General features: G+C 41.0%; 2 protein-coding genes, 1 long non-coding RNA gene, 2 other non-coding genes and 2 pseudogenes across 18 annotated transcripts in view; 2 read left to right on the forward strand and 5 right to left on the reverse strand.

Moving 5' to 3' along the window:
• Window positions 1-3,824: 3,824 nt before the first annotated feature.
• XPO4 (exportin 4) lies at window positions 3,825-136,444 on the reverse strand. Of its 9 annotated transcripts, none has more exons than XM_036454700.2 (24): window positions 136,296-136,437; window positions 132,822-132,865; window positions 109,881-109,986; window positions 103,879-104,020; window positions 91,407-91,545; window positions 84,006-84,122; window positions 82,860-83,013; window positions 69,594-69,706; window positions 63,898-64,055; window positions 63,480-63,678; window positions 35,509-35,685; window positions 34,742-34,884; window positions 33,895-34,040; window positions 32,888-33,065; window positions 26,665-26,824; window positions 25,828-25,997; window positions 24,609-24,783; window positions 20,857-21,150; window positions 17,882-18,062; window positions 13,699-13,817; window positions 12,217-12,347; window positions 11,582-11,699; window positions 11,095-11,187; window positions 3,825-5,777 (listed from the first exon to the last, which is right to left on the reverse strand). In XM_036454700.2, the coding sequence occupies exons 3-24, from the start codon at window positions 109,972-109,974 to the stop codon at window positions 5,580-5,582; spliced, it is 3,399 nt and encodes a 1,132-aa protein (XP_036310593.1). In that variant the 5' UTR covers window positions 109,975-109,986; window positions 132,822-132,865; window positions 136,296-136,437; the 3' UTR covers window positions 3,825-5,579. The 9 variants fall into 9 exon arrangements, with proteins under 9 accessions (XP_036310593.1, XP_045444483.1, XP_045444484.1 ...); XM_045588527.1 differs by having other exon boundaries at window positions 63,480-63,654; window positions 136,296-136,428; XM_045588528.1 differs by lacking the exon at window positions 69,594-69,706 and having other exon boundaries at window positions 82,891-83,013; window positions 136,296-136,442.
• On the forward strand, window positions 118,219-119,578 carry LOC118728308 (annotated as a pseudogene).
• A 5,107-nt stretch (window positions 136,445-141,551) lies between the features above and the next one.
• Window positions 141,552-141,879, reverse strand: LOC118728310. The gene is made up of 2 exons (XR_004990866.2): window positions 141,764-141,879; window positions 141,552-141,583 (listed from the first exon to the last, which is right to left on the reverse strand). It is a non-coding gene; the product is annotated as an uncharacterized LOC118728310 (long non-coding RNA).
• LOC118731097 lies at window positions 141,620-141,751 on the reverse strand. Its single transcript, XR_004991791.1, has one exon. It is a non-coding gene; the product is annotated as a small nucleolar RNA SNORA76 (small nucleolar RNA).
• A 10,254-nt stretch (window positions 141,880-152,133) lies between the features above and the next one.
• On the forward strand, window positions 152,134-153,373 carry LOC118728309 (annotated as a pseudogene).
• A 46,633-nt stretch (window positions 153,374-200,006) lies between these two features.
• LATS2 (large tumor suppressor kinase 2) overlaps window positions 200,007-288,358 on the reverse strand; it is a 111,700-nt gene continuing 23,348 nt past the window's right edge. The window contains exons 1-9 of one of the 6 annotated variants that reach the window (XM_036455527.2): window positions 284,934-285,062; window positions 254,425-254,500; window positions 218,480-218,612; window positions 215,671-216,965; window positions 212,536-213,118; window positions 210,584-210,766; window positions 205,129-205,235; window positions 201,325-201,809; window positions 200,007-200,346 (exon numbers count right to left, since the gene is read on the reverse strand). In XM_036455527.2, the coding sequence (XP_036311420.1) occupies window positions 200,313-200,346; window positions 201,325-201,809; window positions 205,129-205,235; window positions 210,584-210,766; window positions 212,536-213,118; window positions 215,671-216,965; window positions 218,480-218,612; window positions 254,425-254,451 (2,847 nt within the window). In that variant the 5' untranslated portion in view covers window positions 254,452-254,500; window positions 284,934-285,062 and the 3' untranslated portion in view covers window positions 200,007-200,312. Of the gene's footprint in view, window positions 200,347-201,178; window positions 201,810-205,128; window positions 205,236-210,583; window positions 210,767-212,535; window positions 213,119-215,670; window positions 216,966-218,479; window positions 218,613-218,948; window positions 219,005-254,424; window positions 254,501-284,933; window positions 285,465-288,358 lie in introns of those variants that run through there. The other 5 variants (XM_036455524.2, XM_036455529.2, XM_036455526.2 and 2 more) reach the window with 5 other exon arrangements.
• Window positions 283,686-283,793, reverse strand: LOC118730959. The gene has a single exon (XR_004991685.1). It is a non-coding gene; the product is annotated as a U6 spliceosomal RNA (small nuclear RNA).

A 288,358-nucleotide genomic window follows, 5' to 3' on the forward strand; every position in this document is an offset into this window, starting at 1 on the left:
ATGGCAATTTTTCACTTTCCCTGAAAGGCCATAAAAAGAATGACCCAAACCATTAAAAAGATTTACTACAAATAAATCCTCAACTTCAATGATTTAACTGATAACTTGGGACATTGTTTCTAAGACTAAGCTGAAATAAAAATACATTGAATAAATTTTGAATGTAAACGTTTTCTTTCTGAATCCTGAATATTCTATTAGGGGCTGGGTGTTCTCACAGAAGGTAATGCAAATCCTATCTATACAGATATATCGTGTGTTTTTTTTAAATTTTAAAGCATGACTGTATAATGTCCCCAGTGTCAGTCATTCTATGATGGTAAACAAACTAGCACCATTTCAATCAGTTTCATAAAAGTCTAAATACCCACGAACAAATCACACACAGTCAAAACAAAAATGTAATAAAAATATTTAGTTAAATGACACATAACTCCCATTTATAGATTTAAAAATACAAATAAAATTTTACCAATTTGATAGTCAGCCTTTAACTGGCTCAATACATAGCCCTGATTTATTTCCTAAAATCCTATTATAGCATCTTTTGAAAAATGAAATGCAACTTTATACCTTATACTTTCATTAGTAATGTTAATAGAGGTAAATATTTAAGCCATATACTTGTCCCTGGGTCTCTCAAAAAAAAACTGAAAAGTCTTAATATAAGTTTAAATGTTTAATATTTATAAATTTAAAAAATTTTACACATGCTGAATGGTAGCAATGCTAACACTTTGTGATGATTAAACCACAAACTCACTGCATGAGACTCCGTTCAGACAGCTGAATTGCAACACCAGTATTTGCAATGTGTCATAATTTTATGTGGTAGATGATACCAGAAAGCCTAGGTTCAGAACATTCTTGAGGTCAGGTCCGTGTTAGATACATAGTACAGGTGATTTATTTAATTTCAGGCTAATAAAGTTAGCTAACAGTACATACCTGACAGCTCCTAATAGCTGAGACCTAAGCGTATAGACTGAAAGGAGAAGACTCTCCACTGCTAGGAAGGCCTAGGAATAGGTGAGGAGCGAATCCCAGGGGGTGAGGACAAACCCCTGTGCATATAGCTCAGTCTTCAGACTTAGCTATGGAGTTAAAGGTCAGAAACAGATCACTCCTCCAGTCCTCTAGAGCAGAATGGATGCTCATTATTAACTATGTGTCTTTACCTGAACCAAATATATTCTTTGGCTAAATATGTCATGAGTCTCCATTATAATCTATCAGAATTACATATAAATTAAACTGTTTAAAGTTCAACTTGAGTTACGGCACTTCATATCAATTTGAGCTCAGAAAATAAACCTAATTTGAACTTTTTTAATTTTAGAAAATCAGTGTTTTCAGAACATAGTTATTACCAAGTCTGAGGATATCCACTTATATTTTTAAATAATTTAAAGCATTATATCCTCAAATCAGCTGTTATTTTATAGAAGAATTTATAAGAAGTTATATTAAAAACTTATATCCAAATCAATTCCTTTTTCTCTAGTTAAGAAAAAAAACAAACAAAAAAAAACCTAAGAAGTATTGAGGTTCCTGCTGCCTTAACAGTTAATATTTTTTTCAGGATCCAATAAGGACAATTATCCATCAGAGACAAGTAACCTAGTAAGGTCTAATGATAACCACCTTTAATGACAGACAGAGGTGGCAAACAGAAACAAGTAAAAGTGTAATAGAAAAAATAGTATTTTAAGGGTTCAATTGACATGGTCTACTAGGATACTAAGACTTGAAATCAACAGCTAGTTCAATACTTGAGAGTTTCATACAAGTATTAACAGAAATGGTCAGAGCAGTTGGATTCGGGGTTAAGGACACGTTCCTGGGCTGCAGGTTCAATACCCACCACGGTGGGATCACGTGGGAGCCAACCAATCAATTTTTTTCTCACATTGATGTTTCTCTTCCCCGCACTCCCCATCCCCCAACTCTTCCACTCTCTCTACTAAAGCAATGAAAGCCCTAACTGGTTTGGGTGAGTGGATAGAGCGTCAGCCTGCAGACTGAAAAGTCCCAGGTTCGATTCTGGTCAAGGGCATGTACATTCGTTGTAGGCACATCCCCAGTAGGAGGTGTGCAAAAGGCAGCTGATCAATGTCTCTCTCTCACTGATGTTTCAAGCTCTCTATCCCTCTCCCTTCCTACCTGTAAAAAAATCAGTAAAATATATATATTTTTAAAAAGCAATGAAAAAATATCATTTGGTTAAGATTAACAAAAAACAAAAAAAGATAGTAAGGAGTGTTACTAGGGGAAGGTATTTTAGAGATGCTGGGTTTTGAAATGAAAATTGTGAAAAATAGTAACCATCTCATTCTAACAGGATAATGTAATATAATTAGACACATGGCTTACAACGAAGTAAGCCTGTTCTTAAAATTAGTTTGAAAAAGAATGCAAAGGTGCATTTTTTTTTATATAAAATGTCACACTTTCTACCAGACAAAACTCATTGCAGTGTTGTTAACATGCCATTGTTTTCCAACAGATTAAAAGACAGCAAGTAATAAAGACACAACTGTGAAGAGGACACTGAAGTACTGTTCTGGAAAAAACTAAAACAAACAAGCAAGCAATCCTTGTAACAGAGCTACAAGGATGACAGGTGCTGTTATATGAATACCAACTGTGAAAGTACAAGTCCATAGAGACTGTGCCCTGGGAAACAAATTGGCCCAGGAAAATAAAATCAAATATAGAATAAACTGAAAACTAGACATTAAAGGTAACTATATATGACCAGAAATTTCATACAAGACAAAATTCTAAATAAATATTTTTCAATGTCCCTTTAACATATATAAAAAAGGGGAGCACAAATAATGTTCTTATTTTTAAAACACTTTGGACAACAGTCAGTTTTAATAATAAAACTTAATTTACTAAAATTAAGTCAGTGTTCTTGACCCACACAGGGCAAAGAGCAAAACCTCTAAAAATGAAAAGTCAATAAGCACAGCTAAAGACAAAACTGGACAAAATAAAATAAAAAAGGACTCAAACTAAACAAATATGTATACATCTAAAAAAACTGATCATTTATATAATAGGATACTACGTGGCCATAAAAAGGTTTAAAAAAAAGAAAAGAAAATATGACCTTTTGAGACAACATAGATGAATCTGAAGGTTAATATGCTAAATGAAATATGCTGGTCAGAGAAAGACAAGTACCATAGGATCTCACTTATATGTGGAACCCAATAAACAAAATAAACTGACCAACAAAATAGATCCAGAGACACAGATATATGAAACAGACTGACAGCTCTCAGAGGTGAGGGAGAACGGGAGGACTGGGTGAAAGAAGGTAAAGGGATTAGCCAAAACACATACCCATTATATGCACAACCCATTAACACAGACGATATGGTGACAGTCAGAGGAAAGGAGGCACAGGGGCTAGGTGGAGGTGTACAAAGGAGGGGGGGTGAATGGGAATATCTGTAATAGTTTTAACAATAAAAATAAAGTTAAAAAAAAGATGACCCAAATTAAACAAATACGAGTCAGAAAAACACATACACGAACACCAGAAAAATGTCCAGCTGTTGCAGTTAAGTGGCATCCCCATTACCTAAAAAATGGTGTTGCCTCTTTTTTCCTGTTTGCTACTAATCACATTCTGGTGACATCTTAAGGCTGATTTGGTCCAATCCCAAGTACATATTCTTTTCTTTAAAGTTGTCTAATTACAATGCAATATTATTGACAGCATCTAGGATAATTAAGCCCATACATTTCCATCTAGATAGCAGTTATTAAATACAGATGCCTTTTTATTTCCCAAGGCATCCCTTTTCTACTCATCTTTGATTTTAAAAACTTGATTATAGTTTTGTTAAAGCCAGTGAACCTTTCTAGTCAGTTGCCGGTCCCAGTACCCTCTGGCAAAGGGACTACACTGACACCAACGAAGCAGTGTGCGGAGCTGGGAGACCACACATCAAGAACAAGGCAAAACAGTGGTTCCTGGTGCAGATGACTTCATGTTCATTAAGGGGAAATAAAAAAATCTAAAAATTAACACATGGCTCAAAGTATTTTAAAAAATACAATATGCATATTGATAAACAGTGACATAATTTTTTCCTAGCTGTTTTTAAGATGCTTTGCTTCCCCTCTGCTATTACTAGATGATGATAACTAAGAGAAATAAATGGTCCTTGAAGTTCTGGCTCAAGGCTCTGCATTGGTGCATGTCTAAGGTAGAATGCCAAGCTGGATATAACTTAGATGTTCCTGTTTTGGTAATTGTTAATAGCAGCTACACAGTTTCACAAAGCATCACTGCGAAGGTTCAGTGCTCAAGGCAATCCCACCACATTCCAGGGACAGTTAGCACGGATGTGTCAAGAGCATAGCAGGACACTCTCCCTGTAAAGCAATGTCACTGTGCCCTGTGACTATGACAAGGCAGTGGGCAGTTTTACATGCCTGTGGTTTCCATAATTTAAGGGGAGTATGGTAGCAATACAAAATTTTCTCTTAAATTTACACGATTCCTATGAAACGAGAAAATACCCATTCCAGCATAATTATTTCTCCTAATGCCCCAATGTCTAAAATCTGCAGGAATCAGTCACTCCCATCCTCAGAGTAGAATACTGTAGCAATGGATATAAAGCTGGACAGAAACATATTCCCAGAGTTATACTACATATGGATGAGCCTGTTTCACTCACAAACCCACATGAATACACCACCAAAAGGGCACCACCAAGTTCAGAGTAGCTAACTTCCAAACCAACTCTGAGGCATCAAAACTGTTGGTTGTTTTGTTTTTTGTCTTTCTTCTTAAAATTAAGGCAATGGGATGGCTACAGTTCCTAAAGTTTATTTTATGGAACAAAAATATACATGCATTTTCCTCCTGAAGTTCAGGCACCAGAGTGTGACTAGAGGCCTGTACTCCACAAAACCTGCCCACCACCCATTAGCCCAGTGAGCACCCGCAGCGCCTTCCCCTCCTGCCAGACTCAAACGGAATCACAGGGAGAAAAGCACCACAGCACAAAGCCTCTTCCGAGTTTTCACAGTGATTCAAAACTTTTGGGTTGGCAGAGGGGAGGAGTTCATTAAAATGAAAACCCAGAGCCCACAGGCAGAAATTCTGACAACGATGGCCCGCAGTCGGGTCCAGTTCCCCAGTGCTGCAGGTGCTCCACGGACGTTTAACATACATTACCGAATAGCCACCTAATAGTTCCTAACAAAAACTTCAAACTTTGGCTAGTCACCTAACGTTTGACAGAGAGGGAAAAGGCACTGAACATGATTTCATGGTGCCCTTATCTGTTTGTACATAGATGATATTTCATTTTGAAAATATTAAATCACCATTCGAAACCTACAGAATACTTATGACCGACTGTGGAAACACCAAACAGCAGACGCTGATTTGAGGCTGAGCTCTCCTGTCTCACTGCATTCATTACATGTCAAGCTCTCCAAAACCCCAATGGCCAAGAAACTGAAGGACAGGACAAGACTCAAGTCAACTTTTAGCAATTCAATGCACTTTGTAGAAAGGATCTAAATTAAGCATAGAGTTTTGTTCTTTATTTTACACAAAGGAGACCACCAACATTTGCCATAAATTCTTCCAAACTCTTTAGAAAAGCCATCTTCTGTTTCCGATCCAGCGTAGGAGGGGTGCTGCTTGCAGTGAGCTTGTTGAAGGCATCTGCTAATCTCTGGTAAATAACTGGGTCTTGTTGACTTGACAGTAATGTTTCAACCAATTCAGAGTACTCAGCCTATTGAAGAGATAAAGTGCATATAAAAACACATCTTTCTCAAACACAAGGTAAGTAGGTCATATCAGTTACTGGATGGTGGGATTCTAAGAGGCAGGGTCTGCCAAGTCTTCTTCACAGTTAGCACATAATCTAGGTTCCATCCAGCCTTTGCCATTGCTAATTCACCTATTATAACAACCTTATGAGGCAAGTACTGTTTACATTCCTGTTTTAAAGGAAATTTACATAATAGTGAGATTACCTAATACATCCAGAATCATATCGCCTTTTAGCAAAAACCCAGACTGTTTGATTCCAGAAGCAATGTAATTACCAATTTCATTGTGTTGCCTCTTTTGTTTTCAAAGCACATTATTCATGTTTGTTTTACATTTTATATATAACCTAAGTCTGCAACTTTGTACATTTTCTGAGAGGTTCTATAGACACTATGTCCACGCAGTTCTGTAGACAGCAGGTCACACAAATGCAGGTGAAAAGTGGCAGAGTGGGAGAAGGGTATTTTGGTCTTTTCTCAAAGTGGAAGTAGGAAATCTGAATCGACTGTGCACATGCAGCTCAAACCAGCACTGTGGCTCAGCGGCTCTGGGAAGAAGGAAGCAGGAGCTTAACGAATATACGGGTATGTTATGTATATCTTTTATATTGTTAGTGCCCTTCACATTATAGCCTTATACAGAGGTGTGGGAAATGAAGGCAGGGCAGCTTTCTAAGATAAACTCTCTCTCTCTTTTAAACCCTCACCTAAGGATATGTTTTCAGAGAGAAGAAGGGAGAAAAAGAGAGAGAAAAAACATCAATGTGAGAGAGAAACATTGATTGGTTGCCTCCTGTCTTCGACCTGACCAGGGATCGAACCCAAAGCCTGGGTATATGCCCTGACCATGAATTAAATCCGCAACCTTTCTAATGTACGAGATGACACTCCAACTGAGCCACCCGGACAGTGCGATAAACTTTCTTGAAAAAAGCTGGTCTGCCACTATTTTTCATTAACTTCTTGGCATATCATGATGGACCAAAATGGTAAAACCATGTTAGTTACCACTGGAAAGAAGAGTAGGGCATAGCACCCTACCACACCCAGGCATGAGCCAGAATGGCTGCCTTCACTGCCCACCTCCAAGGGACAGGATTGTTCACAGGAGAAGAAGAATAAACTCCAACCGCGTCCCAGCTAATGTGAACTGGCTGTGTTCCTGGGCCAACACAACGGGACGTCCTCCTCACCAGTCCCAGGCTCCTGTTCTCTGTCCTACATGTATGAATGTTTTTAAAAAGGCAACCAGAGCCCTAGACAGTCTGGCTCAGTGGATAGAGTGTTGACCCTCGAACTGAAGGGTCCCAGGTTTGATTCTGATCAAGGGCATCTACATCAGTTGCAGGCTTGATCCCTGGCCCCGGTCGGAGCGCATGCAGGAGGCAACAGATTGAGTCTCTCTCACATCAGTGTGTCTCTCTCTCGCTCCCCTTAGGTTCCAACCTCTAAATCAATGGAAAAATATTCTCAGGAGAAAATTAACAACAACAAAAAAGGCAACCAGAATATAAGGACTTATACATTTTCTAGTAAGAACAGGAAGTCAAATGACAGAAAGGCCCCTTACTGGGATGGGCATCATTTCAGGAAGTGAACTTATGAATACCTGCACAAACAATACAGAAGCCGGCCTAATGGTGGCCTTCAAGTACTTCGCCAACCGCTATGAAATCCTATCTTTCTAAAAGAGAAAATAAATGCAGCCCCAAGGAGCCAGTCACAGAGGATGCTATGGCCTCTACGCTTTAAAAATAAAAAATTTTAGAAACCAAGATGGCGGCATAGGGTAGACATCCGAATGCAGCCTACCACAACAAATTTGAATTTAGAACTGAAAAACAGGGGAGACATTGCCCTGAAGCGCCAGACGGCTGGCTGAGAGGAGGCTCTGCCATCTGGGAAGGAGAGAGAAGGCACGCTGAACCTCAGGAACTGTGAAGATACGGAGAACTGTATGCACGAAAAGGCGCTGGCTTACTCGTGGCACACGGAGAGGAAGGGCTGGACCGAGATTGCTGCTGGCTTACTCCCGGTGCACAGAGAGGGCAGGCTGGGCTGAGTTCGCTACTGGCTTACTCCTGGCGCGGAGGGGGCGAACAGCTAACGTGGCTGGCTTTCTTGTCCGAGAGGAAAACAGAATCACCCTATTGCTCTGATAAACGGCCCCAGACAGGGAGAGGCCAGACTGTCAGGCAGTGGGCAGAGATCTCTCAGAGGTGTGTGAAGCCAGAGGCCATTACTGCGGGACTTGGGGAGGAGCCAAAGGGAAAACAAAGTTTGTCTGCACCAACCCGAGACTCCGCCCTACCTGTGGCTGAGCACAGAAACTCTCCCAGAGGCTGGCTTTCTCTAAGGAGGGACTTGCAGGAATCCAAAGCTTGTCTGTGCCTTTACCAAAGAGGTGCGTGCGCACCTGCAACCAATCTTCCAAAACTCTCCAGGAACAGGACTTTTCTAAGGCGAGACTGACAGGGAACCAAAGATTGTCTGCGCCACCCCGAGACCCCGACCTATTCAAGCAGAGTAAGGAAACCCTCCTAGCTGAGACACTGCTGATCCTCACAGCCAATTGGGTTGGAGATCAACGCTTCCCAGTGATAACAACAATAAGCAAGGCTTAACAAGACTGCACACACAGCCCACAAAGGGCTACACCAAGACTGTCCACTGCAGGTAACTGGGAAGGCTGTGCTACTGGGCTCTACCAGAACACCTAGCACACAAAGCTATTCCATCAAATCAGGGAAACAACTAAAATGCAGACAAGAAGAAGGACACAAAGGAAGGAGATGGAGGAAAAGAAAAGATTGGACATTGAGTTCAAAACTACAGTTATAAGGTTATTCAACAATATCCTAAAAAAGGCCGATAAAATAAATGAGACCTATGAGGATATGAAAAGGGAGCAACTAGAAATAATAAGGGATCAACAAGAAATGAAGAAAACATTGTCTGAAATAAAAAATATTATACAAACTCCTAAAAACAGACTGGAAGATCACAAGAATCAAGACAAAGATTTAGAACACAAAGAGCCAGAGGACACTCCTCTGCAGAAGGGAGAAGATAAGAGAATCCAGAAAGTTGAAGATAGTGTAAGAAACCTCTGGGACAATTTCAAGCGAACCAACATCAGAATTATGGGGATTCCAGAAGAGAGAGAGCAAGATACCGAAAACATATTGGAAGAAATAGTGACAGAAAACTTCCCCCACTTGGGGAAAGAAATAGACTTACAAGTCCAGGAAGCCCGCAGAACCCCAAACAAAAGGAATCCAAGGAGGACCACACCAAGACATATCATAATTAAAATTCCAAGAGCAAAAGACAAAGAGAGAATATTAAAAGCAGCAAGAGAAAAGCAGGTAGTGACCTATAAAGGAGCACCCATAAGATTGTCAGCTGATTCCTCAACAGAAACCATGCAGGCCAGATGGGGATGGCAAGAAATATTCAAGGTGATGAATAACAAGAACCTACAGCCAAAAATAATCTACCCAGCAAAGCTATCACTCAGAATCAAAGGACAGATAAAGAGCTTCACAAAAAAAAAAAAAAAAGTTCATCACCACCAACCCAGAATTATATGAATTGCTGAAGGAGGTTATTTAGGAAGAGGAAGAAGATAAAGATAACAATTATGATCAACAAATACGCAGCTATCAACAAGTGAATCTAAAAACCAAGGGAATTTAAAAATCTGATGAACAATATTAACTGGTGAATATAATAGAATCAGAGGTATGGAAGGGGAGTGGACTGACGATTCTCAGGGAAAAGGGGAGTGGGGGTGCGAGAAGAGACTGAACAAAAACTGTGCACCTATGGATGAGGACAATGGGGGATGGGAAAAGGACAGAGGGTGGGGTGGGAACCTGGTGAAGGGAAGCAATTGAGGGGGGAAAGAGGATCACATTTGTAATAATCTGAACAATAAAGATTTATTTAAAAAAAATTTTTTTTTTGATTGATTTTAGAGAGGAAGGGAGAGGGAGAGAGAAGCATCGATGTGAAAGTGAAACATCGGTCTGCTGCCTCCTGCATGACCCCTACCAGGGATTGAGCAGACGTGTGCCCTGACCAGGAATTGAACCAATAACCTTTCAGTGCATGGGACAATGCTCAACCAACTGAGCCACATGGCCATGGTGGCCTCTACACTTTTTTAAAAAAAGTCTTAGTGAACTGCTGGTTTGGTTCAGTGGTTGACCACTTACCTATGAACCAGGTCACGGTTCAATTCCCAGTCAGGGCACATGCCCAGGTTGCAGGCTCTATCCCTAGTGTGGGGTATGCAGGAGGCAGCCAATCAATGATTCTCTCTCATCATTGATATTCTCTCTCTCTCTCTCTCTCTCTCTTCCTCTCTAAAATCAATAAAAATATATTTTATAATGTCTTCGTTCCTCTAGCCCACGTGTCAAACACAAGGCCCGCGGGCCAAATCTGTCCCGCCAGGCCTTGCAATGTGGCCCGCACCGCGCTGTCATCACTGCACTCCGCTGTGTTTCCATCACAATGACAGTTTATGAGTGTTCAGTAAACCATTCGGCCCGCGATTTAGGCTGGATTTTAGATTTTGGCCCCTTCTCTGATTGAGTTCGACACCCCTACTCTAGCCAATCACTTGGTCTTGCTGGGACATATGTGAAGAAGCGGGGTAGGGGATAGGTTTTGGGAAACTGATTCTTCACATACACTTGATGGGCATGTACAATAACGAAGGGAGATGGGTGAGCCAGCATAATTTTTCTTCTTCTGTTATATTGGCCCCACCTCAGTGACTGCTTCAGTCTTTAAAGACTCAAAGAATTAGAGAGGGTGAGGGAGGTGAAGGGAAGGGAAGAACACTTTCCATACTATAGTATGGAATAAATACTGTTGTTTCTCGGCTCTCTGAAGACAGTCTCTTCTGGGTGCCCCATCTCTTTCATCTTGTTTTTCTTACAAAACTGAGTTCCTCAAGGACAGAAGCACATCTCCATTATCCTCTCAAATCTGACTCCTGGTTCCTAGCAATTGTGTAAGGATAAGCTTTAGGGCAAAGGATGGATTATAACAATTCAGAAGGGGTAATAAATGCTTATTAACTGATAAACAGCTTACCTAATTAAAAAAAGCCAGAGCTAATGAGGAGGTTAAGAAATAGGACTGCACTGCAACAGAACTGCATCCCTGAGTCAGAGATCCCCTAAGATCTGTACAGTTAACACCCACCGTGGATCTGAATCATCTCCTCCTAAAAGACAGCGCCCAAAGGAGCTGCGGCCGTACCTGGTGCAGGCACACCAACGTGTAGAACGCCTCACCGGCTGCTGTCGTCATCTCAGTGTTGTGCTTCTGCAGAACCAGCATATCAAAAACCAGCTGAAAGTGCACAAGGAAACCGCTAAATAAAGACACACAACACAAAAATCACACAGTCCTCCAGCTCCTCCCTGCTCCAAAAAAGAAAGAGGGTGGCTTGTGATCAATAAATATATCTGAACATTAAAGAAAGTATTTTTTTAAGCAGTTAAGATATGATATAATTATTTACTGTGGTATAATTATTAAATTATCCAATTACCCATTATATTTATATCAGTTTTTAAGAAAACAGAAGTGGAGAGTTACATGTCCAGAAAGTGGATCTCCAGAAAACAGTGAACAGAAAGTGACTATTAAAGAACATAAGCACTTCCTGATTTGAAAGATTTATGTGTATTGACAGTCCTTATTAATGCAGGTGACCTCACAACCTGCTATCCAAGCACCTTACCTTCAGAAAGTGCCGTGTCGCTAGAAACAGTGGTGAGTCCGTATCTTGAGCTTTTGCACACTGTTCAGCCAATGGTGTCAGGGCCTCCAGACACAGCTGGCAAACCTCCGAGCTCATTCTGATCATGAAGGTCAAAGAACAAATGCAAGTAGACTCACTTGACATATTAAAGACAAAAAATTACAGCTATTATCACATGGAGTGTATTTCTAGAAATGAATGCAGGAAAGCTATAGCTTGAACAATGTGTCTTTACTGAGCTAAGTGAGAAAAGACTCCCAAGGTTTTGAAGTGATCCACAAGTGTTTGGGGTCTGCGACTGGAGACTTCCAGCATGTTTTTGATTATGAGGCACACATTGATAAAAGCCTTGCTATTTTCTGCCATCGGGTAGCTAAGATCAGACACTCAGCAACAGTATGTGAAATTATTTGGGAAGCCGGAGCCAAATGTCCCTAGAATCTGTGAAAGAACTAACAACATCAAAATAAACACAGAATTAGGGCAGTTATAGAAATGGTGGCTTTTTTTAAGAAATAAAACTGAAATATAAAATAAAACAAAAAAATTTTAAAACTTCAGGTAAGATCTTTCCCCCATGTGATAAGTGATAACAATGCCTATTTAAAGGATACGAAGTCATTCCCAGTTCTAGAGAGCACATCAGACTTTTAAAAAGGTCTTCAGGAAGTTGTGGTATTTTTTCAGGAAAAATCTCACAAATAAATGTAATTAATTTGTAGTATTGATTACAAAGTGTTGGAAACTAAAAAAGAAAAATTAAATATTTAAGTGTTTAATGTTATCTCATTTTATTTTATTTAATACAAAAAAGTAACAATAACAGGTAAGCTTCTAAGTATAATGACGTTTTAATTGATGTTAGAACAAGAAAAGAATGGAGAGGGAGGGGGAATGGAGAGAGAGAGACAAAGAGAGAGACAAACATTGATTTTTTATTCCATTTATTTATGCATTTGTTGGTTGATTCTTCTATGTGCCCTGACCGGGACTGAATCCAAAAGCTTGGTATATTGAGACTACTCTCTAACCAACCTGGCCATTGCATAATTTTTTTAAAACACATATAAGATGCCTGACCAGTGTGGCTCAGTGGTTGAACATTGACCTATAAATCAGGAAATCATGGTTTGATTGCCGGTCAGGGCACATGCCCAGGTTGCAGGCTCGATACTCAATGTGGGGCAGCCAATCAATGATTCTCTCATCATTTATGTTTCTATCTCTCTCCCTCTCCCTTCCTCTCTAAAATCAGTTAAAACATATTGACGAGGGGGGGAGGAGGGAAGAGGGGGAGAGGGAGAGGGAGAGGGAAGAAGGGGGAGGGGGATGGGAGGGAGAGGGGAATAGGGAGGGGGAGGGGGAGGGGGAGGGGGAGGGGGAGGGAGAGGGAGAGGGAGAGAGAAGCAATGGTCTGGAAATCTATGGCCTTCTCACTCTGACACTCATACTCTTCCCCCCCCTCCCTCCCCAGTCTATGCACGTGTGCACAGGCGAACACACCTCCCACTTCCTCTCCATTCATGTCCTTGTCCTCAGCTTCAGACTCCTATGACATCTCATGAAAAGAGGGGTAAGAAAGGCAGCCTCAATTCAATCACACCCAATACTGAGTGATAAAACCAAGGTACAAAATTAAAAACTGTATAAGTCTTGGTTTCTTACCATCCTGTTTCTACATGGAGGGATTTATGAATTCATTCCATTGTTTAATCCCTTAATCTGAGAATAATGTTCAACAAGTAACAGAAGAATGCATACAACTGAAAATCTAACATAATTTTAATTGCTTAATGACAAATGATGAGGGAATCAAAGTTGCTAACATGAGAATGAAATTTCTAAAAGCCCCACTTTTTCTGTAATAACTTATTTTGAATGCAGAACTCTGGGGCAGGAGTAAAGGCCTGTGTTCTGAGCTGTAAACACGATTTTAATGACACTAACAGCAACTCAAATGTTTTATTTCCACACGTACTTATCAGACAAACAGGTATTCATATCCCTTAGTTAAATCAGAGGGACATTATTGTCTAAAATATCTTGAAACTTCAAACACACACTTTTTAATGTTCATATTCGCTTTCTTCAATTACCTTCAAAAGATCTTGTGACATCAAGGGCAGGATTAGGTTGACTCCATATAAAACAACATCCGCGGCTGACACAGACCTGCTTGCTGCTTGCCCCGGCTCATGTCCCCTAAACACTTCATCTATGAACAGAAACCACGCAGTCTTACAGCCATAATATCAATAAATCTGCAAAGTTGGATACATTCTACCCTTGAGAAATAAAAACAGGTTTGAATCTTAAGCCACAATAAATCTGACTGGATAGCAGGACACCTGGTAAGCTTGCCTTCTGTATTTCACTCTTTAGGATCTCAACATACAATATACAGATGGTATTCTGTGTTTACATCAAATATTACTATTCAATAATAAAGGAAAACTGCCAGGCAGGTGTGGCAGTGGTTGAACGTCGATCTATGAACTAGGAGGTCAAACTTTGATTCCGGCTCAGGGCACATGCCCAGTTGTGGGGTGTGCAGGACAGAGCAGATTAATGATTCTCTCTCATCACTTGTTTCTACTGCTCTCTCCTTCTTCCTTCCTCTCTGAAATCAATAAAAAATATATTTAATATAATAAGAGAAAATAATGCTTAATCAATGTAGTGAAAAATAAATCTACCCTACTAGTCAAACTATGAGTTAATTAATTTCCACGATAATATCTATTTTATTTCTTAGGTGTGTGGGACTTTTTTAGCTGAAAAGAAATGGAGGAAAATATAGAAATTAACATGTCACATAAAAGAGAAAGTCGTTTTTAAAAAAAAGAGCTACGAGAATGAAGTTTATTAACTTTAATCCATGCCTATAAATTAATAGGAATCGTAAGACTTAAATAGATAAGTGAGCAAAGTCCATAAACAAACATCTAACAAAACTACCAATCCAATGAAAAACAGTTCATTCTAATCAAGCAAAGTAATTTTTTTTTTTTAAACCTCTCACCCAAGGATATTTTCTCCACTGATCTCCAGAAAGAGTGTGGGAGGGAGGGAAGAGAGGAGGGAAGAAAGAGAAAGAAACATAGGCAGGAGAGACACATCAACTGATTGCCTTCTGCACACGCCCAAACTGGGACCAGGGATTGAACCTGCAACCAAATGTGCCCTTGACAGGGAATTAAACCCTTGACCCTTTGATCCAAAGGCTGATGCTCTCACCACTGAAAAACTGGCCAGGACTAAAGTTACTATTTCTGATTCATTAAATTCAAGATGTATTTTGTTGTTGTTGTTAATCCTCACCAGAGGAAATTTTTCCATTGATGTTTAGAGAGAGTGAAAGGGAGAGACAAAGACAGAGAGAAACATGGATGTGAGAGAGAGATATTGATTAGTTGCCTACTGCACACACCCCAACCAGGGCTGGGGAACCTCCAACCAAGGTATGTGCCCTTTGCCAGAAAGGAAGCCAGGACCTTTCAGTCTGCAAGCCAATGCTCTATCCACTGGGACAAACTGGCTAGGGCTGAAGATGACTTTTAAAGGATAATATTTACATGTTGGTCAGGATATAGTGTGACAGTTACCCTTAAGAGTTATATAGTAAACACCTTCAGAGCACTGTACATACTAAAAGACATAATCAAATTCTGACAGAGACTTGCCCACAGAAATGATTGCTGCATCTCTATTTATAATAACAAAATCATAAATGTTTCAGATATCCAATATTAGTGAAACTGATTAAATTCCCAAAAGTGGAAAACCACTCAGCCATCAAAGAGTCATAAAAAATTCTTAATGAGGAAAAAAAGGCCAAGAATACATTAATAAAAAGGGCAGAATATAATGCCCAGCCAGTGTGGTTCAGTGGTTGAGTGTTGAGCCATGAACCAGGAAATCACAGTTCGATTCCCAGTCAGGGCACATGCTTGGGTTGTGGGTTCCACCCCTAGTGTGGGGTATGCAGGAGGCAGCTAATCAGTAATTCTCTCTCATCATTTGTTTCTATCTCTCTTCTTTGAAATCAATAAAAGTATATTTTTCTATTAAGAACATAATACTTTAGAAAAAGGGGGGAAAAGATAAAATGGAGTAAATAAAAAAGCAATTCTACTTAAAAACCACCTAATTCTGAACTTCTCCACAGGGGGCTCAGTTCCATTTGGAAGGATCCGATCTTCCAAAGCAAGGCATGCAAACCTGAGGTCTGTCTGGGCCGTGAGGCTGTTCTGGCACTGCCCGCAGGCTTCCCTGACAAAACAGGCTCTCTCTGTGGAGGCTGGAACCTGGGGCATGATGGGAACAGCTCTCCAGTCACTAGCTCTGCTAAGAATTTGAGAATGGAGAACAAAGCTACACTGCCAGTTATGCATTTAATAGCCACCTAGCATGTTAATTTCATTTCATAATACTTAAAATATTTTGTTTTTACTCACCTATTCGCTTTATTTTAAAAATAGTGAATTAAAAATACTATCTTCCTTTTTACCACTTATTTAAATAGTTAATGCTGTTCCTTTATCATTTTTCTATTTTAACTGTCTTCATTTTTCTATCATCTGAACTTCAATCCTATTTACCCTTAATTTATTCTTTACCCTCTTACTTTGTACTTTCAATCCTGAGGATTTTAACCTCAATTTCTTTTCTTAATGTTTTAACAGCTCTCCCTCCCTTCCTTCTTTTTAAAAAAATATATTTTATTGATTTTTTTGCAGAGAGGAAGGGAGAAGAATAGAGAGTCAGAAACATTGATGAGAGAGAAACATCAACCAGCTGCCTCCTGCACACCTCCTACTGGGGATGTACAAGCAACCATGGTACATGTCCTTGACCGGAATAGAACCTGGGACCCTTTACTCTGCATCAGCCAAACCAGTTAGGGCAAGCTCTCCCTCCCTTTCAATGCCAGCTCTCATTTTTTAGTCAAATTACTCAGGGTACCGGGTTCTGACAGGATGCTTACATCCTGGAAAGTCTACAGAAAAGTTTCCAAGAACCCACCAATCAACAGATACAGTGTGTGAAACTGCAGGTTGGTATAAAACTACTTTTCAAGGAAAAGGTTCAGTAACTACTTCAGGATTTAAAGGCTCATGCCCTAGAAAAGGTTGGGAATTCCTGAATTAAGGATCTAAAGAAATCAGAAAGCATGGGAATAACACTCGTGTAAGAGGCGCGCCTGGCATCTGGCAGGGTGGCCATTTCGGCTTTGGTACAGGAAGGAAGCACTGCGGGGAGGTGGGACAGGGCCTTGAAAACAGTTTCACCTGGGGGTTCATGAGTCCACAGACACCGAAAAGAACTGTTTTCCAGTAACTAAGAAAACAGAAAAAGCACAAGCTCAAGTATGGGGCATAATAAGGAAGGTGGAAAGTTACAGCACCCAGCTCAAAAAGATAATTTTATAAGGAAAAAGTGTCCACAACAATAAATATCTGCAGAACATAAAAGGAGATGCTCAACAGGATAGTTTTCTCACAGAAAGCAAGATTTCTTTTGTGTTAAGGGAAGGTGGGCCGTGAGATAGGAGAGAGGTAAGAAAACACTCTACAAAATACATAAGGTTTCAATTACTGGTGAAGTTCTCACCTGTAATAATTCCTGGCTGCCAGGCACCAACCTAAGGACCAGAGACTTCTAAGCTCATCCACGAACACTCTACACACTCTAAAGGGCATTTCTCAGCATACCCATTGGAAAGTTATTGGAAGGATGACTGACTTCCCAGGGTTCTGCTGTCCAAGAGCCACTAAGTGGCTCTCCCAAGCATGGCCTGTGAGCTCCAGAGTTCAGCATTTTCCACCCCAACAAGAATTCCCAATTCTCACTCCAGAAGGCTTTCCAGGGCAGCCACCTCAGGACACGGAGTGACCAGTCAGTAAAGCCTCACTCTGAAGTCTGGTGCCAGGATGTGATTCTAGTCCTGCAATTTACTGCTCCACATCTGTGGGGAAGTGTTTCTGCAACTGTTTCTCATCCATAAAAGAGTGTAGCAGTGGTACCTGCTTCACACCATTTTGACAGGCATAGTACCTGGCTTGGGTAAGAACCGAACAGATGGAAGATTTTACTACCTGTATTCTTCTTACAAGAGGAGAGCCAAGCAGAAAAGACCGGGCGTTGCGCCCTCACTGTAGTGACCAGAGATGACATTCTCATCTATTTTATAAACAGAACTTCCTCACAGGATTTTACTTAACAAAAATATCCTTTGCTTTAACAAATACAACAATAATAACACAGCTTACACCCTACCTGTATCACTGAAGTCTATGAATTCTTTTGACAGAAGGTTTGTAAGAAGTTCCATAATAAGAAGTAGATCCTGGTATTGTTCCTCCTCGGCTGTGACATCCACTCTCTGCCGCCCCAAATTATTCTTAGAATATACTTGCAACAAAGTGAGGCAGGCTTCATATAAGTTCATTGCTTTGGACTAGAAGAAAGCATGCAGAAATTAGGCTACCAAAAGTTTTAAAAAAATATTAAATAAATTAAAAAACATAATCTAATAAAGTTACTTTAAATCCCAACGATCTCAAACGCTTCTTTTAAAGTATATTAAAACATTAATAAAAATGAAAAAATACACACTTAGTCATACTTAAAATATTAACAATTTTCCAGCAATAAAATTTAATATCCTTTTTTTTTTTCCACTTGACTAGAGATGGAAAGACTATGGCAAAAGAACTACTTTATTGCTGCTATTCAACTTCTTCACTGATTTTAATATTTAAAATTGTATAACTTGCAAAAACACAGAGTACCAAACAGTGGTCTTAAACATGAGAATGCACTGTCATGCTCTCTCAATAATTTACCTGTGACTACATTTTTAATATTTTAAATATAACCTCAAGTTCAAGTAAGTTCCTTTGATCTAGTAAAAAAAAAAACAAAAAAAAAAACAAGCCAGGAGCCCATATTAAATGATTTGGACAAGAATTAAGCTAATCTGCTGCTAACAAGTACAAATATATGTTTAAGGCCGAAACCGGTTTGGCTCAGTGGTAGAGCATTGGTCTGTGGACTGAAAGGTCCCGGGTTCGATTCCAGTCAGGGGCATGTACGTTGGTTATGGGCACATCCCCAGTAGGGGGTGTGCAAGAGGCAGCTGGTCAATGTTTCTCTCTCACTGATGTTTCTAACTGTCTATCCCTCTCCCTTCCTCTCTGTAAAAAATCAGTAAAATATATTTAAAAAAAAAAAACTTTCTAGATAATTTAATGGAACAAAGCATGCATCTTTGCTTACTAAATATAAAAGGACTTAGTGTGTCTAAACACTTATCTGACATTAAAAACAGATATACAAACTGCCATTAAAATTTTTAGGCTTGCCCTAACTGGTTTGGCTCAGTGGACAGAGCGTCGGCTGGCGGACTAAAGGGTCCCAGGTTCAGTTCTGGTCAAGGGCATGTATCTTGGTTGCAGGGACATCCCCAGTAGAGGGTGTGCAAGCAGCAGCTGATCTATATTTCTCTCTCGTCAATGTTTCTATCCCTCCCCCTTTCTCTCTGTAAAAAGTCAATTAAATATATATACTTTTTAAAATTTAGGCTTTCCCTGTGGCTCAGTGGTTGAGCATAAAACCTATGAACCAGGAGGTCAATCAAGGTTCAATTCCCGGTCAGGGTACATTCCAGGATTGTGGACTTGATCCCCAGGGGGTAGTGTGCAGGAAACAGCCAATCACTGATTCTTTTTCATTGTTGATGATTCTCTCTCTCCCCCTCTCCCTTCCTCTCTGAAATCAATTTAAAAAAATATTAAGAAAAAAGAAAACCCTTAAAAACAAAACTTAGGCCTTAGTGTTCTACCACAGAGAAATGATCAAAGTTCTCTATCATAATTCATTTGATTTATCAAATATTAATATTCCTCATTTGAATTATTTGATTTAATAACATATTAGCCCAAAGAAATTACTGATTACATGTATTTAAGGCAAGCATTTATATTCATACAACATGCCATACTCTGAATTCTAATTTCTTTTGAAAACAGTATTTTGAAAAACCTTTCGGAGGCATAAAAGCACTTCTGATAATATTCATTAAATTTGAAGGCAAATACCTATTATTTTGTTACCAGTAGCCTGGTGTATGAAATTCATGAACATTAAAAGGGGATTAATTAGAGGAAATATTTTAATATTGTAATTTGCCCTTAATCTATAATAGAAGTGTCAGAGATTAAAGAAAATTAGTAAAATGTATATGAAAATCTTCTGTCAGAGTCTGGGACACACCAAGGGACCCAGAGTCAAGTCCCCGCCCACTCACGTGCACTCAAAATCACGCAAGACCCAGACCCAGCCACCCCCAGGCCTCCACACTGGGCTAGATGCAGACCCGGCTGGTCAAGCCCCTCCGGTGGGGAGCACAGCCTCAGGTACCCTGGCCCAGCACTGGGGCGGGGGGCACACCCTGAAGTCCCCCGTCAAGCCCCGCTGGGTGGGGGACATGGCCTGAGATCAAGCGCCTCTGGGTCAGGGGTTGTGGCTGAGGTCCCCCAGCCTGGCGCCAGAGCAGGAGCAGCCTGAGGTTCTCCCGCCCAGCACTGGGATGAGGTGCGCACCTTGAGGTCCTGCGTCAATCCCCGCTGGATGGGGGGCACAACCTCAGGTTCCCTGGCTTGGTATGGGGTGGGGGGTGCAGCCTGAGGTCCCATCAAGCCCCACAGTGGTGGGAGATGGGGGCACAGTGTCAGGTCCCTGCTGATTGCTTGTTAAGGCTCGTTAGGGAAACTCGGCCTCCACTGTGGGTGCAGCCATCTTGTGTTACAAAAATCCCGCCTCCACTGTGGGCGCCATCATCTTTGTGGTGGAGTGATGGTCGATTTGCATATTCCTTCTTTATTATACACTGAGTGGCCATTATGATCTCCGAAAGCATAATAATTGGCCACTCTGTGTGTGTGTGTGTGTGTGTGTGTGTGTGTGTGTATGTATGTGTATATGTATGTATATATGTATATGTATGACACCTGGTGCATGAATTCATGCATGGGTGGGTCCAGCCTGGCCAGGGGGAGGGGACATGGGCGGTTGGCCGGCCTGGCTGCTGGTTGAGGGGGCAATTTACATATTAACCTTTTATTATATAGGATATATACTGAGTGGCCAGATTATTATGTGTTCACAGATCATAATAATCTGGCCACTCAGTGTATATGATAGCTTTAAGGAGTTTTAACCCTAAAGGGATAAAACTAGAAAGCACTCACCTCTCCAAGATAGCATATCTGTTTATGTGCAACTTCAACAAAAACTTCTATTATGAGATTGACAGTCTCGGGAGTATTTTTGTAAACTTCCATCAATCCAATGCAATTGGTAAGGAAGTCCATTAAGAAATTAAAAAGGATCGCCACGTTGTCAATCTGGGTAGCCTCGGCAATGCCACATAGGGCCTCTAGGGTGGCAGTGATTTCCTGCTTGACCTCCTCTTGCTGGCACATCTGCTGAAAGTTTTCCTGATTTATCACCCTTAAGAACCGCTGCTGCAATGGCTGAAGAACCTATAAAAACAAAGCATGGGTTTTCTAAAAGCCTACCTTATTTTTTTCTTTATCTTTATTTCCTCCACTAAGAAAAAGTCACTTTCCAAAACATTTTTAACCGCTGGAGGTAGAAAAAGCACAGAAAACAAAGAATTCTGAACCATACACTATATTCCCCATTTTGAGGATCATCACAACTTCTGCGTGAAGTAGACATTACCTCACACCTGTTAGAATGGCTGTTATAAAAAAGACAAGAGATAAAAGCTGGTGACAACATGGAAAAAAGGGAACCCTCCTACAATACTGATAACTTTGTAAACTGGTGCAGCCACTGTGGAAAATAATATGGAGGTTTCTCAAAAAATTAAAAATAGAACTACCATATGACACAGCAATTCCACTTTTGGGTACATATTCAGAGGAAATGAAAACACTAATTTGAAAAGATATCTGCACCCACATGTCCATAGCAGCATTATGTACAATAGCCAAGACATGTAAACAGTCTAACTTTAAATGTCCATTGATGGATGATGAATAAAGAATTCTGTGGTGTATATACATGATGGAATACTATTCGGCCATAAAAAAAAACACACCCCAAAATATTCTCTATTGAAATAACATGGATGGACCCTGAAGGCATTATGCCATGGGAAATAAGTCAGACAGAGAAAGACAAACATTGAATGATTTAAATTATAAGTGGGATTACTAAAAAAACACAAACTCACAGAAAAACTTTTGTTGTTTCCAACAATAGGAGTGAGGAAATGGGGGTTTAAAGAAAGGTAGTCAAAAGGTACAAATTCTCAGTTATAAAATAAATATAAGCACTACGGATGTGATATACCATCAGTCACCAGCTTTTTGGACCTCGTGGACCACGGGTTGGCAACCACTGTGATATACAACATGATGACTATATATCACATAGAAATGCTGTTATGAGAATAAATCCCAAAAGTTATCACAAGGAAATTTTTCTTTTTTGTATCTATATATGATGGATAACTGACCTTATTTCACATTGTAGATAAGTCAACCCATTATGCTGTACACCTTAAACTTATACAGTAATGTAGGTATGTCAATTATATCTCAATATAGCAAAAATTGTAATTCATGGAAAAATATATATGCATGCTATCATCTCTCTCTCTCTTTCCTTAAAGCTAAATTACTTCCTTAAGTAATTTAGCTTTAAGGAAAGAGAGAGAGAGAAAGGAAAACTCACAGAACAACAACTTCAATGCCATCCACAAAATTCAACCACTATCCTCATTTCTTTCCAATAAAATAACTTCAAAATAGAAACTGACACTATGTTCTACAGGAATAGGCAAAAGTAATTTTACAGTTTGAGTACACAAAACAGAGTTTATTTTTATATTGTATTATCACTAGTGGCCTGGTGCACAAAATTCGTGGGGGGTTCCCTCAGCCCAGCCTGCATCCTCTCCAATCAGGGATCCCTTGGGAGACATCCCTCTCACAATCTGGGACCGCTGGCTCCTAACTGCTCACCTGCCTGCTTGCCTGATTGCACCTAACTGCCTCTGCCTGGCCGCCTGATCTCCCCTAACTGCCCTCCCCTGTTGGCCTGATCTTGCCCCCAACTCCCTCTGACTGCCTGATCTAGCCTCCAACTGCCCTCAGCTACTGGCCAATTTGGTTCTGATTAGTCAGTTTCTATGCCAGCCAGTGTCAAAAGCTTCACCTCCTAGGCAGTCATTGGCTACTCACACTTCACCCAGATTTGGTTCTGATTGGTCGGTTTCTATGCCAGTCAGCATCTCTGGGCCTATCAGCAGGTCCTGATCAGAAAGGCGGGGCTGATCAGCAGCCCAGGTGGAGGCCTGGAAAGAGAGAGGCAAGTGCTGATCAAAAGCTGCCACAGAGGCAACAGATCAGTCCCTGCTTCTCTCTTCAGGCCTCTCTCTGGCCCTGGTTCAGCATTCAGTGTGGGGCACCATGCCTGTAGCAGAAGCAGTCAGCGCTGATGCAGGACTGACGTCTGGTTGGGAGAGCCTTGGTGGTTACTGGTCATTATGACCCAGAGATTTTATATATTAGGATTTATTAATTATTGTATTATTTTCCATATGAACAACTATAAACCTACTTTTGCCCCACCCTGTATAAAGGCCTATTTTAGACTAGGCAGGATATGCTACCTCTTGCCCAACTACTCCATCACAACTATGCTGTCATTCAGACACAGCGATGGACAACATGTAAACAACTAAGAGTAATTGCATTTCAATACAACTTTGTAGGAACAGGTAGCATGCTAGATTTGGTCTGTGTGCTACAGTTTTCCAACTTCTGTTCTACAGGTTTAAGCCCAATAAAAGCACCTTCCTGCTTTTCTCCTTTTCAACTCCTCATAGCATAGAACATAACTATGGATATTCAGTCATGCCATAAGTATAAGAGTCAATAGACATATTCATGAAGGTAATACCTTAATTCTATTTAAAGCTGTATTTATAACAACACAATTATTTCAACTAAAATACATGGTCAGCCTGGTTTTTCTGGTTCTAAAGTTACAACTTCCTAACGTCTGCCCCTTTTAGTCTCAATTGGTAACTTACATACAATGCTAAGTCTTGGCTCCCAATTTAAAGCTTATTATGTGAGGCAATGTCCATGGTGGCTACTATGAGTTGAATTATGTCCCTGCAAAATTGGTGTGTTGAAGTCCAAATTGGGAGAAACTCAGAGCATGGCCTTAAAGAAATAGGGCTATTTTCAGATACAATTAGTTAAATTAAGATCAGGTCATTATTACAGACCTCCTAATCCATTACAACTGGTGTCCTTATAAAAAGGGGAAATTTGAACACAGGCAAGCAAACATGGAGATTTTCATGTGAAGATAAAGACAGGTGTTGCAGTGGTGTGTCAACAAGACAAAGAATGCTGAAGATTGCCAGCAAAGCCCTGGAAGTAAAGAGAGGCGTGGACCACATGATCCCTCGCAGCCTCAAACATAACCAACCCTTGGACACCTGATCTCAGACTTCCTGCCTTCAGAACAGTGAAACAATGAATTTCTCTTGTTTAAGCCGCTAAGTTTGTGTTACTCTGTTATAGCAGCCTTAACAAACTAATACAATGGTTTATTCGTATCTCCTTGTTCAAAACAAAAAAACATTTCACTGATTCTTAATAAAGAACTAATATACCACTTCAGATTCTCATTTGAGTTGGGGAGAAAAATATACCTAAACTGCAGAACACTGCAGAATATTGATAATTAATATTCAATGTCATCACAAGCAGATACGAACAAATCATAAGATGATATTTACAAAATAATAAGCTTCAATCTATACATTAGAAGGGAAAAAATACAGAAAAGCAATGACCAATGTTTATATCTCCAGGGACTATTTTATGGCAATACATAGATAAAACAACAAAGTTCCACCAGAGGGTGCTATCATTATCAGGGGAACTGTTACCTCAGTCCAATACTGTTGTTTGGTTTCTGTGTCCATCTGTGCAAAACCTCCCAGGACAAGGGCCTTCATCAGCGTCCTCTGCACCGGACTGGACAGAAAATTCAGAGGGGGGCTTCGGGTCGCAAACTGTTTAGCTAAATTCCACCAGTTTTCACACTGGATTACTAGGTTTGCCCTATGGGCAAAAACAACAAAAGAAAGATGTACCACTTAGACTGTACGTAAACTAAGTAAACAAAATGGAAGGTGCCTGGATTTAATTAATTTTATTTATTTAATTTTACTGATTTTAGAGAAAGGAAGAGGGAGAGACAGAAATATCAAAGGTGAGAGAGAATCATTGATCAGCTGCCTCTTGCACGCTTCCTACTGGGATCGAGCCCACACCCCAGGCATGTGCCCTGATCGGGAATTGAATCATGGCCTGGTTGATGGGTTGATGCTCAATCATTGAGCAGCATTGGCCAGGCTAGATTTAATTGATTTTCAAGTAAATGGGGCATAGAATTGAGAGACCCACAAGCTTGCATTCAAATTCCATTGGTAATTTGACAATATAAAATGTATTTAACCTCTCTTATTAATTAGTTTCCTGATTTGTAAAATAGGGATTACAATAATAATAACAACCTTACATTTCATGGTGAGATTGATGATGTGAATAAATGGGATACTTTTTTTTTCTTCTTTTTAAATGGGATATTTTATATGAAATGCTTGGAAAAGTACTTAGTATATTGTAAGAAATCGGTAAGTATTATAGTAGCCAATGACAATAGTAATAACTATATTCCTATGCAATAAGAAAAAGAAAAATATTTCCAGAATCTGTTGTAGAAAGCTAATTACTAAATTATCAGTTTTTCTCATCTTTATAATGGGATAATACTAATAGGATACCTAAAAAATCAAATGAAACTATTTTATAGTGAAGTTTTTAAAAACTTTAATGCATAAATAAATTACTAAATTAAATACTTATGGTATTCATAAGATACTTTCATAACGAATCCTGGAACAGTCAATGCAACCTTCACTTGTAACACAGGGAAACCCTTTTTGCACTTGTAATAACATGACACTGTTTTAAAACACACCGCTCCAAAAATGCAGGATCTACCTAGACCTGAGGACCAACTGTTTGTCATTTGCAAAGTATACACTAAAAAGCAAGCTCATTAGACACAGACACATAGCCTGATTCTTACAATCAGCTTACCTTTCTCTTCTTTCCACCAAAGTGACAAGAAGCTGCACAGTGTCACTTGCAAGGTCCTGCTCACTACTCCACACCGAGAGATTGCTGATGACTTTCTGTAAGAGGTAGCCAATAATCCACTGAGAACCCTCAGTATCTGCTCCAAATGCTGTACTGAATGGTAGACTTATCTTAAAGAGGAAACCAATATTTTAGGTCAGAAAGAATGATCAGCTAAAAAAAAAAAATCCAAAGAAAAATCAAGCTGAAATCAGCATTTAAATATTAAGTGCTAAATAAAAATTCACATCATTTTATAAATTCATATCTGTAAATCCAAAAGAGACATCCTCAATCCACTTAATGTTTTCCAATGTGATTTTTATTTTATTTTTTTATTCCAAGTTACAAAAGCAAGTCTGATCTCAATATAGCTGCTCATTCACCCCAGACTTTGCCTTTTTATGTACCACAATATCCTTGAAAGGCAAAGGGTCCAGGCTTTTCTTTCCATTCACAAGTTTGGAGCTCTTTTCCAATGTGATTTTCCTGTTCACTTTAATTGTTGTTATTAACACACTAACATGATATTTACACAAATTCAAAGAACGTAAGTTTATCCATTCTCAAACAGAAATCTATAATTTAATATTAGTTAAAGTATCGATACACTGAATTAAAGGATGTGCTGTAAGAAAAGTTATTAAAATAGCATGCCATTAATGCAGTTCTCTTCAATGTGGAAAATGTTCAGCTCTTAGTCACATTTTTATGATAAAATTTCCAAGAAAATGTTCTCATTTCTATAATTGCCATAATCATAAATCAAGATGAAGTTAAATAGTTTTATATTCTGACCTGATCATATAGCTTCTCATCCACCAGGAGATAAGTCTTTGCCCAGCGTTTTAGAAACCAAACAATATCTTTGCCCATTTGAGGGCTTAGCAGATCAGTGAGATCTGCTCTTATTGCTCGAGACTCAACTTCCGAAACTCTGAGAACGGCAGATAACAGCCTATGGGTAGAAAAAGAAGTCATTATTCTTCGTTTATTAGTTAATTTTTTCATAAAAGTCCTTTTTTTGTTTCCCAACTCTCTGGATTTAGGCCAGATTATACTTGAAATTTTCATTAATAAGGCTGTAGACAAATGTCCTACTTTGTTGCTGATCTTTCAGAAAGCAGCAATCAAGACAAAGAAATGGAGACGAGTTGTACCTGCATTACTATATTCAGAAATTTTTCAGATTCAAAATGGAGAAATACATAAAATTAAAAGTTCAAAGTAGCCTTGGCCAGTGTGACTCAATTGGTTGAGCATTGTCCTGTATACTAAAAGGTTGCCAGTTCGATTCCCCATTAGGGCACATGCCTAAGTTTCGGTTGCCAGTCAGTAGGCAACTGATCAATGTTTCTCTCTCAAAAGAATATTTTTCTTTCCCTTTCCCTCTCAAGTCAATAAAAACATATACAATACAATAAAATAAAATAAAATAATAAAATAAAATTTCAGAGTAAATGCTAACATTTTCGGCACATCATCATTACTTAACAGTGTCATGATTAACATTGATCATTTTATGGTGCAGGTCTGATAATAGGCTTATCCAGAATGTTTTGAATATTGAGTCCTGTCTTTAAATCTGTTAGTCCTGCCCCAGCCAGATGGCTCAATTGGTTGGAGTGTCATCCTGTTCATCAAAAAGACTGCAAGTTCGATTCCTGATCAGGGCACATACCTAGGTTGCAGGTCTGATCCCCAGTAGATACGCTTAAGGGAGACAACCAACCAATGTCTGTCTGTCTGTCTGTCTCTCTCTCCTCTCTCCTCTCCTCCCCCCCTTTGTTTCTCTCCTCCTCCCATTCCCTCCCCCCTCTCTTACAAACACAAACATGCATATCCTTGGATGAGGATTAAAAAAAAATCTGGCCGAAACCAGTTTGGCTCAGTGGATAGAGCATCGGCCTGCGGACTGAAGGGTCCTGGGTTCGATTCTGGTCAAGGGCATGTACCTTGGTTGCGGGCACATCCCCAGTGGGGGGTATGCAGGAAGCAGCTGTTCGATGATTCTCTCTCATCAATGTCTCTAACTCTCTATCCCTCTCTCTTCCTCTCTGTAAAAATATCATAAAATACATATATATATATATATATATTTTTTTTAATCTGATAGTCCTATTCATTTCCTATCAAACTTGATTCTTAATGTTATTATAAAATTAAAATCTTACTAGAAAAATCATGTACATGGTGTATGCAATGTCCTTTCCTATACTACATAACTCACAACACAGCATGACGTGCAGATAAATAAAAAAAGCATTTGTTTCAGGATGGGATTAGCAGAACATATAACTAGACATGACATATATTTAACTTGCCTTTAGTTAAACGGCAAAGAAGCAAAGATTTAATTGAAAGAACCCATTACTATACCATTTTGTGGTATCAGTGCTAAGAAAGGGATATTCTGATCTCACCCTAATCACAGGAAGTCTGGCCATTACTTCCTACTACTCTCAAGATAACTGAACTGTATTTTTGTGATGAAATCAGACATTTCAGTTCTTTATCCAGCTCGATGCCCCAGAAATACTAGATACTACTGACCACTCTGCCCTTTTGAAATGTCTTCCCTTGTACCACACTTTACATATTTCCCCTAATTTGTTTCTTACTCTTCCTCAGGTTATGATTTCCTCTTCTCCTCTGATGCCCTTCTTCTTTTAAACAGTTGGTTTCTAAGATTCTGTCCCTAGAACTTCTTCTTTTTCACTATATATACTCCCTGCACCACCAGTGTTCAAACTTTAAAAAAATTATTTTAGGGTGCAATAATGTCATGACAACTTCACAATACATTAAAATTTTCCTATAACAATAAATAGTTTTGGTGAGATAGAATTTGATGTTTTAAAGAAGCTGTTCTTCTCTAAAACAAAGAAATCTCATTAAGACATCTAGAATTTTTAAAAAAAGAATAAATATTATAATTTTCAGCCTAATAGAATCTGAAATAGCTGGAGTAGCCATTTAAATTTATGCACTGGAATTTAATTACCATACTCACCACCATCCATTTGAAAAATAAACAAGTTTTTAACAGTTGGACACTTTACATTGTTTCTTTAACTCCTTAACTTTTTATTTCATTCCCCTGCAGATTATTATCCTAATATAATAAATTTTCTATTTATTTTATTAATCACACAATATGCTTCTCTGAAACAAATGTCTAGCTACTAAATATAATTTTATATAATTTCCAATGATCGTAAGACTTTTAAAGTGTCTTCTGTGTTATTACAATACTTAGTAGTCCACAATTGCACAAAATATCAAATACACATTTAAGTTATTAAACATAAATGTTTAAATGAAATTAATGTAGCAGGGTTTTATTTTTCAAAATAAATTTATGTACCTGTTAAAAATATTTCTTACTACTAGAATGAGACAGAGTTGAATATAATTCGGCTCCTGTTTTGCATTTTAATAGATAAAAAGACTGTGAAAACTCATTCATGTAAGGAAATTGAAGGCATTTTGAAAATAACAGGGCCCTAATTTATCTGAACTTCTGCAAGTTATATGCCAAAAATCACTAGAGCTTTATCACCAAAAACTATTTTTAATAACATAATAACTGACAGGTTTATTAAGTCATTCTTCAGTGTTATTTAAAGCAAAGGACTGGAATCCTCCTGACTTATAAAATTACTGGTTTACCATTATTCTAGTCACTCAATCCTAATACCACACTATGTGGAACTCTGTAGGTTTCTACACACCTGCCAACCCATCACAGTAAGACTTGGGATGAAGAATTTTGCCCTTTTTTTGTAAAATGGGAGCAAGGTCAAGAAGAGTACCACAGGAAGATGAACCCTGGGCTCCGGAGCCTGTCCTCATTCCTGCCTCTCCTCACCCCTCTTGATCAACCCCAAAGTTCTCAAGAGCTGCCCCTGAAACACCTGCTGTCCATATGCCCTTTCTCCATCTTCACTCCACTAATGAAAATGCTTCCTAACTTACCAGCATCCTTTATATCCAGCTTCTACGCTGCAATCTTCTAATAAAACAATCTGATTAGCTCACTTCCCTGTTTCAAACCCTTTCAACCCTTTTAATCCAACTTCATTGGCCCTCCCTATTCTCCACCTTCAAACACCTCTCCCCTCTTCTCACTTCTGGCCTCTTTGCTTGGCTGCTATCAATGCCTGGAATACTATTCTCCTTCCTCTTTATGCTGCAAGTTCCCATCCATCCTCCAACTGTCAAGTTTAAATGCCACTTCTTTTGAGGAGCCCTTCCCTTGGTCCTCCAACCTTAACTCTATCACCCTTCTATCACATTCTCAAAGATAAAACAACTGAAAACATTACAATGTTGTTTTAGTTGTTGCTATCCCAAGATTGATGCCCTGGTCCTACTACAGTTTCTTCAGCGTGCTATCTGAACATATTTTACATTTCAGACAGTGTCCTAAATAACCCAGTCTTGGTATTATGGGAAATATGGGAATACGTTCTCAATTCATAAACCAGAAATCAGTACAGTGAGTCAAAGTCTCCCTGAATTCAGAATAACTATGTGATTGTTCTCCTCAGTACGGGGTATGGCGGTTAATCTCACCAGAGTGGCAATGCTTAAACACACTAAGTACTTGCCGTCCTTGTTTATATCAAGGCTTCTCCAAGTTTTATCTTCTTTCATATATCAGATTCTTTAACTTCTCACAACGTCTATTATCACTCTGGTCTGGAATATCATTTTTCTCTGGATGACAGCAACTAGCATCTTCACTGATCTCCTGCTCTCACCTCTGCCTGAGGTAGTTTACCCTCAATGCAGCACAGTCACCTCTTCTGCTCAAAACCCTACAAGAGCACCCATTCCAGTCAGATCAGAAACCACAGAGGCTCAAAGACTACTGATCCCCTTTATTTTTCCCTCTAACTCCATCTGCTACAATTCTTTCTCACTCTGCTCCATCCAAAGTAGTGGTTCCAGCTGTTCTGATGATTGCCTGTGGTGGGACTCAGCATCTGCTGTTCACTGTGCAATGTTCTTCCCGGCCTCCCTGGCCCCTCACCAACCCTAAGCCTTGGCTCACGAGACACCTTCTAAAGAAAGCCAACATTAACTCACTATTAAAAGACAAACAGTCCCTGAGTCTGCACTCTTGATCCCCGACCTTGATCAGCTTCTTACCACAGCGATTATGGTCTCCTAACATACGACATAATTAACTGTCTCTCCCCTACAAGGAGCTTCAAAAGGGAAGCAATTTGTCTGTTTTGCTCATGAATGCATCCCAAATGCCTTGAATAGTGCCTGATATATTGGAGGTATTCAACTATTAGTCAAATAATGTCAAGAAGTGTAAATTAGTTTTTCAATCAAATAAGGAATATTTCTCCTATATATCATTCAATTTCATATTAATTTTCTGGATAAAAAAAAAAAAGACAATTTTTTTTAGTGGTTGTTCCATCTCTCACCTTCTCCCTCCATAGTTTATGCTCTCAGATACCAAAATGTTTTGCTTCCATAGTGATACCTGGAACTGCCAAAAATTGAAAAAGCACTAAAAATACAAGGAAAGCATTCCTGATGGTATTGCCCAGACAAAAAATGTGATAGTACTGCTCAGGCAAAAAATATCATGTGACCGCATGCTGAAATGAACTGCCTTTGAATTTCCATTCACCAGGAATCAAATCAAAGCAAAAGCAATGATTTTCAGACACTTATCATCCTAAAAGAAACAGAGAAAACTTTTTCAATAGAGCCTTAATATTTTATTTTGAAGAAGAGAATATAACAATAAAGGAATAAATTCCCAAACATTTCCTTGGCATTAGCTTATGAGTTCAATTTTTTAAAGATCATATTTTCTACTGCACAAACTTAAATGATATCCATTTATTTGGGCGTTAAGTAAAAAGAGTAAGGGGGACAGCACCCTGTGTGAGTTACTGATTTTGCAACTGTTATTTCATTAACGACATTTCTGCCTGAAACTCAAATTCAAATAAATACACTGAAATTTATAATGCTGTTTACAAATTCACTTTTTGGAAGACATGTAGTTCAGACTTATACCTCCTTAATGTCACCATTAAGAAGTAATGAAGCCGAGTAGATAGAGCATTGGCCTGCAGACTGAAAGGTCCCAGATTCAATTCTGATCAAGAGCATGTACTTTGGTTGCGGGCACATGCCCATAGGTGGGTGTGCAGGAGGCAGCTGATTGATGTTTCTCTCTCATCGATGTTTCTAACTCTCTATTGCTCTCCCTTCCTCTCTGTAAAAAATCAATAAAATATATATATATATATATTACAATAAAAAAAGAAGTAATGAAAAAGTTGCCATTATTACCGTTTCCCCGAAATAAGACAGTGTCTTATATTAATTTTTTTCTCCCAAAGTTGCGCTAGGTCTTATTTTCAGGGGATGTCTTATCTTTCCATGTGCTAGGTCTTATTTTCGGAGGATGTCTTATTTTCGGGGAAACACGTTATTAGAAAGATCAAAGTGAATCCTTTCATTTGAGGCACATAGTCTTTTACCTTCACTGGCAGGGCTTTCAAATTTTACATATTCAGGGTAAATATTTCTATTTTGTAAGATAACAACCCGTTTTCCTTAAGAAAGACACTAATGTATAGTTTTACTTTATGAACAATAAATACTTAACCTTCATTGGATCTCTAATAATCTCATATTCTGTTTCTTGCATTTAGTGTGCCTGTCCCTGTATCAATACTGCTTTCTGATGAACATAATCACAGTGCATTAGAGCACATGTCCCCTCAAAGTCTCCCTGAATTCAGAATAACTCTATGATTGTTCTCCTCAGTACGGGGTATGGCGGTCAGTCTCACCAGAGTGGCAATGCTTAAACATACTGAGTACTTGCCGTCCTTGTTTATATCAAGGCTTCTCCAAGTTTTATCTTCTTTCATATATCAGATTTATAAGGTATCTATCACTTGAGTCATCTACCCATCAACTCAGAACTTAATAAACAGTATAAATTACAAGAGCACAGCTATAGAGTTCATATTACCTAATCACAGAATCTGTTCTGTTGTACCCTGGGATGGAAGAAGCCTTTTCTCCTGGAGATCCCAAAATTTGAAGTGTTGTATTAATGTCAACTTCAGATGAATGCTTAATGGAATATTCCATTATTTCTGGAGGTATTAGCGGAGTCTCTCCCTGAGTATCATCAGCTAAGAGGTAGCCTTCAGTTTAAAAAAAATTAAAAATGAACACTTAACAAATCTACATTTATCAAATTGCACTATAAATGTTTTGTTTTATTTGATTTACATACATCATATAAATTGATGTAAATGTAAATTATAAATGTAATATGTTATATCAAGTTTGATGAGAAAAAACTTTCTATTTCTAGATAATTAACACAAAAAAAAAAACACACAGGAAAAACCAAAGGACAAGTGTTTTATTCAACAATTTTATCACTATACTGACATGTAGGCCTTTTAATTTACTACCTTTTAATAATTTTCAGTAATATATTCTGTAAAGTTAGTAAGAATGCTACTATTATCTATATCAAAACTCAATAGCCTTTTAAAAATTAAGATTTTCCCTGATTATTTAAAATACAGAAACACTAACAGTATGGTTAAAGAAGAAGACTCTAAAAGTCAGACTGCTTAGATTTTCATACTGGCACCAAAAATTAATAGCAGTCTAACCATGGGCTAGTTCCTTACAACTCTTTAAGTCTCAGATTCTTCATTTATAAGAGGATAATAATAATGACAATAATAATAATACCTAAAAATAGTACCAATTCTGTGGGTTACAATGAGCTCTACATAAAATATTTGGTATGCAATTGGCACTGAATACATGTTAGCCAATATATATGTATATATATATATATATTTTTTAATGCATCTGTAGCTGTAACATAACAGTTGTTGACAAATTTCATCCAATACTATGTATGGACTATTATTTTAAATACATAAAATTTATTTTTAAGGCTTAAACTGCTCAGCTGGCAATTACATTTTTAAAAAGAAATAACCAACCAACCTGTAACTAAAATAAGCCAGTGAATATCTTCATATAGCTCATCAAGTATTTTGCTGTCAATGGTGCTTGAACCAGGTGAAGCAAGTAACTGCTGCTGATGTCGCTGTAACTGACCATGGAGCCTTGTTACTCTTTCTTCTAATAAACTAAAAGAAGAAAAAATAATAGTTTCATAAAGTTTAATAAGCAAAGACCTAGAATAACATAATTTCCATATATTAACATAAATTAAAATGTTGCACAAAAATATATATACAAAATTATTATTATTATACACAACTGTTCTCACAACACTACAGAACTGTGATTTATCATTTATAACAGAATTAAAGACCTAAGCGGTTTGGCTCAGTGGATAGACGGCCTGTGGACTGAAGGGTCCCAGGTTCAATTCTGGTAAAGGGCATGTACCTTGGTTATGGACACATCCCCAGTAGGGGGTGCGCAGGAGGCATATGATCGATGTTTTTCTCTCATCGATGTTTCTAACTCTCTATCTCTCTCCGTTCCTCTCTGTAAAAAGTCAAGTAAAAATATTTTTAAAAAAAACCCACACAGAATTAAAACAGGGCTTTAAAAATAATCAAGGTTTAAAACAGGCATTTGAAAACTAGATATCCCGAGTTTTTATTGACATGGTCAAATCATGTCTTAGACCATGTTTCCATAATCTCTCTGCCATCTATGCTGTAGTACCTGGCTCTAATGTACAAGCCAATGACTGCAACTACAAGTGTGTTTCTGTCCATTTGCTCCAGTGTGCATATGGGGAAGGGGTGTATAAAGTGCTCTCCAAGGAGGTGTAAGTACAGAGTATTGCTCCATAGGTTCTCTGGCCTGTGTGTACCTTGTCAGAAGAGGTATACAGTGCTCTGCGGCAACTCTTCCTAGCATTCCTACACTGGCTAGTTGATCTGAAAACTGGTCTCGGTCATCCTCTTGAAGTTCACTTATTTCTTCTTCTTCACGAGAGGCCACACCATTGGCAGTCTGTTTTCAATGAGAGAAATAATGAGTAATGAGCTGTATGTCCTCATCCATAAGCCACGCACTTCTGTTGCATTATGAAATAACTTCCTAATTTCACGTAAGAAGGGGAGCTAGCCAAAGCTAACTTTCAGTGTAGCTGTCTACAGACCCCTATCTAACTGTGCTGACAGCCTTACAGTCACTCAATGAGGAGGAGGGGGCAAACACAGAGGAGAATGAAGCGAAGGATATAAATCCATAGAACACATATGTAAACACAGTTAACTGCCCACTCACAACCCACCTCCCACACCATAGAATTTAACTTCTGTCATTAAGAAGATCTGACATCTTTAAGATCTACAATCTGTGTAAACACAAAGTTATAAATACCACTTGAAAACAAGGAAGACAAAGATGGGTAACTGAAAACTGAAGAGAAAGGAAGTTAAACTACTAGCCACATACCACAAAATATGGTGCATTTAGACAAGGGACCACTATAGTTCTCTAATGTTCTCAGCAAATATTCTGAAGAATTCAGTCCAAATTTCTAGCATTACACAATGTACAAGAGGGTAAAAACCAACAAAATAGAGCCTATACTGAAACAGATTTTTAATCACGATCTGGCTTAAAACTTACCAAATTCCTTGTGCCATCTGGAGCAGCCAGGTGGCATTGAATATAGGAATTGAAGACTTGAACTGCATGCTGGGTAAAAAAGCCTTTATGGAAATGTTTGTCATCTTGGACCAAAGTCAGCCAGGACTCCAGCAACTTGTCATATGCTTCCATGTAAACCATGTCATCTTTATCAAGCTAAGAGAAAAGAAGTTTTACAAAACAATGACCAGAAACATATTAACAAGAGTCAAATAGCTATACATATAGTTTTATAAGTTTTTCCTTTACTAAAGGTTCCCAACTATTACTCAAAATCTAGCTGAGTTCAATCTAAAATTAATCAATTCAAACATTGCAGTAAAAATGTGGAGCCTTTGAATTAAACTTTCTAAAATATAACTTGATCTAAATAAATCACAAAAAGGAACCAATGTTTATTTTTTAAGAAGATTAGCTAGTTCAGTGTCTTTGTGGAATTTTTTTTTCAAATGAAAATAATATGAACATTTTTCTGCAGTCAAAAGACCTGTTAGAATGAAAATATAAAATGTGTACTTACTACACACTTTTAAAGAATTTATTAAAAAGGGAGAATGAGCCCAGCAGGTGTGCTGTGGCTGAGCACGGACCTATGAACCAAGAGATCATGGTTTCCCGGTCAGGGTATATAACCAGTAAGAAGCCTGCAGGAGACAGCCGATCAATGATTCTCTCTCATCATTGATGTTTCTCTCTCTCCCATCCTCTCTGAAATCCATTTAAAAAAAAAAAAAAAAAAAAAAAAAAAAAAAAGGTATATGTTTTAAAAAATGGAGAATGAGCCCTGGCCGGTTTTATTCAGTGGAAAAAGTGTCAGCATGTGGACTGAAGGGTCCTGGATTTGATTCTGGTCAAAGGTAAGATACCTTGGTTGCAGACTTGATCCCTAATCCTGGTCAGGGCATATGCAGGAGGCAACCAATCATTGTGTCTCTCTCGCATCAATGTTTGTGTCTCTCCCACTCCTTTCCACTCTCTCTAAAAATCAATGAAAAAATATCCTCGGGTGAGGATTAACAACAACAAAATGTAGAGTGATCACTAGCTTAATCAGCATACTTAAGAACTAGATGCCCTGTGCATGAATTTGTGCACAGAAGGGGTACAGCTGGCCCACCCTGATTAGGGCCAATTGAGCCTAAATCGGCAATTAGACATCCCTCTCACAATCCAGGACCACTGGCTCCTAACTGCTCACCTGCCTGCCTGCCAGATCGCCCCTAACCATCTCTGCCTGTTGGCCCCTACCTGTCCCCTCCCCATACCAACCTGATGGCCCCCAACTGTTTTTCCCCTCACCTCCCTGCCAACCTGGTCACCCTCAATTGCCCCCCCGTGCAGGCCTGGTCACCCCGTGCAGCCTGCTGTTCAACTGTCGTCTGGTTCATGACAGCCCCTGGCTTTTTATATATTAAGATGATGTGGTGAGCCCAGCTGGTGCTGCTCAGTGGTTTAGCATCAACTCAGGAACCAAGAGGTCACCAGTTTGATTCCTACCAGTTTGTAGGCTCAAGCCTCAGGAGGCAGTCAATCAATGATTCTCTCTCATTGATATTTCTCTCTCTCTCTCTCCCTTCATTGCTTTCTAAAATCAATAAAAACATTAAGAAAAAAAAAGAAAAAAAAAAAAAAAAAAAAAAAAAAAAAAAAAGAATGTGGACCCTATCCAGTTTGCCTCAGTGGATATAGTATTGGCCTGTGGACGGAAGGGTCCCGGGTTTGATTCTGGTCAAGGGAATGTACCTCAGTTGCAGGCTCGACCTGGGAGGCAACTAATTGATGTGTCTCTATCACACTGATATTTCTCTCTCTGTGTCTCTCCTCATCCCTCCCTTCCATTCTCTCTAAAAATCAATGGGAAAATATCTTTGGGTGAGGATTAATAAAAAATAAACTTTCCCTCATAAAAAAAATTGTGGGGAGAACTTCACAGACATTCCTTAACATTTTATAATTTTTTTTTAAAGCAATAGGGTATACAGAGGAGTCTGAGGAAGATGTTGAGGCCTTCCTACTTAACCCTTTGCACTCCGCTGTCCCCTCTCAGGGGACATCGGAATTCTAGCATATCACTCGGACGTCCCCTCTCAGGGGGGACATTGCAGTTAATTAGTGATTACGTGGAATTGAGTTAATTCAACGCACGTGTCCGCCGCAAAGTAGCGTCGAGTAGCTGGTAGCCAATGTCCAGAATGGTTCGGAGTGCAAAGGGTTAATTATAATCTAGGTATATAATCTGTGTATCAGTTTTTTCATCACAAATTCACTAGATGACCATTCAATGATACTCAGAATTCTTAGTGTCAAGCACTAGGCTTAGAGTAAAAAAAAAAAAAAAACCAACATAAATAATGTACCATTCATGCTTTTAAGCTTTGTCCAATGGGGAAGAGTAAGAAACGAACAGAAAATACAATAAAGGCCATCATAAGCAGCAAACATAGATTTCCAGGTTATTTTGTAAAAACAGGCATCTCTCATTAATAGTTACAAATAAAGAGTCTTTGAATTATGTATACATTCACTCTTAAAAAGGTTTGCGCACAAACCACCATTTCTGGCATTCTGTTAATATGTAATAAACCTAGAAATGCTAAAGGTCTAGAGACCTAATCTGTAACTTGCTTTTCTGGTTTCTTCAACAAATAGACTGGCCTAACCTACAAATGCAGAACTCTGGAACCTTCCTAAGAGAGTACTTTCGTCAGTTTGTGGATAACTCAAAAAAGAAAAACGCTGGAAGATCTACGTCAGAAAGTATTCCAGACTCATCTGGACCACCAAATACTACCACTAGCTCATGACTTCTAAGCATCAGGTAAACTGCTGCCAGTTAATTATTTCCTTGTGCCTTCAGCTTTCATTAATCCACAGACTACAAAGAAAAAATGGTTATTTTCTGGGTTAAATAAGCCTACAAAATTAAAAAAAAAAATTTTTAAGTTATTTTTTGAAAATTTACTTAAGAATGAAGGGAAAATTAAGAGAACTTCCATAGATAATTTTTAATAAGAATTTAAACATAGCAAACCTAATTTTTATTCGATATGTTTCTGGCCTTGAAACAGTTAGGGGCCATACAGTTTACCAGTATGTCACCAGTAGATTCTGCAATTTTCAGTAAAATCAGGTACCACAACCAATATACCATAGGATAATTTTATGAAACAATATTTTTCGTGAACTTGCTGTATACTGAAAACGGACAACATTCTTTTAATGTAACTGAACATAATCATCCTGTAAAAACTCCATTCTTATTATTTGTGGTATGTATATATCTATAAAATTGTTGCATATTCTGAATTAGTGAATACAGGGTTAAGAGTTCCTTCTATTTTTCACAAGGTACAGGTAAACAAATCATCACCTTGTTTTGTGTTTGTTTATAGTCACTCATTTAATATACATTGTTGATTCATAAACAATAAACTCATAGCCAGCAATGCTGTAATTCATTCATGAATAAAGCTTGTCTGCATCTGTTCACATCACAGCCTCCTTTTTTTCTGGAACAGCCTTCAGCAAAATGCGGACAGGCATTTTAAAAAGTGAAATCATTCAGTCACTGCATAAGAAAAACTTCAATATCTTATGACAAAAATAGGGAATGGCCCATTTCATACAAAAATAATGTATCACTGGAGACCATGAAAGGACACTTGTTTGCAGTATAAGGACTGAAACAGGAAGGCAGGGCAGCAAAAATGAAATTGCCTTATTAGACCTCAGGAGGGAACAAGTGAGCCAAACGATTCTTATTATTCATCACTCTGTATGTACCTGCCTGTGAATGATGGTGAAAGTGCTTCCAGCTCTGATTTTGGAATTACAAATAGATTTTAGCAATGGGGCAAATTTGCAAATATGGAATCTGCAAAATATGAGGATTAATTATACTTATCTCTAATAGGTTCTGATTGCTGGTTCTTTTTGCTCATGCATCATCAACATGCATTACCCTTTTGAAAACTTAGATAGCTTACAATTTTCATGAAGGACAGTTAAGTTCTTGGGTCCATAAATTCGATAACATATTTATTAAGATATATAAATACCAATGAAAAGGATCAATTCAACCAATTTTTTCATTTCTATCTAATGTTTCCTTCTAACCACTGTACATACTGCTATAAGAACTAATCCAATTATAAACAGTAGTAAGTACATTTTGTTGCGTAAATATAAAAAATAAATAAGCACTGTCAACATCCTTTAGCAAAATATGACGGTCCAGCCCTGACCTGCATGACTCAATGGTTACTAGAGTGTTGGCCTGCGCATCAGAGTGTCACAGGTTCAATCCTCAGTCAACTGCACATACCTGGGTTGCAGGTTCAATCCCCAGCCATGGTCCAGGCTTGTGTTGGAAGCAACCAATCAGTGTGTGTGTGTGTGTGTGTGTGTGTGTGTGTCCGCTACCCTCCCTTCTACGCTGTCTAAAAATCAATTGCGGGGGACGGGGAGGGGGGGGACTATATCCTCGAGTAAGGATTTAAAAAATGAAAATAAGTTAAGTAAGTAAATAAATAAATAAAATGTGATAGTCCAAATTCTTGTCACCAAGTATTGAATGAAGTTTCCATGTGCTATGACAATGCCATATTTTCTTTTTGCTTTGGAAATACACTGTTTGCTTATGAATTCTTAGTGATAATTTAGGGTACAATCAGGTAGAACTCAGATTTCACTTATACTATCATTGTCACCATCATTAAAGAGCCCACAGTGCTGTTATCGCTTTACATTCATTTTCTGATTTATTTTTCTCTCAGTGAAATATATTATTCTGCAAAGTTCTTTTACTCTGAGCAGAAAATGAAAAATTCTGAATTCCATAGGATGGAATTCAATGAAACTTTAAAAAAAAAGACACTAAAAGATATCATCTCCAGACTTCCTTTTATAGCTTCTTGAAAGGTCATGCCATACTTTGAAAAATGTAGTTCAAAAGCTGAAAGTAACCAATAGCTGTTTATTTAATGGTAGTGACTGAGTTTACTAAAATCATCCTTTTAGATTATTTCATCATTCTCTTACTTCTTATTATTTTAGACTTTTTAAAAATTATAGCTGAGAATTGATGAGTAATTGTGAAATATTCCTGACATAATAAAACAGCCAAATATTTCAAGATCCAGGAGAAATCAGATCATTAAGATCCATAATGTATTTTAGACTTATGGAAGAATCTGATATATCCATAAGGCAATTGAAAGATAGTAAATGCTCTTTTTGTACCAAAGGCTCCAAGAAAGAACAGTCATGGGGGAAAACAAAAAAAAAAATTAAAATAGTTAGAACTATTAAAAAAAGAAACTAAAAATAAGCCCTGTAGTATACTGAGGGTTAAAGAATGTAAAAAATCTGTTCAAGCATCATCTATGGTCATGAAATTGAGGATTCCATTCATTGTCTCCTAATTGAAGCTTAGCAAAAGATTTGCGGTTGTTTTAACTTAAATTGAGAAAATATGATCTAGCTGATTTGTCTCAACTGATAGTGTAGATTGCTCTTTTTCTCTAGTCTTGACTTGCTACTCTTGTTTAATTCTAATGGCCTTTTGCAAGTTTTAAATAATTATTTCATTTTAAATGTACTTTTTATAAGCCAACAGAAATCTTGTATGAAAAAAAAAATTATGAAAAAAAATAAAATCATTCCTAAAGTTTCAACTGTTATGCTCATTACCCTTTGTCTCTCTCTCTGACCTATTCACTCTTCTAATGTCTGCCTGATTCATGAACATTAGCTGTGAAGAATGGCCTTTAGTGAAACAAGACAACAGTTGAAAGATTAATTGAAAAGGAAACTGACTTAAGATTGTTTACTTGCCCTAACTGGTTTGGCCTAGTTGATAGAGAATCAGCCTGTGGACTGAAAGGTCAAGGGCATGTACCTTGGTTGTGGGCACATTCCCAGTAGGGGGTGTACAGGAGGCAGCTGATCAATGATTTTCCCTCATTGATGTTTCTAACTCTCTAACTCTCTCCCTTCCTCTCTGTAAAAAATCAATAAAATATATATTTTTTTAAAAAGAATGTTTACTAACGGAATATTTGCTGAAACATTACTTAAAACAGGGCAAATAAATTTATTGAATTATTCCCCTAATTTTTTACATTAAAAATCAAAATTTCTAACACCAATTGCTGACATAAGAAAAGCTCATAATAATTTAAATAAACATAATGATGTTATTTTTTATTAAAGTCTAATTAGTATGCCGTAACAGTGGGGTAACATAAAAACATTAATATAACAAGGTTCAAAAGGGGAAACTACAAATGATTTGGCTTACTTCTAATTTTTTGCCTTTCAGAAAAAAAATTAAAACATAATGAATTAAGTATTGAATGTCCATATTCAGGGGAAGAAAGGTATTATATAACTCTGTGTATGATTAAAGAGATAACAAGAAAAATGTAAAGTGATGGGATTTTTTTGAGTTTTAATTTTATGCACTATTTGAACTATTTTTACTAATGAATATACATTTTACATTAAAACTGCAATCTAAAGTGATCTAAGTAATAAAATTGTAATTATAAATGTGAAGAAAAAAGTAAAATTAAAACAGCCTTCAAGAAACAGACACATTCCTAAAAAACATGTGACTTGTTTTTTGGAGGAAAAACTGATACTTCCTTAATTTTTAGTTAGTTTAAATGACTCCAAAAAGTTTAAACCCCTTCTTCCCTCCCCCGAAAAATACCAGCTCAGTTGATTTCTAGGTGAAAGCGAGTCAACCTGCCAAAACAAAAAAAAGCAAAAACTATCTAATCTTATTCAAACAAAAAAGAAGACAAGCTGGAGAGTTATCTGTGAAGCTGGTATAACGGATACAAAACACATTAGCAGTTCATAAGGTGCCATGATACATGGTCATCAAGTTGTGTTTAATTCAGAAATAAAGGGTAATTTTAATGTTGGAAAAATTTATAAAAGCAATGTATCACATTATCAGATTAAGCATAAATACATTTAATAATATGCAATGCTCATTCATGTTTTTAAAAACCTATAGCAATTCTGATAAAGGATAGCTCAAAAACCTATTAACAAACACTATTCCTAATGACAAGCTAGAAAAAATGTCTTCAGTATTCAACATTGTACAAGAAATACAAATTGTGAAGATTCTAAAGAAGCAAAATTGTCATTATTTACAGAAGATATAATTGTCCATAGAAAACTAAAATGACTAAAGACAAATTATGAAAATCAGTAAGAACCAATATAGAAATACCAACTGCATGCATTTCTCAATGCCAGGAACAACCTGAAAAGTCAGGTTTAAAAAAGATATAATAGCAACAAAAATATAAGGCACTAAATAAAAAGTTGTTCCTTTATTGGAAGACAATTAATTAGATCTAAATTAGTTTAGAAAATACCACATTTATGGATAGAGCTGATATAGTAATGTCCATTCTTCATTAAAGATTCCCTATAAGTCAACTTGACAAACAGAAGATTTATATGAAAGAATAAAAAGCAAATACATCCAAGACTCTTCTGGAGAATTGGAGGATGAACAGAGAGGGGGAAAAATGACACCTGTCCTACCATATCCGGACATCCCCTTAGAACAAAGCAAAATACACGTGCAGAAAGACAAAATGACTAATCAAGAAAAAACCATTTATATGTGAAAACTAGGCATACGACAGTAGTAGTCCAGAAAATCATTAAGAAATGAAGGGCTGCCGAGGCCAGTTTGGCTCAGTGGTAGAGCATCGGTCTGCGGACTGAAAGGTCCTGGGTTCGATTCCGGTCTGGGGCATGTACATTGGTTGCGGGCACATCCCCGGTAGGGGGGTGTGCAGGAGGCAGCTGGTCGATGTCTCTCTCTCTCATCGACGTTTCTAGCTCTCTATCTCTCTCCCTTCCTCTCTGTAAAAAATCAATAAAAAATATATTTAAAAAAAAAAGAAAAAAAGAAATGAAGGGCTATTTAATATAGATTGCTGGCAGCAAAAAACAAACAGAACAAAAAAAGTGAAAAGACAACCTACAAATAATGAGAAAAAATATTTATAAACCACATATCTCATATAGGTTCATCATATCCAAAGAAGACATACTAGTACAAGTGGCCAGGAGATACATAAAAAGGGGCTCACCATCGCTAATCATCAGGGAAATTAAAATCAAAGTCATAATGAGATGTCCCCTCACACTTGTTGGAATGGCTATCATAAAAAAGATAAGAAATAACAAGTACTAGAGATGATATGGAGAAAAGGGAACCCTGTGCACTGTTAGTGAGAATGTAAATGGATCAACCAGTATGGAAACTTCTCAAAATATTAATAAAAGGAGAAGTGTGAGTGAGGGGAGAAATGAAGATGGCGGCATAGGTAATCACCTATACTTGCTATCTCTTACAACCACATCAAAAACACAACTAAACGACAGTACAACTACCACCCAGAATGGAGGGAAAGAAAGCTGGCTGAGTGGAAATTCCACAACCAGAGGGGCAAAGAAAGCTATTTGAGACCAGTAAGAGGTGCAGAGGTGTGAAAAGTGGGCACCTGGATGCGCTGCTTTTTAAACCAAGAGGGAGATATAAGTTCCCACTTGCTCTAAACTCCAGTTCCAGGAGAGACTCTGGGGGACCCAGACACATACGGGCAGGAAGACGAGAACAGTTTATACTTAGAGGTGCTCGCATGCGATCATTGTTCCTGCACCTGGGACATGGAGAACAGGTTCAGGGCAGCCATTGCTATTGGCTCTGCCCTGGTGATTCCTAGATATCCAGCCCCATCCAATTTACAACCACACCCAAGCTGTGAGCAGCTGCTTTTGCATATGACTGGCCTATTCTTTCACCTAAACAAATTGCAGCTGGGTCAGAGAGCCCCAGAAATTCCAAAAGAAGACCCACTACCTGGCAGCAGCAGGCATAGACCTTCTCTGTACACTTCCAAACCCCATATAAAGAGGTGGAATCTGCAGATGTCTCTATAGCTCCTGCTGGGCGGCCCCAGACAGTGGCTGACCTTGCACCTCCTTAGAGATCAAAGAGCCACTGCACCCTATAGTCAGAATGAGACCATATTGGATTACAACTCTTCACATCCATAAGAGACACGCTCAAGGGGCAGACTCAGTGAGCACCAAAGCCCCACTGAAGCAAGTCCTCCCCCAACAGATCTTCCAGTGTAGACACAGTTGGTCATCACAGCCAACTGGCCTGGATATCAATTCCTCCCAGCAATACCAACAGCAATCAAGGGTTAACAAAAACAAGAGTGTGCAAACAAACGGATGCACCAAGAACGTCCACCTCAGGTGACTGGGGAGGCTGAGACACTGGGCCATACAGGACACCAACCACACAAGGTCACTCTATCAACTCAAGGAGACTTAGCACTAACCGGTACATAGAAACAAACACAGGGAAGCAGCCAATATGCAGAGACAAAGAAACAACTCACCAATGAAAGAAATGGATAAAAGCAAAAGACTGGATATAGAGCTCAAAACCACAGTTATAAGGTTACTCAAGAATCTTCTAGAAACCTCCCAGAAATTTAGTGAGACCCTCAAGGATATGAAAAAGGACCAATCAGGAATTAAGAAATACAGCCCTAACTGGTTTGGCTCAGTGGATAGAGGGGCGGCCTGTGGACTGAAAGGCCCCAGGTTCGATTCCGGTCAAGGGAATATATGTTGGTTGCGGGCATATCCCCAATGGAGGGGAATGTTTCTCTCTCATCGATGTTTCTAACTCTCTATCCCTCAACCTTCCTTTCTGTAAAAATTCAATAAAATATATTTTAAAAAAAGAAATTAAGCATACACTGACTGAAATAAAGAATAACATACAAATCCCTTCCATTGTGTAGAGGGCTACCTGGGAAAGCGCCTGAGCATTCTATATTGCCCCCTTTTGCTCTTTTAGCCAAGAGGGACCCTCTTCTCACAATCCAATTGCCCACAGCTGCTGCCTGAGCTTTCTGTTCAGGTCGAAGTTGAAGCCTTGTGATGACTGGTACCATGGATCTGTCTCTCACCCAGTAGGGTGAGCTGGGCCCTCCCTGGAGAAGAAACCCAGGTTCCTCAAGATATGTGATCAGTGCTGGGGCCCCGTCAGCAGGCAAGGGGATCCTAAGGCAGGAGCTGGACGTGGATGTGGGGGTACAGGCTAACAAGGAGTCAGAACTAAATCCCACATCACCCTGCTTGGCTCCAGAGGATGGCTGGTTAGCCAGTGACAGGCAAGATTCCTCAGGGAAGGAACAACCTAAGACAGGCACAGTCGAAGAGGAGCTATCAGGAGAGAACTTGGGGGTCAACTGAGATGGGGTACAGACCCTGACCCCTCCAACTTTGCAGGGGCCTGAAACCTCACCCCTGCTGAGGGAGTCTCCTGCTACCATGGCTGCTTAACTTCCCATGCCCAGCTGAAATCGGGACCTGGGTAAAAGACAGAGACTTGGCTGACAGCAGCTGGCCTTGCACTACAAGGCCATGTCTTGTAAACATGGTGTGGGGAAGTGGGTTTTTGATATCTAAATCCAGCCTACCATCAGGAATGCTCAGGGCCTACTCAAGAAGGCAAATAATCCTTACCCCTAATATTTACACGGAAAAATAATGCTGTACTGAACACTTTTTTTTGGGCGGGGGAGCGCATATATTTTTTTCAAATAGTGTTTTTGTTTTCTCTGGGTAAATACCTAGAAATGGACTTGCTGGATCAGATGGTAATTCTATTTTTATTTTTTAAGGTACCTTTCTTTCTTTCTTTCTTTAAATAAATTTTTATTGATTTTTTACAGAGAGGAAGGGAGAGGAATAGAGAGCTAGAAACATCTATGAGACAGAAACATCGACAAACTGCCTCCTACAATACTGTTGATGGAATGTACCTGGGTTGCAAGTTTGATCCCTGGTCCCGACTGGGGATTTCACCAATATGGAAAACAGTATAAAGAAAGGTACCTTAGCCAAAACCAGTTTGGCTCAGTGGATAGAGCGTCGGTCTGCGGACTGAAAGGTCCCAGGTTCGATTCCGGTCAAGGGCATGTATATTGGTTGTGGGCACATCCCAGTAGGGGCTGTGCAGGAGGCAGCTGCCCTCCCCTCAAAGTGTTCATTGCAGCATTATTTACAACTACAGGCCCGGTGCATGAAAATTTGTGTACTCGGCGGAGTGGGAGGGGGTTCCCCTCAGCCCAGGCTGTGTCCTCTCATTGTCTGGGAACTCTTGGGGGATGTCCACCTGCCGGCAGAGGCCCACTCCCCAGGGGATCAGGACTAAGCTGGCAGTCAGACATCCCTCTGGCAGCCCGGGAGCTCTCAGGGTATATACATCTGATGGTTTAGGTCTCCCGTGGCATAAACCATAGTCGGGCATCATTAGTGCTGCCAAGGGGTCAGGAGAGGCTCCTGCCACTGCCACTGTTCTTGCAGCCATCATCTCGGCTTGTGGTTGAGTGGAGCTCCCTCTATAGAACACTGACCACCAGGGGGCAGTTGAGCGTCTGTCCCCTGGTGGTCAGTATGTGTCATAGTGATTGGTCATTCTGCCATTAGGGTCAATTTATATATTACCCTTCTATTATATAGGATGGCCAGCCATGGAAAAAACCTAAATGTCCACCATTGGATGAATGGATTAAGAAAATGTGACATTTTCTTTCTCTCTCTCTCTCTCTCTCTCTCTCTCTCTCTCTCTCACTCACACACACACACACACACACACACACACACACACACACACACACGAAACGTTCGTCAGCCTTATAAAAGAATGAACTCTTGCTATTTGTGATAACATGGATGGACTTTGAAGGTAGTATGCTAAGTGAAATAAATATGACAGAGAAAGACAAATACTCAATGATTTTTCCTATATGTGGAATCTAAAAAATAAGGGTCTTCTTTTCAAGGCTCTGGGGCTTTTAGACCCAGCTGCAGTATGTTATGTTTCAGATTACAAAGGGCCAGGCCATTCATATGCAAAAGCCTCTGCACACAGCTTGGGTAGGGTTGTAAATTGGATGGGGCGGGGTCTCAGGGAATCACCACGGTGGAGCAAACATCAATGGCTGACCATTAGCCCTACCTGGAAGAGGTCATGTGCCTCTGTGTCCTGCAGCACAATGCAGGAACAATGATCACTGCAAGCACCTCTGAGAGAAAGCCACCCTCAAGTTGCACCCGATGCCAGACAGTCCAGTTTCTTCCCATATCAGTCTGGGTACCCAGAGTCTCAACGGAAACTGGAGTTCAGAGCAGTCGGGAGTTGGTATCTCCCTCCTGACTGAAAAAACAACAACAGCATATCCAGTTGCCAACTTCTTGTGTGTGTGCACCTACATACATCTGCACTTCACTTCTGGACCTCCACACTTCCTCTGAGTCTCAGTGTGCTTTTCTCATTTCTTCCCGTGGTTCTGGATGATAGAACCTTTTGTCTTTTAGTTGTAGTTTTGAAGTGGTTGTGCAGGCAGCAAGTTCAGGTGTTTATGCCGCCATCTTGGTTTTCTGAACAGATAATATTTAGCTGAGATCGTTACTTAAGATGATGCTTCCAATGGGTTGACTTTGGAGAATGTTGGGATAGGATAAATTTATTTTGCATGGACAGATGTAAACATTCAGGGGCCAAAAGGCAGACTATGGTAGACTGAAAAATGGAACCTGAAAAGACATCCATATCCTTCAGACCAGTGGTTGCCAACATTTCAGACCTCTCAGACCATCCGCGGACCACTGGTTGGAGAACACTGCTCCAAACCATGCTTTATACAGTATTTGAAAGTTTGGTAAAAACTCTGATGGTGAAGACATGGTAATATTAGGGAAAGTTGGTAAAGATATATGGAAACTGTACTGCCAGTGAGAGGGGCTCATCCTGGCTAGTATGGCTCTATTGGTTGAGCATTGCCCTGTTGCACTGAAAGTTTGTCAGTTCAATTCAGATTAGGGCACACAACCAGGTTGTAGATTTGGTCCCCTGTTGAGGAGTGTATGAGAGGCAATCAATTGATTTTTCTTGCTCACATTGATGCTTCACTCAGTCTCACTCTTCCTTCCTCTTTCTGTAAAATAATTTTTTTTTATTTTTGTTAATTCTCACCTGAGAATATTTTCCACTGATGTTTGGAGTGGAAGGAAGAGGGAGAGACAGAGAAATGGAAACATCAATGTGAGAGAGACACATCAGTTGGTTGTCTCTTGCACATAACGTGTCCAACCAGGGCCAGGATTAAGCCTGCAACTGAAGTACATACTCTAGACTGGAATTGAACCTAGGATCCTTCAGTCTAGGGGTGTCGAACTCAATGAGAGAAGGGGCCAAAATCTAAAATCCAGCCTAAATCGCGGGCCAAATGGTTTACTGAACAGTCATAAACTGTCATTGTGATGGAAACGCAGCGGAGTGCAGTGATGACAGCGCGGTGCGGGCCACATTGCAAGGCCTGGCGGGACGGATTTGGCCCGCGGGCCTTGTGTTTGACACATGTGCCTCAGTCCAAAGGCCAACACTCAATCCACTGAGCCAAAACAGCTAGGGCTCTAAAATCAATTTTAAAAACTTTTTTTATTTATTTTTATTTTTTTTTTTTATGGGAAGGATTCACTAGTACCATCAGCCATGGTACTGGTAACATTCTTGCATTGGGTTGTGGAATCACTCATCGTCAATTTATAACATTTCAGAAACTATGTTTTATTTTTTGTCTGTATCAAATATGATATAATAAAATCAACTATAATGGTTTTGAGGACTAAAGAAAGAATATATAATGATAAAAAACACAATGTTAAAAAGGCCAATACAATGCTCAATTTGTTATTACTAGCAGAAGAAGATGGTTTTATTCCTGAACAAACAGTTATTGAATGCTAATAGCTAAGCATGTAGAATATGAAGATGAATAAGATTGTTTCTTCCCACAGAAACATCTGTGGCCTGATTATATACTTCACAAAGCATGTGCTTTGCAGATATCATTTGTTAAGTCTTAACAGTTTCTCTTGCCAAAAAAAACAGACTGGTAACCCATCTTAAGAGGAACTTAGGGAATAGCATCCTTTGACTTCCAAGGGCATTTTCTAAGAACTATCTTCATTGTTCTTCAGTATATATACATCAAACATGGTATTGTAGTTTATTTATTCATATTCAAAAAATACAAAATATAAAAGCCTTTTTGTTGTCAGAGAGTTCAACAATCCCTCCTATAAAGCCCTGATATAAGGCCACAGGAGAATGTAAAAGTCCCTATTCACTGGATGGTAATTTAAAATAAAATAAGAACTAAAAACTGCTGAAGAGCCTCTGGCTCCTTTTGAACACCAATACAAGTAATTCATCAGGCAAAGTGTGAGAAAAGTTAATGACAATTGGCAACTAGAGCTTCCAGTCTAATCACGGAGAACTGAAACCTAACCGTGTGCTTTTTCATAAACCTTGGCCCTGCTCCATGGCCACCCTAGCCAACACCCAGCAGCCAAGCCTGAGCACGTGCACAGTGATGATGGAGTAGTCCCAAGTAGACACTATGTGCTCATGCCCTAACTATTGGCAGGCCTGCTGCCAGAAAGGCTTTGGAAAGGGGCTTAGAGCTTATGAGACTACTTGACCCCACACTTTACTCCATTTGGAAATGAAGGGTGGGGAAGGTGATTAAATATGATATCAGCACTTACACTTCAATGCCCATAATTAACTTGGAAGTGTATAGGGGTGAATCTACAGCTTTTCAGGTATAAGAAAAAAAAAAAAAAAAAAAAAGTCTGTCTTTGTCTGATGTCAATATATTAAAAAAATAAAATAAAAAAAAATCATTAATTGTATTTTATGAAGATGCTGCCAAACAAAGCTATGTAAACTTGCTCCACGTTTTTACTTTAAATTTCAGAAACTGAATCTAGCATTACTGTTTGATTCTAGATATATAACATTCTGGAAAATGAAAAAATACGGACAATAACTATGGTTGCCAGAGGGTGAAGTGGGAGGATAAGGCAGACCATAGGATGTTTAGGGTAGTGAAACTACTCTGTGTAAGATACTATAATGGTGACTACATAACATTATACATTTGTTCAAACACAAAGAATGTGCAACACCAAGAGTGTGCTGAGCCCTAGTGTGAACTACGGACTTTAAGTAATATGGACATGTTAATGCTGGTTCATCAACTTTAATAAATGTACTATCTGGTAGGGGATGTTGATATTAGAAAGCTGTGTTTGTTGGCAGGTATATAAGAGAATTCTATTTTCTTCAGTTTTGCTGTGAATCCAAAACTGCTGTAAAAAGCATAGTGTGTGTGTATACCTAATATCAGATACAACAGAAATGTACAAGGTAAGTCAAGATAAATCCCACGTAGAGTAGGTCTAAATCCAATTGCTATGCTGCAAACTCCAAAAGTATTCCTAACCACTATAATACTACAGCTACTAGCAGGTTTTTGGTATAAGCCATCCCCCACTAGATTTTTCTCTACAACCAGCAAAAAACCAAATAACAACTTCGAAACTTTTCTATGAAATTGGAAAGCTCTATCTTTGTTCATTAGTAATATCTTCTTAGGTATGTAAACATAAATTATATGACTTAGTTTTTAAAAGCTTTGAGTCAAAGACATTTTAAAAAGCTGTAAGATGGGAATGGGTGGTTAATATTCACATCAAAGACTTTATTCTAAGGAATAACCATCTTTAAAAAGTTCCATGACAAAAATAAATAAATAAATAAAAATTTAAATTTAAAAAAAAAGAAGTTCCATGACCTTAGACTTTGTATTCCAATTTCCAGCTGGAGGCTGCTGCTGCCATACTGCTCTTAACAAGGATTTGGGAATGAAAACACAACAGAACTGACAGAGAATTGGTGTGTGTGTGTGTGTGTGTGTGTGTGTGTGTGTGTGCGCGCGCGCGCGCCAAGAACACTTGTAGAAAGTTTACTCACAGCATTCATTTGCAAACAATGAAAAAAAATCACTTGGCAGAAATAGCTTATGTAACAAAAAATGTGCTGCGGATTGTCTTTTCCTTGGCCAATGGCAATACACTAACACTAGTATCTTGCCTCGGACCCCTCTCCCTTTCTTTTTACCCTTCTCTTGCATCTAAAATGTTTACCCTTGAAAAGACAAAATGGCGGAAGAATAGATAGGCGGATTCTGACCCTTGTCCCAAAGCAGAAAGAGAGAGCAGCTGAAAGGGTCGTGAGGTGAGTGTTTATTAGCAAGCCAACAGCCAAACACCAGAAGAAACTGGGGGGCCACTGACCAGGGTGCCCCTGACAAGGAAGCACCCACAGCGGGGCTAGGTCCCATCCTGAAGCTACCTACGGGCTTGGACAGGGAAATCTCGCCATCTTGAAGGGAAATTGGATAGTGTCAGAGGCCTGAATATCCACAGCCCCAGCGACCACCAAGCAGCTGTGACCCCCAGAATGCTGATCCCAGGCGGCCCCAACACTTGGACTCACAGGAGTGCCCCACCGCACAGTGAAAAGGTCAGACTTCGCGAGGAGAGAGTGAGTGAGTGCTCCTGGCGAAGACAAAAGCCTGCGCCAAGTGCGAAAACTGGACAGGGGTGGTGATTACAAGTAGAAGCCCCTGGCTGTTGGGCAGGTGTCACCCGTGAAAGTGGATGGGGCTTCTAATAGGGAAGACATCTAAAGAGCAACACATTTGGATCTGACTCGGAGGGATATCAGAGAATTACAGATTACAGTTGGCTCGGACTTGCCCGCTCCCCCTCCATAGATGAGTGCCGAAGGGGGGGGGGGGGGAGCTAGAGAGGCTTTACAGCCTGGGAAGTCAATCTAGAAACACTGCCACCCAGAGGCTAAATCACACATTGACCCTAGTATAATAAAATATAATTAAGACCTGCTTAAAAATCAGGACCGGATTACAACACTGAGTAGCAGTGAAATGCAGGGAACTGCAATACTGTCCAGACTGACGTGCCAAACAGAACAATAGGGAAAGCGAATGACCCTCATTACTGCAAATTTTATTTAAATTTTTTTAATTTTATTATTTTTTTAATTATTTTTTTTATTATTTGCGACGTTTACTCAAGAAACTATATTTTCTTTTTCCTAACTTGATTTTACCTTTTTAATGATTACATTGTATACATAATCAACATTGTTACTACTATTTTACCTTTTTTATCTTATTTTCTTTTGTTTATTCTTATTATTTTATTATTATTATTATTATTATTATTATTATTATTATTTCGGGATTAATGTTCTACAGTCTATATTCATCTTTCCTTCTCCAATGCTTTATTCTATCTCAACCCTATCTTTCTGCCATCACTTTCTTCCTAACCTTTTTCTTTGGTGCCCTGTTTATCTTAACCCTTTCCTGCTCTATATTTTCCCCATTCTTTCTGTTTACCCCTCCTAAAATTTCACCCTACTTGTGTATATCTAATTTCCACCCCCCTGCTCCAAGCCCATTCACACCTCCCCCGTAGCCATCCTTAAAAAAAAAAGAAAAAAAAAGAAAAAGAAAAACAGTCCTCTCTATCCCTTTGTAGCGGTATGTTGAATGTTAACTATATTGAAGTTTTATGCTCTTTTTTTTTGTAAGATTGATTTGCCTATTCTTTTTTTTTGATTGTATGTTTTTGTTAGCTGGGTTCTAGTCACTTTTATTGGAAGTTATTAATATCGCAAACACATTTCTATTCAGTGCCTTGTGTGTTGTATCTGGTTGTGTTGTATTTTGTGCCTTTAAATCACATGTGTCAAACACAAGGCCCGCGGGCCAAATCCGTCCCGCCAGGCCTTGCAATGTGGCCCGCACCGCGCTGTCATCACTTCACTCCGCTGCGTTTCCATCACAATGACAGTTTATGACTGTTCAGTAAACCATTCGGCCCGCGATTTAGGCTGGATTTTAGATTTTGGCCCCTTCTCTCATTGAGTTCGACACCCCTACTTTAAATCATGGAGGAGAGAGAGAACTACACAACCAGACATCCTAAAAAGAGAGATCATGAGGAGACAAAGAAACAGCCCCCATAAGAAATAGAAAGCGAAGAAGGAACACAGGGGTATAGAATAAAAATGGCGTCAAATAAGTACCTATCAATAATAACTTTAGATGTAAATGAATTAAATGCTCCAATCAAAAGACATAGGGTAACAGATTGGAAAAGAAAACAAGACCTATATATCTGTTGTCTACAAGAAACCCACTTCAGAAAAAAAGATGCACACAGACTGAGGGTGAAGGGATGGAAAAAGATTTCCCAGGAGAATGGAAATGAAAAAAAAAAAGCTGGGGTAGCAATACTTATATCTGACAAATTATATCTCAGAGTGAAGGACATAATAAGAGATAATGAAGGCCACTTCATAATACTAAAGGGAGCAATCCAACAAGAAGAAATAACCCTGGTAAATATATATGCACCCAATACGGGAGGACCCAAATACATTAAAAAAAAAACGGCTGGAGGACATTAAGAGAGAGATTAATAGCAATACAATCATAGTAGGAGATTTTAATACCCCACTGTCACCCTTCATCAAATCATCTAAACAAAAACTCAGCAAAGAAATATCAATGCTAAACGACTCACTAGACCAGATGGAATTAATCGACATCTTCAGAATATTCCACCCCAAAGCAACAGAATATACATTCTTCTCAAGTGCACGTGGGTCATTTTCAAAGATAAACCCCATGTTGGGACATAGGCAAAGTCTCTTCAAATTCAAGAAGATAGAAATCATATCCAGCATCTTCTCAGATCATAGTGGCATAAAACTGGAAATTAACTACAATAAAAATAATCCAAAGAAATCAAACACATGCAGACCAAACAGCATGCTATTAAACAAGGACTGGGTAACCAGAGAAATCAAGGAAGAAATTAAAAACATCCTAGAAACAAATGACAATGAAAACACAACAATCCAAAATCTATGGGACACAGCAAAAGCAGTTTTGAAAGGGAAGTTCATATCTCTACAAGCCTATTGCAAAAAAACAAGAAAAAATGTCAACAAATTATCTTACACTAGAACTCAAATAGTTAGAAAAAGAGCAACAAGAAAAGCCCAGTGTAAGCAGAAGGAAGGAAATAACAAAAATCAGAGCACAGATAAACGACATAGAGACCAAAAAAACAATACATAAGATCAACAAAACCAATAGCTGGTTCTTTGAAAGGATAAACAAGACTGATGAACCTCTAGCCAGGCTAACCAAGAAACAAAGAGGATCCAAATAAACAAAATCAGAAATGAAAGAGGTGAAATAACAACAGACCCCACCGAAATACAACGGATTGTTACAAAATACTATGAACAACTCTATTACAACAAACTGAACAACCTGGAGGAAATGGACATATTCCTAGAAAAATACAAACTTCCAAAACTCAATCAGGAAGAATCTAAAAATCTCAATAGACCAGTGACTTGGGAAGAAATTGAAACAGTCATCAAAAAGCTTCCAGCAAACAAAAGCCCAGGGCCAGATAGTTTCACAGGAGAGTTTTACCAAACATTCAAGGAAGAACTAAAACCTATCCTCCTCAGACTATTCCAAAAAATACAAGAGGAAGGAACACTTCCAAACTCCTTCTATGAAGCCAGCATCACCCTAATACCAAAACCAGAAAAAGACAACTCAATGAAAGAGAATTACAGGCCAATATCCCTCATGAACATAGATGCCAAAATCCTCAACAAAATTCTATCAAATCGACTCCAGAAGAACATCACAAAGATCATACACCATGACCAAGTAGGATTTATCCCAGGAATGCAAGGATGGTACAATATCCACAAATCAATAAATGTGATACATCACATAAAAAAAATGAAAGATAAAAATCATATAGTCATATCAATTGATGCAGAAAAAGCATTTGATAAAATCCAATACCCTTTCCTGATAAAAACTCTCAACAAGGTGCGAGTACAAGAATCATACCTCAACATAATAAAAGCTATATATGATAAACCCACAGCAAACATCATACTCAATGGGCAAAAACTAAAACCATTCCCTCTAAGAACAGGAACAAGACAGGGATGCCCACTCTGGCCACTCCTGTTTGACATAGTACTAGAAGTACTAGCCATTGCAATTAGACAATAAGAGGAAATAAAAGGCATCCTTTGCAGATGACATGATATTGTACATAAAAAAACCCAAAAGATTCCATTAAAAAACTAATTGACTTAATTGATGAATTGGCAATGTAGCAGAAAATAAAAATGCCAAAAATGCCAATAAATCTATGGCATTTCTGTACACCAACAGTGAACTTACAGAAAGAGAGACTAAAAAAGCAATCCCATTTACCATCGCACCAAAAAAATTAAGATACCTAGGAATAAACTTAACTAAAGAAGTAAAGGACCTATATGCGAAAAACTACAAGACACTGAAAAAAAGAGACAGAGGAAGATGTAAACAGATGGAAGAACATACCATGTTCATGGATTGGCAGAATCAACATCATCAAAATGTCCATACTTCCCAAAGCAAACTATAGGTTCAATGCAAGCCCCATTAAAATACCAATGGCATATTTCACTGACCTAGAAAGAACTCTCCAAAAGTTCATTTGGAACAATAAAAGACCCCGAATAGCCACAGCAATCCTGAGAAAGAAGAGTAAAGTAGGAGGGATCTCAATACCAGATTTCAAGCTGTATTACAAAGCCACTGTTCTCAAAACAACCTGGTACTGGCACAAGAACAGACATATAGATCAATGGAATAGAATCGAGAATCCAGATATCAACCCAAATCACTATGCTCAATTAATATTTGACAAAGGAGGCACGAATATACAATGGAGTCAAGAAAGTCTCTTCAATAAATTGTGTTGGGAAAATTGGACAGATACATGCAAAAGAATGAAACTAGAACAACAACTTACACCATACACAAAAATAAACTCAAAATGGATACAGGACTTAAACATAAGACGGGAAACCATAAAAATACTAGAGGCATCCACAGGCAGCAAAATCTCAGACATCTGCCAAAAGAACTTCTTCACTGATACTGCCCTTAGGGCAATGGAAGCCAAAGAGAAAATAAACAAATGGGACTACATCAAAATAAAAAGCTTTTGCACAGCAAAAGAAACAATCAACAAAACAACAAAAAGCTCACTGTGTGGGAGAACATATCTGCAAATGTTATCACTGATAAAGGTTTAATCTCCAACATCTACAGACAGCTTATACAACTAAAAAAAGGAAAACGAATGATCCAATTATAAAATGGGCAATGGACCTAAATAGAATATTTTCAAAAGAAGACAGAAGGAAGGCCAAAAGGCACATGAAAACATGCTCAAAGTCACTAATTATCTGAGAGATGCAAATCAAAACGACAATGCGGTACCATCTCACACCTGTCAGAATAGCCAACATCAACAAATCAACAAACGGCAAGTGTTGGCAAGGTTGTGGAGAAAAAGGAACCCTCGTGCACTGCTGGTGGGAATGCAGACTGGTGCAACCACTGTGGAGAACAGTGTGGAGTTTCCTCAAAAAACTGAAAATGGAACTCCCATTTGACCCAGTAATCCCACTGCTAGGATTATATCCCAAGAAACTAGAAACACCAATGAGAAAGGATATATTCACCCCTATATTCATAGCAGCACAATCTACAATAGCTAGGATTTGGAAACAGCCTAGGTTCCCGTCAGCAGATGATTGGATCAAAAAACCATGGTATATCTACACAATGGAATACTATGCTGTCATAAAAAAGAAGGAATTCTCATCATTTGCAACAACCGGGATGGAATTGGAGAACATCATGCTGAGTGAAATAAGCTAGTCAATGAAAGAAACACCACTTGACCTCACTCATTTATTGATAATAAAGAACATTATATACTGATGAACCAAAAGATAGATATAGAGACAGTAAAGCAACAAGTAGACTGTCAAATTACAGTAGGGAGGGGAGGGAGATCTGGTGGAGATAAGAGATCAACCGAAGGACTTGTATACATCCATATAAGTACAACCAATGGACACAAAACTCTGGGGAAGGTGGGTATGTATGGAGGGAGAGGGGGCAATGGTAAAATATGTACACAGATAATTTAATAAAATAATAAAATTTAAAAAAAAATGTGCTGAGAATAATAGAAGAGGTTAAATACTCCAGGTTTTACCAATAAACTATTTCTTTATCTGGATGGTTGGTACACAGTTGCTCATTGTATTATTCTTAGAATTTTTATATTAAGTTTTTTCCTTATATAAGTGAAACATTTTACAGCCAGTTGAGCACAGGCTTTGGTACAACACCCAAAGCTCAATGACAGGTCAAATTACACACGTAGGCACAGTGCAAAACATTCATGAGACAAGATAACGCAGGAATGGATCCTAGAAAAGCTGTTCTGGTGCATGCTGTTATTCATCGTGTAAGTATGGAGATTCTTTCCCTAGAGTAAGTAGTATTATCATTTAAGGCAAATATGGCAATTTGGAGAAATGTAGTAGTAATGACACAAGTAAAACTCTCTATTTTACAAAAGTAAGAATTTAGAAGTCTTTGAATGTCAAATATAATATAAAATTAATTCCTTCTCTCGTGATTCTTAGACTTCAAAGTACCTGTGCAGCTGACATTATTCCTGGTTTTTTAAATCCCCCAGGAGAAATTGATTTAGTGGACAAACAGTGCAGCTGTTCAATGAGTCCTATAGATAGATTACTTAAAAATAATCTACCCCACAAAAAAAACACACACACACACAAAAAAACCATGAGTTTGAGTTGTGATTGACAAAAGTTTTTTTAAATTATGCATTCGTAGATTAACATACTGTCTTCCTTTTGAAAATGCATAACAAATTCCCAAATTCTTAATACTAAAGAATACATATGAATTAACAGCATGCCAAGCACATGGTAGTTATTCGGACATATTTATGTAAGTGAATTAATCAGCAGCACTCCCAGTTGAGTAACATCGCAGGAATTCCCCTGGCTTACTTGGGTACAAAGATCCCCTTTCTCTACTTCATTGTAGTGTTCTTTTGAACCTTTAACTCATTCATCTGTTTATGTTTCTAATGCCGTATGGAACAAGTTATGTTAGTAAATTGGCTTCATTCTAAATCTACTATTCTCTTCATGTGCCACAAATCTATAAAAGTTAAACGATGGTTCTATGCTATGACTGGTGCAGTGGATTGAAAAAATAAGAAATGACAAGTCAGCATTGGTAAAATTATAAACCAATCATAATTTAAAGAAAACACTAAAATTATTTAGTAGAGAATCTATATCTAAGATGTAATAACAAAATTTCTTTCAAATATCCTAGTAGAGCTAAAGTTACTGTTCATATCGATATTAAAAAGGAAACTATCGTAAATGCAAGTCTTAAACAAATAATCTGATATCTCAGTCAATTCTTTGATCTTTCAAGCAGAGGGAGCGAATGCCTATTATGGGCTCGACAGTGTCTTGCTCTCATAGTATCATCAGAACTGCTGGGTGGGGGTACAGTGTGGCTTCCCAAACAGTCCCATCCTCTAATGAGCTAAGGTTTATTGCATTGACATCGCCATTCCAAAGTCAGCTACAGCTACTACTCTTATCAATATCACTCAGGTTTGCTTCCCACTCACAGTTTGTAATTTGTCCATCACTAACTACACATTTCCCCACTTTTCAAGTAAATTGAGGATACCGTCCCAATAGAATTTTTCTTGTTTTGAGGTAAACCATTCAGAGACCCAATTTTCCACTTCCTTGTATGTTTTGAAGTGCTGTTCAGAAAGTGTATGTGCCATGATCAGAACAAGTGGTAAACTGAACGAGCAAGGTCTGGTGAACACAGCGGGTGAATTAATACTTCCCTGGCAAGATCTTTTAACGTGACTTTAAATGGTTTTGAAGCGTGTGATGGAGCAAAATTCTTTGCCGTGTATTTGCAACATTCTGGTCGTTTCATGATCAAAGCATGGTTCAGATTATTTATTGTCGGTAGTGATCAGTACTAACGTTTTAGAAGTTCATAATACACCACACCTTCCTGATTCTATCAAATGCAGAGCTTTGTCTTCTTTCCGAAGCAATTCAAAGTTCATACTCTCTGTTCCACGCTGACTCCCAAAACAGTTTTTTTTTTAATATCCCTCAATTTTTCTATTTTATTATTATTTTTTTAATCCTCATTCGAGGATATTTGTTCCATTGATTTTTAGAGAGAGTGGAAGAGAGAAGGAGAGACAGAGAAATATTGATGTGAAAGAAACCATCGATTGGTTGCCTCCTGCACGAGCCCTGACCAGGGCCTGGGCCGGAGAGAAACCTGCAACTGCAGTACATGCCCTCAACTGGAATCGAATCGGGACCCTTCAGTCCCCAGTCTGACACTCTATCCACTGAGTCAATCGAGTAGGGCAAATTTTCTATTTTAAGTTAAAAGATCATTCCTTTACACATCTTCCAACCTGGCTCAACTCTATACTATATGCTGGCACCACAATCGCTCAAGGAAACTTTATCTCAGAAGCTCCACTTTGATGTCAGCGGCACCTATCCAGCCCTTGGACCAGCATACAGGAGACACAATGCAAACAGTGGAAGGATGAGATGACACTAATGAGAATATCTTCAGTCTACTGACAGTTCACCTTTTTGGGGTGGCTCCCAACCCCAGCCAAACTTCACCAACCTTGCCAAAATGGTTAGTATAAATCAAGCAAGCTTTAAATATATCTCTTCCTTCTGCCTTTTTTAAAAGGAAACAAATTATTGTTTAAAACAATGTTAAGTGTCATAAACAGATCAGTTAAGAGAAATGATTAATGAAAAGAAATAACACTTAGCTTCAATGAAACCTATCAGGTATGTCATAACTAGAGCACACCTTCTTGTAAAGTAAGCACACTTCTCAGAACATGTGTCTAGGGTTTCTGTACTTCTAATATTTCTGAGTGAAACCTTGAGAGAAAAACTGTTGCCAAGTTGTCTGTCTTCTAGTCAATAAAATGAACTCTAAACTTAGAATTCTGTAAACCAAGAATGTTTTGTATCTTCTGGCAATCTATCTACACTAATAAAAGAGAAACATGGAATTACCGTCACTCCACTACGCTACCAGCCAATCAGAGTATGCATGGCGGCAGCCCCGCCCCCCACTGCTCTAGGCCTGTGGGGGTGGGAAGTCAGGTACCAGCGCCTGAGGCTGGCTGCAACCTGGGAGAGGAAGAAGCCACCTGCCCCATGATCCCAGGCTGCAGCCAACAGCAGAAGCCTCACATCTGCCTTCCCCACGTCCTGGGGGAAACAGAGAAACTAGGCCCCAGTGCCTGAGGAGCCTGGGAGACAAAAAAGCCGCCTGCCTCATGATCATAGGCCGCAGCCAGCTAGAGAATTCGCCCACACTGCATCCAGGGAAGACAGAGAAGCCACCCATCTGTGGTCCAGGTGGCAGTTCCTACAGCTGGATACAGCATGGTAGAGGAGAAGCCACCCACCTCACAGTCCTGGGCACTAGTACCTGCGACTGGCTGTGGCCTGGGAGACAAAGAAGTTTTCCACCAAGCAGTCCCGGGCACCAGCACTTGTGGCTGCAGCCCAGGCAAAGCCACCTTCAAACCATCCCCTGCAGCTGCAGCCAGCCTGGCACCTATGGCTGACCAGAGGGAGGGAAGGAAGCCTGGATCCCGGGTGCCTGTGGTTGGCTGGAGGAGGGAATCCTGGGCCCTGGGTGCAGGGCTGAGGCAGAGGTGGTTAGGGACATTCAAGCCAGCAGGAGAGCAGTTAGAGACAATCAGGCTGGCAGGCAGAAGTTAGAGGCAATCAGGCAGGCAGGTGAGCGGTTAGGAGCCAGCAGTTCTAGATTGTGAGAGGGATGTCCGACTGGCGGTTATCCCCTGAGGGGTCCCAGATTGAAGAGGGTGCAGGCCAGGCTGAGGGACACCCTTCCCCTCCCCGACCCTGTGCACGAATTTCATGCACCGGGCCACTAGTCCTATATAACGAGAGGAATATACTGCCGAGACCGGTTTAGCTTAGTGGATAGAGCATCGGCCTGCGGAATGAAAGGTCCCAGTTTCGATTCCGGTCAAGGGCATGTACCTTGGTTGTGGGCACATCCCCAGTAGGGGGTGTGCAAGAGGCAGCTGATCAATGATTCTCTCTCATCAATGTTTCTAGCTCTTGTCCCACTCTATTCCTCTCTATAAAAAAATCAATAAAATATATTTAAAAAAAGAGGAATATGCTAATTAGCCAGGACGCCCTCATGGGTAACATTCCGCCGGAGCAGTGGGAGGCTGCGTCAAATAAAAAATAATCCATTCACACGCCCAGAGACAACAGGGCTCAAGGTGAAGGGTTCCAGTTTCATTTCTCACACCCATTACTAAAAGAGTAATATGCCAATTAGACTGGGAAGCCTTCCAGGAGACCTTCCATACATTCTTCTGGACAAAACCATGGTGGCGGGTCGAGGTAGAGGTGGTTAGGGGGCAAAAGGGAAAGGCAGTTGTGGGTGATCAGGCCAGGATGGGATGGCAGTTGTGAGTGATCAGATCGGTGGGGAGGGGGGGCAGCTGGGGGTGAGCAGGAAAGCAGGAGGGGCCAGTTGGGAGCAAGCAAGCTGTCAGTGGGGGGTCAGTTGGGGGTGATCAGGCCAGTGGGGGGGAGGGCAGGTGGGGGGCGAGCAGACCAGTGGGGGGGGGGCAGTTTGGGGCAAGCTGGGTGATGGTGGGGCAGTTGGGGGTGATCAGGCTGGTGGGGGGGGGGCAATTGGAGGTGAGCAGGCTGGTGGGAGGGCAGGTGGGGGTGAGCAGACCAGTAAGGGGGGCAGTTGGGGACGAGCAGGCCAGCAGGCAGAGTGCTTGGGGACAATCAGGCAGCGGTTAGAAGCCAGCAGTCCTATATTGTGAGAGGGATCTCAGATTGGAAAGGGTGCAGGCCGGACTGAGGGACAACCCCAACCAGCCTCCCCACCCCCCGTGCATGAATTTCGTGCACCAGGCCACTAGTAAATATATAAAGTTACATATAATCACAATACCACAAAGTTAACATCACTATTTAAACGTAAAAGTTCTTATTGTAAAATGGAACTTCAACATAATCTTATATAATAAAGAGCTAATATGCAAACTGTCATCACGCTCTTATGTCTTAAAGGCTCAGACACACTAACACTGGGGAGAGAAAAATAGGGACCAGCCAGGCACAAATGAGCTCACAAGAGAGGAATGGGGACCAGCCAGGCTGTGTGGCCCAGGAGAGGGAAAAGCTGCCCACCCGGTGGTCACAGGCATCAGAGACTGCGCCTGCAGCCCAGGAAAGAGATGAGCCGCCTGCCTTGTAAACCCAGGCACCTATGGCTGTGGCCCAGGCGAAGCCGCCCACCATAGTCCCCTGTGGTTGCAGCTGACCCGGGGGAAGCTAGCCCGGATCCTGGGTGCCTACTACTGGCCAGAGGAGGGAATCCTGGGTCCTGGGTGCAGGGTGAGGCAGAGGTGGTTAGGGGAGATCAGGCCAGCAGGGGAGCAGTTAGGATCCAGTGGTCCCGAATCACAAGAGGCAGTCAGACATGCCCTGAGGGATCCCAGATTGGACAGGCTGCAGGCCGAGCTGAGGGGAATCGTTGCTCCCCTTTCCTCCCCACAAGCCTCTAGCTTTTAATATATTGTAATTGCTTCATTCCATTTCCTACATTCAGGTACTAAATTATAAAGTTAAATTTTGAAACCAATACATTTTATCTACTAAATTGATTTCAATCCACAACATTTAAAACAAATCATGTTTCTAAACACAGATTACCAAGTAATTTGCACATAAAAGCAAAAATTTTAACAACTAGCACTCATTTAAAATTACTACTTGTCATGAGAAATATCTCAAAGGCACAGTAAATTTCCTTGTGAACAAGAGACACCATTAATTCAGAATGGCCACTTACCACTTCTTCCAAAGCAGCACTACGCCCAAAAGAACAAGTGAGGTGTGTGAGGCAGTTCACAAAGGACGAGAAAAGCTCACTTGGAATGGCAGTTAAAACGTTTCGAGGGAACACAGTTATCAGGTTGCTGATAATGCTGGAGATCCCCACAGCTTCAGAATCTTCTATTTCAATTCTACAAACCAGGTAACAAATGTTACTAGTGATGGAAGACAAGTTACAATAACTCATTTCCAAACATGCAAAAATTTTCACCTATTCATTTTTAAAAGGCATGTCTCTGTATTAATTTCAAATTACCATATAATTCAAAACATACAAAGTGGGGAAAAATCACTAGTTTTTGTTCTATCACTGTTAAACATATAAACAAACCATTAAAGTTCTTTTTTTGGTGACAAAGGGCAAGTATACCTACCCATTGATAGTACTCAGTAAACCCTCAATGAAGTGTGCTAGGTAGTCAACCTGTGCTCCTTCATCGGGGAAGACAGGTCCATGCAAAGAAGCTAACTGGGCGAGACACTGCAGAGAATCTTGTGCCATATCCGAATCTTCTCTGATTTTTCGATGTACCTGTTAGAAAGAATTACTAATTAATAAAAATAAATTCTTCTGTTGTAAGGGTCACATTACTACCATGCTGAATGAGGTAAGTGAAAACATCATAATAGCTGGTTATTTCTAGAAAATTAATTCCTGAATTAAGCTAAATTTGAGAATTTCCCTCGGTCCACTTTACATTGTTGTCCATGATTTTAAACAAATCAATTACATTTTTAACATTGAATTGTCTCCAGCATGCTATGACAAAGAGAGAAACAGATGCCAGCTAGTCAGACACAAAGCTTCTTCTAAAAACAGCAACGACAGTCATCTGTATTATGCTAGCTATGCCTCGCTACAGCTCCTTGCTAAAGTTAGCAGACAAGTTCAATCAAGAGTATACAGATGCTGCTTTAGTGGAAGTAAACAGTTGCATATGGAGAAAACCAACATACCACTCAATTCCTAGACACTCATTCATTCAACAAATATAAAGCACTCTCTTAATCACTCTGAGATTGCTTAAAATTTATTTCAATCTCATTTTACCCTACATCATTAATAAATGCTAAAATATTTAAAAATTGTATTTCAATTATATTTAAATCTATCTTAAACCTCATCTAGATTTTATTTCAATGATACAATGCAGACTTGAAACAACCAGTATATAATGTTCCTATATTGCTCCCTACTTTTACATTGTTACTAATATTCTCAGATTTTAAAGATGCTTCATTTTGCCTAGCCAGTTTAGCCCAGTGGATAGATTGTCAGCCTGTGGACTGAAGGGTCCCTGGTTCCATCCCAGTCAAGGACACATGCCTGGGGTATATCCCCATTGGTGGGCATGCAGGAGGCAGCCGATCAATTATTCTCTCTCATCACTGATTTTCCTACCTCTCTCCCCCTCTGCTTCCTCTCTGAAATAAATGATATATATAAATTTTAAAAATGAAATAAAATAAAGATGCTTCATTTCTGTGAGCCACCTAATTAAAATAGCCAAGGAAAACAGTAAAGGATTTGTGACCATTTTCTACTTTCCATAAATATATAACTTCTTTAGCCTTTCTTTTTCTACATAAATCTCTGCTTTCTGAATATAGCATAATTTTAAACATCTATTCTCTCTTTGGTTTAGGTTATGTTCACTTTGACTCTGCAAACCATAATAATTATTTGAAGTCAGAACGTTTCTCTTAAGTATTCACTGGTATAGTGCTGGGACACAGTGAACAAATACTAAAAAAATTTTTATTCACCACTGACTTCATTAAGAATTAATCCCGAACTTAAGGTTTTAAGAAATTTAAAATAATAAAAAGTCACAAAGTTAAATGATCTGCTGGCATATTTTAAAATGTTTTCCCCTTTGGTCTAAAGGAGTGGGTGGCAAACCATGGCCTGCAAGCCTAGTCTAGCTTCCCACCCATTTTGTATGGCTGTGGTTTTAACATTTTATATGGGGGACAAAGGGGGGATAATCAAAGAATATTCAAGAAATGTAAAAATTATAAAAATCCACATTTTTACAGAAGTTCATAACAGTTTTAATTGAACAGCCACACTTGTCTGTCTGGGTGTTGTCTACAGCTGCTTCTATACAACCCCAATGGCAGAGCTGAATAGCTACGTCAGAGAATACACAACTGCACAGTCTAAAGGGCCTTTACACAAAAAGTTTGCCAATACCTGGTCTAGAACAATGCAAATGTTTTTCAAAATATATTCTATATTTTAAGTGTTATATAGTAAATTTAAAGTAAACTATACAAATTCCTATGCCCATATTGTCTAATTCATGTAGTTTTGAATACAACTCATTTGGAAGTTCCTTGTCTGAAAACTAACTGAATTTCTGTCATCATGCCCTTGCATCTAACGTTAAACATGATTATCTGAGTGTGCCTATCAATGGATACAATGCAATGTGGGACAACAGTGCGTTTCTTCTCTGCCCAGAGAGCTAAATGGTTGCTTGTTCCCGGTCTAGTAGTGACAAATCAAAAGAAAGAATACCTTTAATGAAATAACTAATATTGATTATGTAGTAAAATAAAAATAAGAAACTGCCCTCAGACCCCACCAGTCCTGTTCTCTGAACTATGAGCCACATATAATCAGTGATAAGCCAATATCTATACTAACAATAGGGCAATATGCTAATTAGAGGGGGAGACCTTCCGGGAGACCTTCTGGAAAAGCCATGGTGGCGGGGCCACGGCAGAGGTGGTTAGGAGCGATCAGGCCAGGAAGGGAGGGCAGTTGGGGGTGATCAGGCTGGCAGGGAGGGTCAGTTGGGGGTGAGTAGGGCCGGCGGGGGATGGGAGAAATTGAAAGTTCGTGCAAGCAGGCCGGCAGTGGGGGGCAATTAGAGGATGATCAGGCTGGCAATTGGGGGTAAGCAGACCAGTGGAGGGAGCAGTTGAGATGAGCAGGCCAGTGGGGGGAGCAGTTGAGGTGAGCAGGCCAGTGGCGGGGAAGAAGGGGCAGTTGGGGGTGATCAGGCCCACAGAGATCGGGCCTAAACCAGCAGTCAGACATCTCCAAAGGGTCCTAGATTGGAGATGGTGCAGGCCAGACTGAGGGACACCCCTCACCATGCACAAATTTCGTGATCCGGGTCACTAGTTTCTACATAAAATAGTAGGTTCATGCCTTCTTCTATTTTCAGCATTATAAGGGACTTCTACTATATCTGAATTACACTCTACACATTTAAAACTGAATTCCTCACCCAAATAAAAAAGAAGCAGAGGTATAAAGAAAAGCCAATTCTAGCAGAAAATCCTGAGAAGAATATCTAGCAGAATATCCTAACTATGAATCAGGATAAGGATGAAGACAAGGAACATAAAAAACCAGTGAGTGAGGTGGTGATTCCTATGGAACATGCTGACCCTGAGATGTCTGTGGGCCTTCCAAACACAAGCCTCCAGTAAGCACTAGGATTATAAGGCCTTGGACTCTGGAGTAGCCTGTGCTGAATATAGATCTAAGAGTCAGCAGTGCAGAAGTGCTGCCTGAGGTCCTATGTGGGGAAGAGGCAGCCTGCAGAAAATGTATTCAGTCAGCAGAGTTGAGAACTGTCATAGGAATACAATTATACAAAGAACCGAGAAAGAAGAGACCCTAAATGAAAAAAAAAATGACAAAAAGATAGGAGGAAGAATTAAGGAGACTGTTTTTTCCAGCACCCTATGGAAGAGAGAGAAACTGAAGACTATAAACTTTGGAGAGGCAAATAAATACTTTAGGTTTAAAGTATTCCTAAATTCAGGTAATCAACATACTTCAAGTCTTGATTCCATAGTATATTTGTTTATCCACTCAATAAATAGTGATATCTGATGGAAAACTGCTTTCAATTAGGTAATGAATCCTATAATTGTAAACTTAACAAAAACTGAATGAAATTTTACGATTTCAACTGTCATTTTGCTAACAAATAAAATGTAAATGGCTTATAAACTACTTAAATGAAAGTGAGAGGCCACAAACACAAAGATGTTAAAATAAAAAAGTGAGCTGTATCCTGTTTTCTCAGTGGTTAGAGTATCGGCCCGCAGACTGAAGGGTTTCAGGTTCACTCTGGTCTAGGTAAGATACTTTGGTTGCAGGCTCGATCCCCAGCCCTGGTTGGGGAGTGTACGGAAGGCAACCAATTGATGTGTCTCTCTCACATCAATATTTCCCTCTCTGTCTGTCCCCCTCCCTTCCACTCTCTCTAAAAATCAATTAAAAAAAAAAATCCTTGAGTCAGGATAAACAACAACAAAAAAACCATCACCACCACCACAACAAAAATAACGAAATGAAAAAGGGTTAACTTTCAAATTCAAAAGTTATCTGCATGTGGTCTTTCACAGCTGACAGGAGCAGCTGTCTGGTTTGTGGAGACAGCTGTTCAGATTGAGAGTCACCATTTCCAGGCTACCAGCAAGTTTTCTACCTTTTCATTAACTGCTGGAGTGGGGGTCTACTCTCAGCCAAATGAGCAACATAAGATCTGAGCTTGGATCCATATCAAAACAATTTCTATCAGATGAGGAAGACAACAGAATTTTCAATTTAGTTACAATAATTTCTGATACTGACAGTTCTTTGAATTATTTATGCTTTAAAGAAAAAAGTAAAGCTAATGCTCAGTCTGAATCTTTCACAAAAACGCCTTAATTTATACACCCATGGATGAGTAACCTCGTTTCTAGAGGTTCTTAAATATATACAATATTTTAAATAGTTCAACCAAAAAAGGGGACATAGTTGTAACACTAGTACATAATATTTTTAAAACATGAAAAGGCAAGAAATTATAATTAATGGTTGGAACTAAGCAAAAATCTTTTTTTTTCTTTTTAATTGGTCTTTATTTGGGTCTTTGCCCTAGTCCTTAGCTCTGCCTAAATAATATGCTCATGCTATTTAAGCACACAGCCTCCAAAACACACACACACACTTTCCCCCCAGCTTCTGACTGTTATATTGTGGTTGTGGACAAACATGGGACATGTTGCTTACTTCTTTATATTTAGCACAAAAAAAAAAAAAAAAGCACCATTTAAAGATATAAATTCTACACAACAACACTAACTTCACTCACAACTGATAACTCATATATAAAAAATCCACAACTCTAGAGGAGTTCTCAAAATGTACTCCAGGGATACCTAAAGGTTCTTAAGACCTTGCCAGGTTATCTCGAAGGACAAAACTGTTTACCTACAGTACTCAGATAATAATTATCTTTTCCATCCTTACTGTCACACATGTACACAGTGGAGCTACCCCAAGGCTATATGTGGTAATACTGCAACCAACTGAACAGAAGCAAATAAGAGATTAGCTGTCTTGTATTAAATCTAACATTAGATACATTTGCAAAAAATGTATAATGCTACTCTTCTCATTTCTAATTAACTTTTTTATTTGTTCATTAAAATATTATGTCATGGTTCGTTGCTATTTTTAAATGAATTAATAAATTATGTTTTAAATTTTAGCTTGAATTTTTAATATGGTAAGTATTAACACATTGCAAACAGATCATGAGAATTCTCACTTCATATTACACAGTGTTTTACAAATTGTCATACTTTAAAAAGATATTAGCTTGTAAGAACATGTAATAACTTCAAAATGCAATGGACATTTCATTTTAAAGCATGCCTTTTCCATTTATGTAAAATGTTTTTGTACACGTTCAATAGAAACTCATTTGGCCACTGGGTAAAGCTAGCAATAAAACTACTGGTCCGCAATGTGTTAATATTACATCCCACATAAACAAAAGCTCTTTGAATCCTTAAAAAATTTTTAAGAGTGTAAAGGAGTCCTGAAACCAAAAATATTGAAAACTTCAGTTCTAGGATATAAGCCCTTCATAATTCTATATACTTTTATAAAATATCAAGAACATTTCTATTTCAGCAGAAAGATTGATTAGAAGAGAAGACTTTAGAGGACAAAAGCGATTTTTACCTAAAAAAAACTACAGACTCATACACTCGTTTAGTGGCCCTTCTGTGACCTTTGCCACTGGAGAGGAAAACCTTTCCAACTTACTGTAAAGAAAAGCTCCATGACTCTGCTGTCCAGAAGGGTCTCCCGCCAGGACTCCGTTGGCTTTAACAGCACATTTTGTGAGGATTCAAACATGGCTATATAATGTCTGCCCAGTTATCTGGTGTCAAGGTCAACAACAATAACATTCTTACTTTGTCTAAAGTATAAATATACCCGAAATATAACAGGAGCCATCCAGAAAGAATGTAATGGAAACAGTTTAAGCCTCTTCACATATGCTACATAATTCATGCATGAAGCTTAGGAATAAAAGGCATTAAGTGCTGGAAAAAAAAAGAATGCTATAGGAATGTAAGATAACAGTGTCAGGAATACAGAAATTTTGATGACCACAGATCTTAACGGTGGTAACACTAATGCAAAACAGATGCCAAAATATATACAAAAAGAGAGAAATCAATATATAGAATATGAATCTCACATAGTCTACTTGGAAAAATACTATTTCCCCCAAAGGCAATATATTTAAGAACAAACATACATTGCGTTGAAGAAGAAAAACTCCCACACCAGAGTATCAATTTCACACAAAGAAATAATTGGATCACATAAAACTCTATCAATGCTCATTTTAAAATCCCATGGACTAAAAATCAGTCTTAGGTGTTCAGGTGCTCCATATCAAACATACTTCTAAAAGAATACTTTTTTTGCCATACATAAGTCACCATAACATATTTACAAGAGTTTGTGAACATAACTCACTAAATGACACTGACATGATAACTGAAGTCTTTCAGAACTAGGGAAGACAGTAATTGCCTATCCTATAGCTCATCAAATGTCCAAATGAAATACACCCAGTGGGCTACGTTCTCATCATAGCATTATATATTGCAACAACAATTATCCAAAACTACAGCTTGTAAAATTTAGATGTAAGTTCAAAACTGCTATAGTTTTATTAAACCCCAAATCATTTACAGAGAACATTAAAAGCTGTGTCAATGTTTTGGAAACCATTTTTTTTAAAGATTACTGTTTAACCCTTTTTAAATCTCTAGTGTTATTTTATATCTAAAGAGAAGGGGAATAGTTGGTAGTAATTTCAGAAGAGAGTCAGATTGCTGGGTTTTGAAAAATCACTCCACTCAATGGATGAATAAAACTAAGACTCAAACCAGGTCCATCTCAGTTCCTCACCTGCCCCCTTGTGGAGATGTAGGGAGAATCCAAAGCCAAAAAAAGGTAACTGATGGAACTCAATAAAGCCAGCCTGAATTTAAGAGAACAGAAATAGCCAACAAATACTGTTTTTGGCCTTAGTTGGTTTGTCTCAGTAGATAGAACATCAGCCTTTGGAACGAAGGGTCCTGGGTTCGATTCCAATCAAGGGCACATGCCTGGGGTTGTGGACTCAATCCTCAGTAGGGGGCTTGCAGGAGGCAGCCAATCAATGATTCTCATCATTAATGTTTTTCTCTCTCTCTACCTCTCCCTTCCTCTCTGAAATCATAAAAGTATCTATTTTTAAAAAATTCTGTTTTTATTTTCAGTGTGCTAATCTTTTCTAAAATGATCTCATGTCTTCACTAGACATCTAAGGCTGTTAACAATATGATCTTCACTCATAATGTAACACCCTGATTGAATACAAGATCTTTCTACATGTGGCTTTGTTTTCCAGCTCAGAACCTGGAAGGAGTTTTCTCTGACACAAAGTCTACCTTCCATCAAGAAAGCTCATCTGTAGGGCACCTCACTCACAAAGAGTCATGCTGATTTTCTTTGAAGAACCACCACCCAACCTTATTATGAGCACTTCCATTAAAAATACCATGTTCTCATCATAAAAATGCAGAGCCCTAGCTAATGTGGCTCAATGGATAGAGCATCAGCCTGCAAAGGGTCCCGGTTTGATTCTGGTCAAGGGCATATCCCCAGTAGGGGGTATGAAGGAGGCAGCCAGTCAATTACCCTCTCTCATCCTTGGTGCTTTTATCTATCTCTCCCTCCCACATCCTCCCGGAAATGAATAAAAAATATTTTTATAAATAAATAAAAATGCACAGATTCTAATTTGTATAAGATACACCCAACATAACTTAACTACAAATATTATCTCTGTACTAAAAACCAAATAATTCTACCCAAAACATTTTAATAAAAACTTAAACATGAAAACACAAGAAAGAACAGTATTATAATGAATGGAACAAAAATTTTAAGAATACAATTCCAACAAGAAATGTGTTTTAGTTAGCAGATTGTGCAGGGAAACTGTTGAAGTTGCCTCTGAAGAGGAGACTAAGAGGTCTCTTCCGTGTTACCTGAAAGGTTACTATGAATATTGAGGTATTACTTTTCAACTTTAAAACTATTTCAAAGCATATTACAATGTGAACAGAATACTTAAAGACAGCCAAAGAATTAGCATAATACCACTCCTCCCACAGGTGATTCTTAATGTAGAATATTATTAAAATAAAACAAAAAGACTACCACTAAAACGCAGAAATCTAGGACTTCTTTTTTTGGGGGGTGTGGGGGGTGGTTGTCAAATGATCCTTAATAGAAATAATTTCCTTTGTAGTTCATAACTAGCTGGGCATTCCAATGCAGTCCCCAGAATCTCTCTAGCTAGCCATAAAAAAGAAGGAATTCTTATTTGCAGCAACCTGGATGGAATTGGAGAACATCATGCTGAGTGAAATAAGCCAGTCAATGAAAGAGAAACACCACATAACCTCACCCATTTATGGATAATAAAGAACATTATAAACTGATGAACCAAAAGATAGATATAGAGACAGTAAAGCAACAAGCAGACTGTCAAATTACAGCTGGGAGGTTGGGGAGATCTGGGGAAGATAAGAGATCAACCGAAGGACTTGTATACATGCATATAAGCACAACCAATGGACACAAAACTCTGGGGAGGAAGGGTATATATGGGGGGGGGGGGGGGAGGAGAGAGACAATGGTTAAGATATGTACACAGATAATAATTTAATAAAAAAAAATAAGGAAAAAAAAAAGAATTTCTCTAGCTAAAGATCAGTGCTGCATTGGTTGGGCAATGTTGACAATATCATCAGAAGTGATATTTTCACTGTGTTTAATGTTTTTTCACTTCTTTCTATCTCTTTGTGGTCCTTTGAGAGCTCTGATGATTAGGCGGAGGCAGAAGTACCACCTCAATCTGAGCCTATCTGTTCTGAATAGCCAGTTTCACTGTAATCCCCAGACCCTTCCAATCACTGGTTGCTTTGGCAATGTCATCACCAACCTTTCTTGGAGATGGATCCAGGGGCTGCTGTTGGGTGTGAGGGCAGACGTGGCACTGACTTCCCCACCAGTGTACCTCAAATATGTATTGGTCTCCTTAGAGTTGAACTTCAGCAGCATGGTGAAGGCAGCTGGTGTCGGATGAACCCAGATATGGGAGGACTGAAGAAAGTTGCGCCCAAGCCTCATCTGAGCTGAAAACCAAAAGCTAGTGCTTCCATCTTAAGAAAATACATTTTCTGCCGAAACCAGTTTGGCTCAGTGGATAGAGCGTTGGCTTGGGGACTGAAAGGTCCCAGGTTCGATTCCAGTCAAGGGTATGTACCTTGGTTGCAGGCACATCCCCAGTATGTGGTGTGCAAGAGGCAGCTGATCGATGATTCGCTCCCATCGATGTTTCTAACTCTATCTCTGTTCCTCTCTGTATAAAATCAACAAAATATATTTAAAAAAAAGAAAAAAAATACATTTTCAATGATTTAAAGTGTGAATAAAGCAATAGTTTATTTTAAGAATAGCTTTAAATAAAATAGTTTCCTTTTCAAATCTTTCACAAGTTTTAGTTTTATAGTACTACTTTGACATGTCATAATATCTGGACATTATATGGCTTTATCTTTTTTATCTACAGTAAATACTAGGGGGGGGGGTGTCCTTTAACCCAGGCTGCACCCTCTCCAATCTGGGTCCCCACGAGGGATGTCCGACTGCCCGTTTAGACCTGATCCCAAGGTAAGATATGGGACCACCTTGGGATCGGGTCTAAACAGGCAGTCAGACATCCCTCTCACAATCCAGGACTGCTGGCTCCCAACTGTTTGCCTGCCTGCCTACCTGCCCTGCCCGATTGCCCCTAACCACTTCTGCTGCCAGCCTGATCACGCCCTAACCACTCCCATGCCAGCCTGATTGACGCCTAACTGCTCCCCTACTGGCCCAATTGCCCCTAACTGCCCTCCTCTGCGGGCCTGGACCCCCCCCCCCCCCAAGCCCTCCCCTACTGGCATAGTTGCCCCCAACTAACCTCCCTTGCAGGCCTGTTCCCTCCCAACTGCCCTCCCCTGCTGGCCATCTTGTGGTGGCCATCTTGTGTCCACCTGGGGGCAGGATCTTTGACCACATGGGGGCGGCCATCTCGTGTGTTGGAATGATGCTCAATCTGCATATTACTCTTTTATTAGTAGGATAGAGGCCTGGTGCATGGGTGGGGGCCAGCTGGTTTGACCTGAACGGTGTCCCAGATCAGGGTGGGGGTTCTCTTAGGGCGTGGGGCAGCCTGGGCGAGGGGCCTGTGGTGGCTTGCAGGCCGGCCACACCCCGCAGCGACCCAAACAGAGGCCCTGGAATCTGGAACTTATTTACCTTCTACAATTGAAACTTTGTAGTCCGGAGCAGAGACAAACTCCCTGCTCACTATGGCTGCCGCCGTTTCTGTTTGGTTTAATGTATCTTCTATAATTGAAACTTTGTAGCCTTGAGAGCTCTGATGACTAGGTGGAGGCAGAAGTACTACCTCAATCTGAGCCTGTCTGTTCTGAACAGTCAGTTTCACTGTAATCCCCAGACCCCAGCCAGGGCAGGTGAAAAGCTTTGCTTCTTTCTTTGCCGGGGGCAACCCTAACCTGCTCTTTCCAACTCTGAGGCTGCCGCCATTTTTCTTGGGATTTATCTTCTATAATTGAAAATTTGTATAATTGAGTGGAGGCCGAGGCTGGCCAGAGTGTGTGGAAAGCTTGGCTTCCGTTGCTGGGGAAACCCAAGCCTCTCAACTGCTCTCTGTGGCTACAGCCATCTTGGATGAGGTTAATTTGAATACTCGCTCAGATTGGTTGGCGGCCGTGGCTTGAGCGGAGTGGTGGCTAATTTGCATATTATTCTTTTATAAGGTAGTATGCCACCACTGAGCCTAGCTGATGTGGCTCAGTGGCTGAGCATGGACCTATGAATCAGAAGGTCACAGTTTAATTCCCAATGTGGCACATGCCCTGGTTTCAGGCTCAATCCCCAATGTGAGGCAGACAGGAGGCAGCCAATCAACAATTCTCTCTCATCATTGATGTTTCCATCTCTCTCTCTGAAATCAATAAAAAAAATATTTTTTAAAAAAGTCGTCAGTAAAAGAGAAGTCGAAATTAAGCGATTATTTAGTAAATTAATCATTTATTATAACTATTATACGCTTGTCAAATTTTAGAACAGATATGAGTCACAACAGATTGATACTATTAATAGCTATCATTTACCAAAATTTAAATCAGATTTTTAAATCAAGGGTTTTCTTGCACATTTTTCTAAAATGAACAATGAACTCAGATAATTTACAAGTTATATCAGAATAATTCATTTGTAACCAAATAAATAAAATTCCACTAGTAAGACAGCAATACAGAGCTACTTTCAGCATTTTAATAATCTTATATATTTTTAAATTTTTTTCATCAACATCTAATCTTGCTTCACCTTCACATGTTTTCACCTTATTCCTTCAAGAATAAGGAGTTATAATATGATGATTTTCTTTCACTGAATCAAATCCAAGCCACAACAATCCTACCTACTTCTAAAATTTTCCATTTAGGAAAACTCACCATTTTCTGAGAAGCCAAAGACACATAAAATGCTCTATAGCTACATGACCCAAGACAAACACAATCAGGCTAAGAGCCAGGACAGAGCTTAATAGCATACTGCTACTGACTGTCATTGGAAATAACACACTAAGTCTTCTGTCTCAGAAAACAAACCGTATTATCACAACTATATGCCTCTTAGCAAGAGGGGGAGAGGGGAAACCATCTTTGGAAATATATGTGTTCTTACATATGCAATTGGTTCTTGTTCACTTACCTACACATTCAGTAAGGGTATCATCTGTAATGGTGACTGACAGTAAAAAGACAATTAAATGAGTCATATAAAAATCTACAAACTGTCCTTGATCAAATATGAAGTCTGAAATTTTCCACTGCCTATTCTTACTTCACAATACAGGCTTGTAACAACAATGGACTTTTTACTAAAGTAATAAATAATTTCTCCATCCTCCCATATTCTTTTTATGCTAACTCATTAGTAAAAACAAAGTTTCAGAAGCATAGTATTTTTCCTTAACAACAAAAATTGCTATTTCTCTCCTGGCATAACACAAAAGCTATGAGCCTGTCTTACACATACAGTTATTGCAAGTAACCAGAAGTCCTTTGAAATAAAGGAGACCTGACTTCACCAGGATGTTTTCCCAAACCTTACCTCCAAATAGAAATGCTGACTTTACTGGAAATCCTAGTTTAGGTGAAGACGTCTATATCCCACTACTATTTTATGATCCAGTTAGCTTTCCCCAAGAGATTGAGTTAAAAAAATATTTTTTTTTATCAAAATCAAATCAGATCCACAAAAATAGAATACTAATAAAAGGCAGTGTAACCAACTAAAAATAGAAGAGTCACTGAAGCCAACATACCTAACATACCTGCCAAACATTCTTATTACAAAACGATATTGTCATTTACAATTAGCATTGCCAAAACCCCTAAGCATTTATGGACACCAGATGAACCACTAACTAAAGAATATTAGCAGCATAAACAGATATCCAAGAACTGAGATAATATTTCTGAAACACCTCACCTCAATAATCAAATAACAGATAATATTGTTAAGCATCTAGTACTATGTCCTAGCCACTATGCAAGGTGCTAACAATACAGTGAACAAAGCATGACCTGTGCTTTTGTGAGTTCCCAAACCAGTGAGTCAACAGATTCATTCATTCTTGATTATTCAAGTTAGATAAGAAATGAAAATTTACACCTGAGATGTGAGGCAAGTAGAAGTAAAGCACATGTAACACATATGAGAAGCCACAGCACAAGAAACCTGACCTGGTTCATAACTGAGGCTCAATTAGGAGGTGACTAGGCAAAGAAGGGTGACGGGATCCAGGCAGAGACATTCCATGTGGGAAGGCACCAGGGAAGGAAGAGACAGGGCTTTTGATTGCAGTTCTAACTAGGAGAGCATGGAAAAGAGCTTCAAGAGGGAGGCAGAGATCAGACCATCAGGTACTCGGAGCCCACTTTTAAATGTGGATGATGAATGACAGAGGGTCAGTCATAGAACAAGGACACTCTTTGGACAGCAGTGATCTACAACAGAATAAAAACAGGTGGATTTAATCTCAGTCTCATTTGAGAGAGTAGGACTGGCCACAATGGCTGAGGAATTAGATCACTGAGCCAGGGAGGGTGATTTTAACATCCACCAAATCCCAGAAGCTATAGATTTTATACCACACCCAAGCCTAAAGGGGAGGATACTTTCAATCACCTTCTACATATATAAAACCTACATATAATAATCCTTTTTAAAAAAGAGTTTACAGATGATATCATGTATATAGAAAACTTTTTAAATCACTAAAAGTATTTGAGCTAAAAAGTTTAGCAAGGTTACATAGTACAAAATCAACATTAAATAATTCTTATTTCTATATACAAGTAAAAAATAATATGAAGCCGAGACCGGTTTGGCTCAATGGATAGAGTGTTGGCCTGTGGACTGAAGGGTCACGGGTTCGATTCTGGTCAAGGGCATGTACCTTGGATGTGGGCACATCCCCAGTAGGGATGGTGCAAGAGGCAGCTGATCGATGATTCTCTCTCATCGATGTTTCTTACTCTCTATCCCTCAATCTTCCTCTCTGTAAAAAAACAATAAAATATATATATATAAAAAAGAATAATATGAAAATAACACAAGTTAATTCTCTTAAAATCAAACTAAAAGAAATAAAATATTCAGGAATACATTCAACAAAATAAGTCTAAAACTTTTACTCTAAAAACTATAGTGGCTCAGTGACTGAGGTCAACCTTTGAACCAGAAGGTCACAGTTCAATTGCAGTTGAAACACATGCTTGGGTTATGGGCTCGATCCTCAGAGGCAGCCAATCAATGATTCTCTCTCATCATTGATGTTTCTATCTCTCTCTCCCCATCTCCATTCCTCCCTGAAATAAATAAAAAGTATTAAAAAATGACAACTATAAAACAGTGTTGAAGAAAAATAAACATCTATTAAATGGAAAGACCCCATGCTGATGGGTGGGAAAACCTGGCATTGTCAAAATGGCAACACTCACAAACTGATTGATGCCTCAACACAAGCCCTATGCACAATACCAGCTGCCATTTTTGCAGAAATGATATGCTGATCCTTAATTTCATATGGAAATGCAAAGAACACAGAGAAGACAAAATAATCTCAAAAAAGAACAAAGTTGGAGAACTCATGCTTCCTGATCTCAAAACTTATTAGAAAGCTAAGTAATCAAAACAGTGTGGCACTGGCATGAATTCAGACCAATGGAACAGGATTCAGAAACCAGAAATATACCATTACATTTACACTCAGGTCACTTATGTTAAGTTGAATCTTTACTTTATATCACACACAAAAATAAACTTAAAATAGATGATAGAACTAATGTAAGGGCGAAAAGTATAAAACTCTAGATGAAAATACAGGATTAAATCTTTGTGATCTTAAGGTCAAGAAGAAAGTTGAAGAATGATACAATCCAATTTATTTTAAAACTACAGTAATCAAAACAATGTACTGTTGGTGAAAAAACAAATAGTTGAAGTGAAACAGAAGAGAAAGTCCAAAAACAGAGCCACATAAACATACTCAAAGGATATTTGACAAAGGAGAAAGATAACATAATCCTATATAATAAAGAGGGAATATACAAAGTGACCATCACTCCACCACGAAGACGGCGACGCCCGCAGCAGAGGCCGAGTTGCTGTAACAAGCCTTAATGAGCCATCAGCAGGGACCTGGGACTGTGACGACCCCCTTCCCCCAAGTCCCTGTGGGGCTTGACAGGGGACCTCAGGCCGCACCCCCCACCCTGGTGTATGTGTGTGTGTAGCCCCTTTTTTGTTTTGTTTTGTTTTCAGTTTTATTCCTTTTTTTTTTTTTTCTTTGCTCTTAATTTCTTCTCTTTGGTTCTATTCTCTTTGACTTTTTATTATTATTAATTTTTATTTCATTTTTCTCTTATTTTCTCCATGCTTTTTCATTTAACTTTCCTGTCTGTGTCTTAATATATACATTGTTAGTTATTTTTAAATCCATCATTATTGCCAGGACAGTGCGGTCCAGTTGTTTAGCATCAACTCATGAACCAGAAGGTCACAGTTCTATTCCCAGTCAGGATAAATGCCCAGGTAGTAGGCTCAAACCCCAATAGGCAGCTGATCCATAATTCTCTCTCATCATTGATATTTCTCTCCTACTCCCCTCCTCTTTCTGAAATCATAAAATATATTCATTTAAAAATTAAATTATTATTAAATTTCTTTTCTGTTTCCTTTTCTTTTTTATTCCCATACTAGAGGCCCAGTGTACAAAATTCATGCATGGGGTTAGTGGGTGTCCCTCAGTTCAGTCTGCAAACTCTCCAATCTGGGACTCCTTGAAGACAGTCAGACATTTCTCTCACAATCCAGGACTACTGACTCCCAACCACTCACCTGCCTGCCAACTGCTTCTGCCTGCCAGCCTGATAACTTCCTAACCATTCCTCTGCCAACCTGATTGATGCCCAACTGCTCCCCTGCTGGCCTAATTGCCCCTAACTGCACTCCCCTGCCAGCCTGGTCATCCCCAACTGCCCTCCCCTGCTGGCCTGTTTCCCCCCAACTGTCCCTCCCCCCATAGGCCTGGTCACCTACAATTGCCCTTCCTTGCAGGCCATCTTGTGGTGGCCACCTTGTGTCCACATTGGGGTGGCCATCTTGTGTGTTGGAGCGATGGTCAATTTGCATATTACTCTTTTATTAGATAGGATTAGTTATTTTAGCAGGGGAGCAGTTAAGGGCAATTAGGCAGGCTGGAGAGTGGTTAGGAGCCAGCAGTCACAGATTGTGAGAGGGATGTTTCCCATAGGTATTAGGCCTAAACCAAATTGTGTGCCACAGGGATCAGGTCTAAACTGGCAGTCGGACATCTCCTAAGGGGACCCAGATTGGAGAGGGTGCAGGGTGGGCTGAGGGACACCCCTCCAGTGCACTGGGCCTCTAGTATCCTATATAATTACATCCTCATACGCAAATCGACCAAATGGCAAAACAACCGGTCACTATGACATGCAGTGACCACCAGGGGGCAGATGCTCAATGCAGGAGCTTCCCCCTGTTGGTCAGTGTGCTCTCAGAAGCCAGGCTCACAGCTGGCAAGCCCAGCAGAGGGAGGCTCTCCTGCCTCCACGGCAATGCTAAGAATATCCGACTGCAAGCTCAGGCCTGCTCAATGGGCCTGAGCTAGCAATCAACATCCCTCATGGGGTGCTAGACTGCGAGAGATCGCAGGTGGGCTGAGGGACTCTCTCCTATCACCAGTACATGAATGTCGTGCATCGGGTTTCTAATCCTATATAATCCAATATAGTTAAAGAGAAACATGTAAATTGACTGTACCTCTGCTACACTTACCAGCCAATCAGGAGTGAGTATGAAATTAATCCAACGAAGATGGCAGGTTAATTTGCATACATGGGCACCAAGTAGCCTGGGTCCCAAGAACATCCTCAGGACCTAGACCGCTCCAAGCCTGTAGGCCCCGAGTAGCCAGGGTCCCAGAACGTCCCAAGACAGAAGTGGCCGATGGGCGCTGGCACCAAGCAGCCAAGGTCTAGGATGATTGGCTGGGAGCAGCAAGAGCAAGTGGTCGCGGGATGGGGGTGGGAACTTCCGCCCCACTGCCTCTTGAGCCGTGTCACCATGCCAATGCAGCGTAAGTTCCTGCTCTGGGGCCACTTGCACCCGCGCCAAGTGGCCCAGGACCACGCCCCTCAGCCCACGGACATAGCGAACAAACGGCAGCTGGCTTGGGGGCATGCCCCCAGCGGTCAGGGACACACCCCTAGCCCAGTGGACATAAAGCAGGGGATCCTCTGCACATGGGCTGCAGAGGAAACACCTTTTCTTTTCTTTTTAAAAAAATATATATTTTATTGATGTTTTACAGAGAAAAGGGGAGAGTCAGAAACATCAATCAGCTGCCTCCTGCACATTCCCCAATGGGGATGTGCCCCCAACCAAGGTATATGCCCTTAACAGGAATCAAACCTGCGACCCTTCAGTCTACAGGCCAATGTTCTATCCACTGAGCCAAACTATGTTTGAGCATAAACACCTTATCTCGTTGGCTAAACTCCCTATACACCTCCACTTGCAGTGTTCTTGGTAACTTGGGTAATAAGAATCCAAGAAGCTGAGACCGGTTTGGCTCAGTGGATTGAGCGTTGACCTGCGGACGGAAAAGTCCCGGGTTCGATTCTGGTCAAGGGCATGTACCTTGGTTGCAGGCACATTCCCAGTGGGGGGTGTGTAAGAGGCAGCTGATCGGTGACTCTCTCTCATCAATGTTTCTAACTATCTCTCTCTCTTCCCCTCTGTAAAAAAATCAATAAAATATATTAAAAAAAAAAAAAAAAAAGAATCCAATAAGGTGATCTAGGGTTTTTTCACCTCACTCCTGGAGAAAAAAAAACCAAAGGTCTGCTGCTGGAGGGGCTAAGGAATGTCATATCCTGCCCTAGCCTGTTTTGCTCAGTGGATAGAGCCTCAGCCTGCCAACCACAGGGTCCGGGTTCGATTCTGATCAAGGGCATGTACCTCGGTTACAGGCTCCTCCCTCGCTGGGGCCCAGGTCAGGGCTCATTTAGGAGGCAACCAATCAAAGTGTCCCTCTCACACTAATGTTTCTCCCTCCCTCTCTCTTCCACACTCTCTAAAAAATCAATGGAGCCAAAACCAGTTTGGCTCAGTGGATACAGCATCGGTCTGAGGACTGAAAGGTCTCAGGTCAAGGGCATGTACATTGGTTGTAGGCACATCCCCGATAGGGGGTGTGCAGGAGGCAGCTGGTCAGTGTTTCTCTCTCATTGATGTTTCTAGTTCTTTATCCCTCTCCCTTCCTTTCTGTAAAAAATAAATAAATAAATAAATAAATAAATATACATATATATATTAAATCAATGAAAATATATCCCCTGGTGAGGATTAAAAAAAAAGAAAAGAAAAAAAGAAATGTCATATACTATAAAAGACACATCTTGAAAATGCCCAAAGAAAGTTGTCATCCATTCATGGAGAAAAGATGGAGTCCATGTTGCTGAAAACACCTTGGTGGCTGTGGTGGCTGGCAGAGGGAAGATAGGTCTGGTGCCTTCACCTTATCAGCCTGGTTGCCTCCTGCAGAGGGAGGCCAGACTGCAGCTTAGGCCCGCTCCCTATAGGATATCGTCAGTAGGACATCCCCTGAGGGCTCCCAGTCTGTGAGAGAGGACAGGATGCGCTGAGGGACCCGCCTCCCCCCCACCCCACCCCACCCCCAGTGCACAAATATCGTGCACTGGGCCCCTGGTTTAGGTATAAAACCCTAAGTGACTGGTCGACCGCCCAATCGCTATGATGCAGACTGACCACCAGGGGGCAGATGCTCAACACAGGAATGCCCCCTGATGGTCAGTGAGCTCCCAAAGCAGGAGTGATGCTCAGCTGACCAACAGGCCCCAGATGCCGGGCTCACAGCTGGTGAGCAATCCTCTCCACCCTCGAGGCAGTGTCACCAAGTTGCCATGAAGGAGGCGTTGAGAGGCCAGGATGCAGTGTGGCACCTGGCCCGAGCTGGGGGTCCTCCCCAGCCACCTGCCGCTTCACGCACTACTACATTCTCGGGGGATGTTGGACTGCTGGTTTAGGCCCAATCCTGGTAAACCAGCAGTCCAACATCCCCCAAGGCGTCCCAGATTGCAAGAGGGTGTAGGCCAGGCTGAGGGACCCCACCGGTCCATGAATCCATGCACCAGGTCTCTAATATAAAATACAAGTTAATTACATTACACTTCTAAAAAACACTATTTCCTTTCAACATGTTTTACAAACCACAGAGATAAGGTACTTTCAGCCATACTGTTATCTTATTCCATTGTTAAAGGATATAATTTGGAGGAAGAAAGTTCCAGCTCAAGACCTGATTTGCGAGTGAGAGGTAGCGCTGAAACACTGAGGACATCTGAGCACTGAGGTTTTCCCGCCTGCTGAACTCCTGCAAAACTTCCACAGTTAACACGAAGATCTGACGAAGGTCTTCTTCCTGCAGTAAATAAGTCACAAGTATTTTTGTGTCAAAAACTTATTCAAAATGCATTCCCTTTTAGAACTATAAAAGAAAACAAACAAAAACCTTAACATTTCCAATAGAAAACACTATTTTTTTAGGAACATTTTAAGGCCTGCTCATCTTTTCACCACAGTAAGCTTTTAAGTGACACCAGTTTGAACACATTTACTGTGACAATAGCCTTTTGTCACAGTAATGGTGACAAACTGGTTTTGTGGCCAAAACCAGTTTGGCTCAGTGGGTAGAGCATCTGCCTGCAGACTGGAAGGTCACGGGTTCGATTCCGGTCAAGGGCATGTACATTGGTTGCGGGCACATCCCCAGTACGGGGTGTGCAGGAGGCAGCTGATCGATGATTCTCTCATCGACGTTTCTAACTCTCTATCCCTCTCTCTTCCTCTCTGTGAAAAATCAATAATATATATTAAAAAAGAAAAAAGAAAAAGGTTATTCTGTGGAGCAATAAGTCTGACAACTAGACAGAGCTGGAGGGTCAGCTGTTCTAGGTACAGGGTCCTCGGACTTAAGCCAGTGCCTTCACATAACTTTATTTCAGAGCCAAACAATACACACAAGACAAAGAGCCCATACCACCTGCAATAACATTTTAAATACACAGCCCTCATGGGCGTTCTGCCAGGCCTATTTTTAAGGCCAGCAGAGTTCCACCAATTAAAGCACTGACATCTAAACACAGTAAGATCAAATTAAATAAACTAGAAATCTTTAGAGTGTATTTCCTTTTTGTTTTATTTAAAGACTAGCATTAAACAAATAACCTTAAATTGTCATCTATACTCACCAAACCTATCACTTTAATATATTCTAACAAATCACAACACAAGCCTTCAGGTGCAGGCTGTCATTCAGATACAATAAAATAAATGTTCTCACTGCACTGGGAACAGACTACAAAAAAAGTGCATGATATGATAATTAAAACGTAAGAACAAAAAAGCTAATACCTGAAAAACTCTTTTGCAGTTACCATGAAATTCCATACTCAGTCCAATGTTGCTAGTTTTACTTGAACTTGAGAATTCACTCAATAGTGCAGTCAGAATAGAACAGGCCAGAGTTTGCTGTAATTATTAGGTAAGAAATAATTAAGAGGCATTATTTTTCTAACAGTTTGTTTCAAAACCACATTTGTTCAAACATATCATTGTCTTTAGATTTATATCTACCAAACAGGAAATCAGATAGTAAAAATAATGATTGGCTCTCCTTCCTAAGTGGCCTAGTAATTGTTAGTTCTTCCTCAATCCCAGTTACCCAAATCCATCCAACACTTGAACTCAGGATATATTCCTAATTTGATCAGAGCACAAGTGATATTTTAAGATATTGAATGTATTATTTCATTTAATTCACACAACACTTAATCATGCCCCACTTTACATTAGAAAGAAATGAGATTCACAGACATTAAGAAATGAAGACGGAGAGTGGGTAAGGGTAATGGGGGCAGAAAAAAGGGACATATCTAATACTTTCAACAATGTTGATTTAGAAAAATACAAAGAAGTATTTTTTAAAAAGAAGAAAAAGAAATGAAGTCCAGCTGAAATTGAGCCCAGGTCTTTCTACGCTCAGATGATAATAAAATGTATTTCCAAATAGATGAAAAAATAAAAGTTTATAGTCTTCCAAATATTAACCAGGTAATATTTTTTTTAATTTCCGTTAAAAATTAAGGTTTTCCTTCTCAATGGCTCTATCCAACAGGCTACTAATATCAACTCATTACTTTTATTCACAGACTATTTAGAATCAAGGTGCCAAGAATGGAGAGGATACAAATTATTTTGGCACATATCCAGGGGTTAAACAGAAATATGCTCACTACCACTGAATAACCAAAGATTAAAGTCAAGATGATACTATTCATGCAAGCCAACAGCTGAACAGTCATCCCACCCACCAACTGCCACATCTTTGTTCAGAAATGCTTGTGATGTGGGTACCTTGACCTTACAGATGCTTTTCTTGGCAAATCTTAGCAAATATACATAAAATCAAATTCCCAAGTATTGCAATGAGTTGATATTGGTTGAAACTGATGGTTACTTGACTGACCAATACACTCTTGTCTATTTTTGCATATATCTGAAATTTTCTTCTACAAAATGTAAAAATAATTAAATTACTATTGGCCTCTTAATCTCAACTAAAATAAGCATGATATATAACTGATATTTACAGATGGCTTACTAGCCCATACATTACAGCATTTTCTCACATTCTTCCATAACAGGAAGCCCTAACAACAGAAAACACATGCAAATTTGCCAAGAATCAGGGGAACAGACCAAACTTCTTTCAAGGATAAAGTACTCTGAACCTACTTAAACACACACTACACACTTTGTAAATTTACCTCAAAATAAACATTTGTTTTAATATAAAAATGTCCCTCTTCCCTAAATCATTTAGAGAAGTGTACAAGTTTAACTGCCTTCTCTTACAGAGAACAGTTCATTTCACACTCATTTCATTTTACAGTTTAAAGCAAGAATGTCAAACATGCGGCCCACAACGAATAAGAAACATTTTAATAAAAATTTCATAACTTAATTTTTAAAATATCTGTTACACATAATCATTAATAACGAACTACAACATTCGCTAATGAGTGATTACTATAATCATGTTGCATTCATTTTCCTTATGCACTTTATGTGCAGGTGCACCATTCCTCTCCACTAACACCAGCAGCGAATCTTTTAGCAGTTGACTGCCACGTTATTAGTCTTCTACTGACTTGTTTGGTGTGTGCAACAGGAAATATTTTGCTTTCGGAGGACAAGAAAAATAGGTTTATTTGCATTAGGCTTATTAATTTGTGCAGTTATTCAGTGTCTGATAATGTTCAAGGAAAAAAACATTTTTATTAAAATATTCTATTATTTTATGTTGACGATATCTCATTTATTTCAGTCCTTTATATTCAACGTGTCTCTATTGCAATAGACATATATTTCTATAAAAACTGAATATTTATTTATTTATTTATTTACGGCTACATAAACTTAAACCGTGTTTATTTGGCCCATCTTAGCCATTGGGTTTGACATGCTTGCTCTAAAACAGCAACCTTTTACTCTAAGGAAGTTCTAATTCACCCATAAAAGCAAGTATATTCTTAATCCATGATAATTAAATCAAAATACATTCTTATTACAGACTTATTAGCTCTCTGAACATTTTGTTTTAAAATAACTTTTTCTTCCTACAAAAATAATGTATCATCTTCTTTTAAAAACCAGAAAGTACAGAAAAGCACAAAAGGGAATAAAATTTCCCACAATCCTACTATCCGAGGGCCACGACTGTTAACATTGTCCACAAATTCCAGGTGTGTTAACGCACAGGTATCATTAAATACACCCCATTACCATCAACCGAGATGTCGGGTTTTGTATTTTCCTTTTCCTCTTCACATTTATAAAATGAAAACACAAATTTTTAAAAGCAACTGTGTTCTTTTCAAATTTACCACTCAAAGACTTAAGAAATACATGAAAATAAATTATGCAATATGGCTGAGAGTTATTACCAGAAATCAAATATTCTTATTTTAATGTATCTAAAATTACCAGCTTTCAAATAACTAAGATATTTCATCATTAAAAGATACCAAATAGTTTAATTACTCCTTAATTTGGAAGCTCTATAAAGACTTGAGAGCAGTATCATAAACATTAATTATACTATACTGCTAATGCTCAAAGGTGCCATACCTGGAGAATAATAAATGATTAAGTACTGATTGTACATTAAGATAGCAAAGCACCTCTGCACATATCAACAGAGTATTTCTGGCTATTCATAGAAGAAGAATTAATATCATAGGGCATCTAAGACTCATTTCCCAAAGTGTTCACTCATTTTTAGTATTTAATTATCAATTAAATAAAATCTCAAAATTACTCTCATGGTAAGTGCATTACAATGACAATAGTTGGGAAGCAAGCTGAAAATGTAATCCTAAGAGAGAGAAGGGGACAGCTCCCTCTCAGGACAGAGAGAGAGAGGAAAAGGGTAAGCATCCAATCCCCCTATGAGAGGTCACAAGTACATTGCTTTTCTTACCCGTAGAAGGAGGTTCCTGTGTGCTTGCTTCAGATTTAGATCTTAATGGTTAGCCCATCTGACCCCCACCCACCAATTAGTACTGTAAACCCTCGATTTTGAGGGCCTCAATTTAATGGATTTCGGATTTAAGAGACAAAATTTCCAGTTCATATGTCTCACGTTAAAATTAAAGTGTTTTTGTTCATCCTCACCTGAGTATATTTTTTCCATTGATTTTTGGAAAGAGTGTAAGGGAGAAAGGAAGGGGAGAAAGAGATGTAGGAAGAGAATATGACAGAGATAGGGAGAGAGATACATCAATGTAAGAGAGAGAAATATAGATTATGGATTGCTTGCCTCCTTTACGTGCCCTGACCAGAGTCAGGGATTGGACCTGCAACCCAGGTATGTGCTCTTGACTGGGAATCAAACTAGTATAAACACCATTAACAAGTTTGAGACTTATGAAAAGTTAATATAGCAAGGCTTCATTTATCCAAGATAAAAAAAGAACTAAGCAAATATCTGTTCATTTTCCAAATGCAGCAAATATTTTTAATGGAACTTACTTCTTATAAATTTTTCCAAAAGACTTATTTCTAAGGCACTTACTGTTTGATGTTACAACAGAAAACAAGTGAAATCTACTAAAGCACACAGGCTTTACTTTACGTGCCATGACCGAGGGGTGCCAGAGCCCGGCCTTCGGGTTCCACCACTCCCGTTTTTCTCAGTCATCTTGGTCTAGTGGCACACAAGCTGTTTGCAATGTAACTAGCACTAACAAGCCATCCTAAATTGATAATTCTTATTTCCAACAAATTAGAAACCAAGTATTACAATTTATTAAAACTATATCCAAAGTAAATTCTAAATGAAAACATTACAGGACTCTTTCTGGAGTCCAGTACTAGAATCCTCCTGTTTATAGACAAAGAATTCAGGAAATCTGGGTTACAACAGCTCAGGATTGTACCTGAGGGCAATTCACTTCTGTCTTAGCTTCACTTTTTCCACCTACAAAAAGGGTCACACCCTCTGCCCTGCCTAATGCATGTGACTGTCCTAAGGTTCAAATTAAATCATGCAGGTAAAAGTACCGTGTAAAATGTAGCAGGTTACCATAAGATAAAGAAGCAACAGAATTTTTATCATCATGATATAAAATAATCACCTATTTTGGCTTTTCTAATCCTACTTCTTTAATATCTATATTCCACCAAATTAAAATCACAAGATAGGTTATAAATTAATAAGGGAAAGTCATAACTAGAGCATCACTAAAGTAACAGTAGATGCTCAGTTACCTGGATTAATGAGTCAACTTTATCTCTACATCAACACTATATTAATACAAAGGGGAAGTGAAAAATGAATACACAATGTATTCCCTATCTTTTTAGTTGTTGATAAATTCCAAAAAGAAAATTTAAATATGTGGAACAAGAAGAAATTCAATTTCAAGGTTATAAAATTGTCTAATCTGTACTCTTTCATTAAAGTACTGAAAATCCACAAGTTAATTCACTAACAACTAAGTAACTGTTGTCTTCACATTAAAGTCTTACAGCAGCATTCTCATTTTTATTAAAAGCCATTAATTTCATTACAGTGAAAAAATACCTTAAGAGGTAGCTTGCCTTACTCACCAGCTTACTGTCACAAGCACAAGATATTCAAACACTAACTCCAGCTGACAAATACAATACTCTTGTTCAGAGAGAGGATTGTCTCTTATAATAGCTTGGCTCTTACCCCAGGAGCTTTATTACCAAGAATAAACTTTATGAAAGGTTGCCGTACATTCAGACTTCCAGCTGTTCCTCTAACCAATGAGACTTGTGATAAGAGAGATTAAGCTAGTATCACATCCAGGGCAGAGCTGCTATGAATAAGTGAGTTTCTCACCCACTTCTCTCACATGGCAAAGAGAAAGAAAGAAATGCTAAATTAAACAGCTATAAAAGTGATTTAATGTATGCCTACTATAAAAAAAATTAAAAAAAAACACATAAAACAGATTAAAATTTTGCTTAAACATTAATTTCAAACAAAAACATTTAGCTCCTTTCCTTAAGAAGTTAAAAGTTTCTATATCTATCCCTCTAACTAGTACACAGTAAATCTGACCCTTGCAAACTGCAGTGAAGTAACCTCAGAAACCTTTATAGCAACAGAAGGAAAATGAACCATCACAAAGAAGGGCATGAAACAACTAGCCTATATAATAAAAGCATAATGTGCTAAGTGTCTGGTCATCCAGTCATTCAACCAATCAAAGCATAATATGCTAATGATATGCTAAGGCCATTCAACTGCTTACTATGACATGCACTGACCACCAGGGGGCAGATGTTCTGACCAGTAAGTCAGCTTCCTGATGGGGCCCAGTCTATCGGGACTGAGTGAGATGGGCTAGACACAACCTACAGCCCTCCCATGGTCCCTCCCCAGTTGACCAATCTCCGCATCCCTCCCAGCCCTAATCGTGCATCGGTGGGGTCTCTTGGCCTGGCCTGTGCCCTCTTGCAATCCGGAACTCTTTGGGGGATGTTGGAGAGCCGGTTTCGGCATGACAGCGGAACAACCAGTCACTATGACACACACTGGCCACCAGGAGGCAGATGCTCAATGCAGGAGCTGCCCCCTGATGGTCAGTGAACTCCCATAGGAGGAACACTGTTCAGCCAGAAGCTTGGCTCACAGCTGGCAAGCACAGCAGCAGTAGTGGGAGCCTCTCCTGCCTCCACAGCAACTCCAAGGATGTCTGACTGACGGGTTTGGCCTACTCCCCATGGGGGGGAGCAGGCCTAAGCTGTCAACCGAACATCCCCTGAGGGCTCCCAGACTGCAAAAGGGTACAGGCTGGGCTGAGGGGACCCCCCCACCCAGTACATGAATTTCATGCACCAGACCTCTAGTTATCTAATAACTGTACAAGAACACTTGCTCTAAAAACACGTTATGATAAATGGGAACAGTACTGTGTCTGAAAAATATCCTTAGGAAACATTTTATAAATTAGATAGTCGTCTACAAAATTATCTATAGAGAATCAAGACTATAAAATATTTCTTAAGGCATTAAAATTAGAGCTAATAAGTTGGTTTTCCATTTTAATACACAATTAGTTTTCACTCACAAATAATAGCATAAATACTTACTTCTAATTTTCAATAATTAAAATATTATTTGATAGAACAAGAGATCATTTAGTATTGTTCATGTCCTAATAAGATTATAAAAATATAAGGGTGATACCACTGGGGAGATCAACACTTGATGAATGCTTATTTAGTGCTGTCTCCTCTGGGCAGCCCCTAAGTGTTAATCCACAATAAAAACCAGTGAATCTACTATACTGCCCCAAATTTATTTAAACACTTAAGTTAGACTAGTATAAGGGATGGCCACAAAAAATACATTATTAGAAAGGGAAGAGTGAAAGCCAAACTAGATAGTTTCTGGCCAACGAAACTACCGTATTTTTCGGACCATAAGACGCTCCGGACCATAAGATGCACCAGTTTTTAGAGAAGGGAAATTAAGAAAAAAAGATTCTGAAACAAATAGTGTCCTAAAATATTTTATGTGCATTAAAACCCAACATCACAGTCATAAACACATGTAATCAACCCTGTAAAGTAAACAGCAGCATTTAGAACCATTTTAGAGCCGGGCAAGCACACAGAGACCACACAGAGCCGGGCAAGTAAAAAACTTTTTTTTTAAAGTATATGTGTAGGCTATATTTGGACCATAAGACACAGGGACTTTTTCCCCCCACTTCGGGGGGGGGGGGGGGGGGGGGAGTGCGTCTTATGGTCCGAAAAATACGGTAAATGGTTTAACCTCGCTTAACTGATGAGGTCAACCCTATTTCATCCACAGAACACCATCAATAATCTTTTTTTTTCAAATATCTCTATAAATCTCGTTTATAAAGGAAGTTTAGCCAACACTATATCCATGTTCATTAGTAGCTATCAAAGGTTTATCAAATATGGAGGAAATGTTCAATAGAAGGAAAATGGTAAGCATAGTGTGGTATATTAGTTTATGATATTTTACATCTTAAAATGATGATTATGAATACTAGAGCAATATGGAAACAGGACCAAATGAAAAAACGAACTACACTATATCTTCAGTATGTACACATGTATGAAAAGGACTAGAGAAAATAGGAACAATTAAAAACTGCTTTTTCTTTTATGTAGATAGCCACTGCAATAATGGAATCTATATAATATAAAAAATAAATATTTACAAAATGTTAGCATACTTACCACAGTGGGATTGCCACTACTGATCAACTGGCTGACTTCATGAAAAATGCTCTTGCAGTCAATTGACTTATCTAGTGAGCCTCGTTTTACAATTACTGCTACTGCTAAGAGAATCTGTTCCCGAACATACTTTTGGAGGCTGTAAAACAAAGATCAAAGTGAAAAATTTCACATAATTCTAATATAAAAATATTCCCCAATGTCTCACTATGCCTGACCTCCTAATAACCCTGCTTATATCTCAGTGATTATGTATAGACTCCAAAGCCAGAAGACCCGGGTGCAAATCCACACTCCATTATCTACTGGCTTTGGGACCATAGGTAAGACAGTTAACACTCAGAGTCTCAGTTTTCTTTTCTGGGGTGTGGGGACAACAATAACAGAGTTATTACAAGAATTGAATGTTCTCAAAACTTTGCCCAGTGCACAGTAAGCACTATGTAATCATTAGTTTCTTCAATCAATGTTCGATTCATTTAAGTCAGTTCACTAAGAGCCAGATTAAGATTCCACCAATTAAGAGAGAAATTCTGACCGAATATTCATCTCCAAGAAGTAATATAATCTTGTCTATTCCCATGGAAAGGCAGCATGCTAGCTATTACACAATGTTATAAAAACAAAATTTTTAAATCTTTTTTAAAATCTTATCTCTGAGATGTGTTCCTCGGTGTGGTGGCAGGAGTATTGGTCTTAATTAAGGCATTATAATAAACTCATTAGCCCTCACCAACTTTGGTTCAACATATGGACTGAAAGGTCCTGGGTTCAATTCCGGCCAAGGGCACATGCCTGGTTTGTGAGCTCGATCCCTCGTAGTGGGTTGGGGGTGCAGGAGGCAGCCGAACAGTGATTCTCTCTCATCACTGATGTTTCTATCTCTCTCCCACTCTCCCCTCTTCTCTAAAATCAATAAAAATATATATTTTATATATATATATATATATATATATATATTTTTTTTTTTTTTTTTTAAAGCTCATTAGACAAGGGCATAGAGATTTAACTGCCATTGCAAAATTGTTTCTTAAAGAAACCATAACCCTGGACTTTACAATCCAGCCTTTAGAGTGCACAAGGATACAACTACCAAGTGCCCTTGAAATAAAATCCAAACTTTTCAATTACAGTTGACATTCAATATCTATATACACCGAGTGGCCAGATTATTATGATCTCTGAAGGCATAATAATCTGGCCACTCAGTGTACATCCTTTATAATAAAAGGCTAATATGCAAACTGTCCCCTCGACCAGGAGTTCAACCAGCAGGGAGGCCAGCCAACCGCCTAAGCCCCCTCTCCCTGGCCAGGCTGGCTGGACCCCACCTGTGCACGAATTCATGCACTGGGCCTCTAAAATATGTGTGTGTGTGTGTGTGTGTGTGTGTGTGTGTGTGTGTGTGTGTGTATCTCCTATATAATAAAAGAGGAATTATGCAAATTGACCACACCACTGCTACAACCACAAGCCACACCCATCAGCCAATCAGGAGTGAGTATGCAAATTAATCCAACCAAGATGGCTGTGGCCATGGAGCAAGCAAGAGGCTTGGGTTTTTCCGGCAATGGAGGAAGCCAAGTTCCTGGCCTGCCCTGACCTCCACTGAAGGCTATAAAGTTTCAATTATAGAAGATAAGTAAATCCCAGATACCAGGGCCTCCACTGGGGTCACTGGGGGGCATGGCTGGCCTGCAAACCACCACAAGCTCCTCACCTAGGATGCCTCATGCTCCAAGCAAACACCCTCTGATCTAGGACACCCTTCAGGGCAAACCAGCTGGCCTCCACCCGTGCACCAGGACTCTCTCCTATCTAATAAAAGAGTGATATGCAAATAGACTGTCACTCCAACACACAAGATGGCTGCCACCATGTGGTCAAAGAAGACTATCCCCATGTGACACAAGATGGCTGCCACAAAATGGCCAGCAGGGGAGGGCAGTTAGGGGCAAACAGGCTGCCAGGGGAGCAGTTAGGCATAAAGGGAAGGGGATGGGGGTGAAAGGGAAGGGGATGGGGGTGATCAGGCTGGGAGGCAGAAGCAATTATGAGCAACCAAGAAAGCAAGCAAGCGAGCACAGTTGGGAGCCTGCAGTCCTGGTTTGTGAGAGGGATCCCAGATTGGAGAGGGTGCAGGCTGGGCTGAGGGACATTACCAACCCCCGCCCCGTGCACTAATTTTGTGCACTGGACCTCTAGTGTATGTGTATGTGTGTGTACACACACACACACACACACAGATTATTATGTGTTCATAGATCATAATAATCTGGCTACTCAGTGTAATATCCTACCTAATAAAAGAGTAATATGCAAATTAACCATCACTCCGCTACATCCACAAGCCATGCCCACCAGCCATGCCCACCAGCCAATCAAAGTGAGTATACAAATTAACCCCAACCAAGATGACTGCCACCACAGAGAATAGAAGGAAGGCTTGGGTTTCCCCGGCAATGGAGGAAGCCAAGCTTTCCACACACAGTGGCAGGCCCAGGCCTCCACTTCAATTATATAAGATACATAAATTCCAACAGAAATGGCTGAAGCCACAGATCGAGCAGGCGGCTTTGATTTGCTCCAGGCTACGAAGTTCCAATTGTAAAAAATAAATAAATTCCAGACACTAGGGCCTCCACTTGGGTTGCCTGGCAGGTGGATTGGGGAGGGAGGGATGGCCAGCCAGAAAACCACCATAGGCCCCTCGCCTAGGCCGCCCACACCTCAAGGGAACCCCCACCCTAATCCAGGACACTCTTCAGGGCAAACCACCTGGCCCCCACCCATGCACCAGGCCTCTATCCAATCAAAAAGTATAATATGCAGATTGACCATCACTCCCAACACACAAGATCAAGATAGCTGCCCCCATGTGGTCAAAGATCCTGCCCTCATGTGGACACAAGATGGTCACCACAAGATGGCCAGAAAGAGAGGGCAGTTGGGAGGGACTAGGCCTGCAAGGGAGGGCAGTTGGGAGTGATTAAGCCTGCAGGGGAAGGCAGTTAGGGGTGACCAGGCCAGCAGAGGAGGGAAGTGGGGGGCAAACAGGCTGGCAGGGGAGCTGTTAGACATCAATCAGGCTGGCAGGGCAGTGGTTAGGGGAGATCAGGCTGGCAGCCAGTAGTGGTTAGGGAAAATTAGGAAGGCAGGCAGGTAAGCAGTTGGGAGCCAGCAATCCTGAATTGTGAGAGCGATCCCAGATTGGAAGGGGTACAGGCTGGGCTAAGGGACATCCCCCCTTCCCAAGCACGGATTTCTTGCACTGGGCTTCAGGTAGGTAGGTAGGTAGGTAGGTAGATAAATAGATAGATATGGCTAATATGCTATGTGTCTGACGGTCCAACCAGTTGCTATAATGCGCATTCACCACCAGGGCAGACGTTCAACACAGGAGTTGCCAAACTGCAGTGACTTAGCAGGGGCCATTCTCAAGTGACACACCCTGAAACCAGAGAGGAGGAGCCAGATTCCTCATAGGTCCACACAATTCCACCTTCGGCCATGTGTTTGTTGCTACTGGGGCACTGTCCACCGCAAATATGGTTTATAGCACACTTATGTTTCCATTCTACACCCTGTACAAAAGTAACTTTTCAGAGTGCTCTCTCGCACTGCAGGACCCAATCGGGGATATTGAATATCCCCGCAGTCCAGGCCAAGGGACCCCACCTGCCAAAGGTACCCGTGCACTTCACAGACACTTTTTTTTTAAATAAAACTTTATTGTTCATATTATTACAAATGTTCCTCTCCCCGCCCCAATTGCTCCCCTCCACCAGGTTCCCACCCCACCCTCTGCCCTTTCCCCACCCCCATTGTCCTCATCCATAGGTGCACAGTTTATATTCAGTCTCTTCCCACACCTCCCTCTCCCCTTTTCCCCAAGAATCGTCAGTTCACTCCCCTTTCATACCTCTGATTCTATTATATTCAACAGTTAATATTGTTCATCAGATTTTTTTTTTAATTTCCTTGCTTTTTAGATTCACTTGTCGATAGTTAGTAACTGCTGTTCATAGTTTTTATCTTTATTTACTTTCTCTTCCGAAAGTAATTCAGCAATTCATATAATTCTGGTTTGGTGGTGATGAACTCCTTTAGCGTTTTTTTATTGGTGAAGCTCTTTATCTGGCCTTCGATTCTGAGTGATAGCTTTGCTGGGTAGATTATTTTTGGCTGTAGGTTCCTGCTATTCATCACCTTGAATATTTCTTGCCATTCCCGTCTGGCCTGCATGGTTTCTGTTGAGAAATCAGCTGATAACCATATAGGTGCTCCTTTATAGGTCACTATCTGCTTTGCTCTTGCTGCTTTTAATATTCTCACTTTGTCTTTTGATCTTGGAATTTTAATTAGGATTTGTCTTGGTGTGGTCCTCTTTGGATTCCTTTTGTTTGGGGTTCTGTGCGCTTCCTGGACTTGTAAGTCTAATTCTTTCACCAGGTGGGGGAAGTTTTCTGTCACTATTTCTTTCAGTATGCTTTCGATATCTTGCTCTCTCTCATCTTCTGGGACCCCCATAATTCTGATGTTGGTTTGCTTGAAGTTGTCCGAGGTTTCTTACATTATCTTCAACTTTTGGGGTTCTCTTGTCTTCTTGCTTCTGTAGAGGAGTGTCCTCTGGCTCTTTGTGTTCCAAATCTTTGACTTGATTCTTGCGATCTTCCATTCCGTTTTTAGGACTCTGTATAATAGTTTTTATTTCAGATAATGTATTCTTTACTTCTTGTTGATCCCTTATTATTTCTTGTTGATCCCTTATTTCTAGTTGATCCCTTTTCATATCCTCATAGGTCTTCATCGACCTTTTCTAGGAAATTCTTGAAAAACCTTATAACCGTGATTTTGAACTCTATATCCAGTCGCTTTTTGTCCTCCATTTCTTTCGTTTGTGATCTGTTTCCTTGTCTCGGCATTTTCACAGCTTCCCTGAGTTGGTAGCCTTAAAAGTCTCTGTGTTCAGCTTAGATGGGGCAGAGTTTCAGGGTGGAGCCTACAGCCTTGGCTTCCGTCAGCCACGCCCTATGCGGCTCCTGAGTCTCAGTGTTCCTCAGGGTCCTTCGGTACTCGCTGCAAGCACCTCTGAGAGTGAGGTGCCCTCGAGTTTCACCTGCTACCAAACAGTCTAGGCTCTCCCCCAGTGAGCCCAGAACTGGGGTACAGACACCTTTTGAGCCACAGCACCAACCCAGGTGCAGCTGGCCAGGGAAGGACCATGGGAAGTTGGCTCCAGGGCGTGTCCAACCCCATCTTGCTTAGTCCTGCCCCACTGGCCACCTTCTAATTAATTTCCTTTCAATGTGCGCGAATCAGTTATTACAATATTAACTATATTCCCTATGCTGTACTTTACACCCTGTGACTACTTTTTAATTGATATATTCTTAGAGACAGAGAGAGGGGAGGAGGGATAGGGAGAGGGGGAGAAGCATCACTTTGTTACACATTCATTGGTTGATTGTTATATGTGCCCTGACTGGGGATCCAACCTGCAAACTTGGTATATCAGGACAACACTCTAACCAAATGAGCTACCCTGTGGCTATTCTGTAACTGCCAATTTGTATTTCTTAATCCCTTTACCTTTTTCACTAACCCCCTGAACCACTTTCCCATCTGGTAACCATCAGTATGTTCTCTGTATTTATTAATGAGTTTGTTTGTTCACTTATTTTGCTTTAGATTCCACATAGGAATATTTGTTTTTTCTGACTTATTTCACTTAGCATAAAACCCTGTAGATGGACCCAGCTATTATACATATCCTCTAACACTTGCAAAAATATCCCTATTTCTTTAACATGACTTATAAGCAATGGGACCTAGATGAACTTTTGTGGAACACTCCCAATTTCCTGCTGTCCAACATAATCTATAATAATAAAAGTACAATATGCTAATTAGACCAGACGTCCTTCCAGACAAAGCTGGGACTGCGAGGGAAGCCCGGGTCCTGGGTATCTGCCAACGGCCAGAGGAAAGCCTGGGTCCCAGGTGCCAGAGGGAATCTGATGCCAGCAGCCGGGGGAAGAAATGCCTACTCTCACACAAATTTCGTGCATTGGACATCTAGTTATTAATAGTGCTTTCTTGCCTGGTCAGTGCGGCTCAGTGGTTGAGCATTGACCAATTAACCAGGTCATGGTTTAATTCCTGGTCAGGGAACATGTCTACATCCCCAGTGTGAGGCGTACACAAGGCGGCTGATCAACAACTCTCCTATCACTGGTGTTTTTCTCTCTCTCTCCCTATCTATAAAAATCAGTATTTTTCAAAATAGTGCTTTCTTTTACTCTGAAAGTATCCCCATTTGGACATACTAGTAAATGATGGTTACCCTTTCCTAAGGCTCTTTATGGATGGGTACTGACTTCCCTCTCTGATCTCATTCTTTCTACACACACTAAGAACTGCAGATATACTGAACTTAATTCACAGTTACTGTCACAGGTTCACGCACTTCCAGGCCTCTGAATCGCTCTGCCCTCTGCCCAGACTGTGGCGCTATTTTGTCCAGACATCATCCCTGAAGAGAGTTCCTACACTTGGCTGGTCATCAATAGATATAAGGAGGCTCTCCAGCACCTATTATAACACCATCTGTTGCCAGGGGTTTAACTTCATCTCCCAGACTGGCCACCATGCCAGGCCTGCTGGTACTGTAGTCCCTGGTAAAGTATAATGCCTGCCACATGATAGGCATGTTAGAAAGTAATGCAAATGGTCCTAGCTGGTTTGGCTCAGTGGACAGAGTGTAGGCCTGTGGACCAAAGGCACCAGATTCAATTCCCATCAAAGGCACATACTATAGTTGCAGGCTCTGCCCCAGCCCAGGCCCTGGTCAGGGCACATACAGGAGGCAACTAATGGATGCATTTCTCTCACATTGATAGTTCTGTCTTTCCCTCTCTCTAAAATTCAATGAAAAAATAACCTCATATGAAGATTTTTTTTAAAAGAGAAATTTATGCAAATGAATAAATACATGTCCCTACATCTAGACTAATGTGAAAAATGTTTCTTCAAAATACAGACTTGAATCATTCATTAACCAAACAGAGAGATCCTATTACAGGCAAGAATATGAGTTGACCAAAGGTAATTTTTGTACTTCTGAGGAACCCAACAGTTTCAAATACACTCACTGACTACTAGTAGAAAAAGTACATAAAGCTGAATACTATTACTAGGAATGTACATAAAACCAGTTTCAATTATCTCTACTGACAAGAATTATAAATTACTAGAGGCCAGGTGCACGACTGCCGGTCAGTCAGACATTCCTCTTACAATTCTGGACCGCTGGCTCCTAATCGCTCACCCCTGCCTGCCTGGTCACCCCCACCCTGCCAGCCTGATCGCCCTTCAATGCCTCTGCATGCTGACCTGACCACCCCTAACTGCTCCCTACTGCCAAACAGGCAGCCACCAACTGCCCCCTCCCTGCTGGCCTGGTCGCTCCTAACTGCTCCCCCCACTCTGCCAACAACCTGGTCACCCCTAATAGCCTCCAACCCCCACTGGCCTGGTCACACCCAACTACATATACCTATGCCAGTCGAGTCTCCCCTAACTGCTGCCCCCCGCCAGTCTGGTCGCCAACTGCCCCCCTGCTGGCCTGGTTACCTCTTACTGGCCCCCCCACCCGCTTAATTGCCCCTGCCTCCCCTGCAATCCTGGTCACTCCCAACTGCCCCCCACCCCTGCCAACCTGGTTGCCCCTCACACTCCTCCCCACCAGCCTGGTCACCCCATGCAGCATGCTGTTCAGTCATTTGATTATCCCTCACTAATCCCCACTGCCGGCCTAGCTGCCCCATGCAGCCTGCTTGTTCAGTTGTTTGGTCATCCCTTGGTCTGGCCCTGGGCAGCTGGGGGACTGAAGAAACTGGGGGACTCCAGAGGCAGGTTCACAGAGCGCTGGACCCACCTGGGGGCAGGCCCAGCCATGCCATGCACCTGCTGCCCCAGCAGGACTGAAGGGATTGGGCGCCTCTATCTTGTGGCTGTATGTGACGCCATCTTTGAGGGCATGGCAGTCAATTAGCATATTCCCTCCTTATTGGCTGTGGGCACCACCATCTTTGTGAGGGTGATGGTCAATTAGCATATTCCCTCTTTATTATATAGGACTAGGAAAATAAATAATAAAGAACACTTAAAAATAAATTAATTAAGAAAACCAGCATAAAAAAAGAGAAAGGTTTGAAACTGGAGCAAATTTATCTTCCATTGTTAAAACCAGAAAACATACATGTATAGCCACTCATCTATATAAAACACAGTCATTAAACATGCAATGCTAACATGCTAAACTAACGTAGGCTTTTTTATTTTGTGCATCTTCTATATGTAAAGCAATCAGCACTTAACTGAAAGCTAAAGTCATGCCAGTAATTATGATTCAATATTACAAATTCAAAGACTTCCCATGAACAGTCAGTAGGAAGGTATAACAACAGTGTGCTCCCTATTACTTTTAAAGCTTTATGCATGTTTATCATCACCAATCCACATTCCTCATGACTAACGTTTTTAATTACGTAAAATTTTCTTCATTAAACTTGGAAATTAAACAGAGGGAGACGGGGCTGTGAGGTGGAGTCCCAGGGGAGCGGCAAAAAGCAGAGCCCCCGGAGTCGCGCACATTGCGCACAGAGGATGGAATGTTGACCCTGATACTGGATTGCCCAGGCGGGAAGAAACAAAACCTCTGGCGGTGCTGAGCCCCACTCCCGATTGCTCTGAACCCCAGTTCTAGGCCAATCCCTGGGGACCCAGGCTCAAGCAGAGGGAGACGGGGCTGTGAGGTGGAGTCCTGGGGGAGTGGCGAAAAGCGAGACCCTGGAGTCGCGCACATTGCGCGTAGAGGACAGTCTGTTGACTCTGATGCTAGACGCCCCTAGTGGGAAGGAGAAAAAAACCTCCAGACGGGAGGAACTCAACGAGGAGCAGGAGCCCCTGCTGGACACCGGCCAGCCGGGCGCCAGCAAGGAGCCGGGCGACGGGGCCCCTGGGGGGGGGGGGGGGGGACGCGGGGCCCCTGGCCCTTCGATTGCTGAGCGCGGGCCATGGAGCCAAGGCCGGGGGCTGCTTCCTGGGCAGCGCCGACCCCGGCAACAGGCTGAAGCAGCACAGGAGCCCACGGAGAACAAAGGGGTGCCACAGGCCAACCTGCTGAGCTTCCAGGACAAGAAGGAAGAAAACGAAGAAGTTCTCAATGTGAAGAAATCAAGTGAGAGCAAAAGATAGTAAAATTACTTAAGAAAGAATATAAAGAAGACCTTGAAAAATCGAAGACTAAGTCAGAACTCAACTCAGCAGCCAACACTGCAACATAAATGCGTTTAAAAAGAAAAAAAAAAAAAAAAAAAAGGACAGAATGTTGGAACGGCGGCGGCCAGGCCTAGAGTGGCCAGGCACAAGGCAGTGGCAGCCGGGCCTGGAGCAGCAATAGCCAGGCTCCAGAGTAGCAGCAGTCAGAACCAGAGCAGCAACAGCCAGGCCTGGAGCAGCCAGACCTGGGGCAGTGGCAGCCAGGCCTGAGGCGGAGGCGGCCAAGCCCAGGGTGGCCAGTCCAGGAACACCCAGGCCCGGAGTGGACGGGCCCAGAGCAGCCGGGTTGGGAGCAGCCAGACCCAGAACATCAGCAGCCAAGCCCGGAACATCCAGGCCGGAAGCTTCCAGGCTCGGAACATCCAGCCGGGCCCAGAGCAGCCGGGCACAGAGCAGCAGCAACCATGCTTGGAGCAGCCAGGTTGGGAGCGGCCAGGCCCAAAGCGGCCGGGTCGGGTGCGGCCAGGCCCGGAGCAGCAGCAGCCATGCCCAGAGCAGCCAGGTCGGGAGCGGCAGTGGCCAGACCCGGAGCAGCTGGTTGTGGAACGAACCAGAGCAACAGAGGCCAGGCCCGGAGCAACCAGGCCCGGAACAGCTCGCTCCTCGCCTGCCCCCGCCCCAAGGCTGCCTCTCAGACATGGCTAGAAACTTTTGGGGGAACTTGAGGGTCTGCTGAATCAAATGAGGAAGGCTTAGATCTGGATGTGTTGAGTTAGTATAGCGCTGGGGTATTGATCTGTGGGTGCCTTGTGTGGGGCCTGGATGAGGTTGGTTGATCTATTTGGAAATGTCTTTTATGTGAAGTGTATCCCTGGGCATGTGGAGGTATTATTGATTTGAGAAAAATGCTAAGTAACTGATTTACTATCTGAAAAATTTAAAGTTCTGAAAGTTTAAGGTCTTTTGCTAAAAAGAGGTTTTAAAGCTAACACCTTAATTTTAATGGAGAAAGGAAATGACAAGCCCTTCCCACCCATAACAGGTAATCCAATTCCAACCAGCAGCTATGTTTAAACAACGTGTCCATTTACACTTGAATGGCTACACTTTTTGATAGCCTAAGGACAAGTTTAGATGTAAACAAGTTTGCTCTCAATTCCCAGGGCAGAAAAAAAACAAGGTTTAAAATTATTATATTTTAAAATTTATTCTTAGAAGTGTAAAAGTTTATTAATTAAACAAAAAACAAAAAACACAACAACAACAAAAGGAGACTGAAAAACCTGATGAACAATAATAGCGGTTCATTGTAGTAGAGTCGGTGATATGGGAGGGGAGTAGACTGACTGTTCTGGGGCGGGGGGGAACACGACACACTGAACATAAACTGTGCACCTATGGATGAGGACAATGGGGGGTGGGGAGGGAGCGGAGGATGGGGTGGGAACCTGGTGGAAGGGGGAAGAAATGAGGAACCTTGTAATAATATGAACAATAAAGATTGATTTAAAAAAAACAAACAAAAAAACTTGGAAATTAACAGCATGCATTCAAAAAAGTATCCAACAAAAAAACTTGGAAATAGCACATAGAGACTGTGCATCGCCTCTTAAAAGAAGACTTGGCATTTATGGGACTTACCATAAAAAGAAAGTTATAAGTGAATCTCTCCCCAAAAGTTGTGTGCTAATAATTTTCCTCTTATTTAAAAAAAAAACACAAAAAAACAAAAAAACATAAAGCAATAATAAATACATACAATCTTATAAAATGTTTATAAAATGTTTAAACACTACAATGTGTATAACATGTAAAGAAATTCACCTTCACCCCATTACTTAAACTGGAGCCCCTCTCCAAAAAAAATGTTAGAGAATTTGGTGCTTTTTTTTCTTCTACAATCTTTTTATGTAACATACATTTCTATATGTAATGTTTGGTTTGTCAGTGTGCTTAATTCCTCCTTTACCCATCTTGGGATACTCACCTGTCTTATAATATTTACCAAGCACCAAAGGAAGAACAACTAAAAAGGCTTTTCAACTGAGTCCAAAATCAACTTTTACTTAAAACCAAAATCTTCTAAACAACCACAAAACAAAGAACAAAAAAAACTAACACCCAGCACAATCTCCTCAAAGAAACAAAATCTAGTATCATAAACCCAAAAATCATTATTTCCTTGAGGTGGTGAACACAAAATACAATATACAGATGATGTATTATAGAAATGTACACCTGAAACCCATATAATTTTATTAACCACTGTCACCCCAATAAATTCAATTTTTTTTTTTTTTAAATCACTGTTTCATTAAGTAGCAAAACAAGCTATAATCATGAGGAGTTTTCTTTGTTTTTAAATATGTATATATTTTTAATATATTTTTATTGATTTCAGAGAGGAAAGAAGAGAGAGACAGAGAGACAGAGAGAGAGAGAAACATCCATGATGAGAGAGAATCATGGATCAGCTGCCTCCTGCAAGTCCCCCACGAGGGATCGAGCCCACAACCCGGGCATTTTCCCTTGATCAGAATCGAACCTGGGACCTTTCAGTTTGCAGGCCGATACTCTATCCACTGAGCCAAACCGTCCAGGGCTGTTTTTAAATATATTTTTATTGATTTCAGAGAGAAAGAGAGACAGAAACTTCAATAATGAGAGAATCATTGACAGGCTGTCTCCTGCACGCTCCCAACCGGGAATGGAGCCCTCAACTTGACCAGAATCGAACCCAGGATCCTTCAGTCCCCAGGCTGATGCTCTACTCACTAAGCCAAAATTAGGGCTGAATGAGTTTTTAAAATATGAGGCCCAGCCGAGACTGGTTTGGCTCAATGGATAGAGTGTCGGCTTGGGGACTGAAGGGTCCTGGGTTCGATTCCGGTCAAGGGCATGTACCTTAGTTGTGGGCATATCCCCAGTAGGGGGTGTGCAAGAGGCAGCTGATCCATGACTCTCTCTCATTGATGTTTCTAACTCTCTATCTCTCTCACTTCCTCTCTGTAAAAAATCAATAAAATATATATTTTTTTAAAAATAAATAAAATAAAATAAAATATGAGGCCCACACATAGCTTCCCCATAATGTCTATCTTTAAAAGAAATAAAGAAAAACAAAGGGAAAGGCTCCAAAAGGATAAGCTTAGCATAGTGTTTCAGCAGAACTCCTTTGTGTACTTACTTGGGCCTCTGTAAGACGTAGGTTAAAAGGAATGTTCGCAGTGACTCAATGCTGCCCTTTTCCAAGAGGATCCACTCTCGGACCACTGCCTCCATGATGGCCGTGGCAGCTTGAAAGAGGACATAGTCCACCTTGCTTGTTTCTGAGGAGAGAATTAGGTTCTTTCTGTAAACACCAGCTCACCTTCCCTTGAACACGTTGCATTTATTAATTGAACTTTTCAGACAAGGAATAAGATGGTTACCTGTTGTTTTTTTTAATCCAGTGACCTTGCTCTAGCACCACAAAGAGGTTAGTTCCTCTCAGAAGACACCTCTGGCAGGTGGCAGCTAATCCCCGATCACAATTTTCACAAACTTTCCTCACCTCTCTTCAACTGTTACTTCCAAAGCATGAGGAACTAAAAAATAACACAGCTTTAAAAAAAATAAAATAAAAATATAAAGCATTCAGAAAACTTCCTAAGAGATTCTCACCCTGTGCAAAACAGAACTTGATACCTGCAAAATACCTTAATAAACTAGTCTTTGAACATTACTATTTGTGATGAGCCACACTGTTAAAATATTTCAATGTAGCCTGGTTGGTTGCTCTGTGGTTAGAGCATCAGCCTGCAGACTGAAGGGTCTTGGGTTGGGTTCCCAGTCAAGGGCATGTACTTGAGTTGCAGGTTCGATCCCCGGGCTCAGTTGGGGTGTGTATGGAAGCCAACCAATCTATGGATGTCTCATATGAATGTTTATCTTTCTATCTCTCTCTTTCTCTCTCTCTCTTTCTTTCTCCTTCCTTCCTTCCTTCCTCCCTTCTTCCCTTCCTCCCTTCCTTTCTTTCTTTCTTTCCCCTCTCCCTTTCACTCTCTCCAAAAATCAATGGGAAAAATATTCTAAGGTGAAGATGAACAAAATTTCAATGTAAGTAATTAAGCTTGCAGCAGGATGACCCATCTCCAATAGTAAGTTCAGAAATAAATATAATCATTAAGATATTTTTCTCAAATTAAAAAAAAGTAAAAAAGAATGAAATCAATTTACACAAGGTGAGAAGTTCTTGTGAATTTTCTGATTGCAATACTAATCAAACTGAGTAAAATCCCAAAGCTACACTTAGAAAGATCCAGCTATAACTAGAAGTGATAGTATCTGAACTAGAAATTGAATTCAGGGGGAGGGGGATAGAAAATTAACATACCAAAAAAATATTTTATATTAATTTTCTATTTTTCTTTTATTCACATTACAAATCTAGTCTTTTCAAACAGCATTGATCAAAAAGAAGAAACAGTCAAAATAAAGTCAAGAAAAAGTGGAAATTTTCTGAAGCTCCAAAAAGTAACCATGTAAAATTCATGAAGTGTCTATGATTATTGTGCAGGTTATTTGCCAAGATCACTGGACATGATTATCTGAAAGCCATGAGAAATTCACTCTAGGCAGACAATGGCACCTTCAAGAAATTAGCAGCAGAGCATGAAGATACACCATTTTCTCTCCTGTTCAAGTTTAGGTCATTTAGAAAGCTTACAAGTGATCTTGACACAATTAGTCATAAAAATGTGAGAGAAAAGGTATACTCTACTTAAATTCCTATTACATTATACTACTATCTAGGAATCTTGAAAATTCCAAAACTGATAAGAGGAATCAATCTGGACCTTCTTTTCAACATTTTATTATTCCATGCTATCTTTACATGAATTCTAATTCAGATGATCATCAAAACTCACAAAAATTTAGAAACCTTAATAAATAAAGCAATGGCTTCCAAAAATGGAAACTTATAATGAAAAGATGCATGTAAAGTTCCAAGAGAAAATTAAGTGTTTTAATAAAAAAGGATTTGAAACAAAAACCAGTTTTATCTATTTGGATCGCTTATGGAGAAATACAGTACTGCTTCATAATGGTAATTCAAATAATCTATTATAAATCTTTGAAACAAAATTATGGTTTCTGCCTATCTTCATATTCCATTACAACAGTAAAAATTTTAAGAGCAAGAAACCTGAAATCCTTCACCATGGATTTTTAACAAGAAAGCACAATCGTAGGGATTAACAGAACTTTAGAAATAGAACTCCAAAAATCATCTAGTTCAATTCCTGCCATTTTACAGTTAAAGGAAGTGAAGCACCAAGAGATGAAGAAGGAAATCCAAGATCACAAGGCTGGAGTGTTCCTTGAGCAATACTGACCCAGCCCCAACTGCACATGCCAAGGAAGGTAAGACCTCTGACCTTCAAGGACAATGGAACATGCTTACTTCTAACTATTTGTGCTGGAGGCACAATTATAAATGGTGAATGATATTCAAAGTTTCCAAGGTGACTTTTTATAAATTGATTTTTAGAAAGAGGAGGAGGGAAAGCGAGAGAAGGAGAGAGAAGAGGGAAAGAAGGAAAAAGGGAGCGGGACAAAGAGAAAAACATCCATCTGATCTGTTGCATCCATCTGTTGCTCCACTGATCCAAGCATTCATTAATTGATTCCTCTATGTATCCTGACCGAGAATTGAACCTCCACCTTGGCATAATGGTACAAGGCTCTAACCAACTGAGGTACCTAGCCATGGCTCAAGGTAACTCTTTTCTCCTGCTTGGTATGAAATGAAGATCTCTATATTACTACCCCCATTAAAAAAACTCTCTATGAAAGGAGGAATTTGGAAAAAAGAAGCCAAATTTTAAAGAATTTTTGTAACCTAATAAATTACACTTTTTCATGAAAACTATTATTAACCTTCCTACACTACACTTACCCTTAACATACTAGTAGATGTGCGATGCTGCTTGCAGGCACCTAGAAACTTTCCAGCAGGACCCACAGTACCTAAGGCTTGTTTTTCTCTCTGCTGGAGAGACACTGGAAAGGGACAGGTCTTCACAAGAAACTCACATTCATCTAGAATTTCTAACTAGGGTAACTTTCCACTAACTAGGGCACAGTCTAAATGACCAATTATTTTCAGGCCACTTTGTTGCACACTTTCATTTCCTACCACAGTAACTTTAATAATAATTACATAACTAAAATTCATTTGTATCTTGTCAATCATCTGAAACTAGACAGAGCCATGAAGACAAAAGTTAAAATGAAGCAAATATCAGAGAGAAAATGTACACACTCTGTTTTGACTGATCAGAAAGTTGTGTTTGTGGGGGTTTTTTTGTTTGGCTTTTTGTGTTTTGTTTTTAAAGAAAGCCCTAGTAGTCAAGTCTAGATATCAGTGAAGACAATCACCTCTTTGGCTTTAAAGTACAAGTAATGTAAGCCCCAAATTCTGCTTAATGATAGACATATATGCACATCATTTTGTTTTATTTTGGATACTTCTGAGGTAACAAATAAAAGAATTCAATTTCTCCCTGACAGGAGGACAAAAGAATGTCACAAAGCCCCAGGAGACAGTGACTCCCTCACTATCTGGGAATATAATAGTTCTTTAACGAGAAGAGAACTGAGGATTTCTGAAGAAACATTTGACCCCATAAACCTAAAAAATTCCTATGCCAAAGACTTCTGAGGTGAAGCAGTCTGAAGTGCTCTTCTGACAAAATGCACAAGCATGCAACATGCACAAACGTGTGTAAACACACTTTCAGAAAAGAGGGGAAAAAATTAAAAATAGAATGAAAACAAAAGGGTAAGACCAGGAAATGAGGAAAGATGAGAAACATAATAAAACTTATGTGAGAAGGGGAAAGGAGGAATTTTAAGAGGCCAGAAAAGGGAAGCATCAAGGAGAAAGTCTCCCTTTTATTAGAATATATTGCCTCTACATTCTACAAAAATTATATACAATCCCTAGACAAGAATGTGAAAATTATGAACTGTGATTGACTGCCACTTGCATGAGAAGTCTTCTTAGAGGAATTAACCTTTCTGTGCTGATGGCAACCGAGGACGAGGATGGAGTTAAAAGATACTCTGTGAAGTTTAGATGTAACATAACGTAACACAGGGCTTGGCAGTACATTAATGACTGTAATACATGCACTCAGGCTTTTAAATAGTTCATGTCTCAAAACGCAAAATGATTTTAGAAGCACGGCTGGAATTTGCAACACCAGTCTTTAGAAATTTTTATCAGAAAAACAAGTTTTCCAAAATAACTTAAATCATAACAAAACAATAATACTCCATAAATATACATACTCGAAAAAAGTGGTATAAACAAATATACTAATAAAATATATACTTCTAACTTAGATTAACTACTTCCTGACTAGTAAAGAATGATGACTGAATTGTAACAGAAAGTTAAATGAACCACTAATAGAACTCAGTTAATGTAGTTATGGCACCTGCCATGAAGAAAACCCTTCTCAGTTTATTTTAAGTGCTAGTTAACAAAATGGTTTTCTAAATCCATTAATGCTGAACAATTTCCAGGAAGTAAGGATGAAGCAAGTCTCCATTAAATTCTGAAGGCTAATGTTTAGTTTTGCTTCTTTTAATGTAATGCCGAGTTAAATATTCTCCACAGGCATAAAATAAATTATTTCAGTGCCAGAAACAAACTCACCACTACCACTCAAAATTTTTTTCAAAACTTCCTCATTTGGAACTTAAAAGGTGGTTATTAAAGCTTCCCCTCTAACGGTGGGATCTAACTCCTGAGTGGGAAAGAGCCACCTTCACCACCACTGTGAGCTCCTCGCAAACAAAATACAGCATTTTAAAGCTTATATTTTTCTCCTTCAAAAAGCTTATCATATTTTTAATGTATAATGGGATCAGGACATTTACCTGAGTTTTTATAAAGTGCTTTTCTACATTGTTACCTACATTCTACATTTGCACCTCACAACAACTTAAGATAGCCGAATCCCTGAAGGAAGAGGATATCACTACTCCCATTTCACCCATTTCACAGATGAAACAGGCTCAGAGAGGGTCAGTGACTCAATGCAGCAGGCACCACTGCAGCTGGGACCTCATCAGCCCCTGCAACAGAGCTTTTCCAATCCACTCAATCTAACAACTCTATAACCCCGTATATGTAGAGTACTTATAACATCATAACTTTCATTGTAGGCGATTTCAATCTGCTGGCTAACAGATAAGTCAAAGCATAAGAATAAAAGGTCAGATATTTTATTTTAGTTCCTAGTATTCAACTAGCCAATTCTGTGGTCATTGGATAACGCAGCATTTTAGAGCCTTAACTCTAGGTGACAAAAATGGTTCCAATTTAAAAAAAAAAAAAAAAAAAAAAAAAAAAGAGCCAATAATAACAAGGTTATAAAATATTTAAGAGGCAGAAGACTATATTATGTGTGTGTGTGTGTGTGTGTGTGTGTGTGTTAAATGAAACACTAATAGAACTCAGTTAATGTAGTTATGGCATCTGCCATATATACTTTATATATATATATATATATATATATATATATATATATATATATATATATATATAAATAATATCGTTTTTGGAAAGAGATCATTTCTGTACATATGTCAGATATAAGGTATTCATAATACAAGTGTAAAAATCAATGCTTCACTTTAGGATATACAGTGATAACTTACACAGAACTGACTAGTAGTTATTTAAGCAAGCTGAGTACAAACTACATGGTTTAAAAAAAAACTATGAAAAAGAAAATTGTAGAAAAGTTCCAAAAACTATCTAAATTTTAAAACCCTGAGATAATACATAGTACATTTGGTATAATAAATGACATCACAGTTGAAAACAACTGAAAAAATATTAGACTTTTTCCCCCCACTCTTAACAACCTTCACACTATGATCAATAATAAAACAAATTATTGACCACTATATCTAAGGGAGAAAAATCCAAAATTAAAAAATGTTTTCTGTCTGGCTATATGGGATATCTTTAAAGCCACCTCAGAGAATGATTATTAATAATATATATATATATATATATATATATAACTATACAACCTGCTTATTTTAAAAGGAATTTAAAATATGTAATATTCAGGAGAGGAAAATTAGAAGTGATCATGCAAAAATATTTTTAAAGTGAATACTTACCCAAAATATGCTTGCAAACTGCAAATGGTGACTTCGATTTCCTAAATGATAAGAATATGTGCTCTGCATGCTGGCGTTGCTCATTGCTGACCATGGAAGGAGGTGCCTTGACATTAAAGAGAAACAAACAAAAATAGAGCACATGTGTTCAGTAAGGAAACTTGAACAACAATCCTTTTACTCACAATGAAAAAACACTTTCACTTTGTGGAGTAGGGGTACCAAAGGAACACAAATTCTTACTTTTTTTTTTTTTAAGGAACTATTAACCTGAAGCTTCATAATAAATACCAGTATTTAAAATACAGTTTTAGGAAAAAGGAAGAAATTACTTGCAAGGTTGGGGTCAGAATCCTTTAAAATTGCCTACATTTTAGAAAAACAGATACTTATCTAAGATGTTCTTTGTATTTTTTTAAACCCAGATAATTTATTACCTTTTATTCCAAAATGTACCACTCCACTTAATTTGACCAAGTTTAAATAATTTCAAAATTCTTTACCCTGATGAAACTGAATCCAAAGTTACTTTCCTTTCCTAGTCTGTTCCTGCCTTTATCTATAATAAAGCATAATATGCTAATTAGACGAAAGCCAGGGCTGTGAGGGAAGCTAGGTCCTGGGTGGTTGCCAGCGGCCAGAGGAAAGCCTGGGTCCCAAGTACCAGAGGGAAGCTGGTGCTGGCAGCTGGGAGAAGAAAGGCCCACTCTTGCAAGAATTTCGTGCATCAGGCCTCTAGTCCTATACAATAAAGATGTAATATGCAAATAGACCCTCACACCCTTACAAGATGGCTGTCCCCATGTCATCTCAAGATGGCTGCTCCTACATAATCACAAGATGGCCAGCAGGGGAGGGCAACTGGGGGCAACCAGGCCTGCAGGGACAGGCAGTTGGGGGGAACCAGGCCTGCAAAGGAGGGCAGTTGGGGACCATCAGGCCGGCAGGGAAGGGCAGCTTTGGGTCATCAGTTTAGCAGGGGAGGGCAGGTTGGCAGGGGAGCGCTTGGGCATCAATCAGTCCAGCAGGGGAATGGTTAGGGGGTGATCAGGCTGGCAGGCAAGTGGTTAGGAGCCAGCAGTCCTGGATTGTGAGAGGAATGTCCGACTGCTGGTTTAGGCAGGATCAGGCCTAAAAAGGCAGTCGGTCATCTCCCAAGGAGTTCAAGATTGGAGAGGGTGCAGGCCAGGCTGAGGGACACCCCTCTCCCCCAGCACATGAATTTTGTAATTTCATGCACTGGGCCTTTACCGTGTTTCCCCAAAAATAAGACATCCTCCGAAAATAAGACCTAGTGCATGGAAAAATAAGACATCCCCTGAAAATAAGATCTAGTGCATCTTTGGGAGCAAAAATTAATATAAGACACAGTCTTACTTTCGGGGAAACAGGGTAGTGTTTTTATAAATGGCATACTTGACTTCTAAATGAATGAAAGAAACTTTTACATCTTCTCTTCAACTGTGATACTTAAGTTGAGACTGTAGCAGCAGACAGAGGTCTCGCTTTAAATTTTTCTTTTTTTCCTTTTTTTTTTTACACAGGGTACTGCTTGAATCAGTTTTACTTTTTCTTAACTTTAAATATATAATCTTGGGGAAGAGATATTTGAATGTTCTCTAAATATTTTCTGCTTCTTACATGTTTCTTTTTACTAACAGACAGCAAAAATCTCTGGCAGCACTTTGCAGAGCCAATGAATGTAGGTGGAGTTGGTTTTGGGTGTTCCTGATGGCTTTTCAGTTTTGTATGTGTGTACCAGTCTCATATTTGGCCGAAACCTCAGGATTATCCATCAGCCTTCCATCTTACTTCAAGGTACTACCCTGTTTCCCCAAAAATAAGACTGTGTCTTATATTAATTTTTGCTCCCAAAGATGCGCTAGATCTTATTTTCAGAGGATGTCTTATTTTTCCATGCGCTAGGACTTATTTTCGGAGGATGTCTTATTTTTCCATGCGCTAGGACTTATTTTCGGAGGATGTCTTATTTTCGGGGAAACACAGTAGGTGAACCTCCTATCTCCTAGATGGATCAACTGCCCTTTCTCCAGTGCCCTCTGCAATAACTTCTCTGCATGGCATGTCTGAACTCCTCCTCAAGGGATGATTTTCTTTCATCAGAAACCTACAGTCCACCTATCACAACCTCCCTTGAAGTCTGTATCCAGAATCACTAGCCCAGGAGAAAGCTTGAATGGCCTATATAATTTATCTTCTGCCAACCTCCTCCTTCCCCAACCCCCTTAAATTTTATAAGCTCCTGATAGTTGTATGTGGTCAGCCAATGGACAGAAATCCTGGAAAGAATTTCTGGACAGCCCTAGCCAGTTTAGCTCAAAAGACAGAGCTGGCCTGCAGACCAAAGGGTCCTGGGTCCCATTCCAGTCAAGGGCATATACCTTGGTTGCAGACTTCTCCTAGCCGTTTTGGCTCAGTGGGTAGAGCATTGGCCTTCGGACTGAAGGGACCCAGGTTGAATTCCGGTTAGGGACACATGCCAGGTTATGGTCTTGGACCCCAGAGGGTGGTGTGCAGGAGGCAGCCAATTGATTCTCTCTCATCATTGATGTTTCTATCTCTCTCTCACCCTTCCTCTCTGAAATCAGTAAACACACATACACACACACTAGAGGCCCGGTGAATGAAAATTCATGCACTGGAGGGAGGGGGGTCTCTCAGCCCAGCCTGCCCCTCTCACAGTCCACGAGCCCTCAGGGGCGGGAGGTGACCTGGCACTCAGGGGAAGGCAATGCCCCATCACACCTCTGATGCTGCCACTGCCAGCAGCGCAAGCCTTGACTGGCCCTGGTTACCTGAGCCTCGGGCGGCACCTGCTACCCCTCCAGCTGGGCTGAAAGGACTGGGCGCCGCCATCTTTGTAACGGCATAGTGGTCAATTTGCAAATTCCCTCTTTATTAGGTAGAGATAAAGATTAACGAGTGGGAAAAAGGAATTTCTGGACTTTAGCCCACCACTTTAGCTGGTTTGAATAACCTGCTGAGAACTAAAACTAGGACCCATTGCCCTGTGCCTTCAGGGTGATCTACTGGGGCAAAGTGTGCCATCATCTGAATAGTGGAAAGTGGGTGATGCTCATGTCACTGACTAGAGCTTCGAGGATGCAGTGGGAGTTAACTACTATCTCTACACCATGATCTCTTTCCCCTTTTTTACAAATTAAATAAATGGATCAAAATTAATAATTCCATCCCAGCCTTCAAAATAAAAAAAAATTAAAAAATAGCAGTTTAGCAAAAACAATAAAAACCCAAACTTGCCGAAACTGGTTTGGCTCAGCGGTAGAGCGTTGGTCTGCGGACTGAAGGGTCCCGGGTTCGATTCCGGTCAAGGGCATGTACCTTGGTTGTGGGCACATCCCCGGTAGGGGGTGTGCAAGAGGCAGCTGGTCGATGTTACTCTCTCATCGACGTTTCTAGCTCTCTATCTCTCTCCCTTCCTCTCTGTGAAAAATCAATAAAATATATTTTTTTTAAAAAACCAAACTTTTTTAACCATAAAAAAAAGTATTATCGGATAATTTGACTTCAAGTTTTCTAAAATCACCATTAAATTTTAAAAAATAGAGACTAAGTCTAGAATTTAAAGAACTCCTATCTGAATAAATTAGTCAGCTTCTTTAAAAAAAAAAAAAAAAAAAAAGAAAGAAAAGAAAAGAAAAAACAACTTCTGAAGTCTGCGAGGTTTGTAGATTCCACTTTGTTCTAACAATCTCTCCTCTCAAGATAATACCCTTTGAACCAAACCTACCAAAGCATACAGTTCATTATATGGTTTGACTGTTTTTTGACCCATCTGAAGAAAAGAGACTGTCAAAACAGGACAATTCTCAATTTGGAAGGAGAGGGAGAAGAAGGCAAATGGTAGAAAAATAAACCTTTGTTAACCAGTATAAAGTAGGGAAATCATAATTTCAACTATATTTAAATATTCTCGAAAACAAACATTTCACAACCAAGTCCATTATATCAATATTCATTGTAAACTATACCAATTATGCAACATTAGTAATTCTAACTTCAATTAAAATAGTAGAAAAAAAAGATGTACATCCAAGAAAAATAAATTAACTTTAATGCTCTGGCCTAACGAAATTAAAGCAAACCCCACTACTTTTCTTAAGGATACAGCACCCTCTATAGCTCTGTAGGTAAAAGTGCAAACATTTCCAATAAAACATAGTGTCAAACTCTTTAATACTTTAAAAGCTTTATTAAGAATACACTGTCGCCGAGACCGGTTTGGCTCAATGGATAGAGCGTCGGCTTGGGGACTGAAGGGACCCGGGTTCGATTCCGGTCAAGGGCATGTACCTTGGCTGCGGGCATATCCCCAGTGGGGGGTGTGCAAGAGGCAGCTAATCGATGACTCTCTCATCGATGTTTCTATCTCTCTATCTCTCTCCCTTCCTCTCTGTACAAAATCAATAAAATATATTTAAAAAAAAAAAAAAAAAAAAAGAATACACTGTGAACAGCAAACTGCTAAATATATGTTTTTCCTTCCACTTGCAAATTCTTAATTCCCACTATCTTCTCCAATTCAACATGTTGAGTTTGTGGTGTGTTTTTTGAATACATTTTATTGATTTTTTTACAGAGAGGAAAGGATAGAGTTAGAAACATCAATGTGAGAGAAACATGGATCAGCTGCCTCCTGCACACTCCCTACTGGGTATGTACCTGCAACTAAGATATATGCTCTTGACAGGAATCAAACCTGGAACCCTTGAGTCCGAAGGCCGACGCTCTATCCATTGAGTCAAACCGGTTAGAGCAAGTTTGTTTTCAGAAGGTAATTTCATCATAAATGTCAGCTGGTTATACCCTGTATACTCAGCACATTACTAGGCAGCAACTACCACATTACACTTCTGAAAATACAAATCAACTATAGATTACTCAAAAATTTTCTGAATTTTACTTTCTTTTTTTATCATCATCCTTGAAAAGCAGCACTACACAAGCATAATTTTACAAGTTAATATGCTAGTTAAGTTTACAAAAAAATATATTTTCTAAAGCCAACTGCCTTTGGACACACTGATATTCACATACTTTATAAAGTACAGATCTGATTATAATTTTAATATAACAAAGTATGAGATTCTACTTAAAATGTTTCTATTATTCATTTCAGGGGGGAAGGGGTGGCAGAGAGGGAAAGGGCGAGGGATACAGACAGTGATGTGAGAGGTAGCATGGATCAGATGCCTCCTGCATGCCCCCTACTGGGATCAAGCCTGAGACCCAGTCATGTGCCCTGACTGGGAATTAAACCAAAATCTTAGTGCATGGGATGACACTCAGCTAACTGAGCCATACTGACCAGGGCTGACATTCCACTTATAAAGCATCAGACTTCATACACAATTCTATCTAATAAAGAGGGAATATGCATATTGACCATCATGCCATTACAAAGCTAGCAGCGCCCAGCCCCCTCAGACCCTCATGTTGTGGTGACCCCCAACCATAAAATTATTTATGTTGCTACTTCATAACTGTAATTGAGAATCGGCTCTACAGCAGCGGTTCTCAACCTGTGGGTGGAGACACTAGCACAAAATGATAGTTATTACTTTTTGAATATGTTGGCTTTCCATTAGTGATGATAATGCTGACTAGATACCTTGAACAACTCTTCTGCTTCAACCAATTAAAAATGGTGAATAAAATATTTCCAAACATTTTTAATGTACTGCTGAGCTTACAAGAAATTAAGGAATCCTCAGAAGCTACTAGTAAAAAGGAAACAAAAGCAGGGATCTAAAAAGAAACACGCATGCATGCACCCTAAAGACACATCAACTCTAAGTGACCTTGAGTTTTCATTTTGACAACTGCCCAAGTTACAGAAGAGACATAACCAGGGCCCTCCCAAAGTGGAGATCTAAGAGAACATCCTTCCACATAAAGCTGGGATCTTCAGTAGAAGAGTAAACTATTAAAAAAAAAAAAAAAAAAAAAGGCCAGTGAGGTTCAATGGCTGAGCATCAACCAGTATAGGTCACAGTTCGATCCCCAGTTAGAGCACATGCCCACGTCGCAGGCTCGTCCCCCCAGCAGGGGGCATGGAGTAGACAGCTGATCAATGATTCTCTCTCATCACTGATGTTTCTCTCTCTCTGTCCCTCTCTTTCCCTCTCTGATTCAATAAAAAATATTTTTTAATAACAATAATAAATAAGCCAGGCCCTAGGCAGGTAGAGTCATTTGGTTAGAGCACATGTGTCAAACACAAGGCCCGCGGGCCAAATCCGTCCCGCCAGGCCTTGCAATGTGGCCTGCACCGCGCTGTCATCACTGCATCCGCTGCATTTCCATCACAATGACAGTTTATGACTGTTCAGTAAACCATTCGGCCCGCGATTTAGGCTGGATTTTAGATTTTGGCCCCTTCTCTGATTGAGTTCGACACCCCTAGGTTAGAGTGTCATCCTGATATGCCGAGGTTGTGGATTCGATTCCCAATCAGGACACATATAGTCAATGAATAAATAAGTGGAACAATAAATCAATGTTTCTCAAAACAATTCCTTTTGCAATTGCAACCAAAAGAATAAAATACCCAGGAATAAACTTAGCAAAGAGCATGAAAGACCTATATACTGAAAATAACAAAGCTTTATTAAAAGAAATTGAAAAAAATATAACAAAATGGAAAAATATCCCATGTTCATGGATTGGAAGAACCAACATAGTTAAAATAGCCATATTACTGAAAGCAATATACAGATTTAATGCAATGCCCATCAAAATCCCACTGTCATTTTTTAAAGACATACCATGAAAGACATACATAAAGAATACCATGAAAATTCAATAGATTTGTAAGGAATCATAAAAGACCCAAAGAATAGCCAAAGTAATCCTGAGAAAAAAGAAAAAAGCTGAAGATATCACACTACCTGACTCCAAATTATACTACAGAGCTACAATAATCAAAACATCATGGAATTGGCAAAGAGACAACAGACCAGTGAAACAGAATAGAAGCTCAGCTATAAAACCACATGTATATGGACAGTAATTTTCCACAAGGAGCCAGAAACACACAATGGAGTAAAGATAGTCTTTTCAATAAATGGTGCTTGGGAAACCACATGCGAATGAATAAAACTGAATTACAGTTTGTCCCCATGTACAATAATTAACTCAAAGTGGATCAAAGAACTATAAGCCCCAAAACAGTAAGTTACCTAGAAGAAAATATAGGTACAAAACTTATAGACCTTAGTTGTAGAGAACATTTTAAGAACTTGACCCCAAATGCAAGGGAAATAAAGGCAAAAATAAAATAATGGGACTATATCAAAAAAGCTTCTGCTCAGCAAAAGAAATTGACAACAACAAAAAGAGACAGCTAGCCAGATGGAAGATGATATTCACACACAGTAGCTCCAACAAAGGTTCAATTTCCAAAAAAATATAAGAACTCATAAAGCTCAACACCAAACAAACACAACCACCCAAAAAATGGGCAGAGGCCCAGCTGGCGTTGCTCAGTGGTTGAGCATAGACCTACGAACCAGGAGGTTATGGTTTTATTCCCAGTCAGGAAATATGCCCTGGTTAGAGGATTGATCCCCACAACATAAAGGATGTAACAGATCGATGATTCTCTCTTGATATTGTTCATAAATGGATAAATATTAAAGGTAGGTGTATATATGAGAAAAACATTGTTTTGATCATTCTATGTGGCACTTATAAATCTACAAGTGAAAATAAGTTGTAATTATGAAGTATATAATACCATCACTATATAGTACTATCAATGTTTTCTTTTTAACAATATTGTATTTTAATGATTCTAAAGCAAGAAAAGAAATCAGAAGAATAAAATTCAGTATTCATTTTAACAGTGGGAGTGCAATAAGCAGAAGTAATGATGGGACCTATGAGGATTATGTGACTGACATCTGGGACCAGTTTACAAAACAGAAGAAGAATGCAAATAGACATACAACCACACTTTGTGCTGCCCACTATGATAGCCACTCTCCCTGTGTGGCCATTTAAATTAAGTAAAATTTAAAATTTATCTCCTCCACTGCACTTGCCAAATTTCAAGTATTCAACAGCCACACATGGTTACTGGCTACCATGATGAAAAATGTATACATAGAACATTTTAATCATCACAGAAAATCCTATTAACACTTCTATAGACGAAATTTAATTAACTCAACTAATATTTACTGAATGCTGAGACACGGAGCTGGGAAAAGAGAAGCAGCAGAGGCGGTGGCAAGACCAGAGCCGCAGCGCGCAGGGAGGGACGGACAGACAGACAGACAGACAGACCGACCGACCGACCGACCGACCGAGCGGCTGGTGGGGCCGAGCCACGCGGAACCAGCGCAGCGAGCTCTGCCTGCACCAGAGCCCGGTCCCAGAGAACCCGGGATGCGAAAGCCACTCTTGAAGCTCCCCTCGGCCTCCGACTGGGGCCGGCCCTTTTGAAGGCGCATTCTTCAGCAGCGGGACAGGGCAGCCCACCATGACCGAGAACTCCACGTCCGCCCCTGCGGCCAAACCCAAGCGGGCCAAGTCCACGGACCACCCCAAGTACTCGGACATGATCGTGGCCGCCATCCAGGCGGAGAAGAACCGTACCGGCTCCTCGCGCCAGTCCATCCAGAAGTGCATCAAGAGCCACTACAAGGTGGGCGAGAACGCCGACTGGCAGATCAAGTTGTCCATCAAGCGCCTGGTAACCACCCGGAGTCTCAAGCAAACCAAGGGCGGGGGCGCCTTGGGCTCCTTCCGGCTGGCCAAGAGTGACGAGCCCAAGTGGTCGGTGGCCTTCAAGTAGACCAAGAAGGAAGTCAAGAAGGTGGCCATGCCAAAGACAACGGCCAAGCCCAAGAAGGCAGCCGCCAAAGCCTCAGCAAGAAGCCCAAAGCCACCGCGGTCAAGAAAGCCAAGAAGAAGGCGGCTGCCACGCCCAAGAAAACCAAAAAGCCCAAGACTGTCAAAGCCAAGCCGGTCGAGGCATCCAAGCCCAAGAAGGCCAAACCGGAGAAGCCCAAAGCCAAGTCCAGTGCCAAGCGGGCCGGCAAGAAGTGACAATGAGGCTTTTCTTGTTGGACACTCCTGCCTCTCTCCTATTTCTGTAAATACTTTCCTCCTTCCTTCTCTCTTAACTCCTCTCCCCTTTCTATATTCTGACTTTATGTGAGACAATTTGGATTCCTTAGAAATTAGGGAATAGTTCCTTTTTCTTTCACCAGTCGTGCAAGGACAGCAAAAAAACAAAAACAAAAAAACTATCTCATCTCTGTAATAATGAGAATGTACTTATATTTTGTTGTTACTTTGTTATTAATCTACTTAGGGTTTGGGGAGGGTTTGTGTGTTTTATTTAGGTGGATGGCTTGTTCGCTATGAAGGTAAATGGAGGAGCAGGGGAAGGATTGTTTTGGCTAGTTGAAAGGGAGCCCAGGAATTGTAAGGTCTGTAGGAATATCTTTGAGACAAGTGAGTTTTCTTTTAAGTTGAGCGGCCCTTGTGAGTTTCAGGACCTTGTGTGTGTGTGTGTGGGGGGGGGGGGGGGGGATGGCAGCCGCTGGACACCAGGTTAGGGAGGTGGGAGAAGCCCTCTCGGGCAGACTTCCACTCCGGTGGTGAGCAGTGGGGGGGGTCCAAGTCCAGTTTCCTTCTCACTTCTGGAGCTTCCTATTGTTGGGGGGTCGGAGGGGAGAGACAGAGGACGACAGCTGGTCTGAGAGGTTGTGGCTTCTCTCAGCTGGAAACTAGCCATTGGGGGCGGGAGGGGGGGGGGGGTCTTTGTGGCTTCGGAAAGCCTCCTGTTGTGGGAGTGGAAACTTTGGGGTAAGGGTGGGGAGTCAGTCAGCCAAGTGCCTCAGTGTGCCCTGTTGAAACAGGTTTTCCACACAATTGGATTGTGTTCCCCCCGTGTTTTGGTTCCTCCTGTACACGAGGTGGCTTGGTGGTCTGGTGAGTCTCCAGCCCTGCCAGCGCCACCTAAACACAGCCGGACCTCGTTGTTTCTGAGTCTTTTCTAAGTAGTGGGAGTGGGGCGGGCGTGGGGAGTGGACAGTAAGACATACTGTCGACTTTGAATCGCTAAGTAGTTTACAAGCTAGGTCCGTGTCTGTGCGTGTATATGTGTACATACCGCCTTAGGCTAGCACTCAGTTCACACCGGGACTGGGAGAAAAAACTGTACAGTCGTCTTTCTCATAAAATAGGAAAAGGCACAGTTCACGTCGTATTCCGCGCCCCCCCCCCTTTTGTAAGAAAAAAAAAACTACAAGTGTTATTTGTGCCGGGAAGAATTGCTGTCTTTGTTTGTAATTGTGAAACTTTAAAATAAAAATTTGAAAAAGGGCCAAAACCGGTTTGGCTCAATGGATAGAGCGTCAGCTTGGGGACTGAAAGGTCCCGGGTTCGATTCCGGTCAAGGGCATGTACCTTGGTTGCGGGCACATCCCCAGTGGGGGGTGTGCAAGAGGCGCTGATCAATGACTCTCGCTAATCGATGTTTCTAACTCTCTGTACAAAAATCAATAAAATATATATATTTTTAAAAATTTGAAAAAAAAAAATAATAATATTTACTGAGTGCTTATAATAATGCTCCCTTAAGGTATGTGCTTTGACACAAAGTAATGATACAGTAAAGTACAAAATAATTTTTAACACTTACAGAGTGTTTACTATGTGGCAGGCACTACACTAAATACTTTTCTTATAATGTAAGTGAAACAATTTAATCTTTACATTAACTCCCTGAGATAGATACCATTACTTTCCTTTTTTAGAGACAAAAACAAAACAAAAAGAAAAAAAAAGAAAAAAACACACACACAGAGAGGTTAAGTGGCTGGCCAAATTCACACAACTAGTCCCAGGTGGAGCCAAGAAGAATCCAGATAGTCTGGCGCCAAATCCTCAATGTTGTACTGCCTTTCAATTTCTAAATTTTAATAATTTCCATGTGTACTTACAATACAGCAACAGGGTGATTGTTCTCCTGTCATTTGATGAGGTCACTATTATACAACTGGTGTTTCTAATTCATTCTCTAATCCAGCGTTTTTCAACCGCTGTTCCGCGGCACATGTTGCCTGGTGTGCCGTAGGTGCAGACAAGACAAGAATTTTATAATTTTTCACTATTTTGTTTACTTAATATTTCATAATAAAGTAATTATAAAATACTTTCTTTGTGTTTATTTGATTCTTATTCAAGAGAATTACTTTATATATAGTCAATATAGGCACAGAGTTAAATTTTTTAACATTTTCTAATGGTGGTGTGCCTCGTGATTTTTTTCATGAAACAAGTGTGCCTTTGCCCAAAAAAGGTTGAAAAACACTGCTCTAATCCCTGCCACAAAACTACAAAATAAAGATAGAGCCACTTTCTAATTAATTTTGTTCAAAGGATAGGGTTACATAATATTTTTTTTTAAATACTTTTTTTTTTTCTTCATTTTTTACAGAGAGGAAGGGAGAAGGATAGAGAGCTAGAAACATCAATGAGAGTCATCGATTAGCTGCCTTCTGCACACCCTCCACTGGGGAGGTGCCCGCAACCAAGGTACATGCCCTTGACCGGAATTGAACCCGGGACCTTTCAGTCTCTATCCACTGAGCCAAACCAGCCTTGGTGGTCACATAATCTTATATAATAAAAAGTTAATATGCAAATGGTCATCATTGACATAAAGGTTCAGACACTCAACACTAAGGAGAGAGTAATGAGGATCAGCCAGGCACAAATGAGCTCCCAAGAGAGGAATGAGGACCACCAGGTTGCACCCTGAGAGAGGGAGAAGCCGCCAGCCGACAGTCCTGGGCACCAGCGGCTGCGCCTATGACCCAGGAGAGGTACAAGCAGCCACCCCACGGTCCTAAGCACCAGCAGCTACAAGCCAACCACCCTGTGATCCCAGGAAGCCAGCGGCTGCTCCTGCAGCCAGGGTGCCAGCAGCAACAAGCCACCTGCACCACAGTCCCAGGCACCAGCAGCTACAAATTGCCTGCACTGCGGTCCCAGGCGCCACCAGCTGCGCCTGCACCTGCAGCCCAGGAGGGACAAGCCTCCTGCCCCGTGGTCTCAGGCGCCAGCACCTGCGGCTGCGGCTCAGATGAAACCACCCGCCCACAGTCCCCTGCAGCTGCGCCCTGCTGGCCTGGGCGAAGCGGGATTGAGTCCTGGGTGCCTGAGAACAGCAAGAGGAAATCCTGGGTCCCAGGTGTGGGGCAAGGCAGAGAGGGTTAGGGGCGATTAGGTCAGCAGGGGAGCAGTTAGGATTGATCAGACAGGCAGGCAGAGGTGGTTAGGGGCCATCAGGCAGGCAGGCAGAAGGGTTAAGGGTGTTCAAGCAGGCAAACAGACAGGCGAGCGGTTAGGAGACAGTGTCCCAAATTGCAAAAGGCAGTTGGACATCCACCAAGGAGTCCCGGTTTGGAGAGGGTGCATCTCATACTGTTGCCATCCTGAAATTTTTAATGATTTTTAGCTTTGAACTTGTGATTTGTAAGTGAAGCCCAACTGGCCAATGGAGCCTGTGTGGGAGCTGTGAAGACAGGCTGGTGACCAGATATACTATAATCGGCCCAGCAGGGGAGCAGTTGACGTCAATCAGGCTGGAAGGGGAGTGGTTAGGGGGTGATCAGGCTGGCAGACAGAAGTGGATAGGGGCAATCAGGATGGCAGGCAAGTGAGCAGTTGTGAGCCAGTCGTGGATTATGAGAAGGATGTCTGACTGCCCGTTTAGGCCTGATCCTACCGAGATGGGGCCTAAATGGGCAGTTGGACAACCCTTGAGGGGTCCCAGATTGGAGAGGGTGCAGGCTGGGCTGAGGGACACACAACCCCATGCACGAATTTCATGCATCGGGCCTCTAGTTCTCATATAATTATCCTTCCAGATATATTTTCTACTAAATTAGTTGTTTCCTCTACCTCAAAAAAGGGTGAGGAGGGAAATGGAATTTTGACTGACACTCCATACCATCAATATATTAATGAGGGAGGAATTGCCACCTTCACCAAATTAATAGTGTGAACTGAGAAATACTGATCTTGTTTAATTCTGATTTTTTTTTTTCAAATAAGTTGTATAGTTTTCTTCAGTATTGGTGAAACACAATAAAAATGTGTTTCACTCTGGCTGGGTCACTCAGTTGGTTTCGGCATTATCCTATACACAAAAAGGTGGTGGGTTCAATTCTCAGTCAGAGAATGTACAGGAGGCAACTCATCATTGTTTCTCTATATATGTATCTTTTTCTCTCTCCTTATCTCCCTGCTTATCTCCTCCCTACCTTTCTTCCTCTCTCTCTCTCCCTCTCTCTCTCTCTCTCTCTATATATATATATATAAATATATATATATATATATATATATATATATATATATATATATTTTTTTTTTTTTTTACAGAGAGAAAGAGAGAGGAACAGAGAGTCAGAATCATCGATGAGAGGGAAACATCGATCAGCTGCCTCACGCACACCCCCACTGGGGATGTGCCCGCAACCAAGGCACATGCCCTCGACCGGAATCAAACCCGGGACCTTTCAGTCCCCAAGCTGACGCTCTGTCTACTGAGCCAAACCGGTTTCGGCTCTTCCTTTCTCTTTAAAAAATCAATAAAAACATCCTCAGGTGAGGTTTTTATTTTTTTAATGTTGTTTTTTATTAAAACGTTCACTATAATTTATTCCTACAATTTTTATTCCTAATGTTGAGGTCTTTTTTCCATTTTTAAGCAAATCATTGTTGGTATAAAGGAAATTTTGCCGTTGTTTATTAGTTCTATATTCAGCCACCTTACCAAACAACAGAAACTTTGTGGGCCAGAAAGGATTGGCAAAACATACTTAAAGTGATGAACAACCAGGACCTATACAACCAAGATTACCTAGCAAGCATCGTTTAGAACTATTGGTTCTAATAATTTTTTAGTTAATTTCTTTGGAATTTTTTTCTTAAATATTATCTGAAAATAACCACCTTTCTTTCCAATATTTGCACTTACTCCTCTTTATTAGCTAGGCCCTCCAGAAGTTTTGAATAATAGTCATAATAGGACTTCCTATTTTACTTTTTTTTTTAATATGTTTTATTGATTTATAAAGAGGAAGGGAGAGGGATAGAAAGAAACATTGACAAGAGAGAAACATCAATCAGTTGCCTCCTGCACATCCCCCATTGGGGATGTGCCTGCAACCAAGGAACATGCCCTTGGCTGGAATCGAACCTGAGATCTTTCAGTCTGCAGGCCGATGCTCTATCCACTGAGCCAAACCGGTTTCGGCCTATTTTACTTTTAAGAACATCACCATTTAGCCCTGGCTATATAGCTCAATTAATTAGAACATCATCTCCATATGCCAAGGTCACAGGTTTCATCCCCAATCAGGGTACATACAAGAAACAATTAATTAATGCACTTAAAAAGTGGAATAAATTGATATCTAAATAAATAAATAAATAAATAAATAAAAGTAATTTTTAAAAAAGAATATCAACATTTACTAATAGTTCCTTTTTCTTTAAAAAAACATTTTTTATTGATTTCAGAGAGAAAGGGAAAGGGAGAGAGAAAGAAACATAAACGATGAGAGAGAATCTGATTGGCTACCTGCACATCCCCTACTGGGGATTGATCCTGTAACCCAGGCATGTGCCCTGACTGGGAACCAAGCTGTGAACAACACTTAACCACTTAGCCACAGTGACCAGGCTACTAGTGGTTTAAAAGGGCAATTTTAATTATATTTTTATCAATTCCTAGTTTACTTAATTTTTAATCATAAAATGCTGCTAAATTTTATAAACTGCCTTTTAGGGAATCTATGAATGATTTCAAAAGTCTTTTCATGTTTCTTCCCTTGATCAAAGGCTATATTCCAATTAGTTGAGTTTGACATAGGTCCATCTGCAAAATATGTATGTAATTAAACTGGATTTTTTTTTTAAATTTCCCACCATGTGTTTTGAGAAAAAGAATTCTATTAATGCCAGTTTTGGATATCTAGTGCCACAGCAGAGATTAAAAGATAAGGTTAAAATAAAAAAAAGACTTTTTTGAATATAATGCAACTTGCCAATAAGAAAAGTAAATGCTATAATCAAAACTCTTAATTTTAAATGTGCATTATTGATTGCAAAAATAAAATAAAAGCATTGTACCTTATACAAAGCTGGGGATCAGGAAATTCTACTAGATAAATACTCAAATACTCCTCAAACATACTGCATTTGGTTTTGCCAGACCCTCAGACAAATAGATCCCTCTAGCTGGGATGCCTGAGATAGCCAACTAGAAAATACCAATTTGCTCTTCATAACTCACCTAAAGAATCACCTTTTCCAAGAAAAGGTTCTCATTTCTAGGTTCTCACCTCATTTTGAGATACATGTACCTCCTATGTACTCTTACAAAACACTGGCTACACTTCTAATTATAAATTAACTAGAAACTGCGAATAGTTTGGCCTTTCTCCCACATCAGACTATGCCTTCATAAAAACAAGTTCTTCCTCCTATCTCCTCAGCAAATATAGCCTCGTGCCTCCGTAAAGAATGAACATGTGGCCGGAGACTGAATTCTAGGACAAAACTGGCTATATGACCAAAGGCTAATCAAGAACCATCTCTTAATCTGATTTTCTAATTTTTGTTTAAAAATATCTCTTCTAGCCAAAACCGGTTTGGCTGAGTGGATAGAACATCGGCCTGCGGACTGGAAGGTCCCAGGTTCGATTCTGGTCAAGGGCATGTACTTTGGTTGCGGGCACATCCCTGGTAGCTGATCGATGATTCTTTCTCATTGATGTTTCTAACTCTCTGTCCCTCTCTCTCTTCCTCTCTGTAAAAAATCAATAAAATACATATAATAAAAAAATCCCTTCTATTAATTTCCCAGGATTAATGTGAGAATCAAATAATATGATACAAATTTCTACAGCACAACCTTGCAAATGCTTTTGAACATTCATAAAGTTTTATTATAATAAAAATTATGAGACAGTCACGAATCAATTTCATCAAAGATGCAATTAGATTTATTAAAATCTACTGGGGGGAGGAGGGTCAAGCGGGAGAAAAAGGAGACATGTGTAAAACTTTAGACAATAATTTTTTTTAATCTACTTTGGTTTAAAAACAAATATGCAATTACTTTCCTATAAAGCAGTGTTTCCCAAACTTTTGACATATGTGTACCCCTTCTATAATTTTCGTAACACTGAATACCCCTCGTACTCATGAGAATGTAGAACTAGGCGCAGCTAAGCACAGTGCAGTGCATATCCCCACCAAACTCCGGTGCAACGCGTACCCTCACCAAACTCTTCCCATACCCCTGAGGGTACGCATACCACACTTTGGGAAACACTGCTATAAAGTATCAGCATACTTCCTGTACAATAAATATCTTATAACTCACTCAGGACAATCTCTAACAGCGCAAGGGACCAGGCGAATAAAACCAAAAAAACTCAAGACAAATAAATAAAGCACTCTCAATTTCCAGTTCAAACAGGTGCAATATGAATACTAAAAGAATATTAATCATTATGGTGTCTCTAAAACCAAAACTCATCCTACAATTTTATCTATTCAATAAAAAACAATGAAAACAAACTTTCTTTAAAATTCATCCACAATAAGGTGAACAAAGAACATGAAACACACAATCTCATTTATGAAAAAAAAATTTTTTAATGCTGTATGGTTTGTGTGGGTCAGTGATTTAGGATCGATTTATGAGCCAGAAGTCACAGTTCCATTCCTGGTCAGGTCTTATGCAGGCTCAATCTCCAGTGGAGGCAAGAAGGAAGCAGCCAATCAATGATTCTCTCTCATCATTGATGTTTCTCTCTCTCCATTCCTCCTCTCTGAAATGCATATATATATATATATATATATATATATATATATATATATATATATATATATGTGTGTGTGTGTGTGTGTGTGTGTGTGTGTGTTTAAATCTGCTTAAAAAATAAGATGTATGGATGTTCTTATATTCTAAAGGTTTTCACAATGGTTACTGAACAAAGACACCTCAGAAGAAAGGGAATAGAAAATTAAAGAACTTCTACTATCCCCTATGAAGATTTTTGCATTATTTCTTCAAATAGGTTTTCAATATATTGCTCTCTCTCTTCTTCTGGCACCTCTATAATGCAAACTTTGGAATGTTTGAAGTTGTCCCAGAGGTTCCTTACACTATCTTCATATTTTTTTATTTTTTTATCTTTTTGATCTTCAGATTGGGTGTTTTTTGCTTCCTTGTACTATAAACAACTACCAGTATATGCCAACGAGGTGGACAACGTGGATCAAATGGACAAATTCCTACAAAAATACAATCTCCCAAAAGTGAATCAGGAAGAATCAGAAAACGTGAATTGGAGAATAACAACTAATGAAATTGAAGCTGTAATAAAAAAAAATTCCCAGCAAACAGAAGCCCAGATCTAGAAGACTTCACTGGGGAATTTACCAAACATTCAGGGTACTAACACTTAGTATACTCCTCAAATTATTCCAAAAAAAAAAAATCTAAGAGTAAGAACACTCCCATGTTCTTTTTATGAGGACAGCATTATCCAAAACCAGATACACTACAACGAAAGAGAATTACATGCCAATATCTCTGATGAACATAGATGCTAAAATCCTCAACAAAACATTAGCAAATTGGATCCAGCAACATATTAAAAAAGATCATACAACATGACCAAGTGGGATTCATTCCAGGGTTGCAAGACTGATACAATATTCTCAAGTCACATAAATACTTTGAAAGACAAAAGTCATATGATCATATCCATAGACAGAAAAAGCAACAAAATCCAACACAATGGCTTTGATAAAAATTCTCAGCAAAGTGGGAATAGAGGGAGTGTACCTCAACATGATAAAAGCCATACATGACAAACCTACAGCCAACATCACACTCAATGGGCAAAAACTAAAACCATTTCCCCTAAGAACAGGGATTTCCACTTTCACCACTATAATTCAACATACTAGTGGAAATGCTAGCCACAATAATCAGACAAGAAGAAATAGCCCTAGCCCTGTGGTCAGCAAACTGTGGCTCTCGAGCCACATGCGGCTCTTTGGCCCCTTGAGTGTGGCTCTTCCACAAAATACCACAGCCTGAGTGAGTCTACTTTGAAGAAGTGGCGTTAGAAGTAGTTTAAAAAATTTGGCTCTCAAAAGAAATTCCAATCGTTGTACTGTTGATATTTGGCTCTGTTGACTAATGAGTTTGCCGACCATTGCTCTAGCCAATTTGGCTCAGTGGATACAGCTGAAGAGTCCCAGGTTCGATTCTGGTCAAGGGCACATGCCTGCCTGGATTGCAGGCTGGAACCCCAGTAGGAGCGTGCAGGAGGCAGCTGATTAATTATTCTCTCTTATCATTGGTATTTCTCTCTCTCTCTCTTCCTTCCTCTCTGAAATCAATAAAAATATTTTTTTTTTTGGGGGGGGGATGAAATAAAAGGCATCCAAATTGGAAAGGAGGAAATAAAACTCATTATTCACAGACATGATATCTATATATAAAGCATAGTAACCTCCTTGTATAAAAACTGCTATTTGAAATTCTCTACTGTTATACAGTCCCTTGTTCTATAAACTCTGATATTTTTAGACAGTCTCTTATTCTGTAAAATAACTTGGTCTTTTAGCTCAAATAGAGAAGATAAACTTAGCTGTCTGATCTTGCAAGCTAGCCATCTAACATAAGGGGCTGATAAGCTGATACTGATAATATCCCCATATTCTCATGCCAAGTGTTTGTTCATTATGTATCCAAGATTACAAGCTGTCTGCAAAAATATCTTACTCAGAGCTCTTTGTAAAACCTCAAAGAGCTCAAAAATTATAAATAGGGAAGACTTTCTTATTGGGGCTCAGAATTTGACAGAGATATTCTGCTCTGAGCCCGCATGTAATAAAGACTCCTAATTAATTGGCTTGTTAGGGTGTCTTGTATCTAGCTCGATGATTTATGATACAACATATACATAAGGCCTAAGTGACCATTACTGGTCAACATGTCACTATGACACACACTGACCTCCAGGGGGCAGATGCTCAATACAGAAGCTGCCACTTCATCGTCAATGCACTCCCACAGCGGGAGTGCCATTCAGCTGACAGACCCGGACTGGCAGCCCAGCAGCAGTGGTCCTGCAGGTCTAATCTCTGGAAAACAGGCCAAATACAAATAGTCCAGAGCCACTGGCACGATCCCAACAGTGCATGGCCTCCTGGAAGTCAGTCTCAGGCACCATGGCCACCTCCCCTCCCTGGATGCTCTGCAAGGAAGAAAGGATATAAAAGCTGCTGCTAGGTGGCTCCCATCAACAGGCATGAACGTCAGCAGGAAGGATCCAGATCACAGGCATCCCAGCCCCCACCATGGGAACCCACCTGTGCACAAATTCGGGCCTCTAGTTATGTACAGAAAACCCTAAAGAAGCCACCAAAAAACTACTAGATTTAATAAATGAATTTGGCAATGTAGCAGGACACAAAATCAATACCCAAAACTCTATGGCTTTTTTATACACCAATAGTGAGTTCTCAGAAGGAGAAATTAAATAATCCCCATTTACCATTGTAACAAAAAAAATTAAAGATACTTAGGAATAAACTTAACCAAAGAGGTAAAACACTTTGCACCTCTATGGAGGCCCTAGAGCCAGTACACTTGTCGGACAGCTTCAGACCATAACAGATTATAACTCTACATATCCACAAGCGACACACTCAACAGTGAGCATCAAAGCCCCACTGAAGGAAGTCCTGATCCACAGGGTTTTCTCCTGCACAGCAGCTCTCCCACTATAGTCACAGCTGGTCCTCACAGCCAACTGGCCTGGAGGTCAACTCCTCCCAGTGATGCCAACAGTAATCAAGGCTCAACTACAAGACTGTGCATACAGTTCACAAAAGGGTGCACCTAGAGTTCCCAGCTGACTAGGGAGGCTGAGCCACTGGGCCTGACAGGACACCTACTATACCAGGCCACTCTACCAATTCCAGGAGGCATAACTGTCCTACCTAATACATAAAAACAGGAAAGCAGCCAAAATAAGGAGACAAAAGAACATATCACAAATAAAAGAATAGAAGAATCCTCCAGAAAAATAACTTCGTGAAATGGAAGCAAGCAAACTACTAGATACAGAGCTAAAAACAGTTAGCCCTAGATTATTTGGCTCAGTGTATAGAACATCAGCCTGCGGACCAAAGCATCCCAGGTTTGATTTATGAGGCCCTGCAGGAGGCAACCAATCAAGCTGTTTCTCTCACATTGATGTTACTCTCTGTCTTTCCCTCTTTCTTCCACTTTCCCTAAAAATCAATGGAAAAATATCCTCGGGTGAGGATTAACAATAACAAAAGAACAATGGTTATAAGGATGTTCAAGGATCTTAATGAGAGCTTCAAGGGACTTAGTAAGAATTTCATGGATCTTAATGAGAACATCAACGACATGAAAAAAGACCAGTCAGGGTTAAAGACAAAGAGAGAATTTTAAAACTAGCAAGAGAAAAGCAGCACCCATATGACTGTCAGCTGATTTCTCAACAGAAATTTTGCAGACCAGGAGGGATTGGCAAGAAATACTCAAAGTGATCACCTACAACCAAGATTACTCTGCCCAGCAAAGCTATCCTTTAGAATTGAATGTCAGATAAAGAACTTCAGACAAGAAAAGCTAAAGGAGCTAATCACCATCAAACCAGTATTACATGGAATGTTGAAGGTATTTTTGAAGGAGGAGGAGGAGGAGTAAGAGGGGGAAGGAGAGAAAGAGGAGAAGGAGGGGAAGGGGTTGAGGAGGAGGAGGAGAGAACAAAATAGAAGAAAAAATATGAACAATAAAATGGCAAAAAATACATATCTACCAATAATTCAATCTAAAAATCAAAATAAATGAAAAATCTTATGAGGGGAAGAAAACGATGAATAAAATAGAACTAGAGGCATGGAAACATGGAACTGACTGATGAATCTCAGAGGAAAGGGGACAGGAGGGCGGGATGAGATCAACCAAAGGTATTGTATGTATATATGCATTATCTATGGACACAGACAATAGGGTGGTGAGGGCCTGGTTGGGTGGGAACTGGGTGGAGGGGGCACTGGTGGGAAAAAGGGGACATTTGTAATACTCTCAACAATAAAAGATTTTTTTTAAATAAAAAAATAGCCCAGTTGGCATGGCTTAATGGTTGAGCATCAACCTATGTACAAGGAGGACTCAGTTCCATTCCATTTAAGGCACATGCCCAGGTTGCAGGCTCAATCCCCAGTTTGGGGCATGCAGCCGATCAATGATTCTGTGTCATCATTCATGTTTTTCTCTCTCTCTCCCTCCCCCTTTTTGTCTGAAAGAAAAAATAAATTAAAACTTTTAAGAGCTGTGGTACATTTACACCATAGAATACTATGTAGCAGTAAAAAAGGATCTCTTACCCTTTGAGTCAGCATGGAGGAAACTGGAAAGTACTATGCTAAGTGGCATAAGCCAGTCAGAGAAAGACAAGTATCACATGATCTTGCTTATATATGAAATCAAATGAACAAAATAAACTGATGAACAACATAAAAGTAAATAACAGACTATGGAATCTCAGAAGGAAGGAAGGGGAGAGTGGAAAGTGATCAACCAAAGAACTTGCATGCTTATATGCATAAACCATGGATACAGACAATAGGGTAGTGACGGCCAGGGAGAGGGTAGGAGGTGGAATAAAAGGGGCCAATAGGAAAAAAGGGGTCATATGTAATACTTTCAACAATAAAGATTTTCAGAAAATAAATTTTAAAAGGTAAATTTTCGGGCTCTATTTAAATATTCCATTTGCACAATTTTCACAATAGAAAAATTCACTTGCATACTCTTAATAATTTACAGTCTTTCCTTTTAGTTTGTTCACCTTCAAGTTTATTTTCTAACTAGTGGCCCAGTGCACAAAATTCGTGCTCAGGAGGGTGTCCCTCAGCCCAGCTTGCACCCTCTCCAATCTGGGACCCCTCGGGGGAGGCAGTTGGACATCCCTCTTGCAATCTAGGATCACTGTTCCTAACCGCTCACCTGCCTGCCAGCTTGCTCACCCCCAACCAGCCTTCTTGTCCCCAACTACACCCCCCCCCCAACCTGCTTGCCCCAAATTGCTCCCCCTGCCAGCCTACTCATCCCCAATTGCCTCCCTGCCAGTCTGCTCACCCCCAACTTTCACTCCTGCCAGCCTGATTGCCACCAACTGCACCCCACTGCCAGCCTGCTCACCCCCAACTGTCCCCAACTCCGCCGGCCTGCTCATCCCCAACTGGCCCCTCCTGCTAGCCTACTCACCTCCAACTTCCCCCACCCCCCGGGCAATTCTAACTGCCCACCCCTCCTGACCTGATCGCCCCTAACCGCCTCTGTCTCAGCCACACCACCAATAGCTTTGTCCTAAAGGACGTCCAGAAGGTTTCCCTGTCTCATTAGCTTAGATTCACTGCCTTGAATCAGAAAATTAAGTAGTATGTATAAGCATAGACAAAAAATATTCCGTTGCTACTTTTGGGATTGGGGGGAGGGGGGAATTACTCATGTTGAGACCTATAAAATTCGTTAAGTATCATAAATATCCTAAAGGCTAATACACCACTTTATTTGGCTGCTCATTCAATAACCTAAATAGGAATGAATATAAATGCTGACCGTCAACCAACTGCAATATCCAAAAATATATTTTGAAATTTCTCATCAAATGAGAACATGTAATATTTATGGTATTATATTGTAATATGTGGACTCTGAGAAGGAACACAGTTCTGAAATGGGAGTCTGGTGCTCGTGGTTCTGGATCAGACTTATCACAAGTATGTTCTGTGACCTACCTTCGGCAAGTCACTTCTACCTCTTTGAATCTCAGTTTCCCCATCTGTAGAATGGAAGGGAGAATGCTTAGACTAGCATATTTTGGGGTCTCTATTTCCTGAGAGAAGCTGATAAAAAGCTACAGAACCTATTACCAAAAATGTATGTTTGCACTCAAAAATTTTCTTATAATTTTTTTTTCTGATATTCATCGTGTATTTCCTAAGACTTGAACAAAAAGATGTGTTGGGATTGATCTACACATTAAAACTTCTGATTTTTATGAAATATACCAAAAGAAAAAACTAAGCAAAAATACTACTGTGAAAGGCATCACTAGTTACTTTGAATCATATTAAGAAACATATTATACCAAAACATATTAAGAACTATTATAACAAATTTCTGTAAACAATGTTTCTTCAGATAGATACATATCTGACCCACAGGTGGATAAATGGAAAAAAATCTCCCATTCTTCTTTTTCATACTCTAATGCTTAGTAAGTAAAGGGCATTTAACAATCTTAGCTACCCCAAATGAATTAATTTGTCTGCTTTCTATCCCACTTTCCTATAGGTTAAGAACCACAGACTAATAACAGACATGAACTGGAGTCTCTGCTGTACCACTTCCCTTGCAAATTTAAGTCCATTACTTAGCATTTACATGTTTGAATCCCTTAGTCTATATGAAAATAGAAAAAACTCATAAAATTACTGAGCTAAAACATGCAAAGTGCTTATACACAATAAACAATAAATATGAGCTATTATTATTAACTAGAGGCCTGCTGCACAAAATTCATGCATGGGGAGGGGAGGGCTCAGCCCAGCCTGCACCCTCTCCAATCCAGGATCCCTCAGGGGATGTCCAACTGCCTCTCACAATCCAGGACTGCTGGCTCCTAACCACTCATCTACCTGCCTGCCTGCCTGTCTGCCTGCTAGCCCCTAACCACATCTGCCTGCCTAACTGATGGCCTGATCCCCTCTAATTGCCTCTGCCTTGCCCCTCACCTGGGATCCAGGATTCCTTCCCTCTGGCCAGCCATAGGCTCCCAGGACCCAGGCTGGCCACAGCCACAGGGGACTGTGGGCAGGCGGCTTTGCCCAGGCCACAGCCACTGGTGTCTGGGACCACGAGGCGGGCAGCTTGTCCCTCTTCCAGACCACAGCCTGGCTGGTCCCCATTCTTCTCTAGAGCTCATTTGTACCTGACTGGTCCCATTCCTCTCTCCCCAGTGTTGAGTGTCAGAAGTTACTGTGTGGTGGTGTGAGGCATGATGACCATTTGCATATTAGCTCTTTATTATATAGGATAAATTGAAATGCTGCTATCATAACTGAGGAATAATACAATAACTGCTACTCTTACATATTTTTGGTACACATTTTTAAATAGTAAGTAGAAATTTCTACAACAGAATTTCCTATTTTCAGTAACATTTTTTTCCCATACTCTTCCCTGGAAAGATTAAAAGTATGTAAACAGCTATCTATTAGACGTATGTATGAAGTGGTGAGGTAGAGTAGAAAGAAATCCAGCTTTAGAGCCAATTCAGTTGTAGACCAAATTCAATAGCTCAATAATTATGTAATCCAGGCCATGTAAACTCTTTCAATCTTATAAAGCTATTGCAAGAAGTACTAAGTATGTAAAGCATCAAGCATAGTGTCTGTGGTATGTAGTATGCACTCAAACATCATTTATGACTATTCTTCTAAGCTATCCCTCATAAGTAATAAAAACAGCTTTGCCAGGGAAGAGGAAAAGCATAGGCAAGCACAAATCCTAAAATACAGGCCAATGATGGACACTCATTTTCTCTGATCCATGAGAGAAAGCAGTGGTTTTGAGCTCCTAGAAAACTAACCAGTATTTCAGGAAGTTCTCTATGTAAGGGATCTTAAGAACCTTTTAGTAAGGAGTCTAGAGCCCCACTGGTGTTGCTCAATGGTTAAGCATTGACCTATGGTTTCATTCCCAGTCAGGGCACATGCCCAGGTTTTATGCTCCATCCCTAGTAGGGAGCATGCAGGAGGCAGCCAATCAGATTCTCTCTCACTGGTGTTTCTATCACTCTCTCTCTCTCTCTCTTCTCTGAAACAAATTTTTTCTATTTTTTAAAATATACTTTTATTGACTTCAGAGAGGAAGGGGAGAGAAAAGGGGGGAGAGGCATCAATGATGTTCAACTTTTTTATTTATTTTTCTTTTAAAGAGGAGACTAACTAGCTTTTTCTAGACTTACTAGCAAGAATCTGACAACTACTCAGATTTGTGACAAAATGATTAATTTAATCTTGCTCAGATTGAAGCAGTAAATCCTTCCTTTTTATTAAACTTCTCAATTTCATGAACTATCTGGTGTTGTATGGGAAAACAACTCTTGGTAAATGAAACTACAAACTGTGCTAGAATTAGTTCAGATATTTTTAAACACAGAACCAAAAGGAAAAGGAAGAAAAAATAGTCCAGCCCTGGCCGGGTATCTCGGTTGATTAAAGCATTGTCCAGATACCAGATATGCCAACGTGCATAAATGGGTGGAACAACAAATTATGTTTCTCTTCTCTCTCTTTAAAGTCAATAAAATAAAATAGAAGTCCAGAGGATTCAATTCCTAGAAAAGCCGAATCAATTAAAGGAATCAAATGAGCCTCTAAATTCCAAAAATAAAAATCTACAGACACGGAAGTCATTTAAAAAACAAACTTAGCCATGGCCAGGTAGCTCAGTTAGTGCGTGGTATACAGCACGGTTTCCCTATGGATCCCGGTAACATAAGATACAAGAATCAACCAATCAATAAGTGGGACAAATATATGTTTTCTTTCTCTCCCTCCCTCCCTCTAAAATCAATGAAAAGTTTTTAAAAGTAAAACATAAATAAAAAACAAAACTGAATCAGCAAATTCAGTTTACCGAGTAAAGGAATACAGCTAATCCTGACTTCTCCCTATGGGAAATCCTTTTTTATCCTATTCTTCCCAAATTCCCTGAAACTAATTTGTTTGACGTAGAGTCAGAATGAAGTGGACACGCGACCACGGAGCGGACCGGAAAAACGTCTGGCCCCAATGACCTTGGTCCCAAAGAGTCCCCTCCCTCCCGCGGCCGCCTCCCCACGTGCCGGCGCCGAGGTGGCCCGGGGCGGCCCGGGCGGAGCTGCATCAGGGAGCACGCGGCGGCGGGCGCAGGGTGCCCCGGGCACGGGGCCGGGCCGCTCTTCCTCTCTCCGGCCCCAAGCCCAGCGGCGCGCACGGCCCCGCGCCCGGCTCCCCACTTATGCTGCGCGCAGTTTGGGGGAACCCCGCGGCTCGAGAAGCACAGTCCAGCAGCTGCACATCACCGGGATGGACAGACCCGTCCGGCAGCCTCCGGTGCCTCGCTGCCTCCCCGGGGCTCCCAGGCGGCCCGGCGGGCGCGTCGGGGCCGAGGGGTGGGGGCGGCGCGGCGGCGCGGAGGCCGGGGCGGGGCGGCGCGCTCACCATGAGAACTTTGGCCGCGTTCTCCAGCTGGGCGATCACTTCTGGGGGCCCCAGTCCCGCCGCCATCATGGTCTCTCTTCAATGACGCGCCATCCGGTGCATTCTGGGAGCGGCGACGCAGCCGGCCAATGGGCGAGCGGCCCGCCCCCGCGCTCCGCGGCTCCCGGCGATGATGCGGCGGGAGGCGGAGCGAGGGCGGTGGGGCGCCGGCGCCCGCTGAGGACTGACAGGGGAGGAGATGGGGCGCAGGGGAGGGGCGGGTCCGGGTCCGGCCTGCGATTGGGGAACTGCGACAAGTCCTAGGCGCCCGCTGCGGGACGGCGGCCGAGGCGCTCCGGCGCGTTGTTGGTCTCGGGCTCCCTGGTCCGTCCGCACCGGCCCGCGGCGCCTCCTCACTGACCCGAGTCCCTGGCGTCGCGCGGGCCTCCGCCGTCTCCTCGTCCCTCCGTCCGCGCCGCGCGGACCCTGTGAGCGGGACCTGGAGATGCGCCCTGGGCCCTAGGACGTTCCCTGGCGTCCCGGCCTTCCCCCCGGACCGCGGGGGCGCGGAGGCAGCCCCGCGGGAGGCGGCGTCCAGGGGAATCCACCGCAGACGGCGTTCACACCGAGGCTGCTGACACCCGCCGAACAGCCGTTTCTTCTCAGCCCAGGCTCAGTCCACAGGAGGGGGAAGAGGGACCCAGGCTGCTGGTGCTTCTCTAGCCAAGTGAGAACTCGCAGCATCCAGGCCGCCAGCTATGTCGCGTTTTCCGGTTTCATCCTGTTAATTCTGGGTCCCTGTGGGAGGGCCATTGAGTCACCAGTAACACCCCTCACACACACACACACACACACACACACACACACCCGACACTCTGCTTTACAGTGCTCAGGCACGTGGTCCTGAGAAAGCGGACTCAGTATTCACACAAATTGATTTGACGGTGTATTTAGTTTATGGCCCATATTCCTGTTCCTATAACTTTGGTTACTGCTTTGTTGCTGCTCTGCTCTCTGGGTCTACACACAGTGAGGAAAAAATGAAGATAGGAAATATAGAAACGGGGGTCACTTTAACCAAGCTGCTAAAAATTATTAACTTTAGGAAGGTTGAAGCATGAGGAAATACTCCGTTCTTGTTCTAGCTAGCCTGGGAACTCAAAACTTTTTGAAGTTTTCAGTCTTGGGTCAATGCCTTAATGTACATCTGGACTTACACCAAACCTCAGATAGCCTTCTGATTACCTCCCTGAAGGACTCTCATATCCCAGACTATGGGACCTGACCAGACCTGGTGTCTGTTATCCAGGATACCTGACTAACTGGTTGATAACTGTCCTGGACCAATCCTAGGGTAAGAATGAAGGACTGTAATTCTCAAGAGTGCATTTTTTTCTATAAGAAAACTTTTCTTTCTTTTTTGGAATACTTCTGGGGTTTTGCCAACCTGTGTTCCACGTTTGTAAACTCTTTAAGATCCTTGAAAAAAAACACCTTATTTCTAACCAAAGCCTCCAGATTCTTTTTGAGTTCTCTTGACAACAAAGTTAAATTCATTTCAGGGTATTTAAGTTTACTCTGTTGAAATCTTCCTCTAGTTCTTCCTAGTTATAAGTAAGTCACACTTTTGAGGTTTTGTGGGGGATATATAAATATATATATATATATATATATATATATATATATATATATATATGTATATATATGTTCGTTTTGAGAGAGAAAGGGAGAATCATTGAAGGACCCTCCTCCAGGCCCCCCACTGTACACTGAGGCCAAAACCAGGCATGTGCCCTAACCAGGAATAGTTCCATAACCTCCTCAACAGTCAACCACTGAACCACACTGGCTGGGCAAGGTTTATATGTGTTTATGTCACTACAGAAGAATTGCATTATTAGCTCCATTGAAAAACAGAGTTTTTCATTTGGCATTTCCACAACGTAAAGTTGAGGAAGTTACTTAATTTTTATAGTATGAACCCTGGCCAGTTTGGCTAAGTGGATAGAGCATCACCTTGCAGACTGAAGGGTCCCGGGTTTGATTTCAGTCAAAGGCACATACCTCAGTTGCAGGCTCCTGGCCCTGGTCAGGGTGCATGTGGGAGGCAACCAATCAACATTTCTCTATCTCCCTCTCCCTTCCACTCTCTAAAAATAAATGGGAAAATGTCCTTAAGCGAGGATTTAAAAATAAATAAATTCTTATTGCTTGAGAAACAAAATAACTCATTTTACTACAAAAGGGCAAAGTGAACCAAAATGCAGCTTATGGCCTTTTATATTTTAAGAATTGTGTGAAACGAAGATAATGACACAGTAGCATGGCCAGTGTGACTCAGTGGATTGATTGTCACCCTATGCATCAAGAGGTCCCTGGTTCAGTTTCTGGTCAGGGCACATTGCCGGGGTTTTAGGCTCAGTCCTTAGTAGGGAGTGTGCAGGAGGCAGCCAATCAATGTTTCTCTCTCATTGATGTTTCTATCTCTCGCCCTCTTCGCTTTCTCTAAAATCAATAAAAACATTTTTTAAAAGATAATTACTATATTTGACTAAATGTTTCTAGCTGTGACAAAGAGTAATTATGGCAGAAGTGTAGACAAATGAATAGTTTGTGACATTGAAGGTTTGAGGCTTATAATGCTTCAGATTGGGCCTTCTGTTCGAAATCATTTGTTTGGTGGATGCAAAAGGTGAGACCACTGGGTGGGAAATAGTCAAGAACTGAGGAGCTTTTGGCCTGATGCTCATTAGAGGCTGAATGCCCAGCTTTGACTTTGGCAAGAGACACTGACAGCATCACAAGACCTCAGCAGTTCTTCCCACAGTGACTGAGAGGGGCATCCTGTTCTTCAGCCGATTGCTATAGAACTGGATCTGTCCCAGCGTAGTCTTGTGCTCCAAAGAGATTCCCCAGCCAGCTGCAGAGCAGGGAGTAGACCCCCTATCTCTTCCCTTGAGCAGGCTAGAGGCCTAGAGGTAAAACACCCCATCTTCACTTCTGTATACCTTCTCCAGGGTGGGAACAAATGGCAAGAATTTGGGAGTGACAGGCACACACTCAAATGCTGTTTATAGCTGTTTGTTTATTCTGAATAGACTGGGCATATCTCTTTGTCTTAAAGAAACTATTAGGAGATTTAAAATTAAAATGTCTCATGGATGATTAAGTGCTATATTAATGGTCATACTGTTATCACATTTTCAAGTAATAGTTCTTATCATCTGGCATCACTATCTCAACATTCAGTTGAGTGCTGACAAACTTCATGAAAAGTCACAACCATGCACTTAGGTAACATATTCTGTTATTACCAGTGGAGGGTAAAAAAAAAAACACCACCCTAGTGACAAAAATATGCTTTTAATCAACTAGAAATTTAGGTCTAAAAGTGACCTTGGAAATTCTAGAACCCAACCTCCATTTTCTTCTTTTTATAATTGTTATAAAAAAGATCACACTTTTAATGGAGAAAATTAAAAAATAAACAGAGCCGGGACCGGTTTGGCTCAATGGATAGAGCGACTGTCTGTGGACTGAAGGGTCCCAGGTTTGATTCTGGTCAAGGGCATGTACCTTGGTTGCGGGCATATCCCCACGAGGGAATGTGCAAGAGGCAGCTGATTGATGACTTTCTCTCATCGATGTTTCTAACTCTCTCTCCCTTCCTCTCTGTACAAAATAAATAAAATATATTTTTAAAAAATAAATAAACCGAAACTATAATGGAGAGAAAAAAATTCACTCACAGTCACACAATCCAGAAGAGGTGACCATTTTTTTAACACTGTCTCATAATTTCATTATAGACATTTAAAAATTTGAAGGCAGCCCTAACCGGTTTGGCTCAGTGGATAGAGCGTCAGTCTGCAGACTCAAGGGTCCCAGGTTTGATTCCAATCAAGGGCATGTACCTTGGTTGCGGGCACATCCTCAGCAGGGGGTGTGCAAGAAGCAGCTGATCGATGTTTCTCTCATCGATGTTTCTAACCCTATCCCTCTCCCTCTCTGTAAAAATCAATAAAATATATTTTTTAAATAAAATAAAAGTTTTTAAAATGAAGGCAGAGTAGGTGGATGCTCCCAGGACATGCTCCCAGGAATAGACTGATATTGCAACTAAAATACAGAAAAACTTTTTTTTTAAATGTATTGATTTTTTTACAGAGAGGAAGAGAGAGGGATAGAGAGTTAGAAACATAGATGAGAGAGAATCATCTATCAGCTGCCTCTTGCACACCCCCTACTGGGGATGTGCCCGCAACCAAGGTACATGCCTTTGACCGGAATCAAACCTGGGAGCTTTCAGTCTGCAGGCAGATGCTCTATCCACTGAGCTAAACCGGTTTCAGCCAGAAAAGCTTTCTGAATAATCAACGGAAAACTCGCAGGAGAGAACCCTGATACCTAAGGACCAAAAGTGGAGACTGCATAGAGACTTTTTCTTGAAATATTAATGTTTATTGCATGTAATATTATACTTAAAATCATTTGTTTTTTTTACCAATGTGAAGGTCATCTTTTATTTATTTTTTTAAATTACTTTATTGATTAAGGTATCAAAGGACGTACACAGAGTCGTGCACAGTGCCAGGAGGGGAAAATCATGAGTATGAGCACTTACTCTGGCTCTGTTTCTCTTTATATCCTTGCTTTTGATTACTAAGCCCGGTACATATGATCACCCCCAAACACTCTCAGACACTGCAAGGGAAAGTTATTTTTGTGGAAACTGGGGATCAGAGAGGGGAGAAACAACCAGAAAGCCAGCTCTGGGGAAGTCAGTTCCCCCAAAACCAGTATTAAATGCGGCAGGGAAAACAAAATCTAAATATTGGGTAGAGAAGACTTATAGTCTTGGATATCAATACCAAAACACTGCTACCCAGAGGTTGAATAACAAATGGACACTTGTGTAACTACAACTAAACGTAGGCTGAGAAACAAAGAAATACTGCCTGCTTGAAAACAGGATTGTGGCTTATGACACATAGAAGCGGTGGAATACAGGGAACTTCAATACTGTCCTGACTACCTGACAGGAAACAGGTATGCCAAGCAGAATAGGAGAAGTGAATAACCTTCATTACTACACATTTTTTATCCTTTACTTAAGAAACTAATTTTTTTCTTTTTTCTCACTTGATTTTACCTTTTTAATTATATTTTTATTTTTTAATCAGTATTATTACTACTGTTATTTTACCTTTTTTAAACTTTCATTTTATTTTCTCTTTAATTTGGGATTAGTGTGCTACATTCTATTTTCATTTTTCCTTTAGCATCATTTTACTTTATCTCAACTTTACCTTTTTTTTCTTTCTTTTTTTTTCTTTTTTTTTCCGCCATGTAGCTCGCCGTTAAAAGGGCCGCCGGCAGAGCGCCGTGGGCCCCAGTTATGCGCAAGCAACTGCTCTGGCGCTGCAGCCTGACCCCCGGCGCCACACGCAGGCACGGCGGGGGCTCAAAGGCAGCGCGTTCAACGTTACCTTTATGCCTACACACTCTTCCTCACTTTTCCCCATTTGTTGTGCTGTTTTTCTTACCCTATTACTGCTTTAGATTTTCCCTATTCCTTCTTTTTATCCCCCGTTAAAAATTCATCATACTTAGCCGAAACGGGTTTGGCTCAGTGGTAAAGCATCGGTCTGAGGACTGAAAGGTCCCAGGTTCAATTCCGGTCAGGGGCATGTACGTTAGTTGCAGGCACATCCCCAGTAGGGGGTGTGCAAGAGGCAGCTGGTCGGTGTTTCTCTCTCATTGACATTTCTAGCTCTCTATCTCTCTCTTCCTTTCTGTAAAAAAAATCAAATATATATTTTTTAAAAATTCATCATACTTATATATCAAATTTCTGATCCCCTGCTCCTGTACATACTTCTCACTCTCTTTCTTCACTAACCAAATTTTTTTTCTCCCTTCCACTTTTTTGTTTGTTTGTTTGTTATATTTTTTGTTTTGTTTTGCTCTTCTTTCATACTGTCCTATTGTTTGTTTGATTGTTGATTAGATTATGGGTGTTTTTTTTATTTTTTGTGTGATTGTTTCTCTCTTTTTTTCTTGCTTCTGTTTTTACTCTCCTCACTTGTTATTAGTTGTTGTTTGTAGGTTACATTCATCTGTGGGTGTTTGTTGTTTGCATTTTTTTGGATTAGTTGTTGTTATATTGGAGTTTTCTCCCCATATAAATAGTTTTTCCCCTTTTTTATTCTTCCTTTTCTCTCACTTTTTTCCTTTTCTCAATATCATTTTGCACTCTTTTTCTTTATCCTCTAATTCTCTTTTCTCTGGTAGTGACCTTTATTAGTATTGTGAGTACATTTGTGTTCAGTGCCTTGTGCGTTGTGCCTTGTTGTGTTTTAAGTCAATGTAGGAGAGAAAGAGCTACATAATCAGAAACCAGGAAAGGAGAGATCATGTGGAGACAGACAGCCTGCATATGAAAAAGTAGGCATCACCAGAAAAAAGAATAAACTAAATGGAGGCAAGCAACATGTCAAATTCAGAGAATTGGTCATAAGGTCGCTGAAAAGGTTGGAAGACAAATTCAACAATATGTGTAAGAACCAAGAGGAAATGAAGAACCAGGAAGAAATGAAAAATGACATCACTGCAATAAAGAACTCAATAAAAAGCATCAACAGTAGACTAGAAGAAATGGAAAAATGCATCAGTGAGCTAGAAGACAAATATTCAAGCAGAGCAGCATCTAGAAAAAACAAACAAACAAACAAACAAAAACAAAAAAACCTTAAAAATAAAAACAGGAGGAGAGCCTAAGGGAACTTTGGGACAACACTAAATGAAACAACATCTACATAATAGAGGTGACAGAAGGAGAGGAAACTGAGCAAGGAATAGAATACCTGTCTGAAGAAATGACAGAAAACTTCCCTGATATAAAGAAGAAAAAACTCACACAAGTCCAAGAAGCTTATAGAGTCCCAAACAAAATGAATCCCAAAAGACAGACACCAAGGCACATAATAGTGAAATTGGCAAACATCAAGGACAAAGTAAGAAACTTAAAAGCGGCCACAAAGAGACATAAAGTTACCTACAAAGGATCCCCCATCAGACTAGCAACTTATCTCAACAGAAACACATCAGGCCAGAAGGCAATGGAATGAAATATACAAAGTCATACAAAGAAAGGGTCTGAATCCAAGAATACTGTACCCAGCAAGGCTGCCAATCAAAATTGAGGGTGAAATCAGGAGCTTCACAGACAAAAAAGAACTAAGGGAGTTTATTACCAAACCAGCAATGAAAGAAATGCTAAAGGGTCTGCTGTAAAAAGAAGAAATAGGAAGCAAAGAAGGAAAACAGGCATAAATAGTAAAAAATGGCAACAAGTACCTATCAAGAATAACTTTAAATGTAAATGGATTAAATGCCCCAATCAAAAGACATAGGGTAACTGTGTGAATAAGAAGACATGACTCACATATATGCTGTCTACAAGAAATCCACCTCAGAATAAACGACTCACACAAGCTGATGCTGAAGGGATAGAAAAAGGTTTTTCAGGCAAATGGCAATGAAAAAAAAAGTCTTGGATAAGCAATACTTATATCTGACAAATTAGATCTCAAAGTGAAGGACATAACAAGAGATAAATAAAGCCACTTAATTATACTAAAGGGAGCAATTCAACAAGAACGTATAACTCTGATAAACATATACAGGAGCACCCAAATACATAAACTTCTGGAGGGTATCAAGGGAGAGAGTGACAACAATAGTCATAATAGGGGCCTTTAATACACACTAACACCACTGAACAAATCCTCTAAACAAAAAATTAGCAAAAAAATCAATCCTCAATGACTCACTAGATCAGATGGAATTAATTGACATCTTCAGAACATTTGACTCCAAAGCCACATAATATACATTCTTCTCAGGTGCCAAAGGATCATTTTCAATCATAGACCATATACTGGGACACAGGCTCTCTTCAAATTTGAGAAAATAGAAATCATATCAAGCATCTCAGAACTCAATGGCATAAAACTAGAAATAAACTATAATATTGGGTCGGCAACTAAGTAATTGCTGATTTTTTAAAAATCAAAAATTTTTTTCATGGAACTAAATAACTTTATTCTGTAATGTATTGCCCATTTTGATCAATGACCTTTTGCCATCTTTCAGGCAGCATCATAATCCCACGTTCAAAAAACTTCTGGTTTTTATTAGCAAAAAACTGAATCAGGTACGATTTGACATCATCATCATTATTGAAATTTTTACCATTCAAGGACTTTTGTAAAGATCGAAACAAAAAGTACTCAGATGGTGCAAGGTCAGGACTATATGGTGGATGTGGCAAAACATCCCAACCAAGCTCCATTAATTTTTGCCGAGTGACCAAAGATGTGTGTGGCCTTGCGTTGTCATGATGGAATACAACACCTTTTCGATTTGTCAATTCGGGCCGCTTTTCTTCAACTGCATTGTTTAATTTCGTTAGTTGTTCAATGTAGACATCAGAATTGATCGTTCGGTTGGGTGGTAAGAGTTCAAAGTAGACAATTCCTTTGTAATCCCACCAAGCTGATAACAAATCCTTCTTTTGATGAATATCAGCTTTTGATGTTGTTTGAGTTGGTTCACCTGGCCTGCTCCACGATCTTTTCCGCTTGATATTGTTGTAAACAACCCATTTTTCATTGCCAGTTATCAGTCGTTTTAAAAATGGATCATTTTCATTACGTTTCTTTAGCAAATCGCAGCTGCTAATGCGTTGCGTTAACTGTGATTCTTTCAGTTCGTGAGGAACCCATGTATCGAGTTTTCGAACATAGCCAAGTTGTTTTAAGTGATTTTCAATGCATGTATGTGATACATGAAGCTTCTCTGCAATCTCACGTGTTGTACTGTGACAGTCCGAATTGATTATTGCTTTGATTAGGGCGTCATCAACTTCAACTGGACGACCAGAGCGTTTTTCATCTTTGAGTGAAAAATCACCAGAACGAAATTTGGCAAACCAATTTTGACACTGCCGTTCTTTTAAGGCTTCGTCACCATAAACAGCACATAACTTTTATGAGCTTGCGATGCGTTTTTCCCTTTGCGGAAATAAAAAAGCAAAATATGACGAAAATGTTCCTTTTGACTTTCCATTTTTCAATGAACGCCAAACGAAAACTACAAAACAGATCAAAAAACTTTTTTTACTGATTAACAGCTGAATAGCCAACTATCAAATAACAAAATGTGTTTTACATTTGTACTACGTCTGCAAACCTAAAAATTCAACTGAAGCCATATATGTGTGAAACCCGCAATTACTTAGTTGCCGACCCAGAAAACAATAAGAAAAAAACACCTGGAGGCTAAATAGCATGCTATTTAACAACTAGAGGCCCAGTGCACAAAATTCCCTCAGCCCAGCCTGCACCCTCTCCAATCTGGGACCCCTCAAGGGATGTCCAACTGCGTATTTAGGCCTAAACGGGCAGTCGGACATCCCTCTCACAATCTAGGACTTCTGGCGCCCAACTGCTCACCTGCCTGGTTCCTGATTGCCCCTAACCACTTCGGCCTGCCAGCCTGATCACCCCCTAACTACTCCCATGCCAGCCTGATTGATGTCTAACTGCTCCCCTGCCAGCCTGTTTGCCCCCAACTTCCCTCCTGTCGGCCTGGTCACCCCTAACTGCCCTCCCCTGAAGAATTAATCGGCCCCAACTATCCTTCTTAGCAGGCCTGGTGCTTTATAACTGTCCTCCCCTGCTTGCCTGATTGTCCACAACTGCCCTCCCTTGAGGGCTGGTCCCTCCCAACTGCCCTCCCCTGCTGGCCATCTTGTGGTGGCCATCTTGTATCCGCATGGGGGCAGGATCTTTGACCACATGGGGGCAGCCAACTTGTGTGTTAAAGTGATGATCAATCTGCATATTACTCTTTTATTAGATAGGATAGAAGCCTGGTGAATGGGAAAGGGCCAGCTGGTTTAACTGAATGGTATCCCAAAAGAAAGAAAGAAAGAAGGGAAAAGGAGGGGAGGGGAGGGGAGGGGAGGGAGGGAGGGAGGGAGGGAGGGAGGGAGGAAGGAAGGAAGGAAGGAAGGAAGGAAGGAAGGAAGGAAGGAAGGGAGGGAGGGAGGGAGGAAGGAAAAAAGAAAGAGCCGAAACCCGTTTGGCTCAGCAGTAGAGTGTCGGCCTGCGGACTGAAGGGTCCTGGGTTCAATTCCGGTCAAGGGCATGTACATTGGTTGCGGGCACATCCCCAGTAGGGGGTGTGCAGGAGGCTGCTGGTCGATGTTTCTCTCTCATCGACGTTTCTAGCTCTCTATCTCTCTCCCTTCCTCCTCTCTGTAAAATATCAATAAAATGTATTTTAAAAAAGAAAGAAAGAAAGAAAGAAAGAAAGAGAAAGAAAGAAAGAAGAGAGAGAGAGAGAGAGAGAGAGAGAGAGAGAGAGAGAGAGAAACAATCCAATCAGCAAATGGGCAAAGGACCTAAATAGAGGCTTTTTAAAATAAGACATTGAGAAATCCAAGAGACATACGAAAACATGATCAAAATTACTAATCATCCTAGAGATGAAAATCAAAACAACAATGAGGTACCACCTCACACCTGTCAGAATGGCTATCATTAACAAATTATCAAATGACATGTGCTAAGTATGGTATATCTACACAATGGAATACTATGCTGCTATAAAAAAAGAAGGAATTCCTACCATTTGCAGCAGCATGGATGGAATTAGAGAGCATTATGCTAAGTGAAATAAGCCACTCAGTGAAAGAAAAATAATACATGATCTCTCTCATTTATGGGTAATAAAGAACATTATAACTTGATGAACAAAAAGACAGATACAGAGGCAGAGAAGTATCGAATAAACTGTCAAATTACAGCAGGGTCGAAACCATTTTTGGCTCATTGGATAGAGCGCCAGCCTGCGGATTGAAAGGTGCCAGGTTTGATTCCGATCAAGAGCATGTACCTTGGTAGTGGGCACATCCCCAGTAGGGAGTGTGCAGAAGGCAGCTGATTGATGTTTCTCTCTCATTGATGTTTCTAACTATCGCTCTCCCTTCCTCTCTGTAAAAATCAATAAAATATATTTTTAAATATGGGAAGGCTTGGAAGGGTTGGGGGAGTAGGTAAGAGATCAACCAAAGGACTTGTATGCATGCATATAAGCATAACCAATGGGTGCAAGACACTGGATGGGTGGGGGAGGGAGGTTTAGGTCATGTGCTGGATGGTAGAGGAGGCCAGGAGAAGGTCAATGGGGATAAAAAGACGTATGTATTACTATTTGTAATATTCTTAAACAATAAAATAAAAATTAAAAAAACTCTTGGAAATACTATGAACAACTCTATTCCAACAAACTGGACAACCTAGAGGAAATGGACATATCCCTAGAAAAATACAACCTCAGTCAAGAAGAATCTAAAAATCTCAAAAGGCTGATAACTATGGAGGAAGTGGAAGCAGTCATGAAATAGCTTCCAGCAAACAAAATCCCAGGGCCAGAAGGCTTCACAGGGGAGTTTTACCAAACATACAAGGAAGAACTAAAACCTATCCTCCTCAGACTATTCCAAAAAATTCAAGAGGAAGGAACACTTTCAAGCTCATTTTATGAAGCCAGCATTATTCTAATCCCAAAACCAGATAAAGACAAAACAATGAAAGATATTTACAGGTCAATATCTCTCATGAACATAGATACTAAAATTCTTAACAAAATTCTAGCAATTAGGATCCAGCATTATATCAGAAAGATTATACACCATGACAAAGTAGGATTTATTCCGGGGATGCAAGGATGGTACAATACTTGCAAATCAATAAACATGATACATCACATAAACAAATTGAGCAATTCAAATCACATGGTCATATAAGTTGATGCAGAAAAAGCATTTGACAAAATCCAACACCCTTTCTTGATAAAAACCTTCAGCAAACTGGGAATAGAGGGATCATACCTCAACATAATAAATACCTTATATTACAAACCTACAGCCAACATCATACTCAATGGGCAAAAACTAAAACCATTTCACCTAAGAACAGGAATGAGACAGGGATGCCCACATTCAGCACTCCTGTTCAATATAGTACTGGAAGTGCTAGCCATAGCAATTAGACAAGAAGAAGAAATAAAAAGTATCCAAATTGGAAAAGAAGACATAAAACTCATTATTTGTGAATGACATGATATTGTACATAAAAAACCATAAAGACTCCATAAAAAATATTAGACTTAATAAATGAATTCAGCAATGTAGCAGGATACAAAACTAATGCCAAGAAATCTAGGCATTTTTATACACTAATAGTGAATTTACAGAAAAAGAGATTTAAAAAACAATCCCATTTACCATCACATCAAAAAAATTAAGATACCTAGGAATAAACAATTAAGGAGATAAAAGACCTCTATAAAAACCTTCAGCAAACTGGGAATAGAGGGATCATACCTCAACATAATAACCTAAAAAAAAGAAATAGCTGAAAGGACACTAAAAAAAGAAATAGCTGAAACCGGTTTGGCTCAGTGGTAGAGCGTAGGTCTGCGGACTAAAAGGTCCCGGGTTAGATTCCGGTCAAGGGCATGGACATTGGCTGCAGGCACATTCCCGGTGGGGTATGTGCAAGAGGAGGCTGGTCGATGCCGAGACCGGTTTGGCTCAGTGGATAGAGCGTCGGCTTGGGGACTGAAGGGTCCCGGGTTCGATTCCGGTCAAGAGCATGTACCTTGGTTGTGGGCACATCCCCAGTAGGGGGTGTGCAAGAGGCAGCTGATCGATGACTCTCTCTCATCGATGTTTCTAACTTGCTATCTCTCTCCCTTTCTCTCTGTACAAAATCAATAAAATATATTTAAAAAATAAAAAAAATTAAAAAATTAAAAAAAGATGTTTCTCTCTCATCGATGTTTCTGGCTCTCTATCTCTCTCCTTTCTCTCTGTAAAAAAATCAATAAAATACATTTTTTTTTAAAAAGAAAAGAAATAGAAGACATAGACAGATGGAAGACATACAGTGTTCATGGATTGATAGAATCAACATCATTAAAATGTCCATACTACTCAAAGCAATGTATAGATCCAATGCACTCCCCATTAAAATACCAATGGCATATTTCACAGACCTGAAATGAACTTTTCAAAAATTTATCTGGAAGAAAAAAGACCCTGAATATCTGCAGCAATTCTGAGAAAGAAGAACAAAGTAGGAGGGATCTTGATACCAGATATAAAGCTGTATTATAAAACCACTGTCCTCAGAACTTCCTGGTTCTGGCACAAGAACAGATATATAGACCAATGGAATAGAATAGAGAACCCAGAAATCAACCCAAACCACTATGCTCAATTATATTTGACAAAGGAGGCAAGAGCATACAATGGAGTCAAGACAGTCTCTTCAATTAATGGTGTTGGGAAAATTTGACAGGTACATGCAAAAAAAAAAAGAAAAGAAAAGAAAAAAGAAAAGAAATAGACCAACTTACAACATACTCAAAAGTAAACTAAAAATAAATAAAGGACTTAAACATAAGATTGAAAACCATAAAAATATTAGAGGAATCCAAAGGCAGCAAAATCTCAGACACATGTCAAAGCAATATCATCACCAATACAGTTCCTAGGGCAATAGAAACTAAAGAGAAAATATACAAATGGAACCACATCAAAATAAAAAGCTTCTGTACAGCAAAAGAAACCATCAACTACAAAACAAGAAAGCTCACTGCATGGGAGAATGTATTTGCCAATGTTATCACCAATAAGGGTATTTTGTTTGTTTTAATATCTTTTATTGTTTTGTTTCGTTTTTTTTACAGAGCGGAAGGGAGAGGGATAGAGAGATAGAAACATTGATCAGTAGCCTCCTGCACCCCACTACTGGGGTTGTACCTGTGACTAAGGTACATGTCCTTGATCAGAATTGAACCTGGGACCCTTCAGTCAGCAGGCAGATGCTCTATCCACTGAGCCAAATGGTTAGGGCCTGATAAGGGTTTAATCTCCAACATTTACAGGGAACTCATACAACTTAACAAAAGGAAGATATACAATCATATCAGCAAATAGGCAAAAGACCTAAACAGACACTTTTCGAAAGAGGACATAAGGAAGGCCAAGAGACATATGAAAACATTCTCAAAGTCACTAATCATTCCCAGAGATGCATATCAAAATGACAATTAGATACCATCTTACACTTGTTAGAATGGCTATTATCAACAAATCAACAAATGACAAGTGCTGGCAAGGATGCAGAGAAAAAGGAACCCTTGTGCATTGCTTGTGGGAATGCAGACTGATGCAGCCACTGTGGAGAACAGTATGGCATTTCCTAAAAACACTAAAAATGGAACTCACATTTGACCCAGTAATTCCACTCTTAGGAGTATATCGCAAGAAACTAGAAACATCAAACAGAAAGAATATATGCAACCCTATGTTCATAGCAGCACGATTTACCATAGCTAGAATTTTGAAGCAGCCTTACTGCTCATCAGCAAATGAGTGGATTAAAAAACTGTGGTACATCTACACAATGGAATACTACACTGTAGTAAAAAAAAAAAAAAAAAAGGAATTTTTACCATTTGCAACAGCATGGATGGACCTGAAGAGCATTATGCTAAGTGAAATAAGCTACTCAGAGAAAGATAAATATCACATGATCTCACTCATTTGCGGAATATAATGAGCAACTTAAATTGATGAACAAAAACAGTTTCAGAGACAGAGAAGCATCTAACAGACCGCCAAACCTCAGAGGGAAGGCAGGGGAGGGTGGGGTGGGGGGTAAGAGATCAACCAAAGGACTTGTACGCATGCATATAAGCATAACCAATGGACACAGACACCGGAGGGGGAGGGCATAAGGGGATGGGGCAAATGAGCGATAAGTACACATATCTTTAATCAATAAAGAAAAAAATATGAAAAGGGAAAAACTCTTGGAAAATAGTATTTCTAAAGATTCATGGAAAGTAAATATGGCATAGAGTTAGACCATAATATTTTTAATTATCTCATATCATTGGACAGGTCATTTAAAAAATATATTGCTATAAATGTGTTGGAATAAATACTTAGGTGCTAGCTTTTGTCTGTATAAGCTTCACTTTCTTTGTTTGGATATTTCTGCATTGCAACTCTTTTTGCTCAAATAAATTCTTTTTATTATTAATTACAGTCTAGAATTAATTTTGGTCTATAAGGGCATCAGAGACAGTTTGAGGAAAGATCTGGAGGGGCACATAATGTTTCACATGGGCAAAACATGAGCAAAGCTGTAGATGATGGGCCTTCGAAATAGAAACTGATGGACATTCCAGGGCTTCAAATGTGCAGAACCACTTGCGTGGACTGTCCCTGTCCTGTAGGGCAGTGTTTTTCAACCTTTTTTGGGCAAAGGCACTCTTGTTTCATGAAAAAAATCACGAGGCACACCACCATTAGAAAATGTTAAAAAATTTAACTCTGTGCCTATATTGACTATATATAAAGTAATTCTCTTGAATAGGAATCAAATAAACACAAAGAAAGTATTTTATAATTACTTTATTATGAAATATTAAGTAAACAAAATAGTGAAAAATTATAAAATTCTTGTCTTGTCTGCACCTGCGGCACACCAGGCAACAGCGGTTGAAAAACGCTGCTGTAGGGTTTTGAAACCTTGGGATAATAACTTATTCTAGTCCAGTGGGTCTCATAGTTTTTGAATTGAAGAGTCCTTTATACTCTTAAAAATAATTGAGGGCTCTTTGTTTCTTTGAGCTGTCAAGATATACACAAGCCACTGGCACCTTGAAGATTTGGATTTTGGAGAATGTCCTTGACCACCCATAGGAAACTGTTACAACAGCTACAATGCAGAAATATCCAAACCATATGAAACCAAGTGTGTTTGTATTGAAGCGACATGTAGATCCTTCTAGAAAGTTGCACAGCCATAGGCTGCTCAGCACAGAGTGGGGACTACCTTCCATTGTAAAATCTCTTCTTGGTGTGGCAAGATCCAAAACATATGTGCCAGAACATCCTGTAGAGAAAACAATGGAACTTAAATCCACTAATATTTCATTTACAAATATGGTTTCAGTAGATGAGAGACTTATATATAAACCACATCCTCTGGACCCAGAAAGACTGTTTTGACTCAAGGGGCCATCATCACTGTCAAAGGAGTCAGCCTCAGTAATTACCTGGAAGGGCTGATGGTGAGCATGATATCTTCAAACGCTAGTAAAGGCTGAGAAGCAATGGAATGGGTAGTAATACATAAATTAAATGTTGAGGTTGAAGAATTGAACACTTCAGCAAGAGGAAGCATAAAGATGTCAATGGCAGCAGCAGCATTTGTATGGAAATGATGAAAGTTGGTATACAACATCTAGCCCCCCCAGATCTCTACTAGCTGGCATTATATTTATTGTTATCTTAAAAAATACAACTATATTTTAGGTAAAATGTTTTTTAATAGGATGAAGAAAGGACATGTGACTTGATCAAAACAACAAGGTACAGTGTTTCTAAATAAAAGGGAGCATCTGAAATTATTGTATTGTTTGAAATGACTCTGGTTTTGAAGATTCCATATTTATGTGAGAATTTAACCATTTTTTAAAGTAAATGGAAATTGGTGCTGGCATATTAAGTCTCAGGTTGAATTTTAAAGCTTTTCATGCATTGGAACTCTACATGGCTATGGACAAAGCAGAGCCATCTCCAAATAGACCATTGCTCTGCTGTGGGAAACTTCAAGAGGGAACTCACTTTCAAAGGAGAAATTATATAGTTTTAAAATATATAAAGTTGTATAAAATAACTTGCGCTGCTATAAACCACCATTAAAAATCAAAGTGCTTTAATTTGGTACTTAAATGACATTTTTGTAGTTAAAATTATTACTCAAGTAATATATAACTACATCTTTATTCTATTAAATAGTACTGTACTGGTTTGCCAAAGTTTCATAACTTAGTGAAGGTATTACTTTCTGTGGATTTGTACTTTATGACTTAATATACTGTATCATATGTTGGTTATGTTAACTGAAAAAATAAAGTCATTCCTGAAAATTTTTAGCACTCTACATTTAAAATAAATGAATAAATGAATAAATGAATGAATGAATGAATGAATAAATAAATAAGGATTCCAAAGAACTTTGTGTGTATGGAGGCTGTGGAAAAGAATTGTATCTATCGATACTTACTATATTAGAAATTAAAGAAAAATAGGAAATTAAAAATGGCAGCAGAGCCAAAATCGGATAGAGCATCAGCCTGCAGACTGAAAGGTCCCAGGTTCGATTCTGGTCAAGGGCATGTACCTTGGTTGCAGACACATCCCCAGTAGGGGGTGTGCAAGAGGCAGCTCATCGATGATTCTCTCTCATCAATGTTTCTAACTCTCTATCCCTCTCTCTTACGCTCTGTAAAAAATCAATAAAATGTATTTTTTAAAAATGGCAGCAGAGTAAGTGGATGCTACACAGTTATGCTCCCAGGACCAAACTGGCATTATAACTAAAATACAAAGAAACCTTCCTAAATAATCAATTGAAGACTAGCTGGAGAAAACCCTGATAACCAAGGATGGAAAGTGGAGACTGCATAGAAACTGGTAGGAATGCAGAGGTGTAAAAGAGCTGGCTGGAGCTGAAACCGGTTTGGCTCAATGGATAGAGCATCGGCTTGGGGACTGAAAGGTCCCAGGTTCGATTCCGGTCAAGGGTATGTACCTTGGTTGCGGGCACATCTCCTTACAAATGAAAGGAGAGAATTTTCCAGAAAAAGAGCTAAATGAAATGGAGATACAATTCTCAGACATAAAGTTCAGAATAATGATGGCAAAGTTGCTCAACAGCTTGAGAAAAGATGTAGTAGCTACTAAGAATGACATAGCACTAATAAAGAACACAGTGGAAAAAATACACAGTACATTAGGGAAAGTTGAGGATAGGATCAGTGAATTAGGGTAGGAAAAAAAAACACCCAATAAGAGAACCAAAAAGAAAAATGAAAAACAGGAAGACAGCTTAAGGGAGCTATGGGACAACATGAAACGTAACACATTTGCATAATAGGTTTGCCCAAAGGGGAAGAAAATAAGCAAGAAATAGAGAATATGTTGAAGAAAACTTCTCTAACCTGTTGAAGTAAAAAGTCACACAAGTCCAATAGGCACAGAGAGTCCCGAGTGAGAAGAACTCAAATAGGCCCATGTCCAGATACATCACAATTAAATTCCAAAAATTAAAAACAAAGAGAGAATCTAAAAGGCAGTAAGAGAAAAGCAACTTTTTACCTACAAAAGAGTTCCCATAAAGGTGTTAGCTGATTTCGCATAAAAAACTTTACAAGCCAGAAGGGAATGGCATGAAGTACTCAAGGTACTCAATGGAAAGCAAGGAGCTGAAACCAAGATTACTATATTTAGAATAGCTATAATTGAAAATAGATGGTGAAATAAAGAGCTTCCCAGACAAATAAATAAATAAATAAATAAATAAATAAATAAATAAAAAGACTAAATGAATTTATCACCATGAAACCAGCACCATAAGAAATACTAAAGGAACTGCTGTAATAAGAAGAAATATATAGATAAACATAAGCAAACAGAATTATAATGGCAATAAATAAGCACCTATCAATAATAATCTTAAATGTAAATGGATTAAATGCTATAATCAAAAGATATAGGGTAGCTGAATGGATAATAAAACATGATCCAATTATCTGCTGTCTGTAAGAGATCCACCTTAGAACAAATGACTCATACAGGATGAGAGTGAAGGAATGGGAAAAAATGTTCCATGAAAATGGAAAAGATAAAAAGCTGGGGTACAGACTACTCATATCTGACAAAATAGACTTCAAAATGAAGGCCTCACAAGAGACAAGAAAGGTCACTACATAATACCAAAGGGATCAATCCACCAAAATGATATAATCCTGGTAAATATATATGTACCCAGTATAGGAGCATCTAAATATATTTTTAAATATTCTAGAGGACTTTAAATGAGAGATAGACAACAATACAGTCATAGTAGAGGACTTTAACATACACTGACTTCATTGAGGAAATCTCCCAAACAAAAAATTAACAAGGAAATGGACTCTAAAGAACACACTGGATCATATTAATTTAATTGACATTTATAGAACATTTCACCCCAAAGCTGCAGCATATATATTCTTCTCAAGGGCACATGGTTCACTCACAAAGATAGACCACATGATAGGACACAAAATAAGTCTCTACAAGTTCAAGAATATTGAAATCATATCAAGCATCTTCTCAGATCACAAGGGAATGAATTAGAAATCAACTACAGTAAAAATAGTCAAACACATGGAGGCAAAATAGCATGCTGTTAAACAATGAATGAGTTACCAATGAGATCAAGAAATAAAAGTTTTTCTGGAAACCAATGAAAATGAACACACAACAACCCCAAATCTCTGGGACACAGAAAAAGTGGTCCTGAAAGAGTTCATAGCACTACAGGCCTACCTCAAAATGAGAAAAATTATCCAACCCTACAACTTAAAGAATTAGATAGGGGTCAACAGGAAAGCCCAGAGTAAGTAGAAGGAATGAAATAACAAAGATTAGAGCAGAAATAAAGGACATAGAGACTAAAAATCTCTACTAACAAAAGCCTAAGTGGCCCTTGCACCCTCATTTCATCACAAGATGGCCACCCCCACATTGTCATAAGATGGCTGTCCCCATGTCATCACAAGATGGCCAGCAAGGGGGATAATAGGCCAGCAGGAAAGCAAAGTTGGGGGTCATTGAACCAGCAGGGGAGGGAAGTTGGGGACCATTGGGCTGGCAGGGGAGCAGTTAGGCATCAATCAGGCCAGCAGGGGAGTGGTTAAGGGGCAAACAGGCTGGCTGGCAGAAACAGTTAGTGGCAGTCAGACAGGCAATCAAGCAAGTGGTTAGGAGCCAGCAGTCTCAGGTTGTGAGAGGGATGTCCAACTGCCAGTTTAGGCCCAATCCCTATGGATCTGGCCTAAGTCAAGATTTCTGCATGACTTGTTTGAACCCTTTTACCACTTTGAAAAATACTTTAGTCATACAGCCTGGTCCTTTTTCAAACCAAAGGATTTGATCTTATTGAACAACATGATCTGCATGACCCAACCCTTTCTGATGGACCTGGTCTAGGACTCTTCATTCCTATATGGGGCATATTCAGGAGGCTGGGGGAAGAAAGTGTGATGTGTGCACAGAGAGCCAGCAACACTAAGGCTCACACTTAGGCATGACAGTCTTCCATAACTGTTATTTCTTAGGTTTCTTGTGTCATTCCTTCTTGCAGGGTAATATGCTAGGAAAAAGAAAAAGAAAAAAAAGATGAACCAAACAAAACATGTCATGGTTTCGGCCTTCTCTCCCTGAACTGTCCCCCTTCACTGATCACCCCCAACTGTCCTCCCCTCCTGGCCTAATCACCCCCAACTGTCCTCCCCTCCTGGCCTAATCACCCCTAACTGCTTCTGCTGTGGCTTTGTCTGGAAGGACTACCCGAAATTCTTCTGAAGGCCTCCTGTTCTAATTAGCATATTACCCTTTCATTATTATAGATAACATTGTATTGGGCACTGGGTAAAGGATTGATTGTCACACATAGGCCCTGCTCATAAGGAGCTTATAGATGAATATGTGAATTTAACTAATAATGTGAATGCCTGTTATGTGATACACACAGGAAATCACTAACATAAAAAATACTTTGACAGTCCTGCTAGTGTGGCTCAGTGGTTGAGCGTAGACCCATGAACCAAGAGGCCATTGGTTCAATGCACATGCCCATGTTGCAGGCTCAATCCCCAGAAGGGGTATACCAGAGGCAGCCAATTAATGATGTTTCTATCCCTTTCCCTTCCTTTCTCTCTCAAAAATCAAAACAAAATTTTGGGGAAAAATACTTTGACATGAATACAAGATTTATGAAAATTTAAGCCAAAAAACTTCTACAAGAAAACAGAAGAATGTCTTCATGAATTTGGGGAAGAAAAGATTTCTTAAATACAACACTAGCTCTAGCTGATTTGGATCAGTGGCTAGAGTGTTGATCTGCGAGCTGAAGAGTCCTGGGTTTGATTTCGGTCAAGGACACATGCCCAGATTGTGGGCTCGATCCCCAGCAGAGGGCCTGCAGGAGGCAGCCAATCAATTATTCTCTCATCATTGATGTTTCTATCTCTTTCTCCCTCTCCCTTCCTCTTTGAAATCAATACAAATATTGATTTAAAAAATACAACACTAGAGAGAAACCAAGATGGAAGCATAGGTAAACACCTGAACTTTCTGCCTCGCACAACCTCTTCAAAAATGCAACTAAAAGACAAAATGAACATCATCCAAGACCACAGCAAGGCTGGTTGAGTGGAAATTCTACAACTAGGAGGAAAGAGAAAAGCACACTGAGACTCAGAGGAGCTGCTGAAGTAAAATGCAGAGGTATGGAGGCAAATGCATGGAGGGCTGGCAACTGAGTGAGTGATTGTCTTTTTCAAGCAAGAGGGAGACACAAGCTCCAGTTCCAGTAGAGACTCTGGGGACCCAGTCTTATATGGGGAGAAACTGGACTGTCTGGCATTGGGCGGAAATTGAGGGTGGCTTTCTCTCAAAGGTGTTTGCAGTGATTACTGGACACTGAGACCCGGGGGCCTCTTAGGGCAGGGCTGACGGGAAGCCATTGCTGTTGCTCCACCCTGAGACCCTGCCCCATCTAAGCTGTGCACAGAGGCTGTTGCATATAAATGGCCTGGTCCTTTGAAATCTAAAATTACCTAACAAACGGCAGCTGAGTCAGAGAGATCAAGAACATGCAAAAGAAGGCCCAAAGCCCCACAGCAACCTGCATTGCTTCACAGCTGGACCTCATTTGGGCACCTCCAAAACCCAAACAGCCAAAGCCGGTGTCTACCTCAGGTAACTAGGGAGGCTGACCCTCTGGGCCCTATAGGACACTTAGCACACAAAGCTGTTCTATCAATACAAGGAAGCAGCCAAAATGCAGAGACAAATGAAAGAAATTACGGAAAGCAAACTACAGGATATAGTATTCCAAACTATGATTATAAGGTTTTTCAAGAATTTTCTAGAAACTGCTGATGAATTTAGTGAGACCTTTGAGGATATGAAAAAGGACCAACTAGAAACTAAGTATGTGCTGACTGCAATAAAGAATAATATATAGAGATCCAACAGTAAACTACATGATTGCAAGAATCAAGTCAAAGATTTGAAATACAAAGAAGCAAAAAATACCCAACTGGGAAAGAAAAAAGAAAAAAAGAAACCAGCCGAAACCGGTTTGGCTCAGTGTTAGAGCGTCGGTCTGAGGACTGAAAGATCCCGGGTTTAATTCCGGTCAAGGGCATGTACCTTGGTTGCGGGCACATACCCAGTGGAGGGTGTACAGGAGGCAGCTGATCGATGATTCTCATCGATGTTTCTAACTCTCTGTCCCTCTCTCTTCCTCTCTGTAAAAAATCAATAAAATATATTTTTTTTAAAAAAGAAAAAAAGAATCCAAAAATATGAAGATAGTGTAAGGAGTGTCTGGGACAACTTTAAGCATACCCACATCAGAATTATGGGGAGTGTCAGAAGAAGAGAGAGAGCAAGATACCGAAAACCTATTTGAAGAAATAATGACAGAAAACTTACCCTTCCTGGTGAAAGAAATAGATTTACAAGTCCAGGAAGCACACAGAACCCCAAACAGAAGGAATACAAAGAGGACCACAGCAAGACACATCATAATTAAAATGCCAAGAGCAAAAGACAAAGAGAATATTAAAAGTAGCAAGAGAAAACAGTTAATTGCCTACAAAGGAGCACCCATATAATTGTCAGCTGATTTCTCAACAGAAACTATGCATGACAAGAAATATTCAAAGTGATGAATAGCAAGAACCTACAATGAAGATTACTCTACCCAGCAAGCTTTCATTTAGAATTGAAGGTCATATAAAGGGCTTCACAGATAAGAAAAACCTAAAGGAGTTCATCAACACCAAACCAGTATTATATGAAATGCTGAAAGATATTCTTTAAGAAGAGGAAGAAGAAGAAATGGTAAAGATAAAAATTATGAACAACAAATACATATCTATCAACAAGTGAACCTAAAAATCAAGTGAATAAAAAATCTGATGAGCAGAATAAACTGGTGAATATAATAGAATCAGGGGCATAAAAAGGGAGTGGACAGCCAAAACCGGTTTGGCTCAATGGATAGAGAGTCGGTCTGAGGACTGAAGGGTCCCGGGTTCGATTCCGGTCAAGGGCATGTACCTTGGTTGTGGCATATCCCCAGTAGGGGGTGTGCAAGAGGCAGCTGATCAATGACTCTCTCTCATCGATGTTTCTAACTCTCTATCTCTCTCCCTTCCTCTCTGTACAAAATCAATAATATATATATATATTATTATTGTCAGAGTGGACTGACAATCCTTGGGGCGAAAGGGGTGTGGGGGTGTGGGAAGAGACTGGACAAAAATTGTACACCTATGGATGAGGACAGTGGGGGGGGCAGTAACGACTGTGGTGGGGTGGGAACTGGTAGAGGGGAACTATGGGGGGCGGAGAGGAACAATTGAAATGATCTGAATAATAAAGATTTACTTAAAAAAATACAACACTATATAGACCAAACATAAAAGAAAAAATTATAAGTTGGGATCCACCAAAATTAAAACGTCCTGCTCTTTAAGACACCATAAAGAAAAAGTGATAAGAATTCTAAATACATACACCTGACAAAGAATTTTCACCCAAATTACCTCGTCTTGTGTTTTCCTTCTTAATATGGGTAATTATTTCCCATCATGGAGGATGAGAATTTAACTTTTTAAAAACCCTCTGCCCAATACCCTTCCATGTTCTTCCTATTCCCCCGTCTTTCTAATAGAGTATTGTCATAATTTTGATGAAATATTTAGCATTTCATTATTATGACTATGCCAAAGCTTTCTCTAAATTAACCAAATGGTAAATAATACTTTACTTTTCTGCACAATCTTTAGTTTTCTCTAAAATTAATCATTCATTTGTGTTTTCCTTGTTCTTGTCCCAAGTCTAATGCCAATCTCTTCACCAAGTACCCCAATCTCCTTTTAAGACAGGGGAAAAATTCTTTCCTGGGAAGTCTCTCCTAGAGTCTTCTTACTTGTCCTAGGTGAAAAAGGCTTGCCCCCTGCCCATGGAGCACCATTGTCATCCTAGATGCCCCGACATGATCCCAGTGATTCCCTTTCTTATGCTCCTCTGTTGGTCCATCTCTGTGACCCCATGTCATCCTCTAGCTTGATTTAATCTCTTCTTTTGTTGAAGTGCATCTTGTGAAACCTTCCTAAGAAAGAGTGTATGACAAAAAAATATTCTGAAAAAAAAATTGTTTTTCTTTTAGTTAATCCTCACCTGAGAATATTTTGCATTAATTTTTAGAGAGAATGAATGAAAAGGGAAGAGACAGAGAATCATCCATGTGAGATAATTGGTTGCCTCCTGCACACACCTTGACTGGGGCCTACAACAGAGGTATGTGCCCTTGTTCAGAATTGAACCCAGGACCCTTCAGTCTTAGGGCCGATGCTGTATCCACTGAGTCAAACCAGCTAGCACCAATATTCTGAATTCTTAAATGTCTGAAATGCCATTATTTTTCTCTCATACTGATAAGGGTATAGAATTTTAAGTTGAAAATGATTATTTAACAAGTTTTGCAAGCTTGTTCCATTATTCTCTAATATCTATTTATTTTTGGATGATATCAGTTTTATTTTATTTTTTTATTAAATTATTATCTGTGTACATATACCATTGCCTCCCCCCATACATGCCCGCCCTCCCCAGAGTTTTGTGTCCATTGGTTGTACTTATATGCATGTAAACAAGTCCTTCAGTTGATCTATTATCTCCCCCAGATCTCTCCCCTCCCCGCTGTAATTTGACAGTCTGCTTGTTGCTTTACTGTCTCTATATCTATCTTTTTGTTCATCAGTTTATAATGTTCTTTATTATCCATAAATGAGTGAGGTCATGTGGTGTTTCTCTTTCATTGACTGGCTTATTTCACTCAGCATGATGTTCTCCAATTCCATCCAGGTTGCTGAAAATGATGAGAATTCCTTCTTTTTTATGGCAGCATAATATTCCATTGTATAGATGTATCATAGTTTTTTGATCCAGTCATCTGCTGATGGGCACCTAGGCTGTTTCCAAAGCCTAGCTATTGTAGATTGTGCTGCTATGAACATAGGGGTGCTTATATTCTTTCTGATTGGTGGTTCTAGTTTCTTGGGATATATTCCTAGGAGTGGGATTACTGGGTCAAATGGGAATTCCATTTTCAATTTTTTGAGGAAGCTCCATACTGTTCTCCACAGTGGTTGCACCAGTCTACATTCCCACCAGCAGTGCATGAGGGTTCCTTTTTCTATGCAACTTCGCCCACACTTGTCATTTGTTGATTTGTTGATGTTGGCCATTCTGACAGGTGTGAGGTGGTACCACATTGTCGTTTTGCTTTGCATCTCTTGGATAATTAGTGACTTTGAGCATGTTTTCATGTGCCTCTTGGCCTTCCTTCTGTCTTTTTTTTTTTTTTTTTTTTTTTTGAGAAAATTCTATTTAGATCTATTGCCCATTTTTTAATTGGCTCATTTAGCTTCCTTTTACTAAGTTGCATAAGCTGTTTGTAGATGTTGGAGATTAAACCTTTATCAGTGATAAGATTTGTAAATGTGTTCTCCCACACAGTGGGCTTTCTTGTTGTTTTGTTGATGGTTTCTTTTGCTATAAAAAAGCTTTTTATTTTGATGTAGTCCCATTTGTTTATTTTCTCTTTGGCTTCCATTGCCCTAAGGGCAGTATCAGTGAAGAAGTTCTTTTGGCAGATGTCTGAGATTTTGCTGCCTGTGGATGCCTCTAGTATTTTTATGGTTTCCCATCTTATGTTTAAGTCCTATATCCATTTTGAGTTTATTTTTGTGTATGGTATAAGTTGGTGATCTAGTTTCATGCTTTTGCATGTATCTGTCCAATTTTCCCAACACCATTTATTGAAGAGACTGTCTTAACTCCATTGTATTTTCGTGCCTCCTTTGTCAAATATTAATTGAGCATAGTGATTTGGGTTGATATCTGGATTCTTGATTCTATTCCATTGATCTATATGTCTGTTCTTGTGCCAATACCAGGCTGTTTTGAAAACAGTGGCTTTGTAATACAGCTTGAAATCTGGTATTGAGATCCCTCCTACTTTACTCTTCTTTCTCAGGATTGCTGTGGCTAATGAATTTTTGGAGAGTTCTTTCTAGGTCAGTGAAATATGCTGTTGGTATTTTAATGGGGAGTGTATTGAACCTATAAATTGTTTTAGGAAGTATGGACATTTTGATTATGTAGATTCTACCAATCCATGAACATGGTATGTTCTTCCATCTGTTTATATTTTCCTCTATCTCTTTTTTCAGTGTCATGTAGTTTTCCGCGTATAGGTCTATTACCTCCTTAGTTAAGTTTATTCCAAGGTATCTTAATTTTTTTGGTGCGATGGTAAATGGGATTGCTTTTTTAGTCTCTCTTTCTTTAAGTTCACTGTTGGTGTATAGAAATGCCATAGATTTCTTGGCATTAATTTTGTAACCTGCTACATTGCCAATTCATCAATTAAGTCTATTAGTTTTTTGATGGAGTCTTTTGGGTTTTTTATGTACAATATCATGTCATCTGCAAATAAGGATAGTTTTACTTCTTCTTTTCCAATTTGGATGCCTTTTATTTTCTCTTCTTGTCCAATTGCAATGGCTAGTACTTCCCGTACTATGTCAAACAGGAGTGGCGATAGTGGGCATCCCTGTCTTGTTCCTGTTCTTAGAGGGAATGATTTTAGTTTTTGCCCATTGAGTATGATGTTTGCTGTGGTTTTATCATATATAGCTTTTATTATGTTGAGGTATGATCCTTGTACTCGCACCTTGTTGAGAGTTTTTATCAGGAAAGGGTGTTAGATTTTATCAAATGCTTTTTCTGCATCAATTAATATGACTATATGATTTTTAACTCTCAATTTGTTTATGTGTTGTATCACATTTATTGATTTGCGTATTTGTACCATCCTTGCATTCCTGGAATAAATCCTACTTGGTCATGGTGTATGATCTTTCTGATGTTCTGCTGGAGCCGATTTGCTAGAATTTTGTTGAGGATTTTGGAATCTAAGTTCATGAGGGATATTGGTCTGTAATTCTCTTTCATTGAGTTGTCTTTATCTGGTTTTGTTATTAGGGTACCACTTTGATTTTAGAGAGAAAGGGAGGGTGAAGGGAAAAAGGGAAGAAAGAAAACATATTTTAGAAAAACAATATCATCCTAGAGTTAAATTATGGGTAAATTAATAAATTATTTCACTGGTCCCATAACAACCATGTTTTTAAACTTTATCTTTTAAAATTTACCCATAATTTAACTCTAGGAAAATATTGTTTTAAAATTTATCTTTTTTGTTGCAAGATTACATATGTCTCTTTTTCCCCCCCAGTAACTCCCTACACCCACCTTTGCCCTACTCTAATGTTTCAAAATGGTGTTAAATTCAAAAAACATTCTCATTATTGACCTTTTGTGAATTAATTGTTATATCTCTTTGAAAGCTTATAGGATTTTCTCTTTGTTCCAAATATTTTAAATTTTGTTATGGCCCTAACCGGTTTGGCTCAGTGAATAGAGTGTCGGCCTGCGGACTGGAAGGTCCCAGGTTCGATTCCGGTCAAGGGCATGCACCTTGGTTGTGGGCACATCCTCAGTAGGGGGTATGCAGGAGGCAGCTGGTCAATGTTTCTCATTGATGTTTCTGGCTCTCTGGCTCTCTCCCTTCCTCTCTGTAAAAAGTCAATAAAATATATATTTTAAAAATAAATAAAATTTTGATATGATATCTATTTTTATCCACTGTTCTGGGCCCTTCAGGCCATTTTAATCTATATATATATATCCTTTAGCTCTAGGAAATTTCCCTAAAATTATTGCATTGAGGAATTCTTCAACTCCCATGTAAAAATTTTTTCTCTTCCTTGAAATTCTTATGATTCAGATGTTAGGCATGTACTCATCTTCTAATTTTGTTATGTTTATCTCTTATTTTCCATTTCTTCATCTTTTGGCTATTGTTTATTGTTGTTTTTTTCTTCAAGAGTTTCTTAACTTTATTGCCCAAACTTTCTTCTAAGATTTTCATTTTTGCTATCATTGTAATTTTTTAATTCAAAGCACTCTCTTGTTTTTTGTTAATCCTCACTCAAGGATACTTTTCCATTGATTTTTAGAGAGAGTGAAAGTGAGTGGGAGAGATACAGAGAAAAAAAATCAATGTGTGACAAATACATCCATTGGTTGCCTCCCACGCATGACCCAACCGTTCCAGGATAGAGCCTGCAACCGAGGCTTCTAGGCAGAATCTGGGGCTGACTCTCTATTCACCCACTAAATCAAATCAGCTAGGGCAAAGCACTCACTTTTATTCTGAGGGTGTGTGTGTTTTTTGGTTTTTTGTTTGTTTGTTTTTGTTTTTAAATAATATCCTGTTCTCATTTAAGGGTATAAGATCTTTTATCATCTTGAACTGATTGATGCTAGTTTGTGGGTGCATTCATCTCCTTGCACAGCTACTTTCACTGAGGCTGATTAAAAAAAAAAAAAAATATATATATATATATATATATATATATATATATATATATATATATATATATATATATATATTATTGATTTCAGAGAAGGGAGAGAGAGAAGCATCAATGATGAGAGTGAGTCATTGATTAGCTGCATGCCTCCCACCAGGGATCGAGCCTGCAACCAGGGCATGTGCCTTCACCAGGAATCAAACTGTGATCTCCTATTTCAGAGGTCAACGCTCCATCACTGAGCCACACTGGTCGTGCAAGTCTGCTTTTGACTAAGTGTTGTCTGTATCTTCCACACCAGAGGCTCTCCTGAGGATCACTTTGTCTCCAGAGGATCATAGCTGAGAACTGGAAGGTAAAATGTGATGGGATCTGATTGTCTGAGGGAATGTCAGAGTACGGTAATTTGCTGGGTTCTCTAGTTGGAGAATCTTGATATTCATATCTTCAAATATTTCTTCCTACGGTGTTCAAAAATCCCAGAGAAGACCACCAAACTCCTGCCCAGAGCATGACAGTCTTGTTGCCAGTATTCTGAGACCTAAGTAGGAAGAAGGCTGAAGGGCTCAGTATGTATACATTCACTTGATCCTACTGTGGACAGCCCACAGTTCTGTCCAAAACCATGCCTCATAAACTTTGCACCCCTCTTTTACCATCCTCAGGGGATAACCTTCTCATCTTTTCCCATCCTATCTAATAAAGAGGGAACATGCTAATTGACCCTCATGCCATAGTAAAGATGGTGGTGCCCATAGCCAATAAGGAGTGAATATGCTAATTGACTACCCGGCCTTCAAAGATGGCAGCATTCACAGCCATAAGATGGTGGCGCCCAGCCCTCTCAGCTCCAGTGTCCCTGCCTCTGGAGTCTCCCAGTCCTCTCAGCCACACCCCCTCCGGCTGCCCAGGGTCAGTCTGAGGTACAGTCAAGCCTCAGATGACAGCTGCCCAAGTGTGATGGAGCATTGCCTTCCCCTGATCGCGGGGTCAACTCCTACCCCTGGGGGCTCCTGGGCTGTGAGAGGGGGCAGGTCGGGCTGAGAGCCCTCCCCCCCCTCCTCCCCCCCCCCCCCCCCACTCTGGTGCCTAAATTTCCATTCAGTGGGCCTCTAGTTTGGGATAAGGGCAGTCACTCATCTGGCAAGAGTTGGAAAGATGCTCTGGATAACTTCTAAAACAGACTTTAAAACAATTTTCTTTATTTTAGCATGAAACATTAATGGGCCATAAAACACATTTTTATACATTTGAAAGAGTAGAAATTATTGCCCTGACTGGTGTGGCTCAGTTGCTTAAGTGTCATCTCATGCACCAAGAGGTTGCCAATTCAATTCTCGGTCAGGGTACATGCCTGGGCTATGAACTCGACCCCCAGTGCAGGGAATGTGGGAAGTAGCCTATCAATGTTTCTCTTTCATCAATCTCTCTCTCCTTCTCCCTTCCCCTCTCTCTAAAATCAATAAAAACACAATAAAAATAATATAAATCATAACTCTTAGGCCATAATGGAATTAAACTAAGAATAGATAACAGAAAGATAGCTGGAAAATGTAAAAATACTTGGAGATTAAGTAACACACTCTTAAGTAACACATAGGTCAAAAAAGAAATCTCACAAGAAATTTTGAAATATTTTGAACTACATAAAAATGAAAATACAACTTCTAAATTTAAAAAGAAATCTTTATTGTTGAGAGTATTACAGAAATCCCTCTTTTTCCCCTTTCCCACGCCCCTCCACTTGGTTCCTGCCCCACCCCAGGCTTTCACCACTCCATTGTATGTGTCCATGGGTAATGCATAGATCTATGGTTGGCAAACTGCGGCTGGTGAGCCACATGTGGCTCTTTGGCCCCTTAAGTGTGGTTCTTCCACAAAATACCATGGCCTGTGTGAGTCTATTTTAAAGAAGTGGTGTTAGAAGAAGTTTAAGTTTAAAAATTTTGGCTCTCAAAAGAAATTTCAATCGTTGTACAGTTGATATTTGGCTCTGTTGACTAATGAGTTTGCTGACCACTGGCATAGATGAATATAAGATCATTGTCTAATCTCTTCCCACCTCCCCCTCCCCATTTCCTCTGAGAATTGTCAATCTGTTCCATTTCCATGAATCTGATTCTATTTTATTCACCAGTTTGTTCTGTTCATTAGGTTTCTTATTCAGTTATTTTGATTTTTTTAGATTCAATTGTTGATAGACATGTATTTATTGCCTTTTTCACATTTTTAATCTTTATTTTTCTTATTCCTCTTCTTAAAGAATACCCTTCTGGGTGGGGGATGGGGGGAGGAGGAAACATATGTAATACTTTAAACAATAAAAAGTAAAAGGAAAGGAAAGGAAAGAAAAGGAAAGAAAAAAAGAAAACAAAAGAATACCCTTCAATATTTCAATATTTCATGTAATACTGGTTTGGTGGTGATGACATCCTTTAGCTTTCTCTTATTTGTGAAGTTATTTATCTAACCTTCAATTTTAAATGATAGAAAAAATTTTATGACTTTGAATATATTTTGCCAACCCCTTCTGTCCTAACTAGTTTCTGTTAAGAAATCAGCTGGCAGTTATATGGGTACTCCCTTGTAGGTAATTAGGTGCTTTGCTCTTGCTGCTTTTAAGATTCTCTTTGTCTTTAGCACTTGGCATTTTAATTATGATGTGTCTTGGTGTGGTCCTCTTTGGGTTCCTCTTGTTTGGGACTCTGTGTTTCTGGGACTTGTAAGTCTATTTCTTTCACCAGGTAGAGGAAGTTTTCTGTCATTCTTCCTTTCTTCCTTTTTTTTTTCTTTTTAAATAGTAAATCATTATTTTTTATTTTAATTATTTATTGTTGTATTACTTATGTCATCTTTTCCCCCCATTGACCTCTCCCAGCCTGCTTGCACCCCAACCAGATCTTCACCACTCTATTGTCTATGTTCATTGGTTATGCTTATATGCATACAAGTTTTTTGGTTGATCTCTATTCCCTGCCACTCCCTCTCCCCAACACACACACTCCCCTGCCTTCCCTCTGAAGTCTGTTCATTGTTTCTGTTTCTGGATCTATTTTCATTCATCGGTTTGTGTTGTTCATTATATTTCACAAATGAGTGAGATCATGTGATACTTATCTTTCTCTGACTGGCTTATTTCATTTAGCATAATGGTCTTCAGGTCCACCTATGCTGTTGCTAATGGTAAGAGCTCCTCTTTTACACCTGTGTAGTATTCCATTGTGTAGATGTACCACAATATTTTAATTCACTAATCCACTGATGGGCACTAAGGCTGTTTCCAAATCTTAGATATTGTAAGTTGTGCTGCTATGAACATAGGGGTACATATATTCTTTCTGATTGATGTTTCTGATTTCATGGGGATATATTCTTAGAAGTGGGATCATTGGGTCAATAGGAGTTCCATTTTTCATTTTTTGAGGAAACTCCATACTGTTTTCCACAGAGGCTGCACCAGTCTGCATTCCCAGCAGCAGTGTACAAGGCTTTCCTTTTCTACACATCCTCACCAGCACTTGTTTTGTTGATGATAACCATTCTGACAGATATGAGGTGGTATCTTATTGTCATTTTGATTTGCATTTCTTGGATGATTAGTGACTTTGAGCATTTTTTCATATGCCTCTTGCCCTGCTATATGTCCACTTCAAAAAGTGTCTATTTTAGGTCCTTTGCCCATTTTTTAAATTGAATTTATTATTTTTCTTTTGTTAAGTTGTAAGAGTTCCCTATAAATTTTGGAGATTAACCACTATTTAAATGTAGCATTGGCAATTATGTTCTCCCATGCAGTGGGGCCTCTTGTTATTTGGTTGATAGTATCCTTTACTGTACAGAAGTTTTTTATTTTGATGTGATTCCATTTGTTTATTTTCTCCTTAGTTTTCATTATCCTAGGACAGTGGTCGGCAAACTCTTTAGTCAACAGAGCCAAATATCAACAATAAAATTATTGAAATTTCTTTTGAGAGACGAAAACCGACTTCTGCGCATGGGCCACGAAGTTTCAATCACACTGTATTTGTGCGCCCACATGTGGTATTTTGTGGAAGAGCCACCCTCAAGGGGTCAAAGAGCCGCATGTGTCTTGCGAGCCACAGTTTGCTGACCACTGTCCTAGGAGATATATTGGTAAACATATTGCTACAAGATATGTCTGGTATTTTGCTGCCTATTGATTTTCCTAAGATTTGTATGGTTTCTTGTCTTACATTTAAGTCCTTTATCCATTTTGAGTTTATTTTTGTATTTGGTGTAAATTGGTGGCCTAGTTTCATTTTTTTTCAAGTATCTGTCCAATTTTCCTAGCAGCATTTACTGAAGAGACTGTCTTGTCTCCATTACATGCTCTTTCTTCCTTTGTGGAATATTAATTGAGCATAATGCCTTAGGTCAATTTCTGAATTCTCTGTTCTGTTCCCTTAGTCTATATGTCTGTTCTTGTGCCAGTACAAGGCTGTTTTGAGAACAGTGGTTTTGTAATATAACTTGATATCTTGTATGGTGATTCCTCCAACTTTGTTTTTACTCAGGATTGCTGTGGCTATTAGGGGTCTTTTTTTATTCCATATAAATTTTTAGAGAGTTTGTTCTAGGTCTGTCAAATACGCCATTGGTATTTTCATAGAGATTGCATTGAACCTATAGATTGCTTTGGATACTATGGACATTTTAATGATGTATATTCTACCAATATACATGGTATATTCCTTCCTCTATCTTTTTTAACATACTGTTTAGACCTTCCTCTATCCTTTTATTCAACATCCTGTAGTTTTCTGAGTACAAGTCTTTTACCTCCTTAGTTAAATTTATTCTTAGGTATCTTAATATTTTTGTTGCAATGGTAAATGTACTTGTTTTTTAGCTTCTCTTTCTGTGAGTTCATTATTGATGTATAAAAATGCCATAGATTTCTGGGTCTTAATTTTATATCTTACTATGTTGCTGGATTCATATATTTTTTCAAAATATATTTTTATTGATTTTAGAAAGGAAGGGGGAGGAATCTCTATAGAAACATCAATGATGAGAATCATTGATCAGCTGCCTCCTGCATGCCCCCAATGGGGTTCAAGCACCCAACCCAGGCATGTGCCCCTGACCAGAATCGAACTCCGGGACCCTTCGTTCTGTAGGCCAATGCTCTATCCACTGAGCCAAACCAGATAGGGCTGGATTCATTTATTAAATCTAATAGTTTTTTGATGGAGTCATTAGGATTTTCTATGTGCAATATCATGTCATCTACGAATAATGACAGTTTTACTTCTTTTCCAGATTGAATACCTTTTATTTCTTCTTCTTGTCTGACCACTATGACTAGCTCCTCCAGTACTGTGTCAAAAAGAAGTGGTGAAAGTGGTCATCCCTGTCTTGTTCCTGTTCTTAGGGGAAATGGTTTTGTTTCTGTCCATTGAGAGTGATGTTGATTGTAAGTTTGTCATTTAAGACTTTTGTTATGCTGAGGTCTGACTCCTCTATTTCTAATTGCTAAGAGTTTTTATTAAAACTGGGTGTTAGATTCTGTCAAATTCTTTTTCTGTATCAATTGATGTAATCATGTGATTTTTGTTTTGCAGTCTGTTAATGTGCTATATTACATTTATTCATTTGTGGATATTGTATCCCCCTTGCATCTCCAGAATAATTCCCATTTGGTCATGGTATATGATCTTTTTAATGTATTACTGAATGTGATTTGCTAACATTTTTTTGAGAATTTTTAGCATTTATGTTAATCAGGGATATTGGCCTGTAGTTCTCTTTCTTTGTAGTGTCTATCTGGTTTTGGGATTAGGGTAAAGCTGGCTTCATAGAAAGAGCTTGGAAGTGTCCCTGCCTCTTGAATTTTTTGGAATAGTTTGAAGAGTATAGGTGTTAGTTCTTTAAATGTTTGGTAAAATTGTCTGTGAAGCTGTCCAGACCAGGCCTTTGTTTGTTGGAAGTTTTTATTATTACTATTATTATTATTATTATTATTATTACTGCTTCAATGTCATCTCTAGTTATTGGCCTATTTGGGTTTTCTGATTCTTCCTGATTGAGGTCTAGAAGATTGTATTTTTCTAGGAATATAACCTTTTCCTCTGGATGTGATATGCTAATTTTGTTGAGAATTTGTCCAGTTTGTTGGAATAGAGGTGTCACAGTATTTTATTTTTTATGATCCTTTGTATTTCTGTGGTGTCAGTTGTTACTTCACCTCTTCCATTTCTGATTTTATTTGGGTCCTCTCTCTTTGTTTCTTGGTGAGCCTGGCTAGAGGTTCATCAATATTATTTATTCATTCAAATAAGTAGCTTTTAGGTTTATTGATCTTTTGTATTTTCTGTGAGGTCTCTATACCATATATTTCTGCTCTGACCTTTATTATTTATTATTCCGTCTACTTACTCTGGGCTTTTCTTATTGCTCTCTTTCTATTTCTTTAAGTTGTAGGGTTAGGTAACTTACTACAAGTTTTTCTTGTTTTTTTGAGGTATGTCTGTAATGCTATGAACTTCCCTCTCAGGTTTGCTTTCACTGTAACGATAGATTTTAGATTTTTGTGTTTTCATTGTCATTTGTTTCCAGGATGTTTTTTTTATTTGTTCTTTAATCTCTTTGGTAACCCATTCATTGTTTAACTGCATGCTATTTGGCTTCCATGTGTTTGATTGTTTTTATGGTTTTTTATTGTAATTTATTTCTAATTGGGTGCTATTGTGATCTGAGAAAATGTTTGATATGATTTTAATCTTCTTGAATTTGTAGACTTAGCCTGTGTCCTAATATGTGATCTATCTTTGAGAATGTTCCATGTGCACTTGAGAAGAATGTATATTCCATAGCTTTGGGGTGAAATGTTCTGAAGATGTTGAATTAGTTCCATCTGATCTAGTGAGTCTTTTAGGATTGCTTTTTCCTTGATGATTTTTTGTCTAGAAGATTTACCCAGTGAACTCAATGGGGTATTAAAGTCCCCTACTATGATTGTACTAGAGGCCTGGTGCACAAAATTGTGTGTCCCTCAGCCCAGCCTGCACCCTTTCCAATCTGGGACCCCTCAAGGGATGTCCGACTGCCCGGTTAGGATCGGGCCTAAATGAGCAGTCGGACATCCCTCTCACAATCCAGGACTGCTGGCTCCCAACTGCTCACCTGCCTGCAGTCCTGATTGCCACTAACCACTTCTGCCTGCCAGCCTGATTACTCCCTAACCACTCCCCTGCCAGCCTGGTCACCCCTAACTGTCCTCCCCTGCAGGCCTGGTCACCCTCAGCTGCCCTCCCTTGCAAGCCTGGTCCCCCTTCCCTGCAGGCCCAGTCACCTCCAACTTCCCTCCTCTGCCAACCTGGTCACCCCTAACTTCCCTCCCCTGCAGGCTTGATCACCCCCAACTGCCCTTCCCTGCTGGCCATCTTGTGGTGACCATCTTGTGTCCACATGGGGTCAGTCATCTTTGACCACATGGGGGCAGCCATCTTGTGTGTTGGAATGATGGTCAATTTGCATATTATTCTTTTATTAGATAGGATAGAGGCCTGGTGCATGAGTGGGGGCCGGCTGGTTAGCCCTGAAGGGTATCCCTGATCAGGGTGGGGGTTCCCTTAGGGCGTGGGGTGGCCTGGGCGAGGGGCCTGTGGTGGTTTGCAGGCTGGCCATGCCTCCCAGCAACCCAACCGGAGGCCCTGGTATCTGGGATTTATTTATCTTTTATAATTGAAACTTTGTAGCCTTCAGCAAAGGCCAAGGCAGGGCAGGGCTGTGGAATCTTGGCCTCCTCCATTGCCTGGGAAACCAAAGCCTCCTGTTCTTTCTGTGGCCATAGCTATCTTGGTTAAGTTAATTTGCATACTTGCTCCTGATCAGCTGGTGGGCATGGCTTGTGGGTGTAGTGGAGATATGGTCAATTTGCATATTACTCTTTTATTAGATAGTATTGCTGTCAATCTTTCTCTTAATATTTTTCAGAAGTTTTTTATGTAGTTGGGTGTACCTCTATTGGGTGAATATATTTTTACCAGAGTTGTAGCCTTTTATTGTATTGATCTCTTTAGTATTATGAATTAGCCTTTCTTATCTCTTATTATGGACTTACTTTGCAGTCTATTTTTTTAAAATCAATCTTTATTGTTCATATTATTACAAAGGCTCCTCATTTCTTCCCCCCTCCACCAAGTTCCCACCCCACCCTCCGCCCCCTCCCCATCCCCCATTGTCCTCATCCATAGTTTATTTTCAGTCTCTTCCTCCCTCCCTTTCCCCGATAGTAAATCCCTTTTCAGATAGTAAATCAGTTACTTAGCGTTTTCTCATATCAATAATACCTCCACATGCCCAATGATACACTTCACACAAAAGACATTTCCAAATAGGTCAACCAGCCTCATCCAGGCCCCACCCAAGGCACTCACAGATCAACACCCCAGCGCTATACAATAATAACTCAACACATCCAAATCTAAGCCTTCATCACTTGATTCAGCAGACCCTCAAGTTCCTGCAAAAGTTTCCAGCCATGTCTGAGAGGCATCAGTGGGGCAGGGGCAGGCGAGGAGCGAGCTGTTCTGGGCCTGGCTGCTCCGGGCCTGGCCTCTGTTGCTCTGGTTCATTCCACAACCAGCTGCTCCGGGTCTGGTCACTGCCGCTCCCAACCTAGTTGCTTTGGACTTGGCTGCTGCTGCTCCAGGCCTGGCGGCACCCAACCTGGCTGCTCTGGGCCCAGCTGCTCCAGGCCCGGCCGCTCCGGGCCTGGCCACTCCCAGCCTGGCAGCTGCTGCTCCGGGCCTGGCCGCTCCCAGCCTGGCAGCTGCTGCTCCGGGCCTGGCCGCTCCCAGCCTGGCAGCTGCTGCTCCGGGCCTGGCCGCTCCCAGCCTGGCAGCTGCTGCTCCGGGCCTGGCCGCTCCCAGCCTGGCAGCTGCTGCTCCGGGCCTGGCCGCTCCCAGCCTGGCAGCTGCTGCTCCGGGCCTGGCCGCTCCCAGCCTGGCAGCTGCTGCTCCGGGCCTGGCCGCTCCCAGCCTGGCAGCTGCTGCTCCGGGCCTGGTTGCTCCCAACCTGGCAGCTGCTGCTCTGGGCCTGGCCGCTCCCAGCCTGGCACCCGCTGCTCTGGGCCTGGCCGCTCCCAGCCTGGCAGCTGCTGCTCCGGGCCTGGCCGCACCAGACCCAGCTGCTCCGGACCTGGCTGCTCCCAGCCTGGCAGCTGCTGCTCCGGGCCTGGTCGCACCCGACCCGGCTGCTCCGGGCCTGGCCGCTCCCAGCCTGGCATCTGCTGCTCCGGGCCTGGCCGCACCCTATCTGGCTGCTCTGGGCCCAGCTGCTCCAAGCCTGGCCACTCCCAGCCTGGCAGCCGCTGCTTCGGGCCTGGCCGCTCCAGGCCTGGCTGCTCCCAGCCTGGCAGCTGCTGCTCCAGGCCTGGCCGCCCCCAACCCGGCTGCTCTGGGCCCGGCTGCCTCGGGCCCGGCCGCTCCGAGCCTGGCCGCTCCCGGCCTGGATGCTCAGGGCTTGGCTACTGCTGTTCTGGGCCTGGCTGCTCCCAACGAGGCTGCTCTGGGCCTGGCTTCTCCGGGCCCGGCCACTCCGGGTCTGGGTGTTCCTGGATTGGCCACCCTGGGCTTGGCCGCCTCCGCCTCAGGCCTGGCTGCCACTGCCCCAGGTCTGGCTGCTCCAATGCTGGCTGTTGATGCTCTGGTTCTGGCTGCTGCTGCTCTGGGGCCTGGCCGTTGCTGCTCCGGGCTTGGCTGCCACTGCCTTGTGCCTGGCCACTCTAGGCCTGGCCGCTGCCGTTCCAACATTCTGTCCTTTTTTTTTTTTAAACGCATTTATGTTGCAATGTTGGTTGGTGAGTTGAGTTCTGACTTAGTCTTTGATTTTTCAAGATCTTCTTTGTATTCGTTCTTAAGTAATTTTACTATCTTTTACTCTCACTTGATTTCTTCACATTGAGAACTTCTTTGGTTTCTTCCTCCTTGTCCTGGGAGCTCAGCAGGTTGGCCTGTGACTCCCCTTTGTTCTCTGGGGGCTCCCGAGCTGCTTCAGCCTGTTGCCGGGGTCAGCACCACTGCCCAGGAAGCAGCCCCCGGTGTCGGCTCCATTGCCCGCGCTCAGCGGTCGAAGGCTCGGGGGCACCCTCCCCCTGGGGGCCCCGTCGCCCGGCTCCTTGTTGGTGCCTGGCAGGGGCTCCTGCTCCTCGTCGCGTTCCTCCAGTCTGGAGCTTTTTTCTCCTTCCCACTAGGGGAGTCTAGGATCAGAGTCAACAGACTGTCCTCTGCGCAACTCCAGGCGCTCCGCTTTTCGCCGCTCCCCCAGGACTCCACCTCACAGCCCCGTCTCCCTCTGCTTGAGCCTGGGTCCCCAGGGATTGGCCTAGAACTGGAGTTCAGGGCAGTTGGGAGTGGGGCTCAGCACCGCCGGAGATTTTGTTTCTTCCCGCCAGGGCAATACAGCATCAGAGTCAACATTCTGTCCTCTGCATGCATTGTGTGTGTCTGCGCGCAGTGTGTGTGACTCTGGGGGCTCCGCTTTTCGCCACTCCCCTGGGATTCCACCTCACAGCCCCGTCTCCCCCTGCCTGAGCCTGGGTCCCCAGAGTCTGGCCTAGGACTGGGGTTCAGAGCAGTCAAAACTGGGGCCCAACACGGCCGGGGCTCCTGTTTCCTTGCCTCCAGGGCAATCCTGCATCAGAGGCAACATTCCTTCCCTTGCAAGCAATGTGCGCAACTCCGGGGGCTCGGCCTTTTGCCGCTCTCCCAGGACTCCACCTCACAGCCCCATCTCCCTCTGCTTGAGCTTGGGTCCCCAGGGATTGGCCCAGAACTGGAGTTTGGGGCGGTCTGGAGTGAGGCTCAGCACCGCCGGAAGCTTAGTTTCTTCCGGCTAGGGTAATCCAGCATCAGAGTCAACATTCAGTCCTTTACGGGAAATGTGCGCGCAACTCCGGGGGCCCAGCTTTTCGCTGCTCCCCTGGGATTCCGCCTCACAGCCCCGTCTCCCCCTGCCGGAGCCTGGGTCCCCAGGGTCTGGCCCATAACTGGCGCTCAGCACTGCCGGTTCGGGGGTTCAGCCCAGGCTGGCGGTTTCATTTCCTTCCTGCTAGGGAATGCCAGGCAGCACCCATCCCTCTCCTCCTCTCTGGCTGTGACCTCTCCGCGCGTGCGTACGTTTGTGTGTGCAGCGCAGCATGTCTCTGTACCTTAGGCTTTTTTCAGCTCCTCTGATTTTCCTTCTGGTTTTCTCTTTCCTTCTTGTTGTAGAATTTTCAGTCAGTCGACTACCTATAGCTCTGGGCAATGTCCACTCTACATATTAGTTGTATTCCATTGAAATTGTTGTGTGCTGCTGCGGTTAGATGTCTACCCGAGCAGCCATCTTGGATCTTCCAAATGCAGTCTATTTTTTTAGATATAAGTATTGCTACCCCAGCTTTTTAAAATTTCATTTGCATGAAAAACATTTTTCCATCCCTTCATCATCAGTCTGTGTGAGTCTTTTTTCTGAGGTGGGTCTCCTATAGATAGCATATATATGGGTCATGTTTTCTTATTCATCCAGCTACCCTATGCCTTTGATTGGAGCATTTAACCCATTTATATTTAAGGTTATTGATAGGTATTTGTTTCTTGCCATTTTTATTCTTTGTGTCTGTGTTTCTCCCTCTCTTTCTATTCCTTCTTCTTATAGCAACCCCTTTAGGATTTCTTACATTACTGGTTTGGTGGTAATAAACTCCCTTAGCCTGTTTTTGTCTGTGAAGCTTCTAATTTCCCCTTCAATTTTGAGTTCTAGCCTTGCTGGACAGAGTATTCTTGGATTCAGTCCCTTCCTTTGCATCACTTTGTATATTTCATGCCATTCCCTTCTGGCCTGATGTGTTTCCATTGAGAAGTCAGTTGATAGTATAATGGGAGATCCCTTGTAGGTAACATTCTATCTCCCTCTTGCAGCCTTTAATATTTTTTGTTTGTTGGTAAAGTTTCTGCTTGCCATTTTAATTATAAAGTGTCTCAATGTGGGTCTTTTTGGGTGCATCTTCTTTGAGGCTATCTGTGTTTCCTAGACTTGTGTGACTTTTTCTTCCCCAAGTCAGGAACATTTTCTGTCATTATTTCTTCAAACACATTTTCTATTTCTTGCTCAGTTTCTTCTCCATCTGGTACCCCTTTATGTGGTTGTTGCTTCATAAAGCATGTTGTCCCAAAGTACCTTTAAATGCTCCACCTGCTTTTTAATATTTTTCCAATTTCTTTTCAAATTGGGTGGGTTTTTTTTTCTCCCCAGGGAGTCTTTTAACTTACAAATTCTGTCCTCAGTTTCTTCTAGTATACTTTTGAAACCTTTCAGGGTGTTCTTTTTAAAATATATATATTTTTATTGACTTCAGAAAGGAATGGAGAAGAGATATAGAAATATCAATGATGAAAGAGAATCGATTGGCTGCCTCCTGCACGCCCCCTACTGGGGATCGAGCCTGGAACCCAGGCATGTGTCTTGACCAGAATCAAACTGGGACCCTTCAGTCTGCAGGTTGACACTTTATCCACTGACCCAAACCAGCCAGGGCCCAGGGTATTCTTTGTTGCAGCTGTATCATTCTTTATTTCCTCTTTATTCTTATTCATGTTGGTGAATTTCTCATTGAGTTGTTTGTAAATCTGCCAGATGTTTGAGCATCTTTATAACCATTACTTCGAATTTTTTTATCTGGCAAATTACTTGCCTCCATTTCATTTAGTTCCTTTTCTGGTGATTTATCCTGTTGTTTCCTTTGGGGATTGTGTGTCTCCCCATTTTTGCTGTCCCTTTGTCTTTGTGTGTATGTGATGTAAGTCGCAGTCTCTTTCTGGCCTGGGCAATCTCATTGAGATCCAAGAAGTTGAAGTTCCTAATGCTCCAGTGATCAGACTCCTTAGCCCAGAGGCTTGCTGCCTTGGGTCTTACACCTTTATTGTCTCTGTTCTAAGTTTTACTCCCTTCCCCCATGGATTTGGTCCCTCAGGTATCAGTTGTAGGTGCTTGAGGTCAGCAGGAGCACACACAGTTCCCCTGGTGTGCGACTACCTGTGAGATCCCAGCGTTCTCTGGCAAGCAATTCACTGAGTACCAGGGTGCCCGCAGCATGATGGCATGCGAGGTCCTTCTGGCGTGCACTAATTGTGCACTGTCCAGGGACTGGGCAGGGTGATGTGCAAGTGCCCCCTTGCATGTGCACTAAGTGCATGGTCCTGGAGCCAGGACAGGGTGTCACACAAGGCGCCTCTAGCATACACCCAGAGCCTAGGCAGGGAGGCAGGTGGAGACCCTCTGGCATACACTCACTGCTGGTTGTCGTGGGGAGTGGGTGGGGTGGCACTAGAGGTCTCTCTGGAGTGCACTCACTGCATGCATCAATCAATGGAGTCCGTGGTGAGGTAGCACGCCATTCACTACAGGAGCAAGGCAGGGTCCCTTGTGAGTTATGGCTGGCCAGTGGCTCACTGTGTAGGTTTGGGGTGGTGTCCAAGGCCAGTCTGGATGTTGGTGTGGCTGTGCTCCTAACCTCTGTTGTTTCCCCCTTCAAAATGGTGTGATTTCCATGCCAGAACTGTGCTCGGCCTGGGTGTGCCTATGGCAGTAGCACAGGCTCTTTGTTCAGGAGAGCCTGATCCATCAACCCCTGAAACTACTGCAAGATCTATTTCTCACTCATGTGTACACACACACACACACACACACACACACACACACACATCCACACACTCCCCTCTTACTCCTTTACTCACTCACACTCTCCCCATTACTGCTGACCTGCTGGCTGCCATGTTGAGAATCTCTCTGTTATTAATAAGTTTTCAATATTTTACTCTTTCTTCTTTTGGCACTCCCATCATGTGAATGTTGGTATACTTGAAATTGTCCCAGAGGCTTCTTATAGTATTCATATTTTTAGATTTTGTTTTCTTTTTGCTCTCCTGATTAGGTATTTCTTGCTTCCTCATATTTCAATTTGTAGATTTGATTCTCAGAACCCTCTACTCTGCTGTTGAATCCCTGTAAATTCTTCTTCATTTCAGTCAGTGTATGCTTAATTTCTGACTGGTCATTTTTCGTTATTTGGCATTCTCACTAAATTCCTTGAAGGTCCCGTGAAGATTCTTAAGTAACCTTATAACTATGGTTTTGAATTCTATATCCAATAATTTGCTTTCTTTCATTTCTAACATGTTTCTTTACATCCACATTTTGGCTCCTTCCCTGTTTTTTTGTTTTGGGTACAGCTGCTATGTCTCTTTGAGTTCGTAGAATGGCCTTGAGTAGTAGGTGTCCTGTAGAGCCCAGTAGCTAAGCCTTCCCAGTCACCTGAGCTGGGAACTATAGGTGCACCCTTTTGTGGGCTGTGTGCACAGTCTTGCTATAGTTGAGACTTGATTGCTGATGGTATCACTGGAAGGAATTGGTCTCCAGGCCAATTGGCTGTGAGGATCAGCTGTGATTGCAGTGGGAAAGCCACTGTGCACAAAAAACCCCTTTGGAGCAGGACTTGCTTCAGTGGGGTTTTGGTGCTCACTGAGTCTGCCCCCTGAGTGTGTCACTTATGGGTGTGTAGAATTGTAATCTGGTATGGTTTCACAATGACCATTGGGTGCACTGGCTTGTGGATCTCCAGGGAGGTGCAAAGTCAGCCACTGCCTGCAGCCACCCACAGGAGATACAGAGAGACCTGCAGATTCTTCCTATTTGTATTGGTTTTAGAAGTGCCCAAGTAAGGCCCAGCTGTGAAGCAAGGCAGGCTGATGGTAGTGACGGGTCTTGGGCCTTTATTGATAGGCTTGGGGCTCACTGATCCACCTGCAGCTTGTTTGATCAAGGACGAGCCATTCGTATGCAAAAGCCACTGCACATAGGTTTGGTGGGGATGCAAACTGGATGGAGTAGGGTTTCAGGGAATCACCAGAGTGAAGCAAATAGAAATGGCTGCCAGTCAGCCCTGTAACTGGGGAAGTCCGAGTATAGGAACAATGACCCTTGTGAGCACCTGTCTGGGAGAAGCTGCCTTCTGAGTTCCTGCCCTGATGCCAGATAATCTAGTTCCTCCTCGTATATGTCTGTGTTCCCCCCAGAGCCTCACCTTAGTGCTGGAACTCAGAGGAAGCGGGATCTTCCAAGTTCAGTTTGTGCACTGGCCCTTTAAGAAGAGCAGCTGGATCTCCATCAGCCTCTGTCACTGAGCCCCAATCCCTACTGGTTTTTACAGCTCGAAGCTACAGGGACTTCTTTTCCCAGTTCTGGGAGCATGGGCTGGGGTCCAGTGAGGGGCCTTTGCAGAGATGATCTCCCTCCTGTTTACAAAAGCAGTATAAATGGGTGCCAGTTCTACCCATTCCAAGCCTCCACCCGCTCCTACCAATCTCAGGGTGCTATCTTGTTTACCTCTCTTGTTTAGCCATCTCTCAGGTGGTCTGGATAATGATTGATCTGTATTTTAGTTGTAATTTTGATGTGGCTGTGGGAGGCAGCTATCCTGTTTCCCCGAAAATAGGACAGTGTCTTATATTAATTTTTGCTTCCAAAGATGTGCTAGGTCTTATTTTCAGGGGATGTCTTATTTTTTTCATGAAGAAGAATACAGTACACATTTATTGTTAAATGAAAATAAAGGAAATTTATTATCTGTATACGGTATGGTAGTACCGTAGTTGTTAACACAAACCAGACAAACTGTGAATCCTACAGTATCAAGAATTTACTCATTTATTCAATGATAATCATGTCATCATCTTCTGGAACATCATCATAACAATCCAATTCCTGAATTTCCTGGTGAATTTCTTGTGACTCCATTTCTTTTAGAATCAGTGGACCAAATCTCTCATGGTTAGCAATAGCACTGTCTTTAAATGAGTACTTCTTGTCAAGGTAAACTGCTCGCAGAGCATTTGCAATGCAACTGTCAGTGATTTTCTCCCATGAATTCTTCACCCAAGTCACAACTTCTTGCAGTTTGTTTCACAAAGTTTCCACGCTGATTTCTCTCCATCCTATTTTCAATGTAGTCATTAATTTCCATGTGCAAATTGTCTTTTAATGGATTGTTTATCGCAATATCAAGAGTCTGGAGATAGGCTGTCATTCCTGGGGGAATCATTATCTGATCTATTTTTCTTTCGTGAAGAAATGTCTTCATTCTTTCGTGAGGTGAGTGCTGGCTGCATCCCAGACTAGCAGACCTCTTTGGCTCCCTCGCATAACAAGTGGCAGCATTAAATTGACCCACCTCCTTATAACTGCTTGTGTGGCCCAGGCTTTTTCAGTTTCAAGAATAAAAACACCCAAAACACGTTCAATCTTTTCCTTCTTGCCCTTAGAAATGATTAAAGGTGGGATTTTAATGCCATCCAGATGAATTGCCAAATGCAGGAAACACATGCACTTCTGTAAGCAGTGGAGGGAATGTGCACTAAGGAGGTACCCCGCTGTTCAATTGTTGTTTGAGATGATTGGCCCATAAACACTGCAGTTTCATCCATAGCAATCATGTTGGAAAGATTGTATTTAGAGAAGTCAGCATCATCAATAAAGGACTTGAATGCAAGTGCTCGCTTAATAACTTGAGTATCTTCCAACCTAAACAATGTTGTAGATCTTCTTAAAGACAGTTCACTTTGCTGAAGGAAATTATCCAGCCAGTGTTGTGATGCTTTGAAGTCTTTGGGAGCTATGTCAAACTGTGGTGCCATTGCAAGGGCAAATTCTTGAATCTGAGCCCTATTCACAACCAAAGCCCCTGCTCTCCTGTCAACAACCCATTCACAGATCAGGTCTTCCAGCTCGGAAAATAATGGTTGGCGACCTGATCCACACTTGCGCTTTTTAGCATTTCCCTTGTCCACTTGTTCCATGAGGTTACCATACTCTGCTTGCCATTTTCGGACCAATCTGATATTCAACATCTTCTCTTTGCAGAAAGCAGTAAGATTTTGGCCCCAAGAGTCTTCCACGATTTCTTTATTGTACTCCATGGAGTAGCTTTTTCTTTTTGCGCTCATTTCTAGGGGTAAAAAAAAGGAATTGGGGTATCAAGGTGGGGGGAGGGGAATCACTTAAAATGACACAGGGGAGATCAGAAGGGAGAATCAAAATGGCACAGGAGAATCAGAGGGGGGATTACCATTTTAGTAACCCCTTTTGATCCTCCTGTGTCATTTTGATTGTCCCCTCTGATCCTCCTGTGTCATTTTAAGTGATCCCCTCCCCCCACCCCTGTGCCACTGAACACCTTCACCAGACATCCCCCTACCCCTTTATCAGACATTTACTCCCTGGGACCTGCCTGGGGACTGTCACTGGCTTGCTGGGGCCTGGATCTGGGATGGAGCAGGGTCTGCCACTGACTGAGAACCTTCAGTCATCATGAGGGCGGCCACGAGCATCAGGTAGTGTCACCAGAGACAGACCAGCACTCACCACCTTTGCCGCGTCCTGTCTGCTCTAATCCTCCTGTTCTTCTACAGGCATCTGCGAAAGCCTCCTCCTCTCTCCCGCCCCGCGCTCAATGCTCACTCGGACCTCCGCTCCACCTCCACACAGCAGTGATGTCAGGACTCCGCGTAATGTCACTGGTTGCTAGACCCCAGTCGGGGCGGCCCTAGCGACCTGTTTATGGTAAATTAATTTTCATTCTGAGACAGAGCCTATGGGGGCCTTATTTTCAGGGAGGGATGCCTTATATTTCACTCAGAAGGAAACCTGTAAGTAGGTCTTATTTTCTGAAGATGTTTTATTTTCGGGGAAACACAGTAGTATAGGCATTTATTTATGCCACCATCATGGTTCTCCACAACTTACCAAATTTGAAGAATGAAGAAAAAGCAGTGCTGAAAGAGAAATTTATAATATTGAGTATGTATATTAAAAAAGAAGAAAAATATAAAATCAATCTTTTGCACCCTAGGAAATTAGAAAAAAAAAAGCAATTAAATTAAAAACTAACAAAAGAAAATAAACTATAAATCTTAGAGCAGAAATGAATGAAATTGAAAATAGGAAATTGGAAGAGAAAACCAATAAAAGCAAATGTTGGCCCTGGCTGGTTTGGCTCAGTGGATAGAGTGTTGGCCTGCAGACTAAAGGGTCCCAGGTTCGATTCCAGTCAAGGGCATGTGCTTTGGTTGCGGGTACATCCCAGTGGGGGGTGTGCAGGAGGCAGCTGATTGATGTTTCTCATCAATGTTTCTAACTCTCTATCCCTCTCTCTTCTTCTCTGTAAAAAAAATCAATAAAATTTTTTAAAAAGAAAAAGGTGTTTCTTTAAAAAGCTCAATATAATCAATATAATTCTAGCCAAACTTCTTAGGAAAAAAAATAAACAAAGAGGGAGCCTCGGCTAATATTGCTCACTAGTTGGAGCATTGGTCCAGAGACTGAAGGGTCATGGGTTTGACTCCCAGTTAAGGGCATGTGCCTCGATTGTAAGTTTGATCTTCAGCCCTGGTTTGGGTGTGTGAGGTAACCAATCAATGTGCCTTTCTCATATGGATATTTCTCTCTCTCTTCCTCTGCCCCCCTACTCTTTTCTCTATAAAATCTATCAAAGGAAAAAATATTCTAAAGTGAGGATTAAAAAAAAAAGGACAACACAAAAAAAATAGTATCAGAGATGATACTATCACTATATGGACATTAAAAGGACATTGAGGAATACTATGAACAATTCTGAGAAACAATCTACCAAAACATACACAAGAAAAAGACAACCCTAATAGGCCTATATTGTTAAATAAATTGGGATAAGTCTACAAAGTGCAATGTTATTTGACAATAAAAAGTAATGACGTACTGACACACACTATAACTCAGATAAACATTTAAAACATTATACTAACAGAAGAAGCCAGTCACCAAAGGCCATTTACATGAAATGTCTACAATAGATGGAACCTAGAAAGACAGAAAGTAGGTTGATTGCCTAAGGTGGAAAGTTGGGGGTGGGGATAAGAAATGGGAGTGATTGCCAAAGGGAACTGGATTAATTTTAGGGTGATAAAAATGTTCCAAAATGAACTGTAGTGATGTTGTGCAACTCTGTAAATATACTAAAAACTGTTGAATTAAGTGGGTGAATTTTATGGATTTATGTTATTTATATCTCAATAAAGCTATTTTTTTTTTAAAAAGGTGGTCAAAGTCTTTAGGGAAGCCTCAACATGAAGGAGAAAGAACAAAGCAAAGAAAGTAACAAGCAGCAAAACAACTACAACAACAACAAAAAGGAATCCTACAGGACATAGAGACATTTGAGAAGCAGAAAAACAAAAAAGAACCTTGAAATAATAAGAGAAATAATAAACATAAAAAATTAAAGACATAAAAAAAGAATAGATTATAATGCCTGTCCCCAAAAAACATATAACATGAAATCTGTAAGATAGAGTCAATGAGATCTTCCAGCAAGTGAAATTAAAAATACATAAAATATAAACATGAATCAAAGGATATAAACATGAGAAAATTAGAGAATCATTTGAGGAGATCCAACCTTTAAGAGTTAGAGAATAGAGAAAATCAATTTCAAAGAAATAACGCAAGAAAATTTCCCAGAACTGAAGGGCACCAGTCTCTAGGTTGTAGGACAATGGGCATACAGTAATGATCCTAAATACTTCTAGAGAGAGGACAACAGGACAATTATACAGAACTGAGAATCAGAATGGCAGTTATATCAGAAGTAGAGAAGTAAAGGATTCATGCCTTCAAAGCTTTGCATGACTTTTCATGCTAGAATTTTATGTCAACCCATCTTTTTGATCAAGTAGAAAAGGATCAGACACTTGGCAAAAATAGGATCCCACACAGGAAAGTGACAAAAAGAATTTCTAAGATGACAGCTTGTCAGACTTGGAGAACATCCAGTCCAGACTACAGGAAGAGGTGGACAAAGCATTAGTGTGCTCTTAGAAAATAGGCTGGAATCGAGAGGAAGGGAGGAAGAGAGGAAGGATAAGTGGGTGGAGGGAGGAACTTGCAGTTTCAAAGAAAACAAAGCAAATAAAAAAACTAGGTGATTGTTAAGTCCAGGAGTAAAAAAAAGTTTAAATAAGAATCAATTACAATATACTATTTGTCTCAAAGACTAACAGCATAGCCTTTAATATAATTTCTATTGACAACTGACTTAACTAAATTTTTAAAAATATGCTTTTATTGATTTTTTAATTTTTTTTTTAAGAAAGAGAGAAAGATAGAAACATCAGATTGGCTGCCTCCTGCATGCCCCCTGCTGGGATAGAGCCTGAAACGTGCCATGTGCCCTGACCAGGAATCAACCTGGTCACCTTTTGGTCCATGAGACTGATACTCAATCACTGAGCCACACCAGCCAGGTTGATAGAACCATATGGGGAAACAGAGGTTGGGGGGGGGCGGGATATATAAGAGAATTACTAAAAAATGCAGTTGATAAAAAAGGGAAATAAGTAAGTAAAGAAATATCATTAAATGCTATTAGTAATATAATGAAAATTCCAGATAAATTATTTAGAAAACATGAGAGTGGTTGTGTTTGGGAGCAGGGAATGCAAGAGGTAGATGGGGACTTCTTTTTATAGTAAAATAAAAGGTTCAGAGTTGTCGGGGTTGCACACCTATGACAGGAGGCCATAATGTACCAAAAAAAATTTTATTCCGACAACCTGGGTGCAAGTGGGCTGAGACCGAGAAAGGCATCAATAAAGAGAGCAGGGAGCGATAGGTTTTTATTCATTTTTGCTGTCTGCGAGCCGCTCTGCTGATGTCTGTCCTTGGCTCCTCTCATGCCAGGTGTCTTCAGGTTAATTGAGCTATGCTGTGCTCAAGGCTGCAAATTTTCTGCAAGATAGCTGCTAAACACAAGTTTTTCTTTGCCCTGTTTTATTCACTTTAACCTTTTCAATAACTATTTATATTTGTCATGTTTATAAAATTAAAAATTAGATTTAGCCCTAACTGGTTTGGCTCAGTGGATATAGTGTTGGCCTGCAGACTTAAGGATCCCAGGTTCCATTCTGGCCAAGAGCATGTACCTTGATTGTGGGCTCGATTCCCAGTAAGGGTCATGCAGGAGGCAGCTGATGGATGTTTCTAACTCTATCCTTCTCCCTTCCTCTCTGATAAAAATCAATTAAAATATATTAAAAAATAAAAAATAAGGAGAAACCAAGATGGCGGCATAGGGTAGACACCCGAATGCAGCCTACCACAACAAATTTGAATTTAGAACTAGAAAACAGGGGAGGCATTGCCCTAAAGCACCGGACGGCTAGCTGAGAGGAGGCTCTGCCATCTGGGAAGGAGAGAGAAGGCACGCTGAACCTCAGGAACTGTGAAGATACGGAGAACTGTGTGCGCGAAAAGGTGCTGGCTTACTCGTGGCACACGGAGAGGAAGGGCTGGACCGAGATTGCTGCTGGCTTACTCCCGGTGCACAGAGAGGGCGGACAGCTAACGTGCGGCTGGCTTTCTTGTTTGAGAGGAAAACAGAATTAGCCTATTGCTCTGATAGACGGCCCCAGATAGGGAGAGGCCAGACTGTCAGGTAGTGGGCAGAGATTTCTTGGAGGTGTGTGAAGCCAGCGGCCATTACTGCAGGACTTGGGGAGGAGCCTAAAGGAAAACAAAGTTTGTCTGCACCAACCTGAGACTCTGCCCCATCCAAGCTGAGCACAGAAGTTCTCCCAGAGGCCGGCTTTCTCTAAGGAGGGACTGGCCGGAATCCAAAGCTTGTCTGCGCCTTTACCAAAGAGGTAAGTGCACCTGCAACCAATCTTCTGAAACTCTCCGGGAACAGGACTTTTCTAAGGCGAGACTGACAGAGAACCAAAGATTGTCTGTGCCACCCCGAGACCCCGCCCCATCCAAATGGAGTACAGAAGCCCTCCTAGCTGAGACACTGCTGATCCTCACAGCCAATTGACTTGGAGATCAATGCTTCCCAGTGAAACCAACAATAAGCAAGACTTAACAAGACTGCACACACAGCCCACAAAGGGCTACACCAAAACTATCCACCGCAGGTAACTGAGAAGGCTGTGCTACTGGGCTCTGCCAGAACACCTAGCACAAAAAACTATTCCATCAAATCAGGAAAACAACTAAAATGCAGAGAAGAGGCAGGACACAAAGGAAGGAGATGGAGGAAAAGAAAAGATTAGACATTGAGTTCAAAACTATAGTTATAAGATTATTCAACAATATCCTAAAAAAAAGTCGATAAAATAAATGAGACCTATGAGGATATGAAAAGGGAGCAATTAGCAATGAAGAAAACATTGTCTGAAATAAAAAATATTATATAAAATCCTAAAAACAGACTGGAAAATTGCAAGAATCAAGACAAAGATTTAGAACACAAAGAGCCAGAGGACACTCCTCTGCAGAAGCGAGAAGATAAGAGAATCCAGAAAGTTGAAGATAGTGTAAGAAACCTCTGGGACAATTTCAAGAGAACCAACATCAGAATTATGGGGATTCCAGAAGAAGAGAGAGAGCAAGATACCTTAAGAATTCTGGAAGAAATAGTGACAGAAAACTTCCCTCACCTGGGGAAAGAAATAGACTTACAAGTCCAGAAAGCCCGCAGAACCCCAAACAAAAGGAATCCAAGGAGGACCACACCAAGACACATCATAATTAAAATTCCAAGAGCAAAAGACAAAGAGAGAATATTAAAAGCAGTAAGAGAAAAGCAGGTAGTTACCTATAAAGGAGCACCCATAAGATTGTCAGCTGATTTCTCAACAGAAACCATGCAGGCCAGATGGGAATGGCAAGAAATATTCAAGGTGATGAATAGCAAGAACCTACAACCAAAAATACTCTACCCAGCAAAGCTATCACTCAGAATCGAAGGACAGATAAAGAGCTTCACAAATTAAAAAAAAAAAGCTAAACTGCCAAACCAGAATTATATGAATTGCTGAAGGGGGTTATTTAGGAAGAGGAAGGAGATAAAGATAAAAATTATGAACAACAAATACGTAACTATCAACAAGTGAATCTAAAAACCAAGGGAATTAAAAAATCTGATGAACAATATTAACTGGTGAATATAATAGAATCAGAGGTATGGAAGGGGAGTCAACTGACAATTCTCAAGTAAAAGGGGGTGAGGGGTACGGGAAGAGACTGAACAAAAACTGTGCACCTATGGATGAGGACAATGGGGAAGGGGAAAGGACAGAGGGTGGGGTGGGAAGCTGGTGGAGGGGAGCAATTGAGGGGGGGAAGAGGAACACATTTGTAATAATCTGAACAATAAAGATTTATTTTAAAAAATAAATAAATAAAATAAATAAATAAACAATAGATTTAAACAAAAAATTATCAAGGATTTAAACAAATGGTCTTATCTTATTGGGAAGATAACTTTATAAGGCATGTAAATGTCTAAATCAATGCTGAATACCTAAAACTAACATATTGTATGCCAACTGAAACTGAAAAATTTTAAAAAATTAGTTAATAAACCTGTAGTCTTAAACTTTTCTTTTTTTGTTTGTTTTTGTTTTGTTACCAGAATACTTCTTCCCAAAATCTTACGCAGAATAAAAGCAGAAAGTCTGATAGAAGCAGAGGGCAAGGAGCCTCTGAGACACATCCTCTTAGAAGCCTCTGATTCTGAAGAATTTAAAAACTTACTGTTTCAGCTTTGCTGGCATGACTCAGTGGTTGAGTGTTGGCTTATGAACCAGGAGGTCAGAGTTTGATTCCTGGTCAGGGCACATGCCCTGGGTTTTTGGCTTGATCCCCAGTATGGGGCCTGTAGGAGGCAGCTGATCAATGATTCCCTCTCATCATTGATGTTTCTCTCTCTCCCTCTATGAAATCAATATATATCAAAATATATATATATATTTTTAATTTAACTGATTCAGACTCTCTTAGAGTCATATAACTAATAAGTCTGAAAGAAGTTACACAAAGTTATACAAAATTGGGGTAAGACTCAAGGCCACTGAGTCCATGCCCAGGATTCCTTATCTTATATAATCTTGCTTCAGGAATTTAAAAACAAAGGAACAGAGGTATCAATTAATGCCAATTTATGTTTAGAGATAGCAAAAAATATGGATATATTTTATCACACTGGTGTAGGAGTTGGGGGAAGAGAATGCTTGAGACTTGAGGCTTTCACAGCAGAAGAGTGAAATACAAACAGGGCAAACCCAGAGAAATTCAACTCAAGACCTGTCATAATTAAACTTCTAAAAGATAATTAAAGAAAAACCTTCGAAGTAATATCTTGACTACAGGGGAAATAATTAAAATGACAACAAATTCTCATCAGAGACCATGCAGGTTAGAAGGAAGTGATACAGTATTTCTCAACAACTGAGAGAAATGTCAACCGTCAACCCAGAATCCTCTCCAGTGTTTCCCAAACTTTTTGACGTATGTGTACCCCTTCTATAATTTTCGTAACGCTGAGTACCCCTCGTACTCATGAGAACGTAGAATTAGGCGCAGCTAAGCACGGTGCAGTGCATATCCCCACCAAACTGCGGTGCAACGAGTAGCCCCACCAAACTCTTCCCATACCCCTGGGGGTACACGTACCACACTTTGGGAAACAAACTGGATTGTACTCCAGAATATATTTCAGGATATGGATAGAAATGAAGACACTTTTAAAAGAAGGAAAACTAAGAGTTTGTTGCCAGTTGGACTATCCTAAAAGAATGGCTAAAGGAAGTTTTCCAAAAAAGGAAAATATAAAAAAAAAAAAGGCCTTCATACATCAGGAAGAACTCAGTAAGCAAAACTATTAGTAAACACAATAGGCTTTCCTTCTCTTCTTAAGGTTTCTAAAGTATGTTTGATGAGCTGACACCGGTGTGACTCAATGGATAGAGTGTCGGCCTGCAGACTGAAGGGTCCCGGGTTCGATTCCGGTCAAGGGCATGTACTTTTGTTACGGGTACATTTCCGGTGGATGTGCAGGAGGCAGCTGGTTGATGTTTCTCTCTCATCGATGTTTCTACAATAGCTCTCTATCCTTCTCCCTTCCTCTCTGTAAAAAATCAATAAAATATATATATTTTAAAATAAATAAAGTATGTTTGATGGTTGAAACTAAACTATCTTGATGTTAGTTCAAAAGAAGAACAATGTTGCCATCAGGCATTTCTCTCATGATCAATATGTATTTCATTAGTGTCCACTAACCATTGAATTTTTCGGCCTTGCTACAGTGAATAAGCATGCTTTGTCCGCTAAGTTTAAGCTGCCACTTTGGGAAATGAAAAATTCTCTTGCTAGGTAAATTATTTTTTATAGATGGAAAAGAACACGATGCTTAATGATATTGCTTATAAATATGAACATAATGGCAATGATCTTGATTATGCTGAATTCTGCCAGTGAAAATAAAATATTAGTTAAGTACTAGAGCTTTAAACTTGGTTTGTAAGTCAAATTTGGAAGAAGTAAACTCCATTTTTAAAATTTCTAACTAACTAGTGGTTCAAATCACAGGAGGTTTGGGGAAGCCTGACATGCTGACTGTTTCTCTCTTTGGGATTTGCACTTCGACTTATCAAGGGACACATAGCATGCAAGTGTGGAGAAGGAAACTTGGAAGGAATGTAATAAACTATTTGCTCCCTCAACAAACTACAATCATATTCACAATGACCATAAATGTGGTGAAATCAGGCCTGACTGCCCTGGCAACACTCTGAGCAGAGTACTCATGAATGCTAGAGTATTCATATCCTGTGGAATCTGTCTAAACACTGAAGAAGTCTGTTCTCTGTAATCTGTTGTCTAGCCACTAGCCCCATTATATGATTCACATTTGCTGAGCAGGAAGAGATGAAGAATGAGAAAATTAAAATTGTTTCAGATCTCTGAGGAGGTCTTAAACACCACCACTCAATTAATGTATAAGATTAGGATCATAATTTTTAAAAAAATGTTTTATTTTTACTTTATTTTTTTCATTTTTTATTTTAATAAATCATTTTTAAAAATATATTTTTATTGATTTTTTTTTACAGAGAGGAGCAGAGAGGGATAGAGAGCTAGAAACATTGATGAGAGAGAAACATCGACCAGCTGCCTCTTGCACACCCCCTGCTGAGGATGTGCCCACAACCAATGTTGACACCCTTGACTGGAATCAAACCTGGGACCTTTCAGTCTGCAGACCGACGCTTTACCACTGAGCCAAACCGGTTTCGGCTATTTTAATAAATCTTTATTGTTCATATTAGTACAAAAGTTCCTCATTTTTCCCCCCTCCACCAGGTACCCACCCCACCCTCTGCCCTTTCCCCACTCCCCACTGTCCTCATCCATAGGTGTACAGTTAATGTTCAGTCACTACCCGCACCCCCCACTCCTCTTTCCCTGAGAATTGTCAGTCCACTCCCCTTCCATACCTCTGATTCTATTATATTCAACAGTTAATATTGTTCATCAGGTTTTTTAATTCCCTTGGTTTTTAGATTCACCTGTTGATGGTTACATATTTGTTGTTTATAATTTTTATCTTTATTTTCTTCCTCTTCCTAAAGAACGCCCTTCAGAAATTCATATAATTCTGGTTTGGCGGTGATGAACTCCTTTAGCTTTTTTTTTTATTAGTGAAGCTCTTTATCTGGCCTTCGATTCTGATAGCTTTGCTGGGTAGAGTATTTTTGGTTGTAGGTTCTTGCTATTTATCACCTTGAATATTTCTTGCCATTCCTGTCTGGCCTGCATGGTTTCTGTTGAGAAATCAGCTGACAATCTTATGGGTGCTCCTTTATAGGTAACTACCTGCTTTTCTCTTGCTGCTTTTAATATTCTCTCTTTGTCTTTTGCTCTTGGAATTTTAATTATGATGTGTCTTGGTGTGGTCCTCTTTGGATTCCTTTTGTATGGAGTTCTGTGTGCTTCCTGGACTTGTAAGTCTAATTCATTCACCAGGTGGAGGAAGTTTTCTGTCACTATTTCTTTCAATATGTTTTCGGTATCTTGTTCTCTGTCATCTTCTGGGACGCCAATAATTCTGATATTGGTTCACTTGAAGTTGTCCTAGAGGTTTCTTATGCTATCTTCAACTTTTTTTTTTTAAACATATTTTATTGATTTTTTACAGAGAGGAAGAGAGCAGGATAGAGAGTTAGAAACATCGATGAGAGAGAATCATCGATCAGCTGCCTCTTGCACACCCCCTACTGGGGATGTGCCTGCAACCAGGTACATGCCCTTGCCCGGAATCGAACCCAGGACCTTTCAGTCTGCAGGCCAACGCTCTATCCACTGAGCCAAACCGGTCCCGGCTATCTTCAACTTTCTGGATTTTCTTGTCTTCTTGCTTCTGTGGAGGAGTGTCCTTTGGCTCTTTGTGTTCCAAATCTTTGACTCGATTCTTGCAATCTTCCATTCTGTTTTTAGGACTCTGTATAATATTTTTTTATTTCAGACAATGTATCCTTCATTTCTAGTTGATCCTTGATTATTTCTAGTTGATCTCTTTTCATATCTTCATAGGTCTTGTTTATTTTATTGGCCTTTTCTAGGAGATTCTTGAAAAACCTTATGAGCGTGGTTTTGAACTCTATATCCAGTCTCTTTTTGTCCTCCATTTCTTTTGTTTGTGATCTGTTTCCTTGTCTCGGCATTTTCGCTGCTTCCCTGAGTTGGTAGGGTGGGAGGATCAGCTGTATCTATGGCAGGAGACAGCCTTATTCCACTAGACTTGGAAAACTGTAAGAGCCTTCGTGCTCAGCTTGGATGGGGCAGAGTTTCAGGATGGAACCTACAGCCTTGGCTTCTGTCAGCCCCGCCCTATGAGGCTCCTGAGTCTCAGTGTTCTTCAGTGTCCTTTGGTACTCGCTGCATGCACCTATGAGAGAAAGATGCCCTAGAGTTTCGTCCACTAACAGACAGTCTAATCTCTCCCCCAACAAGCCCACAACTGGGGTCAGTGCAGTTGGAAGTGGGGTTAAGAGCAGTCCAGAGCTTTTGTCTCCTTCCCGCTAGGGCAATCCAGCGGCTCAATCAACAGTCTGTCCTCTGTGCAAAATGTGCGTGACTTTGCGGCTCTGCCTTTCGCCGCTCCCCTGAGCTTTGCCCTTACAGCCCAGATTCCCTCTGTATGAGCCTCCGGCCCGAGGGTCTCGCCCAGAACTGGGGTTCAGTGCAGTCGGAACTAGGGCTCAGCACAGTCCAGAGCTTTTGTCTCCTTCCCACTAGGGAAGAACAGCCAGGCACTCAGCTGCCCCTCCTCTCCGGCTCTGTCCTCTCCGCGCGCGCAGTGTGTCTCCGTACCTTAGGCTTTTACAGCTCCTCTGATTTCCTTCTGGTTTTCTCTTTCCTTCTTGTTGTAGAATTTCTTGTTTAAGTCTTGTATCCATTTTGAGTTTATTTTTGTGTATGGTGTAAGTTGGTGATCTAGATTAATTTTTTTGCATGTATCTGTCCAATTTTCCCAACACCATATATTGAAGAGACTATCTTCACTCCATTGTATGTTCATGCCTCCTTTATCATGAACAAAGTGGTTTGGGTTGATATCTGGATTCTCTATTGTATTCCTTTGATCTATATGTCTGTTCTTGTGCCAGTACCGTGTTATTTTGAGAACAGTGGCTTTGTAATACAGCTTTAAATCTTGTATTGAGATCCCTCCTACCTTATTCTTCTTTCTCAGGATTGCTGTGGCTATTCGGGGTCTTTTTCTATTCCAGATGAATTCTTGGAGAGTTCTTTCTAGATCTCTAAAATATGCTGTTGGAATTTAATGGGGAGTGCATTGAATCTATAGATTGCTTTAGGTAGTAAGGACACGTTAATGATGTTGATTCTACGAATCCATGAACATGGTATATTATTCCGTTTATGTCTTCCTCTATCTCTTTCTTTTTTTGTAATTATACATATATATATATATATATATATATATATATATATATATACACATATGTATATAAATTTTTACAGAGAATAAGGGAGAGGGATAGAAAATTAGAAACATCAATGAGAGAGGAACATCGATCAGCTGCCTCCTGCACATCTCCTGCTGGGTTATGTGCTCACAACCAAGGTACATGCCCTTGACCGGAATTGAACCTGGAACCCTTCAGTCCATAGGCCGATGTTCTATCCACTGAGCCAAACCAGTTTTGGCATCTATCTCTTTTTTCAGTGTGCTGTAGTTTTCTGCATATAGGTGTATTATCTCTTTGGTTAAGTTTATTCCTATATATCTTAATTTTTTTTGGTGTGATGGTAAATGGAATTGCTTTTTTAGTCTCTCTTTCTGTAAGTTCACTATTGGTGCATAGAAAGGCCATAGATTTCTTGGCATTAATTTTGTATCCTGCTACATTGCCACATTCATTTATTAAGTTCATTCGTTTTTTGATGGATTCTTTCTGTGTTTTTTTTTTTTTTTATGTACAATATCATGTCATCTGTGAATAAGGACAGCTTTACTTCTTCTTTTCCAACTTGGATGCCTTTTATTTCTTCTTCTTGTCTAATTGAAATGGCTAGTACTTCCAGTACTATGTCAAAAAGGAGTGGCGATAGTGGGCATCCCTGTCGTGTTCCTGATCTTATAGGGAATGGTTTTAGTATTTGCCCATTGAGTATGATGCTTGCTGTGGGTTTATAGCTTTTATTAATGTTGAGGTATGATCCTTCTATTCCCACGTTGTTGAGAGTTTTTATCAGGAAAGGGTGCTGGATTTTGTCAAATGCTTTTTCTGCATCAATTAATATGACTATGTGATTTTTATCTCTCAATTTGTTTATGTGATGTATCACGTTTATTGATTTGCAGATATTGTTCTATCCTTACATCCCTGGGATTAAATCCTACTTGGTCATGGTGTATGATCTTAATGATGTACTGCTAGAGCTGATTTGCTACAATTTTTTTTTTGAGGATTTAGGCATCTATGTTCATGAAGGATATTGGCCTGTAATTCTCTCTCATTGTGTTGTCTTTATCTGGTTTTGGGTATTAGGGTGATACTGGCTTCATAGAAGGAGCTTGGAAGTGTTCCTTCCTCTTGAATTTTTTAGAATAGACTGAGGACAGGTTTTAGTTCTTCCTTGAATGTTTGGTAAAACTCTCCAGTGAAGCTGTCAGGCCCCGGGATTTTGTTTCCTGGAAGCTTTTTATGACTGCTTCAATTTCTTCCATAGTTACTGGCCTATTGAGCTGCTTAGATCCTTCCTGATTGAGTTTTGGAAGGTTATATTTTTCTAGGAATATGTCCATTTCATCCAGGTTGTCCACTTCGTTGGAATAGAGTTGTTTGTAGTATTTTTTAACAATCCTTTGTATTTTGACAGGGTCCGTTGTTATTTTTCCTGTTTCATTTCTGATTTTGTTTATTTGGATCCCCTCTCTTTGCTTCTTGGTGAGCCTGGCTAGAGGTTCATCAACATTGTTTATCCTTTCAAAGAACCAATTTCTGATTTTGTTATCTTTTGTATTGTTTCTTTGGTCTATGTCGTTTATCTCCGCTCTGATCTTTATTATTTCCTTCCTTCTGCTTACACTGGGCTTTTCTTGTTGCTCTCTTTCCAACTCTTTCAATTGTAGTGTTAGGTAATCTTTTATCATTGTTTCTTGTTTTTTGCAGTAGGCTTGTAGAGTTAAGTTCCCTCTCAAGACTGCTTTCGCTGTGTCCCATAGATTTTTTATTGTTGCATTTTCATTGTCATTTGTTGCCATGCTGTTATTTCTTCCTTGATCTCTCTGGTGACCCAGTCATTGTTTAATAGCATGCTGTTTAGTCTCCATGTGTTTGATTTTTTTGGATTGTTTTCATTGTAGTTGATTTCCAGTTTCATGCCAATGTGATCTGATAAGATGTGTGATATGATTTCTATCTTCTTGAATTTGAAGAGACTGCCTATCTCCCAGCATATGTTCTACCTTTGAAAATGACCCATGCCCCCTTGAGAAGAATGTATATTCTGTAGCTTTGGGGTGAAGTGTTATGAAGATGTCAATTAATTCCATCTGGTCTAGTGAGTCTTTTAGGATTGATGTTTCTTTGATTTTTGTTTAGAGGATTTGTCCAATGGTGATAATGGGATATCAAAGTCTCCTACCATCATTGTATTGCTGTCAATTTCTCCCTTGTTATCGTTTTTTTTTGTTTTTTTTTTTTTATGTATTTGGGTGCTCCTGTATTAGGTGTGTATATGCTTACCAGAGTTATTTCTTTTTGTTGAGTTGCTCCATTTAGTATTATGAAGTGGCCTTCCAATCTTTTGTTATGTCCTTCACTTTGAGATCTAATTTGTCAGATATAAGTATTGCTACCCCAGCTTTTTTTTTCCTCCCCCCCCCCCCCATTTCCATTAGCCTGGAACACCTTTTTCCATCCCTTCACCCTCAGTCTGTGTATTTCCTTTTTTCTGAGGTGCGTTTCTTGTAAACAGCAGATATATGGGTCTTTTTTTCTTATCCAATTTGTTACCCTATGTCTTTTGATTGGGAAATTTAATCCATTGACATGTAAAGTTATTATTGACAGGTACTTATTTGTCGCCATTTTTATTCTATACTCATGTTCCTTCTTTCCTTCCCTCCCTCCCTCCCTCCCTCCCTGTCTTTCTTTCTTCCTTCCTTCCTTCCTTCCTTTTCTTTCTTTTTTTCATGAGACCCTTAAGCATTTCTTGCATTGCTGGTTTGGTGGTGATAAATTCCCTTAGACCTTTTTTTTTGTCTGTGAAGCTCATGATTTTGCCTTTAATTTTGATTGATAGCCTTGCTAGGTTCAGTATTCTTGGACTCAAGAGACCCTTCCTTTGCATGACTTTGTATATTTCATTCGATTCCCTTCTGGCCTGATAAGTTTCTGTTGAGAAATCAGTTGCTAGTCTGATGGGGGCTCCTTTGCATGTAACTTTCTGTGTCTGTCTGGCTGCTTTTAAGATTCTTACTTTGTTGGTGTTTGCCAATTTAATTATAATGTGGCTTGTTGTCTGTTTTTTGGGGTTCATTTTTCTTGGGATTCTGTGAACTTCTTGGATTTGTGTGGGTTTTTCTTCCTTATATCAGGAAAGTTTTTCTGTCATTATTTCCTCATACAGGTTTTCTATTCCTTGTTCAGTTTCCTTTCCTTCTGGAACCCCTACTATGCAGATGTTGTTTTGTTTTGTGTTGTCCCAAAGTTCCCGTAGGCTCTCCACCTGCTTTTTAATTTTTTGTTTCTAGAAGCTGCTTTACTTGGGTATTTTTTTCCATCTTGTCTTTTAGCTCAGTGATGTGGTCCTCTGCTTCTTCTAGTCTACTCTTGATGCTTTCTAATGAGTTCTTTACAGCAGCAATGCCATTTTTCATTTCTTCTTGATTCTTCTTCATTTCCTCTTGGTTCTTACTCAGATTGTCCAATTTGTCTTCCATTCTTTTCATCCACCTTATGACAATTTCTTTTAATTTCTTGCCTCTAACTTGTTTACTTTTCTGCTGATGCCTGCTTTTCTTTCATATGCGCGTTGTGTCCCCATGGTTCCTCTTCTCTGGATGTCTGTTTATGTAGTTCTCTCTCTCCTTTTCCCTGTCAAAATCTGACCTTTCCATGGTGGAGCGAAGTGCTCCTTTGAATCCGTGTGTTTACACCAATTGGGGACCTGAATTCTGGGCTTCCCAGCTGTTCAGTGGTTGCTGCAGTTGTGGATTTTCAGGCTTTGGATAAGATTCACTTTCCCTTTCAAGATGGCGAGGTTTCGCCTTCTGAGCCTGAAGCTCCGAAAGGGGACACAGCCGCAGCCCCAGTGGGTGCTGCCAGGTCCAGGGAACCACTTCCAGCAGACCCCACCTTCTCCTGGAGTTTAGCTGTCCCTTAGCTTGCCAACAAACACTCCCCCTGTGACCCTCAGCTGCTCCTTCTTTCTGCTCTGGGACAAGGCTCAAAATATGTCTGTCTATCCTGCCATTTTCTCCTCTCAGGATTATAATTTTTAAGGATATTCAAATGGATATCAACTTCTTTCAAAATAAGAATGTCAAGTAACAGTACATTAAGTTTGTGTGTGTGTGTTTAATCTAGTCAATGGACAAAAATCATAGAGGTTAGTACACTGTGTGGCTGGCAAGGCTCTAAGTGAACTATCTGTATATTTCTATTGGGAATGTATATTGAACAATACGTGTTGTAAGATTTTTAGATAATACTAGGTCTAAGATTTGAATTTATCCTATTTACAGGCTAGTAAGTGAGCTGTTTACTCTTTACTGGATCACAGGTCAGATACAAGACTTTGTTACGCCCAGCACATGAAGCTGCATGAACGCCAGCATGCTTGCACAAGCTCTTCCTGGCCTCAAGTCCCCGGGGAAGCACAGGAGGCCCAGATGGATTCTGCTGAGGCTCCCTGAGCTTGAGGAGCTACCCCCTTTATAGCAAGCAGGGAGAAAGCTTATTTTTGGTCCTGGAAGGAAACATTATTACCTAAGCCCTAAGGTTGCTCTGCAAACTTGACTCTAAGAAAGGTTTTACTTAAAAACAGGTAAAAGACCATTCTTAGCTAATTGGCAGGTTGTCTGGGAGATAATCTGGAGGGGTTCCTCCCAATAATGTTCAGGACTACTTTGCAATAAAAATCACACATACATTTAACTTTTGACCTAGTAATTCCACCTCTAGGAATCTATCCTACATATTTACTTGTAGGTACACAATATGATGACTATAAAGGGTTATTTAATCCAACATGGTTTGTAATAGTTAAAGACCAGAAAAAGTGAAATGTTCATTGATATAGGACTAGTCTAATAGACCCTCACGATGGACTATTACAAAGTAATAATAAAGGGTGTAGAATTTCTTCATGTGCTGGTATAGATTGCCAAGCAAACAGATGCAGGAAAATATGTATAATTCTCCCATTTGTGTAAAAGAGGCAAAAAAGTATATACACCCGCCGAGACCGGTTTAGCTCAGCCGAGACCGGTTTAGCTCAATGGATAGAGAGTCGGCTTGGGGACTGACGGGACCCGGGTTCGATTCCGGTATAGGGCATGTACCTTGGTTGCGGGCATATCCCCAGTAGGGGGTGTGCAAGAGGCAACTGATCGATGACTCTCTCTCGTCGATGTTTCTAACTCTCTATCTCTCTCCCTTCCTCTCTGTACAAAATCAATAAAATATATTAAAAAAAAAAAAAAAAAGGATATACACCGTATTTTCCTGTGTATAAGACGACTTTTGAAACGAAAAAAAGTCAACTGAAAATCAGGGGCAAAAGACCAAAACTGCACAGAAATTACCTGCAAATCTTGACGGCAAAGTAAGTCTTTTCTTCGAAGTGGGGGATAGTCTTATACAGCGAATAAAGGCCTAAACCTATGTTTTAACTATAAAATTAGGGGTCGTCTTAAACGCTGGAAAATATGGGTACATATTTTCTTGGGCTGCATATGTATAAAAATTTCATTTCTCTAATGATATACAAAAAACTAACTTTAACAGTCTCATATAACACACTGATAAATGCGAGAACTTACAAATTCCAATAACATGACACTCACCAAGGAGTTTATATTCAAAAATTTTAATAATAAATTGTGCCAAGTAGAAGCTTTTCAAAGGCAATGATATATCAATAAATAATAAACTGAGTTCCTGAGAAAGAACCTATAACATAAAAGTGTGTCAGAGTGCTGTAAATAACAACACGGTATTACTGTAAAGTCACGGAAATACTGACAGTCATGGTACAAGCACAGCAGATGTCGGTTTGCCATTCATTCAAAATGTAAACCAGTACACAGGAACCTTCTTTTTAGACATTGATAAAATTGTAAGTGTTGCCGCCTAGATATATACTAAATAATGAGTATATTGTGCTAAAAACATCAAGGAAAAATATGTGGAACATAATGAAAATATGATGCATCAGATTCTTAAAAAGCAAAAAAGAACTGAACTTTTTACTCAAATACATACCACTTTAAATAGGAATTATACTAATCTGAAATAAGAAATATTTTGTATGTTTATGTAGATACACACACACACACACATATATATATATATATATATATATATATATATATATATATATATATATATGCATCTACACATCTAAGAAAATTGTATGGCTTAATTTTTTTTATTCCAATATTACTTTAAATAATCCTTGCTGTTTTACAAAGATGAGGAAAATGTATTTTTTAAAACAAAGTTAAGATTGACACCTCAAAACGCAATAGAAATAAGTGAAAGAATGCCAAGATTACTAAATTTCACTATGGTAAAACTGAAGCTGTCTCAGACAGCGGGATGAAATAGCATTAGGCAGACCTCTTGGTGGGGCCCATCTGATGGCATTAGGGTGGCAGCTGTTAGATTCCATACATCAGCTACACACTAAGAACGAGAGAGTGGACTGACTGGCAAAACAAACAGAGTTCCATGATTAACGTCAAACTTTTTGGCATAGCTAAATTAATCACAAGTTCAGTATTTTACAGATGCTTAAGTTTAGCCTCCAAAGAATCCAGCCATACCCAAGACACACACCTGCATTTCTTTAACAAAATAGAGATATAATCACAGCGAAGCCACCCACACAACATGTCATCGCACACTGTCTACAATGTCTCATTTATAGATACTGTATAAAAACATTTTCACAGAACCCGCTGTGAATGGCAAGACATGGTCATTTATAATAAAAGACCCACCTCATGCAACATTCTCTACACACCAGACATCAGGAATCACACCAATGGAATCAACTTGCTCACATTGTCTATGACACTATAATATGCAAAAAGAAAAAAATAATAATAAAATAAAGCAGCTTTTAACATATCACAATTTTGAAATGCAGGAAAAAATATAAAACCAAAACCACTGTGTGAATAAAATGGTATCAGTAACATCAAAACAGTGTTATCTTTCTTTAAGTTATTGCACAGAGATTTCTTATCACATGTTCTTCAGTTATTTCTTTTCCTAAATGTAAGTGCTGTAGATAAAATACAAATGTATAAAATGACAGCAGCATAATTTGTCAGAGTTAATCCTTATAATTTAGTAATAAAAATGACTATAAACAAAATAAGTGCTCTTTTAAACTGTACTAAATTTTTAAAAAATTGTTTCAATGCAGTGAAGATCCTCAAAAGACAATTCAAAGCCATGTGAACAACCATCCCGTTATCAACCAGAATCTAGAAATGAAGATATGCTATACTTGAATCCTTTTTAAAAAGCATTTTTGTTTTGGGTTTTTTAGTGAAGACCAGAATTTCAAGTGAAGTACTCAATGGGTTAACTGACAAAGCTGCCCTGAACTTTCATCAGGTGTCTTAAGGAACCAGCATGGGCACCTGAGTGTCAGTGCCAAGTCTGTCTACACGTACACTGGTTGGCAACCTTCGGTCTGATCCACCAGATTGGAATTTTCCAAATTGGAGTTCTCAGCCTGTAACTCCTCTGCTCCTGAAGGCTTTGGGCACCTGAAGGGGTAGCCATTGTCATCAAAGAACCTTCGAAAGGTAAATTCATAAAACGCATGCTCAGGGTGCTTGTTATTTGGGAAGGTGAGTGTGTCCCAGGCCTTGGCGCTGTCTTCACTAGCATCGTTCCAAGGGCTTTCTTCATCTACGGGGTCAAAATTTGAGGTGTCCATGGGGTGGCTGATCTTGGGAATGTAGGGGGCTGGCTGCTTCCGAATGTCTCTGGAGAAATCAATGGTGACGAAGAATGGGTGGGCCTTCAGGTCGTCAGCACCGTTCCTCCCCAGCCGGTGGTCAGCAGCACAGCACAGTTTAATGATGAGGTCCCGGGCCTCAGGGCTCAGCTTGACCTGGGCTGGAATGTGGAGCGTGTTCTCCCAGTTTATCACCTCAAGAAACAATAGAACCAAAGTTTTAGTTTCTCCCAACATCTGAAAGCTTATATGGGCAGTTCCGGGACAATATGTGATGATGTGGTTTTTAAATAATTTTAGTTTCATGATGGAAGAAAAGTCAGGATAGACTCAGAAAGCACAGTTGTGAATCTGAGCAGCTACTGAAACAGTCAGCATTCTATTATAGTTTGGGGCAAACAGCCCGAGGCATGGATGCTGAAGCCAAATACAGACCAAGATAAGACTAATTTTCTTCTATCAGAAAGACTGGTTAGCAAAAGAATTTTGTGCTTTCCACAAAAATGAAGAGACTGGTCCTTTCTGAGTCATTTCTTTAGTTCTGGCAACAGATTTCTGTTGAACCATCATGGTTCTCACTCAATACTTATTTCAGCCAAGAGATGGTCTGCTAGGTTTTTGTAATTTAAAAAGCAACCTCGCCCAGCTGGTGGAGCTCAGTGGTTGAGCATCGACCCATGAACCAGGAGATCAATTCCCTGTCAGGGTACATGCCCAGATTGTGGGCTCAATCCTCAGTATGGGGCGTGCAGAGGCCGATGATTAACGATTCTCTCTCATCAAGGATGTTTTTCTCTCTCCCTCTCCCTTCCTCTTTGAAAAAAAAAAAAAATTTTAAAAAATAAAAAGCAACCTCGTGGAGAATAAAACTGACCTACCCTGTGGCCGTGGTCTCTTATTCCTGATGCTCAACCACACACACCAGCCATCTAAATGCTTAATAAATAGATTTGTCGTAGAGATGTGTCTATAGTGAGGAGAAGAGCTCAGAGACTTTATTATTCATACTTCAAATCAGGATAAAACAAGGCAAACATAACTGTCTACTGCATGGGTGACTGAGCATCAGGTGAGGTGTATAGGCAGGTGGCTGTGTGGGTGATAGGGTTGGTTTGAACCTGAGTGGGTTTAATAGAGCTAAAACTAGAAGAAAAAAAAAAACATACGGGAAAATCGTCATGACATTGGATTTGGTAATGATTTCTTGGATATGACACCAAAACACAGGCAACAAAAGAAAAATATATTAATTGGATTTCATAAAAATTTAAAACTTTTGTTTATCAAGGACATTGCTGACATAATGAAGAGGCAACCTACAGAATGGAAGACTATATTTGCAAAACAAGTATCTTATAAGGAGTTAATACCCAAAATATATAAAGAATTTCTACAACTCAACAACAAAACAAATAACCTGATTCAAAAAGGGCCAAGGACTTGAATAGACATTTCTCCAAAGAAGACATACAAATGTTCAATAAGCACATAAAGAGCCTCAATATCATTAATCATTAGGGAAATACAAATAAAAACCACAGTGAGATATCACTTCACTAGAATGAAGGGAAGCCACCATTAGGATGGCTACTATAAAACAAACAAACAAACAAACAAACAAATAAAGCAGGGGAGGGAGAGGAAAAAGTGTTGGTGTGGAGAAAATGGAACCCACATGCACTGTTGGTGGGAATGTGAAATGGTGCAGCCACTATGGAAAACTGAAAAAGTTAAACCGAACTACCATATGACCCAGCAATACCACTTCTGGATATATGGTCAAAAAAATTGAAAGCAGGACTCAAGCAAATTCTTATATACACACTTAAGTTCATAGCATCATTATTCATAATAACCTAATAAGCAAATAAGTGTCCACTGCTGGATGATGTATAAACAAAATGTGTTCTGAATGTACAATGAAATATTATTCTGTCTTAAAAGGGAAGGAAATTCTTCTAAATGAGACAACATGGATGACCTCTGAATGGATTATATTTAGGGAAATAAACCATTCAGAAAAGGACAAATATTGTGTGATTCCACATAGTATCTGAGGCACCCAGAGAAGTCAATTTCAGAGAGACAGAAAGTAGAAGAGAGGTTTCAGGGGTTGAGAGAGGGGTATAGGGAATTATTGTTTAATAAGTACAGTTTCTGTTTGGGAAGATGAAAATAGATAATGGTGACAGTTGCACAACATTGTGAATGTACTTATTGCCACTGAATTGCACACTTAAAAATAGTTAAAATGGTAAGTTTTATTACAATAGAACTGAGTTATAATTATGCAGGCAAATTAGTGAGTGGTGTAGCTATTCAATGATACAGATAATGCCAACTTCCAATTTTATTGTTACTGGTCTGAAACTTAATTTAGGGTTCTTCTAAGAGACTATTAAATTAGGGTGTGTCGTGAACTACAGGGCATGAATTCTTCCTAGAATTGTTAGTAAACTTGCATCAATGGGTAACTGCACTGTCTGAGAAATTACAAAGATTTCATCAGATTCTCAATTTAATAATTCTTAAGTAATCAAATAATTTATGTCAGAGAATAAATGGCCATCATTCTAAAACTAATTTAGTTACATCAAGTGAACATTAGGAATATGCACACCTAGCCTAATCTCATTGCTGATAATTTGCAAAAAATAATGATATAGCACTCAAACAAATAAGTGGACTTATTTAAGAGAAGAGTTTGTAATGCTTTCTGTTGTTGCACAGTGGGCACAGTGGCAGTGGAAACTAGATCTGACATGCCTTACTGCTTCTTTGTTCTCACCTGGAAATACTAAGATGGCAGGTGACCAAGTGGTTCAAGCGAAATTTCAGACACACATATACTATATTTCACAATTCAGGTCTAGCCCTGGTCGGGTGGCTCAGTTGCTTAGTGTCATCATCCTGTACACCAAAATGTAGTGGGTTCAATACTTATATTGAATGTTCAATCCCAGATCAGGCAAGTACGAGAGGCAATGGATCCATGTTTCTCTCACATTGATGTTTCTCTCTCTCCTCCTTCCTCTTTCTCTAAAATCAATAAACATCCTCAGAAGAGGATAAAAAACAAAACAAAACAAAACAAAACAAAACTCAAGTCTAACTCTGGGGCTTTACTTATTATAATAAAAATTTTCAAAATAGGCTGAGACTGGTTTGGCTCAATGGATAGAGCGTTGGCTTGGGGACTGAAGGGTCCCGGGTTTGATTCCGGTCAAGGGCATGTACCTTGGTTGCGGGCACATCCCCAGTAGGGGGTGTGCAAGAGGCAGCTGATCGATGACTCTCTCTCATCGATGTTTTTAACTCTCTATCTCTCCCTTCCTCTCTGTACAAAATCAATAAAATAATAATTAAAAAAAAATCAGAAATTTTTTTTTTTCAAAATAGGTAAAGAATACTTAAAAAAACACATTATGTACAACTGAGATTCCTATACCAATCAGAATAAAGGGTCCAAAAACCAAGTGTGTTTGCAGCAAGCAAATGCATTTTGCTTCCTTACCTTCAGCTGGGTTTCCGTGGGAGTGGGGGCCAGAAAAGGTGGCTGCCCCACCAGCATCTCGAAAAGAATCACTCCAACGCTCCACCAGTCACAGAGCTGAGTATACCCTGAAAGAAAGACAAGGCCACTTTCAATTCCAGCAAGGACACGTGCTCTTCTTGGAGAGGAACTGTACAAATCCTCAAGTATTACTTTACTGCCATGTGGGGAAACATGTTCAAGCAGCACACATTACATAAAAGAAAACCACCCTACACAAAACAAGTCTCCTTGGATGTGTGGCTCAGAATATAGGCTGGAAAAAGCATATGCTGGGGTGGTAACAGTCTTCATGTGGGGAGGAAGACTTGTCCTTTTTCTTATTTTCAGTCTCTGGTGTGTGATAAACACAGAATGCTTTTGTAGTAAGAAAATACCTTAATTTAAAAAGATTACTGTTGTGCTGGCTGGGTTGCATAGTTGGTTAGAGCATTGTCCCAATATGCCAAGATTGGGGGTTTGATCCCCAGTTGGGGTATATTCAGGAATCACCCAATGAATACAAGAATGAAGTAGAACTAATCAATGGTTCTCTATCTCAAATCAGTAAATTAAAAAAACTTAAAAAAAAAAAAAGATTAGAAGAAACCAAGATGGCGGCACAGGTAAACACCTAACTGCAGCCTCGCACAACAATTTCAAAAAATACAACTAAAATACAAAATGGACATTATCCAGAACTACAGGAAAGTTGACTGACTGGAAATTCTACAACTAGAAGGAAAGAGAAAACCAGAAGGAAAATCAGAGGAGCTGTAAAAGCCTAAGGTACGGAGACATGGTGCGTGAGGGGGGAAAGGATGGAGTCGAAGAGGAGGGGGCGGCTGAGTGCCTGGTTGGAAGAAGATAAAAGCTCCAGACTGTGCTGAACCCTGGGCGAGACCCTGGGGACCCAGGCTCATACAGAGGGAACTAGGCTGTAAGGCAGAAACTCAGTGGAGTAACGAAAGGCAGAGCCCCAGAAGCGTGCATGTGAATCTGTGCAGAGGACTGACTGTTGACTCTGCCGCTAGATTGCCCTAGCGGGAAGGAGACAATAGCTCCAGACTGCTGAGCCCAGTTCTGACTGCACTGAACCCCAGTTCCAGGCCAGATCCTGGGGACCCAGGCTCATATGGAGGGAATCTGGGCTGTAAGGGGAGCGGTGAAAGGCAGAGCTCCAGAGGAATGCACGTGAATGCACGCAGAGGACGGACTGTTGACTGTGCCGCTGGATTGCCCTAGCGGGAAGGAGACAAAAACTCCGGAATGCTCTGAACCCCACTTCCAACCCCTCTTCCAACTGCACTGAACCCCAGTTCTGGGCTCATTGGGGAAGAGACTAGACTGTCTCGTAGCGGGCGAAACTTTCTCTCAGAGGTGCTTGCAGCAAGTACCCAAGGACAGTGAGGAACACTGAGACCAGGAACCTCATAGGGCGGGGCTGAGAGGAAGCTAAGGCTGTAGACTCCACCCTAAAACTCTGCCCCGTCCAAGCTGAACACAGAGGCTTTTGCAATTTTCCAAGTCTAGTAGAATAAGGCTGTCTCCCGGCATAGACACAGCTGATCCTCACAGCCAATTGGCCTGGAGGTCAGTTCCTCACAGAGATACCAACAACAATCAAAACTTAACTACAATAAGGCTGTACACACAGTTCACAAAGGGGTGCACCACGAGTGTCCACTTCAGGTAACTGGGAGGCTGACCCACTGAACCATATAGGGTACCTTAGCATACAAAGCCACCCTACCAACTCAGGGAAGCTGTGAAAATGCCAAGACAAGGAAACAGATCACAAATGAAAGAAATGGAGGACAACAAGCAACTGGATATAGAGTTCAAAACCACGGTTATAAGGTTTTTCAAGAATTTCCTAGAAAAGGCTGATAAAATAAATGAGACCTACGAGAGTATAAAAAGGGATCAACTAGAAATAAAGAATACATTCTCTGAAATAAAAAAATATTATAGAGAGCCCTAAAAACAGAATGGAAGATCGCAAGAATCAAGTCAAAGATTTGGAACATAAAGAGCCAAAGGACACTCCTCTGCAACAGCAAGAAGACAAGAGAATCCAGAAAGTTGAAGATAGTGTAAGAAACCTCTGGGACAACTTCAAGTGAACCAACATCAGAATTAGGGGGATCCCAGAAGAAGAGAGAGAGCAAGATACCGAAAACATATTGGAAGAAATAGTGACAGAAAATTTCCCCCACCTGGTGAAAGAATTAGACTTACAAATCCAGGAAGCGCACAGAACCCCAAAGAAAAGGAGTCCAAAGAGGACCACACCAAGACACATCATAATTAAAATCCCAAGAGCAAAAGACAAAGAGAGAATATTAAAAGCATTAAGAGAAAAGCAGGTAGTTACCTATAAAGGAGCACCCATACGATTGTCAGCTGATTTCTCAACAGAAACCATGCAGGCCAGATGGGAATGGCAAGAAATATTCAAGGTGATGAATAGCAAGAACCTACAACCAAAAATACTCTACCCAGCAAAGCTATCACTCAGAATCGAAGGCCAGATAAAGAGCTTCACTAATAAAAAAAAAAGCTAAAGGAGTTCATCACCACCAAACCAGAATTATATGAATTGCTGAAGGGGGTTCTTTAGGAAGAGGAAGAAGATAAAGATAAAAATTATGATCAACAAATACGTAACTATCAACAAGTGAAACTAAAAACCAAGGGAATTAAAAAACCTGATGAACAATATTAACTGGTGAATATAATAGAATCAGAGGTATGGAAGGGGAGTGGACTGATGATTCTTGGGGAAAAGGGGAGTGGGGGGTGTGGGAAGAGACTGAACATAAACTGTGCACCTACGGATGAGGACAATTAGCGGGGTGAAGAAAGGGCAGAGGGTGGGGTGGGAACTTGGTGGAGGGGAGCAATGGAGGGGAAAAAATGAGGAACATTTGTAATAATATGAATAAAGATTTATTAAAAAAAAAGAAACTTTACAAATGCTACCAAAAAAAAGATTACTGTTTTTGTTACTAGTGATACTAACCAGAATTTTAAGTTGTTGTTTTTTTTAAAAATATATTTTTATTGATTTTCCACAGAGAGGAAGGGAGAGGGATAGAGAGCTAGAAACATCAACGAGAGAGAAACATCGCCCAGCTGCCTCCTGCACACCCCCTACTGGGAATGTGCCCACAATCAATGTACATGCCCTTGTCCGGAATCGAACCTGGGACCTTCAGTCCGCAGAATGACAGTTTATCCACTGAGCCAAACTGGTTTCGGCCAGAATTTTAAGTTCTTAAAGGAATCTACCAACAGATACAAATTAAAATTAGTAGTAATCACAAAATAAGAAGTGTTAAGACCTGTGAACACGTGTGTCCTGTCATGAGGGCTTTCTGGCAAGGCTTTCCTAGGAAGTTTGGAGGAAAGTGAATATGGAGAAGGGAGTACTTTGGCAAAGGGAACAACTGTCAGTGAAGATAGGATCTCTGTGTGAGGCACTAGCCAGCCAGGCTCTTCCTCACAGTGCTCCCAAAACAGAGCTGAAGCAGGACATCCTTAAGCTCAGTCAGAGCAAGCCCCAACGAATCAGAACAGCTTCATTTTTTTCCCCTGATTCTTTCCCATTTCCCCCCCAGAGCCTCATGTCCCAGTCTAATCTATGTTCCAGTCTTACATTACCTAATCCTTGCTAAGTATGAACTGAAACCTAAGACCTGCTGGCAGTACTGCCAGTTTAGCTCCTTGAGACTTCTCGGTACTCTCATCCCACTCCTTCCTGTCCACCTGGCACTGGGATGGCAGAGAGACTCTACCCTTGGTTCCTGAAGAGTGTGCATGCTGGATAACGGAGAGGATGTTGTCCCCCACAGCCCAGCAACCCCTCCTCCTACTTAGAGTGTGACTGGGCAGCAAGGTTATTGCTATAAATGTGGCTCTAAGTGGTTTATTAACTTGCTTTGGATTACCACAGCTAACAAAGAAAACTCAGTCTTGAACAGATGATCTGGGTAGCTGCAAAGACTTGAAACAACACGTGAAGAGATAGGCCACCAATCCTGGATTTATTGCAAAAACTCAGGTCAATAATGGAAGATTTCTTTGGTGTTCAGTCAGCTGCCATATTTGATGGAACAGAACATCCATTCAGGAACAATTTTACTAAGCACTTGTAGTTTTATGCACAATAATGTACCCAAATCAGACCTTATCGGTGCTTCTGGAATAAAATAGAGAACTGGAGGAAAAGAATATTTGTCTTCTGTCATACTCAATAACCAGCTGGAGATGGTACAACCCAGCTCGAAACTTGGGCAAAAAACTTGGGCACATATATACAATGGAATATTACTTGGCCATAAAAAAAAAAACCCTGAAATCTTACCATTTGCAACAGCGTGGGTGAACCTGTAGGGTATTATGCTAAGTGAAATGTCAGAGAAAGGCAAATAACTTATTATTTCACTTATATGTGAAATCTAAAAAACAATATAAACAAACAAATAAAACAGAAACATACTCATAGATACAGAGAATAGACTGAAGGTTACCCAAGAGCTGTGGAAGTGAGTCAAAAAGGTGAAGGAATTGAGAAGTACAAATCGGAAATTACAAAATAGTCCTGGGGATATAAAGTACAACATAGGAAACATAATCAATAAAATTGTAATAACTCGCCGAAATCGGTTTGGCTCAGTGGATAGAGCGTCAGACTGCAGACTGAAAGGTCCCGGGTTCGATTCCGGTCAAGGGCATGTACCTTGGTTGCGGGCACATCCCCAGTAGGGGGTGTGCAAGAGGCAGCTGATTGATGTGTCTCTCTCATCGATGTTTCTAACTCTCTATCCTTCTCTCTTCCTCTCTGTAAAAAATTAGTAATAATATATATATATATTTTTAAAAAATGTAATAACTCTGTACAGTGCCAGGTAGATACTTGAAGTGTCAGGGGGACCACTTTGTAAAGTATGTGATTGTCTAACTACTATGCTGCACACCTAAAATTAATACAAAATATTACTGAATGTTAACTGTAATTGAAAAAAAATTTTTTTTTTAAAGTTACAGCTAGAGTCTGGAAATGTCTGGCTTAGGCAGACTGAAAAGAGTCCCTGTGACCCTCAGAGTTATTTCTATCATATGACTGTCAAACCAGTTCTGCAGTGATTCTCTTGTGTCCATATCTCCACCCAGTCTCTCACTTCCCAAAGGAGGAATGAGCAAAGACTAGCATAAAGGTGCATGTCTTCTGTCACACTGGGAGCGAGAGCAGTTCCAAAAGGAAGTGACACGTGCTTCCGTGAGTACACAGTTACAATGGGAATATTCAGGGTCTTAGAAATCTGGGGCTGGAGAGACTCAGAGGTCCTCTGGCTCCACAACTCTGGAGCTAAGATGGCCTCTAGATGAGCAGGAGCGTGGAATGCTTGAGGTGAGTGCCTGAGGCACCTACCTTTTCGGAGAAGCACTTCCGGGGCAATGTAATTTGGGGTCCCAACCAGGGAGTGTGCTAGACATCTCTGATGCTGCTTTCTGGCTCTCTGCTCCAGGGTCTTCAGCCTGTCTCCACAGCGACAATTAGACACGTCGTCCCATAGGTCACCAGGCTCCATGCTGTCCTGTCTGATGTGGTTCCCTTTTGCACCAGGAATCATGGAAGCAAAAGAAGAGAATGCAAAATAAAGTATTCACTAGTCAACAAACCCATAGCTTCAAACTGAGGAGTAATTCAATTCAGCTCCTGACACACTAAAGATCCCTGTCCAACTGCTCAGCAGGGTGGCCTGATCCCGGGTCTGAGATCCCATGTGAAATGAACACAGCACCATGGCAGAAACAGCAGCTGCAGGCTGCACTAGAGGCTTGGATAACTGAGGGAACTCTGCACCCATCTCAGGTCAGTCCTGACAGGATGTGCTTTAAGATAAGAACGGAAAAGCATAAGAAGATTTTTAAAATGTGATAATAAAATGACTTAAATGCCAGAAAATAGGAATAAATTAAATGGCTTGGGATTAGTTTCAAGTTAAAATAAAAAAACTGAAGGCTGAACTATGGTATTAAAATAACTACTTTAAGAATCCAAGCCATAAATAATGGCCAGCTATTTTTGATTTTTCAAAATAGCAGAACTACAGGACCCGGAGTTAAACTATGATCATATCTATATCCATACCAACACCTACAGATACTGCAGATACTGCAGGTACTTCAGATAGTGTGGAACGCCTGAGGCCAGCAGTACAAGGACTCCTCAGGAGTATGTAAAACTTACCGTATTTTCCGGCGTATAAGACGACCCCCTAATTTTACAGTTAAAACACATGTTTAGGCCTATATTCGCTGTATAAGACTACCCCCCACTTCCGAGGCAACACCAGTTCTTTTTTTAATAGACCGCCTCTCTGACTCTGGCCAATCTGAGCAGGCTTTTTAGTAGAACACAGTGTACATGTTCTGTATGCGAAGCTACACTGTAATTCAATTCAGCTCCTGACACACTAAAGATCCCTGTCCAACTGCTCAGCAGGGTGGCCTGATCCCGGGTCTGAGATCCCATGTGAAATGAACACAGCACCATGGCAGAAACAGCAGCTGCAGGCTGCACTAGAGGCTTGGATAACTGAGGGAACTCTGCACCCATCTCAGGTCAGTCCCGACAGGATGTGCTTTAAGATAAGAATGGAAAAGCATAAGATTTTAAAAATGTGATAATAAAATGATTTAAATGCTACTAGCTACACTGTGTTCTAGTAAAAAGCCTGCTCAGATTGGCCAGAGTCAGAGAGGCGGTCTATTAAAAAAAGAACTGGTGATGCCTCAGAAGTGGGGGGTAGAATTATACAGCGAATATAGGCCTAAACCTATGTTTTAACTGAAAAATTAGGGGGTCGTCTTATACGCCGGAAAATACGGTACTTTTTAGGGCTCATTTTACAGGGCGGAGCAATGGTTCCTAACGAAGGCCCCAGACATCTCATAGCCTATTGGCCTAAAAATATCATAGTAAAACTTAAATCCACTCACACACATCTTTAGAGAGAAAAGGATGTCACACCAAATTATAAAATAACTAGAGGCCTGGTGCATGAATTTGTGCACAGGTGGGGTCCCTAGGCCTGGCCGGTGATCAGCGCTGATCGAGGCCTTTCCCCTGGCAGCTGGCCACCGGCCAGGGCCTTCCTTTGTTCCTTGCCACCCCCTGGTGGTCAGTGCATGTCATAGCGAGTGGTTGAACTCCCCCCACCCCCCGGGGGGAGGGATTTGCATATTAAGCCTTTATATAGGATGGAGTGACACATAAGTTCATAATGATTAGGAGCCACCAGGGCAGGAAACAGTTGCCTTAAATGGCTCAGTTGTGTCTAGATGTGCAAAGTAGGTATGGTATGTCTATGACAGTACCTTTCTGGTAGTATTTTGAGTTATGAGTCCATCTGAATCCAGTGCAGAGACCAAAATCTGTCAGTTTGATGTGACCATCAAGATCTATCAAAATGTTGTCTGGCTTGATGTCTCGGTGGATAAAGCCCATTTTGTGGACACTCTCGATGGCCAGAGTCAACTCTGCAATGTAGAAGCGGGCCAGGTGCTCCGGGAAGATCTCCATCCGAATGAGCAGGCTCATCATATCTCCCCCAGGGATGTAGTCCATCACAAAGTATAGGCTGTCCTTGTCTTGGAAGGAGTAGTAGAGTTTGACCACCCACTCATTGTCTGCCTCAGCCAAGATGTCCCTCTCAGCCTTCACGTGGGCCACCTGATTGCGGTTTAAGACATCTTTCTTCCTCAGGGTCTTCATGGCGTATAGGGCATGAGTGTCAACCTTACACGCCAGGCACACTTCACCAAAGGCACCAATCCCCAATGTTTTGATTTTTACAAACATTGATTTGTCCATCTTGGCCCTCTTCAGCCTGTTATAATTAGACTCCTTCTGGTAGAGGATCTTCCTCATCTGCTCCTGCTCAGCCTCACAGAGTCCAGCCTGCACAGAAAGAAAATAAGGTTCATATCCGAGGAACCCTGACAGAAAATGGCTGGTGGAAGATGCCCTAGAACTGAGAGGACCCTGACTTGATCTACAGAAATGAGAAGACAGGAGAATGGATCCAATATACTCTAAGCAAGAGAATAATCCACTTTGTTCATTATATCCATATACAGACACAAATCCAGAATCTAAGCGGAAGACAAAATAGTTCTCTCTTGGTGACTTTAGGCCCTTAAAAATTGAAGGAAATCTCTATGAGCAAAAATCTGTGGAAAAGGGACCACAAAATTCCTGGAACTCTAAAAGCAACCTTATTTTATTTTATTTTATTTATTTATTTGACATTTGGCAGCAACTGTTTATTGGTGAAACCTAATTTTAAAATAAAATAAAAATGTATATATTTTATTGATTTCAGAAAGGAAGGAAGAAGGAGAGAGATAGAAACATCAATGATAACAGAGAATCATTGATTGGCTGCTTCCTACACACCCCCTACTGGGGATCAAGCCTGTAACCCAGGCATGTGTCCTGACTGGGAATGGAACCCTAACTTCCTAGTTCCTAGATTAATGTTCAACCACTGAGCACACTCGCTAGGCAGCAACCTAATCTACACTAATAAGAGAGAGACATGCAAATTACCATCATTCCGCTACATCCAACAGCCAATCAGAGTGAGTATGCAAGTTAACCTGAAAACATGGCGAAAGCCCTGCCCCCCCCCCCCCCCCCCCCACTCCAGGCCTGTGGGGGTCAGAGAGGTTGGACGCCAGGGAGACCAAGAAGCTGCCTGCCCTGTGATTCCAGGTCACAGCCAACAGCAGAAGCCTCATGTCCACCTGCCCCACATCTTGGGGGAGACAGAAACTGGGCCCCAGTGCCTGAGACTGGGTGCAGCCTGGGAGACAAAGAAGCTGCCTTCCCCATGATCCCGGGCCACAGCCAGCAGAAGAAGTTGCCCACACTGCATCCCAGGAAAGACAGAGAAGCCACCCACCCCATGGTCCCAGGTGTCAGCACTTGCAGCTACAGCCCACATGAAGCCACCTGCCCACCATCCCCTCCGGCTGTAGCCGGCTTGGGCACCTATGGCTGACCAGATGGAGGGAAGCCTGGATCCCGGGTGCCTGTGGTTGGCTGGAGGAGGGAATCCTGGGTCCCGGGTGCAGGGCTGAGGCAGAGGTGGTTAGGGGCAATCAAGCCAGCAGGAGAGCAGTTAGGGACAATCAGGCTGGCAGGCAGAAGAAGTTAGGGGCAATCAGGCAGGCAGGCGAGCGATTAGGAGCCAGCAGTTCTGGATTGTGAGATGGATGTCTGACTGCTGGTTATCCCCTGAGGGGTCCCAGATTGGAAAGGGTACAGGCTGGGCTGAGGGACACCCTTCTTCCTGCCCTGCCCAACAACCCCCCCCCCCCCCGTCCCTGTGCATGAATTTCATGCACCAGGCCGTTAGTATTTTAATAAAAGCTCAGGGAAAATGAAAAGAAAAAAAAAAATCAATGAAAATGGGAGAGCAGCCGGGACTGGTTTGGCTCAGTGGATAGAGCGTCGGCCTGCGGACTGAAAGGTCCCAGGTTTGATTCCGGGCAAGGGCATGTGCCTTGGTTGCGGGCACATCCCCAGTAGGGGGTGTGCAAGAGGCAGCTGATCGATGTTTCTCTCTCATCGATGTTTCTAACTCTCTATCCCTCTCTCTTCCTCTCTGTGAAAAATCAATAAAATATATTAAAAAAAGAAAAAAAAAAGAAAAAGAAAATGGGAGAGCAGAAATTAAGAGTACAAATTTTAGTTTTAGAACCTGAAATTATTGGTTTATTTACCATACTGATTTAATTTACTATAACATTTAATTTAAACAGTTTCATTAATTACCTCCTTTAGCAGTTTTGTGTCAAGTAAGATCTCTTTAAAACATTACTTGCTGCTTGGCTGGTGTGGCTCAGTTGCCAAGCATTGACCTGTGAACCAGGATATCAAAGTTTTATTCCTGGTCAGGGCACATGCCTGGGTTACAGGTTCGATCCCCTATAGGGGGCATGCAGGAGGCAGCCTATCAATGATTCTTTCTCATCATTGATGCTTCTATTTCTCTCTCCCTGTCCCTTCCTCTCTGAAATCAATAAAAACATATTTAAAAAAAATATTACTTGTTAATTATAGACTTAAAGGAAGGATAAATGATTACCTATTAGATATATTTTTCTTTATAAATCCCACAATTTCAATTCATAAACCCTCAAACTTTGTTTCTGCTCTTCCCAAAGTATTTTGTTACTAGTCAATAAAACTTAATGAACTTGGCTAATGATAAAACACATAAAAACCCATGATAATTTCCCATTGGTACATGGTGTACAGCCATACCCGATCCCTGCAGCCCAGGGAAGGAGGAAGGGAGGCAGGAGCACCTGTAACTTCTCCAAGTCCTCCCCTCATAACCAGACCAGGCCCAGGGGATGACTGGTTGGTACCAAAGGTGCATAAAACAGAAAGAAAAGGGATTCTACTGTTAAGAGCTTAGGAAGACTGAAAGGAGAAATTACTCTGGCCATCTCCTGCTCCAGCTGCAGCCTGCGGTTGACCTTCTGCTGGTAGGTCTTGATGACATTTTCCACATGCTGTTCCATGAAGAACTTGAATGCATAGGGTGAGTAGCTCTTGATTCGAGACTCTCTTTTCTCCTCATCACAGCTCTTTTTGCGAACCGGAACGGGAGAGGTCTGGATCAGCTTTTTATCCTTCCCAGCTCGGTCTGCCTTGGCACCTTTGTGGCCCCTGTTGGGGGGCTCAGATGGGGTACTCCACAGCTGCTGCTCCACCCCCGCACACAGGCAATCCATGTCCACCTGCTCGACAGCACCCCGCAGCAGGTGCTTAGGGTAGGGTGGGGGTGGGCACCTCACATCCACGTCCCGAGGGTAGGGGCCCACGCCCACCAAGGGTGGAGGCTGCTCGTCAGTGGAATCGGGGCCCTCAGGCCCTGGAGCGGGTGCGGGCGCAGGCACCCAAGCCGGATGGGAGGGCCCCACAGCCGTCTGCGGCTCTGGCCGGAGCACACGAACGCTCTTCACTGGGTGCAGAATGTGGGCCGCTGTCACTGCAGTGATGGTGTTGGGGGAAGCCGTGGCCACAGGTTGCTGGTGGCTACTGAAGGAGCTGCTTCTGCTGGGCACAGAGCCCTCCAGCCCCAGCGCCTGCTTCTGCATAGAGTCTCGCCGGGTCAGCGTGGGCACCGGCCATGACTGGACAGGGGTGCTGCTGGCCTCGTATAGGTCCACATTGAGGCTGTTCCTGGAGGGGGCCAGCAGGCCCTGCGGGGGTGCCATCACGTGCATCTGCGGGGCCTGTTTGTGGTGTGGATGTGACATGTATGAACCTGCTGTGGCCCCTACCACTGGGAAGGGGTGGCCGGCCCCTGGCTGCCCAGCCAGGCCCTTGGTAGCCAGACCGGCATACCCTGTAGTGTCCGGTGGCACCTTGTTCTGAAAGGAAGGGCTGCGCTGGATGCCGTAGCCCGGGGGTGCCCCGGGCACCAGCAGATGTGGCCTGTAGTGTGGGCCCTGCAGCAGGACGCCTTGGCCCTCGGGCCCGGCCATGGGGAAGTTCATCCCGGAAGTCTCCAAACTTGCAGAGTAGCCCTTGGACTGGTGCTGGAGGCCACCGGGCGTGCTGTGGGGACTGACACCGGCAAAGAGAAAGTCCATGTACTGTCGGGGCACCTCCTCCAGTACAGTACTACCCTCATAGGCTCCGCTCATCGGATGATAGGGGGGGAAGGGATCTCCTCCTCCTTCAAAGCTAGGCCTCCGGGGCACAGAGGTGGACGCCACGCCTTTCCCTGCAGAGGAAAGAAAGAACAGAAGTGGCATTAGAGAGGTCTGTCCAGCGGCTTCTGGCACTTTCAGGCTCTTCCATGAATGAAGGCACTTGGGCAAGGCTGAACTCTGCTGGGGCAGATCCAGGCTGCCCCTAAATCAAAGGTCTGCCTTGCCCACAGGGAGTCCTCACAGAAATCCCTGGCAAAACCAAGACCCTCCACAGCCACCACATCAGGCAGAAGTTACAGTGAAACATTGCTGTTCCCTGTACTACTGAGCAAATACCAAAGGCCAATGTAGAAGAAAATCCCCTTAGAGCATGGCCCTGGGTTGTTGCTGGAAGCTGTGCTCTGAGACAAGACCAGACAGATGAAGCACCTTCATATGGATAGCCAGCAGGGCACTGTGTAAGGAATCTCATTCTGTCAAGAAGAAAACAGCCCTAACTGGTTTGGCTCAGTGGATAGAGCGTCAGCTTGTGGACTGAAGGGTCCCAGGTTCGATTCCAATCAAGGGCATGTAGCCTGGTTGCGGGCACATCCCCAGTTGGGGGTGTGCAGGAGGCAGCTGGTCGATGTTTCTCATTGATGTTTCTGGCTCTCTATCCCTCTCCCTTCCTCTCTGTAAAAAAATCAATAAAATATATTATATCAATAAAAGAAGAAAACAGTTTGTGTCCTCTTAACAGCAAAGATACAGCTTACAAAGCCTGTACAATTCTCACCCCACAAAATAGGGGAAATTCCATTGCTAAGTATCTTGAGTTTCTATCACACTCAGGGATCTCAGGCACAAGAAACTGTCCCATCTGCTCCATCCTGGAAGAGGATATCACTGACAGCCAGGGAAGCTGTGTTTGCTCCAAAGTGTTTGCTGCTAGAGCCTCTTGGCCTCCGCAGCACCACCACCCTCTGCCACTGGGCAGCAGCTCTCACAGCATGAGAAACTGTGTGTTTTAGAATCAGTGAAATAAGCCTCCCTTTTGAAAGACCCCTCCACAGGCCTGAGAGAAAGTAAAAAGAACATTTTTATTCTCACTCTGCCTAATTTTAATACCCAGTGAGTTTTTAATGTTTTATAAAACAAAACAAGTACCTCCCATCCCCCCGCATAGGAAGTGCCACAGGTTATTTCAGATGGGAGGTAGGTCCCATGATCTACTGCTGCTCTTTGCTTAACCGCCCCCTACCCCCCCCCCCCCCCCCCCGGCCCAAATGTCAGAGCAGGATAGGCTGTCTCACCCATTACAGACACTTGGCAATGTGCCCAGAGGCAATCTGCTGATCAAGACCACACTGGTCCTCCCTTTTATGTTTTTGTTTTTATTTTTAAATTTATCTTTATTGTTGAAAATATTACACATGTCCCCCTTTTAACCCCACTCCCGCCCTCTCCAGGCCTTCACCACACTACTGTCTGTGTCCATAGACGTATGTGTGTTCTTCCGTTAACCACTTCCTGCGCACCCCTTCCCGCCTTTTGTGTTTTTAAATCACCGACCATCCTCACTCACAGGTCACAGGTCTCAGCTCACCTGGGGAGGTCTGCTTGATGACTCGTACAATCTGCTCCTTCCTGGGGTCCAGGTAGCCCATCTTGCTGATGTAGTCCAGGGCAGCTTCAATGCTCCTGCTGCCCGTCTGCTTCAGCGCTCGGCCCGCCATCTCCTGCAAGAAGCTCATGGTCATCTCAAAGCCACCAGCAACTTCCATTCCCACCTCCTCCAGCTGTTGTGACATTCATCTCCCTTTGACGGTGGGGGTGCCACAGACAAGTCTCAGAATAGCTACAGTTGGCTACATGTCCTTAGGTGCCTGATGGTAAGAGTCTAACCTATACTAAACCATAGACTGTTTAGCACGTGTCAAGACATACAAGAATTTTGATGGTGGACCTGAATCTTAAATTCTGTTTCTCAGAAAACTTTGAGATTGGAGATAAGCCTAAACCTAAGACAGTGAAGAATGGTGGAAGTCAGAGAAGCTTGCTGTGACCTAGCTCACCCCCAGGCTGATTATGGGAGAGTGGCATCTGCAATGCTGACGTTGGAATCAGGTGATCTGCCCTGAGAGAATGGGAGGGCTGCCAAAAAATCATTTATTAAAAACTTCCCGAATGCCTATTATTTACAATGCCCCATGCTGCCTACAGCAGTCATGGACTTGCGCTTAGGGCTCTGGTCCATGTGAGAAGGAAAGGACAGGCTAAAGGAGCCCACGGACCCATGGGCAGCAGAGAACAGAATTGCTGTGGGATAACTACATCACCACGGGGAGATGCAGGTAGAGTGGACAGGGTCAGAGGAATCAGACTCTTCCCACCAAGGGAGTGGGTATCAGAGACGCTCATGGGAGAGATGGCTCTTCAAGGACAGACTTAGGCAGACAGGGAGCCCAGCAGAAAACAAGGTATTTTTGGCAGATGGTACAGTAAGGGAGGGGGCTTAATGAGAAGATGAGCTTTGAGAAGGCAGCAAAGAGGGACCACTGTCTGGGAAACTGACACCAGAGTTTTGCCCCTATTTGAGGGCAGTTGCAGAGCTTTCCAAGAGGAACATAGGTCAATGAGAAGATCAATTTGGGGCAAAGAAGCTCTGTCAGATGGGCAAGATCAAGCAGGAAGAAGCAGATAGGAGACAAAAGGGGATAGGGCAGTGAGTTCACTCTGCAGAGCTGTGGACCAAGAGGAAAGATGGGGAGAGGGGAGGATGACCAAATAACCTGACCTATTGGAGGCAGGAGTGGAGCAGGCAGAGGCAGCTGTTTTTAAGGTCAAGGGGTAGGCAAACAGGGAGAAGGAAACTGAAAATTTGGAAGAGGGGGGAGATGGCAGATGAGAGGGTGTCTGAGGGCACAAGGGTGCTAGAGCACTCCTGGAAGTAAGACCAGGAGAAGGGAGAGGTGAGGATGTGGAGGGACCCAGCACAATGAGATGGAGGCTCAGGCTGTTATGCTGCAGGAAGAGTGGCTGTGTTTACAAAAGGCCATAGGCAGACAGCCCCTGGCCCAGACATCCCTCCTTCCTCACTGCGGAGGCTAACTCAGACCGACCAGCTCTGGGGTTCCTGCTGCCCCAGGACAGGCATTTCATGCCTAAAACCTTTGTCAGACTGTCCCCTCCTTAAGCACTGGGAGAAGCTGGCCTGAAACTCCCTGTCATTCATGGCTATATTCACTGACCTACCACTGTGACATGAACAACTTAAGTATTTAATATCCATTTGATTGTATAATATTAAAATCAAATTTGCTCTTCCTGGCAACTTTCCAACTGAGCAGGACAACACATAGGCCATACTTGGCTATAACTTGTGTCTCTGTTCTTAGTGGCACAAATGTGCAACACTGCAAGATGGGGTGGGGTGGGCAGAGAGGGGTCAGGGAAGGGCCAGGAAAGATGTCCTAAGATCAAAGGCCTGGAGAGGCAATGTCAGGGAGGAGGAATGTGAAGTGACAGCTTACAAGACAGATTGGGAGATGGCATAAGAACAGAGCTGTATTTTAAAAGTGCTCTTGGATCAACAGAAAGGGTACATATTTGAAATATGGAAGAGCTGCTACGAGGGAGCAGAGTTCAGAAAGCAGACACTTCAGTGCCTCCTCACCTGGAGGTGGGAGATGAGACTCGGATTCCCTACCTCACAGCTCTATTATGCAATGAGGTCCTGTCTGCAAAGGAGCCTCCATAGCTTGGAGAAGGATGTGATGTGAGACTGCTGCTTTATCAGGGTCACCCTGGAGCTTTTTGTGCTCATTTAGAAGTGTGTCATTAGGCACGGCCAGTGTGGCTCAGAGCATCAACCTGGGAACCAGGGGGTCACAGTTTTTTAAAATATATTTTATTGATTTTTTACAGAGAGGGAGAGAGAGGGAGAGAGAGTTAGAAACATCTATGAGAGAGAATCATCAATCAGCTGCCTCTTGCACACCCCCTACTGGGGATGTGTCCGCAACCAAGGTACATGCCCTTGACTGGAATCGAACCTGGACCTTTCAGTCCGCAGGCCGACGCTCTATCGTAGGGGTGTCGAACTCAATCAGAGAAGGGGCCAAAATCTAAAATCCAGCCTAAATCGCAGGCCAAATGGTTTACTGAACAGTCATAAACTGTCATTGTGATGGAAACGCAGCGGAGTGCAGTGATGACAGCGCGGTGCGGGCCACATTGCAAGGCCTGGCGAGACGGATTTGGCCCGCGGGCCTTGTGTTTGACACATGTGCTCTATCCACTGAGCCAAACCGGTTTTGGCTAGAGGACACTGTTTGATTCCTGGTCAGGGCACATGCCTGGATTACAGCCTTGATCCCTGGTCTGGGGGGATGTTTCTATCTCTCTCCCTTTCCCTTCTTCTCTGAAATAAATAAAAAAAAATTTTTCTTAAGTTTTCCACTAGGAAAGGACTTTGACCATAGCCCTTCAATCAGCAGAACTGTTCAACCTGCTTGTCTGCAACTTGGCCACCAGCTCCTGTCTCCTTCAAGGTAAACTGCCAGGCTTGTTCATTGCTCCACAACCTGCCACATGTTAAGGGATTGACGTAGTTACCGTAAGTGTGCACATATTCCAATCTCTGCTATTTACTGGGCATTCCAATGACAAGACTTGTATGTTCACTGTGCTACAAACCTAGGAACTTAACCAAGAAAAACCAACACTACGAGACCACAAAGAATGACTTATAGTCACAGGAACTTACCGCTTGAATGAGCCAGCTCATTTACCAGGTAACACTGTAACCAGAGTTGCCCATATCTGACTCTCACACTAATAGATTCTATAAGAACTGTCTGGAGATGTTACTATATCATACACACAGCTGTGCTGTCAAGCCAAAGGAAATGCAAAACCACACTCAAATCCATCAGGAATATGCAGCCCAGCTCCCAGGCTTCCGTGACTGTTCACGGCCCCAGAAAGATGTTACTGAGTCTTAAACCCATTGAACAACACAGCCTGCTTCCTGTGGGTAGCTGAGTGACTTCAAACCCTCTTGGAGGAGAGGCGCAGAGTCAGGGGGTGCAGCCAGCACCTCAAGTATTCCCAGGTGCCAGCATGCCTCTTGGTGGGAGAAAGCCTCTCCAAACCAGCTGCCCCTCCTGGCACAGGTCTGCAAGTATAGTGCGGGCACCCATCACACCTATTATTTTTAGGGCACCCAAGAGTGCCCCAATTCTGCACTTCAGTGAGATTATCTCTTGGTGACCAGCTCTCCAGCTGTCACAGGCCCCAAAAGACCTGCCCCACCGACCTGCAACCTGCAGAGCAGAAAACCTGCCAGGCAGCAGAAAAGGACAGTTTGGTCCTGAAGCACCCAGACACAGTGTGGCCTGTGCCACATACTCTGCCCTGGCCTTGTGGAAAGGCTGTGTTCTGACCAGGTGTGAGCTCACCTGCCTTCACTCAAGGGAAGGTCAAGGGGTGGGCAAACAGGGAGAAGGAAACGGAAAATTTGGAAGAGGGGGGCAATGACAGGAGATGAGAGGGTGGAGAGCACTCCTGGAAGTAAGACCAGGAGAAGGGAGAGGGGAGGATGTGGAGGGACCCCAGCTCCACTGACCTGTCACCCTCATGGAACTGAGGCACACTCCATTATGCCCCTACAATTTATGACTCATAACTCATAGGAAGACAGAAGTTGGGTTCAAATGTTCCATATAGCTCAACTGTTTTCTGGCATTAACACAGGACTGAGAGCAATTTAAATAGTTTTTCAGTGAAAAATTATGATATATGAAGAAAAGAATTTCCTCTAGAGATCCTCTCCCACCCCTTCCTGGTAGAAAAACATTCTCCAAATGTTAGCAAAGTTATATTCCCATGTTGTAATTCAATTATACATTTTGGCCAGAGTATAAATGAACAACTCTGGCCTTGTTGGGTCTATGTAGGCCTCCTGTGTGTCTGCCTGCCTGCTCACAGTTTTTCTCACATACACCAGCAATTCACGTTCAACTTCACGGGGAGGAAATGTCTCCAGTCATGGCTCACTGAAGAGGCTAAGACCTGACAGACATTTGAGTGCTGCTGCTTTCCTTGGGTAATATATAGTTTCAGCAGCTTCTGAGGGCCTCAGACACTGTGCCCTAAAATAAACAGGTACATCCTCAGCTTGCCAAGGAAAAAGAAGACAGCACAACCAACTTTTCAACTGGGTGGTATTCATCTTCTTCACCTTAAAAAGAAATGTCATCCAAGCCCAGCCACCGTGGTCAGTAGCTAAGAGTCCACCTATGAACCATAAGTTCAAGGGTTTGATTCCCGGTCAGGGCACATGCCTGGGTTGCAGTCTCAATCCCTAAGAAGGGGATGCACAAGAGGCAGCCAAACAATGGTTCTCCACTATGAAATCAATGAAAAAACAACAAAAGAAATCTCATTCAAAACTAAATTTCTTGAGAACAGAGATGAAGCCTAAAGAACTAGAAAGCACAGGATTTCTGAAGGGGCTTACACGCAAGTTACAATTCCAAGAGGTAAAAGTGACGGGGTGATGAATAAAGCAAAGCCTACATGCTTTCACAAGGTTTGCTGCATTTCATTCCCTGGATGGAATGCTTCCAGTTCTTTTTGAAACAGTGGAACACTGTCCCAACTGTCAAGCTCTAATCAGAAACTTGGGCCTTGGGTGAATGTGTGGGAACCACTGGCTAACTGGGTGGGCCCAGCTCCCACCACTCTCTGCATTTTATGTATTTCCCAAAGGGAATGCAACTTCTTAAGACTTCTTTGTTTTTTATGTGCCCCCAAAAAAGTGGGAAAATATAGTGAAAGAAAAAAGAAGTTACCTTTGAATTGTAAATGTGTGTACATGAAAAGAGAATTAATCATTACTTCACTGATGTGCAACTATAGTGACTTCCACCCTGGTGGTGGCTCTGTCAAGGCCTGCTGGATGGAGCCACAGCACCCACACCTGGAAGTATTACACAGCAAGTGGCCTGGGGTAGGGTAACCACTTAGCACTTGTGTGGGGAAATATTTATTTTTTTTTGAAATATTTTTTAAGCATAACTTATACATAGGGAATTAAGAAGAAATTTGGGCCGAAACCGGTTTGGCTCAATGGACAAAGCGTCGGCTTGGGGACTGAAGGGCCCCGGGTTCGATTCCGGTCAAGGGTATGTACCTTGGTTGCGGGCATATCCCCAGTAGGGGGTGTGCAAGAGGCAGCTGATCGATGACTCTATCATTGATGTTTCTAACTCTGTATCTCTCTCCCTTCCTCTCTGTACAAAATCAATAAGATATATTAAAAAAAAAAAAAAAAGAAGAAGAAGAAATTTGGCCTCAAACATGAAAAATTTTCAGCCTTGCCAATGATCAAAGAAACACTAATAAAACAGCATTTTATAACTATTGTTAACATCAAACTAAAATAATTTAAAGATAAATGGGCTGACCTGGCCAGTGTGGCCAGGTTGAGCAGTGACCTATAAACCAGTGACCTATAAACCAGAAGACCACATGTGGTTCGATTATCGGTCGGGGCACATGCCCAGTTTGCAGGCTCAATCCCTAGTAGGTGGTGTGCTGGAGGCAGCTGATTGATGATTCTCTCTCATCATTTATATTTCTATCTTTCTCTCCCTCACTCTTCCTCTCTGAAATCAATAAAAAATATATTAATAAACAAAAGATAATGGGCTGGAGAAACTTCAGTTATATCTTCTTGGTGCCAATATAAACCTAAAACTCCTTTGTTGTTAATCCTATATAATAAAAGCCCAGCAACTGAACAGCAGAACAACCAGAACGACTGGTCGACCAGTCGATATGATGAACATTGGCCACCAGGGGGCAAATATTCAATGCAGCAACTGCCCCCTGGTGGTCAGTGTGCTTCTACAGTGGGAGTGCCGCTTGGCTGACTGGGATGAGTGGCACTCCCTCAGGAGCCGATCTCTGCAGGCCACGCCTCCCACGAATCCTGTGTACTGGGCCTCTAGTATATTAATAAGTATCAAAGGTTATTAAATCTGTACCCTGATTTAATAATTTCACTTCTTGCCCTTGCTGGTTTGGCTCAGTGGATAGAGTGTGGGCCCTTGGACTAAAGGGTTCCAGATTGGATTCCGGTCAAGGGCAATGCCTCTTGGTTGCAGGCTGGAGCCTTCTGTGGAAGGCAACCAATTGGTATGTCTCTCTCCCATCAGTGTTTCTCTCTCTCTGTCTCTCCCTCTCTACTCTCTCTGAAAGTCAATAGAGAAATATCCTCAGGTGAGGATTAACATAAATAATTTCACTTCTTGAAATTTACTTTCAGGCTAATTTAAGATAATTGTATTTGAAAAGCAATTTGTATTAAGATGTCTTCAGAATTTGGCATAATAAATCAGCATCTCAAATATTATACAAGGGGTGAGCAGGCATTAGGAAGAACTTCAATATTCAATAACAGAATAATCATGATAGCCGAAACCGGTTTGGCTCAGTGAATAGAGTGTCAGCCTGTAGACTGGAAGGTCCCAGGTTCGATTCCGGTCAAGGGCATGTACCTGGGTTGCAGGCACATCCCCATTAGGAGGTGTGCAAGAGGCAGCTGGTCGATGTTTCTCACTCTCTGTCCCTCTCTCTCTTCCTCTCTGTAAAAAAATAATTTAAAATATTTTAAAAAAAGAATAATAAAAAAAAAAAGAATAATCATAATTATAATAAATGTATTCCCTAGATTACACTCGATGCATCCATAAAATTACTTTTATGGCCACAGTTGTTTTACTTGACAAACATTTCCTGAGCATCTACTAGTGCTCTCGACACATGAACAAAATATGTGACTTCCAATAATGTAAACACAAAAAATGTTTATGTATAAAATACTATGTTTCTTAGCATCGTAACTATGTACAAATTAATTATATCAACAAGGTTTGATTAAAACATGAGAAATAAAAAATTGACTTAATTTTATGTTGAAACTAGAGGCCCACTGCATGATATTCATGCAAGAACAGGCCTTCTTTCCCTTGGCTTCACTCCCAGCCACCAGGGAGCTGGCAAGTCCTGGCTTCTGTCTGGAGCACCATTCCAGTAGCTCCCTCTGTTGCTCTCCCCTTCCCCTCATAGCAGGCTTCACACTACTCCGTGCCTGCAGATGCAAATTAACTGCCATCTTTGTTGGGTTAATTTGCATACTCATTCTGATTGGCTGTGGCCATCGCCGAGTGATGGTTAATTTGCATGTTTCTCTTTATTAGGTAAGATATACAATGATTTCTTTTTGTTAAAAAGGTAATAAGACAATTAGAATACTGATGCATGTCAAATTCCCAAATTAATCTGTTAACCGGGGAGTTCCCTTTTTAATTACGCAACCTATAATGGGCGCATACTCTTTCACTAGGATGTGTCAGTATGTCATGCCCAGAGGACGTAATTTCATATTATTATTGTTTTTTATTTATACTTAATTAAATTAAATGATATATTTTTTTCATTTATTTATATATAAAGCACAAAGAAAAATACAAAATTACAAAAAAATAGAAAAGAATACCAACAAAAAAATGGAAACATCGAATTAAAAAATTATAAATTTTACAAACAATTATAAAGATTACAAAAAATATATACTGTCCCTCTCAGGGCACAACATATATTTGCAGGACGTATTCATATGTCCTACCTGTTCCCAATATTGTTTACATTTGACGTATTTATAGGTCCTGCTCAGTAAACAGGTTAATAAAACTGGTTATACTCTCCTGTTACATAATTGTTAGCAGACAATAAAAATTCTCCCCATCACAGTTGGGTCAATGCAGGGCATGATTTTACAAGGTAATCCTAAAGTTTTTGTGTACTCTAAAATTCCATGATTTCAAGGATTGCCAAAATTTTAGAGATTTTACTTTTGCCACTATCAAGATTGTGAACAGAGACAGAGGCACAACAGACATATCTGTACTAAAACTGAATACATGAAATTCATATTTGTTTACACACACACACACACACACACACACTCATGGATTCTGGATCCAGTATTTCTATTCCTGTGTTCCTGTGTCCAACAATGAATGATGATCAGGAAAAACCAAGATGGCGGCATCGGTAAGCACCTAACTGCAGCCGCACACAACAATTTCAAGAAAATACAACTAAAATACAAAATGGACATTACCCAGAACTACAGGAAAGTCAACTGACTGGAAATTCTACAACGAGAAGGAAAGAGAAAACCAGAAGGAAAATCAGAGGAGCTGTAAAAGCCTAAGGTACGGAGACACGCTGAGTACCTGGCTGGCATTCCCTAGAGTAGGGGTGTCGAACTCAATCAGAGAAGGGGCCAAAATCTAAAATCCAGCCTAAATCGCGGGCCAAATGGTTTACTGAACAGTCATAAACTGTCATTGTGATGGAAACGCAGCAGAGTGCAGTGATGACAGCGCGGTGCGGGCCACATTGCAAGGCCTGGCGGGACGGATTTGGCCCGCGGGCCTTGTGTTTGACACATGTGCAAGGAGATAAAAGCTCCAGACTGTGCTGAACCCCAGTTCCGACAGCTCTGAACCCCAGTTCTGGGTGAGACCCTGGGGACCCGACACATAAGGCTGGGCTGTAAGGCGGAACCTAAGGGGAGCAGCGAAAGGCAGTCCTGGAGGCGCGCACATTACGTGCAGAGGACAGACTATTGACTCTGCTGCTAGATTGCCCTAGTGGGAAGGAGACAAAAGCTCCGGACTGTGCTGAGACCCAGTTCCGACTGCACTGAACCCCAGTTCTAGGCCAGACCCCGGGGACCCAGGCTCATATGAAGGGAGCCTGGGCTGTAAGGTGGAAACTCAAGGGAGTGGCAAAAAGCAGTCCCGGAAGGCGTAAACATTGTGCGCAGAGAACCGAGTGTTGACTGTGCCACGGGATTGCCCTAAAGGGAAGGAGACAAAAGCTCCAGAATGCTCTGAACCCCACTTCCAACTACACTGAACCCCAGTTCCAGGCTCATTGGGGAAGAGCCTAGACTGTTTGGTAGCGGGCAAAACTCGAGGGCACCTTTCTCTCAGAGGTGCTTCAGCAAGTATCAAAGGACACTGAGGAACACTGAGACTCAGGAGCCTCATAGGACGGGGCTGACGGAAGCCAAGGCTGTAGGCTCCACCCTGAAACTCCGCCCCATCCAAGCTGAACACAGAGACTTTTAAGGTACCAACTCAGGGAAGCTGCGAAAATGCCGAGACAAGGAAACAGATCACAAATGAAAGAAATGGAGGACAAAAAGCGACTGGATATAGAGTTCAAAACCATGCTTATAAGGTTTCTCAAGAATTTCCTAGAAAAGGCCGATACAATAAATGAGAACTATGAGGGTATAAAAAGGGATCAACTAGAAATAATAAGGGATCAACAAGAAATAATAAGGATCAACTAGAAATAAAGAATACATTCTCTGAAATAAAAAAATATTATACAGAGTCCTAAAAACAGAATGAAAGATTGCAAGAATCAAGTCAAACATCTGGAACATAAAGAGCCAGAAGACAGTCCTCCACAGAAGCAAGAAGACAAGAGAATCCAGAAAGTTGAAAATAGTGTAAGAAACCTCTGGGACAACTTCAAGTGAACCAACATCAGAATTAGGGGGGTTTCAGAAGAAGAGAGAGAGCAAGATACTGAAAACATATTGGAAGAAATAGTGACAGAAAACTTCCCCCACCTGGTGAAAGAATTAGACTTACAAGTCCAGGAAGCGCACAGAACCCCAAACAAAAGAAATCCAAAGAGGACCAGACCAAGACACATCATAATTAAAATCCCAAGAGCAAAAGACAAAGAGAGAATATTAAAAGAAGCAAGAACAGCCGGGACCGGTTTGGCTCAATGGATAGAGCGTCGGCTTGGGGACTGAAAGGTCCCGGGTTCGATTCCGGTCAAGGGCATGTACCTTGGTTGCGGGCATATCCCCAGTGGGGGGTGTGCAAGAGGCAGCTGATCGATGACTCTCTCTCATAGATGTTTCTAGCTCTCTATCTCTCTCCCTTCCTCTCTGTATAAAAATCAATAAAATATATATTAAAAAAAAAAGAAAAAAAGAAGCAAGAACAAAGCAGGTAGTTACCTATAAAGGAGCACCCGTATGAAACGCACGGTTTCTCAACAGAAACCATGCAGGCCAGATGGGAATGGCAAGAAATATTCAAGGTGATGAATAGCAAGAACCTACAGCCAAAAATAATCTACTCAGCAAAGCTATCACTCAGAATCAAAGGCCAGATAAAGAGCTTCACAAATAAAAAAAGCTAAAGGAGTTCATCACCGCCAATTCAGAATTATATGAATTGCTGAAGGGGGTTCTTTAGGAAGAGGAAGAAGATAAAGATAAAAATTATGAACAACAAATACATAACTTTCAACAAGTGAAACTAAAGGCCAAGGGAATTAAAAAACATGATGAACAATATTAACTGGTGAATATAATAGAATCAGAGATATGGAAGGGGAGTGAACTGACGATTCTCGGGGAAAAGGGGAGTGGGGGTGCGGGAAGAGACTGAACATAAACTGTGCACCTATGGATGAGGACAATGGCGGGTGGGGAAAGGGCAGAGGGTGGGGTGGGAACCTGATAGAGGGAAATAATGGGGGGGGGATGAGGAGCATTTGTAATAATATGAATAATAAAGATTTATTAAAAAATAAATAAACAAATAAATAAGAATATAAGAATTAAAAAACAAAACAACAAAAAAACAATGAATGATGACTCCATCTTTGTCTGCACGGGCTACCGCTTGCACTGGGATATGGCATCTGTCTCTCCTTCCCTGAATCTTGGATGGCCTGAGACTTGCTCCAACAGAATGTGAGCAGAAGTGATACTGTGCCCATCTTCAAGAGGCCTGGCCTCTTCCATTTTCACTCCGGGATCTCTAAGTGGCTGGAAAGAGGGACCCGACAAACCTTGGAATTTCAGCCCTGCTACATTTCTGAGGATTTGATATCACAAGTAGGTAAAGGTCCATGTTTTCCCAACACAAAAGAAAACCTAATACTACATTTAGAGAGACATGCACTTTCAAAGAATAAGCTAAAGGACTCTGGGTAGAAGGTGGGTCTAGGGGTGGACAGAATTCTAAAGGTAGCTAATCAACGTTTCTGGTAAACAGGAAAAAACAGTAGAAAGAACACAGATGACCTTGACAGAAGAATGTGGTCTAAGTTGGACAGATGTTAAGAAGCCCAAAGCCAGCCTTCTTTGCTCCCAGCTGGGCAAGGCTCAGGCTGGTCTTAACTGGAGTGTGGCTTTTTCACCCTTTTGAAGAAGGCCAAGAGTCAGGGAAAGTGCCCAGAAGGGGGGGCTTGCCAAGCTCGGGGGGGGGGGGGGGGGTCTGCAAACTCATTCTGAACTTCCAATGTTGTCTCTGTTAGAGAGGAAGATAAGATACTAAAGATAAAACAGAAGGCCCCCTGCCGTTGTCTCTGGCACCTGGAGGGGTGGAATGAAGAAGGGAATGGATTTGGGACTTGAATTCACACTCCTGCTGGGAACTGTACATTCAGAGGAAAAAGGCCTTCATAAAGGAAAGAATTCAGTTTCTCCCTCAGCCTGTGATGCTTGAGGAAGAAAAGTCATAGCAAGAAAGGTGACAGGCCAATGGTCTGTAATCAAGGTAGGGAAATCTGTCATTGGTGAGCAGAAGATCTGGTATACACGTGTACATCGAAGGCAGCAGTGCCCAACCCTGGTTCCTGATGCCTGCTGTGTACCAGTACATCCTCAAAAGGGGCAAACGAGTGTGGGTCAGCTCTGTGAAGACTGTCTGAACCTCAATCATGAGCCGCAAAGAGATGGAATTTTGGAGGGACCACCTGTGCATGGCTGGTGACCCAATGGCAAACCAGTCATCAATGTTGAAACATAGGCAGCTTGAATGGGACTTTGGAACAACCTGGCTCCTGAGACTGAGTCACCTGAATGTAGGAAGACTGGCTGCCATTTCTTACAGATAATGCTGACTATAAGCTCTGCCATGAAGACCCCTCACCTGAAATCACCCAGGCCCACCTTATCCTGAAAAACTCTGTCCCAGACCCCAAGCTTTCTCCTTTGCTTTTTAACTAAGTTGTTTTTTTTTCCTGTTTCCTATAGCCCTCCCTATTGCCTGTCTCACTCTGTTGGGGACGGTGGGGCTAGCACATCAAAGGGAGGATGTTGGGTGCACATCACACACAGCTCTCTCATGTGCTTATTTAAAAACTAGGGGCCCAATGCACAAATTTGTGCACCATGAAAGGAACTGTGAGCCACGAGGCTGCAGTGGGCATACAGGTGGGTTTTAGCCCATCCTCCTTGTCCCCACCCTACATAGCCCCTCCCACTGCAGCCCCTGTCCCGTCTTCCAGCAGCCCCACTCCCGCTGCTGCCACCGCTGGCCCAGCTCACATCTGCTGATGGCGCAGTGATTGGGGCCAGCACCAGCAGCAGGTGCAAGCTGTGGCTGCTGCCCCAATTGCCCCTCAGGAACAGGGGGAGATGGAGAAGCCCTCAGGGGCGATTGGGGATGGCAGCCACCACTTGTACTCACTGACAGTGCCAAGCGATTAGGACCAGTGCCAGGCACCGGCAGTGGGTGCGAGCAGTGCCTCCAGCGCTGACTGTGGGTGCGAGTGGGACCAGTGCTGATAGTGGGTACAAGTGGTGGTTCTGGCACCGGCAGCGGGTGCAAGCAGGGCCATCGCCAGCAGCGGGTGTGAGAGGTGGCTGCTAGCTCCAATCACCCCTCAGAAGGTGGAGAAACACTGAGAGGCAATCAGGGATGGCACCGGGCTCCGGCAATGGGTGCAAGTGGGGCCAGTGCCGACAGCAGGTGCAAGTACCTGGCAGTACCGTGGCACTCAGGAGCAAAGAATTTTCAGTAACCACCAGAGGCTCACCCTGATGACAGTGACTGGCGCCCCACTTTGGTCTGGCCCCCAGCTCACCTGCTCCACCATTCTGCCGTGGCAATGCCCGCCACATTCTGCACTCTTCTGCCTGCTGCTGATGCCTGACATGTTCCATGTATGAGCCCTGCTAGTCAGCGCATGTCATGGTGACCGGTTCGGTTATTCCGCAGTTCAGTCTATTTGCATATTAGGGTTTTATATATATAGATGGTAACAAGTAAATGGGAAGATGTAGAAAGCCAGAGGCTCATCTAAGAAGGATGACAGGAATCTGCTACTTTTACTCTGTACCCTTGAAAGACATAATATATTTTATTGAGCAATGTAATTTATTAAAATGTATAAATATTTTAGATATGAAAAATGGAAGTGAAAATTGAAATTTCCCGGCTATTAGTTACATTGTATGGTGTTTTTTGTTTGTTTGTTTTTCAGAAAAAGTAACCATAAAACTCTGAACTGGATACATACTGGGGGTTAATTTTTAATTCTCATCACCAAAGGCCCAGTCAATTGCTGTAACAGTTTGCATTTTTCAATCCTACTTTAACATCCAATCGTTCAGTTTAAGACTTGGTTGTCAAGACCAGTTGAAATTTTCTTTTTTCTTTTGTTAGAGAGAGAAAAAGGGAGAGGAAGAGAGAAAAATCGATGTGGGAGCAAAACATTGATTGGCTGCCTCCTGCAGTCCCTCTATCAGGGGTCAAGCCCGAAACCCAGGCATGTGCCCTAACTGGGAATTGAATTGGCAACCTTTCAGTGCATGAGATGTCACCCAACCAAGTCACACTGGTAAAATTTTCTTTTAAATTCTGTTTCTGAGAGTGAAATCTCAGGCCATGCATTGCCAATCATATAATAAAGAGGTAATATGCAAATTAATCCTCATGCCCTCACAAGATGGCTGCTTATGACCAGGCTGGCAGGGTGGTTAATGAGGGACGACCAAAATGGGGTGACCAGGCTGGCAGGGCGGTTAGTGAGGAATGACCAAACAAATGAACAGCAGCTGCATGGGGTGACCAGGCCGGTGGGGAGGTTAGTGAGGGTCGACCAAACGACTGAACAGCAGGCTGCATGGGGTAACCAGGCTGGTGGGGGGGCCATCAGGGGGAATCAGGCTGGTAGAGGAGTGGTTAGGGGCAATAAGGCAGGCAGGCAGGTGCGTGGTTAGGAGCCAGTAGTCCCGGATTGTGAGAGAATGACCAGAAGTCAGATATCCCCCGAGGGGTCCCAGAATAAAGAGGGTGTGTGCCGGGCTGAGGAGCATCCCCTATGCACAAATTTCATGCACCAGGCCTCTAGTAGTAATATAAATGTTCTTATGTAAAAAAAAAAAAAAAAAAAAAAAAAAAAAAAAAAAAAAAGAAAAAAAAAAGAAAGAAAAGAAAAAACCCTGTGTGCTAATTTTAATATTATTAATATTAAGTAGAATGCTACATTTAAGTTCTTGCTCTGCCCAATAGGTCAAGAATATCTTTTACCAAGTTCAGATGAAAAACATCCTCTCTCTGCCCCCAATTTTTCCTAGGAAGAAGAAAGTTTTCAATGTCATTTCTTAGGAGTGAGCACAGGCATATGAAGACCCTTACAATGCTCGGCAGGGCCAGGAAGCTTTCCTGTGCAGGGAATGGGGTGTGGGCCAGGGGACAGAGTCTATATGTGGGTATAGGTGAGTGCATGAGAGATGGGGAGAAGAGAGATTGATCGTGGGTTTATAAATATCTATTCAATGCAAAGAGAATCAAGACCCTGTGGCTCCATCACCAGCATTCTCCATGCCAGTAACTGTCACCAGCAACTCTCAGTGCCCCCAGTGCTCCCAACTGAACCACCTCATAAAACTTCATAATTTGAAAAAAATTATCATTATTGATGAGGACATATAATTCAATATGCAGTAAAGGAAACAACCTGAGATGTTAACACTGCCATCATCTCTATAGTAGGTAGGATCAGATGTGAATTTTATATTCTTCACACTTTTCTTACATTTTCCAAATCTTCTATATATTTGTCTGTATTATGTCTATATTCAGAAAATAAAATCTAAGCAAAAGCGCATCAAACATACACATAAAGCCCCTACTCTGCTAATGCCTCAATTCAGGGGTACCTTCTCTCATCCTGGCCTTTCTGAAATTGGTTGGAACCCCTTTTCCGGGACCCACCTACAGTGTTGTCCTTTATGGCCTCTGTGGGGCCCCAGATTTAATCCATCATGTGTGCCACACTGAATGACTGGGCACTTTGAAAGGCCACTGTGGCTCAGTAGTTGAGTGTCCACCTATTAACCAGGAGCTTATGGTTTGATTCCTAGTTAGTGCCCATGCCCAAGTTGTGGGCTCAATCCTCAGGACAGGGCATGTAGGAGGCAACCAATAAATGATTCTCTCTCATCATTGATGTTTCTATCTCTCTCGCCCTCTCTGAAATCAACAAAAATACATTTACAAATAAAGACTTGTAAAACAATACTGTAGCTTGGTTGTACTATGTTTCTGTAATAAAATTATCTCTATATATAAAAGGCTAATAGGCTAAGTGTCCAACCATCCGACTGGTCACTATGACATGCACTGATCCCAGGGGGCAGAGGCTAAACACAGGAGTTATTGTGATGCACACAGAGAAATAGCACCATGGACGTGGTGCCCACAAAGCAACACTTGGCTTCCCTCAAATGGGACACAGGCCCCACCACCACCCTAGAGCGACACCCCACCAAATCACAGCAGATGATGCTGAGTCCCCATGGTGCAAAATGTGGCCCACAGCCTAGCCTAGCCCAGCCCCAAACAGTCATTGTGGGTGCCGGGTAATGACATCACATAGCAACGCCCGGCTTCCTCTCCCCAGCAACAGCTAACCTCCCTGCAGTTTCTTTAGCTAGGAACACAACTTGCTTTACAGCCAGGCACAAACATTTCACACTTTAACAAAATTTCTGTGAAGCATTTTCCAGTGCCTCATCTCATTTGATCCTCACAGAAGTCCTAGAGTAGGTAGATAGGAGACTTGGTGGAATCCTATTTCCTTTTCATTAGCCAGAAAACGAAGATTTAGAAAGTTTAGAAACTTGACCCGACGAAATGGACCTTGAAAATGACTTCAGGTTTTCCCACTGCACAGAATATAGTCAAACACTGCTGCAGCTAAATATTTCACCCTTTGTTCTCCCTGCGTGATCTACAATAATAATCTGCTTCTTGTTGATATCTACTCCTGTGCAGCTGACAATTACCTGAAAGAGAAGTTGGGGTGCTTAACCGGGCTGGAAAAAGTTTAGCTACATCAGAAAGCAGGTCTAATTATGTTTATTCTATATATATAAAAGGCTAAGTTGACAGGCGCATGTGTGATACATATAAAGCTCTAACTGGTGCCAATCCCACATGTGTTTCCATCTGTCATTATTGATTGTGAATTTGGTTGACACTTTTATTATAGAGAAAGGGTGAATAGTATTAAAATATTTATTCTAATTAACTTACTTTCAGTGTATATGAATTCATGCACTGGGCCACTAGTAAAATATAAATGGGGATGAGAAAATTAACTTAGGCTAGTTGCTGTCTCTAGGGAGGGAGGGAGACTGAATGAGCTCAGCTCTGTGTGTAACACAATATTTCTTTTGAAAGTCTCTAAAACAAATGTGGGGGGAAAAACATGCTCCATTTTTCTCTCTACTTTTATAAATTTGAAATATAACATCATCAATGAGCACCAAACATATTTAATAGTAAAACCAAGGCTTGAATTCTGTTTGTCTCATGGACCATACTCTTTCTTCACAATCCTAATATTGTCCTGTAGGTTCTCTGGGCCAGAAATGAGTCATATTTATGTCTGTGCCAGGCAAATCGGAGCTGCCAGATCAGGCTCCAGGCAATGAACTAATGAGCGAGCACCTATCTGAAAGCACAGCCCCTCACAACTCAGTGTCCCCAGCACCCTGAAGCTCTCAGAGCAGGAACAGCATATTTCATGTCTAATTCAGCCTCCTGGAGACCTTCTTCCTTTGCACCCATTCCTGTTTCTCCACCACCCTTCTCAGGCAATTATCCAGAAATCCCTCTTGCAATTGGTTCAAATCCTCTGCTGGACAACTGGACTCAAACAGTACTTACTCTCTTTGGCCCTGAAGTCATGTCCAGCTATTAAACAATTAAATGTATATCTATGTGAGTGTGGCGTTGGGTAAAAAACTGTAAACAACCTGAGTGTTTAACCCCTCCCCCAAACTAAGGTTTATCAGCCACTCAGTGGAATACAACACTGTTTAAAAACAATGTGATAGCCGGGAGCGGTTTGGCTCAGTGGATAGAGCGTAGGCCTGTGAACTAAAAGGTCCTGGGTTCGATTCCGGTCAAGGGCATGTACCTTGGTTGCGGGCACATCCCCAGTAGGGGGAGTGCAAGAGGCAGCTGATCAATGACTCTCTCTCATCGATGTTTCTAACTATCCCTCTCTCTTCCTCTTTGTGAAAAATCAATAAAATATATTTATAAAAAAAAACCAACAACAACAAACAAAAAAAAACCAATGTGATAGACATTGATCTATGAACCAGGAGGTCACAGCTCAATTCCCAGTCAGGGCACATACCCGGGTTTCTGGCTCAGTCCCTGGTGGGGGGAGTGCAGAAGGCAGGCGATCAGTGATTCTCTCTCATCATTGATGTTTTTAGCTCTCTCCCCTTCTTCCTTCCCCTCTTAAATCAATAAAAGTATATTTTAACAAAACAAAACAATGTGCTAGAAAGTAAAATTTAATGACATGGGGAAATATTTATAATTTATATATATAAAGAGCCAGGGTCTGTAATGTCCAAAATGACTGAAGGGATGACCTAATGCCAGGCTGTGCATACAGCAATGCTGACCTCTCAAGAGAGAGGCGGGGATGATCAGAAGCCAACCCAAGCTGCTGGTGGGGCCCGAAGAGGCAGACTTCAGCTGAACCTCTCCCTCTCTCAGCAGTTCAGCCTTCTAGCCATCAGCCTGGGGCAGCTGGTGATCAGCCCTGTCTCTGTGATCAGGCCTGGAGATGCCGACTGATATAGAAACCAACCAATCAGAACCAAATCTGGGTGAATGCAAGGAGCCAATGGCTGCCTAGGAGGTGGAGTTTTAGACACTGAATGGCATAGAAACTGACCAATCAACCTAATCTGGGTGAACTTCGAAGGCAGAATCTAAGGTGGGGGCTGAGGAGGGGTTTTAAGGGATACAGCTGTTTGGTGTAAGGTGTAAGAAAGTGGTTCAATTTTCTAATGACTGGTTTGGCAGTATAGTGCATATGGCTGGCTATCAGTCCATATATAGGGATTATGTATTTTTGTCTGCCAAGAGTATCTTCTCCTGATGAAAAAGGTCCCCCCCCCCCCCATTTAAGCAATCCTATCCTATATAATCTATCTATACTAATAATCTATTGTATACTAACAAAAGGGTAATATACTAATTAGACCAGGTCGACCGGCATTTCTGGATGTCCAACTTCCTCACAGACAAAGCCATGGTGGTGGGTGCTGAGGCAGAGGCAGTTAGGGGCAATCAGACCTGCAGGGGAGGGCAGTTGGGGGCAACCAGGCTGGCAGGGAGGGAAGTTGGGGGTGAGATCAGGCTGGCAGGGGAGGGTACTTGGGGTCAAGATCAGGCCGGCAGGGGAGGACAGTTGGGGTGATCAGGCAGGCAGGCAGAGGCAGTTAGGGACAATCAGGCAAGCAGGCAGGTGAGCAGTTAGGAGCCAGTCTCCTATCCTGCAAGGGGTCCATGATTGGAGAGGGTGCAAGTGGGCTGAGGGAACCGGCCTCTCCCCTGCTGGTGCATGAATTCTGTGCACCGGGCCACTAGTATACTATAAAAACAAACATACAAAAGTGGGTCACGCCCTAGCCAGTCTGGCTCAGTGGATAGAGCATTGGCCTGCAAACTGAAAGGTCCCAGGTTCGATTCCGGTTGTGGCCTTGATACCCACCCAGTGCAGGGCTTGTAGGAGGCAACTGATCCATGATTCTCTCTCATCATTAATGTTTCTATCTATCCCTCTTCCTCTATGAAATCAATATATATATATATATGGATAGAGAGAGAGAGAGAGAGAGAGAGAGTCACAAAAACAAGTACTGCATAGTATTCAGCTCATAAGTGTGTACTAACCGTAACAAATTACTACCTCATTACTCTGCTTAATATATCATCATAGCTTTTATCTGCTATCACAGTAAGAAGGGAGTTCACTGCCTTTTAAAAACGGAACCCTGACTGATCTGTCTTAGTGGTTAGAGCGTTGGCCTATAGACCAAAGGGTCAGGGATTCAATTCCTGGTCAAGGGCACGTTACTTGAGTTTTACATTTGATCCATGAGGGAGGCAACCAATTGATATGTGTCTCTCACATTGATGTATGTTTCTCTCTCCCCCACCCCTCCTTTTAACTCTCTCTAAAAAACAACAAAAATAAATCAATGAAAAAAATATCCTCCAGTGAGGGTTAACAACAATAAAAAAAGCAAAAGCGAAGATCAGTGTTTGTGAATCCCAAAATCCATGAGATGAGCCCAGGCTTCTACAGATGATATCTAAAGCAGACAGAAAAGGCAACGGCAGGCTTGTCTGAAAGGCTCATTAATAATAAGGCTGAAGTGATAAAAGTCCAGACTTTTGTTTCAGGCCCAGACAGAGTTCTGATTTACTTGAGTCCCTTTTACATCCATGTGGGAATGTTCTTTTTATTTATTTCCTGAATAGTCCTTTTTCTTGTCCCTCCCATTAAACTTGTGTAGGTCATTAAATTGAAGTAAGTGGAATTAAAGTGCTAAGTAATTAATTTAGAAAAAGAGAGCAAAAGAAAATGATTCTACAAACAGAATAGGACAATGTGAGGTTTGTGACTCTGATCACCACTCCCAGCATGTAGGATCCAGCAGCCTTCCTTCTTATTTGTTCCCTCACAGATGAGAGACCACAGAGGACAATTAGCTATGCTTTCAGGCTGAGTGATCTGATGGAAACAGATTCCAATACTGAGACACACCAGCCAGAAAAAACAATAGCATAATCAGGATGAACAAACCCGAAAGCGCCCTCCGCCCCCCCCCCCCCCCACGTTGTTCTGGCTTAACAGAATCCTAAAATTTTGAAAAGCATGACCGTTCCTAAGGAACTGGGGTGAAGGAAATATGTCTGAATGGAAAGGATGTGCTTGATGTTTACCCGAAAATCACACCTGGGACGGTCTTGTGAGAAACTCATCCAGGTGGTGGAGATGCTGAGAAGGTGTGTGGAAAAGGCAGTCCAAGTCCAGAAGGCTGTCAGCCCGTGAATTCAGAGTTTTGCTGATTTTATTCAACTGAAAATAATCTATTTTTGCAGCCAGCGCTGCTGCTATCAGCCTTAAAGTCCAATATGAGCAATACAAATAAACATCACAGGGCCACGGAAAGAAGGTCATGATACTTAAAAAAAAATGTTTGTTGAATGGTTTAATTTTACAGAATCACCCAAATAAAACTCCTTTCTCAGAAATTCACTAATGACATATAACATTCTTTTTTTTCCCCTGGCTAGGCAATCTAAATTATTCCAAAAAGTCTATTTTATGATTACGTTAGTTTTGAAAAAATATATTGTTAATACATTTTTTGGCTGGTTGTAAACTCCATAAGGGTCTTTCAGGTCTCTTATGCTCATTATTGTACATCCGAGCCTAACACACAGGAGGCATCTTGTATGTGCTGAATCAATGACAAGTAAAATTATACAACTCTCTTGGTCCGATAATATTTAGATGATGACCGAGGGCTTACAGTTGATCCTTGAACACATGGCAATTAGAGGTGCTGACTCCCCCATGCAGTCAAAATCCACATACCACTTTGACTCCCCCAAAATGTAAACTAATAAACTATGGTTGACCAGAAGCCTTACTGAAACACTAATTAACAACATATGTTTAAGTTATATGTATAATAGACTGTATTCTTACAATAAGGTAAGCTAGAGAAAGTGTTACTAAGAAAATTGTAAGGAAGAGAAAATACACTCTCAGTATTTATTGAAGAAAACTCATGTATAAGTGGACCATGCAGTTTGCACCATGTTGTTCCAAGGGTCAGCCGTCCTGAACTTAGGCAAAAATAGTTTATTAACACATTCTTTACTCTCCTTCCAGCATCAAATTCCTCACTCTGAGGAGTTTGGATACCAGCTGCTGGCAGTAAGTCCAGGCTGGCTGAAGAGATAAAGGCATAGGCAGCTCGAAGACTGACTGAGGCCGGCAGAAGCTGCTCCTCATGTTGGGTGGGGTTTGTTGTTCCTGCCAGAATCCTGAACTAGAAGAGGCCACATGTTTCAGAGTCAGTGAAGACAGGACTCTGGCAGGTGTCAGATCTCACCTGCTTATGCACAATTTCTGAGATACGTTGAAAGTTAACACCCACACATCCTTATGACCATCTAACATAACTAACAGCCTGTATAGTAATCCATACATTAACTCATCTAAAACACAAACAAAACTTACTCCCAAACTTCTGTAACAAGAAGACAAGTGCCTAGCTGGTGTGGCCCAGTGGTTGAGTGTCAACCCATGAACCAGAAGGTCAAGGCACATGCCTGGGTTGTGGGTTCGATTCCCATGAGGGACGTGTAAGAAGCAGCCAATGATTCTCTCTCATCACTGATGTTTCTCTCTCCCCCTGTCCCTTCCTCTCTGAAATCAACCATATATATATATATATATATATATATATATATATATATATATATACATACATACATACATACACACACGTATGGTTGTATATATACACACATATATACATATATATGTACACATATATATGTATACATATATATATGTATACATATATAACCATATATATATATATATATATATATATATATATATATATATAGTTGTATACACACACACACACACATTTACTGGTATTTGTTTGTTTGTTTGTTTGTTTATTTTTTAAGATGACTGACCTAGCTGGTTGGGTTCAGTGGGGTCAGTCAGCAGACCAAAGAGTCCTGGGTTCAATTCGATCAAGGGCACATACCTTGGTTGCAGGCTCCGCCCTAGCCAGGCCCTGTCAGGGCTCGTGCAGGAAGCAACCAATCAATGTGTTTCTCTCACATCGATGTCTTTCCCTCTCTCTTCCACCTCCCTAAAAATCAATGGAAAAATATCTTTGGGTGAGGATTAACAACAACAACAACAACAGAAAAAATAAATGAATAAAAAAAAGATGACAAGCAAATGATCTGTGGCTTCATTAATGGTTAACTTTTAAAACTTTCTTAGGTGTATGGTAAAATAGAATTCAGGCAATTGTACAATTTATTTTCTATAACCAGCAGTCTGTAAAAGCTCCATTTCCCTTTTTATACTATTTTATTATTTTAAAAATGGGAGGAAAATCTTCCCTCTCATTTCATCCTCATTTTACATTCTGGAAACATCACCATTCAGCAGCAAATTCTAAGAACTGAAAGCAGACTCTTATGTTACCTCAAGTAAAAGTCAAGCATTCTCTGTAACTACAGCAGGCAACTGGTTTGTTAATTTCACAGTATGAAATTAGCCAGAAAACCTCTCATTTATAAAACTCTATGAAACACCTGAAGTAACTCAATAACCAGCACCTAGTCGGTACCTGCCCACCTCATTTCCTGTTGTTAAGTCCAACTCCCTTTGTCCCAAGTCTGGACAAAGGACAACACCTCGTACAAGCTAAGGCACCAAATTACTCATGAGAAAAAACTCGTCTTACAGAGGAGAATAAGGCAAAACTGGAAATAATTTCATGTTGGTTTTAAGTGCTTCTCTACCAGGTTTCTAAGGAACGTGAAGTCTCATGTAGTTCGAGGAGGCAACACACCATCAGCAAAGCTGTCAAAAACTACCTGGTACTTAAAATGAAACACTGAGCCTGTCCCGTCATCCTCCTATGCAGGAAAAATCAGTCTTCTATCAAGAGGTGTTTTATTATGACTCACAATTTCATAAAAGCAGTACCCGTATTTAACTGTGATTCTCTGCATTGCTATTCACAACCTACATTGATTATTTGATCCATTCAAGGGTTTCTCTGTAATCTGGAAAAAACACTTTGCTAAAATGGTTGGGAGCTGTTATCAACCAACACCTTTCCCTAAAGGTAACTCATTTCTTCACATTAGTAATGTGAGATTTTTTGTCCGTGGCCAGGTAGCGAAGGTGCTTAGGGAATTGTCCCAATACACCAAGATTGTGGCTTCGATCCCCAGTCAGGGCACGAGAATCAACCAATGATGCCCTGGCCTAAGATGCTCAGTTAGAGCGTCAGACCGAGTTCTGAAGGGTCACAGGTTCAATTTCTGGCCAAGGGCACGTACCTGGATTGCAGGTTCCATTCCTGGCCCAATTGGATGTATGCAGGAGGCAACCAATTGTGTCTCTCTCTTACACCAACGTTTATGTCAATCTCTCTCTCTCTTCCTCCCTCCCTGGAACTCTCTCTGAAAAAAAAAATCAATGGGAAAAATATCTTCAGGTGAGAATTAACAAACAAACAAACAAACAAAAAAGAATAAACCAATGAATCAACCAATGAGTGCATAAATAAGTGGGACAACAAATTGATGTTTCTTGCTCTCACTCTCTTTCTCTCTCCCTCTAAAATTTAATAACTAAAGTGAGATTGGAAAATGCCATCCCCTCAATTAGGTGCCACAATCCTCTTTGTAACCTCTAAATTTGAAGCTACCAAGTAGAAGCAGGACATTATAAGTTGACCTAGTTTTACTCTTCTGAATCCTTTTCATTTATATAGGATCACCAGCTAGTTAACAGAAATGTAAGTTAATGGTCAAAGAGGTCTCTAAAATCTAAGACAATACGCTTTGGCATGTGTAAAATACTCAAGACTTTGATGGGAAAGTAAACACTGATTTTAAAAATACTTTTTAAGTCGAAACCGGTTTGGCTCAGTGGTAGAGCATCGGTCTGCGGACTGAAAGGTCCCGGGTTCGATTCCGGTCAGGGGCATGTACATTGGTTGCAGGCACATCCCCGGTGGGGGGGGGTGCAAGAGGCAGCTGGTCAATGTCTCTCTCTCATCGATGTTTCTAGCTCTCTAGCTCTCTCCCTTCCTCTCTGTAAAAAATCAATAAAATATATTTTTAAAAAATACTTTTTAAGGAAATAAATAAAGGCAAGTTTCTTCTTGACTTGGCATGGATCCTACCCATAGCATTTAAGTGTGAGCTAATGGGGTAGGTCTGCAGACAATGGAGGAATTATGAGGTAGCAGTAAGGCAAAACACCTTGCCAAAAGGCAGATGAAAATACTGTGAGAGGGAGTAAGGGATCAGAAGGGGAAGAATTCTCCCACAGGGTTATCTGGGCTTTGATGAGGTAAGACCAGGAAGCACTTGGCAAACACACTGCTTGGGCAGCAGGAGGCCAGAAAGACTTTTCTGACATTTGTCATCTAGATGCCCAAGAATAGGATGTTTCATATCAATACTCTCAGAAAAGTACAAAGCCCCCCTTTCTGATTTAATTCTTCTTCTTCTACAGCCCTCCTCTTACTCACGTGTTCTGGAAGTGGCCGGTTAAGTACTCAGGAGCCAAACCTCCAGGTTTGAACACTGGGTCAGCCTCAGTCTACCGGTATGGTATGAGGAACCATCCTTAATCACTGCCATGCCTCCTCTGAGAAGCAGATTTAACAACCACAACAACTTCATGTCTGGTATACAGTCAGCAACCAGTAAATGTCAGCTATTATAGTGACAACATATAGTGAAAGGTTTTAATGAATTACACATTTAGAAAAATGAAATCGTGTGTATTTTTTCTTGAATATTAAATAACTTAAATCCCTCAAAATAAAACTAGGCTTATTTGTTTTTTCAGTGGTATATTTTTTAGAGGAGGGGAACATGGATTCTCTTGTTAATAACCTTTCCCTTCTACACAGACATCAAGCACAACATAAAGCCTTTCTTGGATACAGACAACAGGGGGGTGAAGGTATGAGGGGGGGATGGGGGATAAGGATACATGCGTAATACCATAATCAATAAAGAAATTGAAAGAACAAAAAAGCCTTCCTGTGACACAGGTGAGCCTGGAAAGATTTTCACCAAAGGAAAAAGGCACATCTGGCTTAAGTAAGTCTACTTCTCAGAGTACCAGTTAGATGAAGCGTGGCAAGTGGTTGATGTGCCTCCAAGCTGCCACTCTAATCCTTTCAGTGAAAGAAAATCCAGTGCTCAGTGCACTGCCTCTAGGTCCAGGCAATATACTTAGGAAGCATCTCAGAGAAGGTATGTAGGAAACCAATCCTATCTAATAAAAGAGTAATATGCCAATTGACCATCACTCCAACACACAAGATGGCCACCCTATGTGGACACAAGATGGCTGGTAGGGGAGGGCAGTTGTGGGCAATTAGGCCAGCAGGAGAGGGCAGTTGGGAGGGACCAGGCTTGCAAGGGAGGGCAGCTGGGGATGATCAGGCCTACAGGAGAGGGCAGTTGGGAAGAACCAGGCCAGCAGGGGAGGGCAGTTAGGGGCAACCAGGCTGGCAGGAGAGGGCAGTTAGGGGCAATCAGGCTGGCAGGGGAGTAGTTATGTGTTAATCAGGCTGGCAGGGGAGTGGTTAGGGGGTGATCAGGTTGGCAGGCAGAAGCAGTTAGGGGCAATTAGGCAGGCAGGCAGGTGAGCAGTTGGGAGCCAGCAGTCCTGGATTGTGAGTAGGATGTCCCTCGAGTGGTCCCAGATTGGAGAAGGTACAGACTGGGCTGAGGGACACACACACACACACCGTGCATGAATTTTGTGCACTGGGCCTCTTGTCTCCATAAATAAAATGGCATTTCCCATTTACAAGACCTTGCTTCTACTTAAAAAAGAATGTTAAGTGGGAGAAATCACCACACAGTGCTCTCAAACTTGGCTCAATGTCACAGATGTTGCCCTGCATGAAGCAGGCACACCTAAGCCACACTGCCCAGCCCTGTGAACAGTCCCTAACACTGGTAAACAGTGCACCTCTGTCCTCAGAAAGTGTTTGCACCAGGCTAGGGGACAGAAGCTAACTCCTATCCTTTCACACAGCACCTTTCCTACAGACATGCCATCCCAGTGTTGTTATTACCAACATGACTACTACCAGTTCCGTAACACCAGTATTCACAATACACTGGCCCACAACTTGGAAGTCACTTAACCTTTCTGTTCTCTCCACATTCACTTTATCATCTTTAAGCCACGTCATTGGTGGGAGATACCCTTGATTGCCAACACAATGAAGGGTACTTCTTGGTCTAGTGACTGGGATTTATTTAAAGGGAGCCTGGAAGGAAGGGATGGACAAAGTAGCACATAGGTCTTGGTTAAACTTAGACAATGAATATTAAGGGGCTCATTATTTCATTCTCTCTACTTCTGAACATGCTAAAACTTTCCATAACTAAAAGTGCTTAAAGAGGCAGTTTCTGATGTGCCCATAGAAGTTCCAGAAAAAATAAAACCCTCTCCAAGTCCTAACACTCCTGTGCTTCTATTTAACTCAGATGTTCAGTTTTCCTACTGTTCTCAGTAAAAAATTCCCACACCTATTCCAGGACCCCAGATGCTCAGGCCTCTTGCTGTCATCACACACATTCTAGCACAAATCAAGTGGCCTCCTCTGACATCTCCGAGCGTCTTGAACAGAGCCACTGTTACAAAACTTTAAGTAAAAACTCCTTACCTCCTCAGTGCTACAACCACTGTGACAGGAAGCAACAAAACCTACACAGGGACTTGCTTCATACTGTCATCCTCATATCACAGGTGTTGATTTCATTTGTGACACTAAGTGATTGGAGTAAAGGGGGTCCTCAAATTCGTTGAAGAAGTTTTTAGATGAGACCGGGCGCGTTCAAGGTGGTATGGCCATAGTGAAGAGGTTTTTAAATACCAATGGCCAGAACTCACTTGCAAGCAATTAAATCTAAACCTGCAGGGTTGGAACCCAGTCCTGTGCCCACATGAGTCATGTGAGAGTGGTCTATGTCAGTGTGTGTATATGTGTGAGTGTGCGTGTTTTTGAGTGTGTGTTTGCATGTAAATGTGTGAGTGTGTATATATAAATTTGCATGAGTGTGTACATTTGAATGTATGTTTATGTATGTGAGTGCAAGTATGTATATGCAATGTATGTAAATGTGTATGTGTGTATATATGTATATGTGTGTCTTTCCATGCTTGTGATTTCCAGAGCTCCTCACAAGTCTAATAACGCTGTGGTAAAGGTTGAGCACTGTTGCCCAGGTCATGCATTTAGTTTGATGTTCTAGACATCCTCAGCACAAGCCCTGAACCCTCCTCTCCCACTGCCTGTGGAGTCTAACCCCCCTGACAAGTCATTTTCAGACCACACTGTCAGAAAGCTCATACCCCTATCATGCACAGGACTTTGCTCCCATTGACCCTAATTCTAAACAGAGTAAATCTTGTCCCCTTTCTAAATGTTTGAAGAGTCGGAAGCAAGCTACACTGAAATCAGAGTTAAGCTTTCTATTTCATTGTTAAGGAGCTTTTAGGAAACGTTTGTTTAACACCTGGATCAGAGAAGTTAAAAACTCAAGCAAGAAGGGGAACAGAGATGAGGGACATTACAGATACACACACAAAGTCAACATGAATATGAGAGTGAGGGTTCATTTATGTGTTTTTGAGAAACTGAAATTGCTATTAAAGTTACTCACCCTGATGAAGAATAAAAGATCCTCATTATTCCCACAAAGAGATTTTCCAAATACCAGATATTCTCTGAGGGATAAACAAGCCACATTGCCCTGCTTTAAAAGATAAGAGCACTTTTCTGGGACACAGCTATCTTGATTGTATATAAAAATTCCCCTTTTACTGTACAGCTGGATGCTTTGCCAGTGGCTGGTGTTTTATAGTCCCCATGCTAAGCATAAAATAAATAAATAAATAAATAAATAAATAAATAAATAAATAAATAAAGGTTGTTTTTTGTTTGTTTGTTTGTTTTTTCCTGTCCAGAATTTTTGCTGACAGAAAAATCAACACTTTCAGAAAACCTCATGCATAGCCTGGCTCAACTTCTGAATCTTGGTTTTTGCAGGCATATCAACAACATATTTCTCTCCAATACAGATAATCATTCCACCCATGATTGATGAGTCAATCTTAACTTTCAACTTCAATTATTTGGCTTTTATTTAGGAAACTATTCAGTACTGGGTTTTTGTTGTTGTTGTTGTTTTGTTTTGTTTTGTTTTTAATTAAGAAAGAATGGCTTCATCTAAAGGATATGTAGTGGTCACTGTGCATGGAAAGAATGGCTTCATCTAAAGGATATGTAGTGGTCACTGTGCATGGGACTTCTCCACAATGGACACTCATCAAGGTAGACATAACATCTGGGGTGTTGGTCAAGTGACCATTTTTAGCAAGCAAATTGATCAGGTTGGACATGAGGGGAGAAAACTTCTTTTGTGGTCAAGCCACTCAGGCTTTTCTCTTTAACAGAATGCTTTGCAAAGGTATTCAAAATCAAAGCAGCCATTTTGGGTTCCTTCAAGATTTGTACAATTCTTTTCTACTTGTTCCAGTTTATTCTGTTTAGATGCAGCAGAAAAAAAGAGCAATAGCATAGCTACTTTTGATACCATATACATGAACAGGTGGCCGCACAAACTTGGCAAATGGCCAGGCCACAGATGTGCTGAAGCATAGCACCTTTCGAGAGAGCACGAACAGGCCATCCTCTCCTGATGGGCTGTAGGTCCTCTACCTAAGCACTTTGATCTTCCTTTTTTTAAACAAAGGTTTTGAGCTCCTATCTGCTTAGAGAAAAGGAGTGGGAAGTTTCTAGAAGGGATGACCGTTGGAATGCTCCTCCAGCCAGCAAGGTGGTCCCTAAAACAACCCATCCTTCACTGCTGTGTTGGGTAAGCAACTGCCCTGGGCTTAGGATAGAGAGTCCTCCTCCATGTCAGCACCAACAGGGGAGTCAAAAGTCACCCGAGAGCCATGGAACCAGCTTCCATAGGAGAGATGAGTCATGGATCTTCTTTTCAAGAGAAGCAAAAAGTCCAAATTTTAATGTGAAAACTCCCGGTTATTTTATTATTATTATTATTATTATTATTATTATTATTATATTTATTGAGGTGACACTGGCCAACATGAACATATAGATTTCAGATGTGAGTTTCTAGCTCCTTTTATCAGAAAACATGAAGGTCAGGAAGAAGTAACTATTTTTCAGTGGTTGAAAAAAAGACAAAAAGAAATATCAACTCAGAATCCTATACCCAGAGAAAATATCCTTCAGTTAGTAAGAGAAAATAAACAGCTCAGAAGGAAAAACCAAGATGGCGGTGTAGGTAAACAACTAAACTCCCGCCTCGCACAACAATTTCAAAACTACAACTAAAAGACAAAACATCTATCACCCAGAACCACAGGAAAACTGGCTGAAAGAGAAAGGAGCACAAGCGCTGAAAAGCTGAAAAGCCTAGGTACGAAGGCAAGCGAATTGACTAGAGGTCAATTCCTCCCAGTGACACCAACAACAATCAAGACTTAACTACAGTTAAAACCAGTTTGGCTCAGTGAAAAGAGCGTCGGTTGTGGACTGAAAGGTCCCAGGTTCAATACTAGTCAAGGGCATGTACATTGGTTGCGGGCACATTCCCAGTGGGGGGTGTGCAGGAGGCAGCTGGTCGATGTTTCTCTCTCATCGACGTTTCTAGCTCTCTATCCCTCTCCCTTCCTCTCTCTGGAAAATCAATAAAATATATTTTTTTTTTTTAAAAAGAAAAGACTTAACTACAATAAGGGCATACACACAGTCCACAAAGGGGTGCAACCAACAGTGTCTACATCAGGCAACTGTGAGGCTGACCCATTGAACCATATAGGACACCCAGGCCCACAAAGCTACCCTACCAACTCAGGGAAGCAGTGAAAATGTGGAGACAAAGTAACAGATCACAAACAAAAGAAATGGAGGGGAAAAAATGACTGGATATAGCATTCAAAACCACGGTTATAAGGTTTTTCATGAATTTTCTAGAAAAGACCCATAAATTTAGCCAGACCTTTGAGGATATGAAAAAGGCCCAATTAGAAATTAAACATATATTCACTGAAATAAAAAAAATATTACGGTATACAAAAACCCAACAGTAGACTAGAGGAATGCAAGAATCAAGTTAAAGATTTGAAATACAAAGAAGCAAAATACACTCAACCGGAAAAGAAAAAAGAATTCAAAAAGTTGAAGATAGTGTAAGAAGCCTCTGGGACAACTTCAAGCATACCAACATCGGAATTATGAGGGTGCCAGGAGAGAGCAGATACTGGAAACCTATTTAAAGATATAATTACCAAAAACTTATCCCACCTAGTGAAAGAAGTAAACTTACAAGTCCAGGAAGCGCACAGAACCCCAAACAAAAGGAATTCAAAGAGGACCATACCAAGACACATCATAATTAAAATGCCTAGGGCAAAAGATAAAGAGAGAATATTACAAGCAGCAAGAGAAAAACAGTTAGTTACCTACAAGGGAGTACCCATACAATTGTTAACAGAAACTATGCAGGCCAGATGGGAGAGGCAAGAAATATTCAAAGTGATTAATAGCAAAAACCTACAACCAAAATTACTCTACCCAGAGCAAAGTTATCATTCAGATTGGAAGGTCATATAAAGAGCTTCACAGATAAGAAAAAGCTAAAGGAGTTAATCACCACCAAACCAGTATTATTTAGAATGCTGAAAGGTATTCTTTAAGAAAAGGAAGAAAAAAATAAAGATAAAAATTATGAACAACAAATACGTATCTATCAACAAGTGAATCTAAAAAATCAAGTGAATTAAAAATCTGATGAACAGAATTAACTGGTGAATGTAATAGGATCAAGGGCATAGAAAGGGAGTGGACTGATAATTTTCAGGGGGTAAAGGGTACAGGGATGCAGGAAGAGACTGGACCAAAATCATACACCTATGAATGAGGAAAGTGAGGTGAGGTAAGGGCAGAGGGTGTAATGGGGACCAGGTGGAGGGGAGCAATAGGGGGAAAAAGGAGAAACTTTTGCAATAATCTGAACAATGAAGAGTTATCAAATTAAAATCAACCAAAAAAAACCCATCAATCTGAAAAAATGACATGAATAGGTTTAAATACAAGAAGAAAAAAAGAAGAAGAAAAAAAACCAAGATGGCAGCATAGGGCAGACTCCACAACAAGTTTGAGTTTGGAACTGAAAAACAGGGGAAACATCACCCTGAGGCTCTGGACGGCTGGCTAAGGGGAGGCTCTACCATCTGGGAAGGAGAGAGAAGGTGTGCTGAACCTCAGGGACTGTGAAGGTGCGGAGAACTGTGCGCGCGAAAAGGCGGCTGCAGAGTTCACTGCTGGCTTGCCTGCGGAGTGCGGAGAGGACGGGCCGGGTTCGCTACCAGCTTACTCCCTGCGCATGGAGAGGGCAGACAGCTAATGGGAGGCTGGCTTTCTTGTTCGGGAGAAAAACAGAACCACCCTATTGCACTGATAGATGGCCCCAGACAGGGAGAAGCCAGATTGTTGGGCAGTGGGCGAGGGGATCTCTCGGAGGTGTGTGAAGCCAGCGGCCATTACTGCGGGACTCAGAAACCAGACCCTCATAGGGAGGGGCTGACTAAAGCTTGTCTGCACCACCAGAGACTACGCCCCATCCAAGCGGAGCACAGAGGCCCTTCCAGTGGCTAGCTTCCTCATTCCCTGCCAATAGGACTCTCCTAGGGAGGGGCAGACAGGAATCTAAAGCTTGTCTGCACCTATACCAAAGAGGTGCACGCGTCTGCAACCAATTGTGCGGGATTCAACAAAGCTTGTCTGTGCTACCCAGAGACTCCATCCCATTCAAGTGGAATACATAAACCCTCCTAGCTAAGACACTTCTGATCCTCATAGCCAATTGGCTTGGAGATCAACGCTTCCCAGTGATACCAACAACAAGCAAGGCTTAACAACAAGACTGCACACACAGCCCACAAAGGGCTACACCAAGACTGTCCACCTCAGGTAACTGGGAGGCTGACCCACTGAACCATAGGACACCTTAGCACACAAAGCCACCCTACCAACTCAGGGAAGCTGTGAAAATGCCGAGACAAGGAAATAGAGCACAAACAAAAGAAATGGAGGAAAAGAGACTGGGTATAGAGTTCAAAACCATACTTATAAGGTTTTTCAAGAATTTCCTAGAAAAGGTCAATAAGACCTATGAGGAGATGAAAAGGGATCAACAAGAACTAATAAGGGATCAACAAGAAATAAAGAATACATTGTCTGAAATAAAAAATATTATAGAGAGTCCTAAAAATAGAATGGAAGATCGCAAGAATCAAGTCAAACATTTGGAACACAAAGAGCCAAAGGACACTCCTCCGCAGAAGCAAGAAGACAAGAGAATCCAGAAAGTTGAACATAATGAAGAAACCTCTGGGACAACTTCAAGCGAACCAACATCAGAATTATGAGGGTCCCAGAAGATGAGACAGAGCAAGATATCGAAAACATACTGAAAGAAATAGTGACAGAAAACTTCCCCCACCTGGTGAAAGAATTAGACTTACAAGTCCAGGAAGCGCACAGAACCCCAAACAAAAGGAATCCAAAGAGGACCACACCAAGACACATCATAATTAAAATCCCAAGAGCAAAAGACAAAGAGAGAATATTAAAAGCAGCAAGAGCAAAGCAGGTAGTTACCTATAAAGGAGCAACCATATGATTGTCAGCTGATTTCTCAACAGAAACCATGCAGGCCAGATGGGAATGGCAAGAAATATTCAAGGTAATGAATAGCAAGAACCTACAGCCAAAGATAATCTATCCAGCAAAGCTATCACTCAGATTCGAAGGTCAGATAAAGAGCTTCACTAATAAAAAAAAGCTAAAGGAGTTCATCACCACCAAACCAGAATTATATGAATTGCTGAAGGGGGTTCTTTCGGAAGAGAAAGTAAATAAAGATAAAAACTATGAACAACAAATACGTAACTATCAACAAGTGAATCTAAAAACCAAGGGAATTAAAAAAAATCTGATAAACAATATTAACTGGTGAATATAATAGAATCAGAGGTATGGAAGGGGAGTGAACTAACGATTCTCGGAGAAAAGGGGAGAAGGGGGAGTGGGAAGAGACTGAACATAAACTGTGCACCTATGGATGAGGACAATGGGGGTGGGGAAAGGGCAGAGGGTGGGATGGGAACCTGGTGGAGGGGCGCAATGGAGGGGAGGGGGGATGAGGAACATTTGTAATAATCTGAACAATAAAGATTTATTTAAAGAAGAAGAAGAAGAAGGAGGAGGAGGAGGAGGAGGAGGAGGAGGAGGAGAAGAAGAAAGGGAGGGAGGGAGGGAGGGAGGGAGGGAGGGAGGGAGGGAGGAAGGAAAGAGGGATATGGCCTGGCCAGTGTGGCTCAATGGTTGAGCATCAACCTACAGACCAGGAGGTCACCATTCAATTCCTGGTCTGGGAACATGCACGGGTTGCAGGCTCCATCCCCAGTGTAGGGTATGCAGGAGACAGCCAATCAATGATTCTCTTTAATCACTTGTGTTTCTTTCTATTTTTCTCTCCCTCTCCCTTACTATAAATAAATAAATAAACAAATATAAAAATATGTTAAAAAATAAAAAATAAAAATAAAAAAGGGTATATGGAGTAGCAGCAACCCACAAAATAATAAACCTTTATAAAGCCTTTAGTAAAAATCAGAAAGTTGGCGAGATTCCAAAACAATGTGAATCTAATTTGTTAGTTCTCTTAAAGACTGAAGTGTGTATGTCCTATAAAAGCCTAATATGCAAATAGACCAAACTGTGGAATGACCGGTCCCTATGACGCACACTGACACCAGGGGTCAGACTCTCAATGCAGGAACTGCCACTAGCCCACAGGTGCAAGGCCAACCAAGGCAGGTGACAGCAGGGGCCCACTGATGGCCCCGTTGGTTGCCCCACAGATAGGCCCTGATGGCTGGCCAGGCCTAGGGACTCTACCCGTGCATGAATTTCATGCATGAGGCCTCTAGTATCAAAATATTAATGTTAACAATTTAATCTTCCTAGTAGTTGTCTTTCAGAGGTAAGATTCTCAATTGCTTGTTTCCTTCACCTCCAGTGCCTAAAGTTTTCTATAATGAGCATAAACTACCATTTAAAATACCGTATTTTTTGGACCATAAGACGCACTTTTTTCCTCCCAGAAGTGGGGGGGAAAAGTCCCTGCGTCTTATGGTCCAAATATAGCCTACACATATACTTTAAAAAAAAAGTTTTTTTACTTGCCCGGCTCTGTGTGGTCTCTGTGTGCTTGCCCGGCTCTAAAATGGTTCTAAATGCTGCTGTTTACTTTACAGGGTTGATTACATGTGTTTATGACTGTGATGTTGGGTTTTAATGCACATAAAATATTTTAGGACACTATTTGTTTCAGAATCTTTTTTTCTTCATTTCCCTTCTCTAAAAACTGGTGCGTCTTATGGTCCGGAGCGTCTTATGGTCCGAAAAATATGGCAATGATAATAAGCAATTATAAAATTATAAATGTTACCCTTCTATGTTGGTTGAAGTTTTAATGAGGATGATTATAGTGCCAGTGGTCTGGTCAGAAAACCTCTAGAGCAGCAAATTTAAACCGGTGTACAACAAAAAAAAATTTTTAATATATTTTTATTGATTTCATAGAAGGAGAGAGATAGAAACATCATTGATGAGAGAGAATCATTGATAAGCTGCCTCCTGCATGCCCCACACTGGGACTGAGCCTAAAACTCAGTCATATGGCTCTCACCAGGAATCGAACCATGATCTCCTGGTTCATAGGTCAATCAATGCTCAACCACTGAGCCATGCCAGCTGAGCCCACAGATTTTTTAAAACATGCAACAGCTGACTAGTTTAGTCAGGGGCATTAACCTTTTTTCCCTTAGATTGTCAAACAAAAAATGAGGCCTGACTGATGTGGCTTAGTAGTTGAGCATCAACTTGTGGGCCAGGAGGTCATAGTTCGATTCCTGGTCAGGGCTCATGCCCAGGTTGTAGGGGTGTGTGCTGGAGGTAACAGATAAATGATTCTCTCTCATCACTGAGGTTTCTATCTCTCTCTCCCTCTCCCTTCCTCTTTCTGAAATCAATAAAAAACATATGAAAAAAAGAAAACAGGTGCTTAACGAATCTTTTAAAAAAATACTGAGATGTTTTACATTCTCTTTTTTGCCTTAGTTTTCCAAGTCAAATGTGTGTCACAGACTCAGCCAGGATTTCAACTCAGACAATCCCCATTTCCAGGGCTCAGGCCAGCACTGAACAGTGTAGGCCTACAGGCATTGACTGTGTCCCCTAAGCCACTGACATATACGTATACCAAAGCCAGCAGGCTAGGGCTTCCCAGTATACTTCTGTGTGAATTTATTATCAATTACATCATTCTCCCTTTAGTCTAACCTACTATGTACGACTTCCAGGGAGTTGTACACCTTTAATGAAGTATACTTATGTACCTTGATGGAGAAGTTTCTGATTGGCATCAGTGGAGGGACTGGTAGACACCTTTGCAGGAACACCTGTGGAGGATTTCTTGAGAAGAAAAGTACCAAGATGAGTGGAACCATCTTTTTTATTTTATTTTATTTTATTGATTTTAGAGATGCATCGATTGTTTGTATCTGGCACCCTGACTGGGGCTGGAGATTGAACTTGCAACCCCAATATATGCCCTTGACAGGGAATCAAACCTGTGACCCTTCTGTGCAAGGGCCAATGTTCTAAATTAGCAACACTAGCCAGGGCCAAAAGAATTTTTTAAAGTATGTCTTGTAGGCAAGATATACACTGAATGGCCAGATTTTTATGATCTCTGAATGCATAATAATAATCTGGCCACTCAGTGTGTGTGTGTGTGTGTGTGTGTGTGTGTGTGTGTGTGTGTGTGTTAGAGGCCCGATACATGAATCGTGCATGGATGTAGCCTGGCCTTGGGAAGGGGACATTGGCAGTTGGCCAGCCTGCCTGCTGGTCGAACTGGTTGAGGGGACAATTGCAAATAAGCATTTTATTATATAGGATATACACTAAGTAGCCAGATTATTATGCATTCAGAGATCATAATAATCTGACCACTCAGTGTAGTTGGATCTTGCTTTTTTATTCAGGATGACAATCTCTCCTTTGGATTGGAGTGCTTAATCCCTCTACAGTGAGTATAATTATTAATATGATTTTATTTAGGTCTGCCATTTCTATTTATCTCATCTGGTTTTTGTTCTTTTGTCCCTCCTTCCCTGTTTCCTTTCATATTAATCAATTTTTTAAAATTCCATTTTAATCTCTCAGTTGACGAGTTCTTTGCCTTCAAATTATATCTTAGTGATTGCTCTAAAGACTGTGACATACATCTTTAACTTATCACAATCCATTTGAATGTTTATTTATATTGTCAGGAGAAAAAAGGGAACTTGCAACAAAATAATTCCACTTAATCCCTATCCATATTGTCCTATCCTGTATCTGTATATAACAAGCCCATTAGTAGTGTTATTTTTGCTTTAAATACTAATATACCATTTAAAAAATTAATAGAAAGTAAAGAATAAATTAGTCTTTTATATTTATTGATATCTACCATTCCTAGTGCTCTTCATTCCTGCTTATATATCCTTAGTACTTCTCTTAGTGTACTCATTACTAGTATATTTTCTCTGAATTCTTCTGACACATTTTCATTTAATTTTTTGGATTATATATCTTTTAAAAATATTTTTTATTGGTTTCAGAGAGGAAGGGAGAGGAAGAGAGACATAGAAACATCAACAATGAGAGAGAATTATTGGTCTGCTGCCTCCTGCACGCCCTACACTGGGGATCAAGCCCACAACCCAGGCATATGCCCTGACTAGGAATCGAATTATGACCTCCTGGTTACTAGATGGATGCTCAACCACTGGCCAGGCATGTAGGTATATTTTTTAAGTTTTTTAAATTCTGGTTTCCTCTTTGGAAAGCACATAAAATTTACCACCTTAATCATTTAAAAACAGATATTTTAAGTCTTTATGCTAAAGTCAACCTCTGGTGCCATCAGAAGTTAGTTTCTATTGACTATCTTATTTCCTGAGTAAGGGTTTCACTTCTCAATTTATTTTGCTTGTTAAAAACTGGACACTGTAATCCTGGCTGAGTAGCTCAGCTGCGGGTTCAATTCCCAAGGTTGGGGCCAGTATAGGAGGCAACTAATTATTGTTTGTCAAATAGATGTTTCGTTTCTCCTTTCCCCGTCTCTTAAGTCAATAAAAACATATTCTCAGATGAGGATTTAAAAAACACAAAACATATAAAACAACACTGTGGATAATACATCATAGCAACATTTCATTCTGCGTGGGTTCTGAGGTTGACAATTTTGTTACCACAGGCAGTAACCTGGCTGGTTCCAAATCACAGCACATAGGAACTGATATCTCTGCTCTTTCTTATGGTATATATACCGAAGCCAGTAGGTGGTGATCTCTCTTATAATGAGTCATAAGCAAAGGCTCTAAGGAGAGCTGAGAATTAGTTTTTCTGTAATTTTCTTGCTCGTAGGGATTCCTTCCCCTTTCACCACTAATTTCCAGATGCTCTGACCTCTAAAACTTTTAGCCCCTAAGGGCTTTACTATAATATGTACCATCTACACTGCACATGGTTTAAAAACTCAGTAAAAGCTCATAAGTCTGGCCCCATATTGCTCTTCTATCAAGGATATATTTCTTTCTGGCCCATGCCTGCTTTCTGATTGAGCATCCTGCCTGTCTACACACATATTCAGTTCAACTTGATTTGAGCTTCATGCCTTCTGTAATTTTTTCACCGCTTAGATTTCCCGTTTACATTCCCAGCTGCCTAAACTCATATCAGTAAGGCTGAGGTTTTTCTCCCTCTCCCAGTCCCATTTTTTGTAGCTATGGGAATTAGACCTCTAAAATCCGAGTTAGAAAGTCACAAGTTCCCAATTTTTACCATTTCCCATTAATTTTTGGTGATTAAACATCTCCTGTGGTGTCTATTTATGGACACTTTCCAGTGTCTTTAAGTATTTAATTTTTAAAATATAGTTTTTTTAATGGTTATAGAATGAGGGTTCCCACCACCCACTAACTTCTCTATCAATAGTGGAAACACCTAACATAGAGTTTAACTGGTGAATGAGAAAGAGTCCAGAATCAATCAGGCATTAAAAGGAAGGGTCTTAGGCTCAGATTATCTCTGAGTCCTCGATGCTTAACACAGTGAATGGGCACCTAATAGGTGTTCAGTAAAACACATGCTGAAAGATGACTGCAAACATGACTTGGGTTTACTTTTAGTTCACCAGTCATTTACTACTCAACCTTGAGGCAAAACTAACTTGCATGAAACAATGAGAGAACAAAATTCTCGGACAGTAAAAAATTGAAACAATCTCATAGTCTAAAAAAAAAAAAAAGAAAGAAAAACTTGTTAAATTATGGCAGATAGTAAACTACCATATGACATACAAAACATTTTAGAATAATGCTTTTATTGGTATGAAGAAATGCTCTGTTTGTTAATTTGAGGGGAAAGAATTCAAGTTACAAAATAAGAAACAGCCAGATCTGGATTTGATTTCTAGTTCCACTACTTAGTACCTACACTATTCACCTTGTGCAAATTAACCTATGATCCGCTTTGTTTACCTGTAAAATACTGACAATGGTAGACCCTTTTTCATGGGCTTGTGATATCCATATAATATTGTTCAAAAATTATTGTCACTTATACAGTAAATAGTTGTAAAATGTTAAGTAGTCATAAAAATTATGTTAAAATTAAAAGTTAATTTTATATTTATGGTAACAGTATGAAGATTATGTTTTTACTTTGTTTTTTTGTGTTTTAATGTTTTTTGTTTTGTCCTTAGAGAGCTGTTTAAATATATATATTGAGTAGGTGATAAGTGATATGATGCCTAGTATTTGTTTTTAAAATATCCTGGAGCCCTAGCTAGTTTGGCTCAATGGATAAAGCATCAGCCTGTGGACTGAAGGGTCCCAGATTCGATTCAGGTCAAGGGCACATGCCTGTGTTGCAACCTCCATCCCAAGTAGGGGCCGTGCAGGAGGCAGCAGATCAATGATTCTCATCATCATTGATGTTTCTATCTCCCTCTCTCTTCCTCTCTGAAATCAATAAAAATATATTCAATAAAATATTCTGGACATTATATTTGAATTAAATGTTTATTTTAAAAATGACTCCGGCACATGAAAAAAGAAAGGAAGAATAGCGACCATTGTTGAAGCTAATTAATGGATATATGGGCCTTTTACTATGCTGCTTCTCTCTCTCTCTCTCTCTCTCTCTCTCTCTCTCTCTCTCTCTCTCTCACACACACACACACACACACACACACACACACACACACGTAGGGCAACAGTGATTACCTCCAAATAGTGGGCTGATGGATAATCCTATCTAATAAAGAGCTAATATGCTAATTAGACTGAACAACAGAACGACTGTCCAGACGACCTTCTGAACAACCTTCCGGACAAAGCCAGGGCCACAAGGGTTGGCCGAGGCTGCGAGGGGCTGTGAGGGCTGCGAGGGCCAGCCAAGACTGCAATGGCCAGTCGAGGCAGCCCAGGCGGCAAGGGCCAAGTCCCTTGCACGAATTTTGTGTATTGGGCCTCTAGTTTTACTGTAAGAAACTATCTTAGTTTTATAAATGGGGGGTAGGGGAATTTCTCCTTCCTTTCTTTCAATCCTCATGGGTCAGACTGAGCTGCTTCTAGCTTTAGCTCTGCACTCCACTCCACTTGCTGTACAGCTCTGGGTCTCAGTAATTCACCTATGAAAAGAGCTGGGTGGGCAAGGTAATTACTAAGGCTCTGTGTAGACCTACAACAGTTGCTTGGATGGTACCGATAAAAACAGGAATTGAGAAAAGGGAGAATTCAGCTTGGTCTGCAATGAGTAGCTGGAGAAGGTCAAAGGATGAGTCATGGAAGAAGCAGGCCTTGAGTGGGTGGAATGTGGCTGGGCTAGGGGGAGTAAATTCCAGGTGAGGTAACAGCATGAGTGAAACCAGGGTGGGAGAAAGCTACACAGTTGGATGGCAGTTGGTGTGTAAAGGGATTGACACAGCTGGAGCTGGTGGGCAGACTAGTCTTGAGAGAAAAAAATGAAGTCTGATAAGTAAGTGGAGATCAGATGATAGGAGGGAAAGAGCAGTGGTCTAGTTTGAAGAAAAGTTCACTGAAGAAACACTAGGTCAGGGAGACTACTAAAAGAATCCCGGTATACAGGTTATTAGCATTGAAAAGACAGATTTGAAAGCTACTTAGGAGGAAAAAAGAGCAGTTTTGGGGGAAAGCACTCAACATACTGACTAAAGTAGAGACCGAAGTGAAAGACAAATCTAAGAGGTCTCAACTTTTTTTTTTAGGAACTACTCTTAGCCTTTCATGAAAGGACAGAAATGTGAAAAAAGAGTAAATGGAAAGACAAGGGAGCACACACCCTTCATGCCACAGGAGAGATTTCTGAACCTACCAGTAAAATTCTGAAAAAAGGCCAAAGCCTTTGCAACCTTGAAACCCCTTTGTCTGAGGGATCTCAGAAACTTTAGCCCAAAAGGAATGGATAAAAATATGGCAGATTGTAAACAAGCATATCAAGATTTACTAACAGATCCCCAGCTACAGATTGGGACCTCTTGTGCTAATATTTCCAGCCCAAAACACCAGCAATACAGTGGGAATGCAAAATAGCATTCATTTCAAGTCAAATGAAGCCTTTCGCAAGGAATAGGGTATGAGAGGCGACAGGCATGCATTAGCCTGAAGCCTGCTCTAACTCACTGGTGGTTAATGGCTGGCACAGAGGCTGATCCACTCCAGTATGCTTGGCCACATTCTTAGGCTTACTAGATACCAAATGCCACTAGCTTTACAATGACACTCTGCTGAATAAAAGCTTTTATAAACCGCATGAAGTGTGGTTCAATTTACATTTGCATGTTTATTTGTTGGATGGGGAAATTCTATCACTGTTAATCATTTACTTTTGTACAAAACAACCTTTATTTGTGCCATATAATTAATAATTCTTCTAATGTCATAACTGACCAAATACATGTCAAAACCACGAGGGCAGCCCTGGCCCGTGTGACTCGGTGGTTGGAGCGGATTCCATTCTCCATCAGGGCATATACCCAGGTTTTGGGTTTGATCTCTAGTCCTCAATGCGTATGATCCATGTTTCTATCTCACATTAGTGTTTCTCTCTCTCTCTCTACTTCCCATCCCTCTTTGTTAGCATGTAGCTATTGTTATAATTAAGAATACAAAACAAACCACCAAAATGCTAAGGCAGCCTACTGAATATGAGAAAATATTTGCAAATCATATATCTGATAAGAGGTTAAATCCCAAATATATAACATACTAATACAACTCAGCCCAAAAAACTCCAATTAAAAAATGGGCAGAGGATCCGAATAGGCATTTTTCCAAAGAAGACATGTAGATGGCCAACATGCACGTAAGAAAATGTTCAATATCACCAATCATTAGGGAAATAAAAATCAAAACCACAATGAGATACCACCTCACACCTCTTAGAAGGCACATTATAAAAAAGACAAGAAACAAGTATTGGCAAGGATGTGGAGAAAAGGGAACCTTCATGCACTGTTGGTGGGAATGTAAATCAGTGCTGCCACTATGGAAAACAGTGTGGAGGGTCCTCTAAAAATTAAAAAAAAAAAAAGAATTACTTTACTAGCCTGCATGGCTCAGTGGTTGAGGTGTGAACCAGGAAGTCACAGTTCAATTCCTAGACAGGGCACATGCCCAGGTTGCAGGCTCAATCTCTGGTGGGGGATGAGCAGGAGGCACCCAATCAATGATTCTCTCTCATCATTCATATTTCTATTTCTCTCTCCCACTCCCTTCCTCTCTGAAATCAGTAAAAATATATATATATTAAAAAAAAGAATTATCTTATGATCCAACAATTCTACTTGTGTATATTTATCTGAAGAAAAATGAAAATACCAACTTGAAAAAGAAACCTGTATCCCCATGTTCATTGCAGCATTATTTACAACAGCCAAGATATAAAAGCAATCTAAGTTTTACACACACACAGAAATATTATCTATACTAATAAAAGGGCAATATGCTAATTAGACTGGACATCTTCCGGTGACCTTCCGGACATCCTTCTGGACAAAGCCACAGTGGTGGGGTCAAGGCAAAGGCAGTTAGGGGCAATCATGATGGCATGGGAGAGCAGTTAGGGGGATCAGGCTGGCAGGGGAGAACATTTAGGGGCAATCAGGCTAGCAGAGAGGTTAGGGGCGATCAGGCAAGCAGGCAGAGGATGTTAGGGGTGATCAGGCCAGCAGGGGAGCAGTTAGGGGCATCAGGCAGGCAGAGACAGTTAGGGGCGATCAGGCCAGCAGGGAAGCAGTTAGGAGAAATCAGGCAGGCAAGTACAATAGGTGAGGTTAGGAGCCAGCGGTCCCAGATTGTGAGAGGGTGCAGGCCAGGCTGAGGGACACCCCTTTCCCCTCAATCACCCCCATGTATGAATTTTGTGCACCGGGACTTTAGTTCAGGCATAAAAGAGAATGAAATCTTGCACTTGCGGGGAGAGAACCAAGATGACGACCTAGGTAAGCGCCTAAACTGCCGCCTCGCACAACAATTTCAAAATAACAACTAAAAGACAGAACAGACATCATCCAAAACCAAAGGAAAACTGGCTGAGCAGGAAATCTACAACTAGAAAGAAGGAGAGAGGCTCACGGATCAGATCGGGAGCCACAAAGTGCTGAGGGAGGGAGACTCTCGCGCAGAGAAGAAGAGCAGCCAGTGCCAGGCTGGCGGGAGGGGAAAGGAAGCCCCTGACTGCATTGAACCCCAGTTCTAAATGCACTGAACCCCAGCCCCAGCCGAAATCCCATGGACCCAGGCTCATACGGGCAGAGTCTGGACTGTAAAGAAAGGCACCCAGAGATTCAGAGACTGGGAGACACGGGGGAGCCAGGAGCCACAGCGCACAAGTGAGTACGCGCAGAGAGGTTTGACTGCAGAGGTTGCTGGGCCTCTCCATACCAGAAGGAGTCCAAAGCTCCTAACTGCACTGAATCCCCAGTTATGACTGCACTGAGCACTGAAACCAGTTCAGGGAGAGCCCCTTAGGCACCCATGCTCTTACAAGGGGAATCTAGACTGTCAGGCGGAAATTCAGGGGATCCATGGAAGGCAGAGGTGTGAGGCGCGCACACAAGGGCAGGGCTGATGGGAAGCCAAGACTGTCAGCTCAGTGCTGAGACTCTGCCCCATCCAAGCTGAGCTCAGAGGCTTTTGCAATTTTGCAAGTCTGATCCTATAAGACTGTCTCCAATACAGAAGGTATCCTGGTGTAGACACAGCTGATACATCCAATAGGCCTGGAGGTCAATTCCTCCCAGTGATACCAACAACAATCAAGACTTAGCTACAACAAGGCTGTACACACAGTACACGAAGGGGAGCACCAAGAGTGTAAACCTCAGGTAACTGGGGAGGCTGACCCACTGAACCATATAGGACACCAAGCACACAAAGCCACCCTACCAACTCAGGGAAGCAGTGAAAATGCCGAGACAAGGAAAGAGATCTCAAACAAAAGAAATGGAGAACAAAAGACTGGATATAGAGTTCAAAATCACGGTTATAAGGTTTTTCAAGAATTTCCTAGAAAAGGACAATAAATTTAACAAGACCCTCGAAGATATGAAAAAGGAACAACTAGATATTAAACATACACTTACTGAAATAACAAATATTATACAGAGACCCAACAGCCAACTAGAGGAATGCAAGAATCAAGTCAAAGATTTGGAATACAAAGAGGCAAAGGACACTTCTCTGGAGAAGCAAGCAGACAAGAGAATCCAGAAAGTTGAAGATAGTGTAAGGAGCCTCTGGGACAACTTCAAACATACCAACATCAGAATTATGGGGGTCCCAGAAGAAGAGAGAGAGTAAGATACTGAAAACCTATTTGAAGAAATAATGTCAGAAAACTTCCCCCACCTAATGAAAGAAATAGACTTACAAGTCAAGGAAGAGCACAGAACCCCAAATAAAAGGAATCCAAAGAGGACCACACCAAGGCACATCATAATTAAAATGCCAAGGACAAAAGACAAAGAGAGAATCTTACAAGCAGCAAGGAAAAACAGTTAGCTACCTATAAGGGAGCACCCATAGACTATGAGCTAATTTTTCAACAGAAACTATGCAGGCCAGACGGGAAAGGCAAGAAATATTCAAAATGATGAATAGCAAGAACCTACAACCAAGATTACTCTACCCAGCAAAGTTATGATTCAGAATTGAAGGTCAGATAAAGAGCTTCACAGATAGGTAAAAGCTAAAGGAGGTAATCACCACCAAACCAGTATTAATGAAATGCTGAAAGGCATTCTTTAAGAACAGGAAGAAGAAGAAAAAGGTAAAGATAAAAATTATGATAAAAAAAAATACACATATATCAACAAGTGAATCTAAAAGTCAAGTGAATTAAAAATATGAGGAACAGAATAAATTGGTGAATATAACAGAATCAGGGGCAAAGAAAGGGAGTGGATTGATAATCATTGGGGAAAAGGTGTGGGAGGTGCAGAAAGAGACTGGACTAAAATCGTACACCTTTGGATGAGGACAATGGGGGGGAGTTAAGGGCAGAGGGTGGGGTAGGAACCAGGTGGAAGGGAACTATGAGGGGGAAAAGGAGAAACAATTGTAATAATGTAAGCAATAAAGATTTATTCAATTAAAAAAAAAGATCTTGCCACTTGCAACAACATGGATGGACCCTGTGGGCATTATGCTAAGAGAAATAAGTCAAACAGAAAAAGACAAATACCATATGATCTTAAAACAACCAAAATATTGCCCTGCCCAGTGTTGCTCAATGATTAGAGCATCTGCCCTCCATGGAAGGGTGCAGGTCCAATCCCCAGTCTTGGTTGGGGTGCATGTGGGAGGCAACCAATTAATGTTGTCTATTTACATTGATGTTTCTTTCTCTCTCTCCTTTGTTCCCTTCCAGTCTCTAAAAAAATAAAAATAAAAATAAATAAATCATTGGGGAAAATATCCTTGGGTGAGGATTAACAAACAAAAAATCTTTAAAAAATTTTTAAACCTAAACTCACAGATACATAGAACAGATTATTGATTACTAGAGGCATGGGGGAGAGGGTGGAAGAAATGAGTGAAGGGGACAAAAGGTACAAACCTGCAATTAAAAATGAAAGTAAGTAATGGGGATATAACTAATTACATACAGTGAGGTGACTGTAATTAACAATATTGCATTGTATATTTAAAAGTTGCTAAGAAAGATCTTAAAAGTTTTTATCACAAGTAAAAAATGTGTAACTGTGTGGTAATAGATGTTAACCAAACTTGCCATAGTGATCATTTCACAATATACACAAATATCGAATCATTGTTTTACACACGACATTAATATAATATTGTATGTCAATTATACCTGAATTTTAAAAAAAGAATACAGAACTGACAAAAAACTTGTTTGCTTTGCACCAGTAATAGTATGCACTGTTGGCTGACTTGGAAATACAAGTGCAATTTAATAATTTTAAAAAGAAACTTGGTGATACCAATAAAAACTGTAAAAAATGTTCTCATAGTTGCCCTAGGAATTTAATTGTAGGAAATTAATAATATCCATGAAGAGTTATGCAGAAGGTTGTTCATTACCAGTGTTAAATTAATTAATTGACGAGGTCATCAGACTGAGGTAGTTCTAACGCCTCAGCAGCCCATGAAGGCAAACTCAAACCTAAGCCTATAAGTGCTGCAAAGTTAAAACACCAAAACCTAAGGACAATCAATCAAAAAAGTCTCTCCCCAGCCAGACTTGTGGTTCCAAGTTTAATACCATCCTATGAGCCAGAAGGTCACAGTATGATTCACAGTATGCACATGCCTGGGTTATGGGCTCGATTCCCAGTACGGAGCACACAGAAGGCAGCCCAGCCAATTGATTATTCTCTCTCATCAATGATGATTCTATCTCCCACTACTTCTGTCTCTCCCTAGCTCCAGTGGGTAAAACACTCATTCTAGTACCACTTCCAGTTAGGTGCTGCCCAATTCAAATCAATTTTGGCTCAAAATCTTAAAATTCTCAATATGCCTCAGTTTTCCTTTTAACATCAGTTATTTGCAATAAAGCATAGAGCATCTATTTGAATATGAAATAAAATGCAGATGTTAAAAATGAAAATAGAGCAGAAACCGGTTTGGCTCAGTAGATAGAGCATCAGCCTGCAGCCTCAAGGGTTCAGGTTCAATTCCGGTCAAGGGCATGTGCTTTGGTTCCACATGTCCGGTAGGGGGTGTGCAAGAAGCAGCTGATCGATGATTCTCTCTCATCGACGTTTCTAACTCTCTATCCCTCTCTCTTCCTCTTTGTAAAAAATCAATAAAATACTTTTTTTTTTAAATGAAAATAGAGAAAATTAAAAATGATTGTGGAGTAAGTGGATGGTACACACACATGCTCTTAGAACCAAACTGGAATTACAACTAAAATACAAAACATCCTGAATAATCAACTGAAGACTACTAGCTGGAGAGAACCCTGAAAACCAAAGACAGAAAGCGAAGATCACATACAGACTGGTAGGAGGAGCTAGGGCTGGACAGGCTCCCATAGACAGAAGGTTAAGTTTCAGAGAGATATCTCAGCTAGTGAGGTCTGGGGTCTAATCCTCAGGCTGTCCCCCTCCCCCAAGCAGAGAGCACCAGAACTGAGAGAGGTATCCAAATAACAAAATAACACCTGGCTGTGGAAAACAGCAGGGTTCCTATCTGCCAGGGAGACTGAATACTCTTAAAAGAGTCAACATACAAATTCCATGCGTGGCCACCCAGGCCAATTCACCTCTTGTTCTGGCAGGTGGAAGGGCAGAGTAGATTGAATCTGTGTAAGCAGAAACCAGGGTAGGGGGCTCTGTGGTTAGAACGTAGAAGGAAGATACCCCAGTTTCCTGCCTGAGTCACTCCCTCACACTGTGGAGGTCATCTTTGTCACACAGACATTTGTTGTCTAGGTGGCTTTGCAGGGGGAAAGACGCTCCACCCACCTTATTGGAAAACCACCAGGCCCCACAGTGTGGAATTTCCAAGGCCCATTAAGAGACTGAGAATAAGAGTTAGCTTCTAGGCAGAAACAATTGCCCCATCCCTGTTGGCAAAACTCTTGTCACACCTTTGGATGATTGCCAGAGGGCTACTCAATACTGAGTCCAATCAATCTGCAGGGAGGCCTTAAGTCTTTCCTGATCTAATTAGTCCAAGACAATGTTTGACACTGTTTTGCAGTAGAGATTGAGAGGTGCAGCAAATCTACCTAATACATAGTCACAAACCCAATTAGGCATCCAAAATAAGGAGATAAAACAAAAAAACAAACCAAAACAAAACAAAACAAAAACAAGAGAATTCTCCAGAAGGAAAGATAAATGAAATGAAGATAAAAAATTTATCTGACCTAGAGTTCAGAATGATGGTAAAGATGCTCAACAGCATGAGAAAAGATATAGTAAATATTTAATAGAACGACATAGTACAAATAAAGACCACATTAGAAGGAACACACAACAGATTATGTAAAGCTGAGGATCAGATCAGTGAATTAGAAGACAGGGTAGAAAAAAAATTATTCAATCAGAAAACAAAAAACAAAAAAGAACTAAAAAAGAGGAGGACAGCATCTTTATACGCATGTGGCGGACCTTCCTACATGCCATGCACATGTTTAAAAAAAAAAAATGCTTTTCCCAAGTGGCAGCCCTAACTTTAAAATAATTTTTCATGAAAATTTTCAGCTGAAAATATTCAAGAACCCCCAAATTGTAATATATTTATTTTTATAATATTCGATGCAAATTGATTTTTTTAATTAAATTCGAAATATTGGGGATGGTGTCCATTTTGGACACATGGCAGTGAACTGGATAAGGGCGCAAGGGATAGAAAATGTGTTTGAGGAAATAATGGCAGAAAACTCCCCCAACTTGGTGAAGGAAAAAGTCAGCCAAGTTCAGGAGGCACAGAGAGTCCCAAGAAAGAGGAACACAAACAGGCCAACACCCAGACACATCAGAATTAAAATGCCAAAAATTAAAAACAAAGAGATAATCTGAAAGGCAGCACGTGAAAACAAAACTGTTACCTGTAAAGAAGCTCCTATAAGGCTGTCATTTGATCTCTCATCAGAAACTCTACCAGCAAGAAGGGAATGGCATGAAGTATTCAAAATTGTGGAGAGCAAGGGTTTGAAACCAAGATTACTATATCCAGCAAGGCCATCATTCAAAATAGACAGTGAAATAAGCTTTCAAGATAAAAATAAGGCTAAAGGAGTTCATCACCATCAAGCCAGCATTACAAGAGATGCTGTAATGAGAAGAACTAGAGAGAAAAACCTAGGCATACAGAATTAAAATGACAATAAATAAGCACCTATCAATAAACTTAAATGCAAATAGATTAAATGCTCCCATCAAAAGACAAAAGGTAGCTGAATGGATATAAAAACATGACCACACTACCGTGTTTCCCCGAAAATAAGACATCCACCGAAAATAAGACCTACTTACATGTTTCCTTCTGAGTGAAATATAAGGCATCCCCCCAAAAATAAGGCCCCCCACCTAGGCTAACCATGAGAGATTTGGTCCACTGATTCTGAAAGAAATGGAGTCACAAGAAATTCACCAGGAAATTCAAGAATTGGATTGTTATGATGATGTTCCAGAAGATGATGACATGATTGTCATTGAATAAATGAGTAAATTCTCGATACTGTAGGATTCACAGTTTGTCTGGTTTGTGTTGACAACTACCGTACTACTGTACCATATACAGGTAATAAATTTCCTATATTTTCATTTAACAATAAATGTGTACCGTATTCTTCTTCATGGAAAAATAAGACATCCCCTAAAAATAAGACCTAGTGCATCTTTGGAAGCAAAAATTAATATAAGACACTGTCTTATTTTCGGGGAAACAGGGTATATGCTGGCTACAAGACACCACCACAGAACAAAAGACTGACCCAGGATGAGAATGAAAGGGATGGGGAAAAATTTTTCATGCAAATGGAAATGAAAAAATGTGATAGGGTAGTAATACTCATACCTGACAAAATAGACTTCAAAATGAAGGCCATCACAAGAGACAACCAAGGTCATTACATAATACTAAAGGGATCGATCCAACAAGAGGATATAATGCAGATAAACACATATGCACCCAATATGGGAGCACCGAAATATAAAAAACTTCTAGATGACTTTTAGGGAAAGATCAACAGCAATATAGTCATGGTAGGGATTTTAACACCCCTGACCTCACTGCATAGATCTTCCAGATAAAAAATTAACAAGGAAACAGTGACTCTAAAGGACACAGTGGATCAGATGAACTTAATTGACATTTATAGAATATTTCATCCCAAAGCTGCAGAATATACAACCTTCTCAAGTGCTCATGGGTCATTCACAAAGATAGACCACATGTTAGGACACTCAACAAGTACAAGATTTAAATCATATCAAGCATCTTCTCAGATCACAGTGGAGTGAAATTAGAAATCAACTACAATAAAAATGCCCCAAAATATTCAAATACATGGAGGCTAAATAGCATGTTATTAAAAAATGAAGGGGTTACCAATGAGATCAAGAAAAAACTTTAAAAATTACTGGACAAATGAAAACACACAACAATCCCAAATCACTGGGACACAGCAAAATCAGTCCTGAGAGGAAGTTCATAGCACTACAGAACTACTTAAAAATAATAATAAAATTAATAATAAATTATTTAACCCTACAACTTAAAGAACTAGAAATAGAACAACAAGAAAAGCCCAGAGTAAGTGGAAAGAAGGCAATAATAAAGATTAGAGCTGAAATAAAGGACATAGAGACTAAAAAAAGAAGAGCAAAAGATCAGTGAAACCAATAACTGGTTTCTTTAAAGGTAAACAAGATTGATGAACCATTAACCACAGCCATCAAAAAATAAAGAGAAGACCCAAATAAATAAAATCAGAAACAAAGTTGGAGAAGAAACCACTGACACCACAGAAATACAAAGGATTGTAAGAAAATGCTATAAACAACTACCGTATATGCGAACAATCTGGACAGTGCAGATGAAATGGACAAATTCCTAGAAAAATACAATCTCCAAAAACTGAATCAGGAAAAATCAGAAACTTTAATAGGCCAATAACAACTGAAATAGAAACAGTAATTAAAAAAAAATAAAACAAAACAAAACAAAAAACCAACTTCCAGCAAACAAAAGCCCTGGTCCAGATGGCTTCACAGGGGGGTTTTAACAAACATTTAAAGAACTAATACCTATACTCCTCAAACTATCCCCAAAAAATCCAAGACAAAGGAACACTTCCAAGCTCTTTTTATAAGGTTAGCATTATCCTAATTCTAAAACCAGATAAAGACACTGCAAAGAACAAAGACATTAAAATCTTCAACAAAATATTAGCAAATCAGATCCAACAATCCTATATAATAAAGAGCTAATATGCTAATTAGACCAAACAGAACGACTGTCCAGTCATTCAAATGACCGTCCGGACAAACCTCTAAACGAAGCCAGGGCTGTGAGGGCCGAGCCCCTTGCACGAATTTCATGCATCGGATCTCTAGTATATTAAAAAGATCATAAACAAACAAACAAAAAAATATCATAAACCATGACCAAGTGGTATTTATTCCAGGCATGCAAGGCTGGTACAATATTCACAAATCAATAAACATGATATATCACATAAACTGAAAGACAAAAATCACATGATCATATCAAACGATGCAGAAAAAGCATTTGACAAAATCCAACACCCAGTTTTGATAAAAACTCTCATCAAAGTGGGAATGGGGAGAGTATACATCAACATGATAAAGGCTATATATGATAAACCTACACTCAACATCATACTCAATGGGCAAAAACTAAAACCATTTCCCCTCAGAACAGGAACAAGACAGGGATGTCTGCTTTCACTACTCTAATTCAACACTAGGGGCCCAGTGCAAGAATTTGTGAACCTCAAAAAAAAACTATGGGCCGTGAGGTTACAGTGTGTCTCTGCCCATCCTCCGTGCCCCCACCCGGCCCCTCCCACTACAGCCGCGGTTCCATCTGCCTTGAGCCCTGCTCCCGCAACTGCCACTCAAATGCACTGACAGCACGTGCCCCGCTCTCACCTGCTGATGGTGCAGAGTGATTGAGACTGGCACCAGCAGTAGGTGCAAGTGGGTCTGACACTGTCAGTGGATGTGAGCAGCATCTGCTGCCCCTATAGGCCCTCAGGAGCAGGAGGAGGTGGAGAAGCCCTCAGGGGTGATTAGGGCCAACAGCCACTGCTCACACCTACTGACAGTACCCAGTGATTGGGACTACTGCTGGGTGCCCTCTGTGGGTGCAAGCAGGGCTGGTGCCAGTGGTGGGTTTGAGTGGCAGCTCCAGTGACAGCAGTGGGTGTGAACAGTGCCATCGCTGGTAGCAGGAGGGTGGTACACGGGAGCAATAAATTTTCAGTAACCACCAGAGGCTTGCCCCGATGATAGCAACCGGCACTCCATCTTGGTCTGGCATTCCCATTCACTTGTTCCACCATCCCACCACAGTCAATCTGTTCCATTCATGCCCCTGGTTGTCAGCGCACATCATAGCGACTGATTGTTCTGTCGTTCGGTCTATTTGCAAATTAGCCTTTTATTATATAGGACAGTAAGGGATGTCCTAGCCACAACAATCAGACAAGAATAAAAGGAATCCATATGGGAAAGGAAGAAGTAAAACTCTCAGATGACATGATACTGTACATAGAAAACCCTAAAGACTTCATTAAAAAATTACTAGATTTAATAAAGGAATCTGACAATGTTGCAGGATACAAAATTAATACCGAAAAATGGATGGTCGTTTTTTACAGCAACTAGAGGCCCAATGCACAAAATTTGTGCAAGCATAGGCCCTTGCAGCCCTCTGCCACCACCCTCTGTGGGGTGATTGATCACTAAGCTTCCTCCCCCCATTTATCTCACTGCAGAGAGTGGTGGCAGCTGGGCTGCCTCACAACCCAATCCCTGCCTGCTCGTTGTTCCAGAAGGTCATTCCAGAAAGTCATTCTGCTGTCCAGACTAATTAACATATTAGCTCTTTGTTATATAGGATAATGATTTCTCAGAAAGAGAAACCAAACAAGCAATCCCATTTGCATTACACCAAAAAAAGTTAAGATACTTAGGAATAAACTTAAAAAGGAAGTAAAAGACTTGTACGCAGAAAACTACAGGACATTGAAAAAAGAGATAGTGGAATACATAAACAATTGGAAGAATATACTGTGTTCATGGATTGATAGAATTCAACATCATTAAAATGCCCATACTACCCAAGGCAATCTACAAATTCAATGCAATCTCTATTAAAATACCAAAAGCATATTTCACAGATTTAGAATACTATAAAAATTTATATGGAACCAAAAAAGACCCTAAATAACTGCAGCAATCTTGAGAAAGAAGAACAAAGTTGGAGGGATCACAATACCAGATATCACACTATACTACAGAGCCAGTATAATTCAAGCAGCCTGGTACTGGCACAAGAACAGGCACATAGTTCAATGGAACAAAACAGAGACCCAGAAATTGACCCAAGCTATTATGCTCAATAAATATTTGACAAAAGAGGCGAGAGCATACAATGGATTCAAGGTGGTCTCTTCAATAAATGGTGTTGGGAAAATTGGTTAGATACATGCAAAAAAAAATGAAACTAGACCACCAACTTACACCATTCACAAGAATAAACTCAAGATGTAAAAATTACTTAAATTTAAATGTAAGTCAGGAAAGCATAAAAATCCTAGAAGAAAGCCTAGGCAACAAAATCTCAGACATCTCTCATAGCAATATGTTTAAGGATATATCTACTAGGGCAGAGATTCTCAAGCTTTTTAATGCCTCGACCCTTTAATACAATTCCTCATGTTGTGGTGACTCCCAACAATAAAATTATTTTTGTTGCTACTTCATAACTGTAGTTTTGCTACTGTTAATGAATCGTAATGTAAATATCTTTGTTTTCCGATGGTCTTAAGTTCTTCAGCAGCGGTTCTCAACCTGTGGGTCGTGACTTCATAACTGTAATTTTGCTGCTGTTAATGAATCGTAATGTAAATATGGACTTAGGCTCTACAGCAGGGTTAAGAAGCGCTAGCAGCCAAAACCGGTTTGGCTCAGTGGTAGAGCATCGGTCTGCGGACTGAAAGGTCCCAAGTTCGATTCCAGTCAAGGGCATGTGCATTGGTTGCGGGCACATCCCCAGTGGAGGGTGTGCAAGAGGCAGCTGGTGGATGTTTCTATCTCATTGACGTTTCTAGCTCTCTATCCCTCTTTCCACCTCTCCATAAAAAAATCAATAAAATATATTTTTTTAAAAAATAAATAAATAAATAAATAAATAAAGAAGCGCTAGCAGGGTCACCTAAGACCATGGAAAATAGATATTTACATTACGATTCACTAACAGTAGCAAAATTACAGTTATGAAGTAGCAACGAAAATCATTTTATAGTTGGGGGTCACTACAACATGAGGAACTGTATTAAAGGGTCGCGGCATTAGAAAGTTTGAGAACCACTGTACTAGAGCAAAGGAAACTAAGGAGAAAATAAACAAATGGAATTACAAAAAAAGAAAAAGCAGCAAAAGAAAGCATCAACAAAACCAAAATGGAGCCCAATGTATGGGAAAACATATTTGACAATGATACATCTGATAAAGAGTTAATAGACAAAATATATAAGGAACTCATACAACTTACCAAAAGGAAGACAAACAATCCAATTAAAAATGATTAAAGGACCTAAATAGACACTTCTCCAAAGTGAACATATAGATGGGCAAGAGACATATGAAAAAAATGCTCAAAGTCCCTGATCATTAGAGAGATGCAAATTAAAATGACTAAGAGGTGACACCTCACACCAGTTAGAATGCCTAACATCAACAAATCAACAAATGACAAGTGCTGGTGAGAACTGTGGAGAAAAGGGAACCCTAGTGCACTGCTGGTGGGAATGCAGACTGGGGCATCCATTATGGAAAACAGTATGAAGTTTCCTCAAATAATTAAATATGGAACTGCCATCTGACCCAGTGATCCCACTTCTAGGAATATATACTAAGAAATCCAAAACATCAATCAGAAAGAATGTATGAACCTCTACGTTCATAGCAGCACAATTTACAATAGCTAAGATTTGGAAACAACCCATGTGCCTATCAGTAAACATGTGGATGTAAAAGCTGTAGTACTTTTATACCATGGAATACTATGCAGCGTTAAAAAAAAAAAGAATCTCACCCTAACTGGTTTGGTTCAGTGGATAGAGCCTCAGCCTGCGGCCTCAAGGGTCCCAGGTTCAATTCCAGTCAAGGGCATGTACCTTGGTTGTAGGCACATCCCCAGTAGGGGGTGTGCAGGAGACAGCTGATTGATGTTTCTCATCGATGTTTCTAACTCTCTCTCTTCTTCTCTGTAAAAAAATCAATAAAATATATATTTTTTTTTTAAAGAAAAAAAAAAAAGAATATCTTATCCTTTGAGATTCCATGGAGGGACTTGGAGAATATCATGCTAAATTAAATAAATCCATCACTTGATCTCACTCATATGTGGACTCTAATTAACAAAATAATGAATGGGTGGATTCAGAGACACAGAAGCATAGAACAGAGTGTGGAATCTTGGAGAAAAGGGAGGGTGGGGGGGCGTGTGGGTGGGAGGTAATCAACCAAAGACCTGGTATACCTATTTGCATGGACACAGACAATAGGGTAGTGAAGGCCTGGGGGGAGAGGGGGAAAGAAGGTTAGTGGGGTCAGGTTAGTGGGGTCAATGGGGGAGAAAGAGGAACATATGTAATATTTTCAACAATAAAGATTAAAAATATATATATATATACTTCGCCCTGGCTGGGTAGCTTTGTTGGTTAGAGCTTAGACCCCCATATATGTAGGTTTAATCCCCAGTCAGGGCACAGACAAGAACCAATGAATGCATACATAAGTGGAACAATAAATAGATGTTTGTGTGTCTCCTCTCCCTGACCACCCTTCCTCCCTCTGACCTTTCCCTTTATAAAAAAAAAAAAAAAAAAAAAAAAAAAAAAAATCAATAAAACTATTTTTTAATGAAAATATTTATAACAAAATGTTTATCCATCCCTTATTTATCCGATCTTTTTAAGAAGTTTAAGGTCCTAGAGAATGGTGACCAGAACAAATTCACTGCCTTATGGAGCTTGAAATCTAAAAGTTGAGCCCTAACTGATTTAGCTCAGTGGATAAAGCCTGTGGACTCAAAAGTACCAGTTTGATGACATTCAAATGCATGTATCTTGGTTGCGGGCACATCCTCAGTAAGAGGTTTGCAGGAGGCAGCTGATCGATGTTTCTCCCTCGTCAATGTTTCTATCTCTCCCTCTCCCTTCCTCTCTGTAAAATATCAATAAAATATATTTAATTTTAAATATAATAATAAAAATAACAATAAAAGTTGAGATAGATATTAAATAAAATCACTACTTAGTAACAAAATCTGATAAATGCTATAAAGGAAAATTTACAATGTAATGAGGGAGGATAAAACAGAGGAATCTGTTATAGCCTCAGGGATCAGAAAGGCTTTCTGAGTCCACAACATCAAGACAAGCCTTTGAGGAAGAATGGGCATTACAGAGACAGGGGCCAGTGGTATGTCAGAGCACCAACTGCAGGAAAAATGATGTGACTAGAGGTTGCAGGAGGAATCTACCTGGCCAGCCAAGAATTCATCCCAAGTACAGTGGGAAGTTTCCAGAAGGGAAATGACAAAATCTTTTCCATTTCAGGATAATCATTTGTAAGGCTCTGTGCAGGGAACAGATGGGGACAAGGGTGGGAGGAACAGTCAGGAGACACTGCTATCTGGATGAGTGAAGGTGGAAATGTGGTGGTGGGACAAAGGGAGGTGGACAGGTGCCAGACACACTCTGGAAGCACACTGATGGGGGTTGGTGGTAACTTAGTCAATGAAATAAACATACCGTATTTTCCGGCGTATAAGACAACTTTTGAAAAGAAAAAAAGTCAACCGAAAATCGGGGGCAAAAGACCAAAACTGCACAAAAATTACCTGCAGATCTTGACGGCAAAGAAGTCTTTTCTTTGAAGTGGGGGGTAGTCTTATATAACGAATATAGGCCTAAACGTTTTAACTGTAAAATTAGGGGGTCATCTTATACGTTGGAAAATACGGTATGCATATTTTGTAACAGAAGAATTGGGATCGTATTGTATATATATTGTTTTGTGATAAACTCTTTTCCACCTGTCACCACTGGTACATTCCTCCTCACTTTATTTAATTTCCTTTCATTAGAAAAAATTTTGGCCTCTTTTACACCAAAATATGGTCATACCTGAGCTAACAGAATTATAGGCAATTTTTATTTTCTTTTTATACTTTTCTATATTTTCCAAATTTATACAATAACACATATCTTAATATATAGAAAAACCTTGGGTCCATCACATTCACAACAACCGGGAGTCTTGACCAATCAGAGTCAGTTCTGCAGTCAGCGCTGGGTTGCCGTGGCAACACAGCACTGACTGCTATGGCTGCAGGCACCGTGACCCAGCACGGACTGCTGAGGGGGCTGCGAATCAGGCCCAGAGAGAAGCCTGGAGAGAGAAGCAGGGTCTGATCCATAGCATCTGTGGCACCTCTCTCTCTCTCTCTTTCCTGGCCTGGTCAGCAGTAGCGCCTCCATTTCTCTCCAGGCCTTCACCAAGGCTGCTGATTAGCCCTGCCTTTCTGATCAGGCCCCGTTGATAGGCCCAGAGATGCTGAGTGGCATAGAAACCGACCAATCAGAACCAAATCTGGGTTAACTGTGAGGAGCCAGTGGCTGGCTAGGAGGCAGAGCATTTGATGCTGACTAGCATAGAAATCAACCAATCAGAACCAAATTGGCCAGCAAGGAAGGGCAGTTGGGGGCAAGATCAGGCCAACAGAGGGCAATTGGGGAAAACCAGGTTGGTGGGGGGTGGGGAGGGGAGGGGAGCACACATCAGGGCGAGATCAGGTTTGCAGGGGAGGGCAGTTAAGGGTGATCAGGCTGGTAGGAGAGCAGTTAGGTGTTAATCAGGCCGTCAGGGAAGTAGTTAGGGGGTTATCAGGCTAGCAGGCAGAAGTGGTTGGGGGCAATCAGGAGGCAGGCAGGTGAGTGGTTAGGAGCCAGCAGTCCTGGATTGTGAGAGGGATGTCCTAAACCGGCAATCAGACATCCCCCGATTGGAGAGGGTGCAGGCTAGGGCTGAGGGACACCTCTCCCCGTCAGTACACAAATTTCATGCAGCAGGCCTCTAGCTACTTTAATAATTAGAGAAAAGGGGGTAAGGGAATATGGTAGAAAGGTATGACTTGTTTGTGTTTTGTCAAAGTAATTTTAAATCCTACCTTTACTAGTAAAGGTATACAGTTTATTTTTTGGCAGGGCCAAATTTAAGTTGAAAGTCAAAAAAAGGAGGGGATGGGAGGCAAGGAACTGCTACACCCAAAATCTATTGTATTATAATACAATTTCCTGTGACATTACTGGCATTCCTAAGCTAAAATGTTTCTTTTTCCTTCTCCTCTTATTAACATTCAGGGCAGCAATGGGTGTTCAGTAACACTGAAAAGTCATTCTTGTCCAAGAGGAACAACTTCATCTTTTTCATTAGCAAAATACTTACATTACAGTGAAGTAATCTTGAGGCAGGATCTTGTCATTGAAATAAAGGAAGAGTGGTTCAGTGTTAGCCTTTCTCACGGCATCTCTAGAGTGTTCCTGATAGTGCACATTGTTAGAGCTAAACAAAGTAAATGATGCAAAGTCATGTTTCTGTCCATGCCAGCATCTGACGAATGAGCTGAGGATTCTTCGAGGGTTGGTACATGGGAGCATCTTTGCAAAGCTCTCTTTGAGTACATCTCAGAGGCACTTGCCCCCACTCCTACCCCCAGATCTGCAAACACAGGAGAGTGGGCAGGGCACAAGGGCACAATAATCTGCCAACAAGGGCTCCTTTGGAGTTAGAAATAAATGACTGTGTGGAAGGAGCAGCTCATATGCAGCTGGAAGAATCAAGAAGAACCTGTGGTAACAAGAATTTGAGTTAAACCACAACAGATGCCCAAATCCAGACACAGGAAGGTGGGAAGCAACATAACCAGCCAAAAAACAAGATGTCAAAAGCCTTTGGGAGAGTGCCTGGGAGCAGACCAGGCCATAGGGCACAGGGGAAAAGTGAGAGGGCTCCCTAAGAAGGACAGCCTGGTGAACTGCAGGGGGCCAGAGCTAGACAGAAAGAAGTCCCAGAGAATAACCCATCAGGGATGTGACACACATCAGCAAACAAAGCACTGACAATGGCCGTAGTAGTCCTCAGTGAGGAGACAAGCAGCATGCATGGGCCACACTAAGGGAGCACTGATGTCCTTCCTATTACATGCGTGAAACAAGCACATGTAATCAGGACTTGCTGGGGCACAGATCAATAACAATGGGGACAGGGCAGAGCTCCAGCTACCTGTGTGATCCCTGAAACCAAGCCATAGTTGCCTCTGAAATGCTGAGAGGACCACTGAAGTCCATGTCAAACCACTGCTGTGTGGTTTCAGTGAGGCCAGTACTCAGAACCACAACAGCATTTGACCCGAGGGCTATTCAAACACCATGAATGAGATGGGGGATCTGAGGACCCAGCAGACCTCACCCCTCTACAGGTCTCCCTCATTTGGCAAAAGGTTGAGGAATATCATATAGGACTAGAGGCCCAGCACACAACATTCGTGCACTGGGGGCGAAGGGGTCCCTCAGCCCAGCCTGCGCCCTCTCGCAGTCCAGGACCCCTTGGGGGAACGGGCCTAAACCAGCAGTAGGACATCCCCTGAGGGGTCCTTAGTGTTGCCTTGGAGGTGGGAGAGGCTCCCGCCACCGCTGCTGCATTTGCAAGCTGAGTCCAGCTTCTGGCTGAGCAGCACTCCCCCAGAGGGAGTGCACTGATCACCAGGGGACAGCTTCTGAGTTGAGCGACTGCCCCCTGGTGGTCAGTGCATATCATAGAGACCTGTCATTCCACCATTCGGTCGATTTGCATATTAGGACTTTATTATATAGGAAAATTGAGAAACTTGACTTTCTGCACCTTTTAGCTTGAGAATGCAAAGAATTCACCCCCTTTTTTACTAACCGGATCACCTAACTTACTTGGTGCTATGACCATTGTTCTCAGGAAACCTGCCTTTAAATGCACACCCTGACCATTGACTTTTTCCTTCTGCTGCATTTGTTGTAATAAATCAGTTTGTTTACATTTCTTCCTAGCCTCACTCCAATAGAGATTTAAATCACTTAAACACAAACAATATTAAATCAGAATTAGGAAAATTAGACTAACAGAGAAATTCTAGACCAGAGAAATGTAGTGTGTCAAGCCAGGGCCCTAAATAGTCTGCAAAACTTTCAGACTTAGCACTCCTCACGCAGGTCACTGAGGGAAGCTCAGGGAGGCCAGGATGAAGTTGTCCAAAGAGAAAAAGCACATAGCAACTGTTTAAAGCATTTCCTAGTGCACCTGACTAGAGGAAATCTCTCATCTGTCTTCCTTCAGGGACATACATGGAAAATTTCTTAGTTATTCTAAGGGTCTGAGAGCCACTGAATTAGCTCCTGGCTCTCCCAGCCCCACTGTAACTGCACACACTGTAGTCTGAGTGCAGTGAGCACCCTCATACCTGTTAGCCCTCAACCATGCCCTGGAAACACAAGTCACATGCTTCTGAGGAGCAGGAATGTTACATATTTTAACATCACTGCAAAATCAAACAAGTGACTTTAAAACTTTGTCAGGAAGAAAGAGGCAAAACCTGGTAAGTCGAGACCATAAAGATGAACAGAAAAAGTGAAATTAAATGCTTTAAAAAGTCAAAGCTGCCCTGGACAGGTAGTTCAGTGGGCTGGAGCACCATCCTGAAATACCAAGGTATTGGGTTCAATTCCCAGTCAGGGTGCATGCAAGAAGAAACCAATGAATCTATATATATAAAAACCTAAGTGACTGTTAAGAATAAATGACAGGAACAACCAGTCTATCAGTCACTATGATGCACACTGACCACCAGGGGGCAGATGCTCAACGCAGGAGCTGTCCCCTGGTGGTCAGTGTGCTCCCACAGCCAACCTCCCGCGGACCCCACCCCTGCCAGCTGGCCAACCTCCCACAGCCCCTTGCCCTGGCCAGGTGACCCCGAGATGACCAGCCAACCTCCCACAGTCCCTTCCCCCAGCCAGCTGGCCCCCTTCCATAGGCCCCAATAAGGGTGCCAGCTGGACAACCTCCCAGGGACCCCTCTTCTGGCCGCTGGCCCCCCCTGATAGGCCTTGACTGCCGGCCAGGCCAAGGGACCCCACCTGTGCACAAATTCATGCACTGGGCCTCTGGTACATAAATAAAGTGGAACAACAAATTATGTTTTCCTCTCTCCCTTCTTCTAAAATCAACAAAAATCCTATATAATAAAAGGCTAATATGCAAACAGACTGAATGGCAGAACAACTAAATAACCAGTTGCTATGATGTGCGCTGACCCCCAGGAGGCATGTGCGAAACATGTTAGGCATTGGCCATGGTGGGATGGTGAAGCAGGTGAGTGGGGGGGGAGAGGGAGGTGGTGCCAGCCCAAGGCGAGCTGGTCGCTGTCATCAGGGCAAACCTCTGGTAGTTACTGAAAATTCTTTGCTCCTGCATTCCAAGGTCTTGCCTGGCACTCGCACCTGCTGCCAGCACTGGCCCTGCTCACAACCGCTGCTGGTGCCAGCTCTATTCACACCCAGTGCTGGTGCCAGCCCCAATCACTCCAATAGCCATCAGTGGGTGCAAGAGGGGCCAGTGCTGTCAGCACGTGGTGGCGGCAGGAACAGGGCTGCTGGCAGACAAAGGAATGGGGCTGCAGTGGGAGGGGCCAAGTAGGAGCACAGAGGATGGGCTGAGACCTGCCCCTGTGCCTACTGCAGCCTCCGCGGCCCACAATTCCTTTCATGATGCATGAATTTGTGCACTGAGCCCCTAGTAAATAAAAGAAAAAGTAAAAGCTAAATAGAAATTATTATTTATTCCAGTAATTAAAGTCTCCAATGACACTCTAAATCACGTGTCAAACACAAGGCCCGCGGGCCAAATCCGTCCCGCTAGGCCTTGCAATGTGGCCCGCACCGCGCTGTCATCACTGCACTCCGCTGCGTTTCCATCACAATGACAGTTTATGACTGTTCAGTAAACCATTCGGCCCGCGATTTAGGCTGGATTTTAGATTTTGGCCCCTTCTCTGATTGAGTTCGACACCCCTACTCTAAATACTTATCTTTCCACTTCCTTACATCTATATTAAATAGCAGCTCCTGCCGAAACCGGTTTGGCCTGTGAACTGAAAGGTCCTGGGTTCGGTTCCGGTCAGGGGCATGTGCCTTGGTTGTGGGCACATCACCAGTGGGGGGTGTGTGGGAGGCGGCTGATTGATGATTCTCTCTCATCAATGTTTCTGGCTCTCTATCCCTCTCTCTTCCTCTCTGTAAAAAATCAATAAAATATATTTTAAATAAATAAATAATAAAATAAATAAATAAATAAATAAATAGCAGTTCCTTCCTTAAGGAATATTAGTCTATTTGCCTTGTTTCTTTCCCCCATAAAAATTTTCATGTCTTTATTAATTTATGTACAAAACGTTTATTATGAACATTGGACCGTTTGACTTCTACATTATGCCATTACACAGAAAATACTTCAAGTCCTCTACTTTTCCAGAAATTGCTATTTAAAAATATACCCATACCTGCCGAGACCGGTTTGGCTCAATGGATAGAGCGTCGGCTTGGGGACTGAAGGGTCCCGGGTTTGATTCCGGTCAAGGGCATGTATGTACCTTGGTTACGGGCATATCCCCAGTAGGGGGTGTGCAAGAGACAGCTGATCGATGACTCTCTCTCATCGATGTTTCTAACTCTCTCTCTCCCTTCTTCTCTGTACAAAATCAATAAAATATATTTTTTAAAAAAAAATATATATACCCATACCTGCTAGTACATAGGTGTAATTTGCTGGGTAAAAGTCCCTGAGCTATTTCTTAGGAATCATATATTTTTCTTACATAGATTTCACTGTAACAATTTTTTTAAAAAAATACGTATCTATAAACATTCAAATGTATTTAATAAGTCTTAGTCCAAAATAAAATGGAAAAGTGTATTTGTATGTATGTATGTGCGACAGAATACAGCATATGAAAGTGTGTATCACCACTAAACACCTATAATAAGGAAAACATGGAGTCCATCTATAATCATAAAAGTGTAATATGCTAATTAGACTGGATGTCCTTCTGGACAACCTTCTGGAAGAAGCCAGAGCTGTGAGGGAAGCCCGGGTCCTGGGTGCCTGCTGGCAGCTGGAGGAAAGACGGTGCTGGCAGTTGGGGGAAGGAAGGCCTACTCTTGTACGAATTTCGTACATAGGGCCTCTAGTTGTTATATAAGGTTTAAAATGGTACTTAGATTTAAAATACCAAAGAGCAAAACCACCTCAACTAAAAGGCGCTACAATGGAAGACAGAGAGGAAAAGTTCCAATAATAGGAATTCCCTGTACCTATATTGGAATTGGAACAATCTGCTTTATTCAAGATATATATACAGCTTTAGAAGTGCTGCTGATCTTTTCCTCTCACATTATCTAAGTTCACAGAGTGAGTGACTTTCCGACTAGAATTCTCTGAAAGCAAATGCAACCTCTATTGGACCAAAAGAGTCTGAGTTGGAGGATAACTGTGAAGGGACCTCTATTTTAAGTTTTATAAAGTAACACTATACAGCCAACTGATTATTTTTTAAAATATATTTTATTGATTTCAGAGAGGAAGGGAGAGGAAAAGAAAGATAAAAATATTAATGAAGAGAAAGAACCATTGATCGGCTGCCTCCTGCACGGCCCCCTATTGGGGGTCAAGCCCACAACAAGGGCATGTGCCCTTGACCAGAATCGAACCTGGGACCTTTCAGTCCACAGGCTAACGCTCTATCCACTGAGCGAAACTGGCTAGGGCCCAACTGACTGAATTATTTCAAGAGTATTAAAATATGGTAAAGGGAGTCTTTTTTACTAGCAATTAACATAAATGTTTATGGGAACTTTACTGGTGTGATCCTCAATTTTACTGTATTTGTATTTTACTGTATTGGAAACAGCACCAGCTTTATTATTTCTTGCACTGTAATCATCACTAATGGATTTTACCACAAAGGGATCCCACCTGTATTTTGGATTATTTGTTTGAGTTGTTTCTTTTTATCAGAGCTGAACACAGCTGCAAAGAATACCCAGCTCTGAGTACCTCTTTTGTTTGCAAGTAATTTGCAGGAGAAGTTTTAGCTTTACTGTTGGGTTGCAAGACTCAGCAATTCATTCCAACAGGGGCAGTACCTGACAGCATATCTAATTTCATATATTCAGAATGAGAAAGGGCATGTCTTTGCTGCCAACTTCCACTGCTGGAATACTCCACACTACATCATTCATGACCCTGTGCTTTATAAAAGCAACTTTCAATATAATGCTCTCTATACACAAGTTAGTCACAGTATATCCTAAAGTATCAAGGAAGGCCCTACAAAATATGTGGTTCATTTCATGAACATAACATCAGAGAAATTTTAATTCTCTAGGTAAGTTCTATAGTAATAAACTACAATAGGAGGATTGAGATTTCTTTGGGACATAACAGAGGGCACTGTTCACCTTTTCCTGTGACTGTGATGCCAAGAGTACATACTTAGAATATTTCTAAGAAACCAAAAGTGCTGAAGCCATCCTGATGTGCTTAGACCATGAAATCATAATTTTCCAAGGCAGCAAAAATACCAAAGTTATTTCCATTTTCGTGCAACTGCGACTTTTCAGATGACAGATGGTAATTAAGGACTTGCTTTCAATAGTCATTTTATAAAGGAACTACATTTTTACTAGTTACATTTTACTTATTACATTTTTACCTTGGCTCAACAGTAATTCCATTTTATTTGTGTGTGTCTTTTATTTTTATTTTTCAATTACAGCTTACTTTCAATATTATTTCGTATTAGTTTCAGTTGCACAGTATAATGATTAGACAATCATATAGTACTTTAGAAAGTATTCTTCCCTCCTCAACAATATTTCTAGTACCCACCTGGTACCTATTCCCTATGCTATACTTTACAAACCTTTGACTACTTTGTAATCACCAATAAAAATATAGAACACTTCTGTCCACCGGCATGGCTCAGTTGTTAAGCACTGACCTGTGAACCAGGTCTCTGTTTGATTCCTGGCCAGGGCACATGCCCAAGTTGCAGGCTCTCTCCCCAGCAGGAGGCATGCAGGAGGCAGCCAATCAATGATTCTCTCTCATCAATGATGTTTCTTATCTTTCTCCCTCTTCCTTCCTCTCTAAAATCAATAAAAATATATTTAAAAGAAAAAGAAAATGGAAAAAAAAATGGAACACTTCATAAAGTTGCATGTCATCCCTGTGCAGGAGCCATGCTAATCTGCTCTGTTTTGTTCCAATTTTAGTTATATGTGCTGCTGACGTGAGCACTAGTTCCATGTTATATGGCCCTGCCCCTCAACCTGGGTTTTATTTAGCTTTGTGAACTGCTAACAGGACCATAAAGGTATAGCTATAAATTGTGTATTTATGCATGATCAGTACCACCTCCACTAATGTTCCCCTATTCTTAAGCAACTGAGAAAGCAGCCTATGTTGCCACCATTTCAAAGATTTCTCTAATCTTTCTCATCTATATATATAAAAAGCCAGCGACCAGAATGCTGTAACAACCAGAACTGGTCTCAATGATGCCCACTGCGGCCAGCAAACTGGCCTGATCTGGGGGTGGGACAGGCTGGCCAACCTCCTGCAGCCCTTCCCCCTGCCCAGCTCCTCCCACGATGGGCCCCCACCACCCTGATTGGCCTGCTGCCTCTCCTGCTAGCCAGCTCCACCCCGATTGGCCGCCCCCACACCAATCAGGGGTGGGACTGGCCAGACAACCTCCCATAGCCCCTCACCCTGGCACCTGACCCCTGTTTGAAACCCTCACCCCATTTGGGGACAGGGACCATCAGCCAATCACCTATGGCCCCTCCCACAGCTGGCCCAACCCTGATCGGACCCCAATGGGGCGGGCTGGCCTGCCAACCTCCCACTATCTCCTCCTTCTGATAGGCCTCGCCCCCAATTGGGGCTGGGCCGGCTGGATCCACCAGTGCACGAATTCGTGCATTGGGCCCCTAGTTTCTTAAAATGGGAAGTTAGATGTAATATAGTTGCATCCCCTATAATGGCATATCAACTGTTTTTTAAATAGCGAAAAACAGTCAAGGATTGCCAATTTGTGTTAATCAAGCTTCCCCTTTTGCACAAACCAAAAACAAGATAAGGGAAACCATTCTCCTCTTCCCTATGACAGTTTAGAATAAGCCCAACTAAACCCCAAAGAAAGAGCTCCATGTGAGAGCCCTTCTCAAGGACAAAACAGGAGATACACGTGGCCCAATTCAGAAAATTCTGGATTTTGCCTGAATAGAAAAAGCAGCATTTCTTTTGGGGGGAAAATGACCCTTTTGGAGAGAAAGGGTCTAACTTGGAAACCTCCTCTGAATAGTGAACCACTCAAACCACCTTTATGGGGAACCCTTACTGTGATGGCCACACAGGCCCTGCGAGCTCACCCACCTGGTCACAGCCAGCGTTCACCAGTTCCTGCAGCATCTGTCGGTTCACTTCTGCAGAGGCCGGGGGACCTGATTCATTGGCGAAGGGCAACAAGGAGTATCGGATCTCCCTCAGGGCCTTCTGGTATGGGCCAAACTTTGGGGCAGTTCTTGGCTGCTGCTGCCGGGCAATATCCTTGCCCCCCAGGACATTGGAGTCTAGGGAAGTGTCATTTGGTCCCACAGGTGGCCCGTGAGTGGAAGACTTCGAGGGCTGCTTCAGCCCCTCACGAATCTCCTGCAGTCGTTGCCGACTATTTCCAGAGTAAGTCGTGGCAGGAAAAGTCTTTGGCCTCATTTTAAGTCCAATTTCTTCTTACCATAAATACAATCTTCTTAAAGGGCTTTATTTTTAAAAAACTGAACAGTATCAGTTAGTTGTAAACACAGTTTCAAAACAATTTCCTTTTAAATATTTTCTTTCCTTCAATTTTTGTAGTTCCTATCGAGAACAAAAAGTTTTCAGAGCCTTCAATTTGAAGATCATCACTATCTGAAAAAGAAGATGGAAAGACAATGTTCATTTGTGGTTTTCACATAACACTTTTCAGAGTCCAGAGTGCTAACCATTACACTATAGAACCAACTTTCACATAACACTTTTCAGAAATGGGACAATTATCTTGAAAATATTCAACTTGGAAAGATCAAAAAGAAACCATTGAAACAGGAATTTCAGGAGAATATAGGCAGGCTTAGGGAATTTTTAGAACTGAGTCCATCAAAAAAAACATAGGGTTACTAACTGGGAGAAGGAACATTTCCAGAACACAAGGAAGCCAAGTGCACATTTCCATAAGACAAGGAAGCAGCAACAATTAAAATGAGGCAAGTTACTTCTACGTAAGATAAGGTAACTGGGAGTAGCCAAGAGATCTATATTTACAAAATAAAAAAGGAGGAAGAAAGACCAGAAGAAATGAGAAGACCAGACAATGAGGGAAGAGGGCCTCAGGAGTTATTATACTAACCAATTGGAAAGGGAATACTGACCAATTAGAGGGGAGATCAGGACACAGGAACTGCAGCCTTTAAAAACCATGGGAACAGGAAGTCTATGAACGCTTTCCCCCTCCCAACGTGGGCGTCTGTGCTGAGAGAATCTTTCCCGTTCCTCACATGGGAGTCCGTATTGTTCAATAAATGTCTACCTTCGCTATACCACCTTCTGACTGTGGATTTATTCTTCGACTCCAGCGGACAAAGAATCTGGGTTCCAGTCCAAAATTTCCATATCACCATCACCTCAGAAATTACAAAGCTCTTTGTCTCTGGTTAGAGCACATGATAGCCTGTATAGTCTACTTCCGCATGCCTGTAGCCATACTTTCCCATACCTATAATTCATATTTCCTCATGTAATCTTTGTTCTACCTTATATAAGCAGCTGGCTTATGGGGGGCTGCAGAGCAGGTTTTTGTGGATGACCTGCTGCTCTCCCATACTGCCAGCAATATTGGAATAAACTCGCATAAAGGATTCAACCCTGTCTCCACTTAATTGGCTCAAGTAGTGACAGGCAGCATGGATCCATTGATTGTCCAGTTACACTAATGCTTTGACAGGGCCAGACCAAATGATTTCATGGGCTTCAACAAGGCTGGATGTTCCCACCCTTATATAAACAATTAATGTCTGGTTCATACTTTTGTCCTTTATCCTGGGGCTTCACCAACCTCTCACCCACCTAAAGCTGTGGTTGTTCTATCTCTTTGGAAAGTTTTCCTTATAAAATCCTCCCAAATTTCCTGAAAGATACCAGAAAATTATCACATCTAAGATGTCCTATATTGCAATTGAAAATAGTTCAGCACAAGGTATCAGAAGACTTTCAAGGTAACTACTTCCTTGATTGTTTAAAAACGTCAATTCTTGTCACCATTTTTTCCTAAATATCAAAGTAAAAATATCTTTCTTGAAGAAATTGACACTTATATAGTAAAGTCATTTAATCTTCTACACCCTCCCTCTAAGGATCAGATGATAACACTTGGTAAGAATAATGAGTAAGGCAATGCCTGTGTCCTATTCAAGTTAACTGCCACAACTCTAGCACTTAGTCCCAACAGCAAAACCCTGCATGCCCTCCAGGCTCAAAGAAAAACTGACCTAAAGAGCATTCTTTAAAGCACACATGTCAAACACAAGGCCCAAGGGCCAAATCCGGCCCGCCAGGCCTTGCAATGTGGCCCAAACCGCGCTGTCATCACTGCACTCCGCTGCATTCCATCACAATGACTCGGTGACATAGGAGGCTTGTGATCTCGCTGGCCGCCTCGCCTGGCCACCGTACTTGCTATCTATTACGCATGAGCATAGATAACAAGTCACAAGAGATTCAGGAGGCGTGACCTATAGTCCGGCATCCGATGTGGTTGTGCGGGTGGCAGAGCAGAGGAGAGAGTGAGTGTGCGGGCATAAAAAATACACAGCAGAAGCTGCCAGTTCCTGGCATAAAGTGCAGGCATAAAAATCGCAACAAAATCTGCTATCTGTACCCAGCCAGGCATTTATTGACTGACTTTTTTTTTCTCCACTCCATCTGCCAAATCAAGCTATCCCTGTGCAGTTTTCAACTTTTTCTTTCTAACGCAGATTTCCAATAAACTACATCTTTTACTGCCAATATTGATCCCAAAATGTCCAGGAAAAGAAAAGTTGACGGTGAAGGCAGACAATTTAATGACAAATGGGAAAATGAATACATGTTTGTGCTTAGAGAGGGCAAACCAGTGTGTATATTGTGTTATGAGACAGTGTCGGTGATGAAAGAGTACAATATACGTCGTCATTTTGACACCAAACATAATGTTAAGTATGGCAAATATACTTTGGAAGAAAAGCATAAAATTGTTAAAGAACTAAAAGGCAAACTACAATCACAGCAGCAAATGTTTACAAAGGCTACAGCGAAAAATGATGCTGCAGTGAAAGCAAGCTTTATAGTGGCTGAAGAAATTGCCTGTACTTCAAGGTGTTTTTCAGAGGGTGCCTTTTTGAAGCAATGCATGCTAAAAGTGTGTGAGCAAGTATGCCCAGACCAGATACAGAGTTTTCAAAATGTCAGTTTGTCAAGAAACACCATTGCAGATAGAGTTCAAGAACTCTCAGGAAATCTATCATCACAGCTCGCCGAACAGGCATGCAGTTATCTCGCTTTTTCACTTGCTATCGATGAAAGCACAGACAACACTGATACAGCGCAGCTGTCCATCTTTATACGTGCTACGAAGACCGACCTCTCTGTCACTGAGGAACTTTTGGATGTAGCTGCCATGCATGGGACGACGACTGGTAGAGATATATTTGAGGCTGTGGAGAAATCTATAAATAATTTTAAATTACCCTGGGAAAAGTTGGTGGGGCTAACTACCGATGGCGCACCTT

The sequence above is a fragment of the Pipistrellus kuhlii genome, unplaced genomic scaffold, assembly GCF_014108245.1.
Source record: "Pipistrellus kuhlii isolate mPipKuh1 unplaced genomic scaffold, mPipKuh1.p scaffold_m20_p_3, whole genome shotgun sequence".
NCBI classification, from domain to species: domain Eukaryota; kingdom Metazoa; phylum Chordata; class Mammalia; order Chiroptera; family Vespertilionidae; genus Pipistrellus; species Pipistrellus kuhlii.

Bases quoted from the DNA above. Each gene is read 5' to 3' on its own strand.
- XPO4 (XM_036454693.1), bottom strand. From the start codon at position 136,364: ATGATGGCGGCGGGACTGGGGCCCCCAGAAGTGATCGCCCAGCTGGAG. The intron at 35,686-63,479 runs GTAAGTGGCCAT...CTTTTCTCTTAG, and splicing joins GTGCTGCTTTGGAAGAAGTG to CTTGATAAAGATGACATGGT. The intron at 11,700-12,216 runs GTATCCTTTAAA...CTTCATGATCAG, and splicing joins CTAGAACTGGGAATGACTTC to AATGAGCTCGGAGGTTTGCC.